The sequence below is a fragment of the Balearica regulorum genome, chromosome 6, assembly GCF_011004875.1.
Source record: "Balearica regulorum gibbericeps isolate bBalReg1 chromosome 6, bBalReg1.pri, whole genome shotgun sequence".
In the NCBI taxonomy this organism is placed as follows: domain Eukaryota; kingdom Metazoa; phylum Chordata; class Aves; order Gruiformes; family Gruidae; genus Balearica; species Balearica regulorum.
This window is the reverse complement of record NC_046189.1, coordinates 7,420,824-7,693,678: the sequence shown is the minus strand read 5'-3', so window position 1 is coordinate 7,693,678 and position 272,855 is coordinate 7,420,824. Positions and strand designations below refer to the sequence as shown.

At 37.4% G+C, this 272,855-nt stretch overlaps 3 protein-coding genes and 1 long non-coding RNA gene across 5 annotated transcripts; all 4 read right to left on the bottom strand.

The window, feature by feature from the left end:
- Positions 1-35,238: 35,238 nt before the first annotated feature.
- FAM171B (family with sequence similarity 171 member B) lies at positions 35,239-71,886 on the bottom strand. Its single transcript, XM_075756128.1, has 8 exons — positions 71,570-71,886; positions 48,848-49,081; positions 48,076-48,168; positions 47,631-47,789; positions 45,514-45,681; positions 42,297-42,413; positions 41,379-41,502; positions 35,239-41,129 (listed from the first exon to the last, which is right to left on the bottom strand). Exons 1-8 carry the CDS (start codon positions 71,736-71,738, stop codon positions 39,794-39,796), a joined length of 2,400 nt encoding a protein of 799 aa, XP_075612243.1. The 5' UTR covers positions 71,739-71,886; the 3' UTR covers positions 35,239-39,793.
- Positions 71,887-74,583: 2,697 nt separating this feature from the next.
- ITGAV (integrin subunit alpha V) lies at positions 74,584-126,865 on the bottom strand. Of its 2 annotated transcripts, XM_075756126.1 has the most exons (31): positions 126,556-126,865; positions 121,797-121,924; positions 109,595-109,686; positions 108,974-109,088; positions 107,628-107,689; positions 106,018-106,063; positions 104,362-104,487; positions 103,323-103,367; positions 103,090-103,133; positions 102,943-102,999; positions 102,417-102,469; positions 101,814-102,016; positions 99,493-99,684; positions 99,337-99,382; positions 98,637-98,738; positions 97,820-97,878; positions 96,623-96,777; positions 95,011-95,148; positions 94,224-94,291; positions 92,914-93,061; positions 91,625-91,717; positions 90,574-90,653; positions 88,307-88,387; positions 87,180-87,285; positions 86,075-86,233; positions 84,553-84,666; positions 82,526-82,639; positions 82,316-82,423; positions 81,206-81,328; positions 80,720-80,829; positions 74,584-76,464 (listed from the first exon to the last, which is right to left on the bottom strand). In XM_075756126.1, the coding sequence occupies exons 1-30, from the start codon at positions 126,705-126,707 to the stop codon at positions 80,734-80,736; spliced, it is 3,105 nt and encodes a 1,034-aa protein (XP_075612241.1). In that variant the 5' UTR covers positions 126,708-126,865; the 3' UTR covers positions 74,584-76,464; positions 80,720-80,733. The 2 variants fall into 2 exon arrangements, with proteins under 2 accessions (XP_075612241.1, XP_075612240.1); XM_075756125.1 differs by lacking the exon at positions 74,584-76,464 and having other exon boundaries at positions 80,176-80,829.
- Positions 126,866-132,349: 5,484 nt separating this feature from the next.
- LOC142602317 (uncharacterized) lies at positions 132,350-139,711 on the bottom strand. The gene is made up of 3 exons (XR_012836015.1): positions 139,658-139,711; positions 137,143-137,391; positions 132,350-132,769 (listed from the first exon to the last, which is right to left on the bottom strand). It is a non-coding gene; the product is annotated as an uncharacterized LOC142602317 (long non-coding RNA).
- An 843-nt stretch (positions 139,712-140,554) lies between these two features.
- On the bottom strand, positions 140,555-152,321 carry ZC3H15 (zinc finger CCCH-type containing 15). The gene is made up of 10 exons (XM_075756129.1): positions 152,057-152,321; positions 149,550-149,651; positions 147,098-147,209; positions 145,987-146,139; positions 144,799-144,890; positions 143,577-143,759; positions 142,737-142,883; positions 142,468-142,572; positions 142,076-142,202; positions 140,555-141,349 (listed from the first exon to the last, which is right to left on the bottom strand). Exons 1-10 carry the CDS (start codon positions 152,132-152,134, stop codon positions 141,156-141,158), a joined length of 1,293 nt encoding a protein of 430 aa, XP_075612244.1. The 5' UTR covers positions 152,135-152,321; the 3' UTR covers positions 140,555-141,155.
- Positions 152,322-272,855: the final 120,534 nt, after the last annotated feature.

Sequence of the window (272,855 nt, the reverse complement as noted above, 5' to 3'; positions counted from 1 at the left end):
AAGAATGCTTTCATTAACAGAAGCTAAATGATCATGCAGGGGAGACTGACATTATAATATCAAAGGAAACATCACTCACCATAGCCTTTGGTTAGCCAGTCATTATTCTTTTAGTGCACTATACAGTATGTTCACAGGTAAAGCTGTGTTTAGTCTACCTTCTGCCTCAGACTCTGTGAAAAAGAGGTGGTATTTTCATTCCAGGCTTATGTTTTTCTTCTAGGGGGAAAAAAAAAAAAAAATGCAGAAGTTTCTAAAGTTGAGCAAATCTAAAAAATAGCAAATCTAGAAAATGCAACATTTTAATTAAACCAGTCTCTCTCTAACCATTGCCAAAGCCATGCGAATTTTAAAAAAATCTAAGAGCAAAACAGAGAAAATGCTAATGAAGTAAGGGGATAGGACTTCATACTAATCCGTATGTCTCTAGGATAAGATATAACATCCATGTCTGTTTTCTAAGACTTCATAATGCAATATTAAAACTGTAGGGTTGTGAACAGATCGATACAGCTCTGCTGGTATTGATTACACTGTGTAAATACACTGAAATATATCAGAACCTCCTTGTACTTCAACATGCATTTCTTTGTAGTGTAGACAGCTCTAATAAGTAAAGCAGCCCATCCCAACTGACTGACTTCTGTGATTCTAAACCACAATTATCCTTTTGTGTTATCGTTAAGAGTATAAAGAATCTTTTTATAAAACTGTTGCAAGACACAAAATACTTCTTCCCAGAAGGGAAACTGTATAGTCAGAACATCTCATTGCTTTTAGAAAGATCATAATTATGAATAATATGATGGGAACTTTCAGAACATACTGCATCAATCAAGTTCTGCATGAGTAATTATAATAATGCTTTATAACATCATTAATTTTGTCTGCAGAACATGTCTCAGATTTCTGAAATACAAGATTTATTTCCAAAAGGACATTAGCCCTCAGCATAAGTTCTTGGTAAATTACTATGACTCTGCTGAGAACACACGAGTAGTAAAGAAACATTTGTTTTCTGGACTAGGACTTGGATGTTGAGGTCACAGAAGGTATTGTCTGCAAGCTGGCTATTTTCCTTCTGTGGCAATTGTTGCTTTGAAACATTTTACAAATGTGTACAAGCTGTTAGGTGTAGGAAGGCTTCTGTCAGGAAGCATTAAAATTATTTTTCCTTCCAGTGGAAAGCCAGCTCACTTCTTTCTCTTTATTGCTACTTGAATGAGAACCTATCCATTTCTTATGGCTATATCTTCAGATTTCAAGGGTGGGTTGTTTTTTTTTTATTTTTAATGGAATTTAATTTAAAGGAATTAACTTTCTCTGCAGAAGTCAACTACTTGAGAATAGTTTTACTGTTATAAAAAACAAGATTAATTATAAGTAAGGCCTATTTTCAAAGGGCAGAAGTAGGAAAAACAAGGCAAAAAACTAGTTTGTTACAGATCACACAAACAGTAGATTCTGAAATTATTACAGATGTTCATATAAGCAATGACCCTTCAAGGATTTCATAATAATAGTGAGAAGAAAAAGATAAACTTTGAAGAAAGGCCAGAAGTTGCACAGATCAGATATATAAAGGAAAACAGATGCAGAACCGAAATGGGGAAGAGAGGACTAGAAAGGAGATAAGGAACTAATTATGTGAACTGACCACAGGCCATCCGTGGGGAGATAACAGAAATGTGAGATTGTTATCACTAACAATATGACCCTAAGATAGGCTTTTAAGCAAGACAGTCATATAATGAAGCCCTCAGTTTTCTGAAACAAAGCTGCATCTGCTTACTTTATGTGGCTGTCTTACCACACAAGAAGTGTGGTCAGGCTGACTAACAGGCATTCAGGATACTTGTGAAATTAAATTCCTTTTTAATGAGGAGTTGTATTAAGTCTTTTGTAAATTATACCATTTTCAGTTAGAGCAGCTCTGAATTAACAATTTCACCAGAGTTAACAAACACCACTTTACAAATCAAGAAACTTTTTCTTATTTTTCACGTGGCACTGATCCTGATTTGAATGCAAAACAAGATATACTAGATGGCAAGAATGAGACTTAGCCAGACCTGTTGGCAAGGAATTCAGTTCAAATATATTATTTGCTCCCTTGCAAGAAAAAAACAAAAAACCAAAACCAAACCAAACGAGATCACTCTTCTCCTCAAATTTGTATTATTTACTTCCCTTCCCATCCATTCAAACTTGTTTCCTTGTTTCTCCCCTACCATTGCAATACATCCCAAAGATATACCGTGGTGTGCGTACATATTTAATTGGTAATGCATTACTATGAGAGTGACAATTTTGATAAATTTTTAACTTTGTTCATTTCAGCCATAAATTTTGCTGATGGCCAGCTTGATGATTTATAAGGCATTTCTCTACTAACTGTAATTTCTATTGCTATCTTTCTACTTGCTGTGTTCTACAGTAGTCCACATTTTTCTTGAGACACTACTAAAATACTCAGAGTACAATAAAGAAAAGCATCCTTCATTCTGAATTTCTTCAATCTCTCTATATATCACAGAGAAATTAAGAAAATAAGGCTCCTGTGCAGATGTGTAGAAAATACATTCTTTATGGAACAGCATGTCCTAATAAATGCTAGTAATACAAGAACTTTTTCTGATCATGTGTAAGTCTCCTATATTCCATGTTCATAAGGAGTTCAGCTGTCTGCCTTTCCTAGGTATGTTTAAGTTCTGTGCCATGTTTTAAAATAATATAAAGGTGCTCTCCTGAATGCAGTCAGCCTCCATAATTCATAATGCCCTTCAATTGCTCTCACTTGGAAAAATGGAATCAATAAATGCAATAACTATTCCAGCATTTAGATGCCTCTATTATTCTTCTCTTACTGTGTATATCATTGATCGTCTTACACCAAAATAAGCTATTTTACTCAAATATTTAGACATCAATGAAAGATAAAAATCTCATAAATGTTCAGTTTTCAAGTTTTCCATGTCACAGCTGACCACTTAAACTACACACAGAGGAAAATATATTTTTATTTCTTCAAGTCACAACTTTTTCACATTTACTATACGCCACATCCGAGCATGCATAGATTTCCCATGTAAAATATGCAGGTGTATTTGTACCACTGTACTGCCTGGCTTTCAGATCACAAGGTCTACAAGCACGCAATTTCTTTATAAAATAGTTCCCCTAGAATACAAACTGGATGGCTATACCAAGAGATTTGAGTGATGCTCATTGGATGTAGGCCTAGCATTTTCCTTAATATAAGGCTGCAAAATCCTTTCCTAGATAAGGTGAGCCTCAATCTGACTGAACAAGCTGAATAAGAGCCTCAGAATGTTTACTTCTCAGTATTAGCCCCCAGTCACAATTTCCTTAGGATAAAATAAATGATAATATTTCTTCAGTATTCTTTTCTACTTTTGGTACCTAAATTTCGACTGAAAAAGTGCCACATTAAGTTTTTAACATTAAAAATTTTAAACACAACTGTCCTTTGCAGCAATTCCAGTGATAATCTACAGTTCAGTTTGTAAGCACCTTTTGCAGCAGTTTGACTGCAGTTGCCTATTAAATATCTTCTGAATTGGAAATATTTGTCCATGTGGTATGACTATTAGCAGAATAATTTGAGAAGAAATAACTGAGATTTTCAAAAAGAGTAAAATTTCATATGTTCCTCACCATTGCCTTGAAGATAGAGTCTCTGAGGTTTGTATGCAAAACACAGTAAAACATTTAATCTTATAAAAAAAAAAGGAGTGAAATTTTTTTTATGCTGATTATTTTTGGATGCCTCATTTTTATGAAATTAACTGGAGGGATTTTTTTATCTCTAAGGAAGCTCATAAATCTCAGCAAGGACATAAGAAATAATAAACATACAGTCATAGGTTTAGGAGGTTTAAGTTTGTAAAATCCGACTCGCCAGTGGAAGGGGTATGCTGCCTCTCATGCAAAGCAGTCAGACATCTAAACATTGCAAGCAACCCTGGTGTTTCTTTGAAAAAAGGTCCCCGTGTTCCCACTCAGTCCACTAGAGTTATAGAAGAAAAAGACATCATGAGCCCTTTTGGTCAACTCTGACAAAGTTTCCATAAATCCACTAAGGCTGCATGACAATGAAGTGGTAGCCATAGGGTCAGGCCCAGGAAGAGGTACTGGGGATAACATCAGTAACGTCAAAATGCACGAACCTGCAGACAGCAAAGGCACCCCACAGACACTGTTTGAAGGAAAAAGATGTGAAGGATGACCTCAGAGACTTGATCACTTTAGCACGTAGCGGACTTGTCAATCCCATCTGGTTAGCCATGGAGTAGGCTCTACACTGTAACAGCTACTCTCCTGAGCACAGAATCACGGAAAAACCTAGAGTAGGAGTGATGTCTGGAAATCATCTGGTTTCAACCATCTGTTGAAAATTGAGGTTATCCAGGGCTCTGTGCAGCTAGGTCTTAAATATTTCCTGTGAGAAACAGTCCACCAGTTCTCTGGGTAACCTGTTCCAATGTCATCATGTTCTCATGATGGAGAGTGACAAGAGAACCTCCATCTTGTGTATAAATACCTTCCAGTATTGGAAAACTGCGACTAGATTCCCCCGAGCATTCTCTTCTCTAGGCTGAAAAAACCAGCTTCCTTCAATCTTTCTAATGATCCTAAGCTTAATTTCTGCATTCTGCCTAAAATAATAGGAAAGAAAACAGTTGTCAAATTGCAAATCATCCCACAGATAAACAAAAGCCAATCACACAGCTTATAATGATATTCATTCTTTTCTAGGTTACTTTGAAAGAATAAAGTCAAGTCTGACACTTAAAATTACATGTAACTATATAAAATTTCCAGAAATGGTACTTTGACATTCTCAGTCTGGTTTATTCCTTACTTGGTATATGGAAAGCACTTCTATTTTTTTGGTCTCCATGGCAAATCAGGTTGTTTTTAATTACAAGGTGTTTACAGTATTTCCAGCATGAAGTATATAATAGAAAAGGAAATTAACTTTGAAAATAGAAAATGCTTGTGCCTAGTAGATTAAACAGATAGTTCTTATTTACAAAAAATAATGTTCTCCCTGACCTCATTTATAGTTGCTCTGGTTCTACTGGTAAGTTGTTCTATATGAATTTTAGCTGTTTTGTAGGCAACCCACAAAGAAAATTACATCAATAAATCTATCCACTATATATTGAAAAACTTAGCCGGGGTTGAATAAAACATATCCACAAAGTCAGAGGGAAAGGTTTTAATCCTGTTAGAACTACTTCATTCTGAATCACTAGTAAGCAATGAAACAATGTTATTTTCACAAATAACACAGGGAAGCAAGGGAGTAGGCCACAATGTCTTATTTCCAACCGAGTATTAGCACCACCATGGTAGTCCTAAGACATTGTCATTCACACTCAGTGATTAGTTACTGATGTACAAAATGGAACAGCAGCAGCAAGGACAGTATAGGAGACTTAGACCAGAATTCAGTACAGGATGATGATTAGGATATTAAATCAAAAGGTGATATCTAGTAATCTCTTTGGCTAATCAATTTGGCTAACTATTGTCAGCCTAGGAACATGGAGAAATCACTTCACACAGCACAGTTAAAAGTATGTACAATTGTGTCCTTGGAACATGTAATCCTTTCAATTTCAGTACATCCTGAAGCAGATGGAAGGTCTCCTGATGAGATTTTTCCTTCCTCTGTGTAGGAATCCCTCACATCAAAATAGAGTTGCTTCTTTCCTGTCACTCATTGTTCTGATCCTGCTGGGTTAGGAGATCATTTTGCCTAGCAGGGCATCTCTTTAATTAAATACATCCTTTTAGGAGATAGCTCTACAGCATCTTCACAAGGGTTAGACTGGGTGGGTTTGATCAGATATAGTTGATTTTAAAGAAGCATTTCCCCTTCAGAACAGCACTATGGCATGTAAAGGAATGTATTTCAAGCTATTGCAACTTTGTACGCATACGATTATTAAAACTACAACTTGTGAAAGTTTTACTTTGCTGCTATTCATACAAACACTTACTATAAGTCATATACTTTGATAGGAGGAAGCCATGGCTTGCACATAAAGATATGGATTTAAATAAACCTAAAACTGGAACTGTAAATCTAGTAAAAACTCTATACATAATAGAGATGTCTTTTTAAGTACTTGCTCAACCTTTGCCTTTACTATTTGTGCCTAAACCTGCATACCACACTTTCATAACTATGTCTTTTTCCTATAAATAATAACAGATTTCTTTTAAAATTATTTAACATTAAATAGAAGGTAGATTCTATTCACTCACTGGTTTACACTTTTCTGAATTTAAGTGACTGATTTAAAAACCAGCGGTCTCAGCTGCAGAAACAGGTCAAACAGAACCTTAACATCTACTGCGAGACTGATTTTTTTTTTTTTTTATGACTTTACTGGAGCTTCTCTGAATAGTTGGTCAAATTCATAATACCAAAACGTTCCCATATTTAAGAGTTTCTTTTTGCTGGAGTTTGGTGCAGAATCATGAATTACTTATGGATTACTTAAAAGACTTTTCACATTCCAAGAAACATACTTTTGAATTTTGTGCCTGCATTAAAAAAAAACCCAAACCAAAGCAAAAGTCAGTCAACTTTGATTGTGGTTGCAAGTATTTTGTGAAGCTGCATTATTTAATTGAAATTTAATCAGAAAGAGATTGTGTGGCTTAATATCTAGTTATGCAATAAATAGTGCAGCCCATTTTGTTTAAAGTATGGATTCACTTCTGTTGTGTTTTAACATAAAAGTGGCTTGAAAGTGCTGAAGTCTTGCTGAATGACCTAACTGTGTGCCTTTAACGGTATGCTAGCTTTACAATATAGGTCCTCAGGACAAAAACTGCCTTGAAAAAGAAGCATATTCTTGTCTTTTATTGAAAATGCTTATCTGCCATGTGAGGAATCTGCACAGGATTTAACGTATAAAATAGAGACATCTAATATTTGGCACTGAAATACACTGACAGCCACATTTGAAAAGCAGGATGCTATTACCAAAATCATAGACATTATCAGGATAAAATGAGAAAAAAAGTTTAAAATATTCTGATGCCATTAACTGCTAGGCACGATCTTCAATGCAATACCAGAAAGAAGCCAATGGAGAACTTACTGGTAAAAAAGGAAAATGCAGATGGCTGTCATTTAGGTCAAAGATAATTCTTCATTGATTTGCTTTCACAAGCATATAAATCTATATAGCTAAATAATACTACACAGTTCAGTATGAATGACATTTAAAACCGCCTGTTGTGAGTTAAATATATAATCCTGGTATCCTTGGTGATAGCTTTGCATGTCTAGCTTTGATTTTAAAACACAACTGTGCCTCACAAAACCTGGGAGGGTGGGATGTGGGGAAACTACCTGACATTAGTGCTACCAAAACAAATCATTTCAAAGACCAACACAAATATGCTGAAATCATTATGGCCGTAGAGCAAGGAGAGAGCAGTACTTGAGCAAGACTGTAACCTTTTCTATCTGCAATTATTTCACATACAGCTGCAGGTATTTTCTTTGGATCAGCTGAGAGTCACTTCTCAGTATACTCCTGTCTCTGCCCCTCAGACATTTCAGAAGTGCTCATGGTATTTTTCTTTCTCCCAGGAGAATGCAAAGACAAGGCCTATATTCTTGTCTCAGTCACAATAATAAATCATACACTTGCTGTCAGTCTTTATTAATGCCTTGGTGAAAAAGAAAGCAAAATGGCAGCCCTACACATTAATGAGAACAAAGTTCTTATAGAAACCAGCGTTCTGGATACATGGCCAAAGAAGGGTGGAAAGAGAAGAGACTGACTAAGAGTCCCATTCTGAAACAGTCAGCCATCCAGGACCAAATTCTTGGAACTATAAAACATAGTGTGAACCCAGAGGCTACCAAGGAATTCTGAAGACTCCAACAATTCAAAGAGTGGCATTCACAGCTTACAGAACTGCACTCCAAATGTACCACTCCTTTCAGAATTCTCCGAAAAAAATGGACCCAGAAAATCCCTTTATTGTGGTTCTAGCTTACTTTGCAAATTGCATTTTACTGAACAACGGTTCCAAACCATGGAGTATCAACTGTGTCATTTCAATCTTCTAATTTAGAAAAAAAAAATCTCCAGGAAACAGAAGCCAAAGGTAAGCATGATGATCCATAACAATGATTTTGCTACGTATCACTGGGTACAAATATCATAAGATTGTTTAATAAACTGCAGGCCAAAAACCACTACAAAGATTTCCAGTACCAACATCAGTCACAATCTCTTAGCTTCAAATTGTAACAGATTTTTTTAAACAGTCCAGATGTGCATATGTCTGCAGGGAAGAAAATGGGGCAAAAACAATCTATGCTCTTTTTCTGATACTGGAATATCACAATAAAAATGAACAATAAGAAAACAGTGCATGTGTCTGGATTATTTCAAAACGTAATTAACCAAGCTCGAATCTCATGGGGGTATATCGTCAAATCTCTTTGAAAAATAAGCCAAAGGCTTTAGTGGATACGGCTAAAAACAAACAAAGCTAATGAGAACAACATTTTTCTTCCATTCATAAAGCTCATCAATCTCATAAATTAATATAGAAAAATAAATTATTCTTTATGCATTGGTTTAGAGAAACTACAGTTGTTACTTAGTGTAAACTTTACATGATAAGCATTATTTTAACATAAATTGTTATTAGCTTCCTGGAAATGCCACACAGTTTTCTTTCTAGTTTAAGAGAAGGTACTAAGGAGGCTGAAGAGAAAATAGATACAATATTAAGTTAATTAACTGTTACGGATATACTCTCCTTTAAGGTTTTACAGAGATGCTTAGGGCACATTAGGGAATTAAAGGCACACTTTGGGGTACATAGTGATATTGATATGTGAACTTTACATTGGTAGAGAAAAATTGAAATAAATTACAGATAGCAGATATAATGTTTATAGGTATGGTTCATTAATCAAAGAACTTGAAATATTAGCAACTACATTGTCAAGAAGGAAAATAATCCACCGGAAGCAATGCCTTATGAATAGAGCTCACACTGAGCTACATTCACCTAAGTCACATTGCACTGTATTTGATTCAGGGGCAGGTGATCTCCATTGGTGCTGATAAATACAACATTCGAAACACAGGATAGACACTTTCTGCACTTTTCTAAAGCAAAATAATTCTTTTCAGAAGCCAGCACTTTCTCACACCAATACTGGCTCCTGGCACATCTAGGTGCAGTTAAAAGCAAAAGGTGAGTACTCTGGAGCATTTATGCTCCAAGGGTCTCCCAGAGTCCCACACAAGGCATGAACAACCTACTCAAGACTCTGGACAGCCTTCAAGGTAAACCATGAGTACAGTTCTAAGCCAGTAATGGCAAACATGTTTGGGGGGAAGGGGTCAGAGAGTCAACTTGGCACATGTACAAGTCACTGCACAAATCCATGTATAATAAGCACCTTTTATCCCAAAATTCATAATGCAATTCAACACAAGTCGGTCTGCTGATGCTGTTGGTTCCTCTGCCTTACACACTCTTTTCATGCAAAAGCATACTTTAATAAGGTCTCTTTTCAACCATTTTGAATTGCCAACCAAGATAAATCACTCATTATTTTCAAAGAGAAGATGTTTGAGACTATGCAGGATTTGTACTGAAAAACCTAGTATTACCTATTCAGCCATCTTCAACATCTCTGCTTCAATACGCTGAGGACCAATAGAGAAAAAGGCACTAGTCTAGGGAGGACACAAGAGCAATAAGTGTGGTATCAACATCTCTCTTCTGCTGACAAGCACAAGAGGCTTTCCAGCAGCAGAGACAGTACATTTGCTTGTGTCCACTGGAGATAACATGCTAGCTACACAACCTAATTGTGTGTGAGATCTAATAGCCATCATATACAACTGTCCTAATTTATGGAAGTATATTATTTACGCCCCCAAAAAAGCCAAAAAAACCCCAAAAAACAAAAAAAATACCCCAAACCAACCTGAAGTCATTTGCCTGCCTTGTAGAATTTGAGGAAAATTCATACAAGCCAGTGGAAAAGAATTCCATCATACACATCAAAAATCAACTAGCTGAACCATTGTTTGGGTGATTGTGAGGCAGCTTTTAAGGTGCTGTAGTAGCTTGTGAACAAGAATAATGAATGGGTGTTTGCATTTTCTTCTTTTTTTTTTTTTTTCTTACTACACGATATTGGTGTATTCTTATGACACTTGCATTCCCTTTGTGGACTGCTCCTTCTCTTAGTGTTCTAATGGAAAAACATTAGAATGAAGAGCTGCTACCGATTGCTGTATCTAATATTATAATTCAAATGTGGTATTATGAAGAAAAAGCTTAATGAAAAAAATCTGTTCAGAACTTCACATTTTGCAGTTGTGTCTGAAAATTAATTAAAAAAAAAGATGTGCATGTAGAATTGATGAAAAAATGGCAGTTTAGAAATTAATGTTCACTTGTTGACAATCAATAGCCTGTTCTTAAATTACCTTTCAAAGTTCCCTGAACCCCTTGGAAATTATAATGCCATAACTTTCCATGAAAGACACCCAAATTCATGTGGTCCAATTGGCCTCCATCCAGATTTCTGACTTTTCCCCAGGGAATATTAGGAACAGCTGCTTGAGCAATGAAAGCTCTTCCAAAAGTCAAAAGCCTCCTCTTGTGTTTGCTGTAGCCTTACACAAACAGTTGCTGCCAGCTGTAGTTGCTGGAGGGAGAAGATAGTCACTGAAAGAAGTAAGTGTTGGTGTGAGAGTGAGATGTCAAGTCCTCCTTCAGAAAAATATGTGGAAGGAAGGAAAATGTGCCCCAGGGAGATGGGAGCAACATCTAGATTTGCTTGTCACTGTGTGAGATTCAAACACCTTCGTCTAAATGGTTGCAGGGCTTGCTCATATGAATGTTTAGTCTGAAAAGAATTTCTGAAGTGTGTCTCACGGCTGTATCCCAGATTCCAGTTTTGCATCATGTATTGCGCCAGCCATCACAGTCTTCTCATAGAAAAGTGAACAATACTAGTGAGGGGACAAACCTTAAAAAATTATTCTGTAATACTCTTTATTCCATGTTTCCAGGAGAGAGATAAACTGAATCTAATAATAATTTATTCATATGGTTCTCATCTGCTATATAATTTATTGAAAATTTACAGCAAGTTTTCTGTCTTAAGAGAAACTGTTCTTGACCTTTGCTTAAGTGTGCATTGTAGGCAAAATAGAGCCCTTTCAACACCCACAAATTGTAACTGTACAAACCAGGATATAATTAATAGTCACTTGCCTTGGACCCAAATATCAGTATACTAAAATACTGTGACTAACAACAGTATCTGAGGATTTTCTAATACTGTGATGGCAAAACTGGACATAATGTACAAAAATTTTATACAAATATGTGATCAATGTGACCACCAGACAGGTGGGTGAGTACATGCAGCAGGCATTCAAGTAACCAAAGCTGTCAGACAAGATAAGCAGAACAACCTCCTTACTGCACAAGAAGGATGATCAGCAAAGCCAAAACCAAGAGAAGCAGTATTGTGACACTCTTTAGGGAGGAAGTGGGCAACAGCATAAGAACATCACCCAGTCAAGGAAAATCAGAGAAGAAGTGATAACCTTGATCTCAGAGACTAAGAACCACCAAGGATTTCATCATCAGTCCTAACTATGTAGCATCAGCTCTGTAGTATTGTATGCTCAGTGCTAATGTAAGTGTTAAAACCCAACACTTTTGTATGAATAATAAAGTGTAATAATTAATCAAGTGTGTTGTTGATGAATTATTTTAGTAAGGTTGATCTTCTAAATAGTAATTACAGCAATCTGTAATTCCCTATTCTCCACACATATTCACCTGCAACAGCATTATAATAAAGATGCATTAGGCGAGATTACAGAATACATTGGCTAGTCTTCAGTAAATCACTTAAGTGCACATCAAGCTGTAACTAACATGACTAGTCCCACTAAATGCAATAAAATGACTTATTTTAATGGGTGCATCATTAGGAATTCCTGCTTATCGTGAGTTTTGATGTCAGATCTTAAATTCGACCTTTTTAATGTTTTGAGTAATCAGAAAAAATTCACTAGGACCCCAGAGTCCTAACACTGACATAGCAAAATTCCACCATGAAGCCACCTTTCCATCAGTAAAAATGCTTTACCCAGTCGAGAAAGCAGCTTTAGGACCTATTAATTTTATTATCTTGGATATCTCATGCTTCCATGATCTGTGATGGTATACTTTGATGGCTCAGAAGTCTCTTAACTGTAAAAGATTTATCCAAAACACTAAGATAAGAATTAAGGAAACCTCTCCCAAAATTTATATGTAAGCTTTCCACCCAAACCCTTGAGAATACTTTTTCAGTTCAGATTGTCACTTGAGACTTAATTTTTGGAACAGTGTCTTGTTCTAAGCAGGGCCAGCATCATAAACTGATTTGAAGACAAAGTAGGCCATGAACTGGCAAGAGAAAAAGTTACGGTAGCAACAGAGTGAAAACCACTGAGCCCTATCCAATCCAGCCTGCACAGGCCACAGTCCTCTGTAGAATTAGGAAGGAAAGTAAGGAGAGTGGAGACTACAGCTGGCTGAATGTATTTCCTTTCTCAGTTGTGAGACTTGTTCTCTAGGTAAGTTGGAATAGGCAGCACTCAGTATTAAAAAGAGTTGGGGGGCAGGGGCTGAAGAGGCAGGAACAGGGGGAGTCCCTAACTAGAGCCTGAAATATTTCTCAGTCTACAGTAGCTGCAAAATATCAAAATTATAACAGTGTGATTTCACGAGAAAGTTGAAACAGTAGTTGTGTTCTAAGAAATTAGGGCAGAGAAAATTAAAGATGTTATTTTGATTTCTGTGCCTTGCTGCTTTGCTTTTTTTGGAAATTCTCCCAGGACATTTCGGGTTGGTCTCTTTACACTTCCTCAATTGGTCTATGGGGATTTCTAAAATCCAAGCTACAAATGAAGACGTGTATTTTGTGATCACACCTAACACTGGGCACTATTAATAAAGGAAAATTTGATGTGCTTATATTAGTCAGAATAACATAATTTACAGAGGCAGGCATAGCAGTTCGGGGGGACTGAAAAACTGTATTCTCTGTAGACAGTACATAGATTAAAACTGAACACTTCTCACATCCTTTCATAGTATTAGGCAGAGGTCTGACTTCATAATTTGAAGACTAAGCAGCAAACTCAATAAAAACTCTGCTCATTCCTTCATGTTCCTCATGCTGTAGTTAAACAGAGAACACTAAACTGGTAAAAAAATCGGATTAAATCATCTAGCTTATTGATAGCTGGCCATGAGAAACTGTACAAGTGCCTGGATTTTAAAATAAGTTATTTGTTTCACTGAAATGCTAAAGCTTAACAGTTTTCTGTACTTGGGAAAGTGGGATAAAAGGTACTCTAGGGTTCAAGTGCAAGTTTCTTTATATGTACTTCTACAGGATTTTTTAATCTGTCATCTTGACCACTTAATTCATTGCTCATCTGTCCATATCCATCTGTTGTCTCATCTCCTACATTACAAACTTTCTAACACAGGGCCAATCACATGTAGTGTATGCTCCCCTGCATGGCGGAATGGATTCAGGGCCCAAGAACCAAGTTCCTAAACGCTGCAATAATACCATGAATTACCATTGACAGTCATCAGTTAAACTGTATCTCACTGATACAGACTATATCAATTTATCTTATAATGAATGACAGAACACAGTCAAATTGAAGATTACAGCCCACCTTCAGCATAGTGCTTTGGGCCTTGATTTAAAAGCTGTGTTGGGTTCCAGCATTTTAATGCAGCAGAGCAATAATATACAAGTTTTAGCAGCTTTGCTCTTACCGAAAATCTGTTTACAGACTGAGCAGTCATATTGTAATTGTGTGGTTCCCCATCAAGAAAAGCATCTTTCAGAAGCTTCCTTAGCCAGAATTACAGACTAGCATCAAATATCCTACAGTTGGAGGAGCAGGCAGGAAGGAGAAAGCCCTTTCCTTTCTCTGTCTGGTAATTAAAATGTAAACCATTTAGAGCCAGCCCAGCCATTTCAATATGCATTTGGACAGTGCACAGCACAAAGAGCCCCGGAGTCCCCAGTTAAAGTGTCTATGCTCCATCACAACAGGAATGAATATGTATTTACTATATTCAATAGACATTAATTCATCAAATAGCTTAGGGTGATTTTTCTGTTTCCTAAAGAAGGAGGAGAGCTTGAAAGGAAGTCACTCAGCCTGTAAACAGGAGTTTATCATATTCCACTTCCTTCTGAATTGTGTAACGATTTTTCTTTTTATGGCTACCTGATTTATGGCACCATACAAAGCTCAGCCGCTAACTAAAAGTAAATCTCAGCAGCACCAGAGGCTCCTCTCCCAGACTTTAACTCCATTCTCGCTATGCCCCACAGTGTCCATATAGCACATCTGCAGAAAGCAAACTGGTCTATAGATCAAATAAAGATAATCACAGCACTCAAGTGTGCATTCAGGAGAAGGACATTCACTTCCCACATTCTAAGGGTGTGCCTTCGCAATGAAACAGGAACAAACTACAGAAGCAGCACCTCTAATCCTTTTCTCACTCAAATTCTATGGTAGGAAGGAAGATATGGCTTATGCCAGCGTATCTAACATCTGAACTTTAAACTCACACTGACGTTAAGGCACCTCTAGCCTGATCATCTGTATTTTTGTCAGATAATAAGAACAGATGGTGATATTTGATACAAAATAATCAGCTAACTTAGCAAAGACTTGGGGATACGTTTTCATAACAGGACTTCTGATGAGGCTGATAAATAAAACTTCCCATGGGAACAGAATACTGGAAATAACACCCTCATAATAGAAAAATATAACTAATTCAAAAAAGAGCAAGTGATGGTACACTTAATTATAGAAACTACAGTGCTTACAAGCTTTATGCTACCGGAATTACACTTGCAAAATATGATTGCAAAAAGGTGACTTTCCCACAGCTAATAAATGCCAACAGACAAAGTGCTCATGAATGCCCTGTTCTTTACCCAGAGAATCATTTTACAGTAATACAGGCATTATCAAATAAAATAATTGGAACTAAAGTTGGTAAGGAAATTTTTATCAAGTACTCTTCTTCAGGAAATATTAATTTTTATTACTATTAATACTAAATTTTTGGCAGAGAAATCTTGATTGATTTCTTTTCCTTCTTCAAATTTTCCTGAAGTGTCCAATTACTATGACATTTTTCACAGCAAGAAGTAACTTATTTTTTCATTATTTTTTTATGTCAGAAAAATAGTAATATAAAAAGCTGGCTGATTTTTCTTTATTCATTTTAGAACTAAAATATATTACAGAGATTATTTTCACTCTTCCTCCTGAACGTATTTTTACTTAGGAAAAGTATTATAGCCATTATAATAGCACCTCAGCTGTGCTGAAAATGAGGGAAGAAGTTTATTTAACACAACAGGATACAACAAAACTTGCTTTGTTTTGTCTGATGTCTCATGTATGAGAAAATATCCATTATTGACAATGGGTCAACAATGAATTGAGCTATAAATTGAGTTAGCTGCTTGCTCTGCACACCTCAGAAAACTAAGCCTTTGTCTGTACAGTCTTTAAATGGGCTTTCTCAAATACACGGTATAGTTTGTGCTATTCATATTGCATGTGCTACTCGTATTATATTCCAAAACAGGTATTATATTCCAAAACAGGTAGATTGTTCTTACCGCAGGATATTCAAAATCATGGGATAACATTGCTTTGGTGTCCACACAAATTCATTTGATTTTGGTATTCCAGAGCTCAACACGTCATTGTGCCACTATCACTCTATTTGGTTTATTGCTCAGGTTGTACACAAATTTCACCTGAGATTATCAGGATTCCATGATGCAAGAGAAGCTCTGCCTGTATGCAGATGACCAAAAGGCAACATGAAAACAATAACTACATAATAGGAGCAACAGCTGATGGGCCCATCTGGTCTTTTATCAGGCTTACCTGTTTAGGATAAACGGATTACTTATATCACAGAGTAACTGTCACCAGCATAGAATAATGAAGTCATTCAGGCTCGAAGTAACTTAGGAATGTTGTGTAGGCCAACCTCTTGCTCAAAGTAGGGTCAATGGAGCAATAACTATATTGGTCAAATATACAATTGTCTTAAAAGATATACAACTATAGTAAGTTTCCCTGTTAACTTTCACCCTTGTACGTTCTTTAAAACTTGATAGCTTTAATATTAAAGGCAATAAGCAAAACTGTCAGTAGAAAGGTCTTCCAAACAAAATGCTATTCTACTTGGTAGCGTAGTATGACACCTGTTTCTTTGGGCTTATGTACTAATTTCTCAGCAGGAAGACAAGAAGCAGAGATACATTTATTTGAACAGCTGAAGAACAGCACAAAGATTTTATGATGGGAAGACCATGACCTACAAAAACCTTCTCTATTACCAGCTGGTTTTAAAATCTGCATAAAATTCAAAACTCTATCACATACAACAAAGAACTAGGAATCTCTTACTCAGTAAAATAAAAGATACAAAGTCTCTAACTGATGTTTCAAACAGAAATTAAAAAAAATATTTTTTTTTTCTTGTGTCTCTGTGTCACATTCCTAGAGATAGTAATCCTTGCCAAAATAATAAGGTTTTGTTAGCCATCTTCACATCTTTCAGCTGGCATCAATGTCAGAAAAAATAATAAGCTAGGAGGAGGTAAATGGGGTACAGTCTACAATTCATGGTGGACAGGCAGTACCTACCCTCACATTTCGAATTCTCGGTCACAAGAAATTAGTGCTAAAGAAAATGTGCATGTTCAAGTTGCATTCTAAAGAAAATCCACTGTTGGGAAGAAAAAAAAAAAAAAAAGAAAAATTCTTCAGTGGAGAATCCATTGCAAATGTACGGAAAAGTATTTCTGTCTTGAAAACAAAAGGAAAAAAGAGGGACAGTCCTCACTTTACTGACAGAAACAGGACAGAATTAATGACAGAATCTCATAAATACTCCAGTATTGAATCTCCATCATATTTGGTTTCAAAAATGTGTGTCACATTTTAAATATAAAACACTATGATGATCATAGGCAAGCACTATATACATTCATTCAAGTGTGGGAAAAAGAAGTGTGGGAAAATGCAGATGGGAGGGGTAATGAAACTTGTGCTGACCTTTGTTCAAAGTTCCCAGGAGTAAATACAAAGCAAATTGCAGCTTACTTTGTGGCAAGTTTTTATGATGCCCTGCATTTGATTTGCGAACTCGGCTGTACTCAGTAACAACAGTAGAAAAGAGTGAGGATATAATCTCTCTTTAATTCTTCAGTAATTCTAAGACAAAACCCCCTTAAGTGTAAGCTATTTTTTTCACCACTGCAATGCCCAAGAGATTTTTTTCTTTTATTCTTTTTTTTTCCTCTTTTTTTCCTTTTTTGGTTGGGGTTTTCAACAGAATATTGAAGTAAACTAAACAAAACTGAAAGGAAAAAACTGTGTTCCTTTTCAGGAACAAAAAATGGACCTCCATAATGCTGTTCCTCAAAAGGGATGCATATTCTGACAATGGGCTTTTATATGTGTTAACAATGTTTAAAATTTTTCTTCCTGACTTTTCATTATTAAAGTAGTATTTCTCAAAGTCTATGTGCTGTTACCTTGAAGAAAGTTTCCTAAAAATATTGCTTTTTTTGTATTCTATTACTTTAATTCTAAGAAAACTCACATAATAAATATTCTCAGAGACTGGAAATGTAAAGGCAAAGAACTAAAAAGCCACTGCCACAGCCCTGCAAAGCCACTCAGATGTGTACAGAGATCTTCCAGGAGCGTTGCTGATGTTTTAAAAATCTTGACTTGCTGCCAGATGTGCAAGATATGAAATCAGTTTATTGTTGCATGGTGAGATTTTCTAAAGAAAGATCCAAACCTCATGACGCTTTCAGGCAGTTTATATAGACTACATAACACAATAGAAATACAGAATGTGGCTAATGTAGATATGAGCGAAAAAGTTTTTCTAAGAATTAAGGGCATATAAACAAATATTTCAAAGAGAAATGACCAAGTTCTTCCCAGAATTAGAAAGAACAAGGAGGTTTAGATTTCCCCACAGACACAAACAGAATTTCTGCATTATCTTTCTTGCATTATAATAATTCACCACTGATAGAAATAAAGTTTGCAATCATTTACCATTTGAGACATCTCTTTTCTTCTCTAAATCCAAAGAAGAAACCTTTCCAAACCTTTTATTCACCAAATGTGAAATAACACTCCGTCATGTCCTTCTATTCCATTATGAAAAGTGGAAGCTTAGCCATTTTCATAACACTGTCTATGCTTTTTCCCAAGCATTTCCAAGAATGGACTCCACGTCCTGGATCTGCATGCTTGGAAGCAAATGAATGAGCCAGGGATTTACAGAATCCCTAATCCGTCAGATTCTTCAGAGATTATCCAGGAAAAAAAAAAAAAAAAAAAAAAAAAAAAAAGGAGAAAAAAAGGACCTAAGTTCTATTATTACTTTTTCCAAAACCTGTTCACAGTGAGGATTCTGAAGTAGGGCAATATTTGTCACTCTACCACAAAATGAGAGCGCCTTTAGACAGGATGCTGGCATCCTACAAATACCAGCATAAACAAGGATAGCGTCCCAGGTGGATGAAGCATCATTACTTCATTTACTGTAGCCTGGTTAGCTGATGACTTGGATTCACCTTGTGATGGTTTCCTAAAGAAATTAAGTTTCTCACAGAGATTTCCTCCCTTGTATCCAATGAATTTCACTGCTTAACAGTATGATCATGCCCAGGAATGTTTTTTGCATCATAATTTTCACAATTACATACTTGCCATTGAAGTACAAAATAAAAACCAGGATGGAACAATTGTTTTCTTACTAACTGCTCATTGTTTTGATCTAAGCTTTTCAACAATTTTATATTCTATTATTTAAAAACAGTACAATCCAACAATAAGCCCATAATGAGAAAGACTTTTTTTATCCTCAAAAAAACCCCCAAAAAAACCCAAACCACCCTCTCCTAGTTACCATGGAACATCAGCTTTTATAAATTGCAAAGAACTCCAACCCCCTCTTGTGACAAATTATCAGAAAACAAGCAGTTTCACAATGTGATACTGTGCAATTTGAAGCAGCTTCCATACAAATAAAATTCCTTCAGAAAGATTGTGAGACTGGAATGAAACAACTTAGATTGAATTATTTTTTGCTGATTTCTTCCCAACATCAGAACAGATGTCACACGAAGAAAAGCATCATAGTACAGTGCCTATGTTCTTGCCTGCTCTCTGGGTAATAGTTACTCGGCTTCCTTTAGTCACAATTGTCTCCACCTTAACTTAGATAGAAAGGTAGCCATCAGATAAAATTGCACAAGAAAAGAATAAGTCTTTACCAGTCAGTATGAATTCCTTCCACCTCTGTCACATAAGGACTGTTTGTAAGCCTACTATATCTCAAGCAGAGGATACAAAAAAAATCTCCACTCGCTTTATGCCATCTAGGAATTTTTGCATGCCATGGAAATCCTCAGGTACAATCCATACGACTCATGGACATAAAAAGCAATTTTGGTGTAACGTCTTGTTCTGGTGGTGCACAGTAAACACAGCTTTCAGGATCATGATAATATTAGCAAGTTCTCTTTAGTCAGAGTACTTTTAGAATAAATTCTTCATGAATATGATTTGCAGAAGAGCAAGGGACTAAAAATGGAGGAACATACGTGCAAAATCCCCATTAAAATTTGACCTGGCCTGACATATCTCTGTATCTGCATCTATCTAGATACATCTATGAAACTACTCACAGACTTTGTGTCTCTTGGTACATATCTTTGAATGTACAATGATCAATTGTACATTCAAACAGCCCACCTACTCAGACATTATCTAAACCAAATTACTGAATTTCAGCAGTTCAACCTGAGTTAGTTCATTGTCTGTCTTTGCTCAAAAGACTAAACACTCAAAAAAATTCAAAGCTTGCTGAAGAAAAATAATACCAATCATATTCCTGTAGAACCTGAAGCATAATCCTCCAAGTATCTCTTCTTTGAGTGGGCCATCTGCTCTGAATAAGCAGTTCAAATGCCAACTGAATAAAAGTTGTCCCTCAGCCTCACCTCTCCTTTCTCTAGTTTCACCGTATGTCTGACTCTGGGCCTTTCCTCACTGACACCTTTTATCTTTTAATCTATCAGTGAGTGTAGGTTTTTTGGCATTTGGATTTTAGCTAACAAGAAGGGATGCCAAGTATGACTTATGGATTGCCATAGTGATGAATATCTCAGTTTGAAATCATGGAAAGGTTTTTAGCCAAGCTTAAAGCAGATCTATAATGATATGGTCATACTCTTGGCTAAAACCATAACTCTTATTTCATTTTTCATCAATATCCTATCTTCCATTTTGTTGCCTGTCTTTGTTCCTACCTTCAGCCATGCTTGTCACTACTACAGGTACATATACACTCATTCTGCCTACACAGGCATGAGCTCTGTCATGTCATGTGGTCACACATCTCTTTTCTAGCTGGTGGATAATGTTTTACTGTTAACAGTCCATTTCCTCTCCCTCTTCTATCCCCCCAGCAAAATCCTTACAAACTTTTCTGAGGTATTGTAAAACCAGACACTTACACATGCACAAATGAATTCTGCAGTATTGATACAGACCATAACATAAAATCATGTGAAATTGTTCAAGCACTTTCCCTCATGAGTAAAACAGAGGAGACTGACAGGATCATAGCAGGATGGTGAGTAGAGGCCAGATGTTTATAATGGAACAGCAAAAGTTACTTGCCATGATGGACTATTTCTCACAGGTCACGATTGAAAGCTCAAGTATTATTGCTACTCTTATTCCCCACCTCAGGGCAGTGACCTAAAGTAGTGCTTAATGCCAGTAGTCTTTATGGACAACATCTTACCACAGCTGGTGCCATCCCTTGGGTTAGATGAAAAGCTTTGCCATGGTTTCTAGGCTTCAGTTGCTGTGAACACACCATTTCTTGCTCTTGGTGTCTCCTGCTAGATATACAGGCAGACTAGGAACTCAGAAGTTTGGGGTTGAGTCGTGACATGGCCCTATTTACTCATCACACCTGTTCACAAGACTTTCATATCTGTGCACGGTTTCCATCCACACAGCACTCCAAAGTGTCAGGACACTGGCACTGGGTGCTGCATCCATACTTCTGGATGGCTAAAGCTCAAGTGCTGGTTTCACATTTAAAGTAATCTAGCGATCTCAATAGAGGAAGCAAGCCATTTTAAGGCCTTTCTGAATGTATATCAAGCTCTTGGCATAGCGACTGAAGGTGTGAAAACAAAGACGTAACAGTAGAGAGATGGGACAAATTGCAGTAAGACAGTTTACTGATGCAGTGCTGCACTCACTGGCACTGTCACTAGAACAAAGATCCCATTCCTCACTTCCCTGAAGGCATGGGCAATCAGTGGGCTTAACTCTTCTTCTGTAGTCCTCCATTCCCACAGATATCTGTATGTGTTATTTATAGTGTAGCCTAGAACTTCCACGTAGTAACAGTACATCGTAGTAGAGCTTCAGCTGGTCCTTAGAGACAGGAGTTGGAACTCAGTGTGCCTGACCTGATTTGTTCTGTGCTAAGCAAAAGCCAGAGGATAGGAGCTAGTATAATGTATTGGGAAGACTTTCCTGAAGCAGTAAACAATGTACCGGAAGCAGAAGACAAGCTGCAAATAGATCTAAATTTAGCACTAATGAACATGGTTCCAAAGTACTGGTTATCAGTGCTGAAAACATAAACGTCCTATTAAGCCAATCTCACATTCCAAAATTACAAAGAAGTGGAAAACACACTTTTACCAACACTAAGATATCATAATTGACAGCATTTCATTATATGGGCTTGCTAAGATACTGTATATCATTTCAATCTTGATATACAATATACAGTATGTTAAAATGAAGGAATCTAGAACAAATTTAAGGCAACTCACATCCTCTTAGTCAACAGGCAGTGTGAAATTGTATCTGTTCAGACGAACTCCATGTTCAATTCACTATCACTTGCAGTGATATCCCACTGCAGCTTTGCTCTTTACTGAATAAGTCATTATTCTTTTAACATTATGCAGCCCCACCTCAGGAGATGATACCACCTGTAAAAGGGTTTAAATAGATACCTATACTTAGGCTATAATAATATTAAACCAATCAACAATAGATAACCACCTTTCCCTGATACTGAAACATACACACACAGCATATAGAATAGTATTATTGGGTTATAGTATTATTAGCTATATACTACCTTAGCAGAGCTCCATCAGCTTTTAACTAACTTGACGCTCTTCCTGTATTTGTACTTTGTTGAACACAAGCAGGCTCACAGCTTCCTGTGTGATGGTGATAACATATGTCTGACTTTGTTGTTGGCAGCTGGAGTGAAGGGGAAGACAATGCCCTTTGACCTGTGAAAAGCAGTATAAAGCTTATCAGATCCTCTCCAGATATCACTGAAGGAAATGGGCTGGAAGACTTGGCCCCACATAGGAAATATATATAAAAAACTGTCAGTACTAATCTTTTTGTAATGTCATTAAAAATGTACTTTTGCAAATCTGAATCTCTGCTAGACAATGTCATTTGTACAAGCTGAACTGAAGTAAAAGTGGAGAGGAAGAATTATATACCACACATTAAATTTAGGTTCATATCATTTGAAGTGACTCAGTAGCCAGTAGTATCACAACTGCTTCACTTTATGGTGCCAAAATAAATTTTTCTTAGTGATTATTTCTCTGCTACACTTCTGAAGCAGACCTTTAAAGGTCATGTATTGTATAAAACATTATACACAACTTTTCCCACTCAACAGTTCATTTGGGGGTTTTGTTTATCTGCAAGGACTTCTAGATGAACTGTGGAAAAGTAAGATGATGGACTGACCCCCACAAAAAAACCACATCTAATGAAAAATATATTTGCAGGTTAGTGTCAGGATAACGTCCTTACTGCCCTGCCAGATATTGTAGGCAGCATTAGTATGTAAAGCTTTTAACAAGAATCACGTTGTTTTAAAAGGCTGGTAAAACACCTATCTGATTTACCTTGCACTATATAGTTACAAAATGAATTAAACAGCATCAACACAAAAGTTTAAAAAAAAAAAAAACAACCACTCAGACTTTTTTTAATATAGTGTTGGTGGAAAAAAACCCAACAAACAAAACAGGGACAACAAACACAACGTTGAAAAGATTATGAGCAGAGATTCACGAAACCAAATTCTTCCTTTCGATGTGCTTGCTTTGTGGATATGACACCACCAGTTAAAAAATATTTTTTCAGTATCTCCACTGACATAACAGGGAACATTGCTAGTAATTTCAGCTGGAGATGGATGCAAGGGAAAAAAAAAAAAAAGAAAAATATAATCCATCATCCTCATATTAGGTAACAAAGAAAAAAACCCAAATCTACTAGTTGTCAGGTGAGGCATCAGCAACTGTAGTGCTTGAAAAATCTTTTCATGGAAAAGATTTTGATATGTTGGGCTTTTCTGTTGCCCCTATACCAGCATTAATATGCAGTAGTATATAATAAAGTTTTGTGTTTCACACTCAGAACCCTAGTCCTCAAACAACAGTATATTAACAATGGTTAAATCATTTAGGAGTCAGGAAATCACACTGGAGATCATGCTGATGATGTCAATATAGGAATGTAAGCAAGAGTAAATATTATTCCCATATTATTTAAAAATGTATTTAAAAAAAAAAAAAACAGGCAAGGTTATTGGCGAGACTGAACATGCAATGTTCCACCGCAGATCTGCCCTAATTTATCAATGCTGTGCTCTGTTCCAGGTATCTGTCGGAACCCAAGCTTCATACTTCTGGTGGACAGGAAGCGGGGAAGTAGGTTTTTCTGATTTGGGGTCTTCGTTGTTTTTTCTTATATTTATAGCTTCTGAAATTATGTGGAAAGAATGCAGCTAGCTGATGTCTGCCAGAGATTGGCACCTATGTGTCTTTACTCAGAAACTACTGCTCAGTTCTGGGACCTCACAGAAGTCAGTGTTCTATTGAATAAATTCAAATCCCAAACTTATGATCATTGCTTAATGATTATTAGTAAAGCAAAAACTAGCTGATCTGGACTCCACTGTGTCACTGTCAATATATAGAGAACTCACTCAATATGTACTGAGAGCCCTGAACTCCTCCTTAAGAGGGGGGATCAGTCTAAACATATAAGGCAGAGGAGAAAGGAAACATTCCTGTTTGTTAGAAAACTGAGGCACTGAGCAATATTGCTTAAGGTCACTAAGGGAGTCTATAAAAGAACTGGGATGATTAGATTCTCTTCAGTCCTGGTCTACCATTAAGCCACAAGGTCATCCTACTTTTTAAGTCTTACAATATTTAGGGGTTTGACCATTGAGTTAGTACCTCTGACAGGAGATGCATCTTCTGTTTTCAAGATTTGTGGGACATTTCAGAACAGAAATGTAGTCATTCTTCTTGATTCCCAAAATCTTTGATCCCTTTTTTCAGTCTTTCGTTTGTTTGTTTGTTTGTTTGTTAATTAAAGAGCTTCTTTGGAATAAAATTTCTTACTGTCCTGCTCCACAGTATTTTAGAGGTTCCTGGGACAAAGCAGTTATGAAACACACTTTGGAAACAGATATAATTAATTCTTAGCCAAGGCAGGGAACATCTGTCAGACTTAACTCCATAGGAAAAGAAATATTTATCCTGTGAATCTTGTGGGTTTAAGCATAATGTAGGTATGTATGTACAGAACAGGACTAAGGCATATAAAAGAAAATACCTAACCCTGAGGTGGGCACAGACACCTCCTCCTTTCCAGAAATGGGAAGGTCAGTACTTCACAGTGAGTTTCAGGGGGATGAAGGGGAAAGGGAGTAGTGATAGAGGTGTTCTCCACCCTCTGTATCCAACAGCTGCCAGCACATGGAAAAGACAACAAAATCTGCTTGGAGAACATCATGAATAAAGCATAAAATTTATAATTAGAATGCTTACCTGGAAGAGGAAATATTTAAGATTATGTATCTGTGTTCCACTTGCTTGTATTTTGTTCAATGATGTTTAATACAGAGAGACTACCCAAAAAACATGTGCAGAGACCAGTATATAAACTAGCAAGCTAAAAAGTCACATTCCTGCTCTCTGGCTCAATAAATCTTGACTTACAACAGCATAATTTCAACAAGAGAGGGGCAGAGTTCCCTTTCCTGTATGATTTCATGTAGCTTAAATTCTGGAAATCAGACTTCCCAAGTAGACAGAAAATGGAGCTCTGACCTTCCACAGAGGTAGGAACTGAAATTGTCTTCCACTTTCCACTTCAGAATTAAATTCAGAACTGTGCTCCAGCTGTACTCAAAATTGCATCCCATAAGGGCGAAATAATCCACCGTTGTCTGGACACTTCCTGGTAACACTTTAGAGATGAAGACAGATGGATGATGTCACCTACCTGTGCTTCTCACAAAGTCACCAAAACTTAAGAGTTCAAGAAGCTTTTATGTATTGACATGAAAGATGAAGCTCTCATTGCCTTAAAATACAATAAAACAAATCAAGAAGCACATCCCATCTCAAAGAACATTAGAAAAGATGCACTATTGCACAACAGTTATTTCTAAAGACCATTAACACAGCTAGATCCTGCCACGTAGCATGAGAGTTCTCACACTAGTAATATGCTATTCAAGCTGCTAGCACACTGGCAAATCTGCTTTGAAGGTGAAGAAAGCAGCGCCATTTTGCATTCTGTAACGTTTCAAGAGGGTGAGGATTAAGAACGCTTGTACTCTGAGGCTAGTAAGCCAGACAGAACAAAAGGTGAATAAACACCACACCAGCGCTACAACAGGAATAATTCAAAAGGCAATCATCAATTTGTAAAAGCAAAATGACAAATCTTCTGTCAGGTCATGGAACAGTTTGTATCTGCAAATGGGTACGGTGTCATGTGTTATATATAATAACCAAATAGAACAATATTTCCCATTTGCTCACTAGAATGACTCCCTATACCATGACTTGGGAAAACTGTATATCCAAAATATGCACAACATAGCTGTTAATCTGTAACATTTACTACAACTGTTTCTTTTCTGAAGCCCTTTCTCTGAATAAGTTCAACAAAATCTGAAACTATGTCCTCATTATATATGTTTGTAATCCTATCCTTCAAAAGTTTAGCAAGGTACATGCATTGCTAGGTACCTTTCTCAAACCTAGCATTGAGAATTGCATAAATCACAAGACCACGGACTGGTCTTAGCTATTCTTAAACTTCCTCTTCCCTCAGAGCAGACACTATACATTTCTGTATGGCTGTTAAACCTATGACATCTTCTAAGTGGGAGAAAAAAAAGAAGGGGGGGAAATATAATTTTTTATTTCCTAAATCATCATTCAGGAGAGAAGACACAGTGGTGAAGACAAGGAAAAGGACATGAACAAGCTGGTTCAGTAGATTTTGCAAAAAGTCTGTGATACTTAGCTAAAAATTATACCCTGAGGACTTTGCTTAAGAACATTGCATCAAGGGACTTTGTCTATTGATCCTCTCCAGCTCCCCACCCTTTAGCCTTCACCGGCTGGCAGGGGCCTTAGAAATTGGTTGAAAGAATAAACTCTGAGGATTATATGACATATGAGTTAAAAAGAAAAACATTCACTTCAATCCTTTCAGTTTGACGTGTCTACTTGAGTTGACTCAAGCCACACTTGTGACCAACTCACCTGAGTTGCTGTGTTATGTCACTCTATGAAGTCCCTATGTAGTTAGTGCCTTCCACTACTCGATAGTGCTTTCTGTCCCAGGCATCAGGGTCCCCAGCTGCTTCTTTCATGAACCTAGCATTCAAAAACCCCTTTCTGTCTAACCTTGTTCTCACCTCTGCACTGATCTGGATCAGGGTCCTCCAGCTACATCAGCTTTTCTTCATCAACACTTTTCCTCCACCATCTGACATGGGGGAGGGATCCATTCTGACATGATGCAGTGCCAGGTCCCCAGATTCCTGCTGCCTTCCCATACCCTCATCTCAATTCCTCTGGCACCCCCGGCAGCCTCTCTGCTGACTCTTCCTGCCTTTCTGGGAGCTCTGTCCCATCTCTGACACTTCCCAGCAGGGCTTAGTCACTTCTGAAATACAAAAGCATTTCAGAGAAGCCTAGCACAGAACAAAAAGACTTTCTCACACCTTTAAAAAACATAAAGGGAAGTTAGGCCCCTATTAAAGTATGATACCTGTTTATATTCCAGTAAAAGTTACACAAATTATTTTGATATTATCAAAAGACTCGCGAGTATCAATTGTTTGAAGAAACAATACAAATATTTAACGTAAAGTGAAAATAAATACATTTTTACAGACTATAGGAAGTGCAACAGTTCCCCCTAGCGACGGCGCCACAAAATACAAGCTCTGCCCGCCTTTCTGGTAAATGTTTTCAACACTGTTCTGCCTTACAAGAAGCAGGTAATGAACCTCGTGTATTTCAAGTGCGTTAAAAAAGAACTGCACAGTGCCGAGGGGACAATAAAACCGGGTGAGGAAGCGACCCTTCATTTTCTGAAGAGATCCTACCGATAACGGAAAGTAAAAATACCCGGCATACACCGACCACGTTCATAGCTTTACAAGGCCAATGGTGCGACACGCCGCAGGCAGCCGGCGGGAACAACCGCAGGGCCCGCAGGAGCCCGGACTGGGCACACCGATCGCGGTAGGTCTCTACCGTCGGCCGTGCCCGGCAGCCCGCCGACTGGGGCCCTGAGGCGAGCGGCACGCGGCGGAGAACCGCACCCGCTGAGGGGCTTCTGGTAATGGCGGCGGTGCTGTTGCTATGGGAACCGGCCCCTGAGGCGGTTGCGACCGTTGGCCGCGCGCTACCCGCGCGGTGCCCGCAGCCACGCGGCGGGAGCGCCAAGTTGAGGCGGCGAGCGCTGAGCCGCACCACGCGCGAGCCGGGGCCCACCGCCTTCCTGCTGCGGGCGCGGGGGCACGCCGCGAGGCGGCTGGCCGGCCGCTCGTGCAGAGGTTGGCGGGGCCGCCTCGGCTCGCACGGGCGCACCTCGCGCTCCGCAGCAGATGCCGCCGCCGCCGCTGCCGGCCGCGCCTCACCCGCGCGCCTGCGCCGCTTTCCTGGCGGGGACGGGCCCCTGCGCGTGAGGCGGCGCGGGGCGGCTCGCGAGGAACGGTTCGAATTCCTTTCTTCCGCGCGGGTAAAGGGAGCGCGCGGCTGCTCTCCTCCCGTCACACATGTAAGGGTGCCTCCGCGAGACCGGTGTTTTTACCGACCAGGGGCGTTGATGATAAACTACAGGACACTGCTGAACAAGTGCTAAGGACCGCGAGGTGGGGGCTGTAAGCACTAGCCTCTCTCTGACAGCTCGCACGCAGAGCTAACGAACTTCACATCGGTGAAGCGACGCGCGCCCGAGACCAGATCAGAGTCTTGGTCCTCCTCTCCCTCCTCCACTTAAAAAGAAAAATAGTGGTGTTCTCACGCGTTTTCCACTGTGTTTTTTTTTTTTTTCCTGACCCAGAACACTTAGCACAGATTACAGCGGCAGTTCAATAAAAATGAAAAAAAGCAGAAAAAGCAACAATTTCAAATATACACAGTAAAAGTTACGCATTTATAGAAACACCTTGTACTGAAGGTAATCCAGTGCTCTCAAGATATTTTTAGAGGGTAGACATTTGCAAATTTGCAGCTTATTTAATAAGAATTTAGCTATAACACTAGGGTTCCTCTTTTCTCACTCTTGCGTGGTGAGTCCTTCAGGATAAACTACTCTAGCCCCAATGCCTTTTCTAGCTTAGGGCGACATTTCTAGTTTCACATCATCTAAACGGTAGTGTTCCATGAATGGCACCAGTGTCGCTGAGATCCTCCCTCAAACTTACGGGTACATAAAGAAAACAAGCAGAGCAAAATGTAATCCTTTACGGATTTTGACAGTTGTGGCTTTCTGTCACCAAAACCACAAAGCTTTCTAATGCAGAAGGTACAACCTGTAGAGCCAGGCTGCCTTTCTGACAGGAGTCAACATTTTAGGCTAGAATGAGCCACATTCTCAACTGGTTTGTTAGATTCCCTTTCCTAGAACTTTAGGAACTGAATAAGACAGCGTAAACATCCCACAAAATTATTAAAGATCTTTTCCCAAGTAGTAACAAAGCAACTAAATACAAACCAACCTTAAAGAATGGCCACAATTCAAGAAATTACTTTTAAGAAAATATTTACATACAAGCCCAAACATCTTGTACCTAGTCGGAACCTAGCTTGTATTTTTCTATCTGAACTAGATTTTTAGAACATTTTACTTTCTGACGCATTGTATCGGCAAAATAACTTGAGTAGAAAGTGAGCTGGTGTTCATCTTAACTCATCGCTAGGACTGGAGACTGCTTTCTGGCTGTGGAGTATAGCCATACCCAGACTGAGATGCAGAGAACAAGTTCATTTGCCTGAGCTGGCTGTTTGCAGAACTTCCTACCTTGCATCATTTTCTCCTTGTGAAAATCAGGAAACTTCAAGAAAGGCCCTTCCAGTGTTTTACTGATGTGCCGGCATTGGGTTATGAGACTAGCCTCTTCAGTCTTGAATGAGAAACAAGAGACATTCAATGCACAAGCATCATGAATTATACTAAGGAAGTAATATTTACTGCTTTATTATTCCATGTTTCAAAAGATGGCGCAAGACTTAATTTGGGGTTTGGAAAGCACTTCTAGTTCTTTTTGAAGAGAGGTCACGAGACAGAAAAACACTATGCTGTTTATTTTTCCAAGAAATAATATTTCTAGAAAATCCTCCATAGTTGTTCATTTTCAGTACTTAAAAACAAAAAGTTTTTTACTCTGACATAAACATATCTATAAAAGCTTTTTGTAATGAAATGCTGTTTCAGTCAATACATTTAGTGAAGCAAATTTAACTCATTGAAAAATTACTGAAAACTTCACAGTTTAGAAATATTTTTGATGCATTTTTTGCCTTGGACACCATTTTAGGTAAGAACTTGCATAAGCAATATTGTTAACAGTTTCTGTGCAAGTTACAAAAAATCACGTACAACATTTTTTGGGCTCAAGTGTACTGTGTGTATTTAACAGAGTACTTACTGCATTTCATAGATGGAGAACTATTACAAGTGAGGTAAGTGCAGAGTTCCACCAAAATGCTTTTCATTTTTGTGTTTAACTTTTGCTACATGCTTTTAGGTTGGGTCTTCTGGAAAGAGAAGATGAGGATGTGCTTCAGCAATTGCATCAAGAATGAACACAGAATCCAGAGGAAACTCTCCTCACAAACATTACATCAGTAGAATGATAGATGATAGATCAGAAAGCAATTGATGAAGACGATGTTTGTCCCATTTGTCAGGGATTAGTAAAGAAAATGCTTCCCATCACTTACTGCAGGTGAAGTATACAATTTGTTCTCTGTCTTGCTACATTTCTAATTATAGATTAAACATTACAATATCTGCTAATATCTTCAATACACAAGGAAAAATACCTGACAGTTATTAGAGCCCTTTTCCAATCTGGAAAATTTGGCAATCCTGCAAGTTAAAACGTGGGTGGAAGGGAAGAAAGAACAGAAAAGGGAAGACTATTTAGTATTGCTATGTAATTTTTCTTACATGCTTCTGGAGAGACTACAGAAATTGGTGTTTGTTTTCTGTAGATACAGTGGTGGTAACAACATTCACATAAAACATGAAAATTTGGGCTGACAGCCAAGATGAACTTGAGAATGACTAGTGAAGCGTCCATTTTGCAGAGAAAAATTCACACCTCTAAGGCTCCCTTCTAGAACAACTTAGAAACTCTAAACAACTTGTGACTACAACAGAGCATCACAGTTAGAAATAGCAGCTAAAATAATTTTTACAACCCAATGGCAAGGAGCAGCATAATAGAATGGTCTGATACCTAATTCTCTGCTAGTAATGAATCAAATTGTTCCTATATTCTGCATTCTTATTCTTGGAGCTTAGACAAGGTGAATCACATTAGAAATGAAAGCTGCACCAGGGATATGTATGTTTTATGGCCATTAGTGAGAATTCAAATACTCTTCACTGTTAACTACTGTTACTGATGTTTACTTTTCTACAGAACAAATTCTGAATAACGTGGTACTTTTCTTTAGGAGCCTGGTTGGCTATTCATATTCTTCCAATTGTGGTACATTCTGTAAGAACTCAGTAGCATCTCTTCAAGCAGATCACCTTGAACAAACTTAAGTGTTTAAAAAATTTAAACCAGATTATTTTGCAAAGATTTAGATACTCTGAGATACTGAAATATTGCCTGTTCAAGTTTGCTAGTTTATCAGCTGAAGCCAAAATAACCAGATTCTTTCCGTGCTTCTTAATCAGTGTGAGTTAGCACCTTCCCAGTATTTGAGAGACACATCTCCATCCTCTGAGGAGTTTAGCATTTCAAGCACTTAGCAGCAGAGCTTTGATCTCAGTATACTTTTTGCAAAAGGGATTTGAGTTTACTTGAAAGTTGGGGAGCCTTTTGCAAGCCTGCAGCAAGCTTCATTATTTGGAAATACAGAATACTCAGCCAACCTGTGAAGTTCATTTTTGCTAGTTTGCACCAGCACCCTTTAGCAAGTTCACAGAAGACAGCCCTTTTCAGATTTAACTCAGGCTAGCTTACCTGACCAGCAGTATTCCTTCACTGCTGACGTGACAGTAATAATATAAATGCAAACTCCTTGCACAGTTGTGGGATCTTGATTACAATCTCAGTAGTTACTGCCCTTAAAGTCCAGAACTGATACAGAACAGAATCAAAAGGGGAATTAAGCTGAAAGGGAAGACTGGCAGAGTCATCAATTCCTTACAGTATAGTGAATAAGTATAATTATCTGTTACAGTTAAGTAATTTGAAACTTGCAGCACCTTTGAAAATGGGACTTAAATACCAGTTTACAGCAGTCAGTAAAATTTTAAGTAACTTTGTTTAGCTTGTCAGTTCCCAAGACATAGAATCATTCTGTACATAAGCCACATAGCCCCCTAGCGATCAGTGAAGTTCCTGTGGGTTTGCACTCCTAACATCGAAGAGGCTTCTTTGAATTAGTTCTAGGCAAGAACAATGGATTAATCCATGTTTAGCTAAGAAATATTATGCAACAGCTGACCTTTTATCTTTTAAGTTTCATAGGGACTCTATTGACAGTTGGCTACTGCAGCATGTCCTATTGATCAAGACGTTGTATGTAATCCTCTGACTTGGAAGGATATGCCAGCCAAACATGGAAACTACTCAGCAGGTTCTCATGCAAATGTTAGCAAACTTGCAAAGCAAGTGGAACCAGAAATTTGTGTATCTGGAAATGGATTATTTCTCAAGCAAATATCACCTGAACATACACCAGAAAGTTCTTAAATTAGCTTCAAAGAAAACTTTCACTCCATGTATTTTAAAGTATCTAATGGATTTGCAATGGTTAAAAAAAAATTACATCTCAGGAAGCTGGAAAACAAAACAGTTATTCCACAAGAGTAAGAAGAAAAACAGTAGTTAACTAGAAGACTAGCTTCTCAGAGCACTGAAGGAGTGGTCATACAACACATGCAAGTGCCCCCCATGGCAGGAAAACCTTTGCAATGTGTCCGCCTGCAGCCTCACAGAGTTTCTGACCAATGGTGAAAATACAGCAATGTGACTTTTGTGAAGCTTAGAAAAGAGAAAGGCTTGAGAAATACCAGTGTTAGACAGAATTACGAATAGGACATTACACCCTGAAGTTTAGCTTAAGCTCTTCGATATCACAGTACTGTCTTGTTGTTCTACCTGGATTTAAGTACTCTGAGCTAATTTGTAGCTGGAATTGATGCCTCTGTCTTATGTACTGCGCAGACATACAGAAATAATCTTTTTATTTGTTCTCGGAGCCACAGAAAGTCTCTAAATGAAAGAATGGAGAAGAGAGATTAGATATAAGAACAAACCCTGAAATAATATTCTTTTCTGGGTACCCCTTTCCAGTCGCAACAAAATTAGTTTACACAAGGAATAATCTTAGCTGCATTAACCAAGAAACAGGAATCAGATTTAACGTGGATACAGGAGTCTTCAGTACAAATGGAAGAGAGAATATGACTGATGTAGAACTAGTAAACTTAAGGACAGTAATATTCTTTTGTCATTGGAATTATGGTAATGACAGAAATACACATTTTTAGTGAGATATTTAGGAAAAAAGTGTTAAGTGAGAGAGGTATGTTCCTAAACAAGACAGGACTTCAAAGACATTGAAATAAAAAGTCTTCAGTGCCTTAACTTTTAAAACTTTTATTATATTGCATAAGCTATAACATTTTACAAATCTTAGTTACATGTTCAGCAACAGATACACTGATACTGTAGTAAATACAGAGATGAAAACACACCTCTGACAAAATATAAAAGATAGAAATACTTAAAACCAGGATGCTGAATATCAAGGATGTTTTACATGAACAATATCCATACTAGAGTGTTTTTGATAATGACTGAAATAGGGAATGAAGTGTTTGCTGAATATACGGCTCCAACGTGCAAGGTGGTGAGCACAGTCAGTGCCATCAGGTCACCCATGTTTCCTCATCTCAGAGACGGGCTTTTCATGAATTCCATGCTCTAATGCGCACTAAAAAGTGCCTTTCTACACAAGAACAACGTGTTGTAAAAATATTACTGTTCTAGCATGGACTGAAGTGCAACAAGTGCTTCAAAGGAACTGAATCAGTTAACTGGGGAATAACGTACCAGTACATTTTGGGGAAGGGGAAATATAGGAATGTTCAGTAAGTCTTAAACTGACTGAAAAGAATTCATTTGGTAAAATAATTTTCAAGCTGAGAGTGCTAATACTAAAAATGATGACACAGTTTTGCCTTGCCAGTCTTAAAAAAAATCTGAAGCCATTTATTTTGGTAATCAGAACACACTGAATACTGCTTTTAAATGAAAATGAAGCACAGATTAAAGTCATTTAAACCATCTTTCATGTAAATTCTTCACCACGAATGTAGCTGCCTACTGTTAGATGTGTGGCACAAATTAGTGCAAACTACTATAAAAGAATGCTCATTTTTAACTCTGTAGACATAGCACTGTTTTGCATAACTCCACTGAATTAAAAAAAAATGAAAAAACCAGAAGCTTGGGTTATATAAACAAAGCAGGTTAGGCTCCAAATTGAGATAAAATTTTTTCTAGAAAATAAGAATTGAGTACCTATCTCTATACACTTTCTGCTTTTACTGGCAACGAAGGTTAGCAGCGGAAAAAAAGATTTTGATTATAATAGCTTTTATATATAAACATATATTAATTTCATTTTTTAAGTTAAAATCCCAGTCAGTTTCATACCTGTAAATCCAGTGACTTCAAGACGCTTACTCTTGACTTACGAAGTTGAATCAGATCCCCACGTGGATTTTTAAAAGATACTACTGTTCAGATTGCTAAAGATATACTTTTTTTAATTTCTTTTCAAACATAAAATACAAAAAACAGGGTTTACAACAATTACCATCATCATCAACATGCAGGAGTCTGTATTCCAACATAAAAAACACTATCTGCCTTTTAAAATATTACAAAAGCTACATAGTTATGAATTGAGGTGGGGTTTTTTGGCTAACAGAAAAAAAACGATAATGTGCTTTTCAGATAGTCAGGTGTCCCACTGATAAAATAAGTCTGATGAAAGAGAAAGGCACTTCAGCAGGCTCATTTACCTTCAGATTTTCCAAATATGCAATGTTTCATTTGCAGTACTAGACAATGGATGTAATATACTGCCTTTTAATTTGCACAGTGTTAGACCAGTAATATTGTTAACCTGTTTCACTTTTTAACTAATGAGAAGAGTTTAGACTGGTGCCCATTCATTTCATCCTCTTTGGTACAAATTACTGCATAAAAACAAAGCAGACAACTAAACATGTTTATTCCTACATTCTACATTACTTTTTGTGCGTCATCTCCAGCTCTACACTGGTAACTCATGTCCTTAATCATCAGGTCAGTTGTGCTTTCAGGTTTGTAAGACAGCAGTGTTATTTTCTAATAGTACTATAAAGATTTTTCCTGTTCATCAAGGGGAATTTTTAAGTGATTCCCCCTCCCCCTTTTTTTATTTCTATAATAGATGGCATTTGATAACAATCTGAAAATTACTGTCAGTTAGCTTGTTCTAGCTAACATATCCAGATTAATGTGCTGCACATTATTTAGCCTGATCACTTGCCCCTTAATTTATGATACATCAAAGTACTGATCTAAGCCACATGAATTAATCTGCAGAAACAAGCTTTGGCTAACTCAATTAACCATCTTATCAAAACCAGGTAAGACCTGGAACCAGTACACCCTTCTGCAAGAAGAATCTCAACCTCATGTATTGCAACCATGGCGGGGAAGTTGTATTGAATTTTATTAACAGCCTTTCACCTTAAATATATGACAAAATTTGGTATTGAGTGTTCTGTATCTAGCTAACACCTTTCACTTAAAACTGTGTGTACCTGTACGTAGCTTTTTCCCCCAAAAAGCTGACAACTCAACAAGCATCTTGTGAAGAAGCATCCGAGACATAATTCTTGCAAACATTTGTGTTCTCCAAAAAGAACTGATTGCACTGAAGCACAAACGCCTTTCAGTTTGGAAACAAGCATCAGAAGGAAGCTACATCCTTGCCCATTTTCCCTCTCATTCCCCTCTCCTTAGAGGGGGCTTACCTTGAAGGTGTTCAGGCATGGCCCACTACTTCTTCTCAAGCTAACCTCCAAATGCAAAGTCGTCGAAACCTCTGACTGTTTCCCTGGCCTTTCCAAGAGCAGTGCACCATGAATCCTTGCGACTTTTTGCATAGACCTAACTTTAGCACTAACATTTTAGCACTCTTAGTGCTGCAAGACTGAGCCAACAGAAAAAAAAATCCGAAAAAATAAATTCACTGATTCCTATAAATTCCTATCTTGAAATCATAGATAGAAATATAGAAAAGCATTAGTTTGACCAAAGATAAATTTCATTGTAAGATTTTATCTTTTCCACATAGGTTACGTATCATGTATGGTTATCTCTGGAATTAAAGTTTTTAAAACTCAGTGTAGTCAAATTCCCTTTTTTAACGATTTAAACCCAAGACAACTTCTAGTCGCTAATAGGTAATTTATATTTCCAGTGCATCAATTCCAACATACAGCCAGAACATGAAGACTCTGTAAATGCTGAATATAAATAGGATGTATAATTCTAATAATTTTAGAGCTATGTAGAGTTTTTAAAATCCAAGATTTAATGGTTATGATAGGGCCAAGGAAGAATTCCTTGTTGTTGTGTGCTTAGGGGCATCAACTGTTTTCAGGTAGCATTTATCTTTGCAGATGCAACTGCAGCAGTAATTTCTCTCCACGTAACAGTTTTCTCATTCTGACACGGAAAACAAGTATTTATTTTTAATATAAAACTAGACTTTAGAAAAGCCTCTTGAAGTGTTACCAGCAGCATAAGATACCATGTGATAAATGCTAGCAAGTTACATGCTGAAAAGTTGGTGTATGGGATCTACAAAGCAAGCAAAGATAGCCGTTGCTTGACTGGCGTGGGTAGAGGCAACAGCTAAAGACAGCCTTGGAAATAGTATTACCAGAACTGCAGAAAAGAATTTAAATATTCCACTAAAAGAAATGCTCACACCCTCATTCAGCAAAGGAGGAGCTACTATCTAGTAGAGATACCAACCTCATATATAATGAGATGCCTATTTTTCAGAAAACTTTATTCTATCTTTCTTCCTACTAGTGAGAAGCCTAGCAGCAAGAAAGTCTTGCAAAAAGATCCATTCCACTCTGACTTGCTTTGTTGGCTAAAGCTGAAGTGCATCACTGATGTGCTTTGCACTACAGTATGTGCAAGGTAAAACCAGCTAAACCCAGACAGTCAAAAGCTCCTTTAGAATGATGGTACAGAACCGAACTCTGCTCTTTGCTCTTGATCAGCTGGCAGAGCAGACAAGAAGCTGCACTACATCAGTACAGCTTTTGGCACCGCTACTCTGAAGTCCCAGAGTTACAACTGATCTTTTCAATGTTTCTAATCCTTTTTCTTTGGTGACCAGATACCGACTCTGACGCGGAACAAGAACGCTGGAGTGCAAAACTTTATTCCTTTGAACTCACAGGAATCAAGCTGTTTACCATGGTCTGAATATTTTAATGCTACACGTAAGTTTGAGGAATTAGGTCTTTTTGGTGTTTACAATGAAAAAATGCATTAAAAAAACCCTCTGCAATATATTTAAGTTACTTCAGGTGAACAAAAGTTCAAGTAGAGACATAAATTTAATATTAACACCTCAAAACAATTAGCTTGTCAGGGATTTTCTGTTACGTTCAACAGAGTATCTAATATTTTCTTTTTTGAAAAGGGAGCCATCAGAACCGATGCAAGTTTAAGAGCAGGGCAACATTAAACCTCAAGTCAAAGCAACTTTCAGAGGAAATGTGCATCTACAGAAGATACATAAATTGCTTCCTACCAATGTATACAAGAAAGCAAAGGATGAAAATATCCATATTTGGGGCTATAGAGTTAGTCATACACAAAATCCAGTGGAACTGCATATAGAAAAAAAAAGTATTGTGAAAATGTATTCCGTATAGGAAAATTGAATTACAGTTACCTAAAGAGAGTACCAAAGGCATGCTAATATGACAAGCTATCTTCACCTCTGAAGTAGATGAATCGTGTAATTAAACCAGATTCTTTTGGCCAAATTAATTACAGACATATTTGCACACCTATCTCAAACTTATGTTGTACTCTCATACTTGTGAACTCAACAGGAACATCCTATTTTGTTCATGAAGTAACTGGACATCAGAAGAAGTCGGATTGATGTACTACTAGTACCATTCCGGTTACCTTGCATATTCTTCTAGAAACAGGACCAGACAACTGACAACCCCAACAGAACAGACATATTTCACAGTAATATTTCCTGAGTAAATATTCCCAGAAGCCCAGCTGCATAGGGTATTTCCCAACTCTTGAGCGTACTACAGGGCAGACAACCAAGTGCACCTCACCCCACGATTCAGATATAGGCATTGTATGTTCGGGTCTTGGTACAGAACCTTAACCAAGCTCTAAGGGAAATATTTATAAAGCTTTTTTAGGATGATTTATAATCAAACTGCCAAAGCCAAAATGCTGGAACTTATTTCATCAGGGAAACAGCTTCAAAGCCACAGAAAGACATTCTATATACTATACAAAGCACATTAAGGGATGCATCTACTTTTCTGTTAGCCAAAGTTGAAACGATCACTTTGACAAGATGAACATTAAAAATAAAGGATATTCTGATGGCCTTTTCCTTCCTCTATACATATCTTGGTTACATTTCATGCATTCATGACTTTTGGTAAATTTAACTCTAAGATGAGTCATAAGTGGTATTTATATTGCATTATAGACCAAATTTTGCTATCTGCGCTCTCATGCTCATAAAACCCCCCAACTTTTAAAGCCTGTTTTACCCCTCTGTGATGCACAACCTAGAAAAAAGTAGCTCAGGCTGGCAAAATATAGGCACATAAAGCTCCAATGATCTTCAATTATTTTTTTTTTTAAACATAAAATAAAAAGCAACAGTGCTGAACTTTCCTGCTAAAGGAAACTATTTGAAAGGCATAATTTGTCTAAACTTGCAAACTTTTTCATTATGGGCTAAACTCCAACTTTTAAATCTGCAGAGATTCAAGATGATGTTGCGGAGCACAACTGGCCCAACAGCACGCAGAAGAGAGGATTTTAGCTGACAACGAAGCCAAAACAAGACACGGGGATCAGTAATAGCAGCAGCTTCAAAGGCTACCAGCACCAGTCCTCTTCTGCTGGATGCGGACACTTCATAACAGATGCCAATCTTCAGTGTCCACAGTTCATAACAAAGCAGATAGGCAACATCTTAACACAGCGGGGAGCATGAACTGCAGCAGCCACAGAGCTTGTACACCTTTTCCTTCTGCCGCTGCTATATGGAATGACAACCTCTTGCACATGGATGGGCAGACAGGGAGGGCAGTAATGCTTTAGAGCTCTGCTGATAAATCCAACAGAGCTCATCTGCTGGTGTCATGGGACTAATTGATGAAACGTTTTACATTATACAAAGAAGTCGTAACAGATCCCTAGAAAAGTTCACATATAAAATACTGTACAGATGGTCACATTGATTAGGAACAAGGCTGAGGAATGGCTTCAACCACTCTACCAACACATTAGCAACAAGTAAAAAAAAAATTAAAAGATGTGCCTACATTTCTAACTGTGCATTCCCAGAGGTGTGTCCAAGAATGACAGGCTAATTAAAATGTGGGCCTTCCCTATATTGCCAGCAAAATTAGGAACTGGAAAACTTTCAGAGTAGCATTTCCCTGCTATCAATTCACATTGAATATCAATTGCCCAGCTGAAGTTTAGTAACTCAATCTGCATATTAAAAAAAAGTAACTTCATGATACTAGAAAACAACATTTCCCCTGTAAACCCAATACTGCAGAATTACACAAGCAGCCAAGAGGTCAATAACTAGCAGGGAGAGCAACAACACAAAGCACATTGTGTTTTAATTTATAGGAATAAGCGGTCTCTCCTCTCTCTTCTTCCAGATATTGGTTTTGCTATCTCTTTTTGTGATAGATGGTCTATCCCTTTTTTTAGCAGAAGGGATACCAGATTCATGACTTCCTGATACAGGTTTTCTTCTTAGACCTTCTTCATCTTGCTGTTCTATGACTGGCCCATTCCCTCCATCCAGAATGTGCCTCACAGCCTGGTCCTCTGGAGTACAAACAGTGGTCCCACTTTCACTGCTACTCAGATCCAGATCTTCCAAGTAAAGGATCTTGGAATGTGGCATATTTTTTATGAAAGTTTTCTCTCTCTCCAGTTTCCTACTAGGATGATGCTCATTCATATCCACACCAGAGTCCAGACTGGTATCATTACTCTCTGTTTTTCTGCCCTTTTTCAGATCTATGAAAGAATGCCTCACTTGAGCAATTGGCTTACCATCCAGGGACACAAACCATGCTCGAGGGTGTGGAGATGGTTTTCCTTTAGAGAGTTCCAATAATGTTTGTTCCGAAATACCTTGAAGTTCAGATGAAAACGGAGTCATTACAACTGCTTCATTCAATGTCCCAGGAACAGAGACAGATTCCAGTAAGCTATTAGTGTAGCGGCCCCAGTTTGATGTTTGAGAAGGTAAGCCCTCTTCACTATCTAATGTACTGTTTTCATCTCTGCAGACAGAAGGCTGTGGATGAGCGTGCACTGGCATTTTCGGTAACGTTTGCATGTAAGTGTCACGATTCATGGGTTCCATCATGGGGCTATATACTAACTGCCCTTTCCTTGGCAAAGTTGCTGATTTAGCAGGATGCAATTGTTCCGGGGAGTGGAAAAGGTCAGAGGTTTGAAGAATAGCAATAGGTTGATTGTAAATATGCATTAGATGTTCTGGGATATGGGAAAGCCCATACATCTCCTTGTTCAGTGAAAGGTATCGGTTTTGGTCCTGAATGTCCCTAGGAGCCTGGGAAATAGTACTGTTACTATGCTTTGGCTGCTGTAAGTGCCTAACTCCAGCGTTAGGCTCCAGTGAGTGGGCTGAATTTCTTGACTGACCAGTCTGACAGGATGACTGATAAGAAGCATCCTCTGTGTAGATTTTAAAATTGTCTCGAGATTTTCCATCTTCCGTGTCTACGGACATCCTTCTTTGAGGGCTGTATGAAGAAATCTTCGGTGTATATAACTGCGACTTATCCTCCAACTTTAAAGACCCTTTGACAGCACTGATGTGATTTATGTGAGTTGTTGATGTTGTCTGGTCTTTTTTCATGACCTCCAGCTTAGTTGTATTTTTCTCCTTCTTTTGTGTCCGACCGCATTTATCCCTATGCAAAAGAGATGCAAGGTGACTGTAGAGCATACTAGGAAACACTGGACTGCTGATTACCAGAGTGAAGTTATCGTGTAGTATGTCATCACAAACTTAATTTTAAGTTCTGTAATAACTGTCATTTTTGATGAAATATTAGGCTACACATTATAGTTTAGTTAAGGAAAGTCTCAACTTCAAAAGACTATTTTATCAACCTTAAATTCCACTCATGCTAAGCTTATTAGAGCCTCTTTTTGCTTACCTGCAATAACAAAGAAGAACAGCAAAAAATCCAATGATAATGACAACAGTACCTCCCAATATGGCCGTAAGGAACACTGTGTGATAAGCTGTTATGTCCTTGGAAACCGCACTAATAATGGATTCTAGATTGTCAAACAAAACCAGACAATAATTAGTTCTCAAAAACTAATAATTCCGCTTGATATGCAGAGCTGTATGTAGCTAATAAATTAAACTGTACTTTTCCAGAGATTTTGTGTTCCTATGGCACTACCCTTTTCACCTTGGTATTTCAGCAAACCAGTAGATATACAAGTAGTGGTTATAATATAATGGATCTTCAAAGGTTCATCTCAAGTATGAAAGCCTCACCACAGCATTTCCTCAAGTCCAGTCAAAATACATTTGTATTAGTTGTCCAAACTAACTTAGAAACATTTTCTATTTAGTGCTTCTGTCAGAAAGTGCTATCTGTTTTTAAATTTTGAGAGTGTATTTCTCCAATAAGAATCCCTTCATATGAATTTGAAATACATGGAACAAGTCTACATAAACCAGAATCCACTGGGACCATTTTACCTAAAGACTAATTTTCTTGTTGTATTTCCTCCTGTCATACATGATCCTCAACAGTAAGGGATACAGTCCTGCTGATTTTTAGAACTCCATAGTCACAGTTCCCTTGCAGGCTTCTTCCAGAAGGTGGCAAGAGTATAAACATGTAAGTTCAAATGCAGTTTGGACTTCCCCCATTTGTAGTTTTAGGAAATGGTTATATGCACAAACACACACTCTCAAGATTCAAACAAAAGGTATCCAACTATTGAAACTGCACGTTGTTTTTCCCTTTCTGTTGTTAAATAGATCAAACTGACAGCCTTATGATACACTGTTACTTGGGTTATTCAGTAATTTCTTTTGCAGTTGTTTGCAATACCTCTTGTTCCAGGCAGCGGAGCTGCTATCCAGTAGCCCAAGTGTTGAGCAGTGTATGTCCATACTAATTGACCGTCTGCTTCCTTTACCATTCCTAGCCCACGGCTTACCCAAGCACCTGAAAACAAAAAGACAAAACATTATACGTGCCACGCAGCATTCTTCTATACCTCAAACCATTTAGCAATTAAGCTATTATCAAAAATACACAAGGTCACAAGAAAAACCAAAACTTCTTACCTATACGCTATTTATTACACAACTCTAGCTAAACATACAAACTTTCTCTCTTGTCAATGTCACTGCAAATACCCCGGTGTGGACATCTACTTTGAAACAAAGCATTGACAATACTTACCTCAATTAATTTAATATAATTAATTTTCTATTAAGAAATGCCTTTCACAGATATGCACACAAATCATTTGAAAAATCCTATTACATGAGCTTAAGCATGTATGAAGGCCAAGCCTAAAAATAGTAAAAATCAAGGAGCAGGTAATTTAACCATACGAATACAAGTTTAACATTAGCTAGCAGCACTTAGTGGGAAAGCATGGTAATCTAACAAGCTACAATAGGATAAACAATGTTTGTCTTGAATGTTTCTCTCCTCCTCCCTGCCCCAAGGCAGCAGCAGCTGAGTTCGCCCAAGGAAGGTCTATTGTTAGGACACAGATTCCACACCATCTGTTTGGCAATGCAAAGGACAGGTATTATGGTATGCCAGCTTCTACAATTAATAAAGCATGCAGCAGAAGAGACAGAATTATACTTGACCCACTTGAACACATTTATTGTGTGCCATCTGTGAAATTATAAGGACAGAAAATGACCTCATATAAACTAACTTACATTTTCAAACTGCAAATACTGAGGAGAGAGAACCACCAGGGTTTTTTTTTTTTAAAACAACAATAACCAAAGCAGGCAAAAAGTGTAATTCATATAAGCCCCATAATTTCCATTTCCCTGGCAGAGGGGAATAGCAGCAGTAGTCACCTAAAGCCCTGAAAGAAGTGGCTTCTCAATTACCTGGAAAACCTTTTGTCCAGACTTGGGAGCAACACCAGCCATAAGTCTTCCATCCCTAACTCTCATATGCAGAGAACAACAGATCCTCAAATTCTCTGTCCTGGGAACTCTAAGGCAAGATGTCACTATACTGCAAAACTATTGTTTTACAAGTATAGAGAGTGGGCTACTTAGAGGCAGATGAAAAAAAACAACAGAAGGCTATTGTTCTCAATTAAGTGTTACAATGCAAGCCTTTTTTTTTTTTTTTAAATCTATTAAAATCCACAAAGGGCTTTTGGTACTAATAAGGCAAAATATTTAGTAAGAAGGAAGCCACATTCAATACACATCAACAAATTCTGCATTTACAGCAGCTGGAATATAATTACAAAAGCTCATTTTCCAGGAACAGTCTCCGTACTATTACACTTTGAGTAACCCCAGGGAACACTGCATGAGCAGACACGTGAAAGCAGTTTCCATCTTTTTCTCTGGTGCATATAGATCAGCCTACACAACATCAAAATCAGACCTTTTCCCTTACCACTATCAATAGTCTTATCGCTCATGTCAGATCAAAGATAAAAATAAAATAAACATATTTAAGACTAAACATCCAGAACAGTTAATACAGTTGCAAATTTTCACTGTAGAGAAGAGATGAGGAAGTGGAAGAAAAAAAGTGGGAGTTATGCCCAGAAAGTGCACGTGCCAGCCCACAGTCCTCTCCTCAGCAAGCAGCAGTTAAGGCTCCATGTGAACACTACACCTCAGTGAGCACCCTTCACAAACAGTTTCCCTTTACAGAACCTCTAGCAGAGTACACGCCATCTGAGAAGGAAATCAACAACTGTTTTAATTGGTTTTACTGGCTCAGCACGCCACGCTCCTGCTCTTGCTCTACCCCCCAAGGCCAACATGCCTAAGTAGGCTTATTGAGCAGGCCCCTCAACCCCCATATACACACCTCACACTGGTTTTTATCCTAACCTGACCCTGTGCCAAGCTGCTCTAGCTCTATCAACTTTTTGTTTTAGTAACACTGTTGGCCCAGTTTTCCATTTAGTGAGTTAAAACAGCTCAGCATAGGTACAGTGTAGCACAGGAGCTGGCAAAAGTGGCTCTGGCAGCAAGAAATTAAAACCCCTAGTGCTATTTTACTATGTCAGGGTAAAACCCCTTCTTTGATGAAGAACGCTATCTGTTATCATCAGTTACCCCTCTGAAGTCTTCTAGGTATATAGACAAACTTCAACTTCTATGCCAAACTTACTCTATTCACTCTTTTCCCCAAGAGACAACCTAGCCCATTTTTTTTATTAACATGTTCTTAATTCATATTAATGATGTTCTTCATTAAGACAATCAGTTTCGTTCTTGAACATGTAAACAACACTTTGTTAAGAGTTGGCATCCACTCCTGTACTTCTACATGTCGAATAACAGCTTTTTGCCTTAATAAGGAATAAAACACCTCTTCACTCGCTTGCGTATGTCAACACAAAGCGTGATGAAAAGTGTAAGGTACAATGTAAGACAATCAGTACGCTAATGCACACACAGTTAATACACTTATCCCATTTAGATGTCCTGTATGTAGCTCATTACTCACTCTTGACTAAAATTAGACATGAAGGGATGACAAAAGGTTGAGAATGTCTAATCCCCAGCCTCTCCTCGTCCCATGCGTACTGTAAGAACTATGTTGTTCCCTTTGATAACTCTTATTTCCCCTTCGTTTCACTGCCTGAATTGCTTTTGTTAACTGAAGTAATATCTATTCCATTTTTAGTGTCAAAGGATCTTTAGAGCTATACTCTAGGGAACAAAGCATCTAAACCTTCAACTCCAATTTGTTTTCTTTTAATAAGGCATTCACAAAATTACCAGCCTTAAAACTTATCATCATCTAAAATGTATGTTCCCTGAATCCTTAGCCTCTCATGAAAATAAAAACCCACTACCTCACAAATTTGTTCAACAGGAATTTGACCAAAGCTTTTTGAACTAATGAAAGCAGGGAAATTCCTTTGACAATTCAAGCTAGTCTATCGAGAAGCAACACAGAATTCCTAATAAAATTTGTGACTATTTACCACCCCCCACATATTAGTGCCATCACCGTTCCACGACAGTGTCATGTGCCAAAAACTGTATACATGCGCTAAAAGGTAGAACAGCACCTAACTTAGCCCACTTACCAGTTTTCATATCGAATGTCCACGCAGGTATAGCATCTCCTGATTTTACAGTACTCGTGGGAAGAGGAAGTGTAATCTGAATGGGACCATTTACCTTCAGCTCTTTCCCAGTCAAAAGAACATTTACGCATATTGCGGCAAGAGGAGTCAATTCCATGCTCTTGAAACCTGAACGTGAGAAATATCATCTATAATTCTTCACTCATTGTGCACTTTTAAAAGAAATATTTAGAATTAAGAATCTATCATCATTATAGCTAAAGGCAAGCCCTCATTCACATCCAGCACCACAGCTAGTTGTCACCAACTTGGTCAAATAAAAATAATCTCTTCTGGGCTTTTAAAATCTTACGCTTAAAATAGAAACCAGTCATTGTTATATCAAATCTGTAAAAAAGAAACACACTTTTGACATGCAGGTTCAATGCTGACTGTAGAACCAAAAATTAGGCAAAACTTGGCTTGGGGGTGGAGGAATAAAGGTTTTTCCCCTCAGATAATTTGATTCTGAAATAGATAACCTATGTGAAACACAGGTAATGAAAGAATTTTTTGTATAATTGCAATATACGTAACATTGAATCAAACTGAAAACATATGCATATATACAACTGCTGCATTTCTCGTTAGTCAAGCAGTCCTCTTAATAAACTTTCCTGTAAGGATGAACTTTCTAATTTGGCAGTTACAGTTAACTGAACAGTTAATCGCGATGCTTGTCAAAGCGCTGGAAGGAAACTTTGCGTATACAAAGCTTTACAATGCAGCCCCAAAGTTTGTTTCGTTTTCCTTACACTAATTTGCAAATACTTCAGAATCCACAAAATGACAAGAAAGCTGAAACAGAATTAGTAAGTACCAGAACAGTATCAAATCTATACAAGCTGTTAGAAGCTGGTTGTGAGAAAACTCCTGGTGCATCAGATATCAATTAGCTTCCACCTGCCCAAAAGGAAGTCTATTCCTTTAGGAGTATATGAATAATTTAATACATATGCGAGACAGATTGAAAGGAAAATTCAAAGGGAAGCAACACTGCTTATTCTTTTATGCTTTAAGTTTACAGAGATGCAATATAGATAAGAAACATTTTTAAAAATTTAAGTCAAGACACCAATATATATGATGATTTTAATTAAATGAAAAGAAGAGAGCATGACAAGTTCAAATAAGCCCCATAGTAGCCTCCTCACGCGCTACAATGAATTTAAAAGCCTCATGGCTTCAGGCCCACTGGGAATAAAAAGAAAAGAACAAAAGGAGAGACGGCTGAACACTGTACAATCTACTAGAGATTACTGTATTTACGTAAATAAAACACATCTGATTAAATGACAAATACTAAAAGATCCAACTGTGTATGAGCAGAGTTATGACTCATGAAAGCACTTAATGCTTCTTCAGTGAACAGAAAATGTTATTTCAGTTGTCTTCTGTATACATAGCTACTGCTTGGTTTCAAACAAGGCTTATGCAGATTAACTGTCTGTGAGCCACACTAGAGCTTCCGTACAACTTCTATGCTATGTGTAAAGCTCCTAGAGCCAACCCATTCTAGTGAAAAATGCAGACAACTCTACAGCTGAAGTCAACTGCTGCAGTTTCACTGATTTCTTTTAGGGTCACCTAGTTTACATTTACGTTACCATATTTTTAAGGTATTTACTAAGCCAATTCTACAGTCTCATGAAATCCTGAACATACTCAACTGAAAGGAATTCAAATGCTCACTTATTGTGTATTAGAATCCCACAACTGTACTTCAGCACTATGTAGAACTAGATAAATATGTATATATTTATATGCACAAAACTCCCTATATGTATATAAATCTATGTAGATATACACACACACACAAAAAAGCAGACTGAAGGGTTATTTCTGTGCATTAAGATTTATTATGTTCTCATACTACATGGAACAAGATAAAGGGTGACATCAATTACTTACCTGATGTGTTCACAGCTTACTCCCACTGAACAAAGCTTTGTGATTTAATGCAATGGAAGCAGGTTCAGACCCTTTTAATTTAAGCATATGTTTTTCTGAAATAACATACACACTGCACTATGATGTAAAGATTTCTTCTTTTTAAAATCCTTAAACAACATATTTACCTGATTTATTTAGAAGAACTCCTGTTGTATAGAGAAAGCTGTCCACTTTCAAAAATTGCTCTGGCACTGTCAGATAGGCTGTAACATTCGTAATATGGTGATTTGTTGGAAGCTTTATTAAAAATTTGGGAAACTGAACACTTGGTTGAGATTTGGCATCTGTAAAAGAGTGACATTTTGTCTTAGCAATGGTAAAAACAGTGTTTTTATTACTGCTTAGAAATTCATTTAGCACAACAACCTGTTTTTACCCATTTTCTCCACAGTTGGTGTATTTCTAGTCTAGCACTTGTCACAGACACACACAGTTACACAATTAACTGAAAATCTGGCTTTAAGTAGATAGGTATTATATGAGAACATGAACATGTCTGGGGTTTTTTGGTATGTGTACAGATGGTTATCACAAAGTGTTTAGATTATGGTCTGCATACACTGAACTTACCAGACAGTTTTCCAGTAATTAGGACAGTATCTTCAAACAGCCATATATTAGCTTGACTTTGTGGGAATAACGAAAGCGTCACAGATGAGTATACTGCAGAAAGTAATAGTATCTGTTACACTGTGCAACTGAAAAAAATCCTGCAAGATTTCCAATTCTGAAGGAATAGGGAATAGAGCAGTTAAAAACAGTATATGAAGACTGGTTAAATAAATTAGTCCTGTTGTCCAGGGCATGAATTTTAGTGGTTAAGCACAAAGACCTCTGTTGTATGTTTGCTACTGTTGTATGCCTTCTATCGATAAACAAGTGTCTAGAATTCTTAAGAGTCCACCTCTTTTTTTAAAAAAAAAATCATGTAACATTAGGAACATGCAATAGTTAAACAGGAAACCTTGAGAGGAAGTTGTAACCCCAGGTTATACCTGTTATGCAGGACTCAAAGCTTTGGCACTCCAGGAATTGCTAAAGACAACATGATTTTTGGCAAAACACTTAACAGCCAAGTCTAGGAAAACAATTTCTCAGAATACACTCAGAGTACTGCAATATAACCTAGAGTTAAAGAGGGCTATTTTCTGTTTTACAATAATAAGCATTTTGACAAGTCTAACAGATCAGTCCCCCTTACATCTGCATTGACAAGCACCACCTCCCTTGACTGACTTCAGTCATTTTCAGTTGACAGTAACTACGCAGACTGCTGCGGAAGAGAGAAATTTAATTACCGACAGATACAGTTTAATAATAGGACTGTAAGAGGTTTACGTACTTGGCATTCTCCCAGTCTTCCAAGGCAAAGGTGTTAACATGTAGCCATCCTTGTATGATACGATAGTTAAGCTTAATCCTAATTTGTAGGGAACTTTTATTAATACTGCTCCATTATTTCCAGTAAGAGTAGAATTTGTCTTCGTGTAGTTAACAAACACTTCTACAACCGCTTGTTGCAGGTATTGATGACTGATGATGTCATTTACTTGAACTTTTAGTGTAAAAATGGATCCTATTAACAGAAAAAAAAAAACCAGGAGGTCATGATGCATCATAACTAAGGAGCATAACTTAAATTTGTAAAGAAACCCTAGAGTTTATGCCTTAGCTATTCATCCACTGTACGGTGGATCTCTACCTCAACAGAGGGTAAGCTCTGGCCAAAGGGAAGGGTAATCATACAATTACCACCAGAGAGAAAAAGGAAGAAAAAAACCTTGAGATGGAGCACAAAGATGCCAAAAAATGTTTATCAATCTTAGAAAAATATAATAATATCTAACCAGTTTAAAAAAAAAAAAAACAAACCACAAACACACAAACAAAACCAAAATTACAAAGTAATTCTTCCCATTTTTGTTTAAGCTTGAACAATTCATCTGTGACAGAGAGACTGAATATGCCTTGCAAATGCTCAGCAATATCGCACCAATACTACAGCTGGCCTTGTTATCCCAGTGTAACCCTTGGCTTAGGTCACACATTTAAAGATGCATCTTGAGTTTCTAAAAACAGAGAGCCTAATGTTTACAGACTGCAGGATAACACATTTATTTTTACATGTGCAAAATTATTACGAAATAACCAAATGCATCCAGACACCCGGACAGTTTTAATCTATCATCTCCCACCAGATTTACACTTCTGGTCTAGTTTTCACTTTTCTGTATTGCAACTTCTAAATAGTATTTGTCTACCGCTAATCAGAGGATCTGACATTCCTTTACGATATCTAATGTCTTGCAGAGATCATAACTACAGTGACTGAGCAGTATCCTGAAAATATTAAGTCTGCTTGAACAACAGTCTCAAGACACTCTGAAAAACATTCAATTTCTCTCCCATATTTTTCATGCACAGAAGATACATGAAAATGGACAGAAATCCATGTCATATACAGTGTGAAATTAAGTTATATAGTAAATTATCTATGGACCACTGTTTGAAAAAAGATTTCAAATAACATCATCTCTCAAGTATTTTGGTTACAGACATACTACTATTCAACACCATTGCACTACTTTATACCCAAATATTTTCAAATTCATTAATAATGAATATGCATTTCTATTTAGGTCAAATGTCAGCCTAAGTTTGTTTGAAATTTCTCTACATAAAATCCTAGTTCTATTTCATTATGTTATCTCCTCTATAATTGAGACTGACATTGCACCAAGAGATTACTACCATTGACCTTGATTTAAATGAAAAGGCCTTGAGAAGCTGAGCGCAATCCATCAAAAAAACCCAAAACCCAACCAGCACATAGTGAAGACGTCCAAGTGCGGCCTCTCTGCAGTAAGTATTTATTTAGATCTGTTGTACACATGGATCATACCATATATTCAACCAAAAAAATGATCTGCACACAACAAAAGCTACACTGGCCTCAATTTATTATTATTTATCACATACACAGCAAAAACTTACCAGCCATGCCAGTTTGATTCCCTACAGTGTTATAGAAAAATCTACATCTCCTTGTGCCAATTAATGTATACTTTCAAAAAAAAGAAAAAATATCCCAGTGGTACTCAAACATATCTGACTGAATTAAACAGAAAACGCACAATAATCTTAGACCAATGTCATCTGCCTTTTTTTCCTTATGCATGATATTTCAAGAATAAAATTGCATTTAAATTGCTGTTGCTAGAGGGTTTTAAAATCATGTAATGATTTTTTTTTTTAAAAAAAGTCATATAAGCAATGATGGCTACTAAACAGATCTTCCAGGCATTGATCCAATTAGACGCATATTAGCATGATTCCAGTGGTTTCTGAAACTTGGAAGACACGTCATTTGCCCTTGGCCAATGACTATTTAAAAGGTTACTAAATGGGGAAAATAGACTGTGTACAATATTCTGATCCTGTAATCACTTGGAAGCCAGAAGTATCTCGCGAAACGATATTTAAAAAATAATAAACTCAGTAGGACAAAGTTCGAGCTCATGCCAGTAGGAACTAATACCAGAAACGCCTGATATAAACTAGTATTTTAACAGCTGGAATCAAGTCAGGAGAAAAAAAGCCTAATATTAAAAGCCGACATAAATCATAAAATAAAAAAATGAAACCCTAGAATGTACTCAGACACTTTCTTTCAATCGTTTCACGCTTTTAATCTGTATTTTTTCCATTTCGTGCCAACAAAAAGCCTAATGAAAACACACGGGTGGGGCAATCACTACATTCTTCCTCCAGCTTTTAATAAATTCAAAGACTATTTTGGGCAAAATTATTCCTTCCTCTCATCTCCTTCATTTACAGTCATATTAAAATCCACTTTTTTTAGCTTTTGGTTGGAGAAAAAAAAAGACTATGTAGAAAGCTATGCTATTTTCACTTTCTCACAGTGAACTGACAAGTCCCACTAGCTGCTTTTAGCCACACTCAACTTTCATTAATTCTTTCTCCTATGGGCTCAGAAATTGCCCCAGCATTTTTCAAAACTGATCCTCTGTCTGAAACGGTGTTGAAAAGATGGAGAAGCGCCATTGTAAAAGCAGACTGAAATCCTGGGAGGGTTACTAGACAAAGGTTTCCCATCTGAAAATAGACACAGTCTTATGCCACGCAAGCGCTGAAAGAGTAATTACCTGTGTATTACTGTCATGCATAAGCAGCAGTTACTCAAGTGAAAAAGGCTCAATTCACACCCGCTAATATTAAGACAAAGATTAAAGGAGACTCGATCTCCAGCTCTCATTGCTTTTGGCCTTATCTTTTGCGCTAACGTGAGAGTCTTCCTGACAAGAGAAAGTATGCCAATCAGCTGGGAGATGTCCCCTCCCTGCAAGTAATACACAGTAATTCTGCAGATTTTCTAGTCTCAACCAGAACATACTCTGTCCACAAGTCACTTGAAGATTATGTGCAACAATTTTGGAACGACACTTTTTAAAAAAATAAAAATCTTCCCATTCCTCGATAGCAACAGTGCAGAAGACATGAGCACACAAATTACGCGTCTGAATCCAAATGCTTGTGAAATGATAATATCTAAAAAATCCAAGTTAAAAAGCCAGAATCCAACAGTAACAACAGTTTTCCTCCCCCACAGCCACACTTGACGATTGTTTTGTATAAAACTGAGTGTATCAGAGCATCCTAGAGCAGCCCAGATGTAACAGCCTAGATAAAAGCAAAACAATCACAAGGTCCTAAGAGCTCGGACCACGTGTGCAGCGGTGGGCCAACATGTATGACTGACCCGTATCTTGCCAAACTTGATGGCCCTTGACCAACTCCCTCATGTGCCTCGCATGCATTTAACATGCATATTTGTTATCATATTTAATAGTATTGAGTTATTAATGTTATATTAACACTCATGACACCTAATTTGCAAAGAAAATCCTATGCTTTTTTTCCTTTATATCAAGATCTTAATGCACAAGTGCTCAAAAACACTATTAAGCATCAAATACGATGGAGACTGCAGTAGGATTTTTTTAATCAAAATAAAATGTACCAAAAAACATTTCAAACAAAAAAAAAATGAACCATTGGCTAACTGTTTAACAAAACTTAAGTTGATAAATTAAACAGTAGATGAAACCTGTGCTTTTTTCTGGTCACTAACACTTGCCAAACACAAGTGGGTCAGCTGTATCTCAATATTAAACAGATTTGACAGAACTCCTACAATTAGAAGAAAGAACTCAGTCTTAGCTAATTTAATTTGTGCTGCCTCAGAGGAAGGGAGATTTGTCTCTTGGCAAGTCCACTGAAAATGCCAGCTTCTACGACATTTAAACGTTTGTTGATAAATGTTCATACAAACGTAGCAGTTACTTAGACAAAGGGAGATGAGGCCTTCTACCACATTTAGCTACTTCAGAAATGTCACAGCCAGTAAAATGACACCTCATTTCTTCGAGCAACAACATCTAATGCTGGGAATATGGCTTCACATCACTGTTCCAACTCAGAAATCACATCACAAAATTAGGTCAAAAAAAGTGTGGAATTGCAAGCTGGGTACAAAACATAACAGTACAAAAAATATCTCTTTATAATACTGCTTAGTGATTTGTTCTTCATTCTTTACCTGCAGATAAACGTATCATCTAGTTACCATATTTATGTGAGATTTAATTAACATGGTCAAGGTCAGAGGCCTTACAGGCACTAATCTATTCCAAACTGCCCATACCATTAACTGTGAGATACAGCAGTGAATGCACGCAGAGGGCACTACCGGGAAGTATTCCTACACATTCTGCAATCCAGTCCTCAGTGCCTTTTCCCATTTGTCACCAAGGTCCTATAGCAAGAGAGGTTCTGCACCTCGAAGGCGGCAGTTACTCTTCCCAAACACAGACAACTACCCAATTAAGCAATTATCTTATGGAGTGGAGGCAACAGTAACTGCAAATAAATTATTCATTAGTTTCTTCCTTCAGAGGAGATTTTTCTCATCCTTGCCTGGAGATGTTTAAACCCATGCCAGAAAAGGCACATGCTTACTTATGTTTTATGGAAACTGCCTACGCTGTATTACCATTACCCAGCTAACCAGACAGATAAAACACATGCTGTGCAATTTGCTTGGTCTTAGTTGACTGAACAACCATTCTTCCATCTTTTACATTCATAGAGCACCATATTTTTTGGCTTAATATAATTAGGGATATGAAAGGTGCACTGATCTGTAAAGAAGAAGTCACGTGTTCTAAGAATATCAGGCTTTACTACACATGCAGTATTGCAATAGATATCACCATTGGGGGAAAAAATAATCAATGAAATACAATCTACAGAGTCGATGCACATCTGGCTTTAGTAAGAGGTGGTCATATGAAAGCAATCCTCCTGCCCACAAAAACCAGTCATTATTTCCTAAAATTTCCTGAAAACTACACTAATGCCAGTGATGAACTACAAAAGCATATCTATAAAAAGTAAAAGCCTATTATACCTTTAAAGCTCATTAAAAATCTATGTACATGAAGGTGAGTTGTGGCAGCAACTGACACAGGAATGATTTCATGCTGAAGTAAGCCCTCCTCACTACAGCACTCCATCAGTCTGCGGTTACCTTTTGTTCTTTATTAAGGTACAATGCATTGACACAGTACAGATTTTTCTGCCTTGCACAGTGCATTAAAATGACATAATAGGTGACCTCTAAACGCTTGTAACTATTTCATGGCTATATTCTGACAATTATTGTCAGATACTAGGATAAGGTCTCTGACCAGTTTTCAATTATGCTTCTCATAGCTATCGAATAACCTGCAAACTTCATTAATGAACTCCTACATCCTCGCATTGTCTTCATTTGCTAGCTATCAGTGTTCTTTTATGCTGTCATACTCCACGCAGTCATTTATAGACCCTACATACAGATGGGCATGTACATGTATGAAGACATTTCTAACTCTACACAGATAATTCTATATATTCCAAATTGGTATCAGACTATCTCATTTAAAAACCAGTTATGTGATTCTTTATAAAGATGGTTATATGCTATTTATAGGCTGCTCCTCTGATTTAAAATAATAGCATAAAATAAATGCCGAAAATTATTTTTCCTCCCTAAAATAACAAAGGAATACTACTAAAATACAAAACACACTGCAAGTGTTTCACCCTGTACAATTTTAATTTTGTCTTTATTAATTAGCTACAAGTACAATCTACACATTTTATTTTCAATGCATGATAAACTGTACTGGGAAGCAAAGAACCTCGCACAGTTCACAAAAGGCCTGAGGAAATTCAGCAAATACCTAACAAGCTGTAAAAATCAATTTCTCTGTAGAACATTAAATTTAGCTAAGAACAAAACACACATTAGGATAACAAATATAATCCTTCTACCTGGCTGAAAAGAGAAAACATTTGAAAGTTGACAACTAGCTGACAGTTTCATTCTTGTACTTAGTACAAGGTTAAAACTTGTACCACCCCTCTCCAGATACACTCTGGGAATTAAACCTTTCATCTAGTTAGCAAACAGTCTTGTAACTAACTATAACCACAAAGTGACTGGTAAAGAACACGGGTGCATAAGGACAGACACGGGTTACAGCAACAGCTAAAAACTTACCCTTGTTTAAATTGATCTTTAAGCAAAATGGCAGCACAATTACTCTAATTTTAAAGCAAGTATGGACTGCTCGTAGAAATGCACTTTGGAAAAAGATACTGATCTTTACTGCCGTATGTCAGGGGTGCTGGTCAATAGCGTTCAACTATAGAGACTCACAGAGAAATGCTTTTAGGCAATGCAAAGACACTGTAAAAAATTTAATATTTAAACTGGAGTCCTGAGCTAATCAACATTTGCGCCTTTTGTATACGAACAGCCAAACCAGTGGAGGAGGTGATATCACCAAATAATCTATGCAGTCCAGTCTTGTAGCTTAGCACTCCCTTAAAATATTTTAATGCAAAATTGAACATTAAGATGTATATTTCAAAGAACAACATTGGCAAATATTTCTGCAGTGGCACAGAATACATTACTGACTTCCAGGGACAAAGCAGAAAAACAAGGTCTGGGAAAGTAGGACACCACATTGCCCTATTTCTGGTCAACCAATTTCCACAGAAGCCATCAACAAAATCCCAATTATGAAGGAGCTAAGGCCAGATCCCGAGGGGGGCAAGTACTGCCTTTTACACAGAGAAAGGTTGGTACATTCATTTTACAGTAGACAGTTTAACCCAATCTAGTCAAATCTGGATGCCTCCAGCAAGCACTTGCTTCATATGCAAGAGAAGCAGGGGATTTGTCACCCATCAGGCTACTCTGGTGAGTTTTTTCAGGGAACAAAAAGGGGAAGAAATAAAAAGTGTATTTTAACTCAGAGTTTTTCAAACATTTTTTTACATTTATTTTAAATAAAGCATTATTTCAGATACAGAGAAATACTTCCTTACTTCAATAGCATATGCTGTGATAAACACAGGCAGATCACAGTGCCAGAGTCCTTAGGCATCTGTACACTGGTAAGAAAAAAAAAAAGGAAATTATTTACTAGCAGCTCATTCACATTGATACATGCATTATTCCAGCACATATTAGTTTTCAGGTGACCCTTCTACCCACCTTACTGGGACAAAACAAAAGTAGTACCTCAGTAAACATTTCACACGCTATCCTGATTCCTCAGTTCCAAAGCAAGACCAGACTGCATCTCTTGAAACAACTGGCTATGTTTGCTTTTAAGAGCTGAACAATACAGCAATGTAGGAAAGATGTAAACCCAACAATCTACTGTAATCTCAAATAAAAACATCTCATTCTTGCTCCCATCTCTTTCTGCTCATTCATTACTTTCTGAAAACTATCTTTCCCAGTTCCTGTGTCTCCATGCCTTTCATACTGTCCTCTCTTCTCGGCAGAGCTTTGCTCAGTCTCCGTCTTCCCGGCACTCATTCCATCCTGGGGTAATTTCTGTGATGACAGCTCCCCATAATATTTTAGCCTGTTAAATCACTGACTGTGAAGAAAGATCAATACTTTTCTAAATATGAGGTTTTTTGCAAGTTTCATAAACTAAAGAGTGATAAATGCATTATCTAAAATTAAATGCATTGAATCAAACCCATCAGGATGTACACTTTAAATGGCAACTACAAATCTAGCAGATTGAAAAGCTACACGGGATCACCTGTGGCAAGTTAGTACATGATCCAGAGCAAATTTCAAGGTTCTAAGTAAATTAGTGGGTCAAAGACTCATTATTCATTTGGTCAAAACAGATCCAAAATCCAGTTTCATGTTATAATAAAACCGTATCAGACAGTATGGAGAAGCTGCCTATCCACTGAAATACTAGAAAAAAGTGTCATATATTTTACAAGTAAGAACAAGGCCTCCTTCCCTTCTAAAAGGGATTTCAGTAGCATAGAGAAGTAAATTAAAAAAAAAAAAAAAAAATCACACTACCTTAGAAATAGACTGATTTTCTCAGTCATACATTCAAGGGTTTTTTGCCAGCAAAAGTATTTATAGACGTAGCGCCATTTCTTTACATAGAATTAACACTGAATTTTTACTGATGCTTTTAAAAAAGTTCACTAAATTTATTTACTGACAACAATTTTGTTTCACTTTAACATAATTATTTTTCTTTTATACCAACATTTTTCAGGGTTTTATATTTTTGTGTGTGTGCATATATAAACAGAAGTCTTAAGCAAACAACAAGAGGAAATGAGATTTGTTTGCTTTTTTTTTTTTTAAACAGGGAGGCCAAGAAAATTACATAGCTTTCTTAATAGAAATCTTGCCCTCAAATATTAGTTTAAATTTATGCTTCATTAGTACTTATGCATTCAAATAATTTCCAAAGTAATGCATAGTCACTAGGTCACTGCAAATCAATAAACTGATTTCCCCGCAACTTTTGGAATCAGTTCCTCCAAATTCAGAGGCAACCTAAAGATAAATTTAAATCAGGACTTAATATGACCAACATTCAACACTGGCAAACTTTAGCTAGTGCATTTTGATAGAGGATGTACCTGTCTAGCATGAGCTAATTCTTCAGAGAAGTGAAAAAGCTTAGACATTCCTAGTATTTTTCACACAGACGTTACATAGCATTCCAGCTATCTACTTCCATGACACACTTGTACAGATACAGACTGCAGCACTATCCTGAGTTCATGATTTAGAAAAAAATTACCACACTTGCAAACATGCAAACTATTGGTGCTTGTAATTATTTTATTGGATTATTTTATGATCTGGACAGCCTCGGAGTTCAACATCTGTACTATTGCATAGGTAAATTCACATTTCAGCTTTTTCAATTTTAAGATCTGTTGCATGTAAGAGTGGATTGATTTAACAAGTTACTTAAATAAAAAACAAAACAACTCTTTTCTACAACCAACAGCTGAGTAATACCCTTGTAAGTGGTTATACTTCCAACTGAGATCTCAGGCCAGATGCATAAAGAAATTGAGTAAGCATGATATTCATTCCACAAATGTTGACATGGATCAAATATTGATGAAATTAAGGCCCTGCAAAATCAATAAAATAAAATAGATCATTATAGGCTGTATCTTTCATGATTACTGCTGCATAATCAATAAACACCTTCCTGGAATGATCATGCTTGTGAGAACTATGCGAGAGTGTCATCAGGCTAATCCATAAAGCTGCTAACAACTCACTCACCTAGCCACTGGGAATATATCCCCCAAGACTTTCAAGTACACCTAGTAAGATACTTAGAATAGAATAGAAAGAAAATAAGCATTCCTCTTTAAATATTTTTATGGTCTACCTGAGCAAGAGCTATGAAATTTAGACATGAAAGCAGCTATGAAATTCTTTTTCCTGGAATTCTTTTTCCTGTATTCCTTTAACACTGTGTGGTATACGTACATCATTAAAAAAATCCACTAGAATACTTTTAAGTGCATATCATGTAAGCTGTAAGCTATTCATTCAGGAAATAGTTGCATGCTGTTCTTTCCACAATTAGATGCCTTCTTCATTCAACAAACATTAAAATCAGCATGTTTCACCACCTAAGACAAAACATGAGAACTCACAGGATACAATAAACCAGAATTTTCATTGCAGAACTACATTTCACATGCCTTACTGTACTAGCATATTGGCATAAATAATCAGAATTTCAATATAATTCAAAACTGACACCTGCTAGAGAAGCTATGACAATTAGAATTACCATAGCAACTTTGCATTTTCATTTGCTGCTATTTTGTTGCATCAGCCAGCCTGGTTCTCAGAACTCTGGTTACTATGGAAGCTGAGAAATTCACCTTCCTAGGGCAAAGGAGATATACAGCAGACAAGATGAAATGTTGCCATCTGCACAGCTTCACTTATTTAGGATTCATTTATTTTAAATATCCTCTTCTGTAATCTTAGATAAATGATTAATATTACAAGATAAAAAAAATCTTAAATAAAACTTATATATCAAATACAGATAAATTTGCAAGTGGAAGAGATTTAAACGAGCAAGTAACTACCAGTAATACAACTCCTGAAGTCTACAAAACAGAACACCTTTGCCCAGGCATTTCAGAGGCCATTATAAGACTTCTTTTTTCACCTCAGTTTACTCACTGGCTAATACTAAACATGTAACACTCTTCCCTCATTTTTTAAAATGACTGCCTGTATCATTCTACCTTGCATCAGAGTTGAGAGAATGAAAAAATGAGTATTAAAAAATCCATACTTTATTGCAGAATACTGGGGGAAAGTACAGAAGAGAAACATCAAAATCTGCATAATACTCTATTTTAAATATGCTGTCTAAAATACCCACACTATATTATATACTCTCAAGAAAAGTGGGCAAGTGGCTATTAGGCTATAAGAAAACAACATGCACTTCTCACTCATGAACTTTACAATGAAACCTTCATTACGTAAACAGGAGGGAAAAAAAAAAATCATTAAGCATCATCTTGACAAAATGACACCATTTCTTATAGAGAATTTCTAAGTATTTGTCAAACCTACCCTTTAACAGTCAATATACTTGGACAGAAGAATATTCCAGTAAGCCTGAAGCATGAATCATCTCATTTTAACCTAGTGGATTAGGTATAGGATTTGTCTCATGTAATTCTTAGTGGTGGCTAGTGAATGGAATTAGCTGGGGAAAAAAAAAAAAACAAAAAAACCAAACCTCTGCAAGTTCAAACATCCCCTTAGTTTGTCAGAGTTGGGGGGGGGGGGGGGGGGGGGGAAGTCATAGCAAAACAAAGCAGTACCCTCTTCAAACATGACATTTTAAGCCCTGAAGGTTTTAACCTTAAGACAGATATGCCTGTATGAACTCTCAGTGGCAATCATATAGCCTACAAATCAGTAATTCAAACATCAGTGCATGTTACTCGCTAGTTACAAAGGAAAACTACTGATGCATTCAGTGATATTATTCAATAACGTGTTGGTCACTATTCTTTGCCAAAAATACTTTTCTTCCCTAAAAGCTGCAAAATCTCATACTACTGCTTAAATAAAGATACTTGCAATGTTCCAGGAATGCTTATCTTTTTTCACTTACAGGAAAAGATCGCCTAACCCTTTGAAAGAAGGCCAATGTGTAAAGATACATATGGAGAATACAATTGAAAGTTTGCACGTCAATATATCCTAACTGTAGTCCTGAATATGTGTGGGGGGGAATATTTAATGCACTAGTTAGGAAATCTGTATTGCAGCAACAAAAAAAGAACACCAAACAAGCTACTATCTCCTTCATATATTCATTTTTATTAAATTTGAGTTTCATAGAGTGATCAAAAGTCACAAAACAACAATAAATTATTTTTTAGAAAAATTACTGCAGATTCCTCCTAATTATAATTAATTAAAAGTCCACAAATGCCATAAGAAAAGTTTAAAAGAGAGAAAGATCTGTCAAATCAGACCACAGGATAAAGCAAAACCATTGAATCAAGACTATCCCACAAATATCTCTCTCTCCTGCATACAGGGATGCCATCAAGGTAAGTGGCAATACCGAACATATTCATGATTCGGCCATTGCCTCTTTGAGTCAACATGGCCTCTCTACAGCTCAGCACAGGATAAAGTGCTCCAGGATCCAGCTAAAGGACAGTTGTTAGAGATGAACATGCAATTATCTGCCCACCAACTGTGTCTCCAACACAAACACACAAGTTCGCTCTTCACAGTAAGTGGCCAAATTCCTGTAGGGAATAATTGGAAAACAACTTAGCGCCATGGAAACGTTCCTAGGATGATGGAAATATTTTTATTGAGGTCAAGACTCAAAATGGGACAGTAAACACTGTTTTCTCCCTCAAAATACTCAAATTCATTCAGCACCTCTGACATTGTGCCAAATGGACTGGGGGAAAACAAATCCATTTAATATTTCTGAGACAATCTCTCCCATGAAACATTGAAGAAACTAGGAGAGAGAATTGTAGAGGGACAAGTTTTCTATACTATGCTTAGGGAAAAAAAACAAACAAAAGAGGGAAAAGGAAAAGGAAATTGACGACCAATTAAGAGGCAAGCAGCCATGACAGATTCTTTTGCCCAACACTGCACCAAAACTATGCAGTACTGCACAAATGTTTTGCTGGTCTCTATTCCAGTCAACTTAATTAAAGGATTTTCTCAACATCAGTGGTCCATAATCCAAAGAAAATCTCTTCTTCAGCCCTGTGAGAGTAAGTTTTCTCCCTTGCTCTCAGAAACAATGAAATAAGCTCCCGTGATATTTATCACAAGGCATAATCCATGTTATTAACAGCTTTTATTGTTCCAAGCACATGCTCTACTCATGTCCTGCATTTACCCAACACAAAACTACTCATTTCTCCTGTTCAGTCACTTAATGAAAGGCTTCAGAACAGAGGAAAAATACTTTCCATAATTACTTGAAAAAGCTTTTTATAATTCTATTAGTGTCTATAAAAGTTGGAGGGGGCAAGCACCTCCTTATTCATTCCAGCAAAGTGGCCTATATTTTCAAATACCTTGATGCCACTGAACTTTTGTCTACTTTAGCTTACATTAGCAGAGACAAATTATCAATCAGATTTGCTACCTCAGAGAAAATAACTCATACAACAATGTTCCCATCAGTTTTGTTTGGCAGCCTCACCCATATCAAGCCATTAATAATATATAAATTTGGTATCTTGCCAAATTCGATTAGCTGAAAGTCCATGGTACACGCTAATATCTATCTCAACAGACTAAGCTAGCTCTATACATAAGTGTTTATAAGACAGCACCAAATCTGCAGCAGAGGATATAATTCTACTTTCTTCCAATGCACATGCATTAGAGGAAAACAGTCTACCCAAAATGAAATGCAGCAGTTTCAAGAGAAACATTGGCCGCTGACATACCCCATAGTCACACACAAGTCTAAGTCAGTGATTTGTGGAGGGGACAAAATGCACCCTCAAAGTCTATAGATGGTAACGAGTGAAGAGGCAATCCATATGCTCCGAGGGACCCAGACAAAGGTATGGACCAACAAGAACATCGTGAGATTTCACAAGGACAAATACAAGATAATGCATCTGACCCCTTCCAGCAGCACCTCCAAGAGACATCAGGGAGCCCTGGTGAGCAGTAAGCTAAACACGTCAGGAGTGCACCCTGGAAGGGATGAAGGCTAACAGCACACTGCACTGCATCAGCAGAAGCGTAGCAAACAGAGCAAGAGAAGTAATTAATCAGATAAATTTAGCACTTGCTAGACTGCATCTGGAAACTGCATTCAGTTTTGGACCCACAGAAAGAAACGCGTCTTATTTGACCTTGCAAAGGAAAGGCTTTGAGGGACCTAAACTACAGTCTTCCAATACCCATGAGTTTACCAAGCACACAGAGCCAAATTCTCTGTCAAGATGCATGGCAGGGTAACAAAAGGCAGCAGTCCGAGATCACAGGGAAGGATCTGACTGGATATGAAGAAATTTTTTTCTTCTCTGAGGATAAAGAACGATTGGAACAGGCTGTCCAGAGAGGTTCTCCATTCTTGGAGGTTTTCAAGGTGTGACAGGAAAGAGCTCCCAGGTCTGAATTCACTGTCAACCCTGCTTTAAGCAGGTTGGACTAGAGTACTCCCGATAGCCATTCCAGCCTGAACACCTCCAAGATTCCAGATCCTCATAGTTACTTTCAAATCACAGAAAACACAAAGAAAAGCCTACAAAGAACAAACATCATCTTCACTTGATTGTGGTTTATTTCAGCTGCTAATTTTAATACACTTAGCAAAAATGGCTGGATGTTTTCATAGGAGTACAGCATCCTATGACAATTTGGGGCTCACAACCTGATGCAATTTCTACACTTTATTAAGGAAATGGGATGAAAAGATACACTTCATCTTGCAAGGCCTTACCTGATAACACTTGCAGTCAATGAAAACAGGAACACCAATGATTCTGAAAGTAAAATCAGTTTGACTAATGAAAGGGTTGCTGAGATCTGTAACTAAAATAACCTACAATACAAAACCTGAAAGCTACATGCACACTCCAATGCAAAAGTTCAGTCATTGAATACAGGTAAAAGATTGATGAGCAATAAAGAAATAGAGTTATGTCAACCAGAGGAAAACATTTCAGAAGCAGCAGAAGAGCTATTAGTGACCATCTAGAAACTAAAAAAAAAAAAACCCAACCAACCTAAATTCAACTCTCTACTCCAAAATAAACTGTATGGTAACGGGTCAGTGCTCCAGTTTACTTGGCTGTAACTACACTGTGTTTAGCAAAAGCACTAAAGCAAGCACTCAGTTGTACAGGCTAAAGCACTCATTAATCGAACAACACTCTACAGAGCGCTTTTGGGGTGCAGTGGTCACATCAATAATGCATTTCAACGAGAGTATGCTGGGGATATATTGAAGCATTTCTGAGATACTCTATATTTTGCTGCTTCATGACCTCCTCATGCGCATTGCTCACTACGTGCCTCGCGCTCATACCCTATAACCATTGCATCATATTCAACACAGAAATCCCACTCCCCACCACAGCTATTCAGCCACCATTTGCATGTTAACCCACCACAGCTGGCAGCAGTTCAGGTAAGACCCATACCAAAAACATCAAATTTTTCAAAATGGTACAAGGAAAATCAGAAGGCCAAGAATTTTTTTGCTCTCTAAGCCATCAAGAGCCACAATTTATTTCCATGTAATCTCAATGACAGACCACCTCTTGTCCATTCCACTGGTAGTACTGCACTGCTCTCGGTACCTGGCACCGTCAACAGTAAATGCAGAATGCTTAAGTGAGGAGGGTCATGCAGAAAGCTCGGCAGGAGGATCTGACCCTTTAACCCACCTCCTTCAACTGTCTCATTTACACATTGAAAAGGGTAACAATTGTACCCTGAAGTCTGGCTTATGTCTTTCAGTCAGTGGAGATTCTCTTAGAGCTCATGTGATAAACATCATCACAACCACAGGGAAGAGAAAGAAGGACAAGAAACTGAGGGGGAAGGAATAAGGATAGCATGGCAATCCAACAGGGATTCACGCCTGCACTTAGTGAACCTTGGGGGCTTATGCATGCACAGACAGCAAAGAGCAGCACTCCCTAACCCTGTCAACCCCAGCTGGTCACGCTGGATGGCTCCCAGGAGCTACATCAGACAGGGATACACATCACCAGGGTCATGCCATGCATGTACTCTAAATTGCAGACCTGTCAGTATTTTGTTTACAAGAATGTATAATATGCTTACAGTCAGAGGGCAAGCAGAATAATTTGGAAAATTACGGCAGCTGGTCCAACTGAGATGGGAGGAGATTTTCTTCACTTTATCTACAGACAGCTGATAAGTGCTTCTGAAATTCATAGCATACAATACAGTTTGTTACTCAACAGAACTACTGGTGCCACATGCTAGTCCTGCGTTCTGGTCAGAAGCTGCTTTTAAGATAACTGGTGCTTTTGGAGTGTCCTCCCCACACACTGGACAAGGCTTGTCGATGTTTATCTCGTAGTCACAAGAGCCTGCTGACACTAGAGTATATGCGTGCTCTCATATGGAAGGTCTAAGCCTCACCCCTTCCCAATATACATCCCTCCCAAAATGACAGGGTAATACATTCACCAAAGGCGACCCTCTGTACAGACCGCCTCTTCTGTAGATGTGAAATGGAGATGTGGTGGGGCTGTACAAGCATAAGCTTTATCTGTGCTGCCGCCTCAGGCGTGGTTTGGAAGGACTGCCCTTTCCCAGGGACCCAGCTCTTCTGCTGGATGGATAGGGAGTGCCTATTCCAACTGAAAAGGTGAGTTATAGCTTGAGTGAAGTCTTCCCTACTAAACACCTGGCTTAGGGACAGAGGGCACTCCTAAACATTAATTCATTCTCTTGAGCTTTCTAACCTTAAGTTCCCTAGTACATGTTGTTTCAGCAAATACATTTCCATATTGTTAACTGTAAAGCTGTGCACACTCACACCCTCCCCTCAAGCATGTGCTAGCATGAAAACTGCTTTCAAACCTCATGTTTTCTCTACAACTAGCGCCAGAAAAGCAAAGCAAGAAATGCAATAGCTGCTTTGCAGCCTGCTGAATACAGTTTCTTGTGCGGAAGATGACAGTTTAGGTGCACACATGAGGTGTGCTGGACATGTCTGGCAAGGTAGGATTAGGTAGGAGGAGCTACGTCTGGTAGTTTCATCCTACTGAACGCAGCAGCGTTATTCAAGAGTACACTAACCCCTACAATGCAAGGGAAATTCTTCATCAAGGGATCTGGGTGCTTCTACAGCACAACAGATGGCTAGAGCTATGAATTAGGAACTAAACACATTATCAGGAGAAACACAGAGGACTCACCTGCTCTGTCACATTGTGCCACAAATCCCCATTCATTACAGGATGACATTGGGAATTGGGAATATAAAAATATGCAACTTTCAAGACAACAAAGTAACCTGCGCTATTTTTCTAAGTCTGACACGCCAAAAATTAAGTTTATTCTGAATAAGATTTCCTTTCAGATCTTTGCTTCTGCCTTCAAAGACTTCACCTACTGAAGTTCAGCGAAAGTACGCTGTAGATCCCCAGTGACCCAGATAGCAGCTGCATTCCAAATTCTGAAACCGCCTTTTTCTCAGCCTGACAGCAATTCTGTGTTTTTACATATCAATTGCCCTTTGAAGACATATCATCTGCCAACAGATTGGCAAGAAGTAATGACACTTAGCAAAAGTCAGAACTGCAAGAACTACCACCTTGCAATAGGTAGCTTCCTGCTGTCATTGATTACTCGTTTCCTGCCACTTCTCCTGTGTAACTGCAGGTCCCATTTCTGTGAATGCTAAACCACATTTCTGCCCTTGTCTCTCAGCTCCTTAGACTGAAAACTACTATCAAGGCAAGTTTCTCAAAATCATGTTTTCTGAAGTATAGTGCATGATGCTGCATAATATATACTACAAGCTTCAAAAAAAGCAAGCTTTCAACGCAGGAGAGCTGCCTACCTCTTCAGAACTCCTCAGGACCTTTTTGTTTATATCAATTCCTGAAAATTAAAAAAGTATGTATTTTTTTCATCTGTGCTCTATCGTGGAAAAGACCAAACTCCTTTTTTTTCTTGTATTAGCAACTGAGTGACCTAAATCATGGAACACATGGACACATAAATGAAATTATCTGTGAAAATTTCATTTTCATTATTCATCTCTGTCTCAAACTGCAGAGGCTTTATCACCTCCCAGTGTCCTAATACCCTTCCTGGTATTTTGTTGCACTACGAAGCTTTAAATCAGCACAGAAAGCTAAGTCACTTAAGAACATCAGCTCCAATAAATCAGGACAACTCTAAGTCTTACATTCTTTCTCTACTTTCTCACCTAGCTGAGAAACCATCACTGCGAATACCAGAGGCTGAGAACGCTAAGAAAACTGAACAGCAAATCAAAGGATGTTTTCTGAGCTTATTTCCATAGGTGGAGTTCGTTGCTTGCATTAAACCATTTTGCTGAGTTGTGCGTGTAATGGTTTTGGAGTTCTATTTCTAAATGAAAGAATTATTTTTCATCAGATCAAAAGTCAGCTTTCCATAGTTTTATTAAGGTTCTTCATATTAAAAACACAAATTTCCAACAAGTGTATACATCTGATATATCTAAAACAAATCAAAAGTCTTATTTTAAAGACTGCAAACTATCTTCTCCGTGTCCAAATAGAAAATAATTACTACAATTTAACCCATAAGATCTGACAACTTAAACCTTTTCCCTGACACCAATTATATTCCAATACCTACTGGATAAGAAGTGTGTGTTGCTGGCTGTATAAAACAATTAACTCCAGAGCTGATCATGAGTCCCTAATTAGACAGCCCTGACTTCTTGAGCAGGAACTGTATCCTACATAATCACTCAGTCATGAAAATTACTGGATTTCCTTCTTTATAGGAATGCTACAGAATCTCCTACACAGCTTTTAACTCCTCACTCATTTTCTTGGGGTCTGTATCTGACTGCAACAGAAGCTCCAAAACAGAACTGGATTTATTGCTGCTGTATTAATTCCCTACCTAGTGACTATAAAGACAGTGAACCATAAAGGTTGTTTCGTGAAGCAACAAACAAGCCAATCACAGCTCCATATATATTTTTAAATAAAAAAAGTGCATCATTATGTATTATTGCTCAAATTCAAACTCACATTAACAGAACAAGCTATCAAAACCAAATGCTCCTCTAAATACCTAAGCACCACCTACATAGCAATATAGAAATCACTAGGAAAAATATTTCACAACTAGAAACATTGAAAACAAAGAGTAGAAAAGCAGCAAGTGACACAAGGATGCATAAGAGAAATATTTCTGTTCTAGTATCTCAAATAAAAAAGAAACACGAGAAAGTTATCTCCTCCTTGAATGATCAGGAAGATTAAGACCATGTACAAGTTTAGAAAAATCGTCACTAGAAATCTCTTCCCTAAGACACTTCTTCACATTAGATAGCGCCTCATCATCACATGCAAGCAGATAGTATTGAGAAGCGGGCACAGAATCAAATTTCACAGGCAGCATCCAGACAGCATATTCCTCTCCAACAGGCACAAAAGTAAAGTCTTATTTTCTTCTGGCTTTGCCAACAATCACATCTATATATCTCATCAGTCTCGACAAACAAAACTAACTGCATAAATAGGTAAAACGATTCCAATTCTATCCTCTCCTTTGTTCAGGACCACTATTAGCAGCTATCACTTTTTAATGCCACCCCACAAAAATCATGCTAATCTTCCCATCATACGCAAAGCCACCTGCCTAACAAAAAAAAAAGCAAAATACATTTCTTTTTCCCTTGAACTCTGCAATATGAGGCAGATTGGGAATGGTCTATAACAAAGACGACGGCAAGTCTTTTCTTGTTTATGCTGGAATTACAAAAGGTACAGAGAGTACACGCAGCATAGAACGTGCAGTTATGACAGAAACATGAAGTAGTAACACCTATTTTACAACATACTTCAAGTCTAATTTTAAGGTCTCAACATGGAAAAAAACCTCCAAGATGGTGTACGTCATCTTATGTGGTGTCTATACATAATGTGACAGCTTCTATTTACACAACTGCTGTTTTTTTCCAGAAGAATCTTTTTCATTCCGTACACATCAGATCTGCCATGAAACCCATGCAGTTAAGTATCACGTATTCAATTAGTGGTCTCTGCTCTGTTCATTGCACAATATCTGCATTATAAAGAGAATAACAATGCACCACAACCAGAATATCTCAAGCATCATGAACATTGAAGAACACAACCTGTACCTCCTGTAAAGAATGCATCCCAATAAAGATAAACAAAAACAAGGAAAACAAAACCAGATTTGTCTGGATCAAAGCCAGGACTATAGTTGACTGAATTCTGTGCTCAAGCCCCCTGACCTAAAAAAGCTTCCAGCAACTTCTCTTCAACTGCTTCTGTACACCAGAGTCCAGATTTCTAAACTGCCACACAAAAATTGGAAAAATCTCACTCTGAATTACAAGGAATCAAGACAAGTTCTCCACTTCAGCAGTCACCACCTTAACCAGAGAGGCACACCTCTGTGTCCCCAAATGTTTTGGGTTTTTTTCTAAAATTTGGAATAACACCTACATCCATTAGATAACACGAGTCAGAATAACTCCATGAACTTAGTCCCTCTTGTACGTGTCTTCTGTGCCTTGTCTTTAGAATTTATTATTCCTTTTGGCAGTGGTTTGTTGTTGTTTTTAAGGGAAAAGAAATAGGAGCTGATCAAAAAAACCTATTCAGTCATGATGTGCAACTACCTTCTCACTGCTACGTTTACACGCCAGCCAAAGAGTCAAGGACCCCAAACCTTTGTACACAGCTGTGCTGACTTTAGCATCTCTTCTCAGACAGCATAATAATTACACTGGCAGAAGTCTGTTAATCCAGGAGGGAATTGATCTGTAAAACTGTATAATTAGCTTCGACAGAACAGGGACATCGATACAGGAACGTCAAATGAGAAAAGGTTGTGAACTCCAACCTCAGTTCTGCACCTCCCCTATTTTAGGAGGACAAGGCTCCTTTGCTCTAGCAACGCTGGGGTTACAAACACACAGCATAAACCCAAGTTCAGCCAGACTCCTCCCTACTTCCAGCAGCCACCGCCTGCCTGGCAGTTCCCAGCACAGGACCTGCAGCTGCTGCAGGAGTGGCCTCTTCAGAGCATTCCCCTTAGGGATTACTCTGCTGAGTCTTCAGCTGGAAAGGCAACAGCCATTTATCCTGCCCTACCTTTCGGCTGTAAACCATCAAAAGATAATTTAATGGAAAAAGACATTAGTATCTGATAGATATATACCTGGAGTCTTCCTTTTTAACATTTCAAAAGTACTGATATAGCAAAAATTACTTATATGTTTTACTGAAATGAAATACCACATAAAAAACAAAGGTGCTTAGCAGCTGTATGAAAGCAGAATAATCTAAGTTTCATAGCAGTGATAGCTTGTCTTTTTAAAAGATTAATCACTATTGGCTTTTTAAAATTTTTTTTTTATGAAACAAAAAATTCATCAAGATGATTCAGAAAGCCAGCCAACAAGTGAAATAAAGCTTTAACTGTATTTAAACATAACAAAGAAAAGCTGAGGATCAGTTCAAGTTATAATTTTATGGTTCATAATTTGGGACTGATCATGACAGCTGCGTACTATAAGACATTTTCAGGACTCTCACACCTCAAAACCTAAGAAGCAAAATAAGCAAATGAAAGAAAGCAACAGCAACTAGGCACATGGGTATGCAACAGCAACAACAGCAAACCAGTAGCACCAGCATCAAATTGTTTGGTGCCAACCTAGATTTTGGCCAGGGCTGAAAGTGACAAGGTAAGAGAGCTTCTTGAAAAGAAATCAATGCTTGAAACCAAAGAGGATCACTGAATTACAAAAACTGTCCCTATTTTTTGCCCCTCAATTTTTAATGAGCAAAATGTTCACTGCACAAGTTAGAAATGCTGCCAATGCCGTTTAAGTGAGGTTTGCTGGTGATTAATAGTATATTCCCTGAAAAGCATGATAAGAAACAAAATAATGAAAAAACGTCAGTTCAAAAGGAAAAACAAGAACCAAGCTGTTCATCAAATACCCTTCTCTAAAGTCCTATAGTTTAAACCTTTGGAAGAAACAAAACACACACAAACCCACAGCAGAAAGAAACCAAAAAGTAAACCAAGGCATTTTAAGAGCGTAATAGGAAAATTTAAAAGTGTGTTCATATTCTACCAAATCTAGTTTCTTGTTCTACATCTTTAATAAGTTACAAGTAAAGACCATAATTCAAAGTTGTTGCTTGTGTTTCCTAATTAACACACATGCTTTGGCAGCTTAGTAAATTGGCTTCAATTCAGCAAAATATTAACCATATGCCTAAAATGAAGAGCATTTTATACCTTCTTGAAGTCAAGTGGAAATAGAAACATGCATATATGTTAAAAATGAAACATATGCTCTAGTGATATGCCCAAACGGAGCCTTGGTGCTAAAAGGTCTTAAATAATTCATGTTTGAAACCATTTTGAAATTCTTCGGTGAAAGGCAATACGTCAAGGAAAATACTGGGCTTCTCCTAATTTTAGCCACTAAGCCTTCAGTATATATATATTTTATTCTTTAAACTAGATGACAGAACACCTTATCACTTGCCCCAGTACTGCAAAGAGGTAACCACACATCTGACCGTAACACCAAGGCCTAATGCTGAAATAAGCACATTATTTTCATACTCCCAGCTGTTGGATACACAACATATTTCCTCATTCTGCAGATGAAATGCAAAAACTAATGAGCTCACCAGCCCCATCGTTCATTTGATAGGCTTAAGATACTTGCACACGTATCAGCCGGTTTTTATTTATTTTTGTAGAGATTTAAATATATAAATAAATACACATCTATTTCATATTTTTTTTTATATATATATCTACACAAACACGTATCTTGCTCTGGTGCCTCCTGCCTGCAGATAGGAATCCATGGAGCCACGCTTCCCCTGAGACTATGTGCCTGGCACCTGAGGGAGCCTCTCCAGCTACATCAGGAACACGATTACCGGGTTATGTTTTTTTCCCCACGCCGGTGACACGCTACAGCCGCTGCATACAGATCCTGGGATATGAAAGATGGATCCTGCTCGCCCCGAGGCAGCCGCCACGGCTCCGCTACCTGCTTCGTTAGAAACGTAGCGGCTGGGGGTTTGCTTCGGCAATGCCGCCCGTCGCTCGCACGGTAACGCAACACCCCGGTTTCACAGACCGGCAGCCACAACGCAACACCGGCGCTCAACCGACGCGCCCCTCGGCAGCCCGGCGGGGAGCGCCTGAGGAGGACGCCGAACCCCGCGGCGGGAGGAGAGGGACGCGGCGGGGCTGAGGGAGCCCCGACGGCGCGGCCCCGGGGAGGAGAGAGGAAAAATCTCCACAGAGATGGCGGGAAATGGGGGTATGTGCCCGGCGGCGGGGGGAAGGGATCGGTACCTGAGGCCGCTGCCGCGGAAGGGGCGCCCCCCGGCAGCGCCGCCCGCTGCTCCTGCGGGCGGGTGGCGGCGGCTGCGGCGTCGACGGGGGGCGGTCGCCCCATCAGCAACAGCATCGCGGCCGCCAGCCCCAGGAGCAAGGAGGAGAGGCGCCCGCAGGTCCCCGGCATGGTGAGCAGCCCGAGGGCAGCGGAGGCATATTGCGGGCGAGGACGCGGGCGGGAGGCCGGGACCAGCGGCTCCGGCGGCGGCGGGACTGCGGCGGCGAGCGGCCGCCCCCACGCGCGGCAGCTGCCGGCCTGGTAGCCGTGCGCCCGCCCCTCCGCACGTGACGGGGGCGGGGCCCGAGCGGCGGGCACGCTCGCAGGCGCTCGGCGGGGCGGGGCTATAGTCTCGCTGAGGGGCGGGCGGGACCGGCGGTAACGGGAGGGCGGTAGGGCGGACCCTTCGCAGCAGAGAGCAAACAGGCGAGCGGCAGCTCCCCGCCGCCTCTCCGCCGGCTGCAGTCCGCCGTCGAAGCTTTTCGGAGGGGGGCGAGGAGCGGGCTAACGGCTTTCCTGAGGAGCCTCGCCGTTGACGTCTGACGGTTGAGGCGTGCCGCGCGCCCCGCCGTCTGGCAGAGGTGAGGGAGAGCCCGGCCGGTGAGGGGGGAGCGCGGCGCCCCTAAACTGACCGCGCCGTGTTCGTTTTCTTTCAGCCCTCCCAACTGGCGGCATTAAAGCAATTTCGACACTTGTTGTTGAGAGCGTTAAAGCGCATTTTGGCAATCCCTGTGCAGCACGTCATGTTACGGGACAGACGCTTAAGATTGCCTTCCCTCAGGCGCTGGTAAGTGGCAGTCATTGTGGCAATCATCGTAACTGTATTAGGAGCATCTCCTAAACCTTTGATTCTACACGGGCGTAGCTTTGCAGATTTACATGTTTATTCACATTAAAGGCCCTGATAGCAAACATTACACATTTTTAAAAAATTAAGGATGCACATTAACATAGGTAAAATTGGAATCCGTGTCTAGACACAACCTAGGGTGGGATCATGGAAAAGTTACTAAAGTTGTCCACAGCAGGTAAGACTGTTACGCTGGAGCAAAGGCAGCACATCTGGACAAATCAAACTCTCCCAACATGATGCGGCCATCTGCACAGTTGAGACCTAAATACATACTCACACAGAATTTCACACTCGTTTTGATGAGCATGCCTAGACCATGATTTCAGTGATGCAAACATCTCATTTACTCTCCTCCAGCAGCTCACAAGGAGGAGAGATTCCTTCTTTTGTTCAGAAAACATTTGTTCAGTACCTACTTGCCTCGTTAAAACCCTCTCACCCAGCTTCCTATTTCAACCTTTTCTCTGGGCACTGCAAAGAAAAAGAGGCTGCTTCTGGACAGCCTCTGTTAGAGTTGAATTCATTTTGGAAGCCCTGCAGCATTGCACTCAGGTGGAAGGAAGGGGTCTATAGAAAGCTAGCTAATGCTTTGAACAATTTGCTGCTTTTATTAATGAATTTGATGAATGACTATGTAGTATTGGGAAAGCATGGCTCACATGCATGTTCATTTCCAAATGTTTGTACACTTGGACTTTTAGAAAGATACAAATTACATTTATTTGGGAAGGAATAGTTGAACGTGGCAGCTGCAACATTTTAAATTAATGTCGATGTGAATATGCACCATTATTCATTTATAAAGGTCTGAAACAAATCTGTTAAATGTGATAAAAGTTTTATTGAAAATGGCTCCAAAAGGGGAATAATGCATGTAGAAAGTGGTTGTACTGCATTTAGATAAATTACTAAGGAGGGATTAGAGTACACAATAACACCCATTTCAGGAAAAAAAAAAAAAAACCAACAGGATTCTGTTTCCTTAACCATTTTTTTTTTTCTACAAGAGATGGAAGTTGATAGTAAGTATTTTATTTCAACTGAGTATTTACTTGAGGAAATATGTCCAGCAGTAACTTCTGCTATCTTTAAAGGTTGCTCACACATTCTTCAAACAACCATCACCATCAACTACTGAAGGGATGTAACATGGCATCTGATACTTTGTCAGGGACTGAAAAGCATGTACACACATGATACAGAAATGTAAGTGTAGATATAGATTCTGCAAAACTCTGAAAAGCAGTAACACACATATAGTCTGCATGTGAAATTGTAAAGACTTGTAATGTGGTATTTCACTGTCTTTTTGTTGGTATTGTGCATTTGTGTCCTGCAAGCTTAGTCTTAGCATGTCCTGTATACCTGTCAAGAGAGGTAATGATTCAGCACCAAACTTTATCAGAACTATATGGTAAAACAGATTGATTGTGAAATACCCTGTGAGGAAATGGGCTGCTGACAGCACTAACTAATTCTTTATGTATATGAGACAATATATTGATGAGATGTTCATACAAAAACTTTTTTTAAAAAGTATTTTCAGTTCTTCACTGTGTTCTTAAAATTACTTGAACTGACAATTTAAAAATATATTAATGTACTAATATGTAATAAAGTATTAATGTATTGGTAAATTAATTTACAAACTCACTAATGATAAAAGCATACAATAAAATATCATACATGTATGCAAAGAATTAGAAACCTAGACAATGTAAAGCAGCATAACTCCAGTGTTTCTGTAAATAACCTGTAAAAACCCATCATTTTGTTTAAGGTGGTTATGGTTTAAGATGGGAATTTGAAAAAAAAAAACCCCACCACTGTTGCTTTGTTGCTGTATGAGACAGCTGTTGTCACTAATTTCTCAATAATGTATTAATTTGAAACTGCTAAACAGATGTAGTTATCACTGTGCTGATAACTAACTGAAGGTACCTTATTTAACAAAAACTATGCCTGTGTTGGCTGCAGTGCGTATTGAACAAATCATCAGCGTCATGTTTTGGCTACTACTGTAATGTTTCTTATGCACATTAGGTGATGTGCGTGCAATAGCTAGTAGGTGATTAGTACTGTGAGGTCACTGGAAGCTGATAATTGAAACACAAATATCAGTTTTTCATCTTTCCAGTGTCCTTTTTTATTATTTTCTTTATGTTAACAAATTCGCTACTAGCAATCCAGGAAACTCAGAAGTTTTTCCTAAAGGGTTCACAAGCACCAACATTTATTTGTATACAAGTATTCTAGCAGTGTAAAATAAACATTTATGCCTTTATTGTGACACAAAATATTTACCATCACCCTACTCAAAGATGAGTATGGTTGTTAATCAGAATGTAATACTAAGGTAAAATTAGCCTAATAATACAACAAGAAAAGAAACACGACCTTTCTGCGAATTTTCCTAACCAAAGGACAAGAATTCACCATTTTCTACAGTGGTAGCGATAAAATCTGAAACATTTATTTCTGGTATACAAAAATTTTTGTAGGAAATCAGTTTTCTGGTGACAACATATAATTTGTGACTAGATCGTCTTTCTTGCTTGTGATTACAAAATCTTTTGACTCCAGGTTAATATGCGCCACTTTAGCTAAGCACGTAAAAATTGTGTAAATGTGACCTTTTCATATTTAGTAGATAACTGTGGATTACAAATATATACTATGAAATATTTTCAATATGCCATTAAGTGCATTTTTAAAAAATACACCTAGAACAAAAAAAAACCCAACAGAATTCCTGTTAATTAAGAGGTATTTTATTCCAAAATTCTAAATATCAGAATCAACTCAATACTTATATTTTCAGTTTATCCAATCATGATATTTTGAAATTGTATACATAGAAAAATACAACCTAGTAAAATCAATTTGAATTAAGATTAAAAACAGAGTTGAAAAGAAAACCATAGCTTAATAGCTATGTATTTGATATCAGTACAAAATTACTGTGCCACAATACCCACTTTTTTGCAAGATTTATAATTTAATAAAAATAAGGTGACTTCAAATGTATATTGCTCTCCTTAAATGTACCGAAGACCTTTGAAACAAGTTCATAGTTACTAAAAATATTCCCATTTATGTTACAAGTATTTACTACGTGACTAAGAAACCCACAATGCAGCACTCATGTTAGTACGTTAATTTTCTGCTTGTGCAAACAATGCTCTACTGATTTCATGCATGAGCAAGAACAAAAAAAAGGCCAAAGAAATCTATTACAAAGAAATAAAATGTTACATTTTCAACATATTTGTATCATAGCATAGAGGTTTCCTTCATGGACTAGAAAGGGCCACATAAACCTGTAAAAGTTTTCTGAAGATTCAAATGCTACATTAAATCTTCATTTAATTTGCAAAAGCCAACGGTCAAGTTATTCAACCTTAATGCAGCATATTTGGAGAAGGTCATTGCATGAAAGGTTAGGGTTCCTGTTTTATATAAAAATTCTACACACTGGAAAAAAATAGACTGAAATACTAAATACCACAATCACATGAAACAGTAGTAGCACTACAGACTCAAACCCATTATTGTAAAGTCTCTAGTCAAATTTTCCACAGTGGATTTAAAGAATATTGTACCAATTTTCAATAACTCAAGAGTTAGTAACGGATACACTTTAGAATATACATCACGTTTCACCCAATGTGGGTTATCAAAAACTTTCTATACCATTCATTTATCACCTCAATTTAACACACTGGTTTTGTTAACGTCCTTAAAAATACCAACCACTGCAAGTCAACAAATGCTACATCCCTTCTTAGGCAAACAAAAATAAACAGACAACTTGGCAGTGAACCACTTCTGATCATGTTATATTGCACTTGGGAATTAGAAGCTAGAGATTCCGTACCAAAGAGTTCAGATCCCACTCAAGTCAATGACAGTTATTAGAGCTCAGCATATAATCATGATCCATGTGGGAATTGTTTGCGATAGTAGGTCACTGCTAACAGGGAACTAAAGAGTTCTTCCCACCTCAGAAACAGACAAACAAAAAAAAAGTCATTTCTTTGTTGTAAGGCTCATCTATGGTCTGCTACCACCTTTATTTTTTCAATTTCCATTTTCCTTTTATAAAAGCCTATTTCTCCCCCCCCCCCGCCCTTAACAGCCCGCAGCATTGAACGCAAAGGGTCACATTCCAAGCCAGTTGCCACGAATGTCAGGTTTCCTGGGACTTCATCACACTGTGAAAGGTCTTAGTCTAGACTGAAAGCAAAAACTGGCTGGATTTTTCACCAGAATAATGCTGCTCTGCGAGTGTTTCTGAGGGTGTAGGAAAAAATACTGCAGGGCCTATGCCAGGGTAACCAACAGCAAACCTGAATGTTGCAAAAATCTAAGCGCAACATGAATCCTTCAAGTCACCAAGAACGTGCTGATTATAGCTGAAATACTTTCAAAATACCCGTGAAAGTTTACCTACAAGACTATTTAAGTATGGACACAAGTTTAGAAACAACTAAATATTAAAAATCTTTGCTTGGAATAAATGTTTCATAAAGAAAGAGCATATATAATAAACTTCCTTGAAGTTTCCATGAGTATTATGCGAATCAAAGATCAATGTGTAAACCAAAATTTAAAACAGAAAAAATGGGACAAAGTTATAAACTTGATACTGATATCTGCGTACATTTCCTCAAAGATTTCTACTTATATTGATAAACATATTCCATATTTGACTTTGCAGTCGCACTTAAACAAAAGCTATCTCCACAATTTGGTAATTTCGTGAAAGAAAGAAATGTAAACCTATAAATTAGGTTCCATGCTTTTACGTTTTTCTAAATATTGCCAAATGTAGTGGTAATATGCATTTTGTAATATAAGTCACTTTCATATTGATCGTGAGATGCTACAGTAATTGCAAACTGGAGTACTTAGAGAATTTTATATTTCATTATAAAAGATATAGCTCAAAATATTTTCATTGTCTAAATAATTACATAGCTGTTGATTTTATATTCATTAAAAATATGTTTCTGAAACATAACTCTCAAAAGAGAATTATCTGTTACTGTACTTGTTGGGGGTTTTTTAAATGCTTGCAGTATGCATCTTATGCACATCGATTTTGACTCAAGGACCTTAATTTCATTCCAAAAGACATTTTTCAATTTTTTTTTTTAAATTTTAACATCATTCTACAATAATTGCTATAAGAATACATCAATGCCTGTAAGTCAGTATAAAATTTATACTGACACAAATACATATATAGTATGTAATCTTATTGCTTAATCTAGAATGTGATATCAAATGTTTCCTGTGCTCCCGTTCAGGAAACCATCCAGTTCAGAATCTTCTTGAAGCAAATGTTACTTTAACCTGAATTTGGGGTGTTATATCTACAGTCACTAAGTAACCTGTATACTCCATTTACATATGCTACTAGGATTTTTTTTAACCAAACTGCAAATCAGTGGACATGGGAGGAGCAAGTATTTCCTCTTATTCTCCAGTGGAATGCAAGAAAATAAAAATCACTTAAGTCTTATTTATGTAACTTGAATAAGTAGAAGAAACTTGCCATAGCTATGGTAGTTGTACCAACAAAATGTACCTTTTTATCTCGAAAATCAGCAAAATGAGAGTTTCCAGTTGCCACAGTAAAATTAAGATGCAGTTAGCACTGCCATTAACAGTGCTACTGTATCCCTTCCACGTGAGCTGAAGAGATCTTGATCATAGTTTGTTTTGGGTTTGGTGTTTGGTGGGGGTTTTTTTTATTTTTAATTTTCATCTCCTTATAATGCCTAGACATGCAAGTAGTCTAATAATTTTCAAGTCAACACGGTGTGTACATGTAATGAAAGCACACATGTAAGAATTAGAGCTATAATCTGTCTGACAGACTCTTAAGCTTCTTAATCCACTAAGATTAAGACTGGATAAAAACAATCTCCTTGCATATAGATAATCAGTTGACAAAGTGTGTGAACTAGAAGCCTATGTAAGTAACTGAAACTGTGTTTTATAAAAGTCACATTTTGAGGCCAGGACCAAAGCCTGACTCCTGATTCTTTATTATATTACTACTAACAATACTAGAAGTGAAGACAAAATAAAACATTGGCCACACTGAAGACCTTGAAAATTCAGAGAAAGCAGAATTATGCCCCTACCCTCTCATATAAACTAATTAAATCTAAACAAATTGTCTAAAACAAAAGACAGGTAAATGGATAAATATGCAAGCCTGTATCTGATACACATACTGGCCCCCACAGACTTTGTGCTGCGTCTCTGACTCAAATGCCACCACAGTTCAGTGAGTAAGAACATACCTAACAACAAAAGCTATTTGTGGACTTTAAATCTCAGTAAGGATGCAGAAGTAAGAGTTGAATCAAACTGGTCATTTCAGATAATTCTGGGCTTAGTGGGCATTGCAGTATTTACGGGTGAGATGCAGCTTTGAACAAAAACCCCAAGATACAAAACCAAACCAGAGCAGAGCTTTTATCCTTTTAAGAGCTTGTCTACATAGAAATCTCACTGGTGTAATTACAGTAGAAGTCTTCCTTTCTGTATGTGGCTGCAATATGTGGAGTTTATAATGTAATTTATTCCCTTTTTGGAACAGAGGATAAACAAATCTTATATAAGGCACCTTTGTAATAGCTTAAGTATGTCCACTCTACAATTTTTGCAACACAGCTACATGTAGTTGCAAGCCAAACAACCTCCTACTTTGCAGTTATGTGTCTACTGAAATGCATACAATGTTCATGTGATCTCTTGTTACGTATAAGAAGCTTCATTTTACCAATGCTGAGGGAAATAAGCTAAGAATGATGTAAACCTGTGGCTTTGAGCCACTGAACTTTTGGTATGCTTAAAAATCAACAATGAAACAAAATATTTAGTGTCTTTTCCAGTAATGAAATGTATTAAACAATGAAATGTCTTGTGCAATGAAATGTCTTTTGAAACGTACAAGGAACAAATGAAATGAAACAAGCCAAATCAACCTTCTCTTTTCAAACCCTTTCTCACTGCCAGCTATACTCTGTTTCATTTGACAATCTCACTGTTCTCTTAGGGCAGGTGACAAGGCAGGTGTGAGCATGGCTAAAGTACTGATGTCATCTATATGCATTTGGCTGGCAGATAGTGTAGTTTAAACAGTCCTTACATTATTCCATCCTGCACTTGGACATGGTCAACCACAGAATGTGAGAATTATAAACAGCTTTCTCACAGTGTATCAGGTAACCTGTCACAAATTATTCCCTCCATTGTTTTGCCAGAAACTGAAATTCAACCCGAGTAATGTAAAGACTGATCTTCAAACCCTGTGGAGGTTGGACTTGTGAACATAAAGGCTATGGGTTTTCTCATCAGACATGTCTGTTGGCAGCCACAGTCCAGCGTCTTGTCCCTGGCAGTACCCGAATGGATCCATGCTGCCAGGAATTCTGTGGAACACCTGGATCCTGCTGCGTGGAAATACACAGCAGAGTCTTTGGATGTTGCCCTGAATCTTTTCACTAGGTCCCAAAATAAGCACATCATCCCCAGCTTTCTACTGCTCACTTCCATTTCTGTAGGCACAGTCCCTACAGCAAGAGACGTAGGACCTGGAGAACAGTATTTGTGAAGTCTAGAGGGAAACCACAAGACAGATGACTGAGCAGGAAGGGGGAGCAGGCATGCAGAACAGCTATGAGATGTGAATGATTCTACTGAATAATCTCTTTAATATTTTTTGAGCAGGAGGAAAATCATTATCAGAGTTAATGGGTCAAATAATATTCTTCAGTTTTGTAAAACAAGCTACGTTCACTTTTTTTGTGCAACTAGCTTTCAAGAGCTAGGAAATGAAATGTAGTGTACTCCAACAAAAGTTGATGAAAAACTAAACATGTAATCCAGCAAGTATCTATGGAAGCTGTTGGCTTCTAGATCAAACGCAGAGTATGTGTAGCAATTCATGTAAAGTTGGTCCGTGAATCAAAACAGATAATGTCTCCTACATCCCGATAAGCAAAATCATAGCACTACGTATTACTTTTTTTTCACACACAAATCAGTGCAGATGCATTAGTCACACAAATGAACATAATTAATACAAAAAGGAGGATTTAAATATATTGCTCTTATCTTGTGTGTGCTGATACCTTCTGAGACCAGCAGCTTTGCAGTCATGAGTGTATTTTCCTTAAGGGGGAAACCAGTATTTGTAACCAAGACGTAGGCATTTTAAAACTTCAGAATGTCTTACAGATAAAACTCTGCTTAAGCTTCTGATGTTCCTTCCCCATTCTCATGTGGTTGCAGTTGTTCTCTTTCTTGTTCTTCCTGAGGTGGTCTCACACGTTTGAAAAAGCCCATCTGTGATTCAGAGAACAATAAAGAAATTGCACTGTGATTTTCAAAATATACACACATTCTTTCTCTTTTCTTTTTGATCGGATCTTAACTGATCAGTGATTTGATTTTTTTCTCTCCTGCTCTGTTTTTCCTTATTTTTGACCTCCAAAGCCAGTAAGTATCAGCTGACAAATTAAAGCAAGTAATTCAGCACTGAGACATCCTCTTTTATTCTCTCTGACAAAACTGTAAAGTTTTTACAGTTATCCAAAAACTTAACTGATTCACATGATTAGGGGACCAAGGTATTTCTGCAAGTTGCTGGTACTATTTGAAGTATTATACGTCACTAATAGGGAAAAGAAAACAATACAAAACACCCAAATACAGTACTTACCCTGTACATAACAAACACTAGAAGAGCCAAGAGCAATAATCCAGCTAGGACAGCCAAAATTATAACCCACACTGGCACAGGCATAGGCTGTGGTTGAATGCCCCATGTAATATTTGTAGTAACCTAATAGAAAAACACAGTAAATCACACTTTACACAGCAGTGACATGCTGAGTTCCTTCATACAGTTTAAGTCTTGTATATCTTCATTCTGTAGTGTTTACAGTAATCTTAATCCAGCATAAATTACTTTTTCTGTCCAATATGAGTAAACACCTATAGATTAATAGTGACATAAAGGCTTCACGGACTCAAATTTAATAGGATTTTAAAATTAAATAAAATAGGGGTTAGAGGGTTTGGGGTTTTTTTGTTTGCTTGGTTTGGTTTTGGTTTTTCGCAATCAGCGATACCACAGCAACATGTATTCTGTAACACTTGATGATTTTCAGTAAAGCTGTAGGAATTTGGAAATATTTGGGAATTAGAGAAAAATAATTCAGGGCCTTTTTTTTTTTTCTTCTTAAAATGCAGTATTCCTTGAAACAAAAATCAACTCCACAGGGCTTAGTAGAAAAAAACCAGTTTCAATCCCTTAAGATCTTTATGCTATAGCACCCACAAAAAAATAATTAATTTAGCAGTCCAAATAAATGGTCTATATCTTCCTTTCTGTTTGCACCCTGTCTCCTTTCTCTTTTAAACCCTCTAGGGCACAGATGGTCTTTTTGTTCCACATTCACATAGTGTTTCATACGATACAATAAAGGTCCATTATTCAAGCTCTAAGTACTACTACAGTAGAAGACAAATTTCAAGTAAAATATTTCTCTAACAATGGCATTAACAAGAATATTAGAACTGTTCACCATCATTTTTTTCATTTTCAGTTATGTCTTTAAAGCTACAAGTATTGTTAACTCTAGTTTTAGGACAAAATATTTTGTTTTACCCTCATTGTGTGTGTGTAACTGAAGGTAATACATGAATCAAATACTTGATAAAATTACAATTATACCAAGCCACAAAAAAGCTACTCAACAATCATTAGTTTTGTATTAATTTTGAAGTAATTATGTACAGTGACTCAAGCTGGATGTAAATGACTTACTACTGTAGAATTGTGGATATCTTCAAAGGAAAGGTTCTTATAAGGGAACTCTATAACATTGAAAGAAGCAGATGACTTGAGAGAATAGGAGTGATTCTGATTTTCTTTCTATATAAGAAATAACAAAGTTAGTATTGCATGTGAATACAAAAAAAAATAAATCACTTTTTATGTTTCAGAAGCAGGGACAGAATGTTCACAGTCACTCACATTCATGAAAGTTTGGGTCCAAAGGCGTGATTTTAAATACAATATTGCACTCTTTCCCCTTTCCAGATGGCCAACTTGACAGACTATCTTTAAACAATCAGCAGTTCCACAGCCCTGCATATAGAAAAAGGAAGGATATTCCAAATATGAAAATATTTTAAAATTCGTTAATGGCATTACTTTACTCATATACATACTTTATTGTCCTATTTTCCTGGCAAGGCACCATAACCTATTCAAACATATTAAACCCAAGTATTGAATATTTACTTATAGTGTCCCATAAGTTTGCATTCAGAAAAATATTATGTGAACCACTTGAATCTCAAAGGTGAAACAGCTGGCAATAGCTTTAAGATATGTACTTTATCTATATATGTACGAAAATATGTTCGGGGGGAGGATTGGGGGGGTGGCTTGTGATCAATTCACATTACCATCCTCCACATGTTTTTTGATAGTAAAACTCATGGCAATTAACTGCACTTGGTGCCAGCAAAATACGCTTTGGTGCCTTGAACAGAAGTCTTTGAACTTGACTCACTGACCAACGTAATAAGCCATACTTAGGACTACAGAAGTTCAACTGGCCTTTCTCAACCACACTTCCATTAAAATCCATCAGAGAATATTGATGCTAAACCATTGGTGTTTCAAGAAAGCAGAGCAAAACAAAGCTTCGTTTTATAATTGTGATTTTAGCTGTACTATAGATAAAAGCACTGCACAGCATAGGTACATCTGCCAGTCTAAGTACAACTCAGTGAAATTATATAAACTGGGTATTAGTCTCTGGGGTGAAATCCTGCTAAGTCATTGGGAAGATCTGGCAAAACCCAAGCCCTAAAAAAAAAAAAAAAAAAAAATAAAATTCAGAACTGCATTTATATTTGTAGCTTAAAAGTAACTTTTCCCACCATAAAATCAGAAATTAATTCCTATTTTCAGTTTCTTTGCTTGCCCTAAACTCCTAAACTTTTAACCCCAAACTCCTAAGCAATTATCTCAGCTGTCCTGCTGTCATGGTCTAGCCCCAGCCAGCAGCTAAGTATGATGCGGCCACTCTCTCACTCCTTTGCCCCTCTCCACCCTGTGGGATGGGGAGGAGAGTTGGAAGAAAAAGGAAAAACTCATGGGCCGGGATAAGGACAGTTTAATAGGACAGCAAAGGAAGAAGAAAACAACAACAACATCATCATTCATAAAAGAACATGGAAAGCAACTCATACACAATGCAATTTGCTCACCACCTGGAACCCGATGTCCAGCCTGTCCCCAGCATCCTCCTCCCAGCCACTCCCCCCTTATATACTGAGCATGATGTCATGAGCATGATGTCATGGCATTGAATATTCCTTTGGCTAGTTTGGGTCAGCTATCCTGGCTGTGTTCCCTTCCAGCTTCTTGGGAAAATTAACTCTATCGTAGCTGAAAAAAACAGGACACCTGCCTTGCTCAAAGCAGGCATAGGTTCATTTCTGCAAGAGCACTTACAAAGACAGCAACACAGTAATATATTTAACTTCATATTACAGATTATTTCCAATCTTGTTTAGAAAGGACAGGTCCTCCACGTGCCTGACTGCAGAATGTTCACTGATCAGCTAGGAAACACATGTTGTGAAATCAACTGTCATTTGTAGCAAAGCTGATGACTGCAGCACTCACTGCTGCTTCTCAGTTAGCCTGTTTTACCAGCCTTCCTCCTACGAAATAGTGATTTTCAAATTCAGGAAACAGCACAATATAGAAGACTGACGCTGAATGAAGCGCCCAACTTGACCTTTGTTTTTAAGGACTTAAAATGCATCAGCACAAAACTTTAGGCATGTGCCTCATTGGCTGATTACCCTGAGGAAAACTGATGCACACTGGAAAACAAAAACAAACCAAAAAACCAGCTCCAGAGTATTTGAATTTTTTCCTCTGTTAACTGTTTAAATACAGAACTGAAATAATTCTTCATCTCATAGAGCTTACATCTCTCCATTAAAAAAACAAATTTATCAACAACACTGAAAGCTTACCAAAGTATGCACGTCTCCTTCAATGGCAGATAGATCCCTTCGACTGATACGATGATCGCGATTATCTTCCCTGCTAAGTGTTTCATTCTTATCATCATCTTTAGAAGCAGAAATCTAGGATACACCAAGGAAACCAAAATAATAAGTAATTCTTACATTTAGATATTTGCAGACTTCAAAGTTAAGGTCAAGAAAACATATAACTGGTCAAGTTTCTCCTTTTCTATCCTAGCTATTCCTCAGAACCTGGCTTAACCTACAGCTGTAATTAAAATGTTACTCCTGCCTTTTCTAGATCACTGATGCAAATTTCTACTAAGATCTATCACAGTGCCTTGAGTATATTAATTCTTTTTCAACTCAAAACTTTTTCATTAATAGAAAAAAATATTCTTAGACTGCAATAAATAATTCAATTTTGCAATCTTTTATTAAAGATTTTTCCTCAACATTTCAGTTTTAACTCTGAAAAAATAGCACTAGTATGGTACTGACGTACCACATACCAGTGCATGTGTGTGCACATGCCCAGACATACACAAAAAACTTTTTTAGGAGGAGCTTGGAAAAGTATACAGTAGGTTTAATAAATTATTTCAGTAATCCCTTAGAAATTCCCAATGTAAAATTGCAAATTTACACATGGGACTAGGCAGAGCCATGCTCCTTGCCCTCTAAATAACAAATTTAGATGAGAAAACTTACAAGAGTTGTAAAAATTATATTACAAATGGTATAGCAAAAGCACAGGAAATTTGTGTTTATATATTCACTAAAGTTGCTTTCTGATTATCAAAGATACCTGAGTATTCTTTGTTGTCCTATACCTTGAATATCTTCCCTTAGTCTTTTAATACACATTTGCGTGAATTCTTCTAGAACTAACATACTGATTTTTACTACTTGTTCTAAATTCTTAGAATTCAGCGCTCTACTCTCAATAAAACTTGCTGTTTTTTATCTGGTGTTTCTTTGTCTAGTCCCACTTAGGAAAAAGGAGTTTCTTCTGCTCTGTGCTCTAGAAACGGCATGTTCTGCTGGCAGTGATAGCATACTTTTAAGCCCACTGAAACACCTCTGTGGCATTTGGATGAGGGCTTAGATAAATAAGCTAGTAATAGAAAAAATAGTACCATTTTGTACCAAGAAATAAAACCCAGAAAAAATACATAACAGCCCAGAAACATCTGGAATGTTTTTGTTCACGACCACATTTAATATAATCCCATTGCTTTGGACTTAAAACTCATACAAGAACAGTCTTCAAGAAAAAGACAACACCACAATCAACAAAAAGAAATGAGAAATTCATGTTTGGATTGGCAATCTATTGTCTACCTTTTATTTCACCTGCTATATACATTGACAAGTACTATCAAACGGTGCAGTCTTGTTCCTCGACAACAGATGAAAACAACTCAGCATTAGACATTCTCACGCATTTGGATATTTTGAGCGTGTTTCCAAAAACAAATTAATTTACTTCATTCCACTCAAACAAAACCAAAAACATCCTGCTTACCTTAATTTTCAATGGATTGATTTCCATATCAGAAGTGCAGTTCATGGGACCGTCAATTTCATACTGAACAATATACAACAGTGTGTAGTTTTTGTATTTGTAAGGCCACTGCAGAGTCATCATCACCTTGCTGAATGCACTTGGACCATTGTTTCTCAGCTGATTATGAAAATAAAGTTAATAGATGTAAAAAATCCCACACAAACAAAAAAAGAAATGCTGCCACCTTTGTTAATGTGCATATAGCTGTTATTTTATATTTGAGCCATAAACGATACTGCTGCTACCCTTACCCCCCAACCAGTTATGGCAGTAGCATCAACAACTTCACCTAAAAATAGTAGCTAAACTTCAGTCTCCCAACAGGCAAAACTTAAAGTTACTTCTGTAATTTGATAAAAATCACTTCAAAAGCAAAGCTATATGGCATTAGGTTTTTTGTCTTGAAGAAACGGAGGTTTTTTTAATTGAAAAAAAAAAAAAAGTGTTTTTTGTAGCATATTGCATGAATCACAGCCACTGTGTCTCAGCCAAGATACAGATACATACAACCATAAGTTTCTTTAGATAAACGGTCTCTTAAGTTCTAGAACAAACTTTAACTATTATTCACACAGTGCTCTCAGTAAGTTTTATTAAACAGTCTAGATTAAAGCTGTGATCATTCTTTTAACGAAATTTTAAATACTTAAAATTTTTCAAGGCGAAAGACTTTACAATAATGATTCAGAACAGTTGGAATACAAATGATGATACTGAATAATTTAAAGCCATGAGTCATCTTCTCAGTTCAAGTTACTTAAAATGTTTTATCTAGATTTCAAAGGGCTAGAAAATAAAATGTATAATGATGCAAAAAAATAAGCCTCTTCTGTTTGGCCACTCCAGTTACACTAATTGCAGGCATTCCAATCCTTCTCGCAGATAACAGTTATTGACCTACCATAAAAAATAAAAAAAGTAAAATGAAAGAATCTTTGTTTCCAAGCAAGAGCAAAATGAAGAAAAAAGTTAAAATTTACTGCAGAGAAAAGCTACACCAAAAATTTTCTTTCTCTTCATTTATCACAGAACTGCGTAATTGACATTAGTAGTAATTGCGTACCTCATAGATATGCTGAACTAGAGGCCCAATATCATCTTCTGTTTCTGGATTCTCCTTCGGCTGCCAATTTGCAATAGGAAGGAATATGTGATCAGGCGACGACACGCTAAACAGTGGAACAAACATCATTATTGTCAAGTATGAAACAATAAATGTAATTCTCTAGAACGTCTCAAAAAATATAATCTCCAATTTTTCATCCTCTGTATATAAGAACAGAGGTTGAGTGGCTTGTATAGTAAATGTGCAGTTTCTTCTCCACATGAAAAGATGAACCTTGTATTTAGAAACATTTTCTTTCCCTGTCTTAAACTTTGGATTCATCCTACAACATCCAGTAAACCATTAATAGGATTAAGATACCTGTCATCCAAAAAACCACAAAAGTGTGAAATACTTTGATAATGAGAAATATTGATGATGTAGAGACTTACCAGTGCAGTCATAAGAATAATTCAGCATGCACTAAAAAAACAGTGAGACTAGCAATAATGTTTTTCAGTTGTGCCATCTCCCCACCTCTCTGATTGTAACAAAATTAGATCACAATAATGAACGTAGTGGAAATTTTAAAGGATGGTGGCTCTAATCTGAGTTAACTGGCAAAGCAAGAAGATTGTATAGCATTTAGGTGTCAAGTATAGATTTCTGGTAAGCAGAAATAACAGAGGTAATGGAGTCATTACGATATTAATATACTGTGCTTAGGAGTGAAGAAGGTGAGGGCACTGCAAACTTTTCTTCAACAGGATTTTCAACTTTGGTTTTAGAAAAGGTTTCAGGGGGTTTTGGATGCAAACTCAGTCTGTGGAGGAGGAAAGTGATCTGAAGAAGTGTGTGCCACTGCAAAAGTAAGGGGTGATTTTTTTTCTTGCTTCTAAAAACCTCACTACTAATAGAGGCACAACATTCCTTTCTGGAATTCATTTTGTAATTATTTAGAATTATTTAAGGTCTGAAAGTCCAAAGGGTGGCTAGAAAGAACCATATTTTCTTTATGATTAAAAATTCCCTAAGGCTTTCTGAAAACTTATGTAGACCTGAAAGAATGTTTATCAAATTATAAAGAAGCAAACATGCAAAGCTCATTTGAGAAAGACATTTATTAAAATAGTATCAATGCTTACCCTCTAATTTCAACAGCTGCTAAAATGGCAAGGTCAGCCTGATAGAATGCTACTGGACTTAGATTGTCATACAGGTTGGAACTGCAGAGAAAATAAAAGTCAATTTCTTAAATGAAATAAGCTAAGTATTTAAAAAAACCCACTTAAAATAATTGTATGTAACATTATAACGTGACTCCTGAGCCCCTGTAGAAAAGCACATTTACTAAAAACTAAGGAGCACATTCCAGCAACTTCTCACTTAAATGCGTATCAGTCCCACCCTCAGCACAGTTTGGAGGTCCCTGAGCATGGAGAAGTCCGTAAAGGACACAAAGCTAATGCCAACTCTGTTCCTTAGCTGCCACATGTAATGAAAATTCCAATGCCAGCGCTGTGGGATAACATCAACTATAGAGCTAGCAGAGCCTTAAGTTCCACTTTAAGACGTCTGTTTTGCTCAGGGACTTTGTTGGCCTCCAAATAGTCCCAGGGCAGAAAAGTATGCTAGGGCTACTCTTGCCTACCTCTCTTCACAGTGTTTAAACTGGTTAATGAATACAGTTAACATCCAATTCCTACACTTCAGATATACCAAGAGATGACAGATATTAAGGCACGTAGAGTCATTCATACATAAAATTTTCTTTGCACTTTCTTTGTAAACAGAGAAAAAGAAATACAAAGAACAGTCCTATTCCCCTCGAAGCAGAGCTGGGAATAGAATCCTCATCTCCTTAGACACATCTGATTGTTCTGTCTACCTAACCAATTTCGTTTATAAAGATCTTAAGTCCCCTAATTATTCTTCACTGCTGCTGTAATCAAAAAATACTTGCAACAGTGTTTTCTGCCCAACCTGTAAATACCTCATCCTTTCAGAGACTAGAGTAGTTCTGCTAGGAATTGTGCTAGCTTTGGAAATCTAGCTTTGTGAGTTTAAGATAACTACCGTGATCTTTAAAACCTCTTCAAGGTAATACTTTGATAATGCCTGTTACCATAAGCTGTGATTACCATGTTTGATTGCATCACTGTTCTTGCATTCGGAAGTCATGCAAGGAAATTCCTTCCATAAAAGCTGTAACATGTTACAGGAACTTCCTTTCTCTTCCATCACAAGAGAAGCATGACTTAAGCAAACTCACTGACTTTCTTCTCCCAGCAAAAGTTACTTAGTGAGCACCGTTAGCCTCAGGAAGGTGACAGACACCCGAGAGAAGATCACTTTCTGCAAACAAGAACTGGAGTCACGTGCCTCTGGCACAGCTTACTAGCTAATGGAGAAGGGAAAAATTGAACAGACAGCAATGTGGGATCAAAGAGATGTTTATTGCTGCCAAGGCCTTTGATCAGTACAGCAAGCTGCTGTATCATTAAAATAGAATGGCAGGTTTAAACTTATTTAACTCTTGTAGATGAAAAATGCATATGTGGATGAGAGTAATTTATTCACTACATTAAAAAAAATTAAGCTCGTCAATGGAAAGAAGAATTAAAAAAAAAAAAAAGCTTTTTGTCCACCATAGGGAAAAAAAAGCAGCTGTATTTGTACTGTCCGTTAAGCAACATAAAACTGTACTGGGTAAAGAGATTCCCATAGAACACACCTCCAAATCTTAAATATCATCTCCAGTAGGTATAAATTCATATTTATATATCATATTTATATGAAAGCTGTGTGCTCATCTTATAATTAACAGGAACACTACTGTTTTGTTCTATTTTTAGACTCTCATCCTGGCTGCTGTACAACACTTAAAATGGTTCACTGCATGTTGCTTCTGCTCAGATGAACATGTGCATTGCCTTTTCTGAAAAATTTACACCTCTCCTCAAAATATATAAAATTGGAAATTGTGACTTGACATCAGAAGGAATTCAGGGTTCAAACACCATTTTTAAAACAGGGCTGGAAACCCAAAGACACAAGTAATTCTGTGGCACTACACAAGTGTCAGGAGATCACAACAGTACACAGGTACAAAACCCCGAAGTTTTTCTTGAAACACATTAAATGGTTTTGTTCCTCATTATTAGTATTTCACTTGTGCCATGGCCTAAGAGCTGTAAGCAAAAGAAACTGCATTCAGACAGAAAACTGTATTTTCTTACATTTTTTCCTCTATTTTAGAAAACATAATTCATTAAAAAGATGTGTTTACTTTTTAAACAATCATGAGGCAATGCCCAGTGAATTAGTCCAGTGTGAAACTAACTGCTCAGTTCACAGGCTATTTACTTAGCACGTTATCTACCAGGTGAGGTGCATACTCAGATTTCCGTACCTTCGGATTTGCAAGTCAAACTTCACAGAGGTATCCATTTCAGACTGCTGGTGCACACTGAAACGTAGGCCAGCTAATAGCTTTAGAAAAAAAATCACCAGGGTTCAGTGGAAGCACAATAAAATACCTGATAAAAGCTTCTTAATACTATTATACTACAACAAAATTGCTTGAGGCATGTGGTTATAAAGAGAACACACATAGAACTGGCAAATAAAACTTGTACAGTTCACCAAGACTAGAAACCTCTCCGTAGATTTCAGCCAATGCATCACTGCCACAAAACAGAAGCGTAAGGCGGCTTACATCATGCTCACTCCCCCCGCTTCAGCCATTTTGTACTCATAACTGAGCATCCCTGCGTGTCGCAAAAAGTATTAAACAGGGCAAACTCTAATGGTTCGAAATTCAGTTTCCAAGGTTTGTTTTAAGTCAGTGGATGATAGTTGCTTCAACATCTGTACACTTGAGCTTTGAAAACTTTGGAAATACTTTGAAAGACTTTGGAAATAGCATTTATTCATCTATACAAACAGTCTCTTGGAAGAAAAGCACCAGAGTGTTTATAATTGTGACTGATTTTCACTTTATTTCCACAGAAAAATAATACGTATTATGTCATATCATCTTAATATCTGCCAGGTCCCACTAACTTCACAAAACTAGGCAGAAGACAAAAGCACTTTTAGGTTTCCACTAAGAGAAAGGCATGTTATGAGCTAACTCTTTATTATAGACTAAAAAAATACATATCAGATAAATCTAAAGACAAACCTATGAGCGACCAGCGTTTGTTAATTCCACTGTTTAATGAACTATTCCTTTCGAATTGCATCATAAAACTCATGAACATTCCTTTCAACCTTTAATTTAGCTGAAAGGTTGAAAACAATTACCACGGAACTAACCAAATACATGGACAGCTAAACGTTGGCTAGATCTAATCTCAAATTCCCATGAGTAAACATCCTGCCCCAACACTACTGTGATTAAGAGAAATGCCACTACACTCCTGTTAAAACTACCAGACACCTGCCGGACCAAACTTTACCTTAGTTCCTGCTTTCATGGGATTTCCCAGGTCACAAACTACCATGCGCGTTTGATTCTCTGTTTTAAATGCACATGACAGCCTTGCTAAAGCCTGCAATAAACCAGAAAGAAATATTAAGGAATGTCATTCTTGACATCTGGACACCCGTGTGAAAGCCTGGAGAAAAGTTCTAGCTACACTGCATTAATTTTAATGTAACTTCTCAGTCCTAACACAGTCAAGCACTAAAATTAAAATCTGAGTATGAAAGTCTCCATAGAGACAAGTATTTTTGATACGAGATAGATGCTCTTTCCAAGGTTGTAAAAAGAGAAATTCAATACTTTTTTATTGGGTAGCACTGGTGATTTTTGTGACCTAATTTCTCCACCTGATTCTTCAACACCTACGTGAAGAAACTTTGGCAATTGGGCAAGTTAAAACTCTCCATAGGAAAATAAAGATTAGAAGGCAAAGTAACGTGAATACTTACTAGCTTACTCAAAAAAAAGGTCTTAGAGGAGCTACCAGATTTCGGATAAAGCCACATCACAAAGCTCTAGAGTGGCAGAGGCAAACTGGAGAACCAAACCAAGGTACGGTCCAACATATATGAAGGATGTGGTATCAAAGTTGGAATCCTTTGACATAGGGGGAAGTAGTTTCCCCCTTAACATTCTGCAACTTTACACATATATTGATTGATCACAGATTATACTGAATGAAAACAAGGATGAAGAAACTCTGACAGTGTATTACTCATATATAGCTGTGATAGGCTAAAACAAAATCTGGACTATACTCATGTGTCTTCAAAGAAATAGAAGTTATACAGACATTTTATAATACAAGAAGGGAAAGTCAGGAAATAAATTTTAATATTCTGTGTAGTCAGGATATCTGACACCGAAGACTGTCTACATACTTAGGTGGAAAAGAATAGTAAGACCCAACATCACTTTTTTGCCTCACAGGTGCCCAATTCTTTACCTAGCACGTGACATGCTAAGTCTAAATTTAAATAAACAAGGGCACTGTTCAAATAAAGACTTGTAGCAGATCAACTCTGTGTGTCAAGTTCCATCACACAGATGATTCTTCTTTGTTCCTAATAGCATGCTCTTAAATTGGAACCATCCAGCCAGGTGTTGCATAGCCTTGAGGCTTAGGAGAACTTGATCATTTTTTTGGTACTTTGCTTTAAGACTGAAGTGTAAAAACCACCACTGATGGACCTTCTCGCACAGACTTCCATAGCAGCACCTGAAACATGACCAGTCAAAGAAGATAGATAGTTGGAATTTTACCTCGTTGTTACGAACAACACCGATGAAATCTGCTTGGGGCGGAACGATGACGAAGAGTTCTGCTTCATAGGCTCCTTCCCCTTGATTCTGAGCACTGACTATTAGTGTCAAGGGATTGTCATCGCCAATGTAGATCTGCTTCTGATCGCTACAAAGAACAAGTGTAAAAATGAGGTCTGCATTCAGCTTTTAAAGTGTATTGAACTGGTTGAACCTACAGAAACAAGAGATATTCTGAAATTGCACAGAGAATCTAGAGGCAGTTCCTATGCTTCAGGAATATCAGGGGAGGTGTACGCTGTTTAAAACAAAAACCTGTCCACAATGACAGAAATGGAGCAAATATTACATGCTGTTTTGTAAGAATCTTTTCTATAAAATTTACAATAAACCACAAAACCACTGACACCTTTTTTTAACAAAGAACAATTATGAACAGCTACACCACTGTGTACATTTTGAATTACATGCCTAGTTAGCAGAGGTACAAGCATACGTTTATAACAAAACTTGATGGAAGGCTCAACTACGGAACATAGCAAACACCTCTGTAATACATTTGTTCCAGATACAAAAAGAATATCTTTCCAAACAATGTATTTTCATCTCACCAACTACAGAGAAATCTAACTGTACCTACTGATGTAAAATGTTTCTGAAGCATTTCCGTGAATTAGTATGTCTGTGAACTGTACCACCTATATGCATATGCTATAGCTCTGTACTAAGGGCATTAGAAAAACTACAGGTGACATTTACGAGTAGAGCTAATACACTAATAATGGCTTTCAGGCATACAAAGCACAAAAAGCCCAGACTCACAAAAGAATTACTAGTTAAAACTTGTTTCTTTTTGCAGGATTAATAAAAGATATTACCAACAATTTTTTTTCATACCTATGACAACCCTTCTCCCCCCCTTGCTGAATAAAAACATGCCTGTTCACTTCTTCATATGTCTATGTAGTATTAAATAACAGAACAGTGCTACAATCACAGCTAACACTGGTTTATGCTTGGTATGCATATCCAGCTTCGCAAATATACACATAAATACTGTCTACATATAGCGGGAGCTGGGGTGGAGGTGGTGGTATCTGTTCTGACTGTATGACATGCTAAAGACATTAGGTTACAACGCAGAAAATGGCTTTTCCTTAAAACAAATAAGCATGAGTTTAGGTTGTATACATTAAGGAGTCTTTACTTTTTTCAATACATACTTTTAACAAACGTATTACAAGCTCTGGAAGTTTAGAATTCAAATAGGGAAGTTACTTTTCCCTGTAGTATTTTTCTCATGTATTTACCTTTCTACTGAAACCTCCAGCTTCGGTTTGCAGATATTATCATCACCGCAATCCAGCAGAATATGTGCCTATACAAAAATCAAATGCATATTGTTGTAATAATTCCTGCATGTTTTCCAACATACATTTCCAGTAACACTATTTCACCACCAAAGAAAAATATTTCTAAATAGCTGGTTATGAGGTATCTTCATCTCATTAGTCTCAGAAGAGAACAAATGAGTTTTTATAATGTGGGGGGCACTGTGCCTCATCCTGCCACACTGCAATTCTAGGATTGACGTTTACACATCTTAATCCTCTTTCCATACTTTGAATAATCTGTTCATCTTGAGTTGCATCTCCGCTATCCTCTTTAAAAACAAGTGTAAAAATTTGTATAAAGGGCAGAAATATAAAACTGTGTTTATTACCTTAAGAGAACTATAGGGATAAACATAATATACGTAGAACAGGATAGCATGAGCAATGGATGAAACACTCCAATCCCTCAAGATTAACAACCTTCAATACTACTTTAACTGCTTTTCTCTAGAAACTATTAGTATGCATGAAAAGTCAGTCCACCACTACAGAATAATGTGTCAAAAATAAATTTGACACAGCAAGAAGGAAAAAAAGACAAGACAAAGATACAATAACCATCAGTATTTCCATAAATCAAAGACTAAAGTCTAGATATATATTTTGGTATCTTAATTTTTCAGAAGTGCTAAAATGAACATAAGTATTGAAAGCTGAAAATACATTCTGGGTTCTCTTACCACCGATTGTCCAAGAAGCGTACCTGTCTGCTCATATTAGCAGGAGTGAACTGGTTGAGGATAGGGTGCAATCCTGTTGCATCTGCAGCTGTTCTGTAATCCAGACGATATTCCATAAAAATAGTAATGGGAGTTAGTTTGTCTCTAAATTCAGATTCATCCTGAGGAAACCAAAGATTTGAATTACAATTAAAACATGTGAAGAAAGCAACAACAACAAAATACCCTTCAAAAGGCTTTATAGACAACTGTTGTGGTTTAATCTGGCAGGCAGCTGAACGCCACACTGAACTCTTTCCAGACCAGAGAATCTCTTGTCAGACAACCTACATTGTAAACTTTGAAGATGGACAATTTTAGTAGTAACATGCCTGTTTTATAAATGGAAAACTGGAGTATACAGGAGTATTAAGTCATAGAAGTATAATAGCAAGGAGCCTAGAGGGCTATACAATTCCACTCTTTCCTGTCAGACAATACTCAGTATGATTCTAAGATCCCTCATAGATAATCATCTTTGGATTTGTGATTTTTCCTTCTTGAAATTATTACTTTGCACTTGGAGTCACTGACTTTCATATTGTTCATTTCTGTCTATCAAATGTTGATCCTGCCTTCCAGAGTACTTACAAACCATTACATTAGCCACAGATTTTATCAGCATGAACTCTGCTTCGTTATTCTCATTTCTGAGAATAATGAAAATTACTTAGTCTAGAACAGCTCATTGCAGGATCTTCCTTCAGCAGCTATCTTCTATGAGCACAAACCTATTGATAACTTACAGTTTTCAACTGGGTTTGCATCCAATTTAAGGTAATTTCATATAGGTCATCTGTCATTACTTTATGAGAATGTCGGGTGGAAAAGTGTTAAAGCTGTAGTAACACTGAGATCTGGGATGTCTATTTTCATATATATCCCAGTCAAAAAAAGGCATTGCCTATCCTCCATGAATCCTTAATCATTTTTATTGTTTTTGTGGGTTTTCTTGGGGGTTTTTTTGAGAGAGGAGTAAGTACTGTTTATGTTTGATTTGTAAGTAGTCGGAGACAAATCTGAGCTGCATCTAACTTTCATATGTCTTTCCTTATTTCAGCCAGTGTTTCTTCTTCTGGGTTACACTCTTTAATTGTTAGCATCTGTCTACATTTGTGGGGACTTAAACAAAAAGGCTAAGAAAAAGCGAACTTAATATTTCAACATCTGTCTCCAGTTATTTGCTGATCTTTCCTTTTTAGTTGCAGATGGATATTTTTCTTTATTCTTTTACCTCCAAAGTAGAAGCACAACCTCTGCTTATTGACTTTCATGTTCTTTGGAAATTGTAACTTATTTTGTGCCTAGATGACTTGTCCAAGAAGTCCATAACAAAGTTCAGAATTTAATTTCCAATCTATTTAATGACCAGGACCTCAGTCACCATCATATGCATCGTTCATCCTCTGACAGCAGTGATAACGCAAGGACAGACACATGGTTTTACTAATTTTAAGTTTATCCATTGGGCAGGAAGTTTCTCTAGCATTTCTTTTTTTTTTTTTAAAAAAAAAAAACCCCAAACACTTAACACGGGGAACTTTTAACAGATCATGCACCAAAAATTATTGGCCTAAAACATAAATGGGTACTTACCCTCAAAAAGGCATCAAGTTCTTCACAATTCATTTTGCCTCCCTTTGTAATAGTCATGTTCTTAGAGTGACTAGGCTGTTTGCTATGGAGAAAGAGAGCTCTCCTTATAGCTCCTTTCTGCTTAAGTTTATCCAACAGCAGCTCCACTTGGAAATCTACCCAATCCAAAGCATTTAGGTTAGGGATATTTCATTCAATTACACAACGTGCAGATTCCCATCACAAATGGGGATAAGAGCTGATTTCAGCTACAATGAATATCTAGTACTTGGAACTTTTAAAACTTCCAGTTCTTTCAATATAAAATCTGTTACTACATTAGTTCTCAATACAGTAACTAACAAGGACAGTTGTTGTCCTAAACTAGACTCTGCTTTTTCCTTAAAAACTAGGAACATATAAGAGCACTGATACATTTTTAATATTTAATTGCTATAGAATTGCAAGAACAAAAGTTAATTTCCCCCCCCCCCAGAAAATTTTAAAGCAATCTTGCACATAATTATTTAACTGCACTGCTGATCTAATTACTTCCCATATTTGAAATAGATGATGAAATTTAAAATATCTAACAGCTATGTATATGAATCTTCCCAGATCATACCACCTCTATACATGCCATACAGAAAACAAGGAAAAGCTTTTATCATGAGTAGACAAAACCTGATGGTAGCCGGCTGTCTGCCATACTACGAAATCTTAGGGACAACTTAGCAAACAATTTGATTATTTGAAACAATCTCTTCCTGATTCTGATGCAGAGAATCTGATTCCAAAATCAGTGATACCAATCAAAAGTTCGTGATTTCAACAGAAAAGTGAGAAATCCCCTGTGGCTTGTCTATATTTTTCAGGCCTGACAATGCACATACTTTAATATTCTTGTCTAAAACTTCCCTGAATGACAGTCAATCTCAGTTCTGTAAAATACAAAGGACTTTCCAAGACTAGTTCCACCAAGTGGTGAAACATATGCCTAAAGTCCCAAGTATGCTCATATCCCACTGACTTCAACACAACTTCAGCAAAAAACCTGCCGGAGACAGTCATATAAGATGTATGTGGTTACTGAACTGGTATGATTGTGCTGTAATGGGATAGCCAACTGTTTCAATAATGAAAAAGAACGATGTCTAGCGCTCACGTCTGCAAACAATATGAAAAGACTTCTAAAGTTTTTAAACTAGCAGAACTTACTGAGTGAATTAGGGAGCTTTCCTTTGCCGTCCGCTTTTAAGCAGAACTTTACTTTGAAGCTGTTTTGGAGGAAAAGAAAAGATTAATTTCACATACTTTTTTCTCTCATTTTCTTCTAAAATTCTTTACTGTTTTTTCTCAGTTCAAAGGCATTCCTTTTTGAGACTCTACCTCACTCCCAAAAGCTATTTTCTGCTGGTGGGAGAGAAACTATAACCTAAAAGTAGACAGCAATGCAGATATTTGGAGTTTTAATTCATGTAGAAATAGTCACCTGTGAAGCAGAGTGTTTATTCCTGAAATCAAATGTGGCTCATTTATTTTTAAAGCTAAAAGGAACTGGCATACTGAGTTGAAAAGGAAGTTAGGACTAGAAAGGAGAAGCAGGTTTGGATAATAGTCCAGGAACAAGAACCAAAACCAGTTTGCAAAGCAGATCACTTCCGAAGTGTCTTCCGTAGGCTCACTCTGTTTTTCACCTAAAAAGTAAGTTAATGGGTAAAAGCATTGCACAAGCTGTGTTTTCTGTTACCATCTTGGGAAGATATTACTCTATTCAACACAGACTACTGGCAATCTCCACAGGTAGGATGTAACTTAGGAGTCAGTCTAGCATCTATTGACTACAATGTTGCTTCTCCCACTGTTGTCAAAGAGTTCTTATTTTGTATTGTCTGCTCTTTCAGAAAATTCTGTGTGTTTGCCTTTTTTAATTAGCTGACTAGACCTCATGAATCCATTCAAAATTAAAAACTTATGAAAATGAAGACCATTAAAGTCCCTCCTCTGCAAAGGAAAACAAAGATACTCTGCTTACCAAGAAACCTTTACATCTGACAGCGAACAGGCTTTGTTTTCTGGATTTAGAATGGTTGGATTAACTTCCAGGGCAGCATTTACTCTAATAACTGGTCTAGCCCTGCAAAGAAAACATCCTCTTAAACAACATTCAACACCATATTAGATAACACCCTCCCTCCCCATCAACTGTGAAATACACACTTAGACAATATTTAGTAAAACTGCAAGAATAACAAATAATCACGGAGTAGATTAGGGAAAAGCAGGAAGCTTTTCTGTGCCCTTTTATTGCCATAAGAGTCAGAACATGGACAATTGTGTTAAGAGGAAGTCCTAGCTATTGCTAGCACAGATAAATAAGGTATTTTCCCAACATGAGCAAGGCTGGATGAGAATATCAGGATTACAGTGTAATAGCTAGCAGCACCCTGTATGTGTCAGAATCTAGAAAACTGTCACTCAGAAAGCCTTGAAGAGGTTTATGGTTTGTCTTAACTATAGATTATTAAGAAAGATAAATAATAGATAGCAGACTGTAGATTTACTCAGTGAAAACAGCAATATAACTTTTTTTTTTTTTTTTACCTCCAGCAGTTTGGAAGGCAGAATGGCAGAATTTCAAACTTTCCTGATCCTGCTTTCCTTTGTAACTTAGGAATACCTCCGCGCTTTCATTCTGGCTGCACTTATGTAAGAGTGTAGAGGGAGGTACTTACCTATACAAAACAGCTGTGTCAACACCAAACGCTCCAACAATCAAGTCTAGGAAGAAAGGAAAAATATTACACGTTACAAGTTACTTTTTTAAATATGCTGTTAGTCAGAGGTGGGGTACTATTAAGTTATTTAAAGTGACATTTAGAGCAAAGGACCTGGATATCCATTTTTGTCCACATCTGTGGCTCCTTTCAGCGAGTACCCAAAACTGGGTGGCATAGTGCGAGCAGCCCACTGTCCTTCGAGAATTTGAGATGGGGCTGCATTCAAACCATTTGCTCTTCCATTGTAGATATAGACAAGTCCTCTCTTGTCCTCTCCGCCGTATGGTGCGGCAACTGCAATATCTGTAAACCAAAAGAACAATTGTCAACATCCCCAGACATGGACCAGGAAAACATATTTGTGCTTACATTGATCCATAATTTCTGATGTTTCAGCTTCAATGTGTGTCAGTAGGGAAGAAACACAACCAGCATTTAAGATGCTCATCCTTTTTTTTTTTTTTTTTAAAAAAGTGGATGCTGTATTTTCTAGAAAGTATAAATGTTCAGCAAGAACATGTATCAGACTTGTATGGGGGGAGGAGGGAAAGGAATAGTTCTGCAAACACTTCTGCACTTCACCAGCTGCCTTACAGCCAAAACATATGGATTTGAGATGCTTCTGAGAGTATTAAACACGCAGAATTAGTCACTGTTGGCACCTAATCACAAAACTAAGTGGGACTATCTGCCCATTTCCTTAACACACTCATGTTCCTCCAAAGGGTGTGACATTTTAATAATTCTGGAAATTTTAAATCAGCCTAAAGCAATGGTAAATATAAAGTTCCATTCTATCCTTATCATGGCTTGGCAGTATGTTTTATGGAGAACTCTCAGTGAGTGCAATTATGCTTAAAAATAAAGCATAATTAAAGCTTAATAAATGTGGGAATACTCGTTATCAGTGACTAATAACCAGTAATAAACAAAATGCTAATTGGACTATCTGTAAGGATAACTTTAGAAATATACATATAATCTAAATGCAACATTTCCACAGTCAGTTCAAAGACCAAACATGAAAACGTTTAAACACCATACAGAATAATTACATTATTCCCTCCTCTTTCCTTAAATTTGAGAAAGTTTCATGAAAAGAACAAGGACTCAAAAGTTTACCATTTTGTATTTTTGACTCATCTTTACAAACTTTATGAAAACACTAGGAGTTCCAATCTTGCATCATACTGTGATGGAAAGCATTTTAATTAACACTTCCATAATGAAACACAGCAGGAAAAAGAAAAGTCTAAAAAAACAGACTAAATAATGGCAAAGCAATTAAAAACACGCAGCTTTTGCTATGATTTTCTCACCTACAGTGCATTTCAGATTACAATGTGATGGAATCAAAACATTTTTTGGATAATCTCATCAAATGAATGGACTTTTGGCTATCAGCTGTAACCTTTCCAATGTCTTCTGTAAATAGCTGCAGGGATATTGCATCTTCACACTAATTCTGTATACTATTAGCAACTGAAAAGTTCTCTTCCAACCCAAACTATTCTATGATTTTATGATTTCATTAAAAAAAATAAATTAGAGCTACCTGGAAATTTTAAGTATTAGCCTATTATAGTTTCTGATCTTTCAGAAAATACTTAGCTTGCAAGCAGAATAGGAAAAAAAAAAAAAAAGCATCTTTGTGCCAAACTCAAATTCCTATCACTCTTTACGAAACATTGGAGTACAACTTGCAAAACAGTATTCTCCCTAGGATTCGTGGAAGTCTCCATCCCAAAACTATGATTCTTTTCTGTTTCATTGCTCTCCATTCTTAAATGAAAGTAACAAGAAGTACTGGCAAAGGCTTTGAGAGTCCGCAGCTTCAGTTGTATCAGACCCAGACTTCTCATCCATATACTTGCTTCAAGACACTCAGCTCTTGGTACAGATGGCTGCAGTTGTTATGGAATATTTTCACCAGACACTTCCATTTTGAAATTAAAAAAAAAATCTCTAGACTTTTCTCAGGCAAGTCTCTTCTATCAGAAGATTTTTAACCAGCTCTCTGAAACAAAACCTTCTTTTCAGTCATCACTGTGTTTCTGGAGAGGAAAATTGGCTTTAAGCAATGGAAACAGGAAAATTATATTGAAGATGTCCTAACAAGTGACAGTGGAGAGGTAGATATTTAATTGAAATTTCTCCTGTACTTATCACTTAGAAAGTAATAAACTATCAGTCTAACAGCTAAAATAATCCATGCTGTAGTTTAAACGGTATAGTCTCTGCTCGATGCATACATGTAACTCCTATTAGCATTCTTGGGAGTAGCATACAAGCATCGAAAGGAGTCTAGACCTTAGTGTCCAACATTCAGTCATGGTTAGAATGCCTAATGTTTGTGTGCAGAATCCACATTCAGTATGCTGTCTAGATTTCATCTAGGAACCGAAAATAGCGATCAATAAATTATGTCCTACCATTGAAGCCATCCTGATCTAGATCCCCCAGAGGTGCAATAGAACTGCTGAATCTTGCAAATATCTCAAAACCATTCAGCTTTGTGATCTGAAACCCTCCAGAGGCTCGTTGAAGGCAAATGGAAACTTGGCCAACCTCTTGAAGTTTCCCATCAGAACCTCGATCCATAAAAAGAGGGGCTCCAATAAACAAATCTGTATAACTGGACCAAAGAAGGACAAGGTTCTTCAGTAACATGAAAATTCAGTTTCATTCTCTTAAATATCTGTTAGTAGAACTCAGCACTGAAGTCAATATTAAGATGAAAGTTACCTATTTTTAAGTTGCAAAGACAAATATCTGACGAAGTAAGCACAAATATACCAGAATTTAGTGCATTTAAAGCATGCGAGTACACACGTATTTATGTAAATAAATACAAAAACAAATCTACAGTTGTTAAAACAACTGTTGAGTGCTAACGAGAAATTGTGTTGTGCAAATGCATGTTAAACCAGCATTGAAGACAGAAATTTATATTGTAGAAAAGACTTTTTAATAAAAGCTTCTTTTTTTCTTTCCAGAAACAAGTTGGGTGGCAGTGGGGAGAAGAGGGCACTCACTTGTCCCCATTGATATCTGTGGCAGCCACCGAATAGCCAAAATAGGCAGCCATCTGGAAAACAAAATTCAAACCAAACTTGTGAGTTGTAGTGATATAAACACACAAACAAGCGTATACAAAGCTGTAGAGAAAAGATGTTAGGGAGATGATAATATATACTACAAAGTTTTTTGTCTCCTTGCCTTTATATTTTCCTTTCTCTTTCTTGCTCTGTTAGAAAGTGAACTGATCAGTTACCTTCCCCACTCTCCCTTTCAGGATCCAATCCTCTTTCCCAATTCTCAAAAGAGGCACCATCTCCTTCATTTAAATAAGATTGGTTTTCTAAGTAGTACTACAGAATGGGAAACTTACAGAACGTATATTTTTAGGATTCCTACAGACTTTATAAAATTTTTCTTTGGCACAGAAGCTAATAACCTACAGAATTTATATGTTCTGGTACCCTAAACACTGTCCCAACACATCATCTTTCTATAAGAGCAGCCTCCCGGTCACCCACGACACTGAATAAAGCTACATACCTGCTCTCCAGTGAAGTTGTACATGGAAGACATGTTTTTCCCATTGTAAATAGACACCTGCACATGAAAAAACACACATTGCAGCACACCAACAATATTAATCTTTTTTTTAATTTATTGTCAAGTTTAACGTTTCAGATTTCCTACCATGCCCAGAGTTCTTGCTGCTCTTGGGACTCCTGATACAAAGTCTGAAACATAAAGGAAGACACCCAGGTAACATTCAGGTCCCAAAGTACAATGACTTTGCTTGAAGACAGTAGCTTATTCCTAGTGCTTTATACATTTACCTGTGTACTTTATCATTTGTTCTATACAATTTGATTAAAAGACCTGCCCAGCATATTAACATGATTTTTTTACTGAAGCAACGGTCTTACCTTCTATGCCATCACCATTGAAGTCTCCAACAGCCACTGAATAACCTGATTAACAAAATTAATAAATCACTTTAAAAACCTTATTAAACCTTTCATCTATCCTTATACTCTTCATAGGTCTCTGTGCACAGTCCTCTCACTTCATCTTAAAATAGAATGGAATAAATATTGCCTCTAAGTAGCTTGGACTATGAACAGCTACATGAGTAAACTGTAATTCATCAGCATCCATAAATTTGAGATCAGAAGATGAAAGTTTTAAAATTATCATTGTCCTGGTCTATCCTTGCTTTTTTCTAAACTCAGTTAAACATATCCAAAGGTAAATTAGGATTTCCCATTCCTCTGAGGGTCTCTCTTCATTAGTTTTCTTCCCAAACGTGATTCTTTCACATTTTTATTTTGCTTTAGTATTTAGGAACAGGTGCTTTAAAAAAAAAAAAAGGTATATGACTAACTTCTCATGTAAAAATCATACCTCTGCCATTCTGATATTCAGCCTGCATCACAAACCACAAAAAATTCATGGAAATATTTCCATTTATTTTGTCATCAGGTGCTTTTTGAATCAAGTCTATGGCAAGATATCTAAGCTTCCATCATACATAAATTACTGTATTTTCAGTATGTAGCTCTTCAGTTATCTGTCAAATGTGTAAAGAGTGTAGTGACAGGACAAGGGGGAATGGGTTTAAGCTGAAGGAGGGTCGATTTAGATTAGATGTTAGAAAGAAATTCTCTACTCTACTGTTAGAGCGGTGAGGTACTGGAACAGGTTGCCCAGAGAGGTTGTGGAGGCCCCATCCCTGGAAGTGTTTAAGACCAGGTTGGATGGGGCTTTGGGCAACGCGGGCTAGTGGAGGGTGTCCCTGCCCATGGCAGGGGGGTTGGAACTAGATGATCTTTAAGGTCCCTTCCAACCCAAACCATTCTATGATTCCATGTTGAATTAATAATAGCGTGATGTAGACTTAAATACGAGTAGCACAGGGGAGTTTTTCAAGTACAACTACGTTTTCTTCCTTTTCAAACTACGCACCCAAGTAGCTGTCATCAAAAGCAGCACTGGCAGGTCTGGTTGCTAACTGGTCATCATACTTTGTACTGTAGACTCTGGAGTCATACTTAGCCACAATCTCTGTCACTCGATCAGAAATAAGTTGGCCTAAAGAGAAAGAAAACAACTTAAAAACCACAGAAAAACGTGTGTGCACTCATTCAATAAGCAACTGATTACAGAATGCTTGCTTCTAAAGCAACAACTGTTCCACGATGCTGACCAGAGCATAGCCAACAGCAGCAGCCATAGATAGGAGGTAAGTGAAACTTTGGATCCTACTTCAAAGATTTATGCACATATTTCATCAAAAGCACACAGAGTTCTCACTCCAAATAGAAGCCACTCCTACATAAGCCAGGATTTAAATGGGACTGCTCAGTTAGGTAACAGTAAGCATAAGCTTACGGAATTGCAGAACTGAGTCGTCATTCTTTGTCTATATACCTTCACATGAGAGCTTAACATGGCAGATAAGAAGCTACTAAGATGAGCACAGTGTATTACCGCCTTCCCTGTTTTCACTTCACTAGCCACTAGGTGGTGACTTCATTACATTGAGCTTTTAATTAAATCTTAAATCACAAAAAAGTTTTCTTCAGAAGATCACTTACTTCACATACATATTCATATGTGTATAAAGTATAGGGAAAACTACTCCTCCAGCGTCTCAGAATGTGGAATAAAAATTTGGAGTGAAAAACTCTCGTTTTTAGAAGTTTACTATTGCCTTCTATTCAAAGTTGAGGGGTTTTTTTGTAGTAGTAGGCAAGAATAAGGTGGTTTCAGCAGATGAGCTATCACTTTTGCCAAAAAGCAATAAAATGAACATTCAAACATAATCTATATTGTTCTGTATCTGCAGTTTCATTTCTATCATTCCATTTTGTTAAGAATTTAAAACATAGGACTGGAAGGAAGCCTCCTGTGCTGCTGCATCTACGTATAGGCTGCAGTGAGGTACAAAATCTTTCATAAACATTGGTATTTACATTAAAAAACAGGCAACAGTTTGGCAGCTATGTCTTGATTGTAACAGCACCATCTTTTGAACAGAGAGCTATAGCTAAACGCCGAATGATCCTGCAAACAAATACTGACTGAAGCCCACATTAGTAAATATGTAGGAAATGTTCTGTGTAAACAGTGTGGTTAGAGGAAAAATGTGCACCATGGCACAAACAAATCAATATAAACAAATACAAACCATCTTTGCCATCAAAGGAAAACAGTGATAGTTCTCTTTGCAGGGTACATTTCTCATTGAAAATACATGCTTCGTACGTATGTCAGAAATTATAAAATGTAAATTTTCAATTATAAAATGTAAATCCTAAAGGAAACTTATCTGCTGGTGGAAATAAATTCCACATTCCTGGGAAAATGCCTTTAAAACAATCATAGAGTTATTTAAAAGACAAAAGACACATCTACACAATTATTACTTCAGCTTTAATTTGTGGTTGACTTGATTCTTCATCCTTCAAAATATTTCCTGAATAAAAATTATTTCTATTTGTTTTCTTACTGATGAAGACTTTGACAGTGGTTGGAGGAGTATGTATACAAATGACTAAGAGGGTAAAGAGAAAAAATCAGAGAGGTCAACTTCTCTGTGACTTAAATGATATATCTCACCTTGCCAATAAAAACTTCCAGGTCCTCCAAGTAGCACTCTGTCTCCCTGGGAGGAAGAAGGGAAGAAGAAGAAAAAAAAAAAAAAAAGAGTAAGAAAAAAAACCATTAAGCATATCTAAAGACAACATGTCCTATGTTTATGGGAAGTAATTCCTTGCGTGTATATCACTGTGCTTCACTGACCCCAATACATTTTATTGTTTAAAGAAATTATTAATTAAAAATGCATCTCAAAATGCAACAAACAATATGACTTCCATGACTTGCTTCTCTATGTCACCCATTTAAAATTCCTGGCAGAATTCTGCTTTTATTGTAACAGACTCTTCTATCCACATAAATTTAAGACAACAGAAATACAATCGGGAGAAAACTTTAAGACTGCTACAAGGCAATCATAACATGTTTTTAGGTCAGTACACAAAACTAGTTTCATCTTCTGCCCCTGCCACTTTCTGTAACTTATCTTTAGAAAAGTTTAATTCAAAAAAGCTGTGATGAAATTCTCCCACTCCATATTCCTGGTAGAACTGCAACCCACAAACTGTGTTATGTGAAACTTTAACCACATAAGCTATCCCAGTGCTGGGAATTTGCTCCATAAGTACTGAATTGGGCCATAGGCTTTGCTGCCTAATTAAGCCACTTATTCAGGTTTTAATCTTAAAAACTCCCATATTCCCCACTCAAAAATCTAGGTCAGAGATTTGGAGATACCTTATACCCAGGCTTGCCCACTCAGCTAGGGTTTTGGATTAGAGCCCAAGGTTGGTTTTAACTGAGGCTAGAGTCTGCGCAGTAAGCCTGAGGGGTGCATGCAAAATTACTCAAACCACTTACAGTCCTATACCGCACTTTGCACAGTTTGCTCTGGAGGAAAACCAAGAGTGTCCTCAGGCAAAGAGCAAAGGGGTATGACCCAATCATAACATGTGAAGAACTTGCCACATCACAAACAGGACATGTGTGGTCTTAACATGTCCAGACTATGCTAAACAGTTTAGCTGTACAATATTGTGCTTGGATTTTAAAAGTAATTGTGAACTTAAAAAAAAAAAAACAACTATAAAAGGCAGGGAGAACATAAAAGTAGAAGAAACATAAGACAGACAGCAAAAAAAGCATAAGGTCTACTTCTGCTAGCTGAGGAGAAAAACAAAATATAATTCACAAGAACATTGTTTACCAGTTCCCTTTAGCAGTAAGTTATTCTTCCTCAAGAAGTAACTCTAGCTATACACCAATCCCTTCAAAATAAGGGTCTCAAAAAACCTGACTACTGCAGTTTATTTCACTTGAGGACTAGTTGCAGCAGAGGTTTATGGCATGAGGCTGGAAAAGCAGATCATTTGTTCAGGACATGATTCCTACAAGAGGTGAAAGCATGCTGCTGTGAAGACGTAGAGAGAAACAGGTTTATAATACCAGAGTGGTTTGAAGTTATTTTTGTTTATTTACAAGGATGCGTTTGATTGCCATTTTTCGTCTCCCCAGGAATGGTAGTTTACATTTAGTTTCATAATAGCTGTGCTTGTATGTGGTCTGTATCAGGGCGGTTGTTAACTTGCAACTGGCTGCCAACTGGCAGGAATTGAGAAAGAATCACATACCTTGGTAAAGTCAATACTAAATCCACCTTGACAAAATCCCTGTCCATCTGCATCGATAGTTGCTGCAAAAAAAGAATGGACAGAAAGAGAGAGAAAAATTAAGTATTACCAGTATAGATCAGATGATTCTGTGGATCCTTTCCCATGCATCTTCCTAAGTAACCTTGCACTCCTTAGCTAGAACCTTGGGAACCTTTTCTCCTAAATCAATATTTTCACTTTATCAACAACTCACAACCAAATGCTGTAACAACTTGACAGCTGGCCAAACATACATATAACATTAACACATGTTCTAGCCTAACACAGTCAAAGTAAACAGCAACTCCACATTCCTTTGTATTTAATATTCAAAAGTTTTTGGGAAAAATATTTGTAGTTTTTATTCAGGACATAATCTGGAAAATAGGGGATAAGTTTTTCTTTTGGTATGGAATACAAATTTGAAATATACATAACCGTAAGTTGTTTCAAGTATTGGCTTAAAAAAAACCACACAGAAAAACATACCTGGCTGAAAAAAATTTCTACATACTGAGACTCATCCCAGCAAGAATTGTTATGGCTGAGTTAATCTTATGATTATACAGCTCCAGAGTAGTAATGTTGAGATCTCCTTATCTAGTAGTGTGACTACTTAACTAGCATGATTTAGTTTAATATATGCTTATTTAACTTCTCTTTATGTTGGACCACACTGGATTTCATTCCTGCTGTTCAACAATGATTTTCAGCAAACAAACAAAAAAAATCCTAGCTTGAACTTTCAACTTTTAGAATTCTGTATTTAAAAAAAAAAGGTTATAAGCAATAATCTGCAAACTCAAATAGATGATATGGATGCAAAGCATTTGGAAAATAAGGCTCAAAATGTTCAACAATGAATACAATTAAAACAATGCGCCGCTACTTATATATGCATACATGGAAATCAGAACCTATTGTTGCAAAACCCTATCTTCTAAAATGAGCTTTCTTTTTAAATTACTTGAATAACAATAATTAAGCTTCAGAAAATTCTAGTGTTGGTCTTTGAAAAAGCACTTGCTACATAATTTTGCTCAAGTGATGACCACAGAAGTGGTCCTTTGAAAGACTGAAGTCCTCAACTCCAGTGATATTTGGATCTAAGATTATCCTCTGGCCTAACAGTAGAGAAAGCAAGGTCGGCATCCTGAACATCAACTGGAAGAGAATTCAGATGTCTGGATCCAGCTTAGGTTTTTTTTTCTAATTGCTATGAGGTTCTACATGGAAAGGGGAAAATACCTGCAAAACATCCCGCTTCAAAATACAAACACAAGAGAAATTCCAAACAGGAAAGCAACAAAGTGTTCTACACTTACTTGACCTGCAGGGTGCATATTCCACAGATTTAGATCCCACACGCAGGTAACAAGTTCCTACAGGCTCTCTCTCTTGTTTTGTTTCAGTCCTCCAGTGGTACAGTGGGGCACAGGCCTAAGGAAGAAAACATGGCAGTGAGAAAACAAACTCCTCTTCAAAATGCTGCGGTTCTAGAATAATACACAATGGAATTCCAATTTTCTACAGAACAGGAACTAAAAAAAAAATGAGCAGATGAACCATGTGTTATTAGAGAAGATCTATACTATCAGCACTGGGGCAGAAGTATCACCAGTTTGTAATTTTAGAAACAGCTGGTTTATCGCAAGAATTTTAGAAATAATATTTTCTTAAAGAAGCAGTTGTAAAAAGTTCATCAAGAATTTATAACACATTCCAACTTCAGGAAAACTAATGCTACTACTTTCCTCAAAATCAGACAAAAATGCTACAACCTTTGTTTATAAAGGGATAAAAAAGGCTAGCCAATAAATTCTGAAAAAGACAAGTCACACTGATTAGCGGGATTTTGTTTAAATTCCGAGTTACCCAGATTTTTTCACATTTTTTTCCACTACAGTATCCCATACTGAGGTATTTGAAGGGCATCAAAAACCTACCAGAATTTTATCATTTTTGGATCTCACAGAGGCTCCAAACCACTGATGAGACTTAAATTCTAGTGGATCATCAGGAGCAAAATCTCTGTTGCCTACAAAGAAAATGAAAAAGAACCATAATTTCACAGGAAACTATACAGTAAGAATAAAAAAAGCTAAGTCATTGGTTTTAATGCATACAGAGAAAAGCAGAAAACAGTAACATTAGAGGAAATCACCCTTTCACAGAAACAGGCTTTGAAAAGAATTTACTATTATTATTCACTTTTACATCTAGGGCCAAATACAGCTATTTCTACATAGGAAGCATTTGTATAATACCGATTTCTTGTAAGAGCACAAAGTTTATAGCATCTTTGACAGCAACACAGTAAATACCTCATACTCGAGATACTTGACTTTCGAGTCAGATTACAGCACTGCTCAAGAATCAGTGTGAAAGCCAAGTTAGGACTAATGCTTCTAGAAGAAATATTGCCCTGATTAAATTATGCGAGTTTTGCCTTTGGCTAGAATCAAGACAGAAATTCTTCTACTATTCTACCAAGCGTTAACATCTCTATCCTGCCACTGCAGTGTACAAAGCACAGCAACAAGCATGCTCACAAGCTACGAGGAAAGTGAAAGGGTATGCAGTAACAAAATTTTAGAAGAGAGTTTGCCATCCAGAAGAGAAAGTTAAATAAGGGATAATTTGCACTGGTGTCTCTAAGTTAACTGTTTGGTGATGAAGGTTGGTAGAAGCAACTTAAGTGGTATTTCTGCAAGTGTGAATGTTACAATCTTTAAATCATTTAATGCTTCTTGCCTACTTTCATTGGAACAACAATGGAAACTTTAGCCTAATGAGAAAATTAATGTAACCCTCTGGAAAACGCATCTTTTTAAGAAGTCACCTAAATGGCTGGTTTACAGTGCCTAAAGCTGAAGGAGTCAATGAGGTCAACAACCATACATCACTTCCACAGACTGCTGGGGGGAATCCCCAAACCCAACCCCGCTATGAATCAGAGACCTGTGACCACCTGAATCAAAACTTCCTTGCTTGTCTTACACCTTGTAAAGACGGTTTGGTCTCCAGGGACTGTGTTACTTCCGTTAGGAAAATCCCATACAAAGGACAACAAAAGTGATTCTAATCTGCAGAGTCAGCCAAAACAAACTAGTATCTGGACTACTTTTGCTCTTACATTAGAAATATGTAGAAATCAATGCTGAGCACATAGCATCACAGAGAACTATTGTGTGTTTTCTAATTTCAAAGGTAATTAAAAAAACCCCACTTCCTTCTGTCACAGCCCCTCACCCCCTTACTGAACAGGTGCTGAAGATATGGAGGGCCTGATGATTAAGCACATCTGCACAGATTTATGTACACTTGAACATTTATACTGTCACCCTTGCACAGACAGAAACGTAGTTTGGCAACCTGCACGTCACTTTCTTATGGTACAGAAAACCAAAACCACACCAAGATGTTTTCCAAATAGGGAACTGTCTTTTGCACGCTTCTAAAATACCCGTTTTATCAAAATGAACCCTGCTAAAAAAATATTCACCTGGATCAGGGACCAACCCAGCTGACTGCATGGGCAGGGAAGCAGTGCTAACCTGCCGGGGAGAAGACACGAACATACGGCTGGGAACTATATCCTTTTTGGCACCATCAGGGACTTAAAATTGGGTTATTCTGCCTTGTAACCACACCCAAGGTTATACAGCCTAGAAAGACAGATTTGGCTTCTACCTTCTACTTGTCCTGCTTCTCTCAAATACAAAGAAATCTCTCAGCTTTACTTGCCAAACAAAGCTTTAAACAAGGTAAAATTTGGGAATAGTTACAGCATGGCATTTTACACCTTTCTCGACTACTGGATACTTATGCAACACTAGATATCTATGACTAAAAGGAAAGATAGTATAGCAGTTTTGTAGTGTAAAACAGAATCCTATTGTGCTAGGTACTATAAGAGCATCTAGGATGAAAGTTTCCCATTTAAGTTTAAAACAATAGGCAGCAAGTAGAAAGAATGGTCTTGTCACAATAGCAGGTAAGCAGCCATTCAGCATTATCAGCAATCTGATTTTATCACAGGTCTTAAGGAAATTAGTTCCTTCAAGTTTCAGCTGAATGCATCAGCTTCCAGCATAAAGCAATAAAGAAAAAAAAGGCAAAGCACTGGTTCCTGGTGCCATCTACCCATAGTCTATGTTGATTGCACCGAAGAAGAGGGGACCCAGTAGTTTAACCAGCACACGCTGCCGAAACAGCCCCTCTCTGCCTTTCCCCTGTGCATTCTTAACGCAGGCACTGCCCCTCCGCAAGGAAGAATCAATGTCCAGGACAACAGCTACAAAAACCTTCTCTCCCTCAGTCTTTAGGGGACAAAACTATTTTTTCTACAGTCCTGAAAAAGCCCTGATTCAGCTCTAAATTCAGGATATTAGAAACCTCTCTTCAATTTTATTTTAACAGGTAAACATCTAGACTTTGAAATATAGTCAGAAGCTGGTATATAAAAAACCCTAAAAATCTCCAAATCAGAAAGCAAATGAACACAACCCCAAGTTTATTATGTCATAACCTCAGAAGACAGCATCATAAAATTTCTGAAGGCCTAAATAACAAATCAGAAATTTTTGTACTTAAAAAAAACCTCCATCACACAGTAAATATGCTCCATCAGGCAATTTGACTAAATAAATTTTATTTATTTATAGTACACTGCTCTTGCAAAAATATTTTACAAACATCTTAGTCAATTTGTCTAATGTCAGTGCAGATGCACAAAACAAACCAACATCTGCTACAAGGTTAAGATGTCTCACAGTGAGTTTATCCTGTATTCAAAGCTTCTTTAGGTTCTCTAAGAGTGTTAGGGGTCTTGGGGAGAGGGGGTTGCTGTTCAGCTTCAGACTGGCTGTAACACAGGAAAGGGCGTTAAAAAATACCAGTAGAAAGTAAGTACATTGGAAACATGGACTTTTGAGATAAAAAGTTACAAACGTTAAATACAGGCCAAATCTGATGTTAACTCTGCATTAAAGAAGTAACCTTTCTTTACCCACACTCATTCACTACTCTCCCCGAGAAAACACTGTGTAAATAGATTATGAGCCTTTCCCTCAGGTCCAGAAGAGAAACTAATTTTATGAGGGGATCTGGAAAGCACCCTGTCATCAAAAATCCCCTTGCTTTAAATGAGAAACTGTTTGGGTTTCTGTTCCTGACTGGGGAAAACAAACATAAAGAACACTTAAATGTGAGCCCTCACTGAAGCCAATCAGAGTTAAATAAGGTGTTTTAGCTATACTGTAAAGTAGATTTGTCATGGGAAGATAGAGAACTGACCAGCATTTCTGTGTTTTAGTGTAACGAGCCTGACTTCATTATTATTTTATCATGGTGTAACTTTTCAGTGGCATTTCTAAAAAAAGCCTTCCCCCATCATATCATTTAAAAGCAATACCTACACTAAATGAAGCAACCTCTAGTACAGGTAGGATTTAAACATACAGCGATTTATAAATCCAGATCAACATTCTGATGTAATATAGTCAGCCTTACTACTGTAATGATTCTTACTGCCACTGCTGGTTTTCTTGTATTTCTAAATTCTTTTAGAGTGTCCCAGGAATACCTTAGAAACATCTTCAAACCAGTGATGTACATTTTACAGGCAAACAACTGTATCTAGGCAATACAAACTATGTTCTGGCTAGATTTATTCAAGAAAACGTCCAGAGTTTTTACAGGATGCTATTTGTCAGACTAAAATGCCGGCACTAGAGGGACTTCTACTTGATGGGTCATTAATTCCAGGATTACATCATTTGACCATAGGGTATTATTTCGTATCTGTAAAGGCAGCTTATGCTGTGGTTTTTCCTTTGCTCCTTCTCATTGTAGTAGACCTCACATGATGACTTTAAATAACTCTTTCATTAGGGAAAAAGGGCTGACATGCCAAGTCAACAGTGTTTTGTCTCTCAAAGTACTTTCCAGGTGGGGTGATGGAGTTGTCAAGACAGGAAAGAATTGCTTTAAAAATCCATTACGTCGGGGCATTGTTGCTGCTGGACCAGTGGAACACTCAACTTTACTGCGTTACATAGGATTTAAATTTATAAATGGAAACTGATGTGGAGAGATGCTGAGTAGAAATTGCAGAAAAAGGAAATAAGGATTGTCTAAGCCATCTTCCAAGTATAATAAAAAGATCAAAAGTTCTTTCAGTGCTGGATTTCATTTGGCTATCAGCTTTGGATTGTTGGCGCCTTCTTTTTCCAATGTAAATGTTATCAGTTACAGAAACAATGGTGTTACAACAAAATGACTGCAGTAGAGTAAGTAGATCAAGTTGTAACTTGCAGCCTGCCTGTTTGCGTGGCAATGAGAAAACTGAACTAAAACGCTTGCCCCTGATCTTGAGCACCAGACTTCACTGAGATAATGAGTCAAGAGGCATGAACTGATGAAGCCTGGTTCAGGGTCATCATACTATGAATACTTAAGAAGTTGTAAAATTTAAACAGTCACCCAGTTCACAGAATTTACATTAATATAAGTCTCTTTGTAACTAAGCCAATTCAAGGTAAATGACGTTGCTCCTTCTAGGTAAAGGGAAGCTTTACGCAGCTAGGCAAAAGACAGACAAACTTAAATAGATGAGCGCTGTTTTCATAATAAGAGTATTTTACGTGGTGTAAAGCCAGTATCTTCCATCCAAAATGTCAGTGATTTCAACCTTAGTTAACGAGGCAAGAGCAAGTGAGTACAAGCTTATCTTACTTGAAACTGCCCGTGCTGTGAGGCAGCAGATGGTTTAGCAACCTTTGTTTAGCCACAGTGTTTTGTTAATGACTCAGGGAGACGGGAATACAGAGCTTCCCACTATTCCCCTTCCCTCTTCTGAGGTATGAATCCTCCTCCTTTCCCCAGACGGTGCTGGAACAAAAGCATCTTTTCCCTCTGCCTAATATAAGACACTTTTTTTTCCAACTAGTCATGCAGTTGAGATCCAGCTACACACACACAGAGCCAACAGTATTCATGCAGGAGTCTACCTAACCACAAAAGCATGAGCTTTTTTCCACTGTCAGCTGTAACAACACGTGGAGGAGGTTTTATACCTTCTGCCCTCCTCTTCTGCATTCAGAGCAGTACCCAACACATACTTCAGTTATACCAACACATGTGATAAGGACAACAACCTAACGTCAATGGGACTGAGGTAATGATAGATTTAGCGAGATAAAAACCAATCCATTTTACTACAAATGAATTAATGGTTCTCACAAGATTTATTGCTTTATTGTTGACTAAGTCAACAGCCTTTGAGACTGAAATCCCCATATAGATTGCGGCCTAATACCAGTAAACCAATCAGCTAAAAATAAACCAGTACTTTGCTAAAGCATGCTATTTTCACCAAATACAGACCTATCCCACACTTCCTTATCCTACTTTACCCTGAGGGTGACAGAGCACTGACACAGGCTGCCCAGAGAGGTGGCCGTCTCCTTCTCTGGAGATACTCAAAACCCACTTGGATGCCATCCTGTGCAACCTGCTCTAGGTGATCCCGCTTTAGCAGGGGTTTGAACTAAATGATCTCCAGAGGTCCCTTCCAACCCCTGCCATTCTGTGATCTGTCTCGTTATTCCTTAAGTGGAAAGGATGGAGTTAGAAACAACTGATTCGTTTGCACAAATGATCAAAATCTCCAAAAGGCAAATACGAGCTCATGACACCCACTCCAGTCATAACTTCCCATCATCAGCAGATCTTGTGCTGTGCAATGCTACAGCACAAAGCTGCGCAAGGCAGTTAAAATACCCACTTCAAACTAAATAGGTCAGATAGAAACAGCCATGCCAAACTGGTGGTTTAAGCTTCCAAACAAAGACTCCTATTGTCTAGAATCACCCACTTGGGGATAGGGAAAAAAAAAAAAGTCCACAACGTGGAAACATAAGGAGGAATCAGCAGAGGTTTTTTTCTAAGTATTTTCCTTTTCAAAAGCTGCTTTCTCCTCTTTCAGCACAGATCAAAATAGCCAGTCTTAAAAGAATTTAATCCAAAATTATTTTGAAACAAACCATTTCTCTATATTACTCTGGTGTGTAAAAACACATGGGGGGGGGGGGGAATAGGAGGGACAGTACTACTGTCAAAGTGATAAAACTTTATGCAGCCAGAGGCTACACTGAATTCTTTGTCCAAAGCAACAGAAGCACACCACACGCAGCTGAAAACATTTGGGATGCTCTTAGTTTTTCGTATTCAACAGCTTCTGTAAGTTCCCACAATCCTGAATTTTGAGATCCAATATAGAAAACGAAAGCAGTTGGTAAAAGCTTTTACCAAACAAAAAAAGACACTTTAGCAGTGCGTCGATCTGTTATACTATGTGTCTCAGAAGAGCAAAACAATACATTGTCTGAACAAGCTAAAATCACAATCTGCTCAAGAAATCTGCAATTCATTAGCATGGAAGTTCAAAGTTGGTTTATGAGCATATTTTCCTCTGTAACAGTTTGTAGAGCTGTCTGCATTTCATCATTCTAAATGCAGCAGCTCTTGAAACAGTCTCAGTACTGCACTTTTTGATGCGGATGTAAAAAGCTGCACTTTCAAGCATCCTGTACTGGAGCAGGTACATTTCTCAATTAAAGGTTTCATGAAAAAACTGGCAGGTTTTTGCAAGAGAAACTTTATCATCACAAAACTGTTGTGTTACATTTTTATGAAAAGCCATGGAAGCATGAAAAAATGCTATTTCTACCAACCCGCTTCCCGCTATTCTTGACTGATGAAGAACTAGGACGCCAAAGCTGAAAAGTAAAATAATAGGAATGATTATGAAGATTGTTTCCTTTTGCAAAACAAGCACATAGGAAACCCATTTGGTTTACATTAATTTGCTACATATTGCTCACATGTGTACAGTCTGATGAACTCCAACTGGTTACATGGGCCTCGGAAGAATTTTTTGTTTGTCAGAATGACAATTCAGAGTGATCCTGCTCTCAAATTCCATGGCCAAATACTAGATGTATTTATCTAGATGTCAGGCAATTAGCTAAGTGTATCCACCCTGCTACTCCATGTATGCCAAACTGTAAAATACGTAAATAAAAACATAAAGATGACTTGTTGATTTTCCCAAAAAGCACATTTGCCCACCCCTCTGCTCACCAGTTTTGTTGTCGGGCTCAACGAGCTTTTGGTCCTCCTTTTGCACAAAAATAACACGTTTAATTTTATACACAAAAAAGGACAACTACACAACATAAATATAACTCACAGACAAACCTTTAACTTCTCAAGAATCTTTTCCCTGAGCAAGATTACGGAAATACTTTCAGTAATATTTGGCACTATCTATGCAAGCTTTGCTGTGCTAGTCCGTGAAGGCTGTGGAAGGAGAAAAGGGGAGGGAGAACAGATCTGTCTTTAAAACAAATGTTTCTGGACCTCTGTCTCAAAACTGATCAGAGACAGAAAATGGACTGCTATATTAAGTGCATTCCTTTTACAGTTTACCCACAAGAAAAACGTTTTTCCTGGAAAAAGCTGCTAAGCAGCTGGCAGATGAAGCCAACTGCTCACTAGACACTGTTGAGCTTTCTCAGAGAGGAACCACCTTTCCAGCCAGTCTTCTGGAAAGCGTAGTGCTAGGGCTCGGCAAGCTCTAAGAGCAGTTTTCCCATTATTTGCTTTCCCAGATTCTTTCTTCTTTATAAGATTCAGAACATTCCCCTATTGATATGGACTAGAACAAAAAATAAACTTAAATTTTCAGTCACAAAATTATCTGATGTGGAGAAGGGTTAAGAACAAAGACAAATATTTACCACCTTGACCTGTAACGGGTGGGTTTTGGTAAGTTGATTGTGAAACGTAAAACACCTTGCAAAGGAAAGGATTTTCTTATTGTTTATGCTTATGTCAATTTTGAAAAATATACTGCCTTGAGAATGTAAATTTCCCCCTCGTGCTTGGCCTAAAGAAAAACAGTCTCCTACACATTCTGAAACTCCAAGGAGTTTTCTCCCCTGCGACGGAGGAGAAAAAAATCCCCACTATTTTACATTACAATTCAATTGAAACTGTGGTAATGCTGTGGCAATTGTTGTAAGAAGCCAAGATACGCAAGAATACAAATACCAGAAACTTCAGTTTTGTGACACTGGCAAATTTAGCTTCCAAATTAACCAGGTAAACAGGAATAAGGCAAAACAAGTTCAGCGCTTATGTAGCACTTTTTAATCAGCTCTGTTTCTATCTAGATTTCCAGGCTAACCCGCTAGAGTAACAGGTACAAGCACTGCTTCATATTTCAGTTTTGCAACAGGATCAGTGAAAGCGTGCATGTGAGGAAGTTTGCTCTGGGGCTTGGTTTCTTTAACTTTTACGTACTTCTAAAAGCAAAAACCAGCCTGAAACGCATGCCTAATGATATGTGAAAGCCTTTAAAAAAATTTATTCTAACCTTCTGGCCACGTACACACAAGAACATGCAGCACAACTACACGCACCCCTGAATTTGAGGGCATTTTCTACCACACATGTTAGTTATGCAATTTTCACATAGTCGTAACTATGTTAAATCAAAGCCAACTGATGTCAGTGCTAAAATGCTCAGAAACCCCACGGCGAAGCATCTTTACATTTGGGAAGTGTTAATGTGCGATATAAACATTTTGCCTTCCAAAGCCACCATGTATACCAGAACGTCAAAAGCAATTAGTGTAATAAGCACAGAAACACACACACACAGACATATACGCAGAATATTCTCTGGTGTATTCTTACATGAGTGTAGCCATTGCGTTGGGAGATCTAGGACAAGGAGAGATTCCCCTTCCCCTTTGCAAATATATTGCTGTTTTCAATGAGAAAATACACTACAGAGGAACACTGAAAGAACTTTTTTTTTCTGGCTGGCAGTTTAAAAATTGTAACAAACACTTTAACAAGGTTTTTTATGCTACAGGCTGGTGGGGAGGGCACGAGGAGGAGGGAAATACATATATTTTTAGCATGAGAGCTATGCGAGTTCCATGAATGGAGTCCTATTGTGAGGTGCCCAGCTCCCCTCCTGAAAGAGCTGAGTTGTCATGGACAGGAAGGAAAAAACAAAGTAGTAAATTTGGTACTACCAGGAGCTATCAGTTTAATGGCTTATCGCTTTCCTCCAGAGGAGCTGGGGTGAGGGCAAATGCAAGTAACAAGCAATGCTAGTGTAATGTAAGGGCTTGAACAACTCCTCCTCCAAAGATTAACATAAAGCAGCTAGTACCTTCTCTCTTGGACTACAGAAGAGCTGTTGCATTTCTCTCCTGTGGTAAATGACCACACTTCTGTGCCAATACGATATTTAAGCCAAAAGCAAGCGTTAGAAAATAAAACCCAATTCTGTGCAGTCGATGTCATGCAGTTGAGCTCAATGTGGCCTCTGTATGAATGGGGAAAACACCCATAAAGCTGGAGGCAAACTTAACTAATACCAAGGAATGTTTAATAAGATAACAACAACAACAACAGAGAGGGAAAAAACCTTTCTGCTGGACCTCTGTAAATCCTTACTGTCATATTTATTTGTGATACAACCACGAGACAAGCAGACAAACGCAACCTCGCAATCAGAACGAGACTCGCTCTTTTCCCCGTTCCCTTGCTACGTTCGCCGCTCAGAAACTCGGCCTCTTCCTTGCTCTCAGACGCTGCGTGCAAGACGCCGTGGCTTGGCCGGGTCCGGGACCCGCCAGCTATGCTGTCTGGCACAGGGAAGCAGGAGGAGGAATAAGGGCATGCCTTCTAGCAATTCGAATTTTGCAACTCCACGTATGGAGTTTGGCATCGTCAGGTAAACAGAGAAAAGCCACAAGTACGAATGTTGCCATTATTTTCACAGGTCGGATTTCTCACTAGCTGTAAACAATTAGACTAGAACCCTGAAGAAACCTCTCTAATTAATTATGCAGAACCTATGCTGCTTTTTCCATTAGCAAAACAGCTAAATAATCAGGGGGTGGGGTGGGGCTTGTATTGCAGGGCTAAGCAATACCTCTGGAGTTACAAATCATATTACACGAATGTTGAAGTAGTGATGGACGAACCTGAATTCTTGCCGAGGCTGCATTCAGCCACCTACAAAAAGCGTCTCTGGGTTGGCACCACAAACCACTAGTCACATCTTCCGCTTCCTCTTTCCTGCCCAGTGAATCGCAAGTCTTCCCCAACCCCCCGTTACCTTGTGAGGCAGGGGCAGGCAGGAGCAGGGGTTTACACTGTGTTGGCAGTAAGACACTGCCATCATAACGTAGGGAATCATCTATTGTATTATGTGCAAAGAAAAGAACGTTTTATTTTGTCTCAGTGCGTTTATTATTTTATCATGCTGAAATACAATGCCCCTTTTCACCCAGAGAATAATTGACAAATGCATCATTTCCCAACTCATTGCCACGAAGCTGAGATGAGTTAAAACGTGCCTGAAAGAAATCCTCTTAAGCCATTACGACCTGCTATTTTTACTGTTAAATATGAAGCGATTAACATGCCCATCACTTAAAGGCAAATTATAAGCAAAACACAGTTTTCGCCTAGTAGCATATATCTTCAGCACAGACACACAGCAAGGCAGCTTGGCCTCTGTATCTATTTACTCTGCCTGGCACATGGAAAAGTCTATTGCAAATGTTCAAGTATACAGTATATATAAACAGGTAACTGCAGTTCCTGTTGGAAGATGCATCTAGAACCTACCCAGGTGGCTCATCTTTCCCTACCAGAAGTTTTTTTTGCTGTTATATTAGTGGTGATTATTAATCAGGGACATCTAGATTGTCAACAAATGTCAATCTAAATGTCAATCTAGATGATGATGTTTGTTTTAAAACAAACAAACAGCAAACACATTTGTATTTTAGTAAACAATAAGCCCAAAGTACGAAAAAAAAATTGAAAACAATTTTTGCTGTTGTACACCGATGCAGACAAAATGCCGCACTTTGTAGCTTACTAAAGATCTTAAGTAATCTGGCACAAAGGTACCTGTAGAGTGAAGAGAGTGATAACAGCTTGGGTTTTGTGTGTACCATTATGTACTACTATTTTTTTTTTCTCCAAGGGAACTGGTAACATAATAGTTTTCAGAAAAATATATGGAGATCTCAGAAATCTGAACACCAACGACATTTTGTGATATACCTTGACAATGGAATTGGAAGAAGAGCTTCTCCACTGTATCGTACACAATTTACAACGGTTGCATAAATCTCAGTCTCTAGACACCAAGTCACAATACCAGCAGAGGCAAGAATGAATTATAACCATCTAGACCTTAAAAGCACAGGTGTTTCCTCTGCCCTACCATATGGGTCTTGCTAATCCACTCCCGTGACACAGAAAGATTTTTCCGCTGGCCTGAAACATGCTGTGGAAAACAGGATTCAACACTGAACGGCTCAAGCAGAAAAGCACATGCAGTGTGTTCTCATATGACCTGCCACAGCTTGTGGAAATCACTATGTGTACCAGAGCATAAAGTCTGAGTGAAATGTTTAATGTCAGCATTGTTGCTGCTCAGCTTTAGTATACTTCAGAAATGGGTACGTAATGCCTCTGACCTGAGGCACCCTGAGTGCTGCTACCATAAACATCACAAATACTAAGAAGCTACATCCAAGGGGAAAAATAAAAAACACACCAAGGTAGATGTTTATAACCAGTTTCAGATTAAACTTCTGAATATTTCTGCATACACCATCTTTGCTGATATTAAAAAGGTATCTTTCCTCACATATCATTGCCTAACAGGCAATAAACCCCAAGGGGTTTATTGGGAATTAGGTTGCTAAATGTTTTAGGAAAGTGGGAAGTACTGAGGAAAAATATAAATAGGTTAAAACAAAATAGCAACAACGTGTGTTGACTCAGGTTTTCAGCACATACCAAGGACAAAAGAATTCTCAAAGAGAGGAAAGGAAAAACAACCAATAAAATCCCACCAAACAAAAACACAGAACAAAACACACCACCAAGCCTTGACTAGTTGCCAGTCTAAAAATGGCTGCATTCACATCGACCGTCAAAAACCACCCCACGGGAATGTGAACCCCCCTCCTGCACTCTCCCCCTAAGATCAGAGCAGAGACACCCCATCTCCCCCCACAGCAAACTACACGTTACCTGTGGAGTCAAATATAATCGGCTGGCAATTTCTGTTGGAACTCCAGTTACATTTGAGCACCTGGCCTCCTTCTACAATGTTGTGTTGGGTAGTGTTTGCTTTTGGAGCTCCCACCAGAAGGGAGATCCTGCAGTGAAAAGAAGAAATAAAACAAAAGTTTCAAAAATCTAACAGCACAGATGTTGTTACTTTATGATATCTAAGAGTTAATAAAGTGAAAGCCTTGCCCATTCAAATCTCAATCTGACTAGAACTACTTCGAGTTTCTGAGAAATTCATATTAGGTTTTAGGTCCTGGGTCTCTCCTTTCTGCAAGCAAAAACAAGCCAAAAAAAAAATTACCAAAGAGAAGAGACAAAAAAAGATAAAATTATTATGCCCTACTTAAAATTATATTTAAAATAAGATAAACACCTTCGATATTCTTTTTTTCCTTTCAAAAAAATATGCGTATGCAGTGGAACAGGAACTCATGTACTTCTGTAATTTAATAAAGTCATCGGCTGACATAATTTCTGGTTAATTTTGTACGTAAGAGTAATTCAAGGAAGTCAGTCAAAAATGGAAACAATACATAAACAAAACAGTAGTGCTTCTGAGCTCAGAAGGTATTAAGTGGTGAGTCAGCCTAGTATTAGCAATTGCTTTTCTTAAAAGAATCTCCAAGTACCCAAGTGACCGTCAACCACAGGTTTGCACATGAATGAATCCCTAGTGAAATTCATTACACAGTAATAATTTTCTTATTATGATCTCTTGTGCTTTTATAACTTTCTACTTATACGAACACGTTAAACACACTGTGAGCAGGAACTGCTACAAGATTACGCCTGTGCGGGTGGCAAAATTCATAAGGTGCAAAGTAAGAAGCAGATCAAATAAAAAGCCAGACCAAACGTGGTTGTTGGCATCTTCCAACAAGGTTGTTAACGTCTTCCAGGAGCTCCGACACCTCTGGGACACACTGGACTCATCAGCACTTTCCCGAGGAAGTCAATTTGAAGTATAGACAAAGACGTAAAAGTAAAAGCTTCCTTTCATCAGAATCTTCTCTGTTGTTTCCATTTAGACTGCTTAAGCGAGAATATAGCTTGCAAGAGCAAGTCTTATCATCCCATATCAGGCACTATGGTTATTTAATTTTGAAACTGGGTTAGCTGAACAAGCTGCAAGACTGGTTGGAAAGAATGTCTACAGGTAGGCAGATCCAGACTTATCAAACTCGTTCTGGTTTTCATAGTCATCTTCCAGACTTCACATCAGCACACAGCTAAGTTTATATTTCTTAATATGGAAATACAAGGTATAAACTTGTAGCACTTTATCAAAGCTCCGCTCATATGAAGACCAACATAGGCTACTAACTTTCAACTCTTTTGAATTTGCAGAACCTTAACAATTTCCTGGTGTGGACCCTGATAGAAACTCTAGGCTAGGTGGCAATCCATCTGTTTCCCTAAGGTGCCATTCATAGGCTCTCGAGATTCCAAGAACAAGAATTTGAAATGCTTTAATGAACTTAAAGTCTTCTCTCCGGGCATAACAGAAATGCTTAAAAACAAACATCATAATACCAAGTAAAGAAATACATTCATTATTATAATTAGAATCTATTAAACAAGTGGTGGCTTGCCTCCTATTTTACTCTTGTACTACTAACATTTGAGAAGCCCCTCCAAGTTAAATATTTGTTTAAAAATGTAAGTCATTCCTGTTCTAATAATATGTTTTAAGTCTTCCTTAAGACAATCTTTGTGATGAAGTTTATTAACAAAATTACTAATAAAGGAATCATTATGGGACTCCACAAAGGTTTAGTTACCTCTTTTCCCAAAGCAAAAAAAAAAAAAAAAAAAAAAGTATTTTTATCATCATAGACCAAATGAGCAGATTTTGTCATAGGTCTTATAATAATATACAAATTATCTAAATACAAAGAAGTCTGTAGTCCACAGAATTTGGAAAACGGGGAATAGAGGGCAATGTGTTATCTCCATGGGAATACACCAGCTATGCTTTGAGACTGCCCGTCTCCTACGCGATGCAATCATCTGCCCCAGCACAATGCTGTGGACAAGCCTGGGAGTGTACCGACATCCTCAGCAGTTCCTCTTTCGTAGGGGTACTTACAGGAATAATCACCTGCCAGTGCTTTGCCACGGGCCAATAAGGAGAAACTGGTATTTCCATCTACTTGCATACTGGAAAGACAGGCTATCAAATGCAATTCTTTTAAAACGCAGCATGTACGAGAAACTTTTCCCGTCTCTGTAAGGTTACGTTCAGTGACTTAGCGTTATAGTTATGCCCTCTGTCAGGCACCACATAGCACCTTGATAGCACTTCGACTCCTGGAATAGATCTTTTATACTGGACTTCTAAATATGCTTTATTTGGGAATCCAGTAGGCCAAAATGGAACAGCAGCCTGAGCATTCAAGAACTAATACTCCTCCTTTGTTGTAAGGCTAGTCAATCCAAAGCGCTTTAGCTCAACTAAATTTCCTTAATCTCTAGGACTCATGTAAAGAACAGGTGATAAATAAAAATTCACCAAAGCAACAACAAAGGTATAGGAACCGAGTGACACACGTGACACTCAACAGAAACCATATAACAAGACTCATTTTACTAAACACCTTTTGCTAATCATGCTGCAAAATGGTTCCCTAGGTTTTCTACCTCACATGTAACCGCAGACATGGCTGAGCTCGCTGTTCATCACTACCTTTGCGTGCCCTCCAACAGCTGAAGGGGACGTGCAGGCATTCCAGTCTGCCTTGTGTGCCTGTTGATCCTTCTTGAATGATGGGGAAGGCACGTGCTTAGGTCCGGAAGACACGGCATACAAGCATTTCTGGCTATTTTAGGAGGCAAAAAAATCAGTCTCCATAGGCATAAACTCCAAACTTCACACTATTAGAGCCTGCTCCTGTAGAAGTTGCATAGCTACTTGTTTCAATTATGAGCTAAAATTAAAGATAAAGTGCAGGACTAGACTTTAACTTAGCAGACAGAGCCTAACTTCTAGCCACAGCTAAAAATTAAGGAGAAAATTCCCTTAAAATATGAAGGAGGCTCCCATGCTGTCTGAAAACCACTAGTGTTCAAAGTTTTGGGGTTTTGTTCTTTGGGTTTTTTTTCTTAAAAAGCAAGCCAACACTGTTTCGTTTTACAGCCATGCACTTTGAGGTCAGTAGTTATTATAAAAATAATGGAAAGGTTCCAAATAGCGATTTCAATGAGAGCTGGGTCCCATAATTCCTTATCAGAAAGCAAGAAGGAAAGTTTACTACATGCATTTACCAGTCTCCAGATAACTCTGCAGCCACACACGCTGACTTAAAAATAAAGGGAGGGACGCAAATAGAATCTTTTGTTCTTTTAGTACTAAAAGTTACGGGATTATGATAGCACAGAAAGATGTTGCAACACATGCAAGTTAAGACAGGATGACTTCTAATATTTGTAGGCACTGAAGAAATGCAAACAAGGCTAGCTGATGTACTGCAAGAAGGCTTGCTTAATAGCTATAGAATTTGCTTATGAAGTTTTATGAGCCAAAGATCAAGAAAGAGAAAGAAAATCCCCTCAGCATGACAAAAGCCAGCAGCTTTTCCAGCTTTACAGCCCCTTCTTAAGATAGCAAAGGAGGGGAAAAAAATGGCAAAAGCTGGTTCTTAACCCACGCTCGTGCAACACAGACTAATTCGTTACGGCAACACCATGACTTTGAAGTTAGGGACACAACTATTCAAAAGGCTTAAATACACCAGCTAACTAGCTACTACGCATTGCATAGTTTTCGTTTAACGTGAAGCGAGAACATATTGAGAAAGCAGATGTGGAGGACATTCACGTGGAACTTTTTCTTCTCTAGACTCCTCAGCAGCTTTGTGACCTGCACAGATACAGCACAACTCAAACACAGCGTGTCTGCAAGAGCAGTCAAAAAACAAACAGCAAAACCTCTGAAATTTCACAGGACAAAACCTCAGGTGCGAGACGTAATGAAGCAAAATACCGTACCTTCATCCTCCTACACTGTATTTGTTATCGCCGTTATTTGTATAAGCCGCAGACTGATAAGGCTATTCAGAAAATTGAGCAGTGCAAAGTTTGTGCCGCGTTAGAGAGCCTACCGACCGCACGAAACCACGTTTTGCTTTCCGGTACGAGTGTCAGCAGGCGGAGGAGCTGCAGCCCAGCCCGTGTGCCCGGTGCGGCGCTGTGCGCGCCGGGGAGCCCGGGGGGTCCCGCTGCAGAGAGGCGCCTTTCGTGCGGGCCCAGCGGCGGGCAGGGCAGGGCAGGGCAGGGCAGGGCACCGCGGCCGCCAACCCGGCCGGGGGCAGGCTCGGCTCGGCCCGGCTCCGTCCCAGCACTCCCCATCCACGCACCCGGGCCGGAGCAAAGGGCTCCCACCCATTAATTGCGGCTCTTCTGCGAGCCGCCCTGCCGTCAGCTCTACCCCCACCCGCACTGTGAACTGGCGGTAGCGGCTCGGCTGCCGGCACTGGGGGCCTCTCCCGGCCCCGGCATCGCCCTCCTCATCCTCCTCCGGGCCGGCCGCGCTCTCGCACCTCGCCGGGACACCGCCACCCCCGGTCACAGCCCCGCCGCCAACGCGCCACAAGCGGAGCGGAGCGAGGCAAAGCAGGGGCCGGCCGGAACGGGCCCCCCACCCTGGGGAGCGGCAGCCCCAGCAGACGCCGGCCGCCCGGGTCCGGACCGGCTCCGCGGGGCAGGGCAGGGCACTTACGAGGATGGGTCGGGAGCGAAGAAGTCCACGGCGAAGCCGAAGTAGCTGCCCTCGGGGCCCGAGTAGACGGCCGGGTGCTCCACGTCCAGGTTGAAGGCGCTGCCCGGGGCCAGCGCGCCGCCCAGCAGCACCAGCAGCCACAGCCGCGCCATGGCCCGGCCCCGCGCTGCCTCCGCGGGGCGCGTACAGCCGCGCAGCTCTGCCGGGGGAGGCGCCCGGCCCCGCGCTGCCCGGCCCGGCGGCGGCGGGAAGGAGGGGCGGGGGAGGGGGGGGCCGCGCGTTTCCCGCGGCCGGCGGCGGGGCGGGAAGCGGAATCACTTCCTCCCGCCCTGCGCCCAGTTCCCCTTTCTCCTCGGGACAGGGGCGGCAGGAAGGAGAAGCGGCATCATGTGGTGCCTGCCGGAGGCGGGCCCTGCTCCCGCACCGGGCCGGGGCCGCCGTGCCGCTCCCACCCGCCTCTCCCTTCCGCCGGGAGCGGGCAGGCACGGCACGGCCCACGCAAGAGCTGCCCGGGGAGCGCAGCTGCGCCGTCAGGGAGAGGCCCTTCCCGGGCTGCTGGGCGATTAAATTTCAGCTGGGAGGGGAAAGTACTTGCCCTGCGATCGCCCTTTGGTTAAGGCACCTGAGTCTTACCCCAGCGGGACCTGAACCCTTGAAGAGGTCAAGTGCTGTTGAGAGGTGCTAGAAAGAAGAAGGGGACATATCCATACTTCGTCTTACCGAGTCTGTCTTGGTAAGACTTTCACGGTACAGCCTTTCGTTGAAGTTTTGGAGGCAATCTGCTTCAGGAAAGATGGTAACATAAGCAAAGAGTGGAGTAAGCACCAGCGTGGACCAGTCCGTGGAGAACAACCACCACCATTTTTAAGCTAACAGGACATGAAATGAAGCAGTTTAAAATCCCAGGGTCACAGCAGAGCCCTGCTGCACCTCCACCAGCGGGTGCAGGACTGAAGAGCTGCGCCTGTAAATCCTCCCGGACTGCGATCCCACCCCTACAGTACCCACCCGGGGAAGAAGCGTGCAGCCTCCACCTGCAGCTGCAGTGTGTGGCCCTTCTCTGGTCTGTCATTAAGAAGAATTTAGCACGGTCATCCTGCTAAACAGGTAGCTCAGGCAGTTGTGGCCTGCTATCAAATCCCTCACAGCCCTCATCAGCCTGCAGTGGAGTTCAACATCTGCTCAGTATAGCAGTGTTTCAGGAAAAAGAAAACATGCAGGAAATACCTATTAGGTGGAATTAACTCACATGAATTCAGAACACTAATTCATAAACCCCAGACATGTTACCATGTAATCAGTTTCACACTATCACTACCCAAAGTCTAAACTTTCAGCTTGGCTTTTCCCATGTGAGCATGATAAAGAGTAAAGGAACAAATAATGATGTTTCAAGCCCTAAATACAAATTTAAAGTATCCCATAAATATTTACCGAGGGACAGACTCAGAGTTAAGGGAATCCTGAAAGAAAACCATTTCTAAAATAAGCATATGAAAACCCCCAAAGCTAGAGAAGAAAAAGCCTCAGAAAAGACATCCTGTTGTGGAAAGATGATGCTGAGTTCTCTTTCATGGAAGTGATGGATTTGAGCACAACAGCTGCAACAAGAAGTTGAAAATCCTACCAAAGGGCTTGTTTAATTTAAAGAATGGAAATTACATCAGTTAGAATGTCTTCCTAAAATACTGGTATAACTCCCCCCAAACTTTTTAACTAGATACAGGAACCACTGGTGAAATTTTGGACTTAGATTCTACAAGAGATCATTTTATTTTGAAATCTCTTAAATGCACTATAATTGGACTTGTGCAGGCTCAGTTCTAACAAGTCAGGTGCATCAGGTAGAGCTAACAAGATTCAGCAAAATTAGAAGCCACTTACTGAGAATGTTTTCAGTGGAGAACAATCAGCATGGCAGAAAAGAATTAAAATAATCAAGAACACTGGTAGGCAACTTCATACATCAGAAGCATAATGTTGGTAAATAAACTGCTAGGTAACTTACTGAAGAGAGACATGATTTAATAATTGCTAAGTATTCCTGAAGTTTTGATGCAATGGCTTAATTCAGTGTAGTGTATTAAAACTTGGAACCAGGTGCATTTAACATGGTCTGTGATCTTTTCTTTTTAATGACTTATTCCTTCAAAGAACCCAAGGACCTTTCACAGAAGAAAAAAAAAAAAAAAAAAAGAGCTTTCTTCATCACAAACTAATGAATCACATCTTTGAATTAGTATCAGTTTCCTGTTTTCCCTTAGAGTGCAAATTTACAGTCACTGTTGTTGGTTTTTTTGGTTTTTTTTTAGTACTGTCGAATCAGCCTGCATTTACTGAGAGCATGATATTTATGCTTACAAGAAAAAGTGTGTAATGTAGAAGGGATTCCAAGGGGAAGAACTGAACATTGATATTGAGTGATCAATTCAATTTCTCACTAAATTAATATAGAAAGTTGCTTTAAATTAAACCTCCAATATTGTTGTATTTTAAAACAGTCAGATTTTCTGTTAACTTGCAAGCTCAATTAAGTAGTCTTGAAACCAACAGAAAACAGAATAGACAAAGAGAAAGGGGCTGAGTGATGGCAACCTTTTAAAAGCTGGATGTGAAATACGTAACTGTATTGTACAGCATGGACTCTTGCCAAGCCTACCGCTACTTACCTACTGTTAAAGGTTTTTTTACAAGCTCATTTGGAAAGATTACCAATACGAGGGGAAAAAGAACACAAGGACAGAAAGTGAGAGGTGATTTCACAGTAAATTGTTTTCATTGAAAAGGGGTTGCAAGTTAAGGGTTTTCCATTTTAAATATGCTTTAGGTCTGAACCACGTCCTCCAATCTAGAAATACACCCGTAGCCTTGATAACTCGCGCAACCCTGTGGCACTGTTGCTCCACTGTACGCAGTATATAATACATATTTTTCATATTTATACTTTAAAGCAGTATATTTTAAATGTAGGTTTTTCAGCAATCTCATGGTCTAGAAAGGAAGAACTCCCCAAGCATTTCCATTTATTGATTTTCACAACTTCCCTGGCTGCAGTAAAGTATATCGCAGCTTGACTAACAGCAGTACACAGAAGATAATTCTTTTGTTCAAGTAAATCCATGGCAGAGCCAGAAAGAACCACCAGATAAGCTTGTGTTCCAGCACTACTTCTTGCTACCAATTGGTAATAATTCCTTAAGGAAGCCAACTCAATTCTTATTCTACCAATAGAAGGAGAGTTCCTATAGCTGGACTTGATACTTGTTGCTAATTTTCCTAACTTTGCTGCCTCTTCGTAGGTAAAATAAAAAATCATTAACACGATTAACATTATTATCACAGCTGTTATACTACAGACCTGATCAAAGCAAAACTGCAGATGAGTTAGTAAGTTCCCAAATTCTAGCAAACAGGGCAATAAACTAAGGAAAGAAATAAGTGGTTTATGTATACCTTGATCAGAAAGTCAGTAGCTTAGGGAAAAGGAGGACTTATTTTCTCTACTTGATTGTAGAGCATCACAACATGACACAGCAAGGGATAAGTTATTTTTAAGATACTCGAATCATTTTACCAAAGTCTAACTTCCTAAGGATTGGCTGGGCAGCACTACTGTTTGTTGTCAGCAAATTGCTGAAAGACAGGCCAGAGGAATAACTCAGACTTTACATAGACTCGAGGATTACTCATCCTTAGAGAAATCTTTTTCAAACCATTTCCTCTCCTCAAGAAGATAATTGCTTTTTCAGCAGCTGTTTTGTGCATATCTGCTTTCTCCCATCACTCGGGCCAGGAAAGGTAAAGCCGCCTGTTCCTTTCCTGACTCAGCACGGAGCACCCTGCTCCGTTCCCACCAAGTTTAGTCACCAGTTGCAGGCGGAAGCAGTGGCGTCGCTGCTGTCTGGCCTTAATTCAGAACACAATCAGAGTCAATCAGTCTAGACAGCCGGAGAGCATAGCCACATCTCCCTATATGGAGTTATACCCCCCCAGCCTCCACATGGGAAAACTCAAGTGTACAGGCTTGGGATTATACTGCTCAAAGCCAAGCTTACTGTAAATGAAGGAAAGTATTTTCTGCTGCAGAAGAGACCAAGTGATCAATTCCATTACTAGCACTGAGCTACTATGTCTGACAATCACCGACAGAGGAATGAAAGCCTAAAAAAGACTTTGCTGGTAATTTAAAGCAGGAAACACCCTTTCTGTGAAGGTGTATTTTTTTTTTACTAGCTTGTTTAGTTCTCAGCATGACTAACAAATAGATAACAGCTACTGAGATCATATTACAGAATGTAAACAAATGAATTGTATTTCTATATTTACTCTCCTGTTATCTCTCATTTTCGATTTACAGGCTACTGACTAAAATCTTCAGTGGTGAAAATTAACCACTAAGTGGGCAAAAGGACTGGGATTCCTTTTAACAAGACACCACAATTTTTATCTGTATTTATAATCGAATAAAATTAATTATTTTGTAATTCTCTGGAGCGTAAAGAACTGTTTTCCATTATTCGATGGATAAAACTAATTTCCTGTTACAAGTTTTTAGTTTTCACTCCTACAACTAGTTCTTAGCACTGCTGAATAAAACTTTGCAAGATGCAAACTGCTTTTGGTGGACAGATACTCATTTTTTTGTTAGTCCTGTGTTTCCAGCCTGTGACACGAATAGACTATTTCAGAATATTTTTCATTTGCAATTATGTCTCTCGCTCCTGACATTACACTCATCGGCAAGGAATGGACAGAGTCCTGCAATTTGTAGAAGCTGTAAATGTGCAAGCCACCGTGGTCCTACTGAAAAGGCTCAGCAAGGTACTCTGTGGGTCAATGATAAGCTTCAGCCTCTTCGCAGATCCAGTGCTTCACAGTATCAGCAGTATTAATATCTGGAGCAAAGAAAGGATTACTACCGATTTGTTCATTGATACTACTATTAGTCTCCAAGAAAAGCCCTTATCAACATGAGATTTTTACTACATATTTTCCTCTTGTGCTATCCAGACATTTGGATCTGTAACACAGCTTAGGTGCCTGGGACAGATCTTTTAAGAAATAACTCAGTTTCTAACAAGGCAGTAGAAAGCAAGACTAACTTAACCAAACAGATGGACTTGATATATTATTTTTTTTTAGTCAGTAAATGCCTTTTGTTTCTGTTTCTTTAACTATTTCTTTTCTTGAAGAAAAAAAAAAAATCAAATCTGAAAACTAAGGAAGCACTACTGGGTGAGCAACACAAGGAAACCGCTACAGCGATGTGTAAGTTGGATTTGCCTTATTGCTCCTACCAGCAATTCACCGTATCAGCAACATCTCACCCAGCTGTTACACAAGAGCTGTCCTTAGCCACAGGCTATAGGGCAATAGTTGTTTTAGGACAATGAGGGTATGACTATGTTAAGATGAGCTTCTAGTTGTCTGAGAGTTGTTCACCATAGAGTCTTCCAGTTCTAAAGGAAGTGAGTCTTACCAGGATTTTTTTCTTACTTGTTCAGTGCTGACAGCTGTATTACTTCAGTATTAGTCAATGTCTTTCCACCATCCCCTTTTGTGTTTTACAGTTACTCACCAGGCCTTTTTTTTTTTTTTTTTACATTAGGATTTCATAGCATCAAATCCAGGGACAGCTCTGCTTGATTTACAAAAGGATTCATATTTCTTCAGTTTGACAAAATTAGTCATTATAAAATCAGGTGTGTGTGTCAGTTTGTGCTTCACAGATCTGCAGAACTATCCTGGTGTCACTCAGTAACACCTCCAAAGACTTAAATGTTTTTCAAAGATATTTTTAAATGGTATTTTTTACTGTAGAGAAAAGGATCAACAGGAAATAATGTCATAAGGAGAAATGGATGGGGAAAACACCCAATCACTATTACTTTCTACAGACTCTCAATAATAGTGTTTTTATAATATCCATAAATGAGAAGTACAAGAGACAAGAAGTCCAAGATGCCCCTATTTCGTGAAGGGATGGGGTGTGGGAACACAGCAGCCCAGAGGGGAAGCTGGGAAGGCGCCAGACCCACCTTCAGAATCAGCACAGTGCCCTCAGCTAACCCTGGCAAAGGGGCTTTTAGGAGACAGTTGGGGAGACACGGGGGTCTCATGTCTTCTGGTGGGGAAGGTCTCAGCAGAGCTTTCAAGAAGGGGATGGGGGAGAATGTCCTGATCTAGAGAGTGTAATGGAGTTGGCTTTCTGCTTCTAGAGTAGAAAAAGAGAACAGATTAAACACCAAAGTCACAGGCTTGCTTTGCTCTTTCATCTTACATGGGATACGTGTATATGTACAGAAGGTGTTTTTGTATTTCTGCTTCTCCTGCCCTACTGAAACAGCTGCACAGATGCTACACAACATCAGCCCACTAGACGAAAAAGCTCCAGCTCCCTACACAAGTTACTACCCCAGTGCCAGCTCCTTTACAGACTGATTCTGTCCTGATTAGACCTGTGCTTCTTCCTAATCCACCCCTCTGGTTTTATCCTGCAGAGCTAGTAAATACACAGCAGGCACCATTAGTACAAGAGTGCTAATATTACACTTGAATAAATAACCATCCCTACTTATCTCCTCATCGCTTTCTGCTCCACCTTTTTCTTCCTTTCCAGAGAAGGTGAATCGCTCACTGTACGCCATGAATTTAACTCTACCTTTTTACATTCACACAAGATCCCCTAGAACACCCTGCTTTTGTACAGTTCCCCAAAGGTGAGGAAGAAATCCTTGTTTTCTGTCATCTTATTCTTAGTTGCATCTAAATTTCTTTCCTAACAACCTTTCCTTTCTTTTGGCTGTCATTCTTTTCATACATTTTTGGAGTACCATCCTTTCTGATGAGGCCAGCACCAGAGCAAACACATGCAAAACACATGACTAGAACACACACACAGCTTTTATTTAGAAGGTGGAAGTGACTGTGCCTGACAGAAGTACTTGTGAAACAGTATTCTACTAGGAGCAAAGAGAAACAGCACACTTCCCTGCCTCCAGGATCTATGGGCACAGAAGACAAGGGGCACTTTCCAGTGGATTTCCATTTATGGAGACTTTCCAGAAGACAAGGTGCTTTCTAGTTTTCTTACATTCTTGCTTGCTTCTGGTTAAACAGAAACGCTGGAGACGGCTGCCTTCTCTTACAAAGATATTGCCAGTTCTGTCATTTGTGCAAACAGAGTATTTGGTAAAAGCATGACAGTTTGTGTACAACTTTATTCTGTTTTTTGAGAGTTTTTCACTGTTTTGCATGGGTTTTTTCATCATGCATTTTCAAAGTAATCTAATAAAGCTCAGTCCCAGAGAAGAGTCACCTTTGCTTTTTGATTTACTATTCCAGAAACATAATGCCACATCTTGCCTTGAAGCAGCTGTTCTCTAGTACTCCTGTATTAGAGTAACACTTCTACCTTCTTAATAAAGAATTTGGAACAAAACCAAGTTTAAAACATGAACAATTCCCTGGTTCACACTATGAGAAAAGATTCTTCAGACTGCTCAGCAATTACTAATGAATTCAGACTTTAAATGTGTTGAAGAATTATACAGCAAAATAATAACTGCATGCAGAACAAGTAGGATTGAAAGGCAATGAAGTAGAGCCAAGCTCCTTTCTGTCTGACAGCAAAAGGGATATCATGACATGGTAATACTTCAGAAATCTTCTAATGAACTCGACCTGTTACTCTGAATATTCCTTTACACTCAAATACAGAAGCACTAAAGAGATGGCAGTAAGACAAACAGACATGGAAAAGAGGCATCTTCCTCTCCCTCTCTCTCAAACAGTGGTTCAAGTATCTGAGCCCAGGCATCCCGGGCCTTGATAAGCCAGCTCAGCCATCAGCTCTAGCCTCCTGACTTCAGGAGAGATGTTACCATCCGGCAGAACGCTCACTTCAAACTTATGCCTTCTTCCCCATCAAAAAACTCCTTTCTCCCAATACAAACCAAGAACCCAAACTCACCCTCACTTTGAAAGCCATTATATTTTGATCCTCTACATCCAAAGAATACTCTCCTGTCTGGCACTAACATTCAACCAAAGCATGTTGTTATCTACAAGACATTACACTGGTGACTACTTCTTTGCTAGGTTAAAGAATATTTAAGTCAAGGAATAAAGCTAAAGAATACAGATCAATACAAAATCAGGTCTCTCTACCCATTCTAACCCGGGGTTTGGCCAGGGGCCATGTTCATGTAGATTTGTTTTGGGTTTGAAGTTGTTTCCTTTGAAGACATTAGCCTGCAATTGCCAGGAGGTTGTTCAAGAGACTGCCAGGTGGGTGCTGCTGGTGAAAGAACTTCCTTTGCATCTATCGAAAAGAAGTGGCCAGTTAACACAACAGTTATCAGTGATAGAAACTGCAGACACTTCTGTGCTTTGACTGAGGAGCGCATTTAAAGGGTTTGTCCTGTTTGCTGTCTTGGGAGTAGAGTCCTCCTTACACTTCTTCCTGCCTCAACACACACACACAGAGAACAGGCAATTACGTGTGTATATCAAGTATTCTGTAGACTGTAACTTTCTATTTCTGTGTGGAACAAACCCTAGAACCACTATTTATAGAATACACACTTTTTGTATTGACAAGAGAAAGACTGAAAAGCTTGTGGTGTAAGGTTGATACTACTGACACAGCAGGCAGTTCTGATGCCTACTAGCTTCTGTCTCAAGGAAAAAGTTCACAAAGGTGAGACAACAGCAGTTACACTCCTTTTGATCCCTTATAGCTTATCCCTTCTTACCATTTTGACTCTACTCTGGCAGACATTGAAAGAGGTAGAATCTTTGCTATGCCCTTTCTGACCAACTTTCCTAATCCTCCTTCTCTCCCTTTTATAAACAAAACCCTGGAGTGTTTAGAGCCGCGTTAGGAGAGCACACTACCGGGCAATATTGGGCTTTGCTCCGTGCTTGTGGAGCAAGCCCAAAGGGAGAATGCAGCCAGCTGGCTTACACAGTGATTACTAAACTAGTTGATATGGATTAGAGAGGTCAGTCAAAAAAGCCTGCCTTATGTAGTGTTTATACTTGGAAGAGAGAGGAGACAACAAAAGAAAGCGATGAAGAGTGAAGATGAAAGGTTTCCTGACTAGAAACTTGGCTGTTATCTGATTTTAAGGAGGCATTACGTTGCAGCTACAGAATTTTTAAAGTGGATGTCAATTCATCTTTTTCTTAAGTAGCTGTCTGTTCCCAAATCACAACTAAACTACTCAACATGTCAGACATCAATCACTAGGATTAGCAGAAAACATTGACTGAGAGTTTGCAGTGGATTCGTATTATTACATAAAGACAGCTACAAAGAGGCACTACACCCAAATTATATGCTGACAAAACAGTTTCATTCCAACACAGGTCCAAGGATGCAGCATCCATAGAAGACATTTCCCTAATGACTGACTGTACCAAGAATATAATTTTGCCTTGTGAATCTCTTAATTTGCTCCTCTCTTCCCTTCAGGAATGCTGTTACTTCTTCCCATGCATTTTACACAGCAGTTTAGGTGGTTTTTTTTTAAAGGAAAGCTGTGATGTTTTCTTTGCCATTGTATCTTGCTTTAATTTAGGAATCCATCTCATTTTTTATTTTTGACTGGGTTTACTTTGGGAACATCTCTAATTTTAAGCCAGCCTTGCTCAAATTTATGTCCAAATGTACTACATTCTGTAACAACTTCCTATCACAAATGTAAAATAACGAGATTATCTCTGAGGTCTGTTTCACTAAGCATAAAACACTGCCATTTTATGATTGAAAGAAGAGATTATTTTTGCCATTCATGTTAATAATGTGCTACGAAGGAGCCCGGTGTGGTCACATATTAGGGCTATAACATCATAAATGAATAAAACATCTTGGCCTTATTGCTAATACCAGCAACAGTCACTATCTGTAAAGAGACAGAGCATCTATTGAAACAAAAGAACTGAAAGTGACAGACTAAGCCAAGGTCACTTCTGAGCCTCTAATACTAGTGTGAGGCAAAAACAGAACAGTGATTTGCAGATATCAGTGTAAAAGCACTTAATGTGATCATAGCTACATAAAATACAACTGGTACCTAAGTGGGAACAAAGACTATTTGCTTCATTAAAGATTTTGCTGATTAAGACACATCCGTAACAAAGAATCAGGCACCTTGAAAAGAGATAAAGTTTCTAATTCTGTAAAAAATTGTTTCTAGCACTAAAATAGATCAAGAGATTGTGTTCTTCACAACTGAAATACATCAACTCCTTTTTTAATATCCAATTTCTCTACTTGGCATCAAGTCAAAAGCTAGCATAGGATATCACTTCCTCCAAATATTTTTCCCTAGAGGTCTAATAAATATAAGCTAGTAGGAGTCATGTTCAAAACAAGACATAGCAGAGCTGTTGAACTGCTGGGTTTAAAAAAAAAAAAAGCTAAAAGTATATAGGTATTAAAAGGGAGAAAGAGAGAACATACTTGGAAGAGAAAGCCATCATAGGCTACCTCCAGTAGAAGAAATCTTCTAGATTAAGAGCTGTTGGAAGCTACACATGACAAGCACTCCTCAGAAGTAGATGGGCTTGTCCTTTTCTTACCTCTTTATTCCCCATGTCTAGTTTTGGGAGTGTGATACATGGTCTCTTTGTCTGACGCAGTGCTGCTGCTGCTACTGTTCTTTTTTGTGGTTCCTCTGGCCTTCCCAGATCTCATTTTTCCAATCCTCTTCCTATTCTTACTGATGTTATTCAGGGAGTATTTCTGCTGAAATACTTCAGGTGAATATATATGAGAGAGATATTTGCACATGACAGCAATCTCACTCAACGTAGGACTGTAATAATTCACTGCAAGGGAAACAAAGATCTAACTTTGTAAGATTTTTCTGTTTAGTCACTTAATCACTCTACAGTTTCAGTAAGTTATTCAGAAGAATAACAAACACTGTTTATGAAGCTTCCAAATATGTTATTTGCAAGATATATAAGCTTACAAAGTATTTAAGCCTGTGTAGCTTATTGTATTCAGGTAATTTTTAAAAAAGGGGCACAAACACTGCAAAGTAATTTTGAAATCAGCATTCAGAATGTCTGCAGCATACTTTGACATTTGTTATTCCACAAATCTGACTAAACTGTGAAAGAAGATATTTATAAAGTATACTAATTTGTACATGTAAGTTCTTCCTGTACAATCTATTTGCTAAATAAACACAGTCTATTATGACAACACTGAATTGCCAAGACAAGTACCACTGCTTCATCCAAAGTTTATCAATAGTAAAACCTTCTGTTAATAAAAAGCATTTGGGGAGCATTGTCCATTAAGAAATGGCAACATTTCTGTTATAGACAGCTAACAGATAAGTGTAATATTTAGGGTCAGTCTTTACCTTTTTTTCCCTTCACTTTTTTCCTAGGCCTTTATCAACTGTGTTTATTATAAAACAAGAAGGAAGCTCTGAGTAACAAAGCAGTGGCAAGCATAAAATTCAATTACACAGGTCTCAAAAAAAAAAAAATCCAGTAAGAACTTGAAGACAGCCAGTTCGAGCAGTTTTTGCGTGTGATAGAAATGGGATTTTAACATACATCAAGATTTAAAGCCAAGAAATACTCTACTTCCACAATAGCAAACACCAGGAATGAAAGGCAGGGGCTTTTGTTTTGTCCACACAGGTGTCCAGTAACAAGAGTGCTGTGAAGGCAGAGTGCTACACTAGCGAGTTTCCTCAAGGAACACTAAAGCCATAGCAACACTACGCTTCTCGTGTAGTACTCATTTAAGTTATGAGAAAAAACAAGATGTCAACAGTGGTGCAGGCTGCAAGGGATAGGAATAAAGTTTATTGCAAAGGTGTTTCTTCCCTGGTTTGTGATCCTTTAAAGTAAGTGTCTCAGACCGAGCCTTCCTGCTCCTCTAACAGTGAAATATTGTATTTTTGACCCATACGAACTGGACAGTCAAAGGGAAGAGACTGCTATTTTAGGATTCAGATTATATCTCATTTTTCCATGACTCATTCAGTTAACACTGCATTAATTTCAGGAAACTTGCATCAACAGGAACTCAGTGGTAAGACACACTCAGGTGGAATCCATTCTATCACAACGCTCATTTCCAAAACATTAATAATTCATCTACCTTAAGTAAGGCCTTAGCATTCATTTTTATTTGAGCATTTGACTGAAACGCCCTGTCAGCCGCAAATTTAGGCTTCCTGAACTCACAAGACTGAGAACTTTTAACAGGTTAAATTCAAGCCTATCTTCAAGGAGAAGGAACAAGTAGCAACACATTGCTACTGATCCTTCAGAGTATGCCTGAATGGTACATGGACAAAGACTTCTTTAAAAGCAGTCACCTGTTCTCACACTGAGAAATCCAGACAGACCAACCAAGCCAAGAGGCTAGAACACATCCAGTCAGAGGTGCCTGAGTAAGATGGGAAGAAAGGGTGAAAAAACAGCGAATGATTGTTTCCTGACCACAAGAAGTAATCTGTCAGTAGCTACTGCCTATAAAAATAAGTTTTTCCTCAACTAACTTACATATATTCAACATATTTAAATACTACATAAAGCAACTGTCCTAATGCTTAAATGACACGCGCGCAAAGGAGTTGTGTGCCACAGCCAAGTGCTTTAGACTCAAAAGAGCACACGCTCGCTCTCTGCCCATCTCAGTGTTTTATTAGCTGAAATCACTATGAGTTACACCCTGTCATTCCTCCACCGTAAAATGCAAACAACAACACTGACAATTGTGACAAGGATTTAACCCTTCTAGCTCAGGGAAACAGATTAGTATTACAGAAATCAGTATTGTATCCAATATACCAGCCTCTTAGACACAAAATATAGAAAGCCATTTTCGTCCTTGATAACGATTAAATTACTTTTATTCCCATTTAAAATATACAACTTTGAAAAATTATGCATCATACATTCAAATATGAATTGCATTCTTAAGTATCCTGGTATCCAGGTATCCTATTGCTGGCCAGTATAATACAATGATCTGTCAACACTGTTTATTTACTGCCACAGGAGAAAAAAAACTCCATAAAGAAATACTTATATCTGATATTGGAGCTTTTCCTTAAACACTTACATTTAGAAGTCAATTTCAGTAGGCCTCTTTCTCCCAAACACTGCTTCTTGTTCCTACAGGAGAAAACAAATTCCAAAAATCCCAAAAAGGGCAAAAAATATGTCTCGGTCAGCTATTTCAGAAATAGCATTCAAAATACAAGAGTCAATTTAGCAGTGTCAGAAATAACCATTAAAGCTCATATTACCACCCAAAAGCAGTTTGAGAAAGCTCACCAACAATGCCATGAATCTTAGTCTTACTACTTTAAGTAGTAATTTAAAAGCCTTAAAAAAAAAAACCGATACAAATGCTATCATTAGTACAGCAATACTGTTGCAGATATTATTAGGAGTATGGCAAGGAGGCATAACCTACAGCCCCCTTGAAAAAGCACCGCTACCGAGAAGTCTTTACAGCAGGGTTTCGCTAAGTTTTAAAAGGGCATATCGACTTCATTTAAGCCTGACAGTAAGTGCACCTCCAGGGTACGGCACTGCTCTGCTTTGAGGCGACTTACTACTGCGTAACTTGGTGTTATTTCTAGAACACCAAAGATACAACAGGCATTTTTTTAGACCGTAACATCCCTGCTCTGCAGAGCTTGAAGTCTTTGCTAATAAGCAAAACACAGTGGGGAAAGAATGAAACTCAAATAGCAATGAGCCATCTTCAGCATGTATTACATCAGTTAGTGGATGGGTAGGAGATAAGAACAGTTGGGGAAAAGTCAGCTGCCCAATTTTACACTGCAGGAAGTGTGGAAAAAAATTGTAATTGCAGTTAGCCCTAATTGAACTGAAGCCAACATCATCGCTTGTCTATCAGGACTGGCGAGAAAAATGTTTATCGCTGTATAGAAAAAGATGTTACTAACAGTTTGGTATGATATCCTAACTTAGAGAAAAATCAACACAGTTGTTTTAAAGTTGATAGTTTTTATTTACAGTTTTGTTGGCAAAAGCCGGTGGGAAAGTTTAAAACATTTTAAACAGAGGGCACCGTATTGTATGATGTATCAGTTCACAATCTTCGGTATCCAGCTGATCAAACAAAGCTAATTACCACTTGAAGCATAATCTGCATCAGCTCCATTAGAGAATGCTGCCTAAAAACACTTCTAGGCAGTTTCTAAATCAACACAACCACTAATAAAAATGCAGTTCTGGTGAAGAATGTATACTTTGATTTTTATACTGTACCTGGTATCAAATTGCCCACTTATACTTGCACACTGGCAAAGCAGTTACACTTCCTACTTTTAGTTGAAAGTTATAATCTCATTTTCTGCAGTCAGCTGCCAGGTAATTCTCAACTATTCTGAATATTTTACTGTGAGCATAGTCAAGATTTGAGTAGATGAGATGGAAGGAAAATACTCCTGGCATATGTCGTGCCCATCAGAATCAGCTGGGTAACCATAAACATCCTGTTTAAGAATTCTATTCAAAAATGAGAAAAAATGTAGTCAGTTTTCACTTTGTCACATTGATTTAATTCCTCACTTGAGCTTTTTAATTCATTCTTCTAAATCAAGAGTGTTTAGTTCTTCTTCTAGTTCATCCAAGTCCTCTCCAGTAAAAAGATTTTCATCAACTGGAACTGCATCGATTACTCCATTTTCCAACTCCCCATCTCCATCATTATCTTCCTCTAAATCATTTTGCTCACTGCTGTTTATATCACCACCAGAAGCTTCACTTAATTTATTATCTGAAAATAAAAATAATGCTTACACATTTCAGTGTCACAAGTTTCTTAATCACTAATTCACAATACCACTAAACAGGCTTTAAAGTTTTTAAACTATAAAGAAGTTACTTTACTTGAAATTTATGTAGACTTAAATTGGTTAAATTGCACGTACCTGATTAATATGTAGGTTTTCATAACTGATGATCTAAACACATTGAAAAAAATAACTACAACTCCTCAAACTCCTGTTTACATAACTGGGTAAAACTTAATGAGCTGCTCCTATTCCGTGTCTGCACTTAAAAGACACAGGGTCTTAAATATCAGGGTACACATTCCACAAGTGCACCAAGATCAAGACTTTGCTCTAAGAAGTTACGAGCTAACTTAAGCTAGATAGAACATACAAAGAAAATCTTGGATTTTTGTTGATTATTTATTCAGTCACTTACTACATCCGGGGAAAAAAAAAAGAAACTGCTAAAAAAATCCTAAGGATTTACCTGAAGTGGCCATAAGCACTACCTTTTGTTTAAATTTGAGAAAATAAGAAGTGCATAGCATTTGCTAGAAGCTTTTTCTTTAGTAACTACATGTATCATTGATAGCAATTTTACTCCCCCACCCTTCACCCTTTTTAAACAAAGGCTTCTTTTCAGCAGATCAATAATTCATTTCTATCTACCTTTTGGGAGCTCTTAACAATTCAGTGCCATATTAGTGACGCCTAAATAACGAACTTACCATCCTTTTCTATTGAGCTGTATGTGCTGAATCGCTCAGGACTAGCCACAGTAATGCCAGTCTCATCTACAGCCTTTGGGACATACAGATTCAAATCAACATCATTTATGCACACAGGGTCTTCCATCTGAAAAACAAACCAAGATGCTCTGCATGAATTACTTTTTTTTTGTGGGTTTTTTTTTTTTTTTTGACAGAAATTCTCATTTCTGCAGGATTCCTACAGATTTTTTTTTAAGCTTCCTTTTCACACCAAAACTCTGACAAGATATACTCTGTAGCAGCGTTAAATTAAGAACCAAGCTTATTAATTGCACTATAAAGAGCTCTCAAATTATGAGTTTCCAAACTTGAACGTAACTTGAAATATTCGAGTCAACCCTGCCCTTTACCTCATCATCTTCTCCTGTTCCTTGAACATAACGGGTGTCATCTGCTTCTTCATCATCTGCATCAACCAACTCTGGCCGGAACTCAAATACTTCACGTCCACTAATCTAGTCACATAAAAAGAAATCTTAATTTATCACTCAATAGAATTCATACTGCTGTAAAAAAAAACAAAAAAAAATCCACCAAACCCAAAGCAATTCCATGCCAGCTACCCTGTTACAAAAACTTTTTTACTTTCTTACATTAACAATTGGAGTTTAGAACATACCACCAGTGCTTTGCCAGCTTTAAAATCTGCTTTTCTCCTCTCCATATCTTGCTCAGCTTTATCAATTTTTTCTTGTCTTTTTCTTCTCTTCCATGCAATAAAACACTCTAGAGTAATTTTGGTAACATTTGGTCCTAATGCAGCGCGCTGTCAAGTAAAGATACTTATTAATGCTAAAAATTGTTTATAAACGCTATAACAAATCAGAGATTTAAATACTCTTTTCTAGAAACTAATTGAAAACATTTCTTTCTAATTCCTTCTTCATTCTCACCACTGTTAAACGTGTGCCATCAACTTAAACTTTGACTTTTTTTTCCAGTTAATAAAGTAAGCCAACATGACAGTTGACACGAGAAGCGCAGGAGCAAAGAAACCAAGGAGAATAGCTCAGGTTCTCCTCAGATTGACACCACCAGGCAACGGAGACAGACATAAGCAGAGTAGCAAGACAATGCCTTCAGAAGGTCCTGCTCTCTTGGAGCTGCTTCCTCATTACACAGTTACGCAAGAACTAAGGAGGCAGCAAGCTGGGGATGAGAAAGGCCCACAGAAACAGTTGTAATACTTAAAGGAGAAGTAGCAGTAACAAACAGAAGCCTCCTAAAAAAAGGAATTAGCAACACTTGTGCTAAGTATGCAGCTATAGTTTGATCTATTTACTAGGTAATAGTTTGTAAACAAAAACATGAATCAAGTACTATGCATCCTTCACCCTAGCTCATACAGCTCCAAAACCATTTTAAACTTTTAAATTATTAATTAGGAAGTTATTTACAACTGTCTCTTCAGAGAAACAAAAACAACTACCACCAAAAGGTACCTGTCTGACAACTTTACCTCTTTTTCTATTAGATCTTCTAAAGAAATTTCATCTTGCTTTTCCTCCTTCTTTTTGTCTTTTTTTAATACAAAACCTGGAGGGAGAGCATGGCGATACATGCAGTTGTCGCCTCCACCTGGACAGACCCAAAACCATCCATATTTGTTGTTTTCAATAGCATCAAGGAAATATTTGCAGACCTGTACAAAACAACGGCTGTTAGCACTGAATTCTCTTTTCATCCCCAGCAATTTACACTACTTGTATAGCTACTGCATGTCAGAAGTACAATAATTCAAAGCCAGTTGTGCTCAAAACTGAAGAAACACATGAAATGCATTGCTACTAAAAACGCAGAAATAAGAAGTGCAACTAGTTTTCTAGAACTCAGTCAACAACTTTCCCCCCTTAACATAATCCCAATTTAAAAAGGCAGGATGACTCAGAAGACTGGCAACTGCGTACTACTGTAAACCCAGTTGCACGTGTAAAAGCATGCTGACAGTCTTGTTCTTCCTGCTCACCAACATCAAGAGTAGGTTGAATCTAAATAAATAGAACATGCCTCAGATGTTAAACCTTCCAGCTCACGACCCTGAGGTAAAGATGCCATTCTGGAACTTTTAACAAGCAATTCATGGTTCACACTTAGCCATATCAAAGTTTAACTTTGGCAAATTTAAGCAATATCAAGAGAATATTTAATTATTTGATACTGACATCAAGGTGAAATAGTTCTCAAGAATGATAAAGAGATTGAGATGATATACCATTTAGTGCACAAACTGAAGAATATTCTTGAAGTTCCAAGTCAGGAACTACAAATGACACTCAATTAGTAAATTTTAGCTTATGTGTCACCCAAGACATAAGCAAGCCAATATATATGGCAGTCACTAGAATGAGATGACAGACCTAACCAATCACAACACTTGAATCTTCTAAGCAAGTAGGATGCATTAGATATATTACCAATTCCTTTAGCATTTCCATTTTGAAAGCACTTTATCTACTATCCATCTATATTTTACTTGAGAAAAAAACCTTATGCTGACTGAAAGAGCTTTGAGGTGGTTTTGATTTTTTAAATACATTATTAGAAATACTATCAGCCCAACTATGTACGCAGAATATTTTTATAATTTTCATTCAAAATCTTTAGTTATCAATAACCATATTTAATACCAGTTTGCAGTTAATTTTCTCTACTACAGCTCAATTAAAAAAAAAGAGACATACTATTTGAGTTTTGGGTTTTTTCTTTTCCGCCTCACCATGCTTCTTGTTCACCACTTCTTCCAGCTTCTTCTCATCCCAGTTATCCATTGTATCTAGAAGACAAAAGATGGTTTCACAAAAATACCAAATACTAGACAATGGTGTCGAGTTGCTTTTCTCTCTAATAATGGTTTTAATAAGCAATTCTTACGTTTTAGTTATAGAATGGAAAACAAATTCAGGCTTTTATATTAGTATTTTCAAACTATCCTATGCTGCTCACAAGACAATTTTCTCAAAAGCCTTAGAAATTTTTATTTTGACATGCATAAAGTGTGTTTCAGTTAAAGACTAAAAAAACCCTGTCATTCTATCTGTAAACTACTGAACATGGACACGGGGAAAAGACAAAGTGAAGATGACTGAATAAAAGAGAAGGTTGGAGGCTCATGTCCAGAAATACAGATGATACAACTTGAGGATCAGAAGAGATAATACCAAATTTTCTGTGTTAAAGTTAAAAGGTGTCATCAAAAGAAGCAAGATCACCAATGGTAATAGGAGTAGTGCATCTACAGGATCCTATCCTATTCATTTAGCACGACACAGGCTGGAATTCAAATACAGACCAAGGCATGATGAATTGTGGAAAACCAAAAGAAATTATTTTGACTACAAAATCTCCACCCCCTAAATAAAAGTAAAGTTCAGAGTACTTTGCCAACAAATGATTTGGAGAAAGGAGATAAAGTCACAGAAGAAACTACCAAGTACCCTGAATTCTAGAACTGCGCACATTTGGGCAAACACTAGTGCTAGTTCTGGAAGGCAACTGGGGTTGCTCATGACACTTCCTCCTTTTGCACTGCTATTTTATAGAATGTAGAAGAAACTCGCCACTATAAGAAAGACCAAATACTGTACAAATTGCTACTTGTATGACATAATACGTCATACAGCAGAATTAAAAACCCACCATACAGTATCATTGGGACACCCTTTTTCTAAAAAGTTCTAAAGAATACTTGTGAGTACACTTTTTAAAGGAAGTTTCACTGTTGTTCATAATTATAAACACAGGAGTATGGATTGCCTTGATGACTGACCAAGCTCTTCAGGATCCTAACCACAACATAGGACGACTCTTAAGCTTAAAAATCCAATTTCAGAATCAGAATGGCGTAGTAGTCATTTTCTAGTGCATAATACCTTTTTCAAGGTCTTCATCTCTCGCATCAATGTAGACACTTCGTTTTTCACACTTCCTTTCCAAAGACAAATCATGAGAAAACTTGCACTTGTCTCCTTTAGTGCATTGTCCTTGCTTGAAGAAAGCACAAACTACAGATTTGGGGTCAGCACCTGAGTGAACAAAGTTTTGTTTAAAAACAGTATTAAAATATAAAACCACAAAACTGGAGCAAAACTTGTATATTAAGTTTTGAGAACCATGTCTCCTTTAACATCAGTCTTCTGAAATTACTTAAAGAGCTACTTCATTTGCAGAAAGCTGACTACTGCAGATCATCAACAGCAAATTGGCCTTTGCTGCTGCTAAGCAACACAATAAAGCAAATCTGATATTTGTTCAAAAACATACATGGAAATCACACTTGTTTACTCAAAAGTTATTGCACATTATTTCATTAGTTCCAGAGGAGTAATAAAGCAAAAGAGTTGATAAAACTTAGTTATTTCCTAAAAATACCATGATTTTTTCCCCTCCCACATGGCAGCCAACTGCCAAGTTTCCTAGAAGTATCAAACACTCTTTAAACTTACATTTAATCACAAAACTAGTTTGTTCAATAACCGAGTTGAAATAAGACCCCACTTCGGAAACCAAGTCCCATTGTTAACAGTGAGGTGGGACAGAAGTAACTGAAAAATTTTTACCATTCTGATTTGAATACAAGTTTTCTGCGAGGGCGACAGCTATCATATTATATTCCTTGTAATACCTGGACATTCACATTTCCCTGGGGAGACATGCTGCTTTAAATAAATACCATCACACACAAAAAAATAATCATGCCACTGATCCAGAAGCATCTAATTAATGAACCTGAATGCAGCAAAGTATCTCTAGTAGCCCTGTCAATATCAATGCAGCTTTCAATACTTTAATGACCTAATAAACTCAGATGACTTACTAAAAAAATGTCAAATCATTACTGACAAATTACTTGGTACACTAGATAGAGAAGGAAACAGACATATCTACTTTATTAAGAAATGAACTGGTATTTTTAAAGGGTTATTTTACCTGAAGTAGATATATGAATAAGAGCATAAGCGAAGAGAATTCAATTACTCATACCTTTGCTAATTTTCTGTGCAGCAACCACAGGCTTGAAGAGCTCATTTAATTCTTGTAATTCTTTTTTCTTATCTTCTTTTTTTAATTTCTTCTCACTTTCTGTTTGAGCAGCCTATAATGACCCCAAATTTGAAGTTATTCATATTTAATCAGAATGACATTACTCACTTCACATGAGCGGTAAATTAAAACAGCAAATCATTTTAAATTAGTTTATATGGGGAGGAAGTAAAGAACCTGTGACTTCTGAACGTCTCCAAATTCCTGCCCTTGTGTGAGTGGCCAGTGCCATCTAGTGGTACTGACCTTTCAAACAGAAGAGATTTCAAACTCGGTCAGAAATGCAAGATGCTGGTAGGTACCATTAGATGACACAGTCACCTCTGTACCACCTCTACAGGCTAGGAAATCAAGTGAAAGATATTGAGACTAAGGAGAGGAAAAGTTAGTTGCTCTTTTGTGATACATTAGCAGTGCAACTATTCAATGCAGTTACTTCAAGATCTGTGCAAAAAGCTTCTCTATCTTCAGTTCCCTACATGCTGCTTTGTTCTTTCTCTTCATGTGTACCAGTAGCGCTTCCAGGAAATCTGCCCGTAGAAGTTCGGAACTGCTTTTAGAACACTTTTCTGTTTGCATTGATATCAATTCATTGATAACCAGGGGTTTATAAGACAAGAACGTTCATTTTATAGATACTAGAGACCAAGGTCTGAAAAACAAGCTCACCAAGGAAAAGGAAAGTTTGTATATAAAAAAACCCCCAACCTGAGACTCTGCCTTACCCTTTTCAGATAAGCCCAAAAAGGCCTGTATCTATTTCAAAGTGGTAGAGAGGGATAAAGACACATGAAAGAGGACATGGGAGAAACATTATTAGATGATTTGATTCTTATCCTTAAGGGAAGCTAGTGAGACTGAACAACACTATACAAATATGTGGGGTACTTAATTGGTAAAAGACAGTGTAATATTTAAAAAAAAAAAAGCTTTCTTCTTATTTGTCAAGCAAATGCCAAATCCTTTTAAAACTGAATAGATTAATTTGGTCCACATACAGAACACTCAGTTTTCATACTGTAAGTCCATAAATCCTATTTTATATAGCATGCAGGCCCACATATGTCAACTACAATAGTAGTACTTTATGAACACTTTTGTTTCACCCTAGGGTTCTAAAAGCATGAAGATCAATCTTGCCTTTTTTTTTTTTTCCCCTCCTTGTTAAACAAAAAAACCTTGACAGCATTTCCATTTGTATCTCAGGATACAACACTAATTGCTTTAAAGTGTTCTTTCTTTCTCAGGAAGAACTCTAACTGAAAACCATTTTACAGGTTAAGAAAGGTATAATCAGGTCCAAAAATTAGCTTCTGACATACATCAGTCAATAGCCAGGAGCATTTGAGAAACCAATTAATTTAGGTTGGCCAATTTCCATACTGATATGCCATTAAATGCTACAGATTCAGGGATTTCATACAGAAATTTCAGAAGAACTGTTTGAGTAACACCAACATGTATGAAGTGACATCAAGCAGTCCTTTCCACTACAAGAAATTGTTATATCTAATGACCTGAATATAAACTTCATCTTTAAAGTTGTACTTGGCATTGGTTAGTTCATCCTTATGTCATGCAAGGAATTTAACATAAATTATGACATCACGACTTTAGCTGATGCAAACATAATATTCTACAGGCTTATTCATAGAACAGGAAGCTGCATAAATACTTAGCAACTAGCTTCCCTAGCACCATATGAATAAGAGGCCTGACTCAGTTCAATTATACAAATATTTTCATTAAATTTGTGCTTTCTGCCTAAGTGCAGTCAAAACATTGTATCTCAGCCACATTACATTTTACTTTATTATACAAAAGAGCAGAGTAGTAGACAGTGGCTCAAAATTGCAGTTTCTTTGACCAGTTCACCAAATAGATGCAAACTTCCATGCATACAATACAGAAATATCATAATAAGTATTTCCCTAAGTAGAACAAGCAACACGTATGGGCTTATACATTTTTTTTTTTCATCTTCCCCCAATTCCAATATTAGCAAAAACTACTCTTATTTTTAATGGTTCACTGTTTCTTAGAAGAGGTGGGAATTAAAGAGGAAAAGAGAAAGAATGTAACCACACTTTGCTGATAGCCAGGTTCTACAATTCACTTTTAGGTATACCTTAAATTCAATTATGTTACTATTAGAATACTGTGTAAAGAAACACACACCCTTATTAGTTGAGTTTGAGGGGGTTTTGGGTACATAATTCTAAGCTAGACAAGCTTTCCAAGAAGACTATCTAGATAAATCTGTGCTAGTCACAATACATACGGCAAGTAACATCTCAACCTTTTTCTACGTCAGTATTACACGGCAATCGCTATGTACAGTGAAAGATGATTTCACTATACAGTGGGAAAACATGACAGATTAAATGCTTACCTGACGTGGATTTTGCTGACCAAATTTAACCTGGTGAGTCACAGCCTTGATAAATTTCTGTTGTTTTGCACCTTTTTTATTCTTCAAGCCAAATGTTTTGTCCTAAATCAAGAGATAAATACAGCAAAAAACTGAAAACTGCCCAACAGTTGGAACAAGTTTGTTACTGGGGGAAAAATAAAAAAAAAAGCCAATAAAACCCAGACTTGCCATTCCTCTCAGGTTTTCAGTTAAACACAGACTATTTCCTCCAGCATCGCAAGCAATCCAAGAAACAGGATGAACAATATTTAGACCCCTCATATCACCTTTAAAATTTGCTTTTCAAAAGAACCTACTAAATGCTACTTTTGCACGAGCTATTGCTTTTATCACCAGACCTACTTGCGCCGAAGTATTAGCGTGAGCATATACACACCATGTTTTCAGGCCTCTCACGACAAAAGGATAAGATGTTTCTCGTGACTACCCACATAACATCTGAGGAAAATATGAAGACTTAATAGCCTTACACACTGCTTTTTTTCCTATCTACCTGAAATCACTTATTACTTTTATCTTCAAGTATTCATATACAAGTGTTATGCATTCATGTCATGCAGATGACTCTTGCCACATGTAACATATTGCTTTTTATTTTCAAGTACTTTAAGCTTTTCATTTTCTAACTGTACTAATTTGAAGTCTTTCCCCATGTCAAGTCCAGACAGGTGTTTGTACTTCATAAATTCTACTGCAAGTAGTTTCCGTTTACTGCCTGAACCAATTCTTCCTCTACATCTCCAGTTTTATTGTTAGAAGCAGGTTTCTATACCAAACCTATTAAAATATTCATTAAATAAAAAAGATAGTTCATTTTCACATAAGTACCTGAAGCAGAAATTATTTTTTGTAACTGAAACACCTACATTAAAAACCTATCCATCCCTTTAATTTGATACCATTTTTTTCCTTCCAGGAACAAGTAACATATGTTCATCCAGTGATAATACCTCAGTTCAAACAGACTTTTGGAAACCCTAACAATCCAGAAGTATATTATAAATGAATTATAGAATACACTGTTCCAAATTTCCAGTCACCCTGTTTTCATTTATAATGTATCCCCTATCAACAGCAGCTAGTCCTCTGTTAGGTTATGCTAATTTGAAAAGCCTACAGTTTGTAAAAATAACTAGCTGGGAAAGAAAATAGCTTATTCACACAGTTGATTTCTGTGGCAAATGCCACATGGAATACATAATCTCTGTGTGTTTGATTTACGTAATAAATTATTGGTAATAATCAATGCAAGTTTTTCCTCTTTCAGACACTTTTTTTTTATAATAAAAAGCAGACTTTTGCTATGTAGCTCGACTCAACAAAAACATCAGAAACTGAGGCCAACAGATAGAGCGAGAACAACCGGTCTAACCTAATGCTTCCAAAAACCAGAAACAATATTCTGCAGTGCTAGACTTAAAAGAACACTTGCGTTACGTGGATGTTCTGCTGGAAACTGCTGAGCAGCTACTAACTTTCTTGCCAACAGATGCAGGCAAACATTTAATTTTCTATAACTGCTCTCTCTTTCTACCCTCAACATAGCTTTGGTTGTACAGCGGGATTTGCATGACTACCCTAATAACTAACACACACACCCCCTCCTCCAGCAATATTTTTTAAAATCTGGTTTTACCACGGAATTGAGTATAAGAAGTTTAAACAGAATATGACATATTATTGATATGTCTTCAAATTATTTTGCATTCAACTTCTAAGAAAGATTTACTAAACTGTTATTCCAGGAAACGCCTCCTTGGCCACAGAGGCCAAATAGTACCAAAAAACCCCAAAACAACCCACCACACGAGTGAGGAATGCAAACCTACATCCCTCTGAGAGTCAGACTCAGAAAATATAGGATCATACAGATGGAGAAGGGAAACGGTTAAACAAGGGGGGTGGGTGGGTGGAAAAGAAGAGCGCTCCTGTTAGATCACCTCCAGTCCAAAGACAGCTCTGGCCAGACAACGCCCAGGCTGAAAACCCAAACCCCAGCGGCGCAAGAAGCGGCCACCAGCACAAGTAAAGGGCGAGGGTCGGTGATCTGACAGACCCGGGCAGCGAAGGGAACCACCATCCCCCGGAACGGCGCTTCTGGGCTGGGCTGCGGCCCCGACCAGGTGTGCGTGCGCACAACGCTCCGCGCACCCCCAAGTCCTTGCCTTTCCCACCATCTCCCCGGCCGCCTCAGCCGAAGGGGCGGCCTGCGGGCCCGGCTGCCCGCGAACCGTGACGGCGAGCTTTCGGGGAGGCCGGCTGCCGCCGGCAGCAGGGTCCGCGTCCTCGCAGCCGCGGGGGCGGCAGAGGGGGGCGCAGGGAGAGAGCTGCCCGCCTCCGAAAGGAAACGGCAGGAAGCGGCAGGCCCCAGCAGCGGCAAGGACAGGGCCGCGGCGGGAGAGCGGCCCGCCCGCTCGGCGTCGGTCGCGGCCCCCCTGGGCCCGGCGCGGCCCTGCTCGCCTCACCTCGATAATCTTTTCCTTCTTCTTCTGGTCCGCCTTCTTGCTGCCCCCCGCCGGCTGCTGCTGCTTCTTGGGGGGCATGGCGGGGAGGGCGGAGCGGCCTCGGCTCTCGCTCGGGGAGCTCTCAGGGCCGCGGGGAGGGCCGGGACAGCAGCGCCGCCGCCGCCGGGGAGGCGCAACGGATCCCGCTCGGAACGCCGGCGGCCGCGAGGCACGCTGGGAAGGCAGCGCGGGGCGCGCCGCGCGCTGGAGCCGAGGCACCGCGCGAGGACCTAATTCTATCCCGGCAGGCAGCGCGTGGCAGGGCGACGGCCGGGCGCTCCGCCTGACGTCACGGAGGGGCGGGACCGCGGGGCGCTCACTCGGCGGCGGGCGGCTCCGCGAGGTCTCCGTGTCTCCCTGCTGAGGCGTACGCCTGCGTCGGGGGGTCCCCCGCGCCTTCTGCGGGGGTCGCTCCTCACCGACCGGAGAAGTGTTCGAGCGAGGGAACATGGCGCCCCCCCAGGGCCCTTCCCCGGGCGAATCCCTGTCCAGCACCGGCAGAGCCGCCTCTTGGTGGTCAGGCAGCGGTTCCCCTCATCCGCCGTGGCTGGATGGAGATGCGCTTACCACCACCGCCACCCTCAGAGACGGTGACCTGCAGCGAGCAGGGTGCTGAACTTGCTGCTGCCAGGAGCCTGGACCGACCTAAACACCTGCCGCCCTTCCAGGCAGCCTACCCTTACCCCTGCCAGCTCCAGGGAAGCAATCCAGAAAGCGGCAAGAAGTTTAGTTCCTGCCAAGTTCAATTACGGGTGCAGAATGGCAGTTAAGTACACGTTTGTGTTACCTGCCGGGGTGGAAGGGAAAACTCAGGACAAGGGTCAGCCTTACTGAGTCGGACACCCTTATCAGTGCCACCGCACAGCCGTCATAAGGCTGAAAGGGAAGCCTAGCTGGAAAAGCAGCAGGTGGGGAACGCAGATTCGTGAACAGCAGGATCTAGAACAGCAGCCAGCGCACCGTACAGCTGTTTGTCTTCGCAGAGCACCTGCATGCTGAATTGGCTCATACGGAAGGTGTATTTTATGGAGGGAGTGGGGACGAGTAAGGTGATAGTGCATTCGTGCATGTATGGAATTGTATTTTTTGCTGCAATCTCTTTGCCAGAGGAGGGAAAGCAACTGCTGTATGAGGGCACAGAGCAATGGCTGCTTATTATCAGCAATGATTTCCTTAGGATCAGCTGCAAAACAGCATGCTAGAGAACCTACAAGTGAGACAATGAAATCTCAGGGAGAAAGACTCTCACAGGCTACTTCAACAGTCAATAATAAATATATCTGATGTCAGCCACTTGCATGGCCATCTTTTTCCCCTCTGACTTCCACCTGACAATCTTTCTCTAAAGACTACCTCCTAAAAGCAACTGCAGCGCTGAACTCTGATTCTATGTTGGGTGCGCTGACCCACCGCTCACTAGGGATTAGTAGGAGAGACTTTGGTACTGCAAAGGGCTCAGGTGTTTGAACATTAGCTACCTTCTACCCGGGAGAACTTGCCGAATAAACCATCCCTTGTAAATAAGCAGGCTTTCTGGGTGCAGAAGCTATGCTCCTCTTTAGGAGCACAGGGCCAGGTTTGTGCATGTGAAACAATGGTAGTCTGCCTGAGGGAAGATAAGCTTTCCAGTTATCCTCTTCATTTCCTTTCAAAGGGCCAAGGTTGGGTTTGGGTTCCACCAAGAATAGCACAAATCTTTCTGTAGAAAGGGTGAAACAATCCCCAATTGCCTCCAAATGCCTCAGTAGGACCATGCTCTGGTACATAAATCTCAAGGAGTTTCTTAGCCTTGTCATGCACTGCTGCTTTCTCATGCTATGGCTTGCACGCACATTCTCTTTCATGATGCCACGCGTGTCATTTTTCCTTTGGTTTAATGAGATAGCCTTTAATGGCTCTTTCCTTCCTGCACATGCGGGAGTTTCTGCAACAGGAAGAAACACAACACTTTGGTATTGTGTTAGGTGTTTGTGAATGGTACCTGTTTCAGCCAAAATGACTAGAAAAATGCTTTGGGAAAAAAAAGGTGGAACATGTAGGGGGGCATACATTATCCAGATTTGCCAATTTTCAATTTCTGAAAAATGTTCCAATATCAAAATATTAGTTGCTGATAACAGATTTTAAGATCCATCCGTTTCAGCCACTATAGCACAAATTTCCTTTCTCATTTTGAGTAAGGTGCTTAAGTCTTGCTGTGATGTGGTTTCATACTGTGTACAATAGGTAAAGATTCTTCTGTTCTTCACCAAGTTCAGTAGTTTCTAGTACAATCAGCATCCAGAAGTATTTTAATAACAAGAAAGATTCTGTAAGAAAACAGGCTGTTCTGTAAGCAAACAGAAAGTGGTTCTTATAAGACTTTAAGCACCCACAGATCTGCAACACAAAAGATCCAGGTAGTTCAATAAAATGTCTTAATTTTCCAAGTGCTTAGCTAAATAACAGTGCCAGCCATTTGTTACACATGTCAGTACTTGTATGCTCAAAAAAGATGGAATATTTTGATTCTACAGTGTCTGCTTAATACAGGAGATACAATTTCAAGATTTTGTTTTTAAGATCAGAATCACAAAGAAGCATGAGACAATGGAAAGTCTAAGAGACTAATTGATTAATATGCATACTTTATTACATTGGGTAAGACTTGTAATAACCGATGACTGCTTGTCAGAAAATACAAGCAGCACACAATAGTTGGAACCTGTCACAGGAGAAATTCAGTCTAGAAATGAGGATATTTTGTTTGAGCTTTTGGGACAACTTGCTGCATTAAGTCAGTCAAGCTCCCACTAACGTCATTGTGATTCCACTGTGCCAGGAGCCAGGCCATAATGTTTTCCTCTCCTGTGAGGTGTGTAGCATTTGCTGCAAAACTTATCAGTATCTTCCAACTTAAAGGAAAAATTATTCCCATTTTGTTGCCTCCTGAAAAGATCTGAAAGAATTAGTGGAAATAAAGATTATCATAACCACTTTATTTGATATAGATTATAAAAGCCTGCTTTGTGGTCTGAGTACATTCAGCTATTCATTTAAGTACTTTGTATCTTTGTGTGGCAAGTTCACATGAGGAACTTTGCATTTTGATCACTTTTTCAGCTAAGAAATAATTCTGAGACTCAGAATCTGAGAAAAAACCCAAAACTTAACACTCACTGTGAAGTGAGTTAATTCTGTACTAACATACACAGAACTGCCATAAATTTTGGTGCAAGTTCATTTTTAGCAGAGGCTGTGGATCCCGACATGCCTGACTTATTCTTCAAATGAAGATGAAGAGCAGAAAGAATTTATTGCCAATGATATCGGATAGATTGATACCTAAGTGCCTGAAAAATGCTATTAAAAATAAAACACTATGTACTAAATATTAGGGAGGAAAAAAAGGTATAAATGGATTTAAAACATATTGTAGGAACCAATCATATCCAGAACTTTCAGTATTGAGTTGGCTAATCAATCTTTCTTGGGATTGTACTTCTTTATAAAATGTATAATTAAAAAGTTTATCCATCTAAGTCTAAAAAACAGTATCTTATTTCTAGCTTCTAGGAATTTATGCAACTTGGTTCTAGTTTGCATCCAACATTAGATTTAGAACTAGCTGAAGCTAGAATTACAAACAGATACAAGTCAGGACTATCCACAACATTTCATTTCAAAAATCCTAAACAACAATAAAAACATCAGGCCTAACATAATTCTAACTTTCTAATTTTTTTCCACTTTATTTACTGTACCTTAAAAATTAAGACCATTACTTTAGTTCTTACTAACATCACTTGCTCTATGAATAATTGAATGAATGACAAAAGAATAATTAAGGTGTTTATGGGTAGTCCAAGAGCCCATTGTACTTTATTAGCTATTCTGTTTCACTGTGTTATGTATGTATCTTCCACAATAAAAAACATAAACCAAGTTTGATATATTGTATTGTTCTTTCCACTGAAATAAAAATCTAGGTATTGCTACAAAGTGAAAAAAATTGACTATTAACTTACGTAACCAAAGAGCTGCAGCATGCATCAGAATTGAAAAATGAAGAGCAGTTTTCAGATCCTTTCTTCTCCATCAGAAGCCAGCTGTACAGTTGTCACTCTTACTCACCTATTATCCTTTGCATTTGAATAATCCACCCTCACAGCAAAGGCACTCATTTAGTTCTCTTCATCTCCCCAGCTACCTGTTTTCATAACATTTGTGCTAAAACAACATTTTAAGTCTCTATCCCTCTGACAGACTTTCTTAAAACTGAATAAAAGGTTCAAAGCAGACAGAAAGAGCCAGACAAAAACACCACAAAAAAATGTTTCTTCTTCTTTCAGGATACATGTCTCTTTCTCCCTTCAAGGTAACCCAAACAGGACTAGAAACACACTCAAGCCACCCCACCACATCTATCAAAAATCTATCTCCAGTGAAGAGTTTTACAAGATAAATTAATTGATGAGATCAGCTGGAGACATTCTGGCTAATGGTGAGAGCCACCTGGATAATATTATCCATCAGCTCATATCCTGAGGGAAAGGCAGGGTATATATAGTGTGCTGGGGGAACTTCAGCCTAGTAGTCTTGGTGGGAATGTCTGTCCTAGAAGAATCCTTTCTGCAAATGAGGCCTCACCACGGGGTGAGTTACTTGTGTCCCCTCACCAAGCAAGAGTGTAGGACTTCTAACTCTCCACTTTCTGTCCCTTTTTACCTTTAAAATGTTGACTGCTTCTACCAGCAAGGTCAGATATTTCTCCTGAAAGGAAATCAGGAAAAAGAGGGAAAGGGAAGAAGGCAAACTACTGACAATAATTTCTTAATATTATCTCAAAATGAGGGGAAGGTATGATGAATTGGCAAGTCGTATGCTAGTAAGGTTATTGGAACAAACTACAGAGGTAGTTAAAACCCATCTTGATGCACCTTTGGGATGTTGAAGTTGGCTGAATTTAAAATAAAAGACCTGTACTCAGCATTGAGCTGCTGTCAACCCTGTGGTGAGAGAGCGCAGGGCCTGAGGAGACAGCGTGGCAGTGAAGCTGTTAGGGTGAACCTTTAAGTGCATGGGTGCCATTTTGTTGTCCCTTTGTTCACTAGCATTTGATTCTTTACACAGCCTGCAAGAGGGAAGTTTTGTTTTCTCTGTGGCCAAACTAGTGCTGTAGAATGGCTGGATGTTGAGATTGGTATCCTGATGAGAGTGAGGTATTGCAGAGCTTAAAAAGAACTGCTTTACTAGCAGCATGTAGACAATGCTTCTCAGGGAAGGCTCTTCCCCTAGTTGCTGTGAGGAAAACTGCCTTACAGTAGTGCACAATTAGGTGTTTAATAACAATGCAGGACAAAGATACTAATCATCTGATTTTTAAAGAAATAATTTTAATCTGTGCTTGCATCATTTGTTTAATGTGTTAGGTGAACGGCTTTTATGTAGAATTACACAGCTAATGAAAGACATTGATTTATACAAGAGGGAAAGGACAGAATTAGAGGCCTGAGAGGTAGTGGAGATCAACAGGTGTCTCAGTGCAATCCTGTTCTTAAATCCCATTACTCAAAAAAGAACATGGCCTCTTTCACTTTTCCCCACAGCAAAATTCTTAGAAATTGGAGTCAAGACTTAAAAGAACACTCTGTTTTTTTTCTGCATTATGCCAAGGTTTTGGGCTATTACAATGAGCTGTACATGCTACAATACCCTTCTTCATTGTTGGATCAATATTTTTACTCCAATAGCAGATAACCAAAGAATGCCTCTATCAAAAATAGTGTTGTAGAAATAAATTGCTTTCATGGTATGTTGCATTTTATAAATGACATTTGAAGTTCTTCAATGACTTTGTTCTCAAATGATTTTTTTTAGCTTTCTTGTAGGTGGAAATAAAGTAGAAATATTCTTTCAGTTGGAATTAAATCTTGTAGAAAGATGGTGCTGGATATGGATAAGCTGGAATTTTGTCAAGAATGTGTTCCAGTCTAGGGTGCACTATAATTAATAGCTCTTGCTATTTTTGCTTCACTTCGGAAACATGTAATAGGCTCACTTAAAGAATTTCAAGCAACAAATAGTTAAGATACAGCATTTGTGTAAATATAGATATCTAGTATGGCATCTGTAATTGTTTGCAATTGTCTGGTTCTGTTCACTAACTGACAGTAGAAATGAGAAGTCTATAAATGCACTGGCTTTAAGTATGCTTAAGTATTATTATTTTTCTTGAAAATATTATACTTGATATATCTTCACATCAAATGAGCTCTGGTTTTCTTCACTGAATTTCCTAATTGGAAAGTTGTGTGATAACTTGTCACATCTAACAGCATGAACCTAGATCACTGCAGGAAGAAGTTACTCCCTGGTTCATCAGGATTCATTTTAGGAAGCTGTAACCTCAGAGTGTCAATATTATTTGCATTATTAAGCAAAATGCTCTTGGAAAGAAGGTGTCTTGCAATACAAATAACAATTAGGTTTATGTCTACAAACAGCTGTTTTTCAACCATGCAATTGCTGGAGCTAATTCAAGGGAGGGCATGTGGAAGAAATAACTCCCCTGTTAGTACCCTATGGTTACTGATTATGAACTCACAGCTAAGTTTCTTCCTTAGCACCTAGAGTTACTTATTTCATATGCAGGGTTTTGTGAACAGACATTTGCATCTCTGGAGATTTACATTGTACTGTCAACTTCTCAGTACAGGCTCTTGTAAATCCACAAGGCCTTCCAATTAAATATTGTCCCAGTATTCCCCATGCCTTTAAATCTAGGTGATGGTACTTGTTTTTCTATCTTCTGTCTGTTGGCTTGCTCCCTTATCTGTCCCATCACCTTGTGCCTTTTAACTAAGTCTTAGAACCCAAAACACCTGCTTAAATGAACTGTGCCTTGTGACATTAAAAAGGATTTTAGCTTTTCCTAAGAATGTCTTTTACTTAGTCCTTACTCTTTTATGATCCACAGAGCAGCTAATTACCTTTACAATCAATCTGCTGTTAGTCCTTTGTCCCCATGAAATCGGAGGAATGAGGATGACGTGGCATTCTGGAAAGCTGAGAAGTAAATATATTGGCCTTTACCATAAAAAAGACTTTATTGATATGTTGTTAGATGAAATGCATTATTTATATACAAGTGTAAACCTTTTTGAAAGCAAGACTGAGTATATGCTAGCTTTCCTGAAAGGAGCAGCACAGCTGCATGACTCTGTTTTGGCAATGGAGCATGTGTTCCACTAACCCTATTTTGTTATTTCCCTTTCCTCAAGTAATTGTGCAACTAATGGGGGGGGGGGGAAGTCTCTGAAGTTTTCAGAGCAGTTTTGACAGTTTTGCTCCAGAGCAGTTCTGCACAGTGAGCAATGTGAGATCAGGCAAAAGTTGATATGGAAAAGGACACTGGAATTGTGAGTATAGGCTGAAGCACTGTTTTAATTCTGTGGTGAAAAATCTAGTAAGTCTTAACTATCCTATAGCCACTGGTCATGTGCTTGCAATGAACTTTAGAATAAGCAAAGCATGATCTATGGTTATTTAAAGTACTAGTGAGAGATGCTTCTTATGCTTTGTGCGGAGATGTAGTTACTTCCCATGTACTATAGATGCGCTTACCATACCTGCTGACTTGATCTGGAATGCCTGCAATAACAGATGTTAATTAACACAAGGCAGTGTTGGTCATTGCTGCCAGTGAATCTAGTGTGTTAAAAATGGTGAATGAAAACAGCTATAGGTGAATCAGAAGTGATACAGAAAGGATCATAAAACTTACATCTTCAGCAGAAGGACACTCAGATGATTTTGAGCATCAGGGGACTCGGCAAAGTGTGTGAGCATGTAAGTTAACTTACAGGAATCCAAATAACATTAAGCTGGTCAATTTGCTTCTGCTGATGCTAGGGTCATGCTTATTTGGGACTTATTGTAGGTCATGTACAGGAACAGCCATAAGGTGTCAGAATTCCCCCATGCAAAGTAAGTTGCTGAGAAAAGTGCTCATCTTGCACAGTCAAGTTATACTTTCATTTACAGAGTAATTGTAAAGGTTCACAATTTGCAAGTCAAGTTCCTGAAAAGTCATATGGTTGCCATATATATATGAATCCTTTAAGTACATTTTAACTTTAAAAAAGGTCTTGTCACACCAGGAATGAGGGACAGAAAATGAGAATGGATAGCTTCTTAGGTAACAAAAAAGTGAGAATTTAACAAAGGAATTTCGGACTGCAGGATTCAGACAGGTTTAGTGGGAAAGATCCAAAGGGGTGTAAACCTGTGTATTATTCCATGTTTTATTCATATCCCATACTCCTGGAACCATGTATGTTGTACCTGTGAGATGACCAGTGTCAATATGGGGATGTGAAGGAGCAGGGAGGTGTCTTTGGTGGCAGCAGTGCTGTTTGCTCTGGGTTTGCACTTGGGTAACACCAACTCCATGTCTAGAATAGCACTGTTGTAGCCTCAGCCATATCACAGAGATCATATACTGGATGATGTTGCCTTTAAGGTCTGTGCTCTGGGAGGTATGCTGTAACCTTTGTCTCATTTTTGTACATCTTCCTAACCAAGGCTGTGGTATTCTAAGTGTTCTCTATGCGTATTAATTTGGGTTAGGATTCTCAGAACTTAGACTCTTCCTATAGAAGAATCCTAGAGAATTATGATCTCTTTACAGAATTGTATATTTTAAATTCAAAATTCTATTAGAGGATAACATTCCCTAAACATGAAAGAATAAATAATTAAGGAGGTATTTTTAATAGGAGGTTAAAATATGAATCAATTTTAAGAATTAAATGGATGCTTTTGTCCAAGGTTCAAGGCCTAATGTTACAGGCTATGTTTGTCAGCTGCTGATACCATAGCTGTTTAGAGACCTCTGGTTTAAGGGTTGTTTGAGACAGCACAATCAATGCTTTCAAAATTATGGTGATCCAGTGTCAGTGGTATTGAGTTTGTAAGCTCTTTTTAGGACTACCATTTATAAGCTACTGAATATTAGAGAGGGTAATAGCATTTGATGTTGCAAAGAAGGCATTTTAATGAACACCATGGACTTGGGGGAAAAATTCTCATTTGTAAAGGTTAAACTTTTTCATAAAGTCTGAATACCATGTGATTTCCTAATTTACAAAGCTGAGACTAGTCTGGTACTTCATCCCATAATAAATGTGTTAAGAACTGACTAAAAGGATATCACAGAAGTAGGTGTCTGTGGGGAAATGTCGTCTGCCAAGACAAGCAGAGGGCCTCTCTGAATATTTTCATTATTGAACTGGAAATAATTGTAACATTTTTTCTAATAAACTTTATGGGTGACAAATATAAATGACTTGGTACATCAGAAAGATGAAGTAGTTATGCAGAATAATTGGACTGCTTAGTGAACTGTGCTAATAAAAATATTTTCTTACAGGCCAGTGTAATTTTTTTTCTAGAAACAAGAAAACTGGTTAGGGAGAGGGGCTTTCTCTGGTTGCAAGTTACTTTCTGAACAATACTTAAAAATTCAACAGGATTATTTGGTGTAACACTTCGACAAAGAAGACTCAAGTGATGCTGAAAGCATAAGCAGGGGAGAGCGTAGTTGTAGCAGGGAGGACATTTGATAACAATATTGGTGATATCCATATTAAACAGTCAAATCACTGTAAAAGGATTTCAAAAAAAGGGGGAGAGTGTCAAGGGGAGAGAGTGAACAATCAGTTATTCAAGAAACAGAGGAAATGTGCCCCTCTGGAGAGCCCATCTCCAATGGTGACAAAGGTGGAGTCTATTTTTTATTTTAGTGTATTAAAGGGAATGGAATGCATTATATACTTATCTTTACATCCTATATATAAACATAAGATGGAAATCCTGAGTACAAATGGAAGTCTACTTTGGAAAGGCTGGAAATTAGAGTCTGTATTTGAAACTAATTTGCAGCTGGGGAAGAAAGGTTTATAATAGATGCAATAAATGGTTTTCCATTTAAATCTGGATATCATTTGGGAAATTATTAGTTATATACAAGTTATTTGGATTCAATATAAGAATAAATTATAATAGCAGGTGATGTCAAGAACATGCTAATTAATTTTTTTCTGGCCAAAAGCTCAATCTTTTGTTGGCCTGAAAGCCAGACTCTGTCCTATAGATTGTCAGACTCCTGAAATGAGGTCCTAGGAGAAGCACAGCCAGTAACACTGATCCATAATCAATAGAGTTACTCAGTTTCTTTATTACAGGAATCTGTTCCTGGCCTTTTTGTAGTAGTTCTTGCCATAGTGAGAAATTAATAAGAGGTGTGCCTCTTTTAGCTCTGCCTAAGTGAGCTGTCTCAAATCTGGAGTGCATTGGTATGAAATTGCTCAGGCAGTTGTCTTTTGTTGCTATTGTTCAACTGAGTTTACTTGAATTTTTTATCCTGCATTAACCTACTCTTGTACTTCTGATGCCTATATTGGTGACATTTATATTAGACACCAAATTTCTAAAAGCATTCAGAAAAAGTGGTAAGAAACCATAAAAGTTGCAACTTCTGCATATTAATTTGTTAATTGGAATGCATAAAATGTAATGTATAATTATAAGTATAATTAGTGTATACACACTTATCTGCCAGTATAAACTAATAATTGCCCATAGCAATGAGATTTGTTGCTCTCACATTGAGACCTAGGGGAGCTCCTATGTCTGAGCTTATTAGCAGTTATTAAAAATATAATAGGACATCCTTCCTCTAGTTCCTTAGTCACCTGCAGCTCCTCTTAATTTCTTTTAAAAGGATATGACAAAACAAATACTATTTTGTTGATTTTTGCTTGCAAGATAAACTGCTTGTGGTTAAGTAAGGATTCTTCATTCTCTACTTTTCTGCACCTTCTGCATTTTGTAACCCTTATGCTATAAATGCTAACTAGGAAAAGATGTGGTGCAATATTTTACTTCTACTTTGTTTGACGTAAGTTGCTCTCTTGCATGATTTTTTCTTTTTAGTGCAGCAGAAATTTCATACTGCATATGTGAAATGAAAGTATTCAAAATTTCTTTTTTGGCAAGTTTCTGGACTAAATTTGTTAGAAAATTCTGCAGAGCAGGATGCTATTATGTATATAAGTTCAAAGTTTTATTGTCTTTGGGGGGGGGGAAAGGTGAGTCTCAACTGTTTTAGTGCATGGGCTGGCTTAAGAAATAAGTACTGTACTGGAGTTCATGATCTCCCTTATGGGGTTTCTGATGTTCCTGTATTTTGACTGTATTAGAAATAATAGTATCTAGATAATTGACCTTAAAATGAAAAATGAAACAAATGCTTGAGTTCAAGCCTTTGGTGTAATTCCATTAAGTTTGAGCTTGTTTTTATATCAGAAATGCTTCACCCAGGTATAGTTACCAAGGAGGAAAAAGGCATAGTTAGCTTTGTTTTCATTGTACCTTTAGTGGAGGACACTTGATGCCCTCCATCTTCAGTAAGGACTCTATCCATATGTTAAAAAACAAATGTGTCGTAGGTGAAGACAAACAGGCACTCCTGAAGATGGCAGTAAACACTTATTCTGTAAGTGAAAGAAAAGTTCAGAGCTAGTACAAGATGATAGTGCAGTTACTGACTACTTTATTCTGCCAGTATAAGAATTCCAGTAATAGAAGAATGAAAACTGAATTTGCAGATGGCTGCATTTAAACATTTGTTGAAATGCTCTATGGAATCTTTCTGTGTCACCATATATAAGTGACATATATGACACTATGACTATATACAGGTGTCCTCAAGTGTTCTACGTTTATCTTGGTGAAGTTCCACTTAAGTAGCTACAGGAGTAGAAAGCTAAGAATTGTAATAGAATGTCTACATTTGAGAAAATCTTAGCATGGAAACACTCTATTTCTTAGGTGAGACCCATTTTTGAGATAGTATGAATTGGTCTGCCTGTGCTTGACAACAGAAGGCAGTGTACTTATCCCTATTCTACAAATAAATACTTACAGTACGGAGGTGAAATAACTTGTGTGTTGTCATCCAGCAGGTTGGTGGATGGGCATGCAATCAAAAAAGAAACACCACCCAACACCAATAAAAGATGTTTTGTCTCATAATCTAATATGGTGTTGACTATACTGTCCTGCTATGCCTTTGAAAGAACCCAGTTTTGTGTACATTTGGGCATGTGCTAAATTACAGCTCTATTGGGTCCTCTTGGGTATCTGTTTAGAGGGAAGAGCTCCATATTTGCTGAAGAAAACTTGGGAGTGACTTAGTCATGAGAATTCAGGTGTCATAAAGATGTCATGAGGATGGTTCTTTTAACTTTAAATGAAGAAAAATATCATTAAACTGAAGTATATGTATGAGTGAAGCTCAATATTAGCCTGAATTCTTACATATAGAAATAGAAGGGAAATTGTTTGCCTTATCCTAGAAATATTCCAACAATGCCACAGTCTCATTTAAGAAAATGAGCAATGTTTCCAGTAACACGACATAGACATACCTTATTGGGTACTTGCAGTCTGTTTAGCATTATATCTAGTTGGAATATGGCTACATGTTTTTGTAGCTGATAAAAAGGAAGTAAAAGAATATTTTTACTTGGATACACTTTTGAACCATGCTATCAAATACTATTGTTGACTGGGTATTTTAAGAACAAGACCTAAGAGATCTAAGATTAGTCATTCTGCGTTTTGTACGCTTTCTGCAGGTTCATCCAGTTAAGTGTGGTATGCTATAATGTGATAAACATCTATACATTCTGTATACAGATATTGTGTGTATACATACATATTCTGAACTGTAAGGGAAAACATTCTTAAAATAAGGGAAATATGCACACTTCTCAAATGTATTTATACTTTATGTTAATGCTAACAGATGCTTTTCACAAGCATGCATGGGTTTAAACACTGGAGTAAGCCACAACTCCTTTAAAATGTGTGTTTTACTTTGAAGCATTTGTAGAGGACCACCTCATCTGAGAGTGTGAATTAGAGTAACCAGTTACCCAGTAACCACCTTCTAAAGAGTTGCATTCTATATCTTATATTCACCTAGCAATTGTAAGAACATTAATTTTCAAATTGTAAGCTTTTTAACTGACTCTTCTTTCATCTCAATAGTAGAACAATAAAATAAATAGATCTAAAATTGGTGCTATTCAAATAGTTGTAAAGTGCCATGGGCAGATCAGTGGCTGACAGTAAAATTAATTTCAATAGGCTATTTTACATGGTATTATATAAAATGAGATTGTGGGCATATACATATTTCCCTTTTTTCCTGAGTTGACATGGAATTAAATAAAAGATAACAAAGCATGTGTTTCACTGGAATTAGCTCTGAAGATGGCCCAAATGAATGGGGATCAATCCCTTTTCCCCTTAATGCAAAAAAAAGAACATGAGGTGGTAGGGAAGTGTCCAAAGAGTAACAAAGAAAGTAGCAGGAAGAGAAAGTGTGGCTTTTGGTTTAGTCTTCTTTTTGGCTACCAGGGGTTTTGTTTAGGTCCAAGATGAACCATGGCCAAATCAAACTGGATGTGAGAGGGAGTTCAGAAGACTTGCTGTGGGAGAATGACTGGGCATTCTTGGGAAAACTCTGATCCTAGCAGATCCTAAAAGACAGAATTGGCATTCATATCTAAACCTGCAACATTTGATCTTTTTTTCATTTGTCATGATTAATTGTAATCAGAAATCCTACTGTATTCAGCAATTTGAATGTGTTACCTGGAAAATCTATCATCCCTTCCTGAATAAGCAAACTGTAGATCAAATGTCTCTTGCTTCTGGAGGCGTTTAGGAAGTATGAAGAACTTCTGAGGAAGGCCAGGGAAAATTGTGGTTTCTAGAAAATATAAGCCAGAAGATTTTTTTCAGGCAAAGGCTGTTCCTGGTATGCTTCTCTTCAAGCATAAAGCTGCAGACAGCATCCAGACTATGCAGAGCCCCGAAATGTGTATTAGTTTTGGTGTTTGGACCTTCTTATAACAATGTAGCCTCTGTTGCTGGCTTTCTGGTGGACTCAAACTGTTGGACTTTGTCCTGTGGCAGAAGGTCTTCAATCAGTGCAATTCCCACAAGTTCTTGGCAGTACAGTGAGATACAAAAGTTCCTATCTATACCCAGAGGTATGTCACTTACAGATGTATGTTACTGCTAAACTAGGTCAGGCAAGTTGTGTATCTGCATACTGGCAAAAAGGATCTGCAGATATCACTTAAGCATGAATAGAGTATATGAAGTTCTTCAGAGCTGTTGTCTTTAAACCAATATTAAAGCAATATTAATGGTAATTTAGGCAGCTTATTTTGATTTCTAAAAGTTGCATTTAATAACTGATATCAGAGAGATAACAAATAAAATTAACTTTGAAAGAAAATTATTATTATGCTGCAGAGTTGAGCAGTCATACTATGAGACATTGCTACACCAAAGTGTTTATTTTTTGCCCTATGAAGCAGGGCAGAGTGATGCTGGTGTATTACAAAAATATTTGTAAATATTTTTTATATAAAAGTTAAACACTTTCATTTGCTCAGTACTGTCAAATGTCTAATTTTCTACTGTATTACAGTATATTCAAATTCTTCATTCAGTCATTTCAATGGTATTTTACATATGGAATACTTTTGTGAACAGCATCTCAAAAAAAATGCCTTGGTCTGTGATATCTCTTAATGAAAGTAATGCGGAGCTGGCAGGTAGTGTCTCTGAGGCGGTGTTCTGAATGTTTTTCCTGGTTGTCTTGCTGCTGCCTGCTTGTACAGATAAGAATACTGTGCTGGTCATTCTGTTCAAAGAAATGTGTGGTGTTCACAGTCTTGGTAGAAATCAAAGGTATCTCCTGTAGAGTCTTGGATGTATGCAAACATTAGCTGTTGTCATGTTCTATACCACTACAGCATGGTCTTTGTAGACAGGATCTGCAGTAGTTGAAACTTTTTCTCTGGGGTGGAAAACTCCTAGAACATACTTACCTCAATTACAGTGACTTAGAAAAAATATGTCTCTCTTTGAGTTAAGAGAATTGAACTTCATAAAATCTATGAATCAAATTTTGGTTGTTCCTTTGTTTACTTACAGATTTGATTTTTGAATGTGGAATTGCCTGCCTTCTCTTTCCATGATACCAGTCCTCTGTTGAATAGGAATTTCAAAGGCTGATGGCAAAAAGCTAATAGTTCATGGGAGTGTTGCTTGTGAAACAACTTTTCTTTCTTCTCCCTGTCATGTATAGCTTATTTAGAGAAAGAGTGCCTCACTTCATACTGTGTTTTTCAGTTGCATCATGTAAAAGTCACATGAAATATTCTTATGAAAGAGGAAAATATAAGTGTTCTTAATTCTATCAACACATTATAGTATTCCAGTATTGAAAGGAAAGCCCATCGGAGTTCACTAACCTGCCTAGATGCTGATATGGTAAACTTATTAACCTTGTAAATCAGCAAGCCTTCTCTAAAGACACCTGATTGTAGCTTTTCCTTGATAGAAATTGCATGGCATGACATTGTATGTAGAAACATGTTGAGAACAAATAATGCATGTGGTCTTGCAGGGACAATGTGTATTTGCCTACAAAAACTTATACTTTGAGCATGTGTTCTTTGAATGAATTAACAGATCCTGCAGGTACCTCCCATGCTTGCTCAGTTCTGCCCCCCATACCATGTCCAAGCAGATCATGAACCCACTGTATGAATCCAAGCCAATTCCATATGAACTATGTCTTGCATACAATAATGGAACCTGTGTAGGTCTTGCTGGTTTCTAGAGTGATTGTAATCAGCTTTTGACAAAAAGAGAAAATAATGCCTATTTAAGTTATTGCTTTTAGTTTTGTGTGCATTATCTTGTGTACTATAAAGTAAAATGTCTCCTTCAGAGTCAGTTTTTCATTTTATTGCTGTGTCTGATCTACGTAGATGTGGGTTCTTGATGGATAGTTACTGAAATATATATTTGAAAACTGAAAAATACTGAGGAAGCTGTTGAAAGATTTTTATTAACTGATGTTGTACAAGTGAAAGATAGTATTTCTCAGTATAAATACTTTGTGCCTAGGTGTGAATGTTTTCATGCCTGCTTTGCAAGGTTTGGTATGCATCGAGTCATTTGGAATGGATTAAGTGGTTTTTATTTGCATATAGCTCTTAAGAAAATGTGTGGTCTCCTTTTAACCATTTACAATATAAAGCTTAGTTTGCTAGGGGTTTTAGTAAGGATAAATTAAGAATTAGAAAGGACTCTTCAGTTTTGAAAACAGATGTGATTGTTCTTGCTGTGTTTGAGTCTTGAGTGCTAAAAACCATGAGACAAAGCTGCTGCTAAACAACTCTGGAAGGTCATCTAGGTCTAAATGATGTTGCATGCTGCTGACTTAAGTTGGCCATGTGAGCAAAAGTTTTTTCTTCTATTTTGTCTTGCATCATCTGGTAATAGAGACAACATAGAACAACAATGCTGTGCTGAAAAGCATACCTCAGTATGTGTGTTAAAGTTTTTCAGAGTATTCATGGATTTGCAAGTCCTGCATGCTCAATCAGCAAGGCATATATGGTCCACATATGCCTGGCTGTAAACATATGAACACTTCTGCTACTTAAATGGATAAGCTCATTCAAATGTTAAAAGATTTCTTAGCAGGGGGAATACCAGCTGAGAAGAAAAACTCCCATAATTTCCTCATGTTGGAGGGGACATTGCACACATTTCTTAAACCATTTCATAATACAATGCATACTGCAAAATAACAGTTGTACTGTGCTTATGTGGCTATAGCTTACAAGGAAATAATTTTGTTTCTAAATTAACTAGCAGGCATTCTGAGTAATGTAACTTAAAATTGATTTCATCTATCAGTCTAACCAGAAAGTATTAAGACTGATGTATGGCATCTAATCAAAAGAAGAACACCCAATTTCAGATTAATATCACTAACACTTCAGTGTTTCATATGACAATAAATCCTCAATGCATCCTCAATTCTTTGATATTCCAGCACAACAATAATCCTCCAGTGGATTTATTATAATAATTTTAATATGCTTTTCTTCTCAAAGATTGTTTGAAAGGCAAATTATAATTATTATGAATGCTAGCATTACAATTATAAAAAAGTTCTGAAATAGAGCATGATTTTGATGTTATAAATTGTTTCACATTAAGATCAAAAGGGAAGAAAGCCAAAACAGTATTAAGGGCTGAGGACTTCTTACATTAATGAATAATTTCCAACCCCTGGGTTGTAGATATACTTTATTTTTTGATTTAGCATAGATAAACTCTTCTGTTAGATGTTTGTACTTGAAACCTTTAATTTGGCACAAAGTGTACTAGCTTTTGATGTTTCTCTCTACTCTTAAGGACACACTATGTTCCTGGTTTTCAGGATTTTGCAGTTCTAATTCCAGCCCCAAAGTCAGAAACCAAGGGTAACTCAGGCCCAGTAAAAACAGCACTACTGTGTAAAGATGTAAGAGGGACCCTTTCTTCCTCCTTTGAAAAAAGATGAATATCAAGAATCTTCCCTGCTTGGCTCTAGTACTTATTATTTTCTGAATGACTCTGAAAGTCTAGGAGGACTATAGGGGAAAACTACTGACATGAGAGATGGTCCTGGTACCTTAGGGTTAGCTGGAGTGCCTAATACAGCTCAAGGTTTAACATTCACTTATGGTAACTCTCTCACCACTTGCATTGGTGAAAGCCTCAGTTCAAGTCTGTATAGCAATTGTTTTCCTAGTAAAAATATTTTGTTGTGAGTCTAGAATAAAAGGAATTATAGTTTCTGGATTAGAACAATTTAAAATCTTTATCATTTTTGTTTGGTTTTGGTCTCTGTTTATTTTCTATTGAAGCTTCTGAGCTCTAAGGAGAGAATGTCATAGAGTTTTCAAAAAAATTTTCCACTCATCAGGAGGTAAAATTGAGTGCAGCATGGACTTCAGCCTACAGTTCAGGTTTAGGGAATAAGTTTCATCTTCCAGCTCTGCCATTGACCATGGCAATCTATTTAGAGGGTCTACCTTGTGACAAAGGTAGATAAATACAAGTCTTAGATGGAATGCTATTATCCAAATTTCCCTTTACACATGCTGATGCAAAGGGTATTTGATACCTGATTTAATGTTTCCAAGGTTGGAGAGCTTGGATGTGAAATGTAATCTTAAAAATGGAATTTGAATTTACATGAAATCTAGAGTTTTACATTTTAGGTACAAAGTGTATTGTTTTCTAGTCCATCTTACACAACAATAATGGTCAGATTATTTTCCTAAGAGTATGTATAGCTTAACCAAGGAAGAAACTGGTAAGGTGAAAGAAATGTTCAACAAGTATGTATATTTTGAGTGGAGTAGACAAGTAGTAGCATCTCCAGTGAGAAGATGATTTCAAATTCTCTTCCCCTCAAGCCATCCTGATTGCTTTTCATGTTTTTAGGTCAAGCAAATGTTTTATGAAAATACACTTACTTTTGGTTAAGTCAGCATGACTCAAACAGCTGAAAGGAGAAATACTAAGCTTTGGTTGGTTGTGCAGAGCTAAAGAATGTCCAAGGGGTATAATCAATATGGTGCTGATGTAGTCAGCTACTACAAATCTATAAGTCCCTTGGCACCACATATTCATGTGGTTTTACTCATATGTCAGTGTACAGATGGTCAAGTCATGGGGAGATGTTACAGAGGGAATAAAAGAAGGTTTTTATTAGCACGAATTATTTTTTTCTTGCCATTAAAGATATTAAGGTGCTGTATCACTACCACTCGAACTTTTATAGACTGCTTCTCCCAAGGTCTCTTTTCCCTCTAACCCCTTAAGGAATTTCTACTGTAGTGGATTAAAAAGTAGCAGTAGATGTGTCCTTCAGAGTGTCTTAGACTCCCATGCTTCTAGGTGCACAGATGTTGATGAAGCAGCTGGTAAAAGAGTATGTGATCTATCAAGGTCACACTCCAGTTTTGGAAGTTTTGAGTTGATTTTTTTCTTTTGGACTTGCCTTGTTTGTCAAAATCAAACTGAAGGTGCAAAATAGATTTAAAGGGGAAGCTGGAAGAGAATATTTAATGGTAAAATACAGCATTTTTCTTTGGTGGAAAAAACCCCAAACTACCATGTTAATGACACATGCTAGTAAAACCCCTATGCTTTTTTTAAGGAAAGAGAAATAAAAATTTGTTGAGGCATGATGGGAGAATGACAGTATCTTAAATGGGCAATCGTTCCCCCTTATGTCCCATTTTGCATTTACTTTCTAGAAGAGAAAGCATTGATGTTTGACTGCTTGAATAAATAGTTGCAGAGCAAAATATTGGGTGCTGTGCACTCAGGGAGACAGATTAAAGATTTTTAATACTGTTCAGGTTGCCATTTTAAATCTGAAATAATGTACTTGTCCTCATGAAGGATTAGCATAGGATTAAAAATGAGCTATGCATTTTAAGGCTGAGGTAGCAATCTTGTATTGCTGCTAGTCTCTTTGCAAGTTGACTTGGATCATGTTCATTTTTTGTTCTTTTTGGGGAAAGTGGCAAGGGAAGAAGCAAAGGACCAACTTGATTTGGATGACAAGACCTGTACTGTAAAGATTAGGAGTGAGGCAGGCACATGCACTGTCTCTGCTGCTGGTTACAGAAGAAAGGACACCTTGCTCTTAGCTACTTTTCAGATAATGACTTAGTTAAACATCAGTCTTCTTGTCTTCACTTGCTAAAATAGCTGGGATAACTAGCTTTAAAACAAATCTTAGGAGTACAATGGAAGACATGAAGAAATTGATGAACTAGAAGCTGACATAAAGTTGATCCCATGACATAGGGGTAATGACAGCAGACAAATTAAAACATTACTTAAATAGCTTTTCTATTATAGACTTTGGCTTCATTGAGGACTTGGAAAGTGATCATTCACTGATGAATGCACATGCACTGTTTTCTCTTATGGGACTTTATATGGAGTATAAGGCCATGTGCAATGAATGATGGCCAGTGATGGAAGGTTGTCTGTGGAGAAGGATAATTGACAATAGGAATAAAAAAAAGTGTAACTATTTAAAGAGTATGATGTTGCAACCTTCGATCTAAGGCATTATTTGGCTAAGCTCTAACACATCTGTTTTGCAAGTGCAAATGAAATAACTCATTCTTATGATAGTAAATCAAGCTATTTTTCATTTAATAAGGGTAGCTCTTTGTTTACTCTCCTGCTCTTTGATTCCTGTTTATTTTTTGGACTTTAAAATATTGCAGTTAAAGGCAACAAAGATGGTATGTTTTAACCCTTTTAATAAGTGTGATAATATCCAAGAATTAATTGTAGTAAATAAATTTTCATGTATCCAGTGGGAATGAAAAGGTTACCTTGTGATTTGTGTAGCATGAGGTAATATGGAAGACAACAGTTAGAGCACAGTTTTCTTCAGATATTTTCAAAAGAAGCTGTGATCGTAGAACTGCCAAGCATTGTGGAATTCTTTAAAGGTCTCATCCTGTATAAAGGTGAGTTAAGGTGCAGTATGTAGTGGAGTTAGTGGGAATTGGAGGCCTTTGCTATCTTGCAAGCTTGTGCCCATTGCAATTAGAGTAATGAGATTTTAGTTAATTAAAATGTATGTTTCATTTCAGTTTGGACTTGCACTGTTGGTAGTTGATAAACTAATCATTTTAACAAAAATAATGGATGCAGGATTGTAAATTTTTCTAAGCATATTCCCCACCTTTGACTTTTAATTAAGAAATATCATATGCAATATGAATCATTCTGAAGTCTATTTGGAAGCAGTCAGAATAATTCATAGCCTTTAGAGTATACCTTACAGTTCTCATTGGATCAAAACTAAAGGGTCCTATCACTATTTTCTGTCTCTTAATTACTGAACTTTTAAAATTATGGATGACTTGAAAACTAAAAAGTAATAGAATAGGTATGATCATTTGATGATTGATACAGCAGTATCTTGTTTCATAACAAATTAACTGTGCTCCATGCCTTTAGAAAGGAAAAATTGGATGTAAGTCAATCGTATTATTTAACTAAATCTTGAAATAAATATGTTACAATACTCCAATGACTACAGTTGTGGCAATAGTTTATGAACCATGGGCCATGTTAAAGTTTTTGGTAGGCTATATGTTAGTTGGGCTGCAGTGACTCTGCTCACCCCATCTGAATTTTCTCTGAAGTCCTGTAACACTGCTGAGGCCAAATATAGGGAAAGCTTTAGGGGTTTGCAATCCCTCAGCAATATTTCCTGCCTTCTGCCATGTGACAAAGAAACAGCTCTCTTGAAAAGGTTGTAATGGGCTAGGACTTGTCCAGATGTGGATTTCATAGCACATCTGATTGTACTTTGTGTTCCCTTTTGTATACCTCTTCTTTGTACAGCCCTTGTGGTGAAATGATGCTGGCTTCATGACTGAGAAAGAATAGCAGTTCTCCCTTATATGTGGCACTTCATCATATTTGCAGGAGCATCAGTAGCAAAATTTGTGTTTACTTCCATGGGAACAGAATGAGCTGTAAAGCTGATCCAGCAAAGAAACTTCCATTGATCACCCCAAAGGGTACCTGAGCAGACTCTCAAGAAGCACCATCCTGAACTGAAATCTCCCTTAAATAAACAAACCCCCTCACTTTTTCTGAGGTATTTTCTCATTGATATGTTCCATACCAAAGCTCATACTGCAGATGATAAGCTCTTGATATGCAAATAATTCAGGTCTGGTTCTGTTAGAGATGGTCATTGTTAGTGGGAAAATAATTATATATTGCTAACACTATAACCTCCAGTTATTTTTGACAGACCCGGATGTCCTTGCAATATGGAGCTTGGTCACCAAGCGCTTGAGAATAGTATACACTTCCAACTGCATTCTTAGTTAATTTGTCAAATTAAGTGAGCAAATCTTTGTGCAAAATAGGTCGGAAGCCTTTTCATTCAACAGAAACAGCAGCAATAAAAAAGCTCAAGATTCTCATGATTAGTGTAACTAGGCAAAGAGTCATGTTAAAAATGTGCTAGGAACTAAATGGTAAATATAATGTGCAACATCTTAAAGATTGTGTGAGAAATTGAGGTGTCTTGGCTGTCTACAGCCATTGGAGTTGCCCTAGGATATCCAAGACACTTGCTACATTTGCATGGGATTGGCAGGTACAGCACAAACCTCAGGAGACTTGCATCCCTCTGGAAGGGCAAGTGAGTGTGACACAGGACTTGGCTGCAACAGTGTTAGATGCTGATGCCTGTGTTCCTGAATTGCTTTCAGACCCACTCATATAGCATACAGCCAGCAGCAATTTTTTTAACATGTGACCCTATTGGCTGATAGAAAGATGGGGAGCTAGGTGGCACAAAAGCTCTCCTTTGCTAACAAGATGTGTTAGCATATTTTATATTTTCTGTGCATGCCTACTGCTTTTTATTTTGCTCAAACAGACTCTACAGCTACTTCTACAAAGTATGATTTAAAAGTTAATCATTGTCAGTTGATAAAAAATAAAGACCAGAAAACAAGAATACTTTTAAGAAGTATGAGTAGTATTGAACTAGATCTGAAAAAATAATTTATTTAGATTCTGTTTATCACTCATTATCATCAGTCAAGACACTTCTATATTTTATAGTACTTGTCTCTCTATAATTGAGAGATTTGGATTAATTATGCTGCAAATAGATATCTTCATTTTTATCCACTTAATTGAAATTGTAACATGGTCAGAAAAATATGTAAGAAGATATAATGAATCTGTATCAAACTAAATATGAAAATCGAAGTTTCACAAGTAGGTGATAATTGAAAATAGACAGGAAAAAATGCTGTGGTCTCCCAGATGATTTAAGAACATATGTAAGTTTTGAATATGTAGAAGTTGAAATGCATATCTTGAAATGAGACTGCAACTAAAGGTGCATAAAACATCTTAAGAAATTAAAACTAAAATGACCTTTTAGTAAGGAGCCACACAATCAATTCCTGAAATTTATGAACCCAGGGTTTGAGGTGAGAGATCACCAACTGCAAAAACAGATGGAGATCAGAAAGTATATTTACAAATTTTAGTCTGCTTCCTGGAATTAGTCAACTCTTTCCACAGTCTGCCAGGAAACCTGCAGGGCCTTACATGTTGCTTGTGGGGGTGGTTCTTTAGTCATCTGCTTGTTAGATGTAGAGATGCCAAGAAGATTCTGATAAGAGTTCTTCTAGTGAATTACGTGACCTTCCTGTCTTGGACTTCAATTGTAAAAAGTAAACTGAATTTATATTTGTTCATGTTTGGTGCTAGGCTTGGTTCCATTCCTATCTAAACTTTGGATGAAAAACAATTCCCAGCATTTAGTCACATGAGCAGGAAGCACTTTCTGTTAAGTTCTCTGAATTGAAGATTTACCTGTTTAAGATCAGTAGAGTGTGTGCTTTGTCTTGGGCTGACTGCTAAGGCCTAAGACTAGCTGCTTAAACCTGCTTCAGCATTCTTCTGGTGCCTAGTATTTAGTAAGTGTATCTAGTGAAAAATTTCCTATGACTTTGAGCAGGTAAAAATTGGTTTGTTAAAAGAAAAATGCTGTACTCCAACATGAAATTATGGCTTTGATGGAGAAATATTGATTGAAAATTATGGTTAATATTGTGTAGATTGTCAAGCATCATAAACATCATGATCATAGTATTATCTTATGGAATTAATAATAAACATATAATTCTTTTTGCACTTTAATGTAGATTGGTTTTAAGCTTAAGTGGTTTCTTGCTTCAAAGCCACTTGACTTCGTAAATTAATTAGTATTTAAAACTAATAGATTTCATTTATTGCTGGAATATATGACAGGAAGATATTCAAAATTTGCATTTTTACAGGGCAAATATTTTTATGTAATTTTCAAAAAATATCTATTGTATGTGACTGTGAGACTTTACACTGCTGAGGAATAAAATTTTTCATCTAATTGTCTGTGAAAAGGGCCAGTAGTTATATATTCATGATGCATATGCCTGCAAAGGGCAGACTGAATAGTTCTATTTATATTAACAGATGCAAGTGTGCATATGTATAAATAAGTTTCAACATTATAAAAATTGAGGTAATGTTTCTTCTTCAATTACTGAGTTTCTCTCTGAATCTGCCAGAAATTTCTGAAAGTAGCAGAAAGTATATAATAGACTTTAGATGTGTATATTTTTCTTTCTAATTATATTTGGAATAAGTTTTGTAGTGTGTGTGTGTAGATGACTTATGTGCAAAAGTCAGCTGTGAAGGGTTTCTCAACACAACTGTGGGATGTAGACCTGTGTTTTGAGTATAAGACTCCAAGCAGACTAAAAATAACAAGAATATTCTTGAATAATACCTCTTATAAAGCTGAGCTATCAAACAGACATTATCTGCATTCACTGCTTTGAATAAAAAAACCTGCCTTATTATATACAAAGGCTAAGTGTAAGCTCTGGCTGGATAACAAAATTCTATATAATCAACCTTTCCTCAAGTTCTTCCAGGAGACTTCTAACACCCAGATGTCATGGATGTTCCTCCATTATTTAAGAAGTCATGATGCAGCTCTAGTGTATAATCATAGCTTAAAACTTACCTTAGTAATTTTGTCATTGACTTGAATGAATGTTGAGTGAATAGTCTGTATTGAATTACTCAATAATGTATAACATTGTGTAGACAATAATTATGGGCTAATTCTTTAAATGGTACAGAATAACTTAAAAAATTATACTAGTAATAATGCTTTGGGTGACTTTTTTTACTTGCCTATTACATACATTTTATGTTTGAGAATTGGTACTTGAGTGGAATACTACTCTTCTGGTGGAAACTCAGCTGCAATTTTAAAGCAGCTGGGGCAGAGAGGAAGCATTTAACAAGAGCTGTTTATGAAGCTGACGGTATTTGCTGTGTATCGATGATTTCCGCTTTGCGGTTTCATGGCTTGTAGCTCTAGTGATAAGATGGTAGACATACTCAAGCAAATAAGGGATTTTTCTCCAATTGTCTCCAAGGTGCAGTAAGTAATTTTTGGAAGATACCACTTATATTAATAGGTAAACTTTTACTTTGGAAAAAACTTAGGGATGAAAATATATTGTGCATCTTTATATTTAAATAATGATAAAGTACTCCTGACTTTGCCATAGACTCAACAACACACAGTAGGTGTTTATGTTGAAGAATTATAAAAGTAATAGAGGCTTCTGAAATATAAATACATATTGGATGTATCATAGAAATGTGTTGTCACAGAATAGCAGCCTTCATTCATGGGCAATAATCCTAGGTGATCAAAATCCTGGAGGGAATCTCACACAGATGAGGGAGTTTAACTGACAAGAAATCTACTAAACATCATTAGAAAGAAAATGCTTTTACAACAAATTGGTCAATTTGTGCATCTAACAAGTATTTAATTTAAAACTGGCAGTGGAACATGTGAATGACTAGCTGTGAAGAATAAATTTGCACATAGGTCCTACACTTCTTCCACATTGGCACTAATAAGAAATCTATTCTATCTTCTGAGGGCATGTTTAAGGAGCTTTTCCATACGTGCAAGCAAATGATCCAGAAATTCAATGTGGGAAGTGAGATTGTTAATTACTTCCTTTGTGTGCTTAATTAAAAGTACCATTTTCTATATGTAGGAAGGTATCTTGAAAGTTCCTTGGATAAGCATGATAAAAATCTGTAATAGTTATTTCACATAAGGGTTTCTCAACCATGTCATGTAGCTACTATTGCCATAAATAGTTAACTGCCGCATTTTTGAATGCGAAGCAGAGTAAAGCTCACTCAAAATGTAGATTGCCTGTATTGTAATAATTTTCAGATTCCATAACAGTTTCCATTTGGTGGTTACCCAGAGTAGCCACCATTTTAGACTGTTTAACAAAAGGAAGCCTGCAAGTTAGTTTTGTGGGGGCACTGATGAGTATTCATTGAATAAACAAATGGTTCATGATTAAACACAATGAAAAGTGATATATATTGATATATATGCAAGCACATAAAAACGTTGGCTTTTAGGTATTTTTCTTTCTCACTTTCTTGTTTAACTGATGACATACAGTACAAAGTGTTTGTCTAGAAAATTGACACTGTGAGGAAATAAGAGCCTTGTAGAATGGCACTTTACTTGCTTTTTAAAGATAAATAATTCTATATTATAGACTTTGTATATAGATAAAAAATTGATTGTTGTTCCATTTAGAAGCTGCAATGACTAATTTCTAGTATCTCTCAAAATTGAGGAAGAAATGTCTACATAATTTGTGACTAATTTCAAGTGGGCTACTGCTAAGGGTTAAAAGGGACCAGGAATGTAAATTGCTGTAATTCCTTGCTGATTGTATGGGCACCATTTTGGCATTGCAGCCTTATGCTAGCTTGTAAATTAAGGAGGATCAGGCTGGCTCTGACTTGCGTACAAGGGCAGTAAGGGACATGGAGAATGCTGCTGGCAAAGGTGTCAGTGACTCAGTGGGTGGCACTTTTCCTTATGAGTCGGCAATGAACCTGTGCCTCTGCAGGCAGCTGGAAAGCAGAGTGCTTCTGGTTGTACCGTCTTTTAGGCAGGAAGTAAAGCTTTGGTCTTGGCCTTCTGCAGTCATTAAAAACTCTATGGCATGGTTGACAACAGGAGGGGAGTTTGTCCAGACTCATAGTGAAAATGCAAAATTGGGTAATCGTAACTCTGACTTATTTACATCAGATGTCCCTAGAGGTTTTGAAGATAGTTCTTCAATCATTGCCAGTTTTATTTTTCTGGCCAGTACAGAGTACCTGCCACAGCTGGTGAAACAGCCTTCCAAATATTCTGTTCACCTCTTAGCTTCTTTTTTCACATGATAGGGAGATGAGGAGGCTCATGTAATGTTGTAAAGTAAAATTGCAATAGGTATTCCTAAACTCTGACTGAATAAACTGGGTTACAACAGAAAGGGCAGCCTGTCATCTATCTCAAACTCTCAAATCCCCTATGAGTTGTGTGTGCATTTGGAGGGCTTAGAGTAGGCAAAATTCTCAATGATACTAAGACTCAGTTTGGAGTCTGGGTGACTTGTTAAAGTTCCTATCCAGATTAGGGAGTAAGTGTAGGGTCCAGGATGCCTACTGCACACAATTTCTTCTTGTCTGGCAATGTTTTCCAATTCTCCAGAAGAATATATGTCCTCACCAGGTTCAAGTATACTGGAAATACTAAAATACCTCACACAAAAAAGAAATATTTTCCAGATATTTGTATATATGTGGCATTTGACTTGTAAATATTGACTGTGCATGTAAACCAAGAGAGTATTACTATCCTTTTAATTAGCTGAGGGAAATTATGGTTCAGATCCAGGTGATGCAGACAGAATTAGGTGCATGAAGTCAAACGTGGTGTATAAATCTTCTACTACTTGACTGTTTAGCTGTGCTAGTCGCCAAACTCGATGAATAAGTATGCAGTGTAATGGAATGAAAAGTCTCCAGTTTTTTCCTGGGTAGATCTCATTAAAACCTTCTCCTGTGAAATAAGCTAATAAATTGCCTCCAGAAGATAGTCAGACTGTAGTTTATTAAATAAGTGGTTTTGCTATTTGAACTGTACACAAATATGTTGTAGCACTGTTTGAAGTTGTTTTTTAATTGAATTGTAGCTCTAAATCCACTGGGGTTCTCTCAAACCTTTCCACTGCCCATTTGAGTATAATTTTCAAAAGGTCCTCTGCTAAACTTGTACTGGGATTCATAGGTAATAACCACATTAACTGGAGTCATGCTGGGATGCCAAGGCCTGTTACTCCAGCAAGGAGGTAGAATCTGTGCCAGTGCATGGTTATACAGAAATTAGATTTTTTTCAATAAAATATTTGGACTGAGGACTGTGGTGAGCTTGTTGAATTGATAGAAACAATGTATGGGATTTTCTCTCTTATGGTCATTTGTTTCATGAAAACAATAGACTCTTCACTGAAGGAAAAAAATCAGGCAGTTGCCAAGTGCCAATCTAATTGATGTTTCATTTTTGCCAGGATGTATAGAAGATAAGAGTGCTATTGTTAACAATATTTCACTCTTCTTACCCTCTCTGCATTTTCTGAAACTCAGTGCAGTAAGATACAGATATTGTCATGGGTTTCGGAGCTAATTACTTCTCTTTGTTGCCAGGTATCGCTGTACTGTGATATATCTGTACCTGTAATAACTTTGTACTTTTCCCCTTTTCTGCTAGGGTCAAAGTAGCTTTCATGTTAAAACCATGAAATTTTTGACTTCAAAGCATGCATTAAAAAAATGCAATGCATATATATCATAATGAGTAACTTCTTGTGATGTCAGGAGACAACTACTTTATTTCTTTAAGGACTTTTACTGAGTTTTAGTATCAAAAAAAGATTTTTGATCTTTGAGAATATTGACTGTAAATTCTGCCCTGAACTGACTGCCAGTTTAATTACATTCAGCACAGCTATGGGCTTGTAGTCAGTCTTGTTTTTAAAGTGAATAAATTAAGTCTAGCAAGCAGAGAAAAAACTAAAGAAGCACTTGCAGAATGCGGAATTTTTTATCCAATATGAAATAAGCAAGTGTAGGCCATGTTCTTATGCACTTGATATGTTTAAATAAGCCAGAAAGTTAAATTAACAAGTCTGCTAATATGGCACTAAGATAATCTAATTCTGAACCTCTATCAGTTCAGTCTGGCATGTGTGGGAACCTGTCTAATGTTCTGTGCTGTTTTGTATTGTAATGTGGCTGTGAAATATTATAATGTGAAAATTTTCATAACCATGGGCTATTGTTTTCTACAGAAAGCAGCCAAGAAATGTCTGGTACAATTATTGCCATATGAGGAATAGAGAGACTACCATAACAATATGGGAAATGTTTTTAAATGTGTGTCCTTTCAATGTGCCTGTGAAGTAATGTTAGATTGTTTCATGGAAGATTTTTTGTTATTTAGAAAACTCTTTAGGGACCAATTCGTATAAGGAGCAAGGTTTTGGTGGCAGCAAAGACAGATGACATTTGTATGATCTAGATAGAGGAAAAAGGAAAGATGTTGTGAAGTACAGATACATTGTGTTTGCACATTCCTGAAAAGACTTTTGTGATGGTAAGATACACCAGCAAATAAATACCTGCTTTGAATGATATTTAGTCAACTAACATCAGTACTAAAATACTGATCTTTATCTGTAAAGCTAGATTCAGCCTTTGTTTATATTCTGTTCGTGTCCATTTGCTTCAGTTCAGTAATACGAGATACAAGCCTCAGGCTATGCAGTCTGGTTCCTTGTTTGTACCCTCAGGTGTATGGTGACTGTTATAGATAGAAAGTGGGTAGATCTGGGAAATACTGAGCCTTTTAGGGTAGGGACTCCTTGTGCATATATTAATACATGCATTACATGGCATGGAGATGCTTGGCTGATTTGATCATTTGAGAGTCTCATTTTTCTAAGAAAATGTTATTGTCTCTGTATATATGTTACTCTGTGGCTATAGCTGCAAACACTGTTCAGTCTGAATAGTAGTATACAATTTATCGTCTGCTGCTCCCTCTGCCTTTGTGGAGCACAAGTAGACCTAACTGTCTTAATAATGAATTATTGCTAGGTAATTTATCAGTATCTCTTGGTTCAGACAGCTACCTCCTGGAACTTACCATAATTCACTTCCACCAGCCAATACATATAGCCTTTAATTGCCTCATAATATTGTCAGGAATACATCAGCTAATATTGAAAGAGTCTGATTGCATCCCTTTGAGCTAAGCAACATATATTAGTGTTCTGCCCCTATTCTTTATCTACACATTTATCTTACCAATGTCATGAGCTGGATTAAGAACATATCATCAGGGTGCAATCAGGAGCAGGTTTGTCAAAGGGACTAGTAATTTCAGACTTGCAGTGTGAAAGGAAGAACTCCCTGCAAGGCAAGTCATGTAAACTAGTAGGTACTGACAGCTGATGCAGTGAAAATTCTCCCTCCAGTGCAATTATTTTTAAACACCAAGATGAAAATGCAACTATAATGCTTTGCATGCTTTAAAAGGTGCAAATAAATAATTCTCTACTCATTTTACTTAGTCAAATTCACTCGGCTTCATTTTGGAGCACTGGAAATACTTTTGAATTTGAAAGTATATCTGATTATTTACCCATTATTTGGGGAAATAATGCAGATTTGTTTCATGTAGATGTTTTTATTCTAGACCCAAGACGCTTCCACGTTATTTGTTATTTTGATTAGTGTATTGAAGTTCACTGACACTAAGAAAATGCAATCCTATTTCTTCAATTAATGATACTATAGTAATTGTACTTTTATTAGTCTTTATTTGGATGCATCCCTGTCCCTATGGAAAAATGTTTTTGAAGATACAGTGAGGTGGAACACTTGGGGAAAAAAAAAAAACACAACCAACTGCTGGGCTAACTCTTCATTGAAATGAGTAGGACTCTTTCCCTTGACTTCAAAGAAAAAAGCAGCATAATTAAACAAAACTGAGGGAAAGAGGCAAAAATGAGAAGCCTTGATTTGAACATGCTTTGGAGCAGAGCATAAAGAGAAGAATGAGCTCTGTGAGGTAAGAATAAGGAAGAGGAGAGCAATATTGTTCAGACCAGATAGCTAGTACTGTAGTATAAGCAGATCTCAAAGTGTAGGATGATAAGAAAATACACTAAAAAGGTCAATATTTGAGGATTCATGTGGTTTGATCACCTGGTGGTGCAAGCAAATTCTCTGTCAAGGTCTTGTGGGAGCTGTTTCAAGTGAAGGGAGCACATGAACCATAACCATAGTGAAGTTGCCTGATTTGTTCTAAATAGAGTAGAGGATTAGCCCTTCATCACATCTGGATTTGTACCTAAAGACAGTCTCTGTGGAAAGAGATTGTGGACCATGGCCATACTGAATGAATCATGTCAAAGGCATCTAAAAGCTGTGGTAGCTGCTGTCTGCATGGTGTCCCTTCTTCCAGTATTTTGAGTTAGTGTTTCAGAAGCCTTTATTAGTGGGGTGGGTGAGACACATTCTTTGAAGTGTCTAGTTCATTGGGACTCCCTGTTTCTTGGCAAAACAGTAGGAGCTGTTATAAATGGCTGTGATAAACAAATCCACGATATTTGCCAGGTCATCACCATCTGTCCTTTGAAGAGGAAGGGCAAATCACACTTCCATCCCTTTCAAGGTCTGTAACATATTCTATGTTACCTTCAGATATTTATTACCTCTACAGAGAAAGGGTGAGCTTATAGAGAAAATAGCTGTGAGGATTTATTGAATACTGATCCACAAAAAATATTTTGTGTACATATAAAATAAGTTTTTTGCATGAGTTAAATAGATTGAATGCTGTAGTGTTCTAGTATTTGTCCCTGTGGTAGGTATTGTCATGCCATGAGATGGTCACTATTTACATAATAGTTTTGAGGCACCATTAGTAAAAAATGTGCAACACAAGCAATTTTGGATCTCTATTAAGAATCTGCTTGCTTCTGAAGCAGTGTTAGCTAACTGAGAAAATTATATTAATCATTCAAAACAGTTTTAGCATATGAAGATATGACTTTGACTAAACTAGTTTTAAGGTGAAAAAACAGCTGAAGACTGTTGTTGATAGTTAGAGTAGCCTGTTTTTTCCCTAAAGCAACAGGGAATACTTTACTTCTGAAAGAATAGCTTTTTAATGGCAAGTTCTAGTTAATTAGATGATAAACTTTCTTTAAAAACATTATTGGAGGTGGTTATTCAAGCAAGTGTTACATGTAAAATAGGCAAATGTAAGTACATTATTTTTAGCATTCTATTATGAACTAGTGATTAATCTTCAAGCAGTATCAACTTCCTTATGGGACTAACATATTTACATATTTCACATTAGCTGCAGCTGCCCCACATTCTGCCTGGGAGGGACCCCCCCTTCTGTCCTGGCTTTTGTGAGTACCATGTGTGGTGCTTTCCTGAGGTGTATTTGGCAGCTGACTCATAGAGGGAGTTTAGTAATTGTGCTTTTACCTTCAGGATTCCCCAGAGGTCTCTTCTGTCTACCACATACCTGGATGTTTTAAGATTATTTTCATTTTCTGTTTCAATATATGCTTTGTTTTTCTGTCCATGGATAATCTTTGTAAAGTGTAAAAAAGGCCTTTTAGGCCTGTTTGTTACTTAATTAATGGAGAACAGATGGATATAATTGTATAAATTCCATCAGATTTTGTAGAAACTTTTGTTTCACTTCTGTGCTCTTTACTGTTATGAGGGAAAATTTTTCAGACTGCTGGTGGGCCAGAGTTTTTGTATTCCTTGTTCAGATGGTGCTTGTCCTGCCTTTCTCCTCATCCTCCATTTCATTTTAGCCTCTAGAATTTGAAGAAATACTAAGTCACTACTCAAAAAAACCTCATGTTGCAACAAATGTGGCACAGTCAATAAAAATCAAGCTGTTGCTATTATAAAGAGGAAATTGGGAGTAGAAGTAGACTTACAACAGCAGAAAGTTTCAGATATGTTTCAGTATACCACCTCTGTGCTTCATGGTAGGAGAGTTCTGATAAAATGAGTGTAAGGTAATGATATATGTGAGCTTTTTGGGTTGGTGGCTGAGTGAAACTTGATATGACTTTAGTGGTTTTTATGAAAGAAATTATTGTAGCTGGTCTACAGTAAGCTAGAAGCGGGAGCCTGGAAACCTTTTTAGGAAGAAGTGTTTCCCAAAACAGGGCAAACAAAATATCTGAGCTAGTTGTTAAATATTCATAGAGATTTTTTTGACTTGGTTTCTTGTAGTAATGAGTCTGTGTGGTACTCTTTAATGTTTTTGAGTTTGGGTTGCTATACTGGTATGAAGTTTGTCTTGCTGTCTCTTTCTTGGGCAAGTTTATAACATACTGCATATGCTACTTGGTATATGTTAAGTTTTTATATTACTACTTAGTGTTGTGTTTGTGTCTTTTCCTGCTTGAGGTGTAAACTATTAGTGAATAAACATGTGCAAGACTTCTGCTTTGTGCTTATTTATCCAAAGTTGGAGAAAGCCTATGCTACTGCTTGTATTGTACCAACAGATATAAAGGGTACGATTGTATTTGCTTTTTGAATGGCTTTGTGTTTCTATGGGTTACTATTTGGCAAGTGCTTGGCCAAAGAATGCTTTGTGGGTTTTACTTTTCCCACTATCACAAAACAAATGGTGAAAAAGAGCTCTGGAGCTTATCTTTCACTGGTAATGACAATTTTGGTTTTTGACTTAAAAATAGCTTAGGACTAGTTTTTTCTTAATTAATAACACTTTTCCTTACATCAAAGGATTTTCTTATTCTAAAACTATGAAAAGGAATGTTTGTCTTGAAACTGGATTTAATCTATATAGAACTAAAAAATACCTATTGGAAAAAGCCCCTTTTAGGTGTAGAAGAAGTTTAATTGGAAATGTCACGAGTCCTCAACTCCACACTTTTCTCCTATTACAAGAGCACAGTCACTTGGGATATGTCTGGAAGACTATATTTTTTGCCTAAATTCCCCTTCAAGAATTTTCCCATGTGGAAAATAAAGGTAATATCTATAAGTGTTGATAAATAATAAGCAAATTGGTTATGTAATAAAGATATTTTAAAGTTTATTTGACTAAAAATCAGAGGGATTTAAAGGAGGATGGATGGTGGATCTTAGGTCCAGGTGTGTTCCCTAAGGACATGCAGGTGGATGAGATGGCTGGCAACAACCCCTTCCCTCAGCTGTCTCTTATTTCTGGCTTTTGTTAACTTCTTAAAAATACTGTATGTGCTGAAGAGATGAAATGCCATATCCTACAAATGCTTGGAATTTGGTGTTTATCAACTTGCTTTCAATTTTGTATGGTATCTCTTCGATAAGAGACTGGAGTAGATTGGCTCTTACTTGATGGTAAGCTGGAAGTGTGTTGAATTGTATTGGAGGTGTTAGTTTTGGTCCTTCTTGAGAGTGCTCTGGCTTCTATCTGAATAAAAAAAGTACTGAAACCTAGTCTATCTGAATAAAAAAACCCTGCAAACATGTATGCAGGTATTTATGTAGGCATAAAATGATCGGTACATATTAGTATAACACTGAAGAAGTCAGTGTCCTACTGGTTCAGATCCAGGCTCCACCTAAAATGATATTTTGTCTTTGACAGTGCCCCCCACCAGACAATTAAAGGCAAGTATAAAACCAAAAAAGTATGATAATTCCCAGATAGTCTAACAGTGCCCAACATGTGTGGCTCTGGGAGTTCCTGAGACAGTTTGTACAGGTACAGTACATCTCAATGGATTTTTCTTTTATGAAACAGTCAACTTCTTTCATAGACTCAACTTAAGCTTTTAAAATTCATGTAGTGTATTCAGTCAACATAAAAAAGAGGAGAATATATCTTTCAGAGATGAAGGACCATCAATTAGAAATGACATGATAAACTGAAATTTACTGTGGGACACTGAAATTTGATTACAGTAACCTTGATCCTCTACACGAATCAATAGCTACTCCTTGAGCATCAGGCACTTTGTGGCTGTCCAAAACAGAGGATAAATGTTTTGGTGAAGAATAGCAAACAACAACAAAGGTAGCTCAAAGTTTTTATATTTTAAATTCTGTAGTCATCTAGATTTCATCCAATTAAAAAAGTTGGTCTTTAATTTATAAAGGTGTTTTAAACAGTTGATCATGCTTAGATTTTCTTAATGCTACCTTTTGGGAAAAGTACCAACCAGTCTGTTCAGGATAAAAACAAGATGCAATAACTATTTATAGACTGAGCATATTTCCCTTTTAAAAAAATTGATCAACAGTAGGCTGTCTTACCTTTCAGCCTTCTTAAAAGTAGCTTTTCTTTTTTAAACTAAGCCTGCAGTAAGAAAGAGAGATATATATAAAAACTCTAAAAAATATGGTTACATTGGAACTTAACTAAAAATATGACTAAGTAGACACTGTCAAAATATCAATCCTATGTCAGGGTGGGGAAGGGAAGCAATTAAAGCAGTTTTAACTCTAAGAAAGCCTTCCAAAGTGCCACAGAATTTCCACTCTTCTTGGTATTGATTTTTGATGTGCCTTTTTTACTTAGCAGTAAAATACATCTTGACTTAGTCGGGTCTTGGGGCCAAAACATCGCCTGCTGCTTGTCAGTTATGTACCTTCAGATTACATAAGCAAAATATATGGCTTTCAGTGTCTTCTGGTTTTTAGTGTGCATTTCATCCCTTGTCTGCGCTTTTAATTTTCATTTCAATGTAGGGAAAAGTGCAGCAATCAGAAGAGAAAGTCCTAATTTGAGAAAATCTTGTGTGCTCAGAAATTTGATTTTTTTTCTCCACTTCCATCCCTATCTGGAATATTTGTTTTGCTTCAAGTATTTATTTTTTAATCATTTAACAGAATGTAAAAAATGTGGAAATAGAGTATAGTATGATACTTAGATGTAAACTATTTAGCTGGTATCATCTCATCCATCTGTTATTGCTATGTCCCAAATACAGTGCTTACCAGGTGCAATATTTTTACTTGGCATAGCGGTAACAATATCACATGGCAATCTTTAAAATGAAACAATTTTAAAATGGTTGAAACTGACAGTTATATTCAAGTAATAAATCTTGAGTATGTGTTCCTTTTTTTGATTACTTAGATTGTTTGAACTGTCTCCTCCTTCAATCTAGAGTCTTCCAGTAAGAGTGTTAAAAACTTTAAGGTAGACTACGCTATCTGTTGTAAATACCATCAGGGATGTGAAATAAGTTATTCTTGCTGCATAATCTGTTAGACAATTTTCCAATAGGCTGTGGGTTTCTAGACAAAGCTGACTGACATTTCAAGTAGTTGCCAAAACTTATCACTTGATAATTTCTGCTAGAAACATTTGCTTAGCTGTGGAAAATATACCTGGGGAAATAAAACTAGCTTTATGGCTTGGAAAGTGTCTTCTGTTTCAGGCCTTGCTTTGTTTTATATAAAGCGGCCAAGGAAAGATTATTCCAGAAACAGCTCCTCTTTTTGGCACAGATGCTTGTATCAGCTCTGATTAAATAAGAAATAACTCTAGGATGGGGAGAGAAAAATAAAAGCAACCACTGCAGACTTTACATGGGACTGCAGGGTCCTGAAGATGCAAGGCATGAAGGATTGCTTTTCTTGTTGGAAGAGGCTCTTATAACTCCTAGTCTTGTCCATGTGAATGTTAACTTGTATCTCATGAACACTTCAATCCCAACCCAATGGGCAGTCTTCTGCCTAAGTCATGTCTTTCAGAGGATGGGAGTAAACAAGAGTTGCTTGAGTGTTGGTTTATTTTGTGTGGTGCTTTCTTTGTGTGTGTACTTTGGATGTGTGTTTTATTCTTCTGTAGCAGGTGTTTTGGAGGCTTGTGTGGCTCAGCAGTTGTGCCTATTCCCTTCATGTTTTAAGGTAAAGTGTATTTTTGCTCTTTTCTGAAAGTGTAATCTAAACTTTTTGGTGTAAATTATGAGGAAACCTATGAAGTCATTACCCCAGGATAGTATAACTATTTAGTTCTATGATTAATACTTCAAGTTCAATGTGTCATATTGAACTTAAAGAAGTTTTGTGTTGTCAGGCTAGAATTGGGCACTGATGCAGCAAGGTACTTCAAAACATTAGTGCACTAGCTTTTTTCTCTTACTGCTACCCATATAACTTATGAAAGATGTCAAAGATAAGTGTGTCATCTTATGCCTCTTCCCATTTCTCCTAATGAGTAAACACAAGTGGGGAAGCTTCTCCCACAAGTACCAAAGAATCCAAAAGATGACTCTCAATCTTAAAATGCAGTATATAGCTGTGGCCTGCTTTGGGGCTGTGAACACTGTCTCTTCAGAGGGTGTGCATAGAGCATGTGGTAGAACATGGAAAAGAATTTACCTTACCACTAAATGCCTGTAAGCTGGAGTTATTTGTTCAGCTGGATGGATTGAAAATGCTAGTGTTTTAGCAGTAACTAAAGAAGTAAAGTAAAGCAGTAACTAAGAAAGCAGGGCTTGCATTTAAAAGAAATAGGGAAGGGAGAAGGGCAACACACACAGAATATAAAACTAGAAATGAGAAAATCACCCCTCCTACTGCATTTCTTTTGGGGATGGGTGACTCACTTCTTGAACATTTTATTTTTAAATCTTGGTTTGACTTGTTAACATATCTTTTCAGAACCTATATTTTCTATTTTGTTTTGTATTTTCCCTGTTAATTTTAATTACCATAGTGTCAAAAAGTCAATGTGCCTTTGTAGAACTAAGTGGAAGCTTCCTAAAGTATTTTTTAGTAACTACCTGACTCCAGGAGGGAGGGAAGGAAATAGGTAAACACTGTCCTAGTTTGTCTACTTGAAAGCTTTTCTAATATCTCCTATACTATATTGATTTCTGAATTTAATTAGAATCCAAACACATTTCAAGCCTTCCTTACAGTCTTAAGAAACCTTGGGAGGGACAATTCAAAAATTACCTATTGTTGCTTAGACAGTCTCTTTCCAGGAAGCCCTAATGGGGCATTGGAATCTACTTTGTTTTTCCAGGAGAATCAGTATTTTATGGTATTGTGGAAAACTTCAAGTCATTGCTATGCCAACCTATTATGGTTAATATTTTGGCAAAGTGAATCCATTACACCAAACAATTTCAATGGTTTTCTTAGGCAAATTCTGCAGCAGATGGTCAGATGTGTTGATTACCTTGGCCTGTTGGAAGAATGGAGACTGTACATTTAACAGTCATCCTCCTTTGGGACAGGCATGTCTGGGTTGTTATGGCTTTGTGGTTATTGGCTCACAGCAAAACCTGTTTCAGCTCTTACCCTGACTTGTTTCACCCTGAACTCAGGTATGGCATAACATGTCTGACTTTCTATCTTTAATGTATTAGTCTACCCATACTGTTGCTACACAAATTCGTGAGACACCTTTATTAAAGGCCTGGCATGGTTGTGGAAAATGAAGATTAGACAAGGATGGATGTAATTGCTATTTACATTGCAGCATATTTTAGTCTTGCTGAGTATCTTTTCCCACTACTCACCTGGCTGTAATACATATGAATACCGAACTGTACAGTTACTTAGCAGGAATAAGTCTGTTGAACATGACTCAGGAGAAGGTAAATCTCCTGGCTCTGTTTACGTTTATTTTATTTCATAAAATATTCATGCTCAATTTTTGCAGCTCAGACACTAAAAGATGAGCCAAAAAGAGGGAATAGTTCTTCTGAGCTCTACTGAGGCACTGGGGAGTCATTCTGATTCATCTCAAGGGATTTCACAAGGATTTGACATGCTTGATCTTTAGCTTGTAATTAATTGTCAGAGCTGCTATCAGCTTTAAAAATCAGTTTCTACTAACTGGCCAAAAATAGCAGTGTTGGTCTTTCAAACCATTGCCTTTTATGTGTGAAATCAATTGCACCATGAGCATGTTCCTTTCACAAGTAACAAAAGGAATCATGTTCTATAATGTCATCTGATTTGTTTGAAAATGTTAGTGCTTCTCACTTCACAACACTTTTGGTCCATGATAAGGGCATGTTAAATTTAGTCTCATGAAATACTTGGTTTGAGGAAAGAAATCTGCATCTGGATGCTCATTGTAAAACTACTAGATATTTCTCTTGATTTTTAAAATTTATTTTAATGCAATATGTTCTATTAAGCCAGTCGGAGAGCACTCTTGCTACTGAAAGTGCTATTTTAAAGATTGCCATCTCATCTCTCTTCCTGTCAGTGCATGCCTGGTAGTTAATAAAAGCTTGGGAGGGGTATAGTTTCATGCTATTATTCTCCTGTTTCCCTCTTAGCTGCAATAAAAAGAATAGCTTCCACTAGACAAGTCTTTGTCCCTGTAAATAATGCAGAAAAGGTGGAAACAATGAAGCTTCATGGAATTGCCATGCTGCAAACCACTGCAGCATATCTGTAATTGGGATACTGCCCACCAGTGCTATTCTGCATTGAATAAGTGCAAGTGGTGGAAAGGTACTGCAGCTTCACCTTGATCCACGTGGCAGAAATGTCTCATCAGGATAGATGCATGCTCTGTTCTGTTCCATGTGCCTTTGCAGCCTGACAGAACATGCTGTCTCCTGGTGCCACTGCAACTGCTGGGAATGACTGTTAGGAAGTCTGTGAGGCTGCCGAATTCTTGCTTAGCGCAAGGCGTTTGGGGAATTAAGAACAAGACTAAACCACAGGAATATGCCTATCAAAGATATATAGGAGACCTTATTAGACCTAGCAGAAATGATACAGTCCTCTCTTTTCTACTCTGAATAAGAGAACTAGATAGATAGTGGTATTGTAGTGCATATCCTCAGAGAAGGAAAAGATAATTTAACAGCTTTCAGTTAACTGTTTTCAATAATTTTGATGTTTCATCTGTTAGAGAATGTGGCTTCTCACATTGGAAGCTGAGAATTTTTGCAGTGATTGTAACTATTTTGGGGGGCTCAGGTTAGAAGAGAAATTTGAATGTGTCCAGCTGTAACATTAATTTGTAAGTTGTATTTGTAAGCTCTGTAAAGGTGAAAACTTGTTAAATATTGTGAATAAAAAAGTGTTATTCTTTGAAATTTTTTTCAGTTTTAGAAATCTGTATTTCCAGGGATACCAGACTATATTTTTTAGTGGTAGGAAGTACCTACTGCCTGTTTCAAGAGAAACCAGAAAAGGAAAGATGAGACACTTCACACTTCTGTTTTGTTTTAAATGGCTGGTGATCCAGATGAAGAGCTCCATGGAACTTAAGCAACCAGTCTCTCGTGGCCCTGTCCCCCAAGGACCGGAAATCCTCTAAATGCCTTCAAGTTATCTTTTCGTGAGGGGAAACTTACTCTTTTCTGTTGAGTGGAAATGTAGAAAAGTTTAGTTGTACTGATGATGTTTTAATTAAGTGATCTCTATTTTGCAAGACTGAAGTTAATCTGGCTGTCCTGTTCTGCATAATTACCTGTCATAACAAAGAATATATGAAGATGGAAAACTGAGGGACTGATGTAAAATCCTGTCTTTTCTGATCTGTAAGGTTAACTAACAGTGTATTTCATGGGACTTGATTGTATCCAACAGTTTTCAGGATGCTCCTGGCACTGTGTGAGAATGTCTTTAAAGACAGAGTACTTAAGCTTTGTCTATTTGTATTGGTGAATCAATGCTTTTTTGTTACTTCCTACAGCAAACACTGAAATGTGCATCAAACAGTACTACTTGAGCCTCTCTAGTAGTTTCATACGGGAATCTCCTTTTAATACTGTTTGCTATGACTACAGCATTTTACAGGTAAACTGTCAGGTATCGGTGTATGACATGTTATTTTGAAGCCTATGAATGTGGCTTATCTCTTCTTCTAAACATGGATATCTGTCATTACAAGAGGTGCAAACAATGCATTCAAGGAATGATGACTTCTGGGAAACTTTATCTTGTATCTGGAGAAAAATGTCAACCTCTTTACAGCACAATACTCTTAAATAGCAGTAAAACCCAGGATGGGCTGGATGTCATTTGACTCTGTTCAAATACATCGATGCAAATGTAACGGTGGTGGGGTTTTAGTTGTACAAATATATAGCTTTTATGAGGAACTAAAACCTTAAAATATTGAAAAGTAGAATAATTGGTACTCAAGTTTTTAAATTGGAGCATCAAGTAGGTATGTACGGATATTCTTAAACAGAGGAATCTCTACAGAGATCAGTTGAACTGCATTAATACATATCACCACATTGTCTGCCCCAAGTTATTCTTGTTAGCAGGCTTATCATTGTGCAATTTTAGAATGGTGAATATTTTGTGTAATTTAAGAGTCTTAAAGAAAATTCTTTTCTTTTAAAGAGATTTTTCCCTTGTTGTAAGAATAGGAAAAACCTTTATGGACTCTGTCTTCCCCTTCAACATTCAGTTATTTTTGTTCTTGTGTAATTGTCTGCATAGGAACTTCATTTAAAGTAAGCAATACATATTCTTAAATTTTGCTGAATTCTACTTTTAAATTATTCATTCAGCTTCTGTTGACTTGACTGGGACCGCGTACATGAGTGCATGAACTGAACTGTTAGTAGTAGCCAGTGTTTTCTCAGTTACTCCCCTTCTACTGTTTGTGGACTCTAACTCTTGCTTGTCTGCTGTCTTTGCAAAACAGATGTTCTTTGGCAGAGTCACTTTAAATCCCACAGCATAACAAACCTAAGCATATATATAAAAGTGTGCATTAAGGAATGTGTATTGTTACAGCTGTCAAAATGTTTCATGCTTATTTGAAGTTAGTGTAGCTTCAGCTCTCAAATCCTCCTTTTGCCCTGTGTGCCTGAGTTGAGCTTTTAAGTCAGAATGAGTTACTGACCAGTTAGCATTTGATAAATATGAGCCTTTATCCTTGCAGGTCACTACAGGCTTTACTTTGATAAATACCTAGCAAAACATCCCCATGACTTATTCTTCAAGAAATAAAATGTGACACAGGGCACTGTGGCTATTATCTCCCACCTACACTTGTTTTTCTTCCTTTGAGAGAAACTTTGGTCATTTTGGTCATTAAACTGGTAAATGGTTTATAAGTCTTAGGGTTCTCTCATTAGTGGCTGGGTTTTTTATTTAAAATTATGAAAATACTGTTTGTTGTCCGAAATGTATGGTTTGGCACTACTCCAGGAGAAAGCTGAATTGTTGAAATATTTCTTGGATTTTTTCCCTGTTTTTGAATAGCCTGTACTAAACCTTGACTAGAAACCTGTGGTGGAACTGCAGGAATGAAGGAGAGTAGAGCTGACAGAAGGAAGGTTCCTTTGGAAAATCCTTTTATAGTTAAGGTAATGCAGCAGGTTTTGAGTGATGCCACTCAGTTAACTTAGATATGTAGATCTCAAGGTGTGTGAGATTGGATCTGGGAGTATCTTCATTACAGTCAGGAGAGCCAGGAAATGGGAGCCAAACTCTGTAGAGAAGGGTCTATGAAGAAGAGCAAGCTGCTGGTTTCCAGTGACTTGTAAAGATAACTGGATCAGTGTTAGTCCTACCTTGCATTGAAGCAGAAAACTATTGATCAGTTGGCACCACTTACTGCTTGAAAGGATTACTTCCAATTTGCCCAACCTGAGCCTCCTTTGGAAAATAGTGGGACTGTCATTGACAAGAACTGAGTTGCAGTGTGCTATTGCAAGATCTTTTTTGCTTTTAAGTCTTGCTGAGTTCATTTTCTTTCCTTAATACTAAGAGTAGGAGAGACTTGCATAACTACCTTGAAACTGCTTGTGGTTGGTAGGTTTTTATTTAATTGGGGCAGTGCATGTTCCAGAATTGGCAGCGAAGAGATCAGGTCTGTGGATTTTCTTACTGGAGATCAACATGCTGCTGTAGTGTTGGGAGAAAGTAAAGGTGCCCGAGTATAGGTTCCCAGATGATGTTAGCAAACTAGGTAGCAGACCTTATGTGATCCAGAGGAGAATTGCCCTTGGGGAAAAAAACCTCTCAGATGCAGTTCTTTTCTTTGTTCTACTGACACAACTGCTCGACCTCATCTTGTCAAAGCAACTGTGTGTGCCAAATCTGGGTAAAGGGATCTGTATCCAGGAGACAAAGAAATGCTGATGTCTCCTTGATTTCTTCCTTGGAGATAAAACTTTATGGCTTTGTGGGGCTTAAGCTGGCACTACTCAGTTCTATATCCTTCTTATATAAACTTAACACACACTTTAGAGAGAAGCAGAAATTTTGACTATAAAATGCAAAGGCAAAACAACATTTGCCTTGAGTTTTATTAAACATAGTGCTTCAGAGCCTGTTGCTCCTAAAGATGTTGGCAGAGATACCACAACTCCTCTGCCTTTAAAGGAGCTGGGCTTCAACTGTGCAGGGATAAATGCAGTGTTTTTCTGTGGCCTATAAAAAAGGTGGAGTGATGAATAAACTGAACTATATAAACTAGCCTTTATAAAACTTGAAAGAACAGTTTAAGTTATTCAGACTTCCTTCTGTGAAGTGTTTGTGATTTGGTCTCTTCTCTGAAGAGTACTTAGGTAATTTTTTTCCTGTGTGGGGAAAGATGTTGAAGAAGGAAGCAGATATGAAGAGGGCAAATTGAACAGCCAATATTGCCAGTGGTAAATAACATCCTCAAAGTTTGCTTGCAGCTTGTAAATTAAGGATGCCAACTTCTCCTTGTGCTGCAGTTAAAACAGCCACAACATAAGAAACCCAGGGGCTGAAGGGAGAGATGGTAGGTATTTTAATTGGTAGCTTTTTCCAGAGGTCTAGAATTAACATACTTTCCTGATTGATCCAGGAACACTTGTACAGAAATCCCAAAGGCAATCTGTTGTTGCTTAAACTATTTCCAGTATTATTTACTTCAGTTCCAAGTTGGTTTGAGACTATTTTCTGCTGGCTTTTGGGAAAGATGTATTAGGTTACAGCATAAACTAAATTTCTCTGTGGAAATATTAGTGGGAAAACTAAGGATTGAAAACTGTCTGATTCAATTGTGATTGAAATGCAGTCACTGCTTAATTAGTAATGTACTAGATTATTTATATTTAAATAGAATCTTGTACTGTAGTGCTTGAAACATATCTGATAATATCTTAGGGAAGACCTGACTGAATACAAAGTATTAGATGTTTCTGTGGAGTGACATACTTTGAGGTGGAGGGGGGCTGTGTTTAGTGTCTCCTAGCACCAGTGTTGTCTTAGTAAAGCCTTTGCAGACAGTGACCTTATTTCAAATCCTTCAGAATGTTACCTACCATACAGAATATAAAGCAATTTAGTCTGAAAAAAGTATGGGTATAATTTGAAATGTTAGTATTACATTTCTAGAAGATAAGCTTTATGCTGGGGTGGGGGGGGGGGAATGGGAGAGCAAAGGAACTGTTAGACAATCTCATGCCTTATTTTCAGGATTTTTTTGCTGTTGCTAAGGATTATGTCACTGATGTAAACAACTTTTTTCCAAGTAACATACAAATCTTGGGATTATCTTGATGCTAAACTGCAGTAGCCTTTGTGGCACAGTGCTGACAGATCATGTATATGACCTTTGTAACCTGTGACTGAGAACCCAGGTTACTCATGTTCAAGGGATTCCTGGAGAAAGTGTGCCTGAGTTTTGCCTAAATCCTCCTGGGGAAGTACTCTTCATCATGCTAATTAAATTTAAACTAGAGAATGCATGCATGTAAAAAGCTGAAGAAGGTCAGTGGTATGCAGGTGGTGGGTGGATGTTGTAGATATGCAACTGTTCTGGAGTACAATAAGTTATTGGCAAGAAAATGAGGTTCTCTGACACATGAATCTAAACTTAGTTTTTATTTCTGATTTTCTAGCTTGGGCCAGCTGTTTGACTGTCCCATAACCTTCCTTGGAGGGAGTAGGAGCAGGTTGTAGCAGCGGGGGGGGGGGGGGGGGGGCTCTTGCTTAGAGCAAAGGGGAAAGATGACCAGGTGGGAGATGCAGTTCTCAGTTGCTGCTTTTAAGCATTGAAAATAGTATAAGTCTTGTGCTACTAGAAACATGTCATCCTATGAATTTTGTTTTACTTAGAGCAAAGATAGGATAAGTGAAGATAAATCTGCAAGCAATTTTAAGTTACTGACTAGTAGCACTGCTTTAAGCAGGTTCGGTTGGGGCAGGAATAATGTTCAGGTTATGTTTTGGAAGAAGGGCAAAGATTGCACTGGTAAGAGGAAAAACAGCAATGTTATGTATGGTAAAGGGTGGAGAAGATAAAACTGAAATATAACAAGCACTTAAAATTTACAGTGCTACGAAATGACATGGGCTGGTTGTAGTTCCGTCAGTCTTGTAACTGTTACTACATTAATGATTTTCAATTGCATTGCTGGACAAGTTAAGTCAATGGGGCAAAAGCTAAACTGGGGCAGGTAGTACACATGCCATAGATGTGCTTCATGGCTTCACAAGCATGTGCTTGAGAGAGGAGCTATAATAAGTTTTGAATCAATTTTTGGCAAGGAGCTATGTGGTCTGAGCATGTCCTATCCCTTTCTCAAAAATGATACAGAGATTATATGCCTCTTTACTTTGTTCTTCCCCTTTATTTTTCCTCAGGCTGTTTTTATATATGCATTATGCAATTCACAATATGTTTGTATATAGTATACAAGTTAGATGAATGTCTTGAGTTCCTGCCAGTAAAAGGAGTTATTGGACATGTTGTTGGAAAATGTGTGTATAAATGTGCACAATCCCACGGCTTCTACAGCAACTTTGTTATAGGGTATTCACCTATCAATGCAGGTATAAATTATGCATGCATATAGAAATGCTCTTTAAAAAGAAGAGCCATTGCGAGGAAACTGTGGAAAATAACATGATATGCTTGAGAAGCCTCTTGGGTGGAATGATACTTTTTCATTTCCCTCTTAGCAAAGGGTTTTAACTCATAGTTTAACTGAGAATGTAATTTGGGTGTCTGAAGAGTTTGTTTATTCCAGCTTCTCACCTTCAGGACGGTACTAGTAAGCATGGCAAACTGCAGTGTGTATCCACTCCGAAGCAGCTGAAGTTTAATGCTGGTGCACTAGAGTTGAGTTTGCCACTCCACAAATCCACTGGAACTGTAGTGATTCCAGTGCAACTGTCCTCTGCAGACTTGGCTCATCTCAGTGGTAGTCTGAACTGGGCCTATCAAGAGCAATTAGGAATTTGTTGGAGTATTTTTTTAGTGGTTTTGTGCGCTTTTTTGCGTGTTTTGTTTCCCAAGGGCTAGTAAATATTGGCCATCCTTCTGAAATTATACACATGTAATATGAATGCTTGTAAATCCATATAAACGGAAGGGTGAAAGGGTGTTTAAAAGTCACTGTCTTAACTTTTTCCTGTATTTTTCATTGACTGTTACATATTGTAAAAAAATGTATAGTCCTGTACGAAGAACACAGAAGTTCTGACTCCCCTTCACACAGACATACAAACTTGCATAATAGGCAACTATTTTTTAAAAAGGTTTGATTTGTGTTGATCCTGTGCTTACTGAAATGACTGGGGATCTGAACTATGATTTGTGTTGGCACGGTCTGTAGGTGTGGAAGAATTTGAGATTTGTTTGCTATGTTCAGGAGAGTCCCAGTCCTACCTTTTGCCATTTTAGTGAAAGAAAATAACCAAACTCTGAAACTTTCTGGTTAGCAGAGATGCGTGACGATGTTTTGTGGTTTAGTTTCTTATTGGCTTAAACCTATTGAATTCCACTGCTCTTAACAGAGGTTGCAAATGTCCATGCAGGGATATGTCACAGTTGGGAAAACTCCTCATACTAAATAAATTGACATGAAATATAAATGTGGGACCTGGAACTGGAAAGCAAACAGACATGCTGCACATAGCATTAAATGTTAGGAGCATTTGGAACAGACAAAGGTGTCCTGGAATTCGGACCAATGGAAAACTTCCCTACGGTCTGCAAGAGGTAACAAATTGAAGAACCTTCTGAATGGACAGAAGAGGGTTGTTTAGGGGACTACTGGATATCCCAAATGATGGGGAAAGGGAAAATATTGATATTGGATATTGATATTAAATAAAATTGATATTGATATTTGATATTGCTATAGAATAAAAATATTGTTTTATTTTAATAGTAATGAGAACACTGGCAATACTAAGGAAATTTTAAAGTGTGAACAGCTATTTCCCCTCCCTTTATTGGAATTACACCTGATTTCAAAGGAAGTTTTATAGCTGAAAGCAAAAATCAAAAATGGAGTGGCATCAGAAAATCAATAGTTAGAACATCTGTTCTTTAACCTTTCAAATCACACTTCATTGTATCATACCTCTTTAGTTGGGAATGCTTCAAAACTGCTATTAAGCACATAGGAGTAACAAAACTTTTCCAAACCAGCTATCTCCATGTACTTTTATGAAAAACAACATAAAAAGAGGCTTCCTGTCAAAGGTGAAAAAGTTAGTACAAAGAAACTATTTTTGCCCATGTTGAATAGCATCTCCAGTAACAAAACCTTAGAGCACCAAACAAATAATTAGTTTATAGATAGAATCCAGCAATGCAGATAATTATGTGATGTATCTTTGAAGTAGTGATACTTTCTTCTGATCATTAAAAGCAGATGTGCGAGCTATTTATACAGATGGTACTAATGAGTTAACCTAAACTTGTAATCAGTCAGACTTCTTTCTTGGGTGGTGTATCTGGTTTAAGGATAAATGAGTATAGACAGTTGTCATAGCTGCTAGAGTCAGAACTGAAGCAGCAGAGCATTAGCAAGTGTTCAGCTGCTTTTGATTGAGGCATAAAGGTCAAGAACAAAAGACCTTTGTGACTAATTGCACAAATTATTTCACTTATATTCACAAAAATACGTTCTAATTCTAAATGAAAGATATATTATGTTTAATTGTTTACAGTAACTTAGAGTTGGCATTGTAGTCAGTGGCTGTTTGGTCTGAAAATAAAACAACCCAGAACCTTTATAAAGCTTAACTTTTTTGGTAGCTTGAGTTATGTAAAGCTTGCATTTATGGTCAGTTTCTGTGAGATGTCCCATTAAATGGGAGATAAGTTTTGGTCCTGATTATACAAAGGATAGTTTTACACTTAAATAATCCCATAAATGATATTTGCAGTAGATCTTTAACGCTAATATTTTGGTAATGTGTGGAAAATCAGAGTAAAGGTGTCTTTTAGGAAGAGTAATTAACTGTACATTGGTCAGGGCATTTTTATCTGGAGAGCAAGGTCTCTTGTTTACTGATTTGAGCTAGCGCTTAATAAGCAGTTCTAGAACAAGTTCTTTTCCAGCATGTATTTTGAAATGATGGTATTTATTTCTATATGATAGGGAGAGAAGGCTGTTTTGCTATCCATCCTAAGCTGAGCCTCATCAGCAGTATGGTGAACTAAGAGTAGTGTTTACGAGCTTTGAAGCTCATAAATATTTAGGAAGGATAGTGTTCAGTTGCTGAAGTAACATGTAAACAGCTATGTACCTTTACAAATATCCTTTACACTGGGAGTGAGATTCACTGTTTCTAGGAGTCGGTGATAATATCCAAGGGCTACTCTGAGGATTATCATCAGAGTTATATGGAGACTTTTGGCACCCTCCCTGCCTCTTTTCAATCCTTGCAACTGCAGCCTGTCACCCTAGCAGCAAAGTTAAAATCTTCTGTGAGGTGTACTTTGCTGTTCCTCCACTTCCATGTGCTCTGAATCCTGTGAGAATTTCTCTTGCACTAGTCCGTAATGTAAGCACTATGTTCGGCAGCAGCCTATGCTTGCTTTTAATTATTGATTTATATTTAAGTCTTCAGAGCCCTGCTTTCTCTTTTCACTGAGAACTTCCCGTCTCTATCTTAGGTCCAGCAAGGAATCAGAAAATGTTTAAATGGCACAGAACTAAAAACCGAACAAACAAAAGTACTCCGAACGAACAAAAATACTCCTGGGCAGGTCTATGCCCCGCAACTCTTGAGCGGAAGATGATGCTGTAGTTTGAGAGTAGAAATGAGGTGGTTGGAAATTCACCATATTCCAAAATAATGGCTTAATGTCTGATAAAATGAGTTTTGGGGAACAAAAGGTACTTTCAAATTAGAGTTGTTCTTTATGATTTTATTTCTGAGAATTTTTCTATGGTTGGAAATAGGAATGGTGTTATGTTTGTCAGATTACTACCTTTGGTTTCCCTTGGCCTCTTAACAAAAACCCATCCCACATAAATAAAAACAACTTCAACATGACTTGTAGAAGAGTCAAATTAGTGTGTTTATGTGGTAAAGAGGCTCTGCCTATGGTTAACTTGAAGAGAAATATTGAAATATCTAGCCTTGCTGAGAATGGCTTGTATGTAGTAGTTTTCAGGTAGAAAAATGTACCTTTTTTAAGGAGTCTAGACAATGTCTTTGAGCAGACTGAAGCATCACATAATCCGTGAACTCTCTGTGGTGATTGACAAGAAGGGTGACAGTTAATTCTAAACATGTCTGGTTTTGTGAAATTGATACCTTCTTGCTAAAGACTGGAATGAGATCATCAGCTTATTTTCTTAGGCTTCCTAATAGTAACAACTAAAGGTCAGTACTGAGCTGGATTATGTTTGAATCACTGATGATCTAATGCTCTGCATCCAATTACCAATCTCCTGCAAAATCTTTTCCATGCAGTTCTGAATTATGCTGGTTTTGGAAATGCTGCTATTAAATGCTTATGCTGCTTGCAAAACATGCCATTTTAAAAAGATTAATTTTTATTCTATGTAGCTTTGTTCTTGTAGTGCCATTTAGAGTCCTGGAAGACATGACTTTTCCCTAATTAATAATCGCTTCCAATTTTCTAAGTGCCTAAAAAAACTGACGGCATCCACTGAGAAGTCTCCTACATTTACACTGAGAGGGAAGTTATGAACAGGTTGGTATGCAATAGTAAATGCTTTTAGGGTTCCTTAGCAACTAAAGTGGGGGAAATACTCCCATGCCAAAACAAAAAAAAGCCAATACTGTTTGGGTTTTTAATGGATTAAAAGTTAATTCTCCCTTAGCTGTTCTGTAGCTAGAGATCTCTAAAAGACTGGACAGTAATAATTTAGAATGCTAAGAGATGTTAAAACTCAAATTAAGGAAAAGAATGTTTTAGGCTGACCATAAGGCAATATTCTTTTGTGCTCTTGGGTATAGGAGATTTTCTAGAGGATCTTCAAAATAATGTAAGCTCTTTGGGATAGTGATGATTCGGTTCTGAAACAGCAGTGAGTGACATGAATACCATGATGTTGATGGAAACCCCATGAGTTTCCAAGTGCTTCTAAAAGGGACCAAGTGATCAGTCTGCACTAGCAGGAACCAAACTAGAGGGTGTGGTAGTTCGTTTTTGGTATTTGAGACACTTTTTCTGTTTTCCTTAGTTGCCTGCTTGTGCTTGATGTGCACTGTGTGTTATAATCTTTTACTCTAATATATCTGGCTTAAATATGCTACTGGTGAGACTATTGGTTAAAAATTAAGGTACTCAGGTGCTTTTATCTTTTGGCTGGCCCTTACCACACTGCTAATTGTCTTGAAAGACATGACTTTGCTTTTATGAACTGTTTAGTATTCTTGTTCATCTTGTTCTTGCATGTCTATTGCTAATGTGGATTTTGTTTGTTTGAATTTTTTAATGTGAAGTTACTTAAATTTTGTATAGATTTCTAATTCTTTAGTGTGTTTTGCATATTTGCACTACTGTTAGTCTTCCAAAATTTCACATTATTTATTAATGTTGATGACAACCTATTCCCTTTTTGGCTAAATGATAAGTCTTGAGCTAATGAAAGATGTTCATTCTGCCACGCTTCCGGCTCTGAAATGGGATAACATTGTTTTGAAAGCATATAAGATTTTAGTTCTTGAATGTAAATTGAATTTTACTATGGAGAAAGATAGTGGGTTAACAACTACTGTTGATAAAGGCTATAGTTTAAATAGCATAGTTTTCAGAAATATTTCTTATTATCACTTTACTAAGTTAGCCTTGAGAGATTATGCTGCCATATTCAGACGCTAACCTAATAATTTGGATAGCTTTTTCAGACTGCCTAACTACCATAAAAGCCATGATGATGCCTCTGTCAGGTGATTTTTGAGTACAGAAAGGAAAAGCTTTAAATTTTCCTCTCAGTATTCTGAGATACTTTAGTGTCTGTCTTCATATTGCTGTAAAAAAGAATGGAATATCCTATGACAAAAAGGAAATATTGAGGGAATACTGCTGCATTACTTTAAATAGGCAGCTTATACAACCTTTCCAGTGGGAAGTTTTTCCCTTATTTTACCTGGTCTTTAGGCCAGGTTGTTATTGAGAGAGAATTATATGCATTGAAGTGATAAAGCTGTGTAAAACCAGATACTATGTATGACTGTCCTGTGTATCTTTCCACTATTCCAATGTTTTAAACAATAGTGGCACCTATCACTTTATGTATATGATTCAACTGTAAGGTGTGTGAATAGCCTTTGGGTAAGATTATTATTCTGTCACATTATATGGAGACTTCTTTCATTGTAAACTAGATTTTTTTTCAAACCATTTGATTGCTCTGTGTCAGAAACCAGAATGAAACTATTATATCCTCTTGCATTGATGCTGTTGGCAGTCAAGCTCTGAAAAGATGACAGTCTAATGTAGTAATATAATTTAGAAAGACTTTGCCAGCATTGCTTGCCACGCATTTTGCTTGTGTGTTACTTAGATCACTGAACTTGCAATATTTTTCTTGAAGATTTTTCCAGATGTAAAGGTATAATTACTCATGTGAACCAGGATTTGCTCTTCTGTCCCAAAGCTTGCTCAGCACCAGCATTCTGTCATTACCTACAGAAGTGAAAAAAAAAAATCTTTGAACAAAGCATGTTCAAGAATGCCTTTTCTTCAAGTTGTGAATCTTCCCTGTCTTGGAATTTGATTAATATATGCCTTTAAATTGTTACTTAATGTAGTTAAATTTCAACTGCTAACACAATCAGAATTAGATAAATGTAATGAAACAGGTTTTCTTAGTGTTAGAAACCGTACTCTTAAGAAAATGTTGCTCTAGCTAATTCTGGAAAAAGTCGGGCAAATCTTATTACCTTAATCTTTTCTTTCTTGTAGCTGATGTTTTCTATTTCTAGAATATTTCAGTGAAACTAGATTTAAAGTTGTACTTGAATTGCAGTCTACAAATATGTATGCTCCAGCTTCTTAAAGAATACTACATTTTAGAGGTCCTTTATTATTTTGCTGGCAAACAGATGTTTTCAGGAAAACTACTAGTACTTAATGAACTGTTTGAGATAAATACTGACAGTAACCTTCTGTAAGGGCTTAAAATATTTCACTACTACATGTGCAACTTCAGGTGGATATATTTATCAGCTGCAACTTCCAAGGTGTAAACTGCACAGGGAGATAATTAAATATTTGAAAAAAAAAAAATTTGCCCATACAAAGTAGGAAATATTCTCTAGTCTTAGTGGGATTAGGATATTGCATTGACTTACAGGGAATTGGGCCGCTGTTAAGCATGTCACTATTGGTGTTTGAGTCTAAGCAGGGGTGTGCACTAAGCAATTGCCAGAGCTTCCTTCCACCTCAACTGTTCTGTGATTCTGTGTCTGCTAAGTACAGAAACTGTTTGCTCATCCTTCTATGTGGATCTCTTGTTCATAGTTTAATAAGCAAATGAATGCATTTCTGAGATCCCAATCCTGCTATATGAATTTGTCAAGCAAAACTTCAATATTTGGTAAGACTTTGTCAGAAGAAAGCTGGGTTTTGTGCTGGTCATCTTGCCAGTAAGCTAGTCCTCAGTCCTGCTTTATGAAATAAATTTGTGGACCATGTATTTCAAGGGTCTCTTAAACCTAAGTGACTGTTAGAAGGGGATGAACTTTAGCTGATACTGTTGATCACTTCAATTTTTAATTGTTGTGAATTCACTGGTTATCCTATTCCAGCAGCTGTTCCTTTTGGGTCATTGGTAGGCATCTATAGCAATCAGTGTCTCTGTACTGAAATACTGGCACATGGCACTCTCGGGAGTAGCTTTATTTTAGCCCAAAACCTTATCAGCAACATCAAAGAACTCCAACTGCCTCTTGCCAGAAGATGTCAGCCTTGTTTAGGTAATGTATGCAAGAAATACAATGTCAGTAACCTTCTCACAGGTTTGCTGTATTTCTCCTAATCCCACTACATTTCCTCTGGTGCTCTGTAAAAGAAAACACTTCCATGAAGCCTTGTCTTGAGGCTGACAGGCACCGGACTAGATGTCGCTCACAGTGCTACCTCTTTGTGTTACTTCAAACAGAAAATGCAAGCAGAGTGACAAGCTACCTGGATAAGTGGCCTCATATGGTCCTAACAGTGAGCTAATAATCTGATACAAAATCTGCTTTATGTGCACCAATCTGTTGTGTGTCACTAGTAACCTTTTAATAGTAGTAATTTAGGGGAAATCAAGCCATTCTTCCAGAGCACCTGTGGTTGGGTAATAATATCTCATAAAGCAAAGACAGAAACATGCAGTAAATGGCATATTTTTTCAAGAGTGAAATTGATGCTGCCAGTAAAATTCCTCTTGAAGGGAGGGTAAAACGTTCTTCAGAATCCTTGTCAGATTGGGTAAAGGAGCAGCTGTCACTGATGTAAAGCAGGTGTTTAAGTCATAGATATTTTACCTAGTGGAGGTTCATCAATACAATAGTATTTCATGATACTGTGTCTGAACATTCATTTTTGGTCATCCAAGGAATGTAGGATGGCTTAATATAAATTTGACATAGGGGATAAACCAACCTCTTTTCCTCTGAAAAACATGTCTGCCTGTGCACACTCATTCTGTCTCTCTGCCTGTAATAGTAAATTGAAGGTCACTTTATAGCAGCATGGTTCATCTCTTTGATCTTCAGTTTCTTGTCATGACAGATTGAGAGGGGTGGCTGGCAGTTCATGGCAGGCTGAACAAAATGGGTATGTACTATGTGATTTGGCAAAAATGTGGCTACAAAAGCATCTATTGACCTCTGAGTTGAGTAGGGTCTGTATTTTATGACCTATGCAATCATGAACTTGAAAAATGCTTGATGATATGAAAAGGCACTTTAGAATATTAACCAGTAGGACTGAGAATATTATGTTGTCCTATAGACCTCGTCATGTACAGGAGTGACTTGGAAGAGCATTAGTGGTTGCATGCCTGCATTTGAGGGGGGAATGATAAGATGGTATGTTTGAGAAAATAGAGCATCTTTAAACTCAGGTGTTGGGGTTTTTTCTTAAAAGCTGTCTGGTCAAAATCACCCAAACCTCAGACTTGTTTTCTTTGAACTCTAGACTGAGATAGGTTTCAATGACTTTAGATGATTTTGAGGGGGAGAGGAAAAGAGAGAGAGAGGGAAGAGTCAAGGCCTCTTGCTGCTGGATGTTTTTGATGGCTAATGTTTTGTGTATATGTACATATACTGAGGGAGTGTGAAGGGGTCTGTGCAGCTAATTAAAATGAAATAAAACACAGCCTAACCTCCCTAAAGGGAGATGGGAGACATGTATTTCATATTTGTTAGTGTATAAATCTAAAAGTAGAGAACTGTAATAAGGAGAGAGTGAAGGTAGATTCTGTGGCAGCTTTCCTCTGCAGTTCAAATGAGAAGTTCTGGTCTGTCATTTTAAGTACTCCAGAACTATGATTTAGGAGTAACAAGAGCAGGGGAGAAAAGAAATAAATTCTGTTCCCTTTTTTGCTCTTGTTTCTAAGACTGTTCCTTCTTGAATACAAGACAGTAGGTCAGAGTTAGCAGCTAGGAAATCTAGGCTGAGCTTGTATTAGAAAAGTTTTGATGTGGTGTCTGTGCTGTCAGAATAATCTTAGAGCATATCCACTGTGTGTTTGGGATAACTACATTTCTGCTAGGCCTCCTGCTGACAAAGTGACTGAAGAAAAAAAAACAAAACCAGATACTAGCAAAGTGAATGTGCCTCTTGGGCACTCTGTGGGGATTATCACAGTGTAATTATAGCATTTTCATATGAAGGATGTCATTTGAGGATGACAATCTCATCTAAAGTTTTGTAAGAACTTTAATTGTCAACATAAGCTTTAAAACAAGAGCAGAGAAACTTTTCAGAGGTGGGAAGCTCATCACCCATGATTTTCATAATGATCTTCTCTGCTAGTAATGTTTCCTTCCTGACATGAGCATACACAATCTGGATTGCTGTTATTTGCTCTCTCCATGAGAGGCTTATAGTGTATCAGATTTTCTGAAAACTACTTTTTTGCTCTTGATCATGTGTCAATGATTACATTTTACCTCTAGTTTCCAGTATTACCATTTGATTCCTTATTCTTAAAGGACCCAAGGACTACAACATGTGAAAAGACTGGTACCTTGTTATAGTAGTTGCTTTAAAGGACAAGTGAAGCAGTGATTATGTAGGTTGTGTTAAAAGTCTGCTACTAGACGAAATGTGCGGTGCTGCCTCTAGATTTTACCCCTCCTGTATCTGAAGATTCTATATAATATCTGTCAGATGACATTACATTTCTGGAGGCTGTATCAGTATGTCTGTAAAACAAATGCTTTCCCTCTGAAATACACAATTGTACTGAGGCTTGTGGCTCACTGTTACCCCTAAAAAGAGCCATAGGGACACTAGGTGGCTTGCAGTTCTTAAGTAGCTTAATGTTGTTGTTTTCCAAAGTGAGCTATGTAATGAACTGTCCTTTTATTTTAATTGGAATCTGTAGTACATCCTGGACTACTGTATTGGTTGAATTCACTGACACTGTAAATGTGAATGCAGCTTGTATTAGGAAGAAATATAGACTTGCCTTAATGGATTAGACCATTGAGCTTCTCCGTAAGATCACCATGTCTCCAACCATAGGCAATACCTCACTGGAGAATGGTATCAGACAGGTCATTTAAACCATTCTGCAATCCAAATGAATCTTTCGCTACTGTCTAAAAAGAAATTTGGGCTAGAGAAGGAAAAGCCAGTCTTTCAGACTTGGCAAGACAAAAATCTCTTCTTGAGAAAGAGATGATGGTGAGAAATCCTTGTCTGAGATCAAAAATAGCTTTTTTAACAGTATCAGATTTACTTTAACAAAACATATTTATCAGAGCCTAATAGAGCTATACTGAAACTACTAGCCATTTCTGGCAACTTTGGAAAAAAACTTCAAAATTTTGATGTCTTGCAGATATTTTCGCTATCTCGCTAATGTAGCTGGAATTTACTAAACTTATTAGTGAATTATTCTGAGTGTTATTCTGCACTGGCAACTTAGTACTTTCCACAGTAAACTTGTCCAATCTGTCTTAATTACATTCTCTATTGAAATGGGTTTATTGTTAGAGGAACAGGATTATCAAACCCCTGTAGAATAATCCTGATTGCAAAAGATGTTGCTTGGATTTGTACAGGGAATTTTCAATGTAGTTTTAAAAATGGGTTTTTTAAAAAAGAGTTTAATCAATCCATTTGGAAAGATCTACTTTGTAATGGCCAGACTTATTGTGAATGTTCTTAATTTTGGATTGAATAGAAACATATGAAGTGGAAGGTTGCTGGTTTTGGGGAATGATGGCTACACTCTAACATAGATGATGTTTTGATTGTCATGGGAACACTGCATCACTTGAGAGCAAAATAAATGCAGATGAATGGATTTTACATTTCATTTCCTCATGTACTAACTAGATATATTGCGCTTTTGTGGGATGAATGCAATTCAGTGTAAACTGGGGTTTATCCAAGTAAAACTACTTGGATAAAGTAACAATATCATGTAATGTAGTTTGTTACATGGATATAGTTTGTATAAACACAGTTAGATAAGTACAGTTATTCTAATTGTTCTCTTAAGTTAGAACTGAAGTATCTTCCACTGGGTATGAATAAGTTCCTGTGTAGTCCCACAAGTGATGTATAGGGGTGAGCGGCTATACGAATTGAGAGAAATCACAGAAGTATTGTGAAACTAATGTAACAGTAGGAAGCACTTTGAAATAGGAATAAAATTTTTGGCAAATAAACTTGCAGGGAAGTACTGTTTTGAGTAGAGAGGCTATTTGAAAAAATGAATATATTGGGTTGGGTTTTGAGTGGCTAGTGGTAATTTTCCATTTTGCTTGGATGCTCTGATCTTCCTTAGCAAATGTGCTTCATAAGTTGGCTGAACAGCAGGCCATTGCTTCAGAAATTGCATTGTATTTGAAACATGAGGAGGGAAAATGCCATTTGAAGTGATGCTACTTCAATGGATGGTTCAACTATCCCTGTTTCCAGCAACCTTCCAGTACATTTCACTGAAATGAGTGAAACTGAAAAGATGTTGGGTTTCTGCCACTGAAATAAATGAAGATGCCAGTTTCCATTCAGTCAATATAGCAATCTTTTCTTTTTCATTTTGCTTTGTCCTTCATAGTTCCCTTGCTGTCATCAAGAATGAAAGGCCAGGGACAAATGCTCCTATTTTGAGACTTAAGTTTGACTTGCAAATAAGGTAAAACTTGAGCTTTTTATCTTTAAACTTTTGTGCTTACTGTAGGTTGTTCTTAAACAGCAAATGTTAAATAAAAAATCACCATGTGAAGTATGAAACAAATCTTTTAATAATAATAAAGGAGGATCAGACAGTTGGTGTAGAGTCATAATAGCTCCACTGAACTCAGAATAAGCTGCTTAACGTAAACTGGGAAGCTGGCTCAAGGAATGCACAACAAATTGACTGTATTTTCTCTAGATGTGTACAAAAAAGTAAGTGTTGAAGTCATCATTGAAAGACTGGGTAAATAATCACTAATGAATACCTGTCCTCCCCTCATTTGACTTGCTCAAGGATACTGTTGTATTTTTTGTCTTGAATTGATTTATTACCTTGAAATTGTTGACTAAGCTTCTGTGAATATCTTGCAACCTAGAGCTTATTGTGAGCAGTCGGCTGGGACTATTCCTTATGCAATACTCAGGCTGTTGTGATTAAAAACGTAGTATGGCTCAACTATCCTTGATTATGTAACTCTTACCAGAAGCCTCATTCGAAGAACTGCTGGCTGCAGACCCAGTAGACTTCCAGCAGTAAAAAGATGCTTTGATAAAGGTGCAGCATATCAAACATGATTTGTTATGATGCTAAACAAACGCAGCCCTTGAAATACTTAATATGTCGGGCTACCTACTTAAGACAGTTTTACTGGAGATGACTGGAACATGCTTGCCTCTACCTTGTTGTGGTAAATACACGTCTTGAACCAAGACCATCGTTCAAATGCTATTTCATAAATGCTGCTTCAGTACAATATCAGGCATGAGGCAGCAACTGATCACTGTGAGAAAGGATGCATACTTTGTGATATATCACTGCAGGGTTTTTACACCTGTAGTTTAAAAGAAAAAAGCTATCTCTACTCCCTTCCCCCCCTTATTAGAATTTGCAGTGTTTTGCATAATCTTGGGGGAGCATGGCATAAATTACCTAGCCTAAAATGTAGAGATTGAGAATAATCTCCTGCTTGGGCTGTCCATGTCTGGACAGTTTCTTATCTTTATTTTTGTTGATTTTTGACCAAAAAAATCTAATCTTTGTATGAAAGCAAAGATGACAACCTTCAAAATGGCCAGTAAGCCTTAATCCTGTCCTGCTCTCCTCTTGATGATCAGTGTAACCACTGACCACAATCATTTCAGCTACTAAGCAGATTTATGGGAATATCTTCAGAAAGAAAATCCTTGAGGTGAGAATCTTCCCAGGATAAATTATATCACAGCTAATGGAACAGAGAGCTGAGAAGTCAGTAAATATTCAACAAAATGCTGCAGATTTACAGCTCTGAAATAGTCTGGAGGGACTCAAGCCATGCAGGTGTGTTGCAGGAGAAAGGGAGAGCTGTGGCAATTATTGTATCAAATACTGTTTTGTTTTTATCACTTCTTCTGATTTCTTTAAATGTGAGGTGATGTAAGACAAAATGGGAGGGCAAAAAAGTTCCTTTCAGTTGTGTTAAAAGGTTGTTAGACTTAATGTATGTGCTATTTTTCTGTTAAAAAAATCTTGTCTGAATGGATTTTAGGAAGCACTGTTCTGTATTGGTCCTCAACTAGAGTACATTCAAATTTGTTACTCTTTGTGCTGTAGAACAAATAACTCTAAGAATTAGAGATGGAAAGAATTGCTCAACTATGCTAACCTACCCCTTCTCCTTTTAATCCATTTTTGTCTTTTGTTGCAGTGATGCTCAGTATTGTTTCCAATAATCATCTTGCCATGGAAGAGTATTTTTGGTATCAGAGTACAATTTTCAGTATTCCTATTTTGTTAGGTGTAGACTTCCAACCAACCACTCGGCTCACATATGCACTGATGATGTGTACTTCATACATATAGGGAGAAAAAATACCATTTGTTAAGCCTTATGCTTTATGGCAGCAGGTTACTCAGCTGAATTTAGTGGTTGTAATAGAATGAGTAAACAAAAAATGTGGTTAAAGATACTTTGGTTTGGGATAGCTATGGCAGTAAGTGAATAAAACATGACACTTCTGTATGTGTCTAACATGTTGACAGCATGTCAGTTCTTTCAATACAGATTTGATGAAATTGCTAAGATACTGTTGACTACAGCATTAGGTTTAATAGCCAGACCCTGTCAAAATTATTGTGACTTGCCTACTTCTATCCATTTTCTTTTTACAATAAATGTAAAAAAGTAGCTGCTATCACTCTGAATGCTATAAATAGAAATGTGACAGCAACTTGGCAAGTCTAAGCATTTTTTGTTCTAAAATAATGGAAATAGATTTAACTCCTATTGCAGATTTAATTACCAGACAAATACTGGGCAAGGTGAAACTTAAAGTTGTCATAAGATATTTTTTCAGTTCCTAATTTCTTTTTGAAGAAAGTCTAATCAAGTTGCAGGTAGGTTTGGCTGCTTCTAACCAAAGAACGGTCAATAAGGAAAAGAGAATTCTCTGCTTATCTAGAGTTATGCAGGTTAAGAGAAATCCATTTTTAAAAATAGACAGAAATTCACATTTTTTTGGCTTGCCCACATGCTCTTGTAATGTTCTGGTTATGTAGTATTTAGCTAGTTGAAGGTAATGACTCTGTTCTGCTCTATCTACAAGCTCAGAGCTCTCGGAGACAACTTCTAGATACACATCCTTCTAGTCCTGCTTGCTGACTCACAAATTCAAATTTGCTCAAAATTCTGTGGGCTGGCAAAACCCACAGTACATGAGAACAGTCAGGCTCAAACCAGTGTCTGCTGCTCTCCGCTCTTCTCTGCTCCCTAATCTGCCCCTAGAAGTAATTATAGTATTTTTCCCTTCTGAATCCTTTCACTATTCCAAAATCCATCCTCTAAGCAAGCTGACTGCTTTGTTAATGATTATATTGGCACTAAGGCTCTCTTAGTTGCAGTAATGGTTTAAAAATAGCTTTAGAGCATGGAATAATTTTTTTCCACCTTCTCAAGTGTTTCAGAAAACATACTGACCAAAGCACTTTGAATTTATTGCTGTCAGTGAGACAGGAGAGATAATGACATGCTTACTAAGGAAAATGATGCTCAAATTTTGTACTTCTCAGTTGGTGCCTTCTGTAATTCCTTTCTTGCAAGTGGCCAAGGGTCAGAGAAGGTTCCTGGTCTTCTGTGGTTTTGAATTTCATGCATGTCCAGCATGACTTAGGATTTTACAATTAAATGGTTTGAGTTTACTAAGTTGTAATTGAGCTGTTGGATTTTACTCACTAAGTGCAGTATGGCCAAATAACCAACCTGTATTTTGAGTATTTGATGTTCTGAAAAATAACCTGCCTTTTATGTGCCTCATTAAAAAGGTTTTTTCACTCAAAATCATTTGAATTAAGCCAAGTCTTGATACTGTAGGCAGTTTTTCTAGAGCAAAAGATTATGATAGTCTTTCAAACTTATTTCAAATAAATTATTCTGTTAAATTGTCCCTATAAATATTCTAATCTGAAAGCATGTGTAGTGGTGGTATTTATTCTAAAACTTGTTCAAAAGGTCTGTCTGAACATCTCTACCTCTCATTCACAAAGTTTGCCTTCTCTGCCTGAAAAGATCAGGTAACACTTTCTTCATGGCATTTGGCTAGGTATCCTGTCTCTGCCTTGTTCCCCTGAATACAAGGTTGCAAAAAGACTGATTTATTGAACATTGTCCACACCATCTCTCTGGAGGTCAGAGATAGCTTTTAGGGGTCTGTAATGGTGTTTCTTCCCCCTTCCAGTACTATATTGAGAGTAGTTTTACATGTTGTCCTTCATTATAAAAGATTTCCTTAGATAGGTAAGGGAATACTTACATTGTTTAAAAACTGCCTTCAGTTCCATGACTGTAGTAAGGAAAGAAAATTGAAAACGGTCAGTCCTGTTAAATTCGTGTTTTGAAAATACCAGTTGGCACTGACAGAGCTCCTCTTCTAGATACTCGCTAAGCAGATGGATTTTGGTACCAATGAACTAGGTGTCTCCTCCTTAAACTGTTTATGGCATGGCTGAGCCAGTCTCTTCTCTGCCTGAGCAATTTGCTTTCTTGATAAAGATTCTCTACCCCCTATTCTGGAAAATGGGTTCTTGTGATCCAGATGCTGACAGCAATATAACTTTTTTCTTGCTTATCTTCTTGATGTAAAATTTTCTTGGGAGCTCACAAGAAAAATGGTTCATGTAGGTTTTTATCTCTTGGAAGAATGGAACATTTAGTGGAGACAAACTTTTCAATCATGTTAGAAATAAGAGTCACAAAAGCCAGATGCCTGAGGTATTTGTGGCAGTCTATGCTATAAATCCCTGCAGGTTACACCAAACCATGAACACAACTGGTAGCATTCATCCCATTGCCTGTTTTAAAACTATGTAGATCTCTGCATAAACAAATAGCTTCCATGAAAATTGATTCTGTAGATTTAGAAAAGTTGTTGTTTTGCTTCCCTTTAGACTCATTCACTGAGATGTGTCAGAAGCCCTTACAAAGGGTTAAGGTACAAAGGGGTCACACTCAGGCATAAGTTGTCAATGTACTTTAGGTGTAGAATTTGGGGAACCAGTTGTCTCTTTAGAGAGTTCATCTGTTTGCATCAGTAGGCAGAAATGTGCGGATGGGTGTGTTGCTTGCGTTAAAATGAAGTGTATAGCCCGGTAACGGAAAGATTCCTGTTAAAAAGTCTGAAGACTGGCTTTCCTTATCTCTGGGGAATAAGATAAAGTGATTTTTACAATGATTTATGCACCTTGAGGAAAAGCAGAAGTTTATAAGGTAGCATTAATATCATGTTACCTAGCAACTAGCAGTAATGAGGTTCAAAACCATTTTGTGTTTCATTTTGTACTCAAAATTGTTGCAAATAAGCCTTCTGTAGCAGAACTAGTTAAACAATTTCTGCTAGTGTCTTGGACATAAGATTTGTGTAGTTTTATCCTTGGTGTGTTGAGTTATTGTTTTCTTACTGCCTCTGGCAACTTTTATTATGATTCTGGGGAAGCACTTTAGAATAAATGCTAACACGCTTATCCCTATTTTCAATGAACAAAAAGACTTTTTATTAACCTTTGAAGAATTACAGTAAAGTGAATTTAATCCACCCTTTCACTTTTGCACACCACTTTGAAAATTTTAGTAATTAAGTGCTTTTTATAATCCACAGTCTGTTAGTCTTGAATGAGACACTGGATCAATATATGCCTTAGCTGTTTACAGATCAGTATGCTAATGACACTCAATAGTATATTTATTCTCACTGCTGTGGTGATGATTGCTACAGAAATGCCCACCAGAACTATCTGCTTTGAGCAAGCAAAATCAAATGTCACCGGTCAGAAAGGGGGAAATGCTTGAGAAACTACTTCAGGCATTATTCCTCCTGTCCCTTATGGCATTGGAGCTGCTTTCATGTCCTTTCATGAGTTCCTTGACTTTTTTAGGTGTTTATCTAAATCACTGCTTTTAGATGGCATGATGAGCGATGTACTTGAACCCTCTGCAAACTAAAGCTAAATGCTAGCTCCTCAGATAATGCAAAGAACAAAGCTAGAGCTCAAAGCATGTAAATAGTAGGGATGATCTAAAATTGTTCACCAACAGAACTAACCAGAGGCAAAACCTTCTTGATTGCTAATAAGTAGTTCTTAAAGCTTAGAGGAAGAAACATTTTCAGAGAGGGTAAAGCCAGTCCCCAAGGTATGGCAATTGCTAGGATGCTCCACAGAACCTGCATTTAAAATCATTTTCTGATACAGTAATGGCACTTCCAGAACAAACTTTACTACCCTTTCTGGCAATATAATGAATGTAGAAGGAACAGGGAAATAAACATAAAAATTAAAGTTAATCACCTTACCAAAGATAGAATATTCTACATGCAAGTTACAGGGATTTGTAATTCTGTATGAAATCTGTGAGGGACTTGGCGATTGATGCTTCCTCTCCTTAAAAAGGATGCAGATACCAAGCAGTACAGGCGTGTAAAATCCTTATTGGCTAAATCAAGTCACATCTTAGAGACAAGTTACTGTGCATCAGTTGCCTTGTGGGGAAGGGTCAATGACATGCCGTTACCCTTTGTTACCTGCAGGTTTTGTGCTGTGGAGCCGCTGATGTGCAGATATGCTTGTCTAGCTTTCTCTAGAATGCCTTGTATTTTAGAAACCTGGACCTATTGTTTGTTTGGATTGCAAACATAACTTATTCCTGAAAGATGTGGTGGCACAGTCACTTTAACTTTACTGCTATCCTGCATTTACAAGAGAAAATTAACGCCTTGATAAGGAAGCTATATAGAGTAGACTGAGCATCCAGCAATGACAGCTAACTACTGAATTGCCATTATGTCAAATGTCATACATAGTCAGATGCATAAACATAGACAGTACAACAGTCAATTTTCTATCTTGCTTTTCTATGATATGTGAAATATTTCAATTGGTATATGTGACTGTCAGCCTTTCCAGTTGTATGTGTGATTATTGGAAATGAACAGCAGCTTTAATGATTAAGCTGCTTGCATACTTGCTGGCTGGCAAAATTGTATAAATAAACCAGATTGAGTCCACTCCTCTTCACAGGGGGGATTGGAAAGGGTGGGAATACCAAAACTAAAAAATTAGATACTGGTTTTTTTGTCTGAGGAAGTAATTCAACAGGAGTTTGAAATAAGGCACAAGAAGTTGGAGGAGCTTTGACAATAGTGCTGTCAAACACTGGACATGTGTCAGGAAGTTAGGAAAGTTTGGGACTGCTTGGCAGGGTGTTTGGAAATGTGATAGGAAATGATACCAAACGCTTAAGACTTGTGTTGGGAAAGAACTAATGATTGTAGTGTTTCTACTAGTTTCAAAAGGACCAGAATTTTACTTGTAATCAAAGTAGACATAAACCACAGTGAGATATTTGAAGAGGATGGGTGGTTTTTCATGCTTATCATGAGAAACCTTGTTTGTTGTTACCTGGTATTAGCAAGCTGAAACTGAACCTTTGAAGCCTCCTTCAGCCTTCTAAAAGTGCCTTATTTAAAAGCTCAGACATTTAGTACTTAATAATGAACCCTCATAGTGTATGCTCAGTTTATTTTGAAGTTCTGTTGGACTAGTTGGACCAAATGTTTATCACACCTGAACTGAGACTTGAATAGGGAAACTTACTGGCTTGACTTTAATTTTTAAAAATAAGTAATAAGATTTGAAAATCAATTTCAAACTTTGAATTTCAGAAAGTTTCATTAGGAGCAAAGTCAAAATTGTGTGCTCGTAAACTAGTGTCTTAGTAAAAGAGGACAATTGGCTTTGTCACTATTTATAATTTATTTAATACCTGAGCGCTGTGTCATGCTTAAGTGGTATCCATGATAGTATTTAGAAGTGTTACTGGAGATAGAAGAGAGGCAGGACAAGCTGCATGCATTAGAGGATGTGGCTGTCACTTAACTGAAGGTGAAACAGTTTTTAAAGGAGTGTGCAAGTCTGCTTAATGTTAGCCGCAGTTCTTAGGTCTGGTAAAAAATACATGGTTATAAATAAGCCCCTTCAAAGTAACTGCAAATTCCACTGCAGAAGTTTCTCTGTATCTGAGTCCGTGCTTTACTGTCCTACCGCTTGTAACAAGATGTGCTTTGCTCTTTGAAACAAGTATTTGTGAAACGAATTTAGAGAAGATCCCTTATCACTAAATCCATCTTTTCTCTTGAAGTCTTTTACCTTCAGAATGGCTATTTTATCACAGGGGAACCTAGTTTTCCAGTAGGTATGATCTCTTTAATGGCAGCACGGTGTTCATGTGGCTGTACGTGCAAGGGAATAATCACCTGGTATGGACACTTGTTTCTCTTCTGCAGGTGTCTGACTAGGTTAGCTATTTCATTATCCTTTAACTGTAGGACTGAATCTTCTCACTGACTAGACAGCTTGCTCCCCTCAACCTCTTTTCCCCTTTCTTGAAGGTGTTGCTGTGCTTCCAACCACAGTACTTCAATTTCCTTTTTACGTTTAAAAGTCTGCAACTAGCCCAGTTGCTTCAAATCTCTGATTTTTTTTTTTTCCAGGGCAGCGTGATTTTGATGATGGTGTATAATTCTGCCTCAGCTTATATGCTCGTAGTGCTGTTTGATCCTGAAACTCAGGAGGATACCACTTTATTTTCCTGGTCATTTTGTTTGATTAGAGAGTGATCTCACTTCCCCTATATTATAATTTTTGCATGTAAAAATACTTGGGTTTGTAATTAAAGACATAGGTGGTGGTGACTTGTATTACTGTCTACGTGTGTTATTCTCTTTGAATGTCTAGATATACTAATCAAATATATGGTTGTCACATCTGTACTCCTGTGATTACTCCAGTGAAGACATTTTTCTTTTTCGTAAGCTCGTGTTTTATTTGGCAAGAACTACTTGAATTGCTCCTCCATAAGGCTATTAAGAAAATGGATTTATGACTTTTAGTGTCTTTCTGTTATGTTGATAGTTAATGGACAAGCAGGCCAAGAGTATTAAAAGATTTGAGTTCTAATGTAAGAATGACATCAAAACCAATCTTTCCTAAATACCACAACAAAGTTCTACAGCATTGCTTAAAAACAAACCAACAAATAAAAACCAAACCAAAATCCTCAGAATAGATGATGAGTAGGTATAGAAGATAGATGTGAAGGAAACGAATATTTGGGAAAGGCAATGAGTGCAGTGCAAGGAGTATGACGAAACCTCTTGACAATCAGGGGGATGTGAGACAAATCTGCCACTGACTTCATACTGTTAGTTTTTTGTATGAAGTTCAGAAGAAAGCATGCATTGTGGTTGGGAAATGTAAAATGTTCTGTTTCATGCCTTTCTAAGGGAAAATTTGTGAATGGGAAATTCCTGAAAAAACAATATATATGGCTGATTCTATCATTCCTGAGTAAAGTTACTTTCCAAATTGTTTTCATATTAAATCATCTTTCTAGTAAAATTGACTTTCTTGTAGTAATTCCAAAAGTTAATACTTTTTTTGCCTGTTCAGAGTTATGTTTGTGCTAGAAATCATGATTTTCACTTGCAGGGAAAACTACTTGCAGGAGGATTTGTGTGACATAATTATTTAAAATTACTTGCCAAAGGAGACTTAGCTGGAGATTAACCTTGGTGGAGCAAGACATTTTTTCCTTTTCATTTAGATCTCAATTTTACTGTTCCATTTTTGGATATGTATTCTGGAGAATGCTTTTCTTGTATGCTTGCAGAAGATACTGACTTATCTGAAATCTCTTCAGAACACTTAACCTGCCTTGTCAAAGTGTTTGAAGGAAAGAAAGTTCTTTTGTTCCATTAAATGTTGTATGGAGGATGAAGAAAAAACAGTGGATATATGCATTGGGGCATCGTATTTGTGTTTTGTTGTTGGTTTTGGTTGTGGTAATCACTGATAGAAGGTGGTGGACTAGAGAGTTTAGATTGAGTTTTCTGGGAAATGCATCCCCAAAAGAAAATTAGGTAAGTAAAAGTTGTACTTTGGTTTTGTCTGTAATAGTGACCTATAGATATGCCAGTATGACAGGAAGAAATTAGACTACTAAAACACTTAAAATAAAATTTAATTATGTAATTCATTCTTTGTTTTCTAGCTTTTGAGGAATACACTTAAACTAATTTTGAGGAAGGAATCCAAAACCACAGTAGTCTTAGGATAGCTTGGCTCGTTAATTTTTTCAAGAGTTGTCAAGTTCTGTATTTTTGATTCAGAAATATTTATTAGCTAAGCTTTTCCTAAAGCGGAGTCTCCTTTATAAGAAATAGTTCTGAAACTTTTTCTATTGATAGTGCACATCAGTTTGTAATTACGTAAACAGACAATTGCTTATGTGAGGATGGTACTTAAACAGGCTTCTAGAGGTTACTTTGTGAAAAACAGATCAATTTTGCCTTAGGCTCCTAATTGCCCTGATGCTCTCTTATGATGCTGTAACACTTCATCAGGTGATGTGGTATATCATGTGCTCTGTTCGTGTTCTTTTGCTGATGGAATACTTGTGCTGTAGTTAAGCCATTGACATGGCTGGCTGTGTGTTGTTTCTGTGGGCCATCCTTTCTCTGCATTTTCTTGTGTTGTAGTGCAGCTGTGAAAGATAACTATTCAGTAATCTTAAAAAGCAATTGATAAATTTTCAGCTGAGGTAAAAGCAAATTCTCATGTGTCATACCTGTTTATCAGGGATAGTTTGATTGGCATAAGCACCTAATACTGCATACTTGGCTACTCCATCTAATGTTCCGTGGGTTTCTGTGCCTTTGCATGTAAATAGGTAAATCTGGGAGTACCATGGTATGTCTGGAATGCTGCTGAAAGTAAACAAGCTGGGCTCGTACCCATGATCTGAAGGGAGTAATTTTATTCCTGAAATGCCCAGTTCCTTTTATACAAGTGACTTAAGCACCTGGATGCCCAAATAAGTCAAGGGACTTAAAACTAGAAAGACCAAGTTCCTTTGAAAGGTGGGTTCTTCTATGTGGTACTGAAATTAGCATTTGTATTCTTAGAAATGTTCCCTTTTTGATTTATTTTTTTCTGTTTTAAGAATTGTTCTCATTTTACTACCTTAACCCAAACAGAGTATTTTGAGTTACGTGCTTCTACTACTATACTCTGATGTTTTAAATCGGTTGTACTTAACGAAAGAAAGCGTCTGGCTTTCAGCAGTAATTTCAAGAAGAAATGGCATGTAAAAGAATATTTTTAAAAGTCTCAAAGTAGGTGTTCATAAATATTTTGGGGTACCTTACATTCTTTGTAACTAAGGAATTTTCAAACTATTTTAAAAACTAGATGATTCAAATGCTGCTGTAGTGAATGGCTATTATGGAAGCAAATGCAACTGATTCCCTGGCTAAAAGGGGTAATACTACTTGGTTTTCTGTGTTTTCCTTTACTACTAATGCTAGTGTTGAAAGTAGAAGCAAATGGCTTACAGATAAAATAGAGCTTCTTATAAAATTGCAGCAGTGGGGAGATTCCAAGATAGATCCAGTTAGGAAACAACAGTTTGACTGTTAACAAGACCAGATAAAGTGAGTGACTCATGCAATACAACTGGCAATAGGTCTCAGTAATTATGTAGCTATTTTCCCAACAGTGATAACCCTGGCACTAGGGCTGCAGCACATTTTTGGTGTTGATTTCCTATGGGGACATGTTTTTGTTGGAGACTCTGCACAAGCTGCTGTGTGGACATCAAATTATTCTATTGGTTTGAGGATTAATGAGGTTAAATTAGCTCAGTCATTTACTGCACATTTTATCGAGGTTCAAGCTGTTCAGACTATTGAAGTTAATATCAGTAGCCCAGAATGTTGCCAGTTAAATGTAAGTTACTCATCAGGGATCCAGAGTTCATTACTGGAAGGAATAAGACAACTTTACTTGGTGGTAAAGTTGCACTTGATGGGAATACTCTCTTCCCCATGTTATTTGACAGGCAAAACTGGAGAAACATTCATTGAACAATAGCACAGCATGATACATGGATAATATTAGGGGCATTGATTGCTCTTTTTATACTTGTCCTGCAAATGGAAGGATTGGTGAATAAAAGACTTGTTCAGGCCTTTGATTTGCATAAATGTTGTCTCCTGTTCAATTAACAAAAAAAATAGAGTACAAAGGGGAAAGTGAAGAGCTAGGAGGAGTATCTCTGCTTGAAAACTAAACACACTGCAGAGGAGAATTGCTGTGAGGAGACCTGCTGTGTCTGTTTCCTCTTAAATTGGAAGCTTTTGCACACAAAATGGTCCATAATATACAGATTTGCTGAGGGTCTCAAATCTGTGACAGAATGATCTTTGATATAGGTACTACATTTAAATGTGCTTCAGAAATTGCAGAAAAGTTTGGAAATACCCATTGAAGCATCAATTTAGATGTTAGGGAAGAGAATCATGTAACTTTGGGTCTGAAATAAATACTTGGCTTTATTTTGGGTTACAAAAACTCATTTAACTTTCAAGGGACTTTTGTACCTTGCCATGTAAACAGGTAATGCTGTGGGTACTGTGGTCTGTCTGGAATGCCACTGAAAATAATAGTAAGATAAATAGGCTTGATTCATGCTTTCATGATCTGAAGGGAGCCTGTTTTTACCTGTCTGGTTTTCAGTGCTCTCCAGGTTAAAGGAGTATTGCCCTATCTCTGGGGGAAGGTAATGCAAATTTTTTTTGGCAGGGGAATCTACACACTGAGGAAAACTTCAGTAGCCTGTGGATCTTTAAGCAGTACTAATGGTGTACCTGTTGGGAACTATGGGGAGAAATCATGTCTAACTCCAAGACAGACAAGTAGTTACTAAATAGTAGTCTAAGACAAATGATTGCTTTGCTTTAAAGTCATCAGATTCTCTTAAATAATTCCAAGTAATTGAACCACCAAAACCTTTTGTTCTGACAATCTGAAGTGCCCTCTTAGTCCCAGAGCCTGGATATGTATGGCTTGTAAGAAATCAAAAGCAATATGTCAACAGCCTTTTTTGTGGGATTGGATGTGGGGCAGGTGGGCAAAAGTGGAGTAGGAAGCCAAGTCAGTAGAGCAGCACTTGTCGAAACTTACAGACAAATTAGATTTTTCTGAAATTTGCCCTCATCCTGAATGCAAATGTGATGTGAAGTTCTGAGGCACACAAGCAGTGACTTCTATTAGTATCTACGCAGTAGGATAAAGCTGGTATTTCTGTGGTCGTTGTTGTAAACAGAGTCTCTCTAGGTCCCTTGCTAATTAAAATTACCGGAAAACGCAAATCATATTTCCTAAACCAAGAAAAATACCAAAAGGAATATGTCAGCTAATTCTGGAAAGGTGCTTAACCAATGTAGTAATATGTTTTTATCAGGCTATCAAGCTAAAGAAACTTTTGATAACTAGAAATCCCAAAATTGATGGGGCTATTCTATGCAGCCAAATCTAGTTAGTTTTACTGTTGTCTGTAATCCTATATGCTTCAGTAGGGCCAATCATTTCAAGTGAGGAAGATTTGGCTCATTAGATGTAAGGTAAAAACCTGACAACTTTGATGTATGACCCCATAGCAGTTGAGATATTAAGACAAAATGAATTTGAAAGAGCAGGACCATGTGTTCTAAGGTATTTTGCTGTACTTAGCATGAGAATGACTAGAAGTCTAGAATACTTGTTCCTTTGTCCTTTCTGGGGATGGTGTCCCATTTTTACCCTATTATCCTTAGTTAGGATAGCTTGAAGGATTTTTTCCTTGTGTTACACAAGCTGAAAAGTACCTTTCCTTCAGGTTTTACTTAATTTCAGTAGTTTAATGGTTGCTGCCTGACTCCTGAGCATGTTTCCTTTGCACGTTTTTGTGCTTGAGGCAGCCAGCTGTAGTGTCTGCCAGAAGAGTTGGTCCCTCTCTGGGAAGGTGATAGAGACATTCTTTTTGTCTTCATTTTAGATGAAAATACTTCCCTTCAAAGTAGAATGGATTCCTCTCTTCTCCCCTCAGATCTTTTCAGAAATACTTTTTTATGACTTTGCTGAAAACACCTTTTGAGCTAAGGTGCGCTATATAATACATTGCATAAATAAAGCATAGACTATGGAACGGGTTCATATATTGAAAGATTCCTGAACATCCCACATGGAGCAATTCTTTCCTAGATCCTTGGCTGCTATAAAATGATACAAGACTGTAATTCAGAAGTGCAGGAGTGTCATAGCGTGTTTGTGAATTTTTGACTTTGGGCAGTAGCTTATAGTAAGATTACAAAATAAGGTTGTAGTTTTGTAGCAAACTGTCCTACTTTTGACTCTGGAAGTAACCATTACTGGTCAGAGTAATCCACTTGTCACCATTGCACTGAAATTAAGCATGTCCACTGCAACAGAATGGCTGTCTCATTCCATGTGCGGAAATAAATTTAGAAAAATTTGCAATAAAATCTGAGGCAGAAACTCTTAATACTTGACTTGCAAACCTTGTTTGAAGGTAATTGACACTTGTAACATGAATTACAATTCCTTATTCTTGGAAAGATTCTGCAGTGAATTTGAAGGCAGAGAGAGCCTACTGGGGAAGGCCACCTAAGAGTTAGATTGAAATTTCATTGTATTTTTACAGCTGGTGGCCTGTGTGTAGTGTCAATCACATGGCAGGATGCAGGATTAGATTTGTCATAAGGCTCTCCCTGAAACTGTTTACAAATTTGATGTTGGACATGCATGATATGTTTTTGCTGCTTGTCTAATTGTGTGTATTGGTAGTGTGGAAAACTGTACACTTTTTGGAATGAAATAGCCTATTGAAATGATTATCATGGCTTATAGCAGTCATTATTTTGAACAGAGAAGAAGGTTCAGTCCTTGATCAGCAGAGATCACCCTTTGAAGAAGGACAAGATGGAAAAATAAATCCATCACACTTTTAAAAATTGTAATGTTAACTCTGATGTTTTCGTTGACATGTTTTGTCAGAATAAGTAGGCTACTCTATACCTAATGACAAGCAGGTTTTCTGGAGGTGCTGAAATGTGGTGACAGGAAGTTTGAGTGATGTCTTATGCATAAGGGTCCTCATGCATGCCAAACATGGGGGAGAAAAAGCATCAAGCAAGTGTACAAACCTGATGATGTGGTGGTAAAAGGACTGGGTGGAATAAGTAACACAAGCCAAATAAGAAAGGTTTAGCAGTGAAGGCTAACTAGAAGCAGATGGTGAAAGATACAGTAATTGTGGAACCAGAATAGTGATGGTTTTCTAGAGGGAGATGCGAAGTGAGCTGGAAGCAGGTAGGTTGTGGTATTAGAGGATGGAGCTGCAAAGGACTTGAAGGGAAGTTGTAGGTGTGAGAGTAAAGACAAAAGACTTCTGTGGAATGGTGTTTTCTTTGAAAGAAAAATGTTGAACACTTTAATGAAGAAGCAAGCCCTACTCCTATTTTTTACCTAATTAAGTAGTTCTGTGACATCAAACATACTTCAAGAGATAAAAATAATTTTAGCCAGAAAAGGAAGTAAAAAAGTTTGCAGATAGCAATGAAGTGGAATCTCTAAAAATGAGCTAGTCACTGTACATAGGTTGACTTAAATATTGTATTTAGGTAAAAGTTCTGTTTTTCCTCACAGATAACTAGTGTGACTTAGTTTTTTGTTCGAGGCAAGTGTACTATTTCCCTTTGAACTTAGTTTTTCATTAGGTAAAAATTTAGCCTTTTCTAGGTATTTGTGTCCTGGTGAACAGTTTTAAATGCTGTCCCATTTTAATATTTTGACATACTAAATGGGGACAGGCAGGTGCTAGTGCCTATAGTATTCTTTGTATTATAGCATAATTTGAAATGTTTACCACTTGCTAAAGGAGAAAGTGAAGAAAACTGGCTGCAGATTTTGGGGTGACTCATCAGCTTTATCTTTGACTTAAAAATGGAGACCTGCACAGCTGGTATATCAGAAAAAATCTTGAAATTATCTTTTGTAACACTGAACAAAATTGTATACCTTGTGCAAGCGATCAATTATTTATTGTGTTCAGTTAAAGTATAGTCATCTTTAGTGTTGTGTTTTGAGTATTGTTGACTATTAACTCATGTCACTATGTTTATCCTTTTCCACTTCAGACTGACCTGGATTAATGTTATACTGTGTTTACCTGTAGTAATTTGTGTGTATAAAGTATTGACATTCCTAACATCTTAGAGTGAGGCCCCTGAGAGTGATGGATGGTTATGAAAGGGTTCTCTTCCCTTCACAAACATGTGTCTTAACAGGTAAATATAAAATTTAAGTAAAATAGTTTCCACAAAAAGTGAAAGTTTGAAGCTACCTAGAGTGGTTTATTTATGGTTTCTGTTGCCTGAGAATTTTCCCTGTTCTCTATCTTTGTATTGATCTCCATTGAAACTCAGATGTAATCCTTCAGCTACACTGAAACAGGATATTTTAATGCCCTCTGGATTAGACACTTGTGCTGTGATAGTGATCTCTGTAGCTTTGAATAATCGTTATAGATGTGATTTAATACATGAAGCTAAGCTTGGTGCTAGATGATAGCCCCTCTGAGGTTAGATTAATCACCTTTCATTGGGAAATTAGCGAAGGCAAAGAGTGGCAATGAAAAATGTGAGGTGTTTTGCTTAGCTGTGAAAAACATTAATACTTTCTACTGGGTTCTCAAAATGCGGAATACTTTTTCCTTAGGTTCTTTGGTTTTTGCTTTTGGGTACTTGGGAATGAAATAACACATGATCATGGAACTGAGAAACTCTGTATACTAGAACTAAAATAATTTATAAGGAGCTGTTTTTACTTTCCAATCCTAACAGTGTTCTCTTAATCTTGCTGAGTTTTTTCCCCCTGTTAGTGTGCAAGGGTGAGTATGTAAAGAGTGTTTTTCATGATGTAGGGAGTTTTACGTTTATCGATTTTACTTTTTTGCTTGTGGTTTATTTATATATCTCTGCAAGTACTTCAAAGCTTCTAGTTTTGAGCTTTGCCTGCAAAAGCACAATTTTCCCCCACCTCTACTTACCTGTAACTAAACAGGCCTTCAACCATTTTTATGATGTTTATTTGATATCCAAAACCTATTGTTTGACTGCTAAAAACAGTTGAAAAATGTCTACTTTAAGGTAATGCTTTTTTCAGAATACCACTTAAGCAGAAAGGCATGAATCTGAGAGCAAATATGAACAAATGAAAAGAAAATTACAATTGTAAAAAGAATTCAGCACATGGTGATGAAAAAGTATGTGAATGTGGCTATGGATGTACGAAGATGATTGATTTAAAAAAACAACCCACAAACAACTGAAAAATAACAATACAGAAAGATTATTAGGTTAACTTCCTTAAAAAAGGGGTTTGGGTGGCCAAATTCTTTAAAAGACTAGTCCTGTGACTTGTATCAGTATTTTCTAGCTCAGCTATAGTCACTGTGGAAACATGCTGAAAACAACCATGGAAGACCTAGGAAAGGCAAACAGGATAAAAATGGTAATAGTAGTTCTAATGACTAAGGAAGACTTCAGAACTGCTCATAGGATGGACCATTGAATGTAAGCTGATACACACCTGTGTTCTGTGCCTCCTCTCAGCATGGCAGTGAATAAAGCTGGCCTAGGAAAAGAAATTCTGTGAAAATCTCCAAGGTCATAAAAGGCTGATAGCATTGGAGTAACTGAGGTTGGAAGAGACCTCTAGAACCCTGGTCCAACGTTCTGCTCAAAAGCAGGTCCAGTTCAATCAGGTTGCTCAGGCTCTTGTCTAACAGAGCCTTGAACATCTCCCTGGGAAGTCTGTAGTTAAACTTTCTCATGGTGTTTAAAAATAAAAAAATCTATTGTCCATGTTCCAGCTTGTCTTGTACCTTTCCTATGGCTGTGCAAGTCATGGTCAACTTGCTGTCCAGCTGGATCTTTTCCTGCAAGGCTGCTTCCTAGATATGTGTATATATAGATAAAGGTATAGCTATATCTGAATTTCACTAGATTAACTTAGGACAGCCTGGCTGTATGAGCTGGGGATCAAAGAAAACAGGCTAGAAGGGCAGGTTTAAAATGTATATGTAGATAGATACTGTAGAGTCAAATATTTAGTCCAAAAGAAAAAGTTTGTTGTGGCCCATAGCATCTGCACAGGCAAGTGGAGCCACCTGAAATAAGCCAGGAAACAGGCAGAGAGATTAATATCCCCAGGTCATTTAATTCTTTATGATGTCTTGATCCATTGTGTTTTGTCATCTTTGTTTGGCCTGTGTGTGCATTGACCAGAACAGACATGGTGCCAAGATGCGATTCCTGCCACAAAGCCATGTGGAAAAATGAACCCTTAACTACAGAGATTTCTGTTCTGACCCTGTAGTTTGCATCTCCTTACTGTTTAAAATAAGTTTGACTAAAGTTTTAGATCGTATCCTAATAGCAAGATCTTTCTAGCTCCCTTTATGGCTCGCTCGCATGTTTGATTTGGAAGCAGAGGACATTGTAGCGGTACTTCAGAACTAAGAAAATGAGTTAGCACTTTTGCCACTGTTCATAGTCTCTTGGTTTTACTGTCAGGTCAAAATTTTCTTGACTTTTTTATTTCTTTTTGGGGTTGGATTTAGAAGCAAGTACACCTTTAGGGATTCTGACATTTGTTTCTATTTGTATTTTTAGAATTCAAAGCCTGAATACAAGATGTTTCTCTTGTGCTAGTGGCAATTTGCAATTCCACTGTTTTCCTTAAAGGGGAAAATTTAAGGTTGTATGACCTTCTCTTATGTTTTCAGGTTTGTCCTAATATTTTAAGTCATTGTGCTTACCTGCTAAAACAGACGGGGGCCTTGGCACTTAGTGTGTTGTCCAAACCATTTTTGTCAATTTTAGGACTTCTCCTTTGAAGGAATGCATTAAAATCACTATAGTTTCCAGGTCTGTAGAGACTTGTCCAGTAGGAAATCATTCTTTTTGTTACAGAATAATTTGAACTTTTTACAAGTTTGTCTATCAGTGCTTTCAATAGATTCGAAATCTAGATGTGATAACACATTCTGTTTCACAGGTTTGGCTTCATTGTTGTGCTTAATGATATTGTAAAGAAATGAGAGTTGTCAGTAGGAGCCGAGAAATTTTATTTCACAATCTTAAGAATGCATCTCTGTGGTAAAGGAGTAGAGTGAAAGAATGTGAAGTGCAGTACTTTGGGTTTTTTTGCATATTTGGATAAATAATTGGGAGACAAGTGGGAAAATAGAAATAGCTTTTCTATTGACACAAAATTAAGCAACCAAATTTTGCTATAAGAGTTTGCTTTTTTTCTGTCTCTGATCTAACCTTTCGAATAGGTGTGTTTAACTTTTTTCAGGGCAGCTGGTTCTTAATGTTTAATTGTTGTATGTCCCTTATTTTGCCATGTTTTCCTTAGGGGTGACTTTGCAGTCTGAAGTAGCTTGCTCATAAAAGTTGCATGACTCTATTAAAAAGAAAAAAGAAAAAAAAAAACAAAAAAAGAAAAAAACAAACATCACTCTGTAAAATGCATGCGAATAAGCAAAGTTTCTTCTGTTAACATGGCATCTATGATATGGAAAGCTAGTCTTGTACAGCAAACTCAACAGGTCAGAGCTGTGATGATTTATTTCTCATGCAAATATAATGAAGAGATTAAAATTGGTGCAAAAGGTCTTATTAAAATCCTTGAGAGAAGAATAAATTATATGTATTCAGTCTCTGAAAAAAGTTGCAAACAATTGGTTTAGAATGGCCTTTTTAAAATTGGACAAAACTTCAAGTACTGGCATTCACAATTATAGTGGTTGTCACAGAACGTATACTAAAGAGGTATTGGGATTCCACTCTGCATGCAGAGTATAGGATGTTTTTCAAGTCATGAGGTAGTCAAGGAACACAGGATGGATGGTTTTTAAGTTGTAAGTTGAGAATTATGTTATTTCTTTCTACTACTAGAAAGAGAATGCTTTTCCTGTAGCAGTGAGGATTCTTGGAAATCAGGCCCTTGAATGTCAAAACCACTTTAGTGTTCGCATGAATAATATTTTTTACTTGGAAGGGGCCAAGTTAGGACTGCAAGGAGCTGTTTTACTGAAGGACCTCTAAATTTTTTTTGCTAGAACGTGTGGAAATGTGCTTGTGTGTATGGGGTTTTCTGTATTGGGGGGAAGAGAAAGGGAAGAAGGAAAGGAGTACATGAGTCTCCATAAATGTGTAGGAGGTTACCTTAAGTAGAGCTTAAACTAACCAAAAAAAGTCATCTGCTTGAAACAGAATTAAATATATCTGTGAGCAATGTTTATATCTACCTCTGCTCTTTACTAATGAACCAAACCTTTAGGCATTTGTAAAATCTATTGGCAAATGTCATGACTACATTTCAAGGAAAAAAAAAGGTATGGGTATGTAAAAGAAAAATAAGGAGGGGGGAGGGGAGCAAAAGAATTGCTCTGACCTTAAGAAGATGGATGACTTAGAGCACATCTTGAAGGAAAAAGTACTGAAGGATTTTGCAGCAAATAGCAAATGGATGACAGGTGTTTTGCAAAAGTATTTTGTGCCAGATGCGTCTTGTGCTTTTACTTAATAAAGTAATATTTTGGTTTAGATGTAGAAAGTTATCTGAACTTAAAGAGTTTTGTGTAAAACTGTGTACTTAAGGTGTTAAAATGGTTGCTGATGAACTAGACAAGTAACTACTTAGAGCAAGAAGCTATTCTGAGAAGGGAAGGATCAGTCTGTTAATGCAGATCCTCAAGTTTTGTCTTGAGACTGCTCTTCATTATGAAAGAAATGTTATGATACAAAATGAGGACTAGGTGACTATGTTGGAAGAACTGGATAGCCTTGACAGCCAGAATGTAAGATTGGATAAAATTGGGTAATGTGTAATGAAATTTATGTGCTAATGAGAATTACTGTGATATGAAGCTCTTTAAATGCAGTTCTGGTTACATAGACTCAAAATAGCCTGGCCATAAGGAATGCATATGAGACTGTGGGAAAGGTTTGGGTGCAAAGGAAAACATAGACTCTTACAAGATGGGGAGTTGGCAACAGTGTAGTCCCTAGGTCAGATGTGGAATTAGCAGTTCAATGCTACGTTTGACAGTGTTAGGGTTCTTGGTTTTCTTGCTAACTGAAATATATTTTCCTAAGTTTTATAGCTGCTAGAAGGTTGAAGAGAAAACTTACAATACTACTATAATTAATGACCTGGTGTTTTGAGTTCAAGAAAATCATATTTATAATGGTTCTGAAAAGATTTTCTTTCTTTCTGGATCATAAACTTTAGTGTCACCAATGTGACATTTACAATAAAACTGAAAGTGAAGGAAGGGCATGGAATGACATGATCAAGTGAGAGATCAGCTGCAGCCTGTTGCTTAGAACATCTTGGATGCATAAATCCCTCTGAGGCACTTACCAAGAGGGATTTCACTTGTAGATATTTCCATTTAAATATGATTTGGGGAATACATAAAAATGTTTATTTATATATTATATGTAAAATATATATGTATTATATGATATTATCTAATAACTTAGGAATCCAACATAAGTGTCTTTCGTAATCCACTTTTCTTACAGTTTGGGATTCTCCAGCAGCCATTTAAAAAAGGAGCAGCCTGGAGGCTCCTCTAAAGTGTGTCAGAAGTTCAGTTGTCTATCTGCTCCTTTTTCTTTCTTGTTCTGTCCAGAGGGGTGTGTTTTGTGAGGGAGAGAACCCTGTTGTTGCAACTGGATCACCTTTTTTTTGTATCTATTAAAGGAGAGACAAAACTTGACTTTTATTCTGGTCCTGGTGTGTATAAAACAGGCTAGGGGGCCATATTTTTCTTTGCTGCTTTCCACTTCTGTAACCATCTTAGTCTGAATAGTTCAAACCAGTTTTTTTTCCTATTTCATCATACCTGCTTCATTGTCATATATTGGGGAAAATATTAATGGAAAGTGATTTGTATTTTTCCAAGAATACCTTGGAAAAAAGGACTGTCCCTGTAAAATAAAAAGGTAAAATGAAAAATAATTCCCTTCTTTTGAATATATTATATTTATATTATATATATACACTTCTATATATATAAATATATATATAGATACTTCTTTGGACAGAAAAATGGAAAAATGAGCAAGGGAGAGGGGTTTTGACTCCAAGATGTGTCCTGTTTGTCTTCATGACAATCTGAACAAATATGGCAGGTTGTCCAGATAAATCCCAGTTAACCTAATATATTTGATGACTGGTTAAAAATCCCCAAACAAAATAAAATAGGCAAAGCTTTAAAGTCTTTAGCATGTGTGCACGGGGGAGTATTGGCATCTTTCATGTAAAAAGAAAGTTTATGTATCAGTAGAACATGTCAGGCTCAGCTATGTTTCATGTAGAGGTAACAATACAATGTGTTGAGAAGTGTGGCTACTTGAAAAGAATCTATTTTATTTATCTTTCATGTGAAATATAATCCTGAAGGAGTTTATTTTCTTCTTTTGTGCTTTGATTTAAATTTCACTTATCTGTTTTTCTCAGATAAAACATGGGAGATCTCCGAGGCAATTTGGTAACACAGTTCTTGGATTCTGTAGACAGTGTTGTGTTCTTTCCTGGAGGGAGAAAAGACAAAGGGGCAAGGCATAAGGTTATAAAGCAGATTAAGCTCATCCTTACATAGACCTTCTTAAAACATTAAAGAATCAAACCCAAACTAATTCTGCTATGTTTCCAGATACTATATTTTTCACTAATTTCTATCACTTTCTATGATTCAGTGCTATTTGATCTTATTAGCCTAAATCTCTCTGCATGTTAAACATAATGCTACTATAGTAATGAAAAATACACAGTGGGGTTGTTCCTCAAGGGACCATGTACCAGTAGGTGAGCTTACAATACTTGACATGGATCTGATTATCAAAACGACGTCTAGCAGAGAGGCTAGGGTTTCTCAGGTTTTTGTACCAAACTACATGATAATACCTCTGTTTCCATTCCCTGCCTTTTCATACATACTCACTTTGACAGGCATCAGGGGAATCACAAAGGCAGCAGATGGTCTGTGCACAGTTCCCTCAAGCATAAAACAACATTTCTGTACTTGTTGTCAGGACCTTAAATTGCACACTGTTCTGTTTGATTATTTTCAGATTCTGGATTGGCCATGGGGGCTCAGATGAGGAATATTTGCATATCACAAAGGGGGAGCAAGGGCTGAGTTAAAGTGGCAAGCAACTGGATTGAAACTAAATTCTAAGTAGAAGTCATGTGCACTTATTTTAACTAGGTTTGATTTTATTATTTTCAATGAAAGCAATGACCTCAACTAAAATTTAACAAGACACAGGTTGCGTGCAGTATGTATATGGAGGATTTTCCTGTTTTCCTCTCACTCATCAAATATACTGGAGTTGTTTATGCATAAAAACTAGAAGTTAGAAAAAAATACCCAATGCTGTACTATGGAAATTTAAAATATGTATTCAAATGTAGGCTAAAGAATATAAATTCCCAATGAGTTTATTATCCTTAATGTTATTTTGTTGTGATTCAAGTAAATATAATGCACTAGTTCCTTATCGAATGCAATGCCCATTTTTTAAAATTCAATTTGCTGTGCAGGAATTTTCCCAAGATATATTACATAATGTCAAGTTTAAATCTGTATGCAAGTCTACAGAGATCTGCATGCAGATGGAGCTGTGGAAAGCCAAAGGAAAGACTTTCACAAGCCCATTGGGCTTAAACAAATTCATTTAACTTAGGTTTTCCTCCTAGCTCCAGTTTTCAACAACTTCAACTGCTTACATATTCAAAGTTATTTTGAAAGGATTTACCATACAGAAAGTGAAAATGCAGCCTGAACAAAAGGATTGTTATTTCAAGGGAGGAGGAAAGTGATGGAGAAAACATTTTGCAAATGATGGGAAGCAGTATGTAATAGGGCTGTGGAAAAACAAAGGTACAAGTTCATTATCACATGAACTTGGTCTCAGACTGGATGATCTTTTCCTGACCATGAATCTATACTAGCTCAAAGATCTCTTTCTAATTCATCTTCCCCTTGCTGCATGAGGAAATTACAGTAGTAAAATACAGGATCTTGTGCATCTTCATTGGCTTTGGTATGCTATAGCATTTAAATGCCTTTCTTTTTTAAAATTTTTTCAGCAGAAGAGAGAGGGTAAAAAATTTAGATTTCAGATAATTCCTTGATTTTTCTTACATCACAGCTGTATTATTGGTCACTGAGTGTTAATTGGTGAAAATTAGAGAAAATTTCTTGTTTTGGTAATGGTCTCTAAGTCACTGTACTGAGGATATTTAGAAAATGCTTGGGCTGAGATTTGGAAGGGCCTATGGTTAGTTATACTCATAAAAGCTTTCTGAACTACTGTTGCTACCTGTGTGTTGTCCTATTGCCACAACACAAAGGATTAATGAATAATCAAACAGGCAAGATAAACTGCAGAGATTTGCAATGCTTGTGGTAGATATATATGAACAACATGCATTTGAGTTTGTCCAAGCACTGATGAAAAGCGTGACCTGAGTTCATACCTTGATAGCAGAAACAAATTCTTATGTTTTTTAAAAGATATTTTCTTAAGGTGTTTAAAAAAAAATCTAGCCTTTTCAAAGGGGATTAAAATGGTACATCAATAGGTATTTGATTATTTTTTGAAATAATCTTGAATCTGGTAATTTGAGCAATCTTTAATTGTTCAGCATTTCAGCGTGGCAGGCTGAAGTATGTGAACACTCAAAGCAAAGTTACCGCAGTCAGTTTGACAAATACATGAATAAACTTGCTTATGGAGGAGTGAGACCACACTTGTGTTTACAACCTGTGAATGTTACAGTGAATGAGAAAAATAATTTTCATTCAAAAATACGGTTTTAAGATCAATGTGGTGCTTAGAGCCAGAACACATGCTGTGTTAATGTTGGGGATTTTCTGTTGTTCTTTCAATATTCACTTAATTAGTGACATGGTTCAGATTTTCAATAGCACATCTCTTGGTACTGGAAATAATAAACTATTCCATAATAAACACACTCCTCTAGTGGAAAATGTTGCTTTACATGAGTATTTATATCTTCTGAAGCTCAACTACATATGCTTTTTGTACAACCCTGAAAGAGTGGAACAGCAGTTGAAGTAAAACCGGTTATTTCAAGGGAACTCTTTTATAATTTCGTCTGTTTACTCAGCTGTAACTCACGGCAAGAAGTAAGCATGGACTCTGGACTGAGGTCTGTTCCATTAATAAAGGGACCTTTGAAATTATGTATCACAAGAGAACATCATAAACAGATGTAATCCAACATAATTTATTTGCTATGATTGCTCTTCTGGACTTTTAAGTGACCTGTAGATGTAACTTCTAAATCCTTGTAAGGTCTTTATGCACAATGTGAGTAGATGAGTACTAGGAATAAGTGGCAAAGTGCATGCTGTCATCATGGATTGGGATGCTGGGCAGAATAAATGCACCCTCTTCCCCCGTTCCTCTCTTGTTACTGTTTTTGAATCCTGCAGACTCTTCTGAAGTAAAGTCTGGAGAAGCTCTTGGAATAGCGAGGACCGAGTGCCAGACTGATTATTCCTCTGGAAGAGGAACTCCAGGTCTTGTGGATGGCTGCTAGAATGGTTTTTCTTTGTTGCGCAATGAAATAGAATATATGTATTTTTAAACATAACTATGCTCCACTGGATTTCCTGTATAATAATTCCCTAGTGTTAACGGTATGTATTGAATGTGAACATATGCAAGTGCAGTTGCTTTTATTTAACAAGCTTGAGTCCTAGTTCTGCATTCCTGGCTTTTATAGCAGCTGGGAAGAGCCAAGTGGCAGAGTGGTTTCCTGTGGATGGATGCTGAAGATTTGAGAACTGTGTGGTTAGTGGTGTTTGCATTTTTTATTCTGTAGCAATAATACCTTTTGAAAAATGTAACTAGGTATGTGGAGCTGCTCCAGAATCAACTGGGCTAGGCTTAGGCTGTGGATCACTGCTTATACCTGTTCCCCCCCACCCCAAGAACAGAGGATACCTCCAGAAATAAGAGTATGGTGCAAAATAAAGTTACAATTTTTTCTGTATGTAAAAATAAAGTACAAAAGAGAATATGAGAAATCTTTCTTGTCTAGGGCTCTCACAGGATAGGTGCAATTGGCAATGTTTTTAGGAAGCCATCAAAACTTTTCTCCCCTTCTTTTCTGTTTGTTTAGTTAATGAGGAAAGTAGATGGTGAAGTGAGATTATTGAACTTAATGCTTGATTGTGTGGGAAGTTGTTTTGAAAAAGGGTGAAACTTGTGGGTTCAGCCCACTACCTTTTTGTTGTGTAGCTTAAGCAGAGCAAGTGTTCTGGGCATGTCTGTATACTTCATTTTAGCTGCACTTCTTAGCTCAGGAACCATTTTACATTGACACAACTGTCTAAATTGTGCCTAGGACTTGCCTCGTGTGTCTTCACTTTGAGTGTATGTGGGATCAACATGAAACCGTCTTCTCAGTGTGTCCTTGGCATGAAATAAGAATGTCTTTGGGAGATTTCTTGTAAGCTAGCCAATTCTTGCTAGTGTTCTCTTAATACACCAAAAAAAGCACCCTCTGAGTAGGGTTCAGGTTGGCATCTTGGCAGCATATAGATCGTGGAGGGAGGATGGAGCAAGCTATTGGTATTTTGTAATCTTCTGTCTGATAGTTGGGGTGTTGATTTTTTTCATGTATGTCCTGAACTAAAGATAAACTTCTATTATTTTATACTCAAAGTACAGCACCATTTACACCATTATACTCAAAGTACAGCACCATTTACACCATTGCTAATGCATTGGTCTGCTGCTCCTCTTCATTGCTGTGAGCACATTAAGCTGTTCATTAGAGATATCTGCTACCACAGTTCATATTAGGCCATGATCTGTTCATTCATTGATATTGGTAGAGGTTTTGTTATTTGGAGAGCAATTATTGTCTGTAATTACAGATGAAAAGAAAAAAATAAAGCCTCCCACAAACTTCATGTCTTTATTAGCTCTCAATTTGGAATGTGTATGTTTAAAAAAAGCAAACACCCTCAATACCTCTGAGAACTCGGAGCACCTAGTGTTCTGCCAAACGTTTGGCAGTGTTCCTTTAAGACACAAGAGCAATGTGAATGTCACTTTTTTCTGTCTTGTCGTAAACTGCAGATGAACTCTTGGCTGATCCTATAAATTGATGGGCTATTTGCAGCTGGAGTGTTAGGTGCATTCCTGAGGCTTATTTTCTATTTTAGCTTCAAAAGAAGTCATGTTAGTTTAATGTGCTTCTTGTCTTAAATATTAGTCTAGAGAAAGCCTCAGTGAGTCAAAAGCAGGTCAATTTTTTCTTAAAGTCTGAGCTGGTCCTGGTCTTACCTCATACATAAACTTTTGTATCTCAAGTTTCAAAGTATAGTCTCCATGTCTATGTATAGATATCTATACACACACTCTCTAAGTAAACTAACTCAATTTATTGGCTGGCAGAATTTTGTAAAACTTTCTATAAGTCCTCTCTAAGGGTGATCAGCTTTTTCCTTAAATTTTCTGTATATCTCTATGCTTCCTATTTTAAGAATTTTCATCTATTACTACTTGAAAATTGGAGCTGAATCATCAGGTAACTTTCAAGTAAGTCTGTAAGTGTTCATTCTTGCCAAGTGCTTGTATTGAAAGTTAAACTGAAAATACCTTAGTAAGTTATCAGATCTACTGGCCTCTTTTACTGTACCATCAGTCATGTTTTCAAGACTGCACTTGAAACTAGAGCAAACTTTTTTGTTTCTTGGATATTCTGAGATATTTGGTACAAATATAGGCTTCTAAGGTACATGCCTGCTAGAAAGTGATGGGAACATAGAGAATTTGAGTCAGTAGCAAAAGGACTTGAAGCTTGGGAACCAGTAAAAAAAAAGTGTTGATTTTTTTAAACCAACTTATTTCCTTGTAATTCAACTTTTCCTTTATGCCGCTTACCTCTTTCATTTTAGTGCAGCACTGTCAAACATCAGACAGCACTAAGCTTTGAGGTCTCCTCTAAATGCCCCATCTGTTTGTAAAGTGATGAAAAGCATAACAAAAGCTTAGTAGTAATGGTCTCGTTGGCTCAGGGTTCTCTCCTTCTGCTTCTGCATGCCTTTTATTTTTGTCAGATCAAGGATGATCACTGGCAGTAATTTCATGCAAGTATGACACCTTTGTGTGTTCCAGTGTTGCTTAATATGGCAGCAGGTTAGAATGAAAATTAGCTGTGTTCTTTAGATGATGCACATGTATGAGCAAGATTTGATTGTTTCTTTAACAGAGTAAATGGAAGGGGAAATTAAGATTTGGTCATGTCAGAGAAAACTGTCCATTTTGTGTTTTAACATTATGCAGAGTAGATATAAGAATTATTTTTCTGCTTCCTTTCAAAGGATCAGTGCATGTAACATACCTGCTTAGATGCGTCTTATATGCTTGCTGTGTCTGAAAGTCTAGAAAACTACAAACAAGGCTGTCTTGTATAAAAAAGATAACATCAATATTAGCTAAAATTCCAGGTATATTAAATCTCAAGTACTTGATTGTCTGAATATTCATGACATATGAATTTCATCTGTTGGATGATGCAAGAGGGTGCTTCATAAAGACTGAGTTGTCTCTATTGATCCCTCTCAGATGAGTTTCAGAAGTGTCATAGTCATGTTAACAGTCTCAGCAGGGATAATCAGGAGTAAAGCATTGCATAATATCGCTGTGCTGCTGGTGGAAGTTGTGTGAGATCAGTAGTGCTATACGGTGTTGCATTGTGTCATAAAGACTCAGACTATTTTGATATACACTTGAATTATTAAATAGGTGCTCTGCTTGTTCCTTTTGCTATGCTGTTATCTGATTTATCTGAAGATCTCCTTCCCTGGAGGAGAAAACCATAATGTGTGCCTTAAAATCAGAAATGAAGGGCAAAGAAATGGAAAGAATTCAGGGCAATTGCTGTTTGGGGTGATACACGAGATAAAAAAGTATATAATGTGAATATAGAAGATTAGCAGAACATCTTCCTAAATCTATCTTCTAGTGGTTGAACCACATATGAAAATAAACATACTGGAAATACTATTTATACCTACCAAAAACTAATTAGCTTTGTGGTAATTATTACTCGAATTAGGTCATAGCAGAAAACCTTATCTTGGTAATACCAACCTGAGTACCTTGTGTAATGTAGATTTGGTAAGGATATTTTCACTGCTACTCTGGTATGAGCCTTCTATGTTTCTTCTTACCCTTCCATTTTTAAACTTGGCTCCTATGCTACCTTTAGCTTCATGTGTTTTAAGTTAGATATCTTTTTGTAGGCAAAACATGACTGTAAAATATAGTGATTACTGCTAGTGCTGCTTAGTGACCTGTGTGAAAGCTGGATGCCAGGTCATGGGGCAGAATTTTACCTGAAGTACACTGGGAGTCATGGAAAAGTTCTAGGGGGTAAAATGTTTTATTTTTGTTTTTTTTCCAGTAATGTTGATTTCCTTGGTCTTTGTAGGATCTAGGAGGCTTATGTTATCAGGTGCATTTAACTGTGTTAATCCTTTCTGGTTGGAACAAATAGGTTCTGAGAATCTCAAATGATGAATGATCTTGGTTATTGCACTTAAGTACTAACCACACTGTCTACTTCAGGTCCATAACGACGAATTACAGGAAGTAGAAAGTTCAAGCTTGTTTGCATTCCTACTTATGTCTATTGCAGATGTGACAGTGTTTTGAAGAGGCCAGAAACCTAAATTTCCACACCCTTTCCCTTCAGTGTATGTGGCTGTGTTATAAAATTAGATACTGATTTCACTACTTGAATTACTAATTGTTTAGTCAGGAACAGAACCATCCTTAATATATGAATTTCATTGCTTGTATAAACATTCCTGTAAAGGAATTTGCTTCATAATTTATCTTTGTGGTTTATTCTAATTAAGATGACATGATAACATTTAATGTAGTAATATTACAGGAGGAAGAGAATTTGCCTAATGTGTTCCCCTTCTTAAAATGTTTAGACATATTTGCAATGGCATATTTCAATGGATAAAATGTACTGCAGAGGCAGCATGGCACTGTCTGTAGCAGTGTCACAAACACAAAAAAATCAAAAGTTGAGGGAAAGAGATTGGAAATAATAGGAAGGCTGAAATATCAAAGCTTATTACTTAGCTCTTTGATCTTGCCAAAATCAGTTAAGGTTTTGCCTTGTATGCCATTAGTACCAGGAGTTTGCTTTAGCTAAATACAATTAGCTGTTCCTCTGAAAACAACTTCTGGCAAGGATAAAAACCTGGTAAAGTGAAGTGAAAATCGTAAATGGTTCTGGCTCAAAAAAGGTGGGAGGGGGAAATGAAATAACCTTCATGTGTTCCTTTTGAAAAGTGTCTTTTTCTGTGGTAGTGCAAATGCTTTACCTTGAGATATGACTATTGCTGTAAGCAGTTTGTTGAAACATTTTAAATGATGTGCCCAGTGACACTGGCAATGGAAATACAATGTGTTTTAAAATACTGTTAAAATAGAAACTGCTACAATACTACTTTGAAAGCATTTTACCTCCCATTCACCATAATGTTCTGATTTTAGTCAACTGTACTGTAGTTCTGTTTCTTAGTCTTTTTATTTCTTAATGCTGAAAATCCCTTTGAAACCATGCTGTATTGTTCAATAATTGTTAGTATTCCTCTTATGTCATAGTCTCTGTATAAGAAGGAAGAAAAGAAATGGCTTAACTGTTGATAACTTGTCTAATACATAGCAACAGATTTATCTCCCTAACTCGGTATGTCCTTCACATCTTTTGCTCATTTTTGTTCCTCTCATGCTGCCGACTTGTGCAGCTGCTGCATTAGGTGTTTTCAGGCTGCTGCAGTCAAGCTCCCTTTTTTCTGTTTAGAGGTGACCTGGTTGCTGAGCATCGGAGTGCTTGTATACTAGTACTTTGGCTTCTCCTATTTAAATATGTGAAATACCTAGCTGTGCATCAGAGCATTGAATCCTGGTCGTGTAGACACACGTATGCACACAAATTCAGCACCTTTCATTCTGAAACATTGATTCTGCGGGGAGGTTCTGGCCAGTATTATGACTGCTTATAGTAAAATTATGTTTTCTGAAGTTAAGGACTTTTTAGAAGAATATCTCTTTATATACAATAAAGTTAAAGGTAACATCATGGGAGATGTATACAATGAAAGCTGATTTTTCATGATTAAGTGCTTGCTTTTTTAAACTTATCCCTCATAAAAGAAAAATATCTAATATTATATTTAGGGGTCTGTTCCCAGACCTTGAGTCTATAGTCTGTAAATGAGAAAAAAATCAATATCTCCTAAGTGTAGTGAAATAAACTTGAAACTAAATAGTATAAAAATAAAATCAATAAAAAGCCCTCAAACCCATGTGTAATCAATGTACATGCAGAAATTCTTTAGCACCTCAGACACTTGTTTTTGAGGTAGGTGGTTGGTGTCTGGACTACTTGAGGTCTGCAAAGCTGCTTCTGTAGTCTGGAGAGTGTAGCCAGCATGCAATAAAACTGGATATGGAACATGTCTAAACTGTTCTCCTGATCTATTAGAAACTTGATATTGTAAGAGTTTGTTAGTGGCTGTGATTTGCAGTAAGACTTCCCTTCATGTGTATGCATTTTACCATGAAGCAGTACTCCTATATGCAGTAAGACTGTTAATGTTTGTCATCGGTTGGCTGGTTATGGTCCCTCCATCCTCCCTGCTGGCTGGGCTCCAAAAGCCATTTGGCAGCCGGGAGGGGGGAAGTTTCAGGCTTGAGTTTTTGTTAATGGGGAACTCTTAACTTTTAGGTTTTATGTCAGCTTTTCTTTATTCATTTTGTCCAAGCACATTTTATGTATTTCTAGGTTTGTTTTTATATATTTCCACATAACTCATATTGCACTTAATTTGACTGTGTGAAACATGTATGTATGAAGGCTTCCATATGTCTTGGGTTTGGCTCTTCTTGCAGGAAGGTAATTGTCAGAAAAATGCCCAGTGGACCACATCAAAGAGAAGGCTTTATGAAGACAAATAAGGGTCTAATTGCCAAAGATGCTGCATGCAATCTCAGTTACACTTCTTAAAGAATTTGCACAATGCTTTTGTGAAGTGTTCAAGTTAATGTTCAAGTTCAAATTATCTGCTATGAAATAATTATGAACACTTAAGTTGCTGCTAAAATGTTTTGTTCGATAATATCTTAAATGCTGGTTGATAGTGTTGAGTGTGGAATAATGTTGCTGAGTATATGCTAGCTACCATGTTCTATCTGTTGGAGGAAGTAATTCTACAATGCAGAAGACAACAATGAATGTGATGATCTAATACAGAGCAATTACCTGTGAAAAGCTATTAAAGGCAGAGCTGTTATTCTTAAAACTACATAAAGTACAACTTTCTGTTTCTAGTTAGTTTAATAAAAACAGGCAGTGTTTTAAACCGTGTAGCACTTTTAAAACTAAAGAATTAATGAATAGATAACCTTCATAGTCTCGTAGCTGCACTGCTTCCTATCTTTCTGAGTGTTTCTGCTCTCTCAATTTTAGCTTCCTATCCTCAGACTCTTTAAAGACTCTTTTGAATAGGTGGTTATTTTGTCACACCAATAAAATAACTGTTCAAATCTACCTTAAATGTACATATGTACATATTTACACAATTTCTTCTTTTCAAAAATTACATGAAGAAAACTCATTTGCACTGGAAAGTTTGACCCCAGGCTCTGAAAGCATGGCAAAGTTAGTGGCAAACGAACAGTGTGTCCCCCAGCTGGAAAGCAGAGATAAGCCGAGCCATGTTGCACAATCCTTATGCTGGAGTATTTTCTAGCCATAATAACATACATGGATAGTTTTAATATGCTAGAAGCAAATCTGATCATGCAGGCAGACTTAAGACCCACAAATCAAAGTTAAAATCCCCACAATTTGTTGGTCTTGATCCTGATTTTCTATAACAATGCATGTGAAGACCTTCCAGTGGGTATGATGCTAAGCCCTTGACAACTTTTTGATATTTCGATCAATTTAGTCTATAGCTCCTGGTAAACTGAGCATCTGGTAGTACAAGGGAAATTACTTGGATTCCATTTTGGTTTGTGTGTGCTGGTGGAGTTAATCTTTTCCGGATGGTAGTGTGGCTTTGAAAAAATGTTAATCAGTGGGAATTTCCAGCCTGTTAACAGGGCAAGTGGTATGCAATAACAATTGAATAACTGCATTACATGATCACCAAATATCATAATGAATTTTATTTTGTTAGCCTGAAAATAACTGTGAAGTTGCCCTCATCTGTTACCTAATGAGAACAAACTGAAGGCTGAGGAAATTCCTCCAAGGATGTCTAAGGGCTGCAAAAGTATCTGTTTTGCAAACAGAACAGCTCTTCCCTGTCACCAGTAGCAGGGCTGTGAGACCAATAAAATGGGGACTGCAGTGGGTCAATCAAATGTGGTGAAAGAGGGTGACATGGCAGAATTTGCCATAAAAGTAATGGTTTTTGATGTGAGTTTTGACAGCTATTTTAAGAATTGAAGTTCTTAAAAAGTTGCTTTGGGGCAAAATAGAACCCTAAACCTGTGACGCTTTTTTTCTGGGTGTCATTATAGGGTCCTACTGTTGAAGAAAAGCATTGCAAATAGACCTCTTTGCATTTTACAGTCCCAGCCCAAGAAAAAAATTCATCAATCAATCATTACACCTATGAAGAAAGGTTAAAAAACATGAGTCAATGACTGGGTACAATTACTGTCTTTGTGCTAGAACAAAACATGCTAGTGTTGGGCTACGTATCTACTTATTTAAAAGCAGCAGTATGTTAACTGTCTTCTGTATAGATTCAGAAAGCTGTATGCATTAATATAATAAACCCTAGTAAAATGTGGGGTTTAAAATGGAATTTCCCTGCATTAGAGTTTTATTGGACTATGCTGAAACCTTTGAAAATCTTTCAAACTCTGTGTGCAGGTGAACTGTTGGACTATGTGGCGTGGCTTATGGTGGTGTTAGGCAGTACTGGAGTGTTTGACTTAGCCTGTTTTGCTTATATGGGTTCTGTTGTCATAGACATCACTATCTTCAACTCCAAATACATCATCTTGATATGAATGAATGGAGAAGCTTGCTTTCTTCTGAGAAAGAGAATGAGCTATTAGAATTTAGATAATAAAACTGAATATTTTTGCCTTACTCTTGCTGCACCCCTTGAGGGGGCATCATGAATTCTACTGCTTGCAAGTGCTGTTTCATGTGCCAATTTTACAAAGAGGTGCTTTCTAAGTGGAGGTCTCTGTAGAAGCTCATAGACTTTGTGCTCTGCAGCCAGCTGGTTATTGTGGCAACAGTCTGGAAGAACTTCTTGGCAGCAAGCAGAAGCATATTTGGAAGTGTATGTCTGTGGAGGAAGTCCCTTGTTTTGTTAGGCAACACTGTTTAAAATGATTTAGTTTGTCTAATGTAATTAAATCACTAAGCATGGTAGAGAAGTAGCCAAAGATAATTAACAAGCAAGGATTAACAATGTTTAATTTTTATGAACATCAATACATGACTTCTATTAGCTTCAAATTATTTAAGATGAGTGTGAGTTACCATGGGATTGGGGATTTGACATAGTAGAAAAAATAATATTATTGCATCTGTCATGCCTTTATTTCTGTATGTTAACTTTTTTGATAGTACTTTTTCTTGTAGGTCATTCAGTCTTATCCACAGCATAATCAAAACTTCGTTAGCTAAAACCACAACTTAGCTGGTGGAGGGAGAATGTCTGAGTTTGGAACAAATTAATCGGACCTGTGACAAGACAGGTCAAATTGAATACATTAATCTCTTAAAGTTAAATAGTGACCATAGATTCTATTACTCTACTGTGGTGGTAAAGATTTCTGAGAATGTTACTTCAGAAGTGATTCAAGTTACTTGGGAGACTGAAGACTTGGATTTGTAGTGCATCAGTGGAGTAGTGGTATTTGTATGGTCATGGACCATGACCATACAATTCATTATACTGACTAAAAACATAAGGAAGTTTAAACTGTTTTAATTCATGTAACTCATTATAACTTGGCACAGTTTGGAGATCTCCTAATGGTGTTGACAGTAAATGAGACATGAATGCAGTAGTTAATGATATCTAGTCATTTGAGGTTCTTAAAAAATTATCTTGAAAAATGTTCATACATTACCGTTTTGAATTAATTCACTGATAGCAAACTGACACCATTAGAGTTTTAGGTTTTAATTTAACAAATGTTTGTGCAGTTGTGTTGTGTTAAGCTGGAAAGGTAACAGTTATGTTTCTGTAAGTGTAGTAGGTGAGTTGGATAATGGACAACTCGGTATCAGCTACAACTACCAATGGACAGTAGGTTATAGAAGACATAATATATCAATTAGATTACATGGATACACTAGGTAACTTCAGCTGTGCTGCTTAAATTTAGTTTATACTCCTTGATTATTTTTAAAATTTTTGTTTAATAGGTGTGAAGAGAATATTCTGTGTGCGGTGAATGTGGAATATTTTAACTTTATCACTAACACTTGCATCTGGAAACTTATTGTAAATGTATTTACAGTATTATATCTTGGAACAAGTGCCTATGAGTTCTTGTTCCTAAGCAATACGGCTTCAAAATTTCAGGTTGCAAGTACCTGCTGCTAATTGCTATTAAGCAAGAAAGTATTTTAGAATTTTAGCAATGTATTTTAGAGAAATTGAGCCTATGTATAGGCCAATCATAAAAAAGGAAACCAAAAGCTGAAGATTATCACCCATTTGAATAATGATCAAATATTTGATTAGCTCTAATACTGTAAATTTTGCAGACTTAGTGAACTAACAGAGAAAATTGATTTTGTATGGGTTAAAGCCATAAGAACAGAAACAAGAGAACTCTTAAGAAAACATGATATGCCTCAGAGAAGCACAAGATCTTGCTAGAAACTCTAGAGGAAATAATTCACTACTCCATTTTGAAAAAAAAAAAAAAAAAAACAACCCGCACTTCACCTGAATTGCTCACTATAGGAATGTGTTCTGAACATGATCTAATCTAATTAACCAGATGTGTTTTCACTTCTTAAATATTTATCTTGCCCATCTCCTAAGAAAGACAGGAGAATTGATGTTCTCATTACTTATGTGTTTACTCACTTGGTTGCTTAGACTGTTTCTAAGCTGACTACCTCCATATAGCTTCTGCCACAGCAGATTTAATATTTCATTAAAATAGCAATAATGAGAGGATTCCATGGAATTTCCCTTTTTAGACAGGCTGCAGAACTATAGCAGTTCTCATAAGAAATGCTCCCTGGGAGATACTCTGGAAAACAAAGCCAAATGAGTTGTGGGCTCTGTGGTAATAATGTTATGTTCCCAGGTGCAGTCACGGAATCTGCATGAGCTGCTCTTGCTTTTAGGCTGTATGTGCAGAAGCAAGATGAGATGTGTTTATTTTTTTATTGCAATGACACAAGTGATAAAAAGCCCTTGATGCAGGTATTACACCAAATATACATATTTTTTAAAAATCCCATTCCTGTCAGAGATATTAATAAAATATAATTACTAAATAAAAATCAAACAGATCTTGTTCTTAAGCTGTGTCATTCTATTTTCCAGTATGTAGAGGAAACTGATATGCAGCAATTGGAGGGTGTGGGTGCATTTCTGGCTTCCCTTTTTCTTTGTTATACTTATACTCTCGCTTCTCCCTTACCAGAAGTGAAGCTAGTTTTGAGGAGAAATGGACTTTATTCCCCAAATTATTAGAGATTATTTTTTTACGTAAACTGATTCTCTTCACTATTGAGGCCTTCTGACAACAGCAGAATTACAAATAATACATCAATACAAGGTGACACAAGGCTTGCAAATGTTTAGATTTTGCCGTTGAAAAAATGTAAGCACAGGGTGTTCTGGAAGAGATAGGGAGGTTTTGCTGTTTAATGAAATTGACTGTGATTCTGGAAATATTTTCCCTCCTTTTCTCATATCTCTATTGGAAAGCAAACTGCCTATCTAAGGATTGGATGCTCAACTGCATTTTCTTCATCTTGTGTTAGCCAGTGCTCCTTGTTGACAGCAAAAGGAGTGGTGGATAGAACAGGTCTGGGTAAGAAACAGCCCTCTTATGACTGCTTGGGGGCTGTCAAAGTAAGAAATTCTGGAAGAGAATATACTGTCACTGGATAACAGTGTAGTAATGGTACCTAAAAATCTGTCAAAGAACTTGCTCTGAGAACCCTTCCAGAACCAAAATGGGGATGTTCATGCAACATCTTACAGTGAGGAGTCCCAAAAGTTGGATTCTTCAGAGTAGAGGGGACAGACTGGTGGCATGGGAAGAAATTGGCAGTGTTTCCTTTTATGCCTGGAGGAATTACCAATGTTTAAAAATATCTTCCATAATTTAAACCCACTGAATTAGGCTTAAAATGATAGAAATGTGTGCTGTGGAGTTTGTAAATGATGTCAAGGACTTTTTGTAATTTTCTCAATTGTAAGATTCTGATAGGACAATGAATAAAGAAAAATATTATGAATGTCTATATATGCTAAGCTTCTTCCTCTCTATTTCTGATGTTATGGTCAAAACCAGTTTTCCTTTCTCTCCTTCCCATTGCTGTATTGCTTGATAAAAGCCTGCTGTAGTTAACTTCCTTCTCAACCCACAGTCTTGCAAAAGATCCTTGTTTGGATAAATTCAGGAAGGGTCAAAAAAACCTTATTGAAGCCAATGATTATTTTTGTGATGGCCTGTAAAGCACTATTTAAGACTGAAATTGAAACTGCATGTGAAGGAGTAAATAGTAGAAAGCATAGCTGTATATTTTTCCTGTTTGATCTAGCTAAGTCTAAACTGTAAACATACTTGTAATACTCCAAGCCTTCTATAGCCAATATAACTGAACATGCCATGTTACCTCTTCCAATTCTTATTACTTCCAGTAATGTCTGCCTGTTGAGTAAAAAAAGCCAAAATGCCACAAAACCAACAAAAAGAACCCCACAAAACTGAAACCATGTAGTTTGCTTATGTTTTCTTACAAGATTAGATATCTAGAACAACAACACTGAGCCCATTTGATACTTGTTTTCCTGTTTCAGTAGTGTTCACATATATTCCTTGTTGTAGAAAACTATTCATTGCATCCTTTCCACTAATGTCCAATTCCTGCAAGCTATGTGGCGTTAGAATGAACCTGCTTTATCTTTGCTATGCTTACATCCTCTTTTAGTACCTCTACTTTACATTGCCCAGTTACCCTCTTTCTCGCTTTTTCCACTATAGTTGTCCTGAGATTTCTATGCTTTGCAAGCACAAATCCCAGTTGTGCACCACCAATCTTATTTTCCTGTTCATCGATTGTTCTCCACTTGTTTCTCCCAAGTCTGCTCTGGTAGCTTTTTTCTAACTTGACTGGTGTTAAATTAATGCTGGTCAAGGTGTCAGTGGAGCTGTAACTACTGTCATCTATTGATATGTTACTTTAATTATGGTATAACCAAACTGGGAGAGGGTTTTTTGCACGTGAGTTGAAGGAATGCAAGTCTTGCGTACTTTGAAATTAGTCACATCTCCTTACAGAAAAAATTTTCATAACCTTGCTTTTTTGCTCTTTAACTTCATAATTCCTGTAATTAGAGTAGACTGTAGTGAAAGTTGTATTCAGAGTTGTAAACGTTGTATTGACATATTTGGCATATCTGTACGGACATATTTGATCTAGCTTTAAATTATCTACTTGAGTTGTCAATAGCTGCATACAGCTGTGAAGTTATGCTTCAACCTTCAAATATTTTTCTCAAGTTTCTCAGCCAGCCTGTGCTACTTGTTGCTGTAACTGAGTTTAATAGCTCAGGTCGTGTTAAAGCTACTGTAAAGCTAATTTGAATGTTTTGCCACTGTAGCCACTTTTTAGTTTGTGCCTGTAAGTATTGGTTTGGGAAGTTAACCAAAGTGTGATCATTTCAACTTGGCAAATAAGACATTAATGAGATGAATCCTTGTCTATGGTTGCAATATTTAATTTGCACAGATCTTCTGGTGGTGTTGAGACAGCTTCCCAAACTATGATACCATTTACAATTAACCCAAACCAAACCCACGCGAACCCCCTGTTTCAACCTAACAAGTAGCAGTGTTCCTGGCTCCCTGTGCGGGTGCTTAGTTCAACCTCAAGGTGAATGTTTCAGCCCATGTTGTTGCTAGTGGTTTTTTCAATAACTTGACTCTGTGCAGAGCAAGATCTTGGTGAAATTGTTGGATGTTAGTTTGCTATACATGGCTACAATTCCTGAGAGCCTCCCTGCTCTCGGCATAGTTCTGGCTGCAACCATATGAACACTTCTAAAACTGCAAGTCTTGTACGAGCAGAGGCATAAAATAAAGCAGGTAGCATAAGGCACAGGCAAGTGGAGTATTAGTGGGTTCTGAGCAAATCCACAGTAATGGAGCTGAGCAAATGCAGAACTAAGAAGCCAGTATCAACTTCTGGACTTCCAACTGAACAATGAATTTTATCCAACAGTAGCTTCACATTTTATGAGAATTTGTTAAAAATACAAAAAATCTCAAAATACCTGTGATATCTAGTTCCTCAGAGCAGTGAAGAAAAACTCTTGCTTTTCCAAGTTGACTCTTTTTTTTGTGATCTGATGATATGGAAAATCAAATTGATTGTTTAAAAGTTGTTGTGAAGACATCTGTCTATTCAGTTACCCAATTTCCCTAGGAAAGCCTTTCAGAAGCTGTATTATTTCTTTTTTTTTCAGCTGTAGTAAAGGAATTACACCTTAGCTTTCAAAATTAATCTAACTTGCCCTAGTGGAAGTGCAATTACAAACAATGTAATGGACATGAGAGCATCTCTGGTTGTCTTGGCACTGAAGCTAGATGGTTGATAGACCTGAGAATGCTGGAAGTTGGCTGGGCTGTGATAGCCAATTATTTGGTTTAAGATGGTATGTAATTAAAAACTCTATTCCTCATGAAAAGACTAAAAGAATTAGTGTTTACTGGGGTGCAGGGAAGGAGGGAGGGAAGGAAGGATGATCATAATGGGGGACGACTTCTTTTTATATCTGAACTTTAGTGTTTCCAGTATTGTTCACCCATGTTCAGGTAAATCATGGGAGGACAAGAACAGTGAAGTAGATAGATACACAAGAGCTAGTGTTTAGTAGGATAAATTAGTTGTGTTTCCTTTGAGCCAGTTACTTGCAAAAGCAGAGAGAAATTCACAATCATAGTGTTACAAATAGTGGTACAGTTGAAGTATCAGTTTTAATAATTGTGTTTGAGATTTCATTATGTAGTCAGGAATACTATTCAAGTTTTGATGTTGTCTTCCTGTTTAATTGGTAAAAATCTGGTTTTTAAAAAAGCATAGATTCCAGCTGAATTGATTGATAGCGAATTTTACTTGAGACAGTATTGTATAATAAATACTATACAACCTAGGCAGAGAACTCTAGGAACTCTAGTCCTTAAATGGTTTATTAAGTTTTGCTTTAGGTATTGCCAAACTGCTACTCGAATAACTGGCACTTTTAAAAATTACTATCCATAATAGTACAAGAGTGATCTGTAACAGATAATGTGGCATCCTCTGATACCTGATAAAGGAAAATATTGTATTACTCTGTCCAAGATAATTTGATTATGGAGTTAATAGCGTTCTCACCTCTACAGTGCTAATTCATAGTCATCATCTGTGGTGAAATGGAAAGTCATCACGGACAGTAAGTGCAGCATATGGCTCTGTATAATAAAACTCGTGTTGCGTTCTACCCTTTAGCTTCTACCATATGGTTTTGATTTAATTTGTAGCCATTTGTTAAGCCAGATAAGTTTAAAAAAAAGTTGTTTAGTGATTTACTATTGGAAGTGCAAGAAATCCACTGTGCTTACTACACTGTCCTTGATCAATTGTTTTTAACTTTGAATTGCTTTTTATTCAGTCTTTGGAACATCTTAAACAGATTTTGGGATTTACCTACTAGCTATTAAGAGGTTCTATTAACAGGGATACTGGGGCAAATAGGCATATAGCTTAACTAGTAAGAGTGAATCTGGTGTATGAAACTTCTAGATTTGATTTTTATGACAGGATGCAAGGATAACTTAAACTTTTGGGGTTTCAATCTGGTATTAAAAACACTTAATTTGTAGATGAACTGTTATGGGCATTGAGTGTGTATGTAAATACATATATATATCTACTCTCAGAATTGGAGCATCAGACTTGTCTCTCAAAATCTTTGAACATAATTCAGTTAATAGTTACACGTTTTCACCTAATTTGAATGCATGGGTTGAAGTGAATTATTCAGTTCCACAACACAAGCAATGGTATTTTAATTTTCTTAAGTTTCAGACATAAAACTACAGTGTTGTAAAAGGCTGCCTTGTCATGCAGGTTGAAATATGGGAGTTAATTTGTCCAGCCAGACCAGACTTCTGTATTTATGAAATGAAGGAAATCTGTTTTATTTCCTCCCCCTATTAACAAGAGATGCTCTTAGTGATACATTCTTGGCTCTTTAAAGAGTGTAGATACTCATGACTAATCTGTCTTCTTAGAAGTTAATTTGTTTGGCTTTTCTCTTGGTGGAAGATTAAAGTGTAAAATCCAATACACCAGGATATCTTCCTTGGTGAGAAATTTTGGTGGGAGGATGACAACTTGGAAAAAAATACTTCCATGAGCATATAGAAATAGGGATGCTTATTTGAACTGTGTCTCAAGATATGAATTAGGTTGACTGAATCGAGACTTTTTAAAGATCTCATGTAATCATGATTTTTGACATTTTGTTTCTGTCTAATTCCTACTGCACCAGTTTTCTTGGAGCACTAATGCTGAAAAGAGGAAATGAATAAACTCAGTGGGGCAGCTGAACTTCAAAGAGTAAGGAAAGAAATTAGAGCTGAATTCTGATATATCTTAAATCTCCTCACTAGCTTAAGCTAGGAGAACACTCTGAGCTGTGGGTTTACAGATGGCTGGCAAGCTCTTTCCGAGTACTTCTTTTTCATAAGACTTGAAGGATTAGGCAGGATAGATGGACAGATGGCATGAGGAAGTAGGTCATGTTTCCTCAGGAAATAAAATGAATAACTGAGCAGCTGATGATGATTAGGAAACTCTGAAAATGGAGAAGGGTATAGCTGCAACAAAGAAATTAAGTATTTGTAGGGATAATCTTGAGTCTTCGTTCTGGTTATGTTGTGGGACAATTCATGTGTGTTTTAAAAACCATCTGTAACACTGATGGTCCGAGTACATACTGCTCTTGCAGGGTGTGATAGGACTGTACATTATACAGTGATCTTGCCAAGAACTTAATTTCAAGGTGGCTGTATATCAATAGTCATCAGTTTGCAATAAATACAATTGGTTCAACTTATTCTTCTATAATCATTCAGTACAACAAATCTAAACACAGAACTTTTGGAGAAAGGCTTGCTAAATCTGAGTATCATTTTTTTATTGGGTAATCAGATTATTGTCTGGTAAATGCCTTCAATTTCTACAAGTAGTGCAAGACTGAAATAATTCTTTTTCTAACTTTCAAGCAAAAGGTTTTTATTATTCTCCAAATGGATCAAAACTATGAATATCTTGAAATGGAAGCTGCAATCTTAAAGGAAGTTTAGCTTTGCTATAACATTAGAGATGTTTAATAACCTGGAAACTAACTTATGAAATAAGCAGTAGAGCTAATATCTCTTTCTGTAACTGCAAGTGAATTCTGAAGGAGTGCTTATGTCACCTAGTGACAGGACGTATCAAGTAGCTTGCATTGAGGGTATTTTGTTAGTTGTAAATGCATGTGGGGATGCTTTTAGACCCACAAGGTTGTTTTATATGAAACTTAAAGTCTTAATCTGATATGAATTTTATCTATTTGTGGTGCCACTGACTGTTACTCATTTTGTTGTTATTATTATTATTATTACACAACTAGATGCAGCCAGACAAGTCTACTTCCACAGATGCCAGTAAAATTCTGCCTATGTTACCCAAAGTCCTCCTCACAGGACAGGATTTATTTACTACAGCTTTTTTTGGGTTTGAGCATTTAATTACACACTGAAGGTCACTTTTCACTTAAAACAACAATGTTAATTGGCCACGCCATCACAAATTGTAAGAGTTTAATCCAGTGCTTCAAACAGATGGCCAGAGTACTGAGCTTCAGAGGTTGTGCTAACTTGGGCAATGATTTCCTGTATGCCTAGGGCCAAATTACATCTTTATACTTTGTATATGGATTTATAATGTTTTGTTCTACTTAAAGCATTTGAAAAGCAATTTGCCTGCTGAGCATATCCAGGTGTGTTATTTCTGGAATTTTAAGATAGATCTCCTGGTAGGAATTCAGCAATAAACATAACGAAAAAGCCTTTCTTCAAGTACATTTATAAGCACAATGGAAGTTCTTGTGTTTGATAAAAAGTGATACTGGTCAGCAAAAAGATGATGTGAGGTCTCACAGCTCATGTGTGTTTAGCTGCACTACCGTGTGCATTCCACTTGCCGCAGAGCAATATTGGGAACATCTGGAAATGCATTTGTGGATGAAAGTAAGAATTATTTCTATGCCAAATAATCTCCACATGCAGCAAATGACTCTGTGCAAATACTCTAAATACTAAGCAGGCATTGGATCAGGTGAAGACAAAATTAAAGAAAACCAAATTATTTGTACTTACTACAAGTAGAAATAATGAAAACTGTACTTGGACACTTTGAAGAGAATATCAAGGTGCTGTGAATTCTTCCCTATGTTTGTAAATAAATATGCCTAAACATTCAGAGGTGATTAAAATCAGGAAGTTGAAGGGTGGGATTGGGCAGGGTATGTGGAATAGTTGGTGATACAGTAGTTAACCTTGTCTTTTGGTGTGGTGTTGAGCCATATTTGCTTTCTTTGCTAACTTGAACAATAAAATATTCCCTATAGTGTAATAGAGTATAACTCTCCTTCTTTTGCTGTTAAATAGTTAGTGATATTTTCATTCTCAGTATTTCAACAAAGAAGAAAAAATACGGAGGCAAAGAAAGGTCTTCAAAATTAATTATCTCAGCTTGCTTTATATAGTACATCTATTCATACTGCACAGTTGACTTTATCTGTATTTTGTATGCTCCAGCTGTATTATAATAGTGTACGATAGTGAAGTATTACACATGACACTATTTGCAATGACTTTATAAGAGTTCTACTGGGACCAAATTTGGGTCTTGTTATGGTTTTTTGGCTGTGTAATTTGTTTCTATTTCTTAGAAATTCTGTGGAATTTCAGATAATTTTTCAGTGACTTTTTTAGAAGCTGTGACTGATGTGAAAGTGTCTGGTTTACTTCTAAGACTTAAGTAATAACTTCTAAATGTGTTTGTGTACTTTGTCAACAATGGCTATTGACATTTCCCTAAGCAGCTGTGCCTCAGCTGAATATCAGATGTAGCAAACGACAGAAATGAAAAAGGATTTTTTAATTACTTTTATTGCTTTTGAATAAAAAGGGGAAATAGCAAAGGTTGTATTTCATTTGTTAATCATAAGAATTAAATTGACCTGAGTAAAACAATTTTTAATTCTGGGCTCTGGTCCTTTATTCTGCAATAGCTGCAGTCATTTGAAGTAAATTGTCCATTAAAGCACTCCTCTAGCTTCTGACAAATTGCATCAAACTGCTTCCTCCAGGGTAACACAGCCTTGAGTAGTTGTGTAAGTTAATTCTTTGTCAGACACATAGGTTGCCTGAATTCAATGTTTCTCATGCACACAGTGCAGCAGAAATTAAGCAAAGGGAAAGTATAAGGTCAAGTCACAGTGTAGACGTAGAAAGCTCATTGTTTGTTTTGGGTGTTGGCACAAAATTGCCTTTAAACTTGTATTTGTTTCAAATGCTTCTCAATTTGTAACAATTTGAATAACTGTTAGAACTATGGACGTACTGAGATGATTATCAACCCATGCTTGTGTGTCTCTCCCATGGGATAGGCCTCCTTATTTTGAACATGGACTCAAAAAGGAGCTCTTTTGGGAAAGGGAATTAAATGGCTAAGGAATATAGGGGTGAGACAAAGGCAGTCAGTTTAAGCTTGCAGTTATCCAAAGTCACTGCTGACTTTCAAGCCTGCATTTTGGAAACATAGCATAAAAAACATGGAAAATAGTCATGTGGTTCAAGCCATTAATTCACTGTAAAGTTGACATAGCATATAAGTTTAGGTTGCAACCTTAATCAGTACATGGAATTTAGTCAGAATGTGCTATTCTTATGAAAATTTCATTGCCTAATCTCATTAGTCTCTGTCTCACTTACATGCACATTTAATAGACGAGAAGTCTGAGTTTGTGTTTTAATTTAAGAGAAGTTCTATCAGTTCAGCCATTGCTCTTGCTACAACTTTTCTCAGAAATAATTACACTAGGGCATCCCAGCTTTTCAGAATAGCTAAAGTGATTATAAATTGCATGAGTTCTGGTAGATAGTTAATGTAGAAGAGGTCATCTGTGATAGAACTGTAAGGTTAAAAAAAAGCGAGTATGGCAAATAGTTTGAGCTGAGAACAGACTGCTAAATCCAGCAAGTCAAAAGGAGTAAAACTCTAGGTTATGAAGGAGAACAGATTCCTATCTGTATCTTGGGCAGCTGTCAGTCTTCAGCATTAGACAGACCTTGGCAGCCACATTAAACAATAGGTGTTCTTTCAAGAAAGGTATCTTTTGGGGGTTTTAAATTTTTGATTTTCGTTTGAAGAAGGTTACTCCTTCTTGCAGAGAGTGGCTTGTATGCAGGTGGCTGGATGGAGCAACAAGAACAAGCTGTGTGACTGTTAAAGGAGGGGGAGATGCAGACAGAGCTTGATGGAATGATATGCCTCAGGGTTTGTTAACAAAGAAACTCCCTGAGGGCCCTGTGAGCAAGTAACAGAGAAAGGACAGGTGCAACTGCCTTGTCACAAAAACGCTCTTACACGTTATACTTAACTCTGGAAAAAATGGTTAGACAGTAGAACGTTTTCGTATTTACATTCTCCACCATGCATGCAGAAGAGAAGAAGGTTCACTGGCACATAATATACTACTTGAATCAGTATTTGCTCAGGTTGCTAAATGTTAAGGTCTGGTCTATCAGACAAAATATGACAACCAGCTAGTCTGATTCTTGTCAGACTTGACTGAAAGACATAAAATCCATGTTTTATATCTAATGAGACTATACTGAAAAAATGCACTCTTGCCCACAGTTTCTGTTCAAAAGCATAAAGATGATTGTATAATCAGAGTGATTGTGGTTAGAAGGTGTCTCTGGAGATCCAGGCTAACCACCCTGTTTGGAGCAGGTTGCTCAACATTGTGTCCAGTTGGGTTTTGAATATCTCTAAGGTTCAGGTCTTGAGAATCATGTGCTGATCTGTAGGGGGGTTCTTTCTCAGGTACAATGCTTTGTTGTATTTCCACATCTGGGAGTGCATGAGGTTCCTTTCTGCCTGCTTCTTCAGCCTTTAAAGGTGGCTTTGAAGGGCAGCATAACCATCTATCAACCACTCTTCCTAGTTTGATATCTCCAAACTGGCTAAGGGGTACTTGATCCCATCATTGATGTCGTTAGTGAAGATAAAAAAATATTGGCCCCAGATTGACCCCTTGGGTACATGACTAACTTGGCTTCATGCTGTTGATAACAACCCTTTGAACCCAGCAGTTCAATCCAGCTTATCTAGTTTGAACTTCATCAATTTGTGATCTCTACATGTTTTACCTTCACTATTCTAGTAATAGAGATTGTTTGTTATATAAATTGCCTGTTGAAACTGATCCTCTACTTTTAGCAAGTAGGAGTAGGTGCCATTGTATAACAGTGTTTCTTCGACCCCTCTGGAAAGGAATTTTAATGAATGCTTTAGGTGACATTTGAGGAGTGTGAACTTTGGCAACTTCTTGAGTGTTTTCAAGTAGTTCAAACACATCCATACTGACTTGCGTCTTCAAAAATCACACTTCAAACGTACTAAAATCTAACAGTCTAAGAAGCAAAAGTTGAGGATCAATAGTGGTGAAATAATTTTAATAGGCAGGAGTATTTATGTAGCAGCAAAGCTAGGGGCTGAGCAGTTACACTAATGTATAGTGAAAAACCTCAGTTCTTAAAATATCAGATAATGTTCAGCAGTTGAGTGTCCTGAAATATTTTCTTGAATGCAGAAGGGAGTTATTGTAGATTCTTGTTTATGTAGAGGATACTGTCGTTAAAGTCACATGCTATCCATTAAAGTACGTATTTGTTGAAAAGTATGAACAAAACTTTTATATTCTATTGGGTGATTTTTAAAATGCAGCTGAAAGGCAAAACTCTTGTAATGAGAGGTTAGGATGCTGGGAAATAGAGGCACAAATTTTTAGGTCTTGAATTCTTTTTTGATGAGTTGCTTTTAAACATTGTTCAGTAGTTCCATGACCATTCTACACACTCAAATGCCCTGTTTTCCGTTTAACATAGCAGAATTTTCTAGGGAACTGAAAATGAATTGAGGAAGACTTGATGATGCAGTAACTATTTTCATGAAGGGGCAAAGGCAGGAAAGACCCTAAAATAAGGAAGATGATGCATAGGATGGAGGGGAATAAACCAAGGGAGTTAAATAGCTATTCTAGTATCGGTTGTATTAGAGGTCTTTGCCATGCAGTAGTGCAAGTGGATTTCCTTGTTTGCTGGCTTAAATTGTTTACAAGCCAAATGACACTGTGGTTGGGTGATACAGTTGGTAAGTTTTATTGGTAGTTTTCCTTGGAAGGAGGGCTGCTGTTTAAGGAATGCTGTCAGCTACCCACAACTCAATTTTATATGTTTTTGCTAGTACTAAAGGATAAAATGAGTGAACAACAAGCCTGGTGATGTATTTTCAAAACAAAAATGCTCAGCATTAATTTGGTGTTTGTCCTTTGACTTTGGACTGTTGCTTTTGGGTTTTGTTTTGCCTCCCCTTTGATCTAGCTAAGAGATGTGTAGTTGGTCTTTGCTAGTAAACGCTTTTCTATGTCTTGATTAAACTACGTGTCAAGTGATTGGAAAAGTACAGTGCTTTTTTCAGTTTCCCCACCTAGAAATTAAGATTATTCTTATAGAAGTATTTTATTCTTGAGGGGCTCAGGAGCCAAGTGTCTTTGGCAGCACTCCGCTCTTGAGGAAGTATTGATAATGAAAGTACATAAAGATAACCAGATATTTGCTGAGTCCCATAGCATCTTTGTAAACCCTTAATTGTATGACTGACACAAAAACTACTTTGCTCTTTTCAAGTCAGAAGTCATGCAGTTGTGCCTTGGGTGTTACTGTGCACGGTAAGTCTATCCGTTATACCGAGGTAAGGAAAAGTCTTTTTCCTCAAAGTCTACTGTAACAAAGTTTTAATATTAGTCTGCAGTGCTTAGGAACACAAGCAAAACTTGACTTTCTAGAAGAAACAGCTTATCACCAGTCTACACTTCAAACAAAAGTGAAGTAAATATGAAGTTCAGCTTTTGTAATCTTTCAAATAATGACAATGAACCAGATAACATATATTCTCATTCATGAATATATATTCTTACACTGACTGGAATTCAAATCATATTTCTGTTTGGCAAAGAAAGGTATGGCATAGACAGCAGCAGCTGGAATATTGGAGAAAAGACATGGTATGTTTTTTCTCTAACTAGAGGTTGGTTTATTAAATCAATTCTTAAATATCTGCTTTTCCATTTAAAAAGTTATCAGTACAGTGTTTACTTAGAGTTGGTATCCAATTATGCTACAAAGAATAACTTATATGAAAACTTTGGAGATGAAGGCTCAAATCTGACCAAAGAAAACACTTAATCTGTTTATATAACCATCACTAATGATGATCTTAACTTCCACAGATGGGATCACATGTCTAATTTGTTGCAGTTTGCTTAAACAGATTCTTGTCTCCTTTTGTACATAGCATTAGGGCACAGGAACACTCAGATGGAAGACACAGAATTTGAAATGAGTCCTTAAAGTTCTGTTTTGCAGGACATAGTGGTATACTTATTATTTGTCAAGTGTAAGGTCAAGGCGGACATGGATATCTTAAGTGTCTGGGTTATTTGTGTAATAACTAGAATGGCATTTAATGAAGTGCTGCCATCAGTTGTGAGAATTCTTGTACTCTAGTAAGAAGTGTTTATTTGGTGTTTAATACATGAGTTAAGCTCAAAGTATTTAATAAGAACTATAACTTTTGATTTGTAATAAATAGAGAAAATCCACTATTAATATACCTAAGATAAGACAGGTAATGCTGTTCTTCCACAGTATGATCAGTTACTTGCAAATCAGGTAGAGAAGGTACAGTAACCCTGCTTTTGGGGGGAATAAGAATGCTTACTTCAGGTTTACTGACATGTTCTGTGACAGCATCAAGAAAAGGATTTTTTAAAAAAACAATTACTGCTAAGCTCAAGATGAATATTGAGGAAGTCCTAGGCTTGATTTTTCAATACTGCATTTAGTTGGCACCATGCTCAAAACTGATTTGCTTTTATATTGTCAATTTGGGGATCTTTTAATTCCCCAGACTTTCAGGGACTAAAATATATATTGTGATTAAAGTTACTTTGTGAGAGTTGCAGAATGTATAAGCAGCTGGATATTTTGGTCATTGGGTATGAATTTGAAAACTTTGGGCATCTGCCTTCCCCTTTATTTACTTGTAAAGCTTCTGCAGGATGTTGAAGTCTTGGTATGAGAAGGTTGCAGCTGACCTGAACCATGGTGAACACAGGCAAAGAGCTGTGGTTTCTTAATCAACTACTGTATCAGGACAGTGTTGCAACTGAACATATCTGTTGTGTATCTACATGAATAGTAATATATACACGTATCTTACTAGACAATCAGATTACTGTAAAGAGCATTTAGAAGACCACCAATTCATACTAGTTTTAAACTTTCAAACAAAACTTTTACTAGATTGATTCATTAACTTATATCCCATATGAGCTATGGGTATACAATACCATGGATGAGATCATATAGTCAGCGCTGATGGCTTTGGTCCTCAGTGGTTCTTAGTCTCCAAGGTCAAGGAAGTGAGACTTGAAAGCCAGAGATGAAAAAGGCTTGTTTTCAAGTTTGTGCATAAAGATTTTGTGCTATTAGCCCCTTTCCCCAGAGGGGGATTTCGGCTATTCCTGCTGATGCTTATGAGAATAAACATGATGCGTAGCAAGACAACAGCTTTTTTCAGACTGCTTGATGCAGGCTGAAATGCTTATGAAAGATGTTTCCTAAACTAAGAGCTGAAACAGTTTTAGTTAAATGGACTAGTGTTCATAGCTATATGCCACAAAATACAGTGTGATCCTGCCATGCAAGACCAGGGTTTTTCCAGACTCTGCTGTGGGTCAGTGGAGGCTGGGCTCAATTTTGTATAAGTAATATCTTGCAGTAAATGTGTTGTGAATCCCTGATTAAGAATCTCCCTATTTCATTTTACTTGATTCCAGTATTTATGGATACTAGTACTGAATCTTAAAAAAAAACACATCCAAAAACTTTCAATTAAGAGAGGTTATTTTACACTTTCAAGTAAGATGTAAAAACTTTTCTAAATCATCTTTGTTATATGATATTTTACAAGTAGGTGATTTAAAATAAATTATTTAGCTGGTGCACTAGCCTCCCTTTTTTGACTGAGTTTAGAATATTTGAGCATTTAAATTTTTATTCACTAGAACTAACCGAAATAGAAATTGTGCACGTCACTCCTTGATGAGAAATGGATTTTAGGAGTTGGCACTGGATGATACTACCTGTGAAAAGGAATGTTGTTCTGTGTTAATGCTTTTACATTGGGTAACTGCAGATGGAATTAACTGCTTTTTCTAGTTTCTAAATGCTAGTCCCTTGAACAGTTTTACTGGGTGCCCGATAAAGGCAAAGTTATACTTCCAAAATTCCTCATCAATGAAAGCCTCGAAGGTCGCGTGGCTATTTACATGCAGATATAAAGAAATCTTACTTTGATAACAAAAATGATAATGCTAATGAACACAACCTATAGATACAGGAAATGATCAGCTGCTTTGATACAACTGGAATCCAGTCAGAATTGGACAGCTGCAGACTCAGTTGAAAGATGAGTGGGTCTTGTATAGCATTCTGTCAGCTCATTTGAAATGGCATTTTGTAGCTTGCAGGGAAGATAGACTTGAGGATCTCATAAGGAGCTTATAGGAAATTCATGTCTATTGTTTATAGCAAGTATAATCTGTATGCATTTTTATCCTGTTGTACTTATTAATGTTGGTGGATGATGCCCTGTGGTTATTCCCTAGTGCATTCCTCTGCTGAGACTACAGCTTAAAGAGAATATTCCAGCAGTTTTGTGGTCCCCTGCCAGCTCATTAATTTAAGGAGTGAGTTTCCCGAGTTCACTGTTGGCAAGAGCAGTTTTTTATCACTACCAAAACTAACCAAATAGCCATCTACCTATTGGTCTGTTTGTGATAGGTCAGTTAAACTGCAGGCACTTGTTCATATTTGGTTTAAAATGATCTTCAAGAGAGCGAGGTAATCATCATTAGTTAACTTAATCATATTGGTGATGGCAGATGAAGACTGCTATACAGTTATTCCAGTTTGAAAACAGAGAAAAGCTTCGCAACCATGGAGTAATAAAAAGACTCGGTGTGCTGAAGTGCCTTCCATCAATAGCAGCTGATAAATTATTAACAAATTTACCTTCTGTAATGTTTCTGGAGTGCAGGGTTGGAGATGTGTTACGCCATGACTGACAACTTGGAAGGTCTCTTGGTAAAGTGTACAAAAAATATGGTGGATAATGTATGATTTTTTTGTCTCCTGTATAAAGAAGCTGAGTAAGAGTAACGATTTATTTATGTTAGTGAAAGTGTCGTCATCTCTCTGACCTTAGTGTATTTTGCATTGAATGGGATGACTTTCTGGGAGAGCTGGAGCTGACGGCTTTATGTGAGGTTTGAAATAAATGTCTGCCAGTACCACGTGATCGCTTGTTATAGCTATGTCTGTGCCCATGTAAAGGCTGGGGAAGAAGGGAAAGGAAGATGTGTGGTTTTGAATGTGAAATGTATATTTTAAGAGACATGAAGTTATTGTTAAATTAGAACACTCTTCTGTAATGCATGGCTTCCCTGACATGCAGTGTTTTCTGTAGCAAATAATGATAGTCTTAAATATATACAATTATATTTAATACGCAAGAAAAGCATATAAAATGTATACTATGGCCCTAGGGTAAAATCCAAGCATGCACGCAAGGGTTTTATTCAAAAGGGTGGCTAGAGATGAGAAAAACTAAATATTTAGATATGAAATATGTAGATATTTAAAATCATGGCTGTGTTTGTTTAGAGGGAAAAACATGAGGAACTGTAAAACTGAGGTGGAGGCAACAGCTAAGACAAATAGTTCAAAATTTGGAACTGAATTTAGTAATTAGAATAAGTTATATATGCTAAACAGAGGAAAATTAGAAGGACATCTGTATACATGGCTTTCAACTCTGTTCATGGTTCAACTTTTCTAATTTTATTAGAAAATTTCATGAGAGCATGAGTTGAATGACAGACTGTGGAAATAGCCTTTAGGATCAGGGTAGGCAACAGACAGCATCATGCAATACTGATACTGTGTTCTGAAAGAAACACCTGGACTTTCACCGTTGTCTGTTTACATCAGTCACAAGCAATTCTGCTTCATGTTGATGTCGATGCAGGAGGTGAAGAATCTATATCCGATCCTTTGGACTGTCTCTAAATGAATTATTTGATGGATTTTCCCCAGCTTTAAAACTCTCTGATATTTATAAGCTCTTTCTGAAGTGTCTGTTATGGAAGGTGTTGTACAAAATTTATTATTGTTGTATCAATTAATTAAACTAGATGCAGGTGATGGTAAGGATTAACTGAAGGATTAATGTATCCCTCCCATGCAGACACAGCACCTAATATTTACTTCTTTTTTAGAAGTCATGAACCGGAAGGGAGGGGGAGGGAGAAGAAAAATAATCCCTGCTTAATCCTTTGCATTCAAATACATGTTCAGTTTTCAGCTCTCACTTCTCTTCCCCACCTTGTTACTTAGTTCATTATTTCGATGTATCAAACTTCCTTACATCTTCTTCTCAATGCAAACTGACATGCTGAAATAATAACTAGGCAAGTAGATTACATAGAAGAAATATTCTTATTACAAGATCTTGGTTAACTCCCGATAACTGTTCACATCCTGGAAACATTGCCAATAAAAGGAACTACTTCAGTTCACCTCTAAAAAGGATCACATAAAATGCCAGGGGCTTTTCTTGGCACAGAAAGTAAAGCATAAAGAATGGAAGACAGAAATTATTTGTCTGGAATATTTAGAATGATGCGAACAGTTCAGGCAAAAGACTTATCAGGTATAATGCTTTTCCAACTTACTATTCACCTTTTCCTCTCACTTAAACATATCACTTTTTTTGCTTGTTGAAGGCAGTATGTAAGTCTTCTGATTAATGGGGATACGTGAATTATTCTATCTGCCTGCCTTCTGCTCTCTGCCTAGGCTTCAGCTGGCAAAGAGTTTAAATTGCATTTTCTGCCAAATTCCCTGTCTTTGCAATGTTATCATTTACTGATGGTTTGTTAATAATATTTGACCATAAGTATTTCACTAGGTAAGAGGCCCTGTGAAAGCTGTCAAAAGTGGATTGGGTCTAGGGCACAAATAACTGAGTTTCAATTGGACACAGTCAGTGTGGAAATACTTCCCTTGTCCACTAACTTCCCCCTTAAATAATATGTTCAAAACCCTATATACATGCATGGATCTCGAGGGTATGTAACAAAGCACCTGACATCTAAGTGTCTGTGCTTCAACTCCTGTACAAATGTAAAGACATAGTTTAATGTGTAATACATGTATAAATATATATTTGTACAGGTGGCGAGAGAGGCAAGGGAGGAGAAGGTTGCAGTAAAAGAAACTGTACTCCTGGTATTTGCCCTTGGTTTGAGGAGGAAATCGGGGAATGTGTACAAATAGAGTTTGAACACGAAGTATTTTGCAGTTCATATGAGAAGGACCTTAGGCTTTGTCTAGCTTTGCATGTTTCCCTGAAACAGTTTCTAACTTGGGCTTACCTAAACTGGATTCAGGATTGGAATAATGAAGCCCACCCTCTCAGAAAACCCAACTTTTCCCAGCTGTGAACTAGGCTATAAAAGTTCCTTGTAAGAATAGCAGGATTTCATTGTCATGCTAACGTATCAGAAGTTAGAATCGTGTCCTCTGCTGCTAGTGTAAAAGATGCTTCACCTTTACTTCACCTCTAAAGGATGCGCTGGTGTATGTGTGGATAGGGAAATACCCTGGGAATTTCAGAATGAAACTTTTCTGAAGACTTAGAACTTGAAGTTTAGAGAATTTTAAGACTCATTTTGTTGCTTGTAGAGTGTTTAAAAAAAAAAAAAAAGCTAAGGGTTTTATTTAAATTCTGCTGAATTCAGGAGAAAAATTCCAAGTTTTGTGAGCTTTGAAACTGGGGAGAGGTACTTAATTCACTTTATTTTTAAAGTTACGTTTGGTACTTGTGTAAGAAACTACGTTTGTGACATTAGGAATAAGACATAGTTTTTCACTATGTATTGGAAACATTCTCTGAAATATAAATATCTGTAATGAAAACTGTTGCTGAAATGAAGAATGAATAAGCAACTTTTGGCATCTGTTGGAAATGAATTCTTGCCATTTGTGATTATGCAGATTAATAGATATATTTGAGAGCATTATGAGAACATAATGAACCTAAGATCCCAGTAGTAATAAAACAGTAGTTCTGTTTAAAGAATAATTTTATAGTTTATAGAGATAGCCTGTTAATTTGAAAGATTGCATTTAGCTGTGTTCATTTCCCTGCTGGCTGATTCCTAGCTGTGAGCATTAATTAGTTACCAATGTTTTGAAAGGGGAGAGTAATATTTAGTTTATTATTAAAAGTATTTGAATATAGAATTAAATCTTGAAAAACAGTGCCAAATATTCTATCTAATGTGAAATTAGCACTTGAAAAATCATGTGACTAAAGAAGTTTGAGGAGCTTTAACTGTCACAGGTTTCACCTGAGTGTCAGGTTTTCCTAAATGTGTCTTATTTACAGGACTGAAGACTAAATCTAGGTCTTGATTGATTTTTCTGTACCTATCCTGATGTGAAATGTCCTCTTACTGCACTGGTTTGGAAAATGGGAGAATATACACTGGTAGGGCAGTATTGGAGATGAGCAAAATCCAGTTTAAGTGACTGCACTAAAAAAAAACCCAACTCATCCTTTTGCTTTAGTCACCAGTTTAAGTTTTTTCTTTTTTCTGGCTCATACATAATGATAAACCAGTTTTGATTCTCTTGCTCAGATAATTTTTTTTTATGCCCACAAGCATATAGACTAATATTCAATTACCACTCTACTTATTTGATGCTAGAACATTCAGTATTCTGTAGCCTACAGGAGAATGTCATAAAAAAAGTGGAAAAACACAGAATTAACTTGAAAATAACATGATGACTCATTAAAAAGATTAGAGCTGATTATATTCAGAATTACAGCACTTTAAAATAAAATATGAACGGTTGAGATAAAAACCGAACAGTGTAAAAAGGCCAAATCAAGATGCAATAACTGCTTGTCATCGAATCAGAAAAGTAGAGTTTTGTAACTGAGAAAATTGGAAGCAATTAAAAAGCTGTAATTTCAGCACATTAGGCAATAGTTTCCAAACACTTAAAAGTGATTTAAAAAAAATTTGTGGGTTAATCCTGTTTAAAGATTGAAAGAAAAAAGAAGTTCTGTAGTATCAGGATAGGTATTTGTCTCCTGTGTCAGTCAGATGACGCTTTCATACTGACATAATATATCATAGTTTTGGTTCTCCTTTAATAGGCTTGTAACAACCCTGGTATTTCAGAAAGCATTTTAGTACTTTTACAGTGATAGCTTTTCTTTTACAGCTCAGATGAAAAAGTTGTTGAATGAAGGATATACTGGTTCTTTGTTGACTTATTACAACTGGAAGATAAAAAGTGTGTGTTGATGAAATTAAAAATAATGTGGATGCTAATATATTGAATACACATAATTTTCATTCAGTAGTTTCTCAATTTCTCTCAATGTCAAATGACTGTTGTGAGAGAGAACTTTATTTTCCGGAGTGTAATAACATTTCTTGTATACAACTCTTACCAGAGCAAAATTCAACAGATTTGCTTTGATTCCATGCAAAAGCAATAGAACAAAATTTTCAGGGTCTCTGTTGGTTCTGGTCAGTACAATGTTCTGTTTGGATTGCATATGATTGCCATCTGGGACAGGTGCCCTCTCAGCTACTACTGTGCTGGCCACTGATACTGACTTTGATTCCACAGACTAAGGTTGACAGAATGAGTTGAGTGTCAGAAATTTATTTTGCATTTCTGATAAAAGGTTTGTTGAAATTTAGTGAAAATCACTTGAAATTTTTAAACTGCATGGATGACTTCAGCTTTTGGGTATAGGTGACTTCTAGCTACTGGTACCAAGTATGGTTTGTTGCCTGTCTACAGCAATGTCCCTTTTAATTAAACTATTTTATGTACTATCTATATATTATCTATTTTCCTTCAAATCTTTGTTTGGTTTTAAGCATAAATGATGAAAGGATATTTGAGTTAAAAAAGAATATTAATGTGAAAATCCATTTTGTGTGCCAAAAAAGAAGTTATTGAGTTAATAGTAAAAAAACCTAATTGGAATCTTATTTGATAATTTATTAGTCCGTATTTAAGCATATGTTGTAAATACATGTGCTGAATACATAGCATGTAGTCTTTCACATGGACCCTTTCTAAATGTTTAGACTTCCCAATGGCTTTTAAAGTCTTGACTTTTTCCTCTACTGCAGTATCTGATTAATTACACATTATTGATGGTGACAAATTGTACAGATCCAAAGAAAGAATATGGAGGGGAAAACATGAAAGCTGCGCCCACGAAAAGGTTTTCTGCATGCAGCAGTTAATATGATTACAGTATTATACCCAGACTTGTGCTTCACTTGCCACATACAGCTGTCTGCCTTTGAAAAGGAAATGTTCTGTCAGATTTGCCTTTTATCTTGACTTAAGCTGCTCTGTGATCTTAGGCACTAAACAATTTTCTTATGAACCCCACTGAAAAGTCCGGTAAATCAGAGACCTGTAACTTGATATCTTTATTCTCTTGTTCTGTTAATTCCCCCTGTGAGCCATTATAGGATTCTAAATGCCTACGGAACAATTTCTTATTTAATGCGTAGCTATCATCATTTAACTGTCACTGGCACCCTTTTAACTTAAACTCTTTGATGTTTTTGATTGTCTAAGCATATTGCTCCAACTCCACGGTGCCTGTTGCTTGGAGCCTCTGATGTTGCTTGCTGTCATGGTACAAAGATGGCTTTTCACAGTGGGTGTCAGTGGTAGTGAAAGCCAGATGCTCCTACAAAGAAGAAACAATATTTTGGAATCTTTGGAATAGCTGCTATTTTTCTAATCTATAATGAACTGTTAATTATTTTTCTAATTTGTAATGAACTGTTAATTTTCTGCCATGAAGAGACAAACTAAGTTTAATGTCCTTTCCTTCTTGATAACCCTTGTCACAAGCCGTGTTAGTCAGGCATTAGGTACAATTACAATTGTATGATACCTTTTCTCTATTTTGATTATCTGTGTCTTCAGCCAGTATATGTCAGAAATGTTATCTAACATCAGGTCAAATGGTTAAAATGACAGTAATGGCACCCTCTAGGTCTGAATCCAGATCTGTTATTGTGCAAAGCTCTTGGGGAGGAGCTCCTCTGAACACAGCTGCGTTCCTTGGTACTGCATGTTCCAATCCTATCAGCATCTTTGACAAGTCCTTTTTCTTCTCTGTAATAGGAGATATCTGTGGAGAGTATTCGCAACTGTGTGATTTTTAGGTAGCTAACCAGAGTCCTGGGAGTTTCCTGCCTGGGGGATGTCTACTTTAACTGTATTAGAAACTATGTTGGCTTCCAATTTTATGCAGGCTGGATGATGCCTAAATTAATAAAACAGCTTGGGAGCCAGGGTGCAGTAGAATGTAATGTGTTAATAAAGTTGCCAATCATTTTCTCCATAAGTCCGTTAAAAACGTTGCAGAGGCATACTCTAATTCTGTCAAATGTGTTGGCTCTCAGTTGTCTAGAATAATGGTCCAGAGGATACCCCAGGTAATAGGGGGGGAAAGGGGGGGTAATTGAGGTGCTAGAAGAAATTGGAATCACTTATGACTGTTCTTGTTCCAGGGATAAGGTAGTTGAAGGAGCAATAGTGATGTTTGCAGGGTGTCACATTTGTGCATCACCTTGTAGATCTTTCTGCATGCATGGTAGCCCAGGGTGATGCTGGGGTAATTCTGAAGGGCCCATTCTGAAGGGGAAAAAAACTGGCTGATAAGATGACCAAAGAGCCACAAAGTTGCAAGAATGCATTGCCTACTGCAGAATGCTTTCTTCGTGTGTCATTCAGATTTAAGTACGTTTTAGAATACATTGCTAAATATATTTAAACTACTTTTTAACTCTTTGTTTTAGTGACTGAAATACAGGAAAACTATTTTCATAGTAAATTGTTGGAAAAAAAATAACGATTTGTATAGTTCAAATCAATTCAGGTGCTTGTAAACAGAAGACTCTTCTGTTATCCAGTCTCATCACTGGACGCCTTTCTGACCGGTGAAATGCCTCAGAAGGCCTGTAATCAGGTAGCAGGATAGCTTTTCAAGATAGCTGTGTGAAACCAATCTTTGTCTACAGAGCTCCTGGATTTTTGTAGCCTCAGTTAGTACTTTGTCCATAGCAATTTAAGTTCTCTGATACAGGTAGTATCTTACCTTTATTGTTCCTCTAGGTGTACAAATTTGGTGTCGTAATAGTGCTAATGTTTTTTCTGATGTGGTGCCAAAGTTACATCATTTCTGTGCAGTTTAGAGAAATATCCAGCTGGCACCGCTGAATGTCAGCGGTAGTCAATGGAAAATGTGAGTTAGTTACTCTGGACTAAACTATAAAGAATGCCTCTGCTAGAGTCAGGTGTCAGAGGCAATAACAGTCCTGTATTGCTGACTCACTGGCTTGTCTATGTTGTTTAATAGTCTGTCAAAAAATATTAGCATACGCTGATTTGAAAAGCAACACACTGAACGGGTTGTTCAAGGTAGGAAACTATTCCATGTTTGGGGGAATAAATGTGCTTTCAAGGTTTGTAGTTTTGTGGAAACTCAATATAAACATGTTTTCTTTTAGCTAGGAAGAATGTTGCTCTCTATTTTCATATGGTAGATAATCTTAGGTTGGAAAATAGTTCAATCCTGACATGTTCTAGGAATGCCAGAAACACGGCAGAGTTCTGCGGCTTCTGTCATGCTCATTTTGAGTGTAACTTGGATGTATTCTAAAATTACTTGTTGATGGTATATCCAGACCAACATTAATATGACGGATTGCATATGTGGATCTGTACGTAGGTTTTTCCATATATTTATATATAACTTCTTAAAAAATGCAATGTCTATGGGAGTTTTAGATTCTGTGAATCTATGCATAAATTCAGAAATGAGAGTCTACAGGGCTTAGCTGGTCATATGGTGAGCAAAGCTCTATGAACTTTTGTGGTTTAGACTTAGTCTGAGCCTTAGTCTGCTATTAATCCCAGAGATGTCCACATCTCGGAACCATGCCCTCCACTTCCTGAAGGTTTGTCACAGGTCTTCATGTTCATAATAGCATTCATAAGTTGAATAATGTATTGCTCATGCCCTGCTCATTTGTGCTCAGACACAGGTTTAGTGTTTAATAAACTTTAGTAGTTTGAACTACTAAAAACTAGTATTATCATTTTTTGTCAAGATTAAATTAAGCCATTGCCTACTAGTACACTTATGTTTGTAATGAAAACTAATATCTACAATTACAAAAACGTTCATATTGTTTCTCAGATTTTTGCTGGTGTTTTCTGGAGTGTTTGTTTTGTATTTTACTCGGACTTCTACCTTCCAACATTATCAACATAGATTAAGGTATTGTCATAATTTTTTCCCCTTTATTTTTGTCTCTGTATTCCTGATGCATTCATTACTAAAATATTAAATAGTTCCTTAAAAAGAGCTGTTAATTTCCCACTTACCAATAGCAACTGTACTAGGAATTTCTGAATAATTTTTTGAAGTCTATTTTCTTTCGATGATTCTGGTTTTGCTTTTTCACTTGGATTTGTTTGTTATGGCACCTGACGTGCAAGAGCATTCACAATGTTGTCCTGCATAAACACAAGACTTGCATGAAGATTAAGTTGCACAGTTGAACTGAGAGACAAAAATATTGCATATGTGCATGGCTAACTATGGGCCTTTACTGCTTTTCTTAAAGTTTTTGTTGTATATTTTGATCAATGTGTATGTCATAGTTCTTGTATTTAAAATATTTTGTGTATGAACATAAATATTTTTGAATGTGAATTTAAAGGGACTAAATAGGAGCAAATGGAGAACACTACATGATACTGAAAATAGTTCTCTTCAGTCTAAATAATATCAGTGTGTGATATAAATGTTGCTGTCTTATGAGGTTGTAGAAAATACCAGATAAATAATTCCTTTCAATGAAGGAATTCCTAAAAGCAGAATCTCAAATACTTCTTAGTGTGTTATTTTCTATAAAGGTCTCTACAGGAGGTTGCAGAAACAGACTTAAAAAATCCAAGCCTCTGGAATGTAATTTTATTGAATGTGTACTTGAAATATTTCCTCAAGTGAATTCCTATTCTCTTCCTGGGATCTAGGTTTTTTAACAAAGAAGGGGGGGGGGAGGGGAGAAAAGAATTTCCTATGGTACTTCTCCAAGCATAAATTGAAGTTCTTGTTTATCTTCATGTATTTCAGGTATTTATCCATACTTAGCTAACTTATTTTTTCCATAGAGCAAAAAGAGGTGACGTAAATAGTTAGAGCTAACATCCAGGTGTTATGTCCTGCATATGCAGTAACCTGCATATATATTTTGGAACATAACAGTTGCACTCACCAGTGGAAGGTAAATAGAAAAAAAAGTAATGTGAAGATTTGGAGACCCTTCTCCAAGGCATTCTCCTGGTCTGTGACAATCTGCAGCTCAGGGATGTAGAGGAACAAAAAGATCATGTTTGAGTGGATATAGTGATTTAACTGCTACTGTCTCTAAATTATCTCCTGAACCTGGTTAAGATCATGTCTGAGATGCTGTTAGATGTTATTTTCCTTGTAATACCCAAGTAGGGACACTTTTACAGAGTATTTCTGTTACCAAAACTATGTATGTTGGCAGGTGTGTATAGTTATATTCTTTAGCAATCAGGACAAAAGGGAATTTCCTGTTCTCCTACAGGTGATGAGTGAAGACAGCAAGTTAGAAGGACAAAGGAGGGTGGTATTTGTTTGGCATGGATTTAATGAGAGTGATACTGGAGGGTACTTGCCAACCTTGTGAGGTATATCAAATTTGTTGCACTTAATTTATTTTGTTAAAGTGAAAGTCAAGGGTCATCTTCAGTTGAAAAGTTTCAGGCGTGAATACCAATAACTTTGCAGTTGATCTGATCCTAACATTAACTCTGGGGAGAAATGCAATCTTTCAAAAACATTTCTATATTTGATTTGGATGGATTGGACATTTGATCTAACAAAATAATAGAGAAAGAACATCAAAACCTCTGCATTGCAAAAGCTACTTCAAATGTCAGTTCAGTGGTGAAATTATCATTGCTCTGTAAAAAGTCTCTATCCCAGACTGCTTATGTTCTTCAGTAACAAAATTGTACTGAACAAACTGCCCAAGAAATATTTTGAGCAATCTATGAATGTTAGTGGTTTATAACCATTTTCCAGATCAGCTACTAGAATGTGTGAAAACATGCCAACTGATGAAAGCATAAAAGGTCTGATAGCTTTTCCTGCAGAAACTGGTGATACATTTATCCTCAACCAAATATCATATAATCCATAAAAATTACTAGTGAACTGGGTCTTGAGCTCCAGGATTTCATGGGAGTTGAGCTGTTCATAGAAATAATATGTACATACAATGATTGCGTACAGTGTGTGTCTGCATCGTTTGGAACAACACTTGTGCTTTACCAACTTCCGCCTTCCCCAAAATCAAGAAGGATGCCTGGGAACCCTTTGCTGTAGGATGCAACTGAAGGAATTTGCTATATGTTTGATTCATGATTGAAGCAAACTCGGGTCTGTCAAAAGAACTGTGTATATGCTTAAAACATAGGCGTGAAAGAAGAATATAGTAAGTAACATTCCCTGCCTCAGGGCAAAATTACTTGTGTCTAATTCCTGCTAATATTTAATTACAATGTTGAACAGTCTGATTTAAACAAGTCAATGATTGCTTAACATATATTGTCTTGAAAAGCTGTCAATGGCCAACCCAGGAGATGGAAATTACGTGGTCAAGGACTAGTAGAGTTGGAAAAGAAGAAACTTTTCAATTCTTAAATCCTTCTAGGAAAGAGGTGAAATGATGTACTGTGACTAAATTAAGGAGGCAAATTCTTACTGTTAATAGTGGACACTTTCAAATTCTACTGGGTGTATTTAGAATATCTTTTCAAGGGTTTAGAAAGGAAGTCTCTTTGAAAGATCATGCTGTTCCAGTGTGATGGATGTATATACAGCATAGACGCTATTATTGACAATAGCTTAAAAAATAAACACAGAATATCTTCTGTCATAGAGTAATTCTGTCAACAAGGAGGATAACACTAATTTTGCCAAAGAACAAGCGTCAATATCGCTTTCTATTTCATGACAGGATAAATTGTGAAAGAAATGAGTGTGAACCAGAATGCCCAAGTACCAGTTTGGCTGATACGAATGTATTACCTGGCAATCCCCAGTGAGAGTTTTGAGAAGTCATTGTAGGCTTGTTTATGTATATGAATATCTGTGTATGTGTCAGATGCAGGCGTACGTATTTTGACATATGTACTATTTAAGATTTTTTCTTAACATTTCTATATCTTGCAGCTATAGATAGCATTGCTGATTTTATAGCTTTTGCTATTCCTATTGTACAGCAAGTTTTCTCAGAGCAGACTGCCATACTGAAGACATAAGTATTCATCTCTGATATTTTTTTGACAGATGTTTGATGGCCAAATCATATGCTGAGCATCATGAAAGGTAGTCAAAGCCCTCTCAGTCCTACTGCTTGTAGCTGCCAACTACTTTAGTGAGGCCTTCTAGGATCTCTAAAGTTTACAGAAGTTTTTTTTCATTGTCTTAAGTGGATTTTAAGTCAGGCTGAAAATACTGATAGATCTCAAAAGGGGTTAATACTTTCAGGAAGCTTCAATCTAGCAAGTGGTGACCAGAAATAAAAAGGAGGAGTGAGCTTTGTAGCCAAAATGTAGTAAAACTTCATTGGCTTTTCAAATTCCAACTTTAAATTTTACATCACAAGTTTTAGAGGTATAAATCCCTCCAAGATATATTTGCCTCAGCATTGGTTAGGACACTGACTGAATACATATGGTTTAATTTAAAATTGATTGCTGTTAACAACAGAATTTTTAAAAGCCTTCAGTAATGTCATAATGATAGATAGCATTTAATTTAGTCAAGAAGGACCTGATACAATTATCTATAATTTACATTAGCAATGTTCAACTGACAGTAAATTACATTAATTCTTTAATTTTATGCTCCTAACATTTAAAAAACTAACCTCACTTTAAAATGAGTTTGCATTATTTTGAAGTCCTATTAAGTCCTTGTTTGCTCTTCTATATGGTTGCTTTAGGTTTTTTGCAATGCGTTTGTGGAATGTTGATCAACAAGCGGTATTTGCAGGTGTGTCTGACTTTATCTATTGAATATTGATCTGTTGAATCCAACACTGTAAATGTGATTTATGAAAAGCAGTCTCATAGTATAGACCGGGAGGTTAGCTTATTTCCTCTTCATGTTCACTACTACCAAGAAAGACCCATGGCTGTAGGCAATTAATAATGGCAGTATTGCATTGCCTGGTTTTAATTACTCTTGGTTTTAGGAATACTAATTGTAGA

Coding starts and splice junctions, on each gene's coding strand:
- FAM171B (XM_075756128.1), bottom strand. CDS start 71,738: ATGCCGGGGACCTGCGGGCGCCTCTCCTCCTTGCTCCTGGGGCTGGCG. Junction 48,169..48,847: donor GAAGACTGGGAGAATGCCAA/GTACGTAAACCT, acceptor TACTTTCTGCAG/TATACTCATCTGTGACGCTT. Junction 47,790..48,075: donor AATTACTGGAAAACTGTCTG/GTAAGTTCAGTG, acceptor ACTCTTTTACAG/ATGCCAAATCTCAACCAAGT.
- ITGAV (XM_075756126.1), bottom strand. CDS start 126,707: ATGGCGCGGCTGTGGCTGCTGGTGCTGCTGGGCGGCGCGCTGGCCCCG. Junction 109,687..121,796: donor GATTATATTTGACTCCACAG/GTAACGTGTAGT, acceptor TTTTCTTTGTAG/GCAACAGAGATTTTGCTCCT. Junction 90,654..91,624: donor CCATGAAAGCAGGAACTAAG/GTAAAGTTTGGT, acceptor TTTTTTCTAAAG/CTATTAGCTGGCCTACGTTT.
- ZC3H15 (XM_075756129.1), bottom strand. CDS start 152,134: ATGCCCCCCAAGAAGCAGCAGCAGCCGGCGGGGGGCAGCAAGAAGGCG. Junction 146,140..147,097: donor TGCACAGAAAATTAGCAAAG/GTATGAGTAATT, acceptor TTGTTCACTCAG/GTGCTGACCCCAAATCTGTA. Junction 142,884..143,576: donor AAGATCTAATAGAAAAAGAG/GTAAAGTTGTCA, acceptor TTTACTTGACAG/CGCGCTGCATTAGGACCAAA.